This window comes from Peromyscus maniculatus, chromosome 4 (genome assembly GCF_049852395.1).
Source record: "Peromyscus maniculatus bairdii isolate BWxNUB_F1_BW_parent chromosome 4, HU_Pman_BW_mat_3.1, whole genome shotgun sequence".
In the NCBI taxonomy this organism is placed as follows: domain Eukaryota; kingdom Metazoa; phylum Chordata; class Mammalia; order Rodentia; family Cricetidae; genus Peromyscus; species Peromyscus maniculatus.
Window position 1 is genome coordinate 138,622,664 of NC_134855.1, and position 286,607 is coordinate 138,909,270.

The following is a 286,607-nucleotide window of genomic DNA, read 5'->3' on the forward strand; positions in this document are numbered from 1 at the left end:
GCCTGGCCACTGAGGAAATGGGTCTGGCAGAGTTTCATCGAGATCAAAGTTATATACTGTGAAATATGAAATACCTCAAGTGATTAAATTCAGAGTTGTCGTATTAATTGCCCTCACTGAGAAACTAAATCACATCCACACAAAAAGTTTTATGCAGTTGTTTACAGTAGCAGTATCCATAAGAGCCCAGAGTGGGAATGATGCTGCGAGTCTCCATGACCAACAAAAGGGTAAATATAATGTGGTATGTCCATAAAACAGCAATAAAAAAATGAGACATGGCACATGCTATAGTAGGCAGAAACCTTGAAAACAGTGTGAGTAAATGAAGGTGGGCATGGGAGAACCCACTTACACTACACAAAGTGTTGGAGGATCTGTGGGGAAAAGTGGTTTTTGGTGGTCAAGGGAACTGGATGTGTTTCCTTTGAGGTGACAATGATTGTACAGGTCTGTGAGCTCGTGGGAAAACTACTGACTAGAGTTTACATGTGTGACTCCTATGGTGTGTAGACATAGATCTCAGTAAGGCGGCTTCAGAGACCCCTAGTTTCCACCCATCCCAAGAAGTGTGTGTCCCTCGAGGAGGACAATGGCGCATCCTCCACCTGCTCAGCTGAAGCCCATAGATCTTCCCTGGTGAGTGTTTCTTTTGTTCGTTAAAAAACAGAACATTGTAATGGATATAGCAGCACATGGCTGTTCTCACAGCGCCCAGGAGACTGAGACAGGAGCATGGCAAGTTTTGAGCCAGACAATCCCTGCCAACCAAACAGCAACAAAACAAAACAAAACCCCAATAATCAGGTAGTTTTCTTACTGTTGAGTGGCAAGAGTTCTTTATTCTGGATTCCTGGTGCAGTCACAATACCCACTGCAGCTGCATGAATGTGCCTGACTGCAGAGTCATTTGAAGAGGGCCCCACACCCTATGAGATGCAGAGAGGTGCCCAGGAGAGCCAGGCTGGGTACCAATCTGTGGCCCACCATCCCCTGACATGGGGTCAAGACTGCTGGTGACAGCAGCCACGTCACCCTCTGCCAGTCAGCTGCATTCCTTGATGGCATGTCTCGGGAGGCTGAGACATTCCATCAGTGACGTTGAACGCTCCATTTCTCTGACTCCCAGAATTCTCTGGGGACCATCGTTGCCTCCATCCCCAACATGGTGCTGGGGGACTGCCACACTGTCTAGCTGCTGTCATTGTGGCTGTTTCCACCTTCTAATTATGAACAGAGCCAACCTCAAGACGGGGCTCAGGCCTCGTACTGTGAGTCACCTCAGGGATGCCGTCACTTTGGGGAGGACAGCCTCTGGGCTGTCTGAAGTCAATGCTTAGCACTTAGTGTGTGAGCATTAGAATGCTTCTGGATACGGGGAAGCTTTCAGGTTCTGGGGATGTGAGGATTCTAGCCCCATCCTCACAGGATAGAGCGTCTGTCCGAGGTATGAGGGCAGCAAGCCTCCCTCAGGTCTCTGCCCTTATGCCTTTCCTCAGAGTGGCCGTCCTCCATCTCCCCACCTCACTGGGCAGTCCTGTGATTTCCTTGCCAAACTCCTCACTTGATTTTCCCAGGGGCACCTGGCTTCAGCCTCATTCACTGAAATGTGAAGACGGAGGTTTGAGGCCTTTGTCATTCTGAGTGCCCGAGGGAAAGGGTGCACAGTGAGTCTTCAGCAGATGCGACACCAAGAAGAGAACAAAATGGGTAATAGCAATTGTACAGAAAGATTCAATCAGGGTACCACCCGGGAGACTGACCCAAGCCGGGCTGGGGTTGGGGATGAGGGAGACTATTTCAGACTTGGTGGTCATGGAGGACAACCCAGAGGAGGTGGCCTTTTAGTTGAAAGCCACCAGATCAAAGGGGCTAACATTCATGAAGGCAAGGAAAGTGTAAAGGGAAAGCCTGTGCTACTGTCCTGTGGCAGGAGAGCTCAGAGCACTTGGGAACAGAGAAAGACAGAGTGGGATTGGTGCCGACCAGTGCTGGGATGTCACGGTCCACTAGGATGTGGCTGGCCTCGGTTGTCAACTTGGCACACCTGGGGAGAGGGAACCTCAACTCAGGACCTGCCTCCCTCAGATTGTGAGGCATTGTCTTGGGTGGTGCCAACCCTAGGCAGCTGGGCCCGAGCTGTGTAAGACAGGTAGCTAAGCAAGCCAGGGGAGTGACTAGTAAGCGGTGTCCCTGCATGGTCCCTGTGAGCCTGGCACAGTGCACACATGTCGTGTCCAAACCTGTCACAGCTCTGGTTGCCTAAGGCGGACACCCCGCATCAGAGAAACGAACTTCTGCTTGGAACCAAGAAGGAGGAGGCTGTGAGGTCAGGCAGGGATGCTCCTCACCCCGTAGCTCTTCTGTCCTCTCCTGGAATTGTTCATGTCAGAGTGTGACAATCTTCCATGAGGGTTGGGTCACATGACAGGGGGTTTTACTGACAGTTCCTCGTAGACCAGCTACCACAGGATAAAGATCCTCGAAGAGCTCAGGTGCTTTCCCCTGGGAGCGAAGATGAAGGATGCTCAGGCCCACTGTGGTGACGGCAATGGCTTTGCCACTGAGCCCTGCAGCCGACTGTGGTCCCGTGGGTCCCCACCCTGTCACAAACAACCCACTGGGTTTCAGGCCAGCGGCTCTCCAAATCCCTGGGGGAGTCTTTGGTAAAGGAGGAGCATTCTTGCAAGCGGCTCCTTTGACTGCCTTTGAAAAGTTACTAAAATATGAAATTTTAAAGATGTGTGTGTGTGTGTGTGTGGCTGCTTTGCACGCATGTGTGTCTGTGCAGCACATGTGTGCATCATGCCTATGGAAGTCAGAAGAGGTGTTGGATCCCCTGGAACTGAAGTTACAGACAGTTATGAATTGTTATGTGAGTGCTGGGAACTGAAATTGGGTTGTCTGCAAGATGGTTGAGTTATCTCTGCAGTCCTGGCTTTGAAAACTTTAAAAGTTTATTATTATTAATTATTGTGTGTGTGTGGTATGGGTGCCATGGTATGCGTGTGTAGGTCACCAGACAACTTTGTGGAGTTGGTGATCTCTTTCTACCTACTAGTGGGTTCCGGGTGGAATTGAACTCAGGTTTCGAGGCTTAAGCCACAAGCTCCTTTACCTGTTGGCCCAATCTGACCAGCCTGATTGGCTTTGAAAACTTAGAAGTTCCCTATCACTAACTGGCCAATGCTGAGGTACAGACCAATCAACGTGGCCCATAGTGTTCAGCTGTGCAAGCGCATGCAGGTGGTGGGTCGCCTTGCCCCCGATCTCCCACGGTGTGCACATGAGAACAGAACTCTCAGCTGGTGGGGCTTGGAAATGGGAGCCCAGATGTCCAAGATCTTCATTCTAGAACACTCTTCATAGTTGCTTCGTGTAGTCGCAGTTCCATGGGGCCGCTAAGAGGAGGTCACCTGTCACCAGACAGGAAGCACAGCCACCCCATGGTATTAAAACTAAAGGGTCTAAATGGAACCGTGGACCTAGAGACAAAGTCACACCAGGAGCTACAGGCAATAAATCAAGGAGGCTGTGGCCACACTGTGGCCACGAGGTGTGGGCTGAGGCAGGGTTTAATTATAGTAGCAGGTGAGCCGAGCTCTGTCTTTCTGGGGCAGCCCCCTCATCTGTCACCCAGCCTCCCTTCCGTGGGTCTAACACTTACGTGGTTGGCCTTGGTTGCTGTGTCTAACCTGGCTCAACCTCTCTTCTCCAAAATGGGGGAAGTGAATTTGAGGTGCTGAAAGAAATACTGTAATTGAAATAAGGCTCGCAGGAACATTTCTAGGCCTTGGAGTGAATTAACATCTCAGGGAGCTGGGGAAAAGAAAAACCCCTTCTCCGTGCATACAGCATACTTCTCAGCTTCTCTTGTAGGCACCAAGGGTTTTAATGGCAGTGTAAATCAGTTTTTACAGGCCACAGATTTCAAGCATGGGTTCATTAAATGTGTGAAATCTGACATTTGCTTCAGGGCGTGGCTAGGGTCCTGGGGAATGAATCACCATTGGGTAGGGCTTTTTGATCTTGTCCAGCTTGCTAACAGTCCGGCGAAGTTGCAAGAACAAGCAGGCTTTCTCCAAGCCTTCCTCGAGGCGGATTGTCTCTGAAGTCAGCTGGTGGACCAGATTCCAGGCAGGGAGGCACCTGCTTTAGCCACACTGAGAAGCCTGGGGGTGTGCACCTATTGTTCCCGAGTCCCGGAGGGCTCTCGTTAAGGCCGTTGGCTGTTGATGAGCACCTGCTTATGTGGGGGGCTCTGTGCTGGCCCTTGAGAACCTGACTATATCTGGCCCAGTGGAGTGGCAAATGCAGAATACTGATGCAGACGGGAGAAGGGGGTGGTGGTTCTGAGGTCCACACATTTTCAGGAGACCTCATTTCCTGGGCATGTCAGGGAAGGGCTTCTGGAGATGACAGTCAGAGACCGGAGACGGGATGTGTATCAGGTGGAGTAAGATTTTGTAGTGTAGGAGAGGGGCTGGACATGGCTCTGAACAAGCCCCGTCCACAGGTATGTGATGATGACCACCTGGTACATTCTGAATTAGCATAAAGATGGGGATGAAGACTTGGAGCATCCATCAGCTGACGTAAGTGGTACAGGCACCGGAAGGCCAGACCACTGAGGTTTATTTAGTTTCTGGGCTTCAGGCATGGCTGGATCAAGGGTGTCACTGTCTTCTGGCCCTGTGTTTATACCTGCTGCTTTCTGGGGTTGACTCTACCTACCCAGCAGCCTCAGCAGCTCTGGCTCCTCCTGGCCCACTTGCCTCTCTCTCAGTGGTGCTGGCAAAGGTTCTAGGTCTGGATTCATGGGCCTTGTCCACATATCCCCCACCTCAGTCACCAGGGGGTAGCATATGCAATGTCCTTTTGGCCAGTCTCAGGCCACATGACATGGAGAGGCCACAGAGAGATGAAGGCTAATTCCATCCCAGCTCCCAGGAGAAGGGAGATGGATCAGGCCCTACAGGAGCATCAGGGCATTGATAAGAAAAGATGGGGTAGCCAATGTGCACCAGGACATGGAGTGAATGCGTTTTGAGGTGCTACGCTGGGTCACTGTGAGTCCAGAGGGACCCAAAGGTTCTTCTGTTTCAGGTCAGGCACTGCTGAACAATGATGTCACTCATCGACCTAAGTCCTGTCCACAAGCAGGGAACGGATGGCCTGGAAGTAAGAGAAAGCTGTGACATTCTCAGGAAGAGGTACCTACCTCAGAGAGGCTTCTGGGAAGATTTGTCGGCCGCGAGTGGGCCTCAGTTGGTGAAGTGTTTGCCTGGCATGTGTGAGGCTCCAGGCTCCGTCTCCAGTACCACACAAACCAGGGTGATGGCGTGGGGCTGCCCTCCCAGCACTCAGCAAGTGGAGATGGAGGGTTATGAGTTAGAGGTCATCCTTGGCTGTATGGGGAGTTTGAGATCAACTCAGGCTATGTGAGAGCCTGTCTATAAATAAGTGAATGAATGAATGAATGAATGAATGAATGAGATTGTATAGCATCTGTTATATGAAGAAGGCACTGTGGGCCCTAGCCCAGCTTCATAAGAGACCCAGGGATCAGAATACAGGGCAGATTTTTCTAACAGTTCATGGAGTCCTATTCTCAGAGGTTCAGAGATGCACAGGGAAATGTTAGAACAGAGCTGGGAAGCCAGGCAAACCCCTATGGAGGGAAGGCTGTGGTCATTAGAATTCCTTTGGCTCTCAGGGATGGAATTGATGGATAGAACAAGCTTTAGGCAAGCCTGTATCCGGTGTCTCGGGAGAAGCTAGGAATGCCAGCCCTGTCTGGTTCTTCTAGATCTGTTTTCCTGAGTGGCGTCTTCCCTTGGGGGGACAAGATGACCCTCAGCAGCTCCTGAGTCTTTGCAGTCTGTCACTTTTGGACCTGGGGTTGCATAAATCTCCAAACGTTATAAACCCAAAGGTGAGTACCTGAGATTCCCCAGTGCCATACCTCCAAGGAACCTACTGGAACCCCTGCCGCCCCAAAAAGAGAAAGGCACACTGGGAATTATAAACAGTAGACACCAGTGACTGAAAGTTTAATGTCATAAGGAGCAAGCACTAGCTGCAGGAGACAGGAGACGGTTGCCGAGCTTATGGTCTGAGCTGTACCAAGAGTGAGGGTTGACCTGGACGGCGGGAACTAGAGCCATGGTATACCCAGGTGGAAATGTGATAGGGAGCAGTGACTTCCAGGTAGAAGAGAGAGGTCCAGCCTGAAGCCAGTGCACAGGACAGGAGGGGGGAGGTCCTCGGAATCTGCTGGCCCCTCCGGCAGGCCTGAGTGGCAGCCCTGGAGAGTGAATTAGAGAGCTCCCCTACCCACCAGGGAAGCTGGGCCTTTGGGAGAGCAGAGGAGCTTCGCATTTGGGGGCCAGTTGGGAATCCCAGGCTCTGGCGCCCTGACTCAGTGGAGGGCGGGGCGGCCCTCGGAGGGAGCCGGTGCCATTTTCCACAAAGCTTTCCAGATGCCTCTTTGTTCATTTGCTTTATTTATTTATTTACTTTAAGTGGTAACAACAAAGGAAACTTAAAAAAAAAAAAAAAGAAGAAGAACAACAAAACAAGACAGAAGCCAGGAAGTGAAGAGCCCGGGAGAAGAGGGCCTGGGAAAGGCCAAGGAGCGGGAGGTGGGGGCAGCCACCTGCCCCAGGTGACCCCGGCTTCCTCCATGCTATCTGAGGCTGGCTCTGCCCAGCCAGGGGGTAGGAGCTCTGTGTTCTGCCGCCTGCAGATTCCTCCCTTCCTCCCCAGGACACATGGCTCAGAGGCCCTGGCCTCGGTCCTGCCTCTAGCCAGAGGCCCCTGCGGGCTGCGTGAGAAACCTCAGCATGGGAGCGTCAGGCCCTCTCGGGTCCCTCCTGCACAGGAGGTCACTGCTAGGACTCAGTTTGCAGGAGGCCTCTGTTTATTCACCTGTGAGGTCTGCCAAGAGCCAAGCCATATGGGTGGCCATGGGGACAGTTCCTACTGTGGGGCTGGGCCCTGGATCTTTATTGCTGGGACCGAGTCCTTCTAACCAAAGAACTAATGTCATAAAGAACTGGGTCAGCCCAGGGGGTCCTGGAGCAAATTCCTGTCCTGAGCCAGGGGGTCTCTGGTCTATAGAGGTGGCAGAGCCCTACAAATCCCTATGTCTTTGCTCAAGGGCTGGTCTGGTATTGAGTTCAAGTGAGTAGAAACGTGGTCCATACTGGTGGGAGCCCCCGGTAAAACTCAGGGCTTCCGGTAAAACGGCAAGTTCAGGTACATAGTGATGCATTTTTTATCAATGTTGGTACCTCTCAACCATTTCATGGATGCACTCGCACCGAGACTGTCACAGATCATCAATGGGACAAGTGGACAGCGGATGTTTTCAGTCTGTCGAGGCAGCCCATGCCTATAATATCAGGACCTGGGAGTTGGAAGCAGGGCAGTCAATGTCATCCTTGGCTATACAGGAAGACCCTGTCTCAATAAACAAGACAAACAAACAAACCCCTCCCTACAAAATGATCTTATTCAGGCTAAGTCTCATGTCTAGTCCAGGACTGATTCCTATTGGCTGGATCCAGTCACTCCGAATGCTGATTGGCTAAGACTGGGGGCGGTCTCAGGGCTGGTTCTTATTGGCTGGATCCAGTCACTCTGAATGCTGATTGGCTAGGACCGAGGGAGTCTGCCCCCCCCCAACTACATAAATATGGCCTCGGGAAGGCCTCTAGTACACATGGGAGCGGGAGTTCCAGGAGAGGCTTGGGGTCGAGACAAACCAGTGTCTGCGCAGAGCGCCTCCCCCGGGGAGGCCCTTCAGCAGGTGTCAGTCGGGAAGATGGCCCTGTCACCGACCTTCGAGCATGGACTTCCTCATTCTGGGCGGACAGCCGGGGGCTGTGGCTTCCGCCGGAGGCTCCCTCGCTGTGTTTTAGTTACCTTTGCTCCTGTGCAGGTTTATCGTTCTGACACACACCGAGTGGCCATTTGACACACAAGCCAGTGTGAGGGAACCTGGTCGCTAGGTTGATCTGAAATGATGGGGTGGGGGTGGGAGGAAGAGCCGGGAAGGGGGAAGAAAAGCTGCGAGTAGGTAGACAGAATTCCTAGCTTGTGACCCCCACACACTGCTTGCTGCCTGGTCCCCCGCCCAGCACCCCTCTGCTTCAAGGGCCCCCTTTCTTTATCTCCCAGCTCAGCCCACGGCTCCTAAACACCAAAGGAAGGGCTCCAGATCCACATGTAGGATCATGTTAAATGGCTCCCAAATGGGGCCATCATGGGACCCTGTGGGAGGACTTGGATCTGCCCACATCTGTTCCCTGCTGGGAGAAGCGGCTTTCCACACATGGGCTGGGACTGGGCTGGTTTAGGAGGAGATTTAAGAAGTTGGCATGGAGCAGCCCTGAAAACAGATGCATCTAAATGAGCTTTAAGCTCTCCGGAGCCAGGGGTCAGTGAGCACTCCGTGAAGGAGCAGCTGGGAAGTGCTCGTTTCTGACCACATGGGCTCTGGTGCAACCTCATTATTGTTCCCCTCTGCAGTTTCAGCGTGAGACTAGCCATGGGCAGCCTGTGAATGGACACATACCTGTGTTCCGACTGACTATAAAAGCAGGCAGTGGGTTAGAAGGTGCAGCAGTTTGTCGATACCTCCATTAGGCTGAAGAACTTGTAAGAAAGGCCAGGGGAATGTAGCTCAGCTTAGAATCTCCCAGCTAGGGCCTGGGGGTGTGACTCAGTGGTAGAGCACTTGCCTAGATTCCCCCAGTGAGGAGCCGGAGGTGTTGCTCAGAGGTTGAACAGCTTCCTAGAATCCCCCAATAAGGGGTTGGGGAGGGGGGACTCAGTGTAGAACATTAGCTTAGCATGCTGGACTTCCTGAGTTCCATCCTCAGCATAGCTAAGCAAGAAAGAAATAATAAGGACTATTTAGTATCCCAAGACAGGACGCTGGTATTCTAAGATACCAACTCTCCTCAACTCTAGTTCACAGATAATGTAATGGGCATTAAAAAGGCCTATTACATAATGCCCTGCAGCCTTGCTGCCATTTCCAGTGAAATACAGCACGTCTGCTCCCACTGCCACCCTCTGGGGATGATCACTACCTTCTCTGCCAGCACAGGTCTGACTGTTCACAGTGTAGAGGGTTCCAGGCTCTCACGTAATGGGCATGCTCAGTGTACACTCTGTCAGGGGCCACTGTTGTGATGTGAAATGGTATTGGCGAGTTCCTGGTCACTTTGCCCTTCCAGCGGCAATGGAGGAGCCTGGACCAGGGACTCATCCCTAAGGGGCAGGTTATACTGGGAGGGACTTCCATGATTGGTCACAGCCTCAGCTGCTTGGCTGTTCTTTCTCTTCATTGAGAGGCAGTTTGCCGTGCTGTGAGCACACTTAAGCAGCTGGGAGGCGCATTGGAGAGGCCCCTCTGGCCACCAGCAAGCTCAGAGGCTATTGCCTGGCTGCCATCTTGACTCCATTATAGCAAAGGACCCTCCGTTCAATCAAGCAGAGCTGTGGTTGGCCCACAGAGAGAACGAGCGTTCATTGATGCTTTAAGAGTCCAAGGCGAGCCAGGTGGTGGTGGCGCACAGCTTTAATTCTAGCACCTGGGAGGCAGAGGCAGGTGGATCTCTCTGAGTTTGAGGCCAGCCTGGTCTATGGAGCTAGTTCCAGAATAGCCAGGGCTACACAAAGAAACCTAGTCTTGAAAAAACCAAAAGCCAAAAGCCAAAAGCCAAAAAAAAAAAAAAAAAAAAAAAAGTCCAACGTAAGAGATTTATTATGTGAGACTGCTAATATGGTCACCAACACATGGGCTCAATCTGTCTATCCACTCATTGTTCACTCATCCATCTACCTATGCACCCAATCATCAACCCATCCACTTACCCACCTATCTATCCATCCATTCATCTATCTACCCATCCACCTACCCATCCATTGACATTTCCTCTCATCCACATCCACCCACCCATCCACCAATCCACCCACCCACCCCCACCCATTCATTGATCAATCCATCCATTCATCTACCCATCCATTGACCTTTCATTTTATCCATTACCCACATATCCATCCATTCATCTGTCCATCCATCCATCCATCCATCCATCCATCCATCCATCCATCCATCCATCCATCCATCCACCTACCCACCCACCCATCTACCCATCTATCTACCCATTGACTTTTATCCACTATCCATCTACTCACCTATCTACCCACCCACCCACTTATCCACCTCTCCATCATCCCATCTACCCGCTCATCCATTCATCTATTCACCTTTTACCATCTACCCACCTGTCCACTCATCCATCCATCCACTCATCAGAGGTGGAAAGGAAATTACTTCCATGTTTGTTGCCCTGCGGGTCTGTGCTCTCACAGGACAGAAACTAGTCCTTTTCTGTCAGGGAGTGCTGGGCTCAGAGCAAGACCTCAACCCACATGTGCATGAATTAAGTGGTCAACTGGAGGCATAGGCCAGGGTAGCAGGCTTGGTCCTCACAAACCAGGGCACCCCGAATAGCCGTCCGGCCTTGGGGGCTCATCTGCCCAGGAGGCCCAGGGCCAGCCCTTGCAGACCCCACAGGGCTCAGAGCTGAGAGCCCAGACCAGCTGCAGCTCAGCGGCGGAGCAGCCAGCCTGGGCTGGGGCGGGCTCTGTTTACCTTGGAAGGTTCGGCATCTTTTGTAACAGTCTTTCATTGTTGCTGGGAGCCCAAAAATACTTTCATTAATGGAAAAATCGGGTTGGCTCCACACAGCACTATTTTGCCAAGTGTAGAGGAACTGGCAGGGGCTTCCGAGTACATCCTCAGGAAGCATGGCTTCTTATCTCCCAGAGGACTGTGGGGAGGCAGAATGCTGCCCAGTGGGTGCCTGCCTGTGTGCTCCCCTCTGTGGCCATAGCCTGGGCCACATGGGGGTGGTTTTCTGCAGAGTGGCCTGGTCCCCGTCTGTGGCCTGCTCTGGACATGGGTGTTCCAGGTCCTGCTGGATGGTCTCATTCAGAGTGACCTGGTGTCGTGTCCTCCTTCTGGTGGAAACAAAGGTGTGGGCTCCCACCAGCATCTGCCAGGAGTGGGATTCCGAGCAGCCTTGGTCAGCTCTGCAGTAAGAGGGTGTGGGTAGCAGAGGCCTCTTGAGGCCACGATCCCTGGGCTCTGGTGCTCGGCAGGCACCAGGTTGTGTGTGGGAAGGGAACGGGATGGTGGTGGTAGTGTGTATAGGTGTTCGTGTGGGTGTGCGCACAGGTCAGTGTATCCATGTGTGTGCATGTGGAGGTCAGAGGTCACTGTCAAGTGTCTTCCTTTATTGCTCCTCACCTTAGTTTTTGAGACTGGGTTTCTACTGAACCTGGAACTCGCTGATTCAGCTCGATTGGCTGGCCAGGGAGCCCCAGGGATGGGATCTGCCTGCTTTCGTCTCCCAAGTACAGGGTAGCAGACATGTGCAGCTGTGCCTGGCTTTTTATGTGGGTGCTGGGGGGAGTTCTGAACTTGAGCCCTGTGCTTGCCCAGCGAGAGCTTCACCACGGAGACCTCCCTCTCTTGGGCTATCCTGTGCTTTCTTAAGCCCCATTGTGGATCCTCACTATGGCTCTATACCTGGATAGTGGTATTTCCACTCCACTGACAGGGAGACTGAGGCACACACAGGTTAAATAGGCTCCAAAGCTAGGGAGAGGCAGACATGGGTTTTGTACTTAGGCCAGCTGCCCTGAAGACAGACTCTTAACCCAGACTCTGGGTGCCTTCCTGACACCAGCATGTCTGATCTTGTCATTCAATGTCACACTCCTTGATGGCTCCCGGGTTCTTAAAATAAAATCCATCTTGGTGCCATCACAGATGTGGTTGCCTTAGTCGATGTCCCCAAACAGAAGTGGCCTAAAGAGAATTAGTTATTTATTTCTCCCTTACAACAGGATCTGGGCAGGAGACTTTGGGTTGCTATGGAGACTCCATCATCACCAGGTGCTGAAGCACCTCTAGGTGGTAACTCTGCCTGCCTTCCCATGCTTTCCGCTTTGGTCTAAAATGGCTGCTTGTGCGCCTACCCTCAAATTCCACTTTTCCAGGAAGAGGCAAGAGAAAGTGAAGAGTATGCCCACCTGTTTAAGGGCTGGATTTCTGGTTCTTCTGCTGTGTAACCAGGACAAGTCATTTGGCCTTTCGGTTACCTATTCTTTCAAAGGCTGCGAGGGTTAAACAGGTTAATGTGTGTCAAACACTTAAAATAGGTCAGAGTACAGGGCGATTACTCAATAAACTTTGGTGGTTATTACTGTTTGTGAAGACCACCTCACCGCACCCCCCACCAGGCTATGCACATCCCATGAGTTGTGAGGCTCCCCAAGTCCTCACCAGGCAGTTGAACCCTGCTTTGTACAGTCTGCTGACCCTTCTCACCCACTGTGTGGAACACACAGAAGACATGCCTTGTCTCTCTCAGGTCCTCATCAAGTTCAAATTCAGGGACACAGCAGGTGCCCAGGGAACTGGTCCCACGAATGGAGGAGTGAACGTTGCTCCTGACCTCTGAGAGCCTCCTCATCCCCAGGCAATGCTCTCCCAGCAGTGTGCATGGCCTGTGCCCTGGCCTCGCTCAGCAATGCTCAGTTCTGCTTCGGTGACCCCTCTGACCCCTGTCTGAGACCACCTCTTCCTCAGTCCATGCTGTCTTCCTGTTCCACTCTGTGCACATTTCTGGGCACAGCAGTGTCTCTTCAGTATTTGTGTGTTTCCTCTGGGTGAACCCCCTGGGGCTGTCAGCTCGGCAGGGCCAAACCTCAGCCTCTGTTTTGCTCACAGCCACATCTCCAGTCTTGCCTACTGGAGGTGTGCCAGAATGTTTGTTGAATGAAAAAACAAAAAGAGACACCATAGAGCACTGAATATTTAAAAGTAAAATTCCAGCTATGGGCATCTCAGGCTTTTCCTTAACAATAGAAAGTCTTGCTGGGCCTTGGGTTCAGCTGCTAGAGTGCTTGCCTAGCACATATGACCTCCTGGGTTCAAATCCCATCACTGTATAAACCAAATGTGGTGACATCCTGCAATCCTAGCACTTGGGAGGTGGAGGCAGGAGGATTAGCTCTATGTAGCAAGCTAGAGGGTAGCCTGGGCTACATGAGGTCCTGTCTCAAAAAAAAAAATAATTTTCCATATCTCTGCAAAGGAGATTCCCCCAGTCTTCATTTTCTCCTGCCCACAGCAGGAGAGAGAAAGGCAAGCTGACCATGAGCCAGTTCCTTCTCCCTCCACGTCAGCTCTCCAGCTTCTAGGAAAATCTTCCCCATCTCTCAGAGGGGGAGCCCGGGGCATTCTGAGGGCTGCCGCTGCCGCTGGCGGGCTGTCCCAGCCCAGTTCTGCCGGCTGGAGCTTTGGAGGGGGAAACTCACAGTCAGCAGCCCATGATCTGGCAAGGGCAGCCAGGCTCTCTCCAAGATCCTCAGCAACCTCCCGTTGGGTCACATTCCTGCCTGGGGACCCTGGGACCAGTGGCTGATGGGGAGGTAGCAACTTTCAGCACTTGTGAGTTGGAAAAAGCGGCACTGAGGATTATTTTGGGAATAGCCAGGAGCTGCTCCAAGTACAGATTACAGAAGCTATTAAAAGCAAGACAATGAGCCCTGCAAGGGGTGGGTTGGGGAGACACCTCACTCGTGGCCGCAGCCACAGAACGGGGAGTTCTTTCCAGATGAGGTGAACCTTTCCATCCCACGACTTGGGGAAAGCCTCCCCATGGCCAGCCTCCGCCTGTTCCCTCTCCCTTGCCAACCTCAGGAGCATTCACCCAGCGGCACCTGGGCCATGGATGGTCGGGGTCCCCTGCAGCCAGCTGAGCAGGTGGCTGGCTGGCCACCCAGTTATTCCTGGCTGTCAGCTATTCAGTCAACAAATATCTACCGGACCCAGGAGCGTGATTCTGGAGCCATACCATGATTGCCCATATTCTCACGGTCTGCTGCTGACTATCTGGTGAACTTGGGGCTCTGCCCCTCAGTTTCCTCCTTGGCAATAGGTATCGTATAGGGGACTTCGTATAGAGCGAGTTATGAGAGGCCCAACCGGGTTGTGTGTGGCGGGCTCCAGACAGCCTGCCAGAGTTGCCAGAGGTAGACATGAGATAGGACTACAGAGGAGGGACCACCCGTTCTAGAAGTCTCGCCAAGCCCCGAGGAGGACACACAGGCCCCTATTTTCCTAGTCTGGTGGGAAGATGACTCATGGCCAGTAAACAAAACAGGCGAGACAAGCCGGCCCTCTGTCATTCACTCATCGAGCATTTTTGAGGCAGGCCATAGGCCAGGCCTCTCTCCCAGTGCTGAGGACACAGCCCGGCCGAAAAGCCAGGGCCCTGGCCTGGGGGAGTTGACATTTTGTGGGAAGGTGGGGCAGACAGACGAGACACAAGTGAATCTGGACTTCAAGCAAGCCGTGCTGTAGAGACTGAACGGCATTGGGTGGAGCCCTGCGGCCATTGTGGGTGGGGGCTGTGTGGCAGCTCAGGGGAACACGTATCAGAGAGGAGGGTCATGGGAGAACGTCACAGAATAATCCTGAAGCAGGCCGAGGTGGCACACATCTGTCATGCCAGTACTTGAGAGATTGTGAGAATGAGGAGTTCAAGGCCAGCCTGGACTACATAGTGAGACTCTGTCTTAACCTCCCCCAAATCGTGGGATGACATTTAAAGAAGCCAGCTGCAGGAATGTGGGGACAAGTGTTCCAGACAAGGGCTGGAGTTGGGCATGGGAGGGACAGAGGGAGATGCAGTCCCACAGGGGACAGGTCAGGGTCTGGAAGGTCATGGTGGTCGCCTTCTGTGACTTCTTTCACACCTGGTGGCTCAGAGGATCAGCTGTTGCCCCACAGCCTGGCTGGTCCAGGACCATCCTGAGGTGACCCCAACTGTGGCTGTCTCCCCTTTCAGGTTGGCTCTTGGCAAGTGGCCTCCCCAAAGGCTTGGCTGAGTGTCCTCACCCCACGCGCTGGCCTTCCAGGATGAGTGGTCCCATGCCACTGCCTGTAGGGTTCCACCCAGCCATCCTAATGCTGCGACCCTTTAATGCAGCTCAAGCTGTGTCCACCCCCAACCATAAAGTTATCTTCATTATATAACATTCATAAAGTTATCTTCATTGCCACTTCATAACTGTAATTTTGCTACTGTTATGAATTGTAATGCAAATATCCGTGTTTTCCAATGGTTTTAGGGGACCCCTGTGAAAGGATCACTCAGTCCCCTAGAGGGGTCGTGACCCACAGGTTGAGAACCACCGCACTACCAGGCTGGTAACACCAAGATGGGGTGGCCAGGGGCTTTTGCAGATTGTAGTGGTGGTCAGACTTTATTGTTGGAGGGAGGGGACACCTGGCAGGGGTCTCTTTGTGTGGTGGCTATTCTGGCACGATGGCCCTGAGCTAACATTATTAAGCACCCACTGTGTACCCCGCATGCTTAGCCCTGACTTCTTCTTCCTCAAAGGAAGGTGGGGGTGTTTGACAGGAGAGAGAAGCATGTCTTTGAAAGGACCAGAGCAGGCGTGACTCCAGTCAGGAGTGGAGGCTGAGGTAGCCAGGGAGAGAAGTTCCCAGAGGAGGGCCTCTGGCTGGGGAGGCCACTGGGAAACGAGGGGACGGGCTCTGAGCATGTCTTCAGGGCAGCAACATGAAGTCCAAAGCTGTGGGCCACCAAGCTGGCTGCAGGGGACAGTGAGTTTCTAGAGGTACCATCCTGGAAGTGAGTGTGACCAGAGGCAAGGGCCTGCCTGACCTGATGTCTCCGGAAGGCTGGTCATGCAGAGAGACCTCAGGGGAGGGACAGAGGTTATCAGGAGCATCCAGGACTCTGCAGAGCCCCTGGAAAGGAGGTCACATGGGGCAGAGGCAGGACTTGAGAGGTCCCTGGGTGATGTCTGGAGCTGGAGGAATCGCCAAATTCAACAGGGAAGGAAGGGAGGCCCTGTATCAGTCCTCCCTGCCCACCCCCTTCCAGCATCCCCAGCTCACACGATCCATAGGACCTTCTCGTGTTCTCTCTCTGTCCACTAGACTTGTCATGAAACCGCTGAGCACAGAAATCTTTGGTGTTGATACTGCTTTGAAATGGGGTTTTGCTATGTAACCCAGGCTGACCTTGAACTCACAGCACTGCTCCTGCCTCAGCCTCCCAAGAGCTAGGATCTCAGACAAGCAGCACCACCGCACATGGCTGAGCACAGGGATCTTTGATGGGATGTCTCTCACAGCAATTAAAAGGGCAGAAAAGCCTGGTAGGTTCTGCAGCTAAGTGGCAGAGGTTCAAATCCCACCTCTGCCATTTACTGGCTGGGCAACCTTGGGCATGTTGCATAACCTCTCTGTGCTACATTCTTTGCTTGATGAAATGATCCCTGTGAGGTAGAAGGTTCGGTGAGTTAATGCCCACCACACAGTAAGCGCCCCATGTACGCTGTTGGACAGATACCCTAGGCGGGGCGGTGAGCTTACAAGCCCATTTGGGGTTTGAATGGACATGACTCGGGCTCCACATGCAGCAAGCGGAGGGACATGTGAGCACCCCATCGGAGCTGCCCTAAGTCCTGGCACAGGGCTCCGGCTGGGCCAGTGCTAGCCAGTGGCATCCTGGCAGAAACACCTGCAGGTCTATTTATGAGGCTGTTGGGAGGGGAACATGTAAGAAAAGGGTCCCGGGTGATTCAGAGTCTCCGGAGCCCAGATGTGGCAGCAGCAGCCTCCTGGACCATTTGCCCCGAGGCCACCTGGACACCTTCTCTTTGCTTTGATTTCATTTCTTCTCTGCCCTTTCCCCTCACATGCTGGCAAGTTTAGCTCCAGCTGAGAGTCTCTATTTTGGGGAGTTCTCTTGGATAACTTAGTGGGCGGAAGCTCCCCACCCACCCCCCTTGGAGCGCCCCCTCAGCAGAGGGGGGTAACTCCACAGAAGTGAAAACAGTGGGTGGTTCAGTTCAAAAGGACAAAATAGTTCTTGCTCTGGCAGTGAGAGAGGAAAGAAATTGTCTGAGGAACTCAAGAAGAGCTCTGGAGGGGGCCTAAAGCTGGGCTCTTGAGGGCACGTTGGGTGACTCAGCTGTTAGGCCCCGGCTCCAGCCTGGTAGTATTAATTGGGCTTTAAAAAGGGAAAAACGCTTAACTGTGACAAAGAGTGAGAGCCATAAAAACGTGGCTAATGCTGATTCTACCGAGTTCCAGAAGGCGTCCCCAACTCCAGCAGCTCCAGGCACCTGTGGAGATGGGGACTCGCCTCCAAGGCCTGAGCTTGGGTGGGACCCGAGTCTAAAATTATCCCCGATAATGAGTCGGCCAGAGGAGGCCCAGAATGCTGGTTTCCTGCTGGCCTCGGAGGCGGAGGTTCCCAGGGAGGCCTCGGGAGGCAGGGGCTGCTGAGCCAAGAACATGGCTTCACCGCTGCCAGAGTTGGGGTCACCTTGGGGCCGTCTGTGTGAACATGGGCTCTTGGAGTCTTGATGCACTCATCTGTGAGTGGGGCTTACCACACCACGGTCGGTGGGAACAATCAAGGAACTAGACTTTTCTTTCCGTCTTTTTTTTTAAGGGCTTTGGATGAGTGCGGCAGCCCACACCTGTAATTTCAGTTCTCAAGGCAGAGACTTGAGGATTCTAAGTTTGAAACCAGCTTGGGCTATGAAGACCCAGTCTTAAAAAGTTGAAATAAATAAATAAAAATAAAAGGAACGAGGGTGAGCGAGACGGTTCAGGGGGTAAAGGTGCTTGCTGCCAAGCCCGACGACCTGAGTTCGATCCTGGGACTCACAGGACAGAGGGGGAGAACCGACTCCCCCAAGCCGTGGTCCTCTGACCTCTAAGTGCACACCGCAGCAAATGCACGCTAGTGTGCACCCATGAATGCATGTAATAAAAAAACAAAGTGACTAAGGTTAAGTGCTAGGGGTAGAACACAGGGCCTCCTGAGTGCCAGGCAAGAACTCTGCCTCTGGCGAAGGACCTGACCTCACAAGAGGCTTCTTAGCTTGCTGGCCTGGCTTAGTCTCGGGAAGAGTGGCCTGGAGGTGACACATGAAGACAGACAAGCCCAGCTCTTGCTTAGTCACGACTCATGCCTCGACTGTGGGAAGCTTTATTATTTTTTAAAGATGGGTATTTTTAGCGTTTATTATACACCTTACCGTCCTCAGCACTTCCATTAAACATCATCATTTGATTCTTAGCTCAGCTCTGGGTGGGAACACGATGACGAGGCAACCCCAGCCGTGTGGGACCTTCAGACTGTCTGAGCTGTGCTGCCCAAGCCTTCTGGAAGAATGGATGCTTCGTACGCTCTGCTGTCCGATTCAGGAAGCCACCAGCCGCCACCTGTGGCTCGTGTGATTGGAGAACTGACTTGGCATACTGTTTAATCATGAATCACTTTCATCTCAGGCATGTGTGGCTGGTGGCTGCCATGTCGGTCCTGTCGCAGGACTGGCTGCTCCCAGCTTCTGTGTACGACTTGGTGGGAGAGCTGTGAGTGGGGATTTAGAGAAGACCTTCTTCATCTAAGGCCTGGCACGTAGTAGGCACCGAGCTAGGGGAGGTGTTCACACATAGTGTGGTGCCTGTCGGTGGGAGCTCTGTGTGGTTAGAAGAAATGGAGTCTCATTCATGTGTATGATGGCCAATGGGTCCCAACCTGCCCAGGACTTTCTCTACTTTGACCCTGAGTCCTGCAAGCTGAGAACCTTTGGTTGGGTGTCCTGTTCCTGTTGTGGGTGATGGATACTGAGGCCGCAGGAAGGGGGCCTACTCAACAGCTCCACTGAGCAGATCCCCGTGTGCTGTGTACACACTAGTGCCTGCCGACTAAACCTTTTCAAATCATCTCAGGAACGGATGCTTACAGTGTGGCTGCAAGGCATTTGGTAGCTCTGGGATCTGGTTTCCTTGGAAGGCAGCACAATTTCCTTATCTTGAATTTTTTTTGAGGGGGGCACATAGTGGGTGGACAGTCATGGCTGTTCTTTGGGACTGGGACACCGTTACTTAAGCTGGACTGCTAAGGTCCGCCAGGGTGCAGGCAGACTTCAGAGAGTCCCCTATTTGGGAGTGAGGTTGGGCTTTCTCAGGCAGGGTTCTAACTGGTCCTGGTGGTCACTCTGCGAGCTGCCTGGGCTTGGGGGAGCCGCTGTGGGCAATGCATGGAAAGCAAAGTGGTCCCATGGGTGGGGTTAGGCGCCCATCAGTATCTCTTGAAGTTCAAGTGTCTTGTGGGAGGGGGCGATGAGTCACTAGCCTTGGGTACTCCCATGTTTTTATCAGAGCCCACAACAGTTTTTCAAATGTGCCTTTCAAAGCGGGCTTTATCTCTGAGCCCAGAATTCCCAGGGTGCATGCAGGTGGAGAAGCGAATTAGCTGAAACCTAGCCCAGACGTCTCGTGGGCTGTAGTCCACCCCACTCCTCCCAGCTGTGGCCCACAGGTGGGAGCCACGTGTGCCATCCCACACATCTCTTCCTGAGGCTGCAGAGGTCCCGACATCCCTCCCCTTTATTTTCCTGTTTATGCGCAGCGTGCGTAAACACACGCGTTGCCTGGTTTCGGCTCCTCTTCGACCATCTCCTTATTGCTGGACCCTCTGAGAAATACTGGAAACCTTGGATTTTCTAAATGAATCTAAAAATAAACTCTTTGAGGGGGAAAAAAATCTTGGACAGTTGGCACAGGCATATTATTTCTTTCTTTTCCTTCCTCTTCCTGGTCTTCTGCATCCCTGAACAGTCAAGAATCTGGTGAGTTAGAGGCACTGAGGGTCTAAGAAGGTACCCCTGGGCAAGTGTCCAAGGGCTCCTGGACACCCCGGGGGTGCTGGTTGGAACCCTGGGTAGCTCTCTCCGAGGGGCACGCGATCAGAAAGTGGGGTGTCAGGAGGCTGGATTCAGGCAAGGCTGCAGGGGGAGGCGGTGGCTGTCTGCGAGCTTGCACGCAGCTCCTGCAGGGCCTGGCGGGCCGCGCCCCCACCCCTGCGCGCCTCCCTCTCCTGACTTTTTCTCTGCCCCGAACAATCAGGGACTTGTGCTTGGCGGCCAAAGGAGCCACGGAGCTGGCTGGCCGCGGAGGAGGCGACGTCATGGATTCCTGAGTGTGAAGTTTTCAGGAAAGCCCTTAGTTTTGGAGATGGACGGGATCCAGGGGTTTCCATGGCGCTGAGTAAACAGGAGGAAACAGTGAGGGAATCCCGTTATTTTACTGCATTGAAAGCCTATAAACACGCAGCGCGGGGAAGGAAGTCGCGTTGCCGCTGGAGTAAGCGACCGCGGAGCGCCAGGAGCCCGGGAGCCTGAGCTGGAGCCCGGAGCACGGCAGCGGGAGCACGGGGAGCCGGAGCAGGAGCAGGAGCACAGGAGCGGGAGTACGGAGAGCCAGAGCTCCGGAGCGGAGCCTGGCCACTGCAGCCTCCGCGCCGCTCCGCCGGATCGAAGCACCGGGTTCCCAGCCGGCTGAGCCTGGCGCCTCCAGATGCAGCGCCCCGCATTGCGCAGGCCAGGCCCCCGCCAGCCCCTCCGCACCATGGGGTCTGCGGACCGAGGTAACTGCGCCACAGCCCTCTGCATCCCTGCCCGCATTCCTGCCCGCATCCCTGCCGGCATCCTCGCATCGCATCCCTGCTCCGCTGCCCGCTACCCCCGAGACCCCCCGCTGTCCCTGCTCGCAGGTAGATGCGTAGACGCAGCCGAGCAAGGGCGCACGCGCGCGTCTTGGCTGCGGGTAGTAACTCTAGGAAGCGTCCCTAGGCGGGATTCCCTGTGTATGTGTTGGGACGCCCGGGAGAGGGGTCTCGCTGCTAACCACTGGCTTCTTGTCTTGCTGCTCGACTTTGACAGTAGAGTCCATCATCCTTGTCATCATTATTATTTAACTTAAAAAAATAAATAAAAACAGGCTTGACATTTTGCTATTCATCAATACAGAAAGACTTCTCTTTCCAGTAGTCACATCAACTGATGCTTTGGGCCATTCAAGGCATTTAAGCCATTTTCTCCCCCTTCTGGAGGATGTGTCTGAGGGCTCTCCCAGCTCTTCCATCCCAATTTAAAGTACGAAGTATCATCAGCTTGCTCTGCCAAAGGGATCACAGAAGCCCCACTGTCCCCGTTTCTGCTCCGTCTTCTTCCTTTTGATATAACCTTGAAGCCATTCAATCTGGTCCTTATGGGAGGGAGTTAATGCATGAGAATATGATATGAAACCTAGCCCATCTGGTTGGGATTGTGAGGGGTTTGGGCTGCGGATTCAGAAATTAAGTCTTTAAAGTGGAAGCTGTTGGATGGCTTTCTGTGAGGTCAGCTTGTGAGCAGGGACCGGGGCACCGCCAAATGGGAAGGGCTGAAGGGTTAAGCGGAATACGTCCGCGTAGGAGGAGTTAGCCTCGTGTCATAAAATCCGAGCTGAATGTAGGTTTTGTGCTCTGCGCGGTGGACTGAAGTCCTGGGGGGCGCGGTGGGGCGGAGGCAATGACATTTTGGCAAGTGAGCTTGAAGGGGCTCTTGCTGAAAAGGCAGGTCCAAGCCCACCGCCCTTAGGTAAAAGGTGGTTTAGCCACCTCCAACCTCAGCGTATTTTGAGTGGAGCGGGACGTTTGAAAGCCAGATCGTGCCAGCCCTTGGGACCTTTTCACTGGTACAGGATTATCCTGTCCTCTGCTAGTGGTCAAGCTGCAGTGGTGTGATGACGACAGAAAAAAAAAAGTGCTACTATTATGTCAGATGTCGGACGGATGCTCCCAAGGCAGGCCACACATATGCGAAGGTTGTGGAATGGTTTTTATTGCAGTGCAAACCAGAACTAAGACATGGATGCTCTGACGGTGGGGGTGGGGGTGGGGGACAGACAGATGCCAGATTTAGCTCCAGGAGGGAAGGAGGGAGGGAGAGAGAGACGTAGCGAGAACTCAGAGGAGAACTCTGGCTTCTGTTCTTGCCTTACTGTGGCTGCTGGGTCCCTCTGCTCTGGGCTGAGAGCGTTGCTTCTCTGTTAAGGTCTGGAAGGACACATGCCAGTGTGTCTGTGTTCAAGTGTACGGGAACAGCAGGCATGCGGACACCAGTGTGCTTGTTGTATGTGCAGGACACAGGGCACCAGATTGCTCCTGGCAGACATGCCACAGCAATAGGGCACGCAGAAAACAGCTCCAGGCATCACAGACAGCTGGCTTGGGATGGGCCAATCACTGTGCCCTGCATAGGGGTCCCCAGAGAAAACAATTAGGATGTCATTCAGCTCAACTGCCCTCTGGATGAGACTTGCAGATTCCCGGGGGAGCATGCTGATGGGCGATCCCTAAGCAAAGGATAGAATACTTGCATGACAAGAAAACTAGCAAATTTGCTATTTGCTGTGCAGCCTTGGCCCGAAGCCCCAGGGGAGCTTAAAGATGTGAGAGAGGTGTGTTCAGTGTTATCTGAAAGGTGGTGGAAAGAATTTTAGGAATAAACAAACTTGAGATGAGCTTTGCTCCCTCCCAGGCCCCAGTTTCCTGACTTCTTGGTGGACTAGGATAGCTGCTTAGCTACATCACAGCCGTGGGATATCGGAGAAGTTATCCTGAACCTTTCTGTGTCTCGATTGAGAGTCGATAGCAGCTTCTGTTACGCGGCGGTTGTGGGAGAGTCAACAAACCCCTAACACAATGTCCTTCTCATCACGGGTGCTCTGTAAACGTCAGCTGCGATTCCTAGAAGATTAAAGATAGAAACTAGTAAATGATGTATACAAACTGAACATCAGCAAACATTCTTTGAATATATGCTTTTTTAGATCATGCCCTGGCCCCTTCTTTTGAAACTGGGCTCATGTAGCCCAGACTAGCCTCAAATTCATTATGTGACTGAGGATAACCTTGAACTTCTGATCCTTCTGCCTCCACCTCCAGAGTGCTGGGGTTACAGATATGAGCTACCATGCCCGGGATGTGAGACTGAACTCAGAGCTTCGTGCATGCCGGGCAATCTCTTCACTGACTGAGCCACATCCCCAGTCCCCTAGGCCTCTTCAGTATTTTTTAAACTTACAGGAGCTTTGGAATGACACAGATTGGGTTAGGATGGTGACTTCAGAAGCTCAATTTCCTCATTTGCAAAAAATGAATAATGACAGTACAGTCTTCACGGGGTTGACATGCGCGTCACAGGAAACCATGCATGTAGCAGACTTAGTTCTGTTTAACATGCGGTGAGCGCACACTCAGTGTCTGATGGCTGAGGACGGCAAGGCCAGCTTCGCCAACAGTCACATACATTAGGAAAGGCGTAGGGCCCGGCTCTGGGTGAGGCGCTGCTGTCCCTGTAGACTTTGTGTTGACTCAGGGCTGTCTGGGGCTGGCTGCTTCGGGAGTACGTCTTTTCCTTCTCACAGAGGCTGCATTTGAAGGGTAACGTGCTCTCCCTCCATGGAGGAGGGCGGCAGCTGGCTAAGGGTTACCCAGGAAGACAGCGGCAGAGTCAATTTGAACCACAGGCCCAGCTGTCTCAGATGCTTGCTGACGTCACCCAATCTTCTGAATTGACATACGCAAAACTGAGACCTTGGCTCTAGGCTCTTTCTCCAACCCCAGATGTCCTCCGACACATCTTGGAAGGGAAGGAGAAGTATAGGAGAGACAGGGAAACTGAGGCAGGCAGAGAAGGTGCCTAGCCTAGCCCTAGCCTTGCCTCATCTCAGGACAATAGAAGGACATTTTCGCTGCCATTAGAGGGGGGTGGCCAGCAAAGAGGCTGAGAACAGAGGGCTGCCAAGGCCTCTTCCTGGCTAGTCCCCTTCGGCTCCCCAGGCAGCCCAACCCGCAGGGAGCCTTCTAAGTCTATGTCTCCACGTCTTGGAAAGCTGCAGAAGGAAGCTCTCCAGTGCAGATGCGAATTTTCTGAAGCTGTTTTCTTATCATGGCCAGAAGCCCCTAGAAGGCAGGGGTCAGCCCTCTTATTCTGTGAGTCTCCAGGGGGTCCCAGGAGCAATTTATGATGCCCTAGAGGTCAACAGCCTAAGTGCTGGTCCCGGAGTCCAGTCCACCTCTGCTACTTGAGATTTGTGTGACCTGGTACAAAGAACCTCCCTTTCCCGTGCTTCAGTTTCCCTACAGATAAGAGAGTAATAGTAAGTTTTGCGCTGAGTAGCATTTAGAACAGCCGCCCCAGGCTGGAGAGATGGTTCAGTGTGTGAAGAGCTGGAGACAGATTTTTCTTTGGGCCGCCAGCTCACAAATAATGACGAATAATGTTAATTGTGAATGCTCGGCCTTAGCTGAGGCTTGTCCCACTAGCTCTTGTAACAAATTAATTTTTAAATCTTCATGTTACCACGTGGCTTTTTACCTTTCTTTCATTTTGCATGTCTGACTCCCTCCATGTCTCCTTGGCATCTCCTCTGTGCCTCAATTATCTCCTTCTACCTCCCCTCTCTGCCCGGAAGTCCCGCCTATACCTCCTGCCTAGCTATTGGCCATCCAGCTTTTTATTGCACCAATCACAGCAAATACATCCTCACACAGTACAAATATCCCACAACAGAGAGCTTGCTGTGCAAGCATGAAGATCCAAGCTTGGATTCCTAGCACCCACTCACATAAAAAACTGGGATAGAGGCGCACGCAAGCCCAGAACCCCAGTGTTGGGGAGGGCGGGGCCAGATGGATCCTGGCCAGCCAATCTAGCCAAAACCATAAGCTCCAGGTTCAGTGAGAGACCCTGTTTCAGGAAGTCAGGTGGGGAGTGCCTGAAGAAGACACCTTATGGCTCTCATGTGCACACACACAGGCTAGTACATCAACACACACACACACACACACACACACACACACACACACACACACACAGATTCTCTCACACTCACTCACACATTCTCTCACACAGACACACACTCACAGTCTCACACTCTTACACACACTCTCACACATTCACTCACTCATATTCTCACACTCTCACACACACTCACACACTCTCTCACATACTCACACACAGATGCACTCACACACTCACACTCAAACATATTCACACACACACAACTCACACACACTCAAACATTCACACACACTCAAACATACTCACACATACACAACTCACACCCACACACTCACACACCACAGATTCTAGAGCACCTGACCTTTCCATTTCCATGGAGCCAGTGGGCAAGAGTCTGCCTTTGTGAGGAGTGTACTCTGGGGCAAGTGCATGCCTGCTTACTCATGTGTGTACAGGTTTGCATGCACTTGTACATGTGAATTCATGTGTGTGCGCACACATACACGTGTGCACTCCTGTGGTATAGTTGGTTAGGCCGGCTCTGTGGCTAGTGTAAGTGGTCATCACAGACAGTGCTACTTCAATGGAAAGAACTCCTGCCCTGTGGTGAGGATCAGCAGTTGGGAGCTGGGTGTCGGCAGGACCATGCTCTCCGAAGGTTCAGCGCAGACCTTGCTTGTCTCCTCTGGCTTCTCATGGCCCCAAAGTCCTGGCTTCTGTGCCTGTGGCTGCATCCTTACACTCAACCTCTGTCTTCCTGTGGCCTCTATGGATTGCTCACCCTCCCAAGGATCCCAACCTTAGGTCTAGACTCCTTAGCTCTTACATGGTCTTGTTTCACCCGTTCATATCTTTGAAGAACTTCTTCTTAATGAGTCCTGATTCCTAGACAGCTGGCGTGAAGACTTGAAGTTTGTTTTTGGAGAGAGAGCAGAACATGTTAATACCAGCAGGAGGTTCTTTTGTGTGTTTGTTTGTTTGTTTGTTTTTGTTTTTCGAGACAGGGTTTCTCTGTGTAGCTCTGGGGGTCCTGGATCTCACTCTGTAGACCAGGCTGGCCTTGAACTCACAGAGCTCCGCCTAGCTCTGCCTCCTGAGTGCTGGGATTAAAGGCGTATGCCACCACCACCTGGCTAGCAGTAGGTTCTTAATGCAGCCAGGACACCTGCTCTTCCCCAGGGAGATGGGCTTTTGTTGAGTCCTGAGTGGTACATGCTCTGCCTGCACACTATGCCCAGCGTAAGGGCAGAGAGGAACACAGTGGAAGCTGACGTCACAGGTGTGCACCAGGACAGTCCATAAAGGATGTGGTAAGGGGTTCAAAGTTCACAATCAGGGTCACATGGGAAAATCCAGTGGCAGGGTGTATAGCCTTCTTAGCAGCCCCAGACTGAAGAGAGAGGCCTAGAGTCAGGTTGGACCCGTTGCTGGGGAAGCAGATGAGGGGCTCGGGCAGCGGACAGAAACCAGTGTGGGGTGGAAGAAGAGTCAGGAGTAATGTCTCCCTGCTCCCTGGTTCTCAAACTATGTTCCCCAGGACACTGGGGTTCCACAGGGATATTTTCTATTTTGGCACCCGAGGTGGGCTAATGGAAACCCAGTCTAAAGCCTGCAGTCTAGGCCAACTAGTTGCTTGTGCTTGCTGCCATTGTTGCTGTGTGTGTGTGTGTGTGTGTGTGTGTGTGTGTGTGTGTGTGTGTGTGTATGACACACATTACTGTTCTCTGGCCTTGGAATGTCAACCTAGTGCTAGGATTATTGGAATGCACCATTCTGCCCAGCTTATTTGTTTTATTTTAATTAGTCAATTTTTCAAGGCAAGACCTTGTGCATAGCCCTGGCTGGCCCAGTTCTTGTGGGAGTGCAGGCATGGGGCACCATGCCTGGCTTATTTTGTTGTTTAAACTTAAGCTATTACCTTCTGCCCACCAAAGGAGCTTCCAGGGTCCTTCCCAATGGATTAGGGATATTTTTGTACCAAGTTCCAGGGGTCTTTTCTGCCTGCTCTGGATAGCCTATGTCACCCTTAGCCTGAGGGTGAAATGTTTGCATCAGTGCTGGACCGAGCAGGGAGAAGAGCAGCTGGGGTACAGGAGGCCAGGAAGTTTGTATTTGGGGGTCACACAGAAACTGCAGAGAATCTGAAAGGGCCACAACCATGCCAGGTCGTCACATGCCGAGTAGGCAGCAGCAAAGGCGAAGTCTGTTGGTTGCATAGAAGGAGGAGGGGGATTGGGTAGTGGCATTGGGGGACACAACCTGGTAGAGTGCTTGCCTAGCTTGCAAGAGGCTCTGGATCAATTCCTGGCACTCTATAAACTGGGCACTCACCTCTAATTCCAGTACTCTGGAGGTGGAGGAAAGAGGACCAGGAATTCACAGCTATCCTTGACTACATAGCAAATTCAAGGGCAGCCTGGGCTACATGAACCCCTATTTCAAAAAAGAAAATACAATGAAAATTAAAAGTAGCAGAGGAACGTGTGTGTGTGTGTGTGTGTGTGTGTGTGTGTGTGTGTGTGTGTGTGAATGCTGTGTGCTTTGTTTTTGGAAGGGAACAGTGGCACTCCAAGGTGAGGTCTCTGGTTCAGCATCTATTCCCATCATCACCTAACTTCAAAGTTTGTTAGGTATGGTGGCATACACCTGTAATCTCAGCACTGAGGAACTGAGGCAGGAGGGTAGCCTGAGCTACAACACAAGACCTTGCCTCACAAATCCGGTGACTAGGGGGTGTAGCTCAGCGGTACAGTGCTTGTCTAGAGTAGGTGAGGCCTGGGCCAGAGCCATAGCTTCAAGAAAAGGAAAAACCCTCGTGACCCCGGTGACCAGGAGGTCATTCCTGAGAGTGGGTTTGCCTGAGCGTTGAGCCAGGCCCTCCAGAGGTCAGATACAGAGTGGCCAGAAACCCAGCCACCAAAATGAGCCACAGTTAACAAAGTCTTTTAGAAACAAAAATAAAAGTCAAAATCTTGCGATGATCTATAAAAATTATAACGGTTTCAAATAGAGGCAGCCCGGGTATTGTTTCTATTCCCATCTCCCTCAAAGTCCACTTGGTCTCGAGTGGACCTGCCGCTCACCTTTAACTCTCGGGAGTTTGTTTACCATGGAGGGTTTTTGTTTTGTGTATAACTTGCTTTCAATAAACAAGGCACAAAAATATAGTTTAAGGGTGATGAAATGGCTCTCCAGGTTAAGAGTGCTTTTGCTGCCAAGCCTGAGGACTGGAGTTCAGTTCCCACACCCCGCATGGTAGATGGAAGGATCAGATTCCACAAAATTGCCCCCTGACCTCCACATGTACACAATGGCATGTGTGCACACACGAAATAACTGTAAAAGGATACAGTCGAAGTACCAGGGGTTTGCCACCTCTTGAATTTCGCTCTTTTGAGGGTGGTGGCCTAGCAATGTATCTTTAGATAAAACTCACTCTGTAGCCCAGGCTGGCATCAAACTTGTAGCAATCCCCCTGCTTCGGTCTCTGAAGTACTGGGATTATGGGTGTGCATCAGCTTGCCTGGTGATTTTGATCATCTTCTCCTACTCCTCAGCCAGACCCTGATAGCAAAACACCTCTATCAATATGACATTATTAGCATCTAGAGCAGTAATGGATCCTAGAGTGTCATGAAGTTGGGGATTGATTGCTTCAGGGATCCAGTAGAGAGTGATCCTACTTTTCCGATTGGATTTACAGTGCTCGGCCCCTGCTCTTTGCAGTCAGTGGTCATAGAGGCTGTCATTGGGATATGGGGTTTGTGGCCAGAATTTATGGCTTATTCATTAAATTCTGAAGTTAGTATCAGGGCACTGCACAAAAGAAAGGCTCAGAGCATCCTGCTCCAATTTTAGTGAGAATTCAATGATGCAACAGCTGAGCACTAAGCCATGTGCAAGGTTTTCCCAAGTGGGTCTTCCCAAGCGTGGGGTGCTGGTGGCCATGCACATCACACCCCAGGAAGCTGCTACTGCTGTTACTCTGGTTGGCAGTGAAGGAGATGGAGGCATAGAAAAGGCCAGCATCCTGTAGTCCAGGAAGAGATCACATGGGATCCAGGGCCTTTGAGTTGGGCTGTTCTTTTTTTTTTTTTTTTTTTTTTTTTTTAATTTTTCGAGACAGGGTTTCTCTGTGTAGCTTTGCGCCTTTCCTGGGACTCACTTGGTAGCCCAGGCTGGCCTTGAACTCACAGAGATCCGCCTGGCTCTGCCTCCCGAGTGCTGGGATTAAAGGCGTGCACCACCACCGCTCGACGGCCTGTTCTTATTTATCCCTCAAAACTGGTTCTAGTGAGACATTCGTGTTTGTACCTGTGGGAGCCACTGGCTTTCTGGAAGGTCAATTTGGAAGTGTGTGTGTGTGTGTGTGTGTGTGTGTGTGTGTGTCAAACTGTAGCACGTGTGTGTCTCCCTGGCTCCTCATCTGGAGAGTGTCTTTATTAATATGCATTTTTATTTTGTTCTTCGTTACTTGTTTCGGGACTCTCTGATGAACTTAACAGGACATTCTCTATACACAGAACAGATTCTTCTCTCTTTTAAAAACACCATGTGTTTGCAGTGTGTCTCTGAAGCCACTGTGTCAGATGAAATGTTCATGTAGAAACAGTAACAGGTCACATACCCATGCTTGGGGCTTGGGTGCCCATGTGCAAAGTGACATTGATTGTCATAGCCTCCAATCTATCAGTCCAGTGCCATCATGCCTCTTCTCAGATTTTGTCCCTGATCTGTCCCCCAGGGGGAAGCATTGGGCCCATTATCCCATCACCATCCTTCCATGTCACACTAGGTATCACTGAAGGCCTGAGGACAGACAGGTAAAGAACCAAGAAGCCAGTGAAGTCTGACTTTTAATGGCTCAGGAGATCGCTAAGTCCATAGAGCGCTTGCTCTGTAAGCATGAAGACTTGAGATCAACCCTGAAACCCATATTAGAAAAAAAAACATTCAGGGCATAGTGCTGTGTGCTTGCAATCCCAGTCCCAGAGAGGTGTCGGGAGGTGGGTCCCTGGCGCTCCGTGTTCCGCCAGCCTAGACTTACTTGGGGAGCTCCAGAACAGCGAGAAACCCCATCTCAAAATGAGAAGGTGGACCACGTCAGAGGATGCACTTGAGGCTGTCCACTGGCCTCCACACACAAGCACACAGGTGAACATGCTCATATACAAACCTTGAATTCCATATAAACACTGAAAAAATTCAACACAATTATTTCTCTATACAGTATTTAAGGACCTATGTTTTTAAAAAGAATTAGCTGTCTAAAGTTCAAACTTAACTGGGTATCTTATGTTTCTATTTGCTAAAATTGGCTACCCTAGATATTCAAATGAAGAAAATGGATATCCCTTGCCCCTGCCTTCCAAGCACTCACATTCATTTTTAAGACTAGGTAGCAAATAGATTAAATAAATATGCACATAAAGAATGGGGCAGGGGCAGGGCTGACAGGAAGCATGAGAAGGGACAGAGGATGCCCAGGGTGTCATTCTTCTGGGGGCAGGCAAAGAGAGTCTCTCTGGGGAGGTGATGTCGGAGCTAAGACGTGGCCAAAGAATGATAGCATCAGAGGAAACAGCAGGTGCAAAGGCCCTGTGGTGGGGTCATGCTGGGCATTTTCCAGAGCAGGTGACTGATCCACAGGCAGAGAGAGAGAGAGGGTGGTTGGGCATGATACTCAAAACAGCTGAGGGAGCCGACGTAGAACTTGGCCTTTCTGTTTCATTCTAAACTTGACAGGAAGCTACTGGAGGGTTGCTGTATGGATGGATGGATGGATGGATATATTTAAAAGAGTTTAATTACATGTATATGTCTGTGTCTCTGTGACTATGTCTGTGAGTGCCTGCCAGAAGAGGGCATCAGATCCCTTGGAATTGGAGTTACAGACAATTGTGAGCTGCCTGATGTGGGGATGCTGGGAACTAAACTCAGGTCCTCTGCAAGAGCAGATGTATTCTTAACTGCTGAGCCATCTCCCTGGTGACTCCCAAGTATGTGAATGTTTAGGATTTTTATGTGTATGAATATTTTGCATGAATGTATGTATCTGCACCATGTTCATGCAGTGCCCAGAGAGGGTATTTGAACCCCATGGAACTGACGTCATCAGTGCTTGTGAGTCGCCATGTAGATCCCAAGAACCAAACTCAGGTCGTCTGCAAGCGTATCAGTGCTTCGGCTATGGAGCAAGCTCTCCAGGTCCCGGATGTAGATTTTTAAAGAACCCTTCTTGTTGCTCAGTGTTCAGGCACAAGTGGAAACAGCGGATCCGAAGAGGAAGCTGCTGTGGTCCAGCAGGAGGGAGGTGATGGGGCCTTGGATGATGAGCAGGAAGAGGAATGGTGGAGCTGGCGAGAGATGGTCAGGTTTTGGGATACGTTTGAAAAAGACTTCCCCTCAGTTTCTGAGTTTGAGTGTGGGATGAGGAGAGGAAGCAGAGCCGCTCTGATTTCTGGTGGATGAATGGGAGGGCAATATGTGGGCTGGGGGCTAGGAAAAACAACACAGCATCAGGGATTGGCTTTGGAGATCTCTTTTGGATACCCAAACGGGCAATCTGAGCCTGCATATCCAAGAGAGATCACTGTGCTTTTGTTGGGGAGGCTGGGGACATGAAAATGCCTTTACAGGGATGTCAGCAGCAGAGCAAGAGAAGGGTCATGGAGCTGTACTGTCAAGGCTTCTGTCCCACCGGATCCGGGGCCTCCCATGCATAGAGGCCATGTTTTCTCCTCCCATTCTTGCTCTGGAATAAAAGAATACGCATTTCCCCAGCCCAAGGCCCCAACCCTCAAGCTAGCCTTGAGAAAAGAATGCTCCTTGCTCCACAGATCCCATGAGAGCATTGCTGTGGGTCAGGGCCTGGTCTGAACCCTCCCTGGAAAACCTGCCTTAGTGCAGAGGTCAGATCTAGGTTGGTCTGAGAAGATGCCTACTTTTCTGAAGGACAACCAAGTCAACATTCTGAGTGGGAAGTGGGGAACGGCTCTTCCCAAGGCTGGCTCGTGTGGAGCACTCCATCAGTGGAGAGGCCATCTTCTCTTCATTGGCTCAGCTTGTTCTCGGGGACAGCAAGACCAGACTGGAGGGAAGTAGGTTCTTGTCCTAGCAGTTGGGTAGCCAGGTTTAGCCTCAGAGAGGAGGATAGTTAAAGAGAAACTTGTACATACAAAGAGAGTCAGGCCATCTATCCCTTCTTCCCATCTCCACCCATCTGTACATCTATTTACCCATCCGTATATCAATCCACCCATCCTTCTAAACATACATCCTATCTATCTATCTATCTATCTATCTATCTATCTATCTATCTATCTATCTATCTATCTATCTATTATCCATCCATCCATCCATCCACCCATCCACCCACCCATCCATCCATCCATCCATCCACCCATCCATCCATCCATCCATCCATCCATCCATCCATCCATCCATCCATCCATCCATCCATCCATCCACACATGTATCCACCTAAACCATCCATCCTTCTGTACAAACATCTCTCTATTCAAATACTCATGTATCCACCCAAGCTCCATTCATGAATACACCACTGTACATAAAGCTGTGAATGAGGTTGCCATGGCCTCCACCTTAGTGGATCTCATAGGTCGTTGGAGATAAAATTCTCTGATTGCCCAGGTCTGGGCAATTCATTCTCTTCTTCATCAGGCACGAAGGGACAACTGTGTTGATATTTCTACCAAGCTCCTCTTAAGAGCAGCTTCCCAGGGGCTGGAGTACAGTTCAGTGGTGGAATAATTGCCTAATATTCATGAGACCTTGGGTTCAGGTTCTAACACTGAAGAGAAAGTAGCTTCCCAGATGAGCACCCCTGGGAGCTGTTACCAGAACAGAGGAGAAAGGATTCTGGGCAGGCACAGACAAAGGATGACCACTTGATCAGAAGCATTTAGTCATCATGGGTGGGGCAGATCAGCAGTTCTCAACCTGTGGGTCACAACCCCCTTTGCATCAAATGACCCTTTCACAGGGGTCTCCTAGGATCATCAGAAAACACAGATACTTACATTGCAATTCATAACAGTTATGAAGTAGCAACGAAAATAACTTTATGGTTGGGGGCCATGAGGAACTGTATTAAAGGGTGTCAGCCTTAGGAAAGTTGAGAACCACTGGGATAGAGGGATAGGAAAGAATGGGAAAGAATGGGCGGGGTGGATGAGGATTCAAGAGCTTGTCTTCATCCGTATGACAGTGGATCTTTTGTTTCTCCTTGGCCAAATATCGGAGTCTGACCTGGACCCCTGTTGTAAGGACCTGTGAAGATCCATTTCCTCCTAGAGATGTGGATATCAAGGTCTTGGCTGGAGTCTGAACCAGTTGCTGTCACATTGGCCTCTCATTTGGAAGCATATGAAGAGCTTTTTTAAAAACGCAGATGCCAGGAGTCCCATGACCAACTTTTAGCGTTCTGGTTAAATTGGTGCCCCCTGAGGCGCGGGAAGCTGAATGTGTTAACTGGTCTCCACGAGATTGCCGTGTGTGCCTGGGTGTTAGGAAACTCTACACACAGTTGTGCTCCTTCACGTGTTCCGTGCCGAGGGCAGAGGGATGGCTTTGCAGATGCTGCAGCTCAGCAAAGTTTGTGAGAAGAGTGGTGAGAGCCGTTCCTTTGTTTCTGGCTTCGAGAGTTTCTCTCTCTCTAGCCCAGGCTGACCCCAAACTTGAAGCAATCTTACTACCTCTGCCTCTCGGGTGTTGGGATTATTGGCATGCGTGACTACGCCCAGTTCAATGATGGGTAGCTTGAAAGCAGACCTCCGTGGTGGGGAAGTGGCTCCCCCCAAGAGTGCCTGCCTCTGTCCCCCCCGTCCTCCTGGTCCATGATGCCCCAGTGCTGTCATTATCATCAAGCCTGGGCTGTGGCCAGGACCTGAGGCTCCTCCCACCCAGACTTCTGATCTTTTGATTTTTTTTCCTGAAGTCTTAATCGCCTCCTCACATGTGGCCCCATGTGAAGGCCTGATCTTTAAAAAGCTGTTCTGGTCATTGTAACCAGGGGCATCGGGGACCACTACCCGTTTCTCAGTTTGAGAAGTTATAAGCTGGAAGGCTCATTGGAGGGTGGCCTTGGGTTCTGGTGTGTTCAGCAGCCACCACACTTTCACCTTGGGGGCTTGATCAAAAATCCATATTCCTGGGCTTGAATCCAGACTTATGGAACCAAAAGCCATGGGGAGGAGCCTGGTAATCTATGTTTTACATCAGCAGGATGTTACCTGTCAGCCCTGCCTCCCACACACCAGACCACTTCCTGTTCTCACTGCCAGGACAGGGTCCCCAGATCGTCATCCATCAAACTCTTTTCGTGTCACTTCCCCCTGGCGCCAAAGCCTGCCCACCCTCTCCTGGTGGTCAAAGTATGTCGTGATCTTTGTTCCTTATCTGTCCCACAGGGCTACAGTGGCTGCTGTATGCTGGGTGGCATGTGGTAGACGGCCCAGGCCTGGTCCATTGAGGTTGGGGCTTGCAAGTCAGACACTTGGGACAGCACCACAGCCGTGGGCGTGCCAGAGAAGACAGGGCACCCCTCCCCAGCGAAGGAGAGGAACCAGGAAAGGCTTAGCGAATGCTCCCTAAGGTAGAGCTCGCGAGCTGCAGCTTCTGGCGGGACCGTGGGCCAGACACTGGCAGGTGAAGCAGAAGTTGCCTGGGCCTGTCACTCAGGCCAGACCGGGCTGTGCCCCTCCCCGTCCGGGTGGCGCCCCGCCCCGCCAGCCACCGCCGTCCCGCCCCCGCCCCCTCCAGGCTGCAACAGGTGCCTTGAGCAGGAAGCTGGCGCCGCCACCGCCACCCGCTCCCCAGACGCGTCCAGGACCCACTGCGCGCTCGGGAGACATCCCCGGCCCCGGCGTGCGCCCCAGACACCGTGACCCTGGTTCGCGCGAGCCTCCTCCCCTCACCGAGACCCTACCAGGCCCCGTAGCCCGGCTGCCCTGAGCCATGGACGTCCCCGAGCAGCAGCCCGACCCCGACGGTGGGGACGGCCCAGGCCACGAGCCCGGGGGCAGTCCCCAGGACGAGCTGGACTTTTCCATCCTCTTCGATTATGACTATCTGAACCCCATCGAAGGTCGGTGGAGGCTCCCCCCGCCTGGCCCTCGAGCCCTGGCGGGGACACGGGCCTGGGGACCCGGTGCAGGGCTTCCTCCAGGAGTTTGCAGCAGGGATTGCCCCTGCCCTGGTGCCAGGGAGGTTAGCTGGAGACAGTGGCTGCACCATCCTGAGGGGGTGGTTTCCAGTTCCTCCTGAGGGTCGCTGTTAGCATAAACAAAGGATGGTCAGGTCCCCAGGACACCCCAGAGGTAGTGGAAGTGATGTCTTTATCCTTCTGAGAGTGGAGTCGGTGGAGGGGTGTGTGCCCAAGGATGCCAGGGAGGCTGCTACAGAGTCTGACAATCTTACCCCTGAGACAGTGGCCCCGCGGCATCCTGGAAGCCGGTTGTTGGGGACTTTGTGTTGAAACTAAGGAAGAGGCTGTGTGTCTAATGCTAGAGGGTGGTTTGCCTTGGGTGTCAGGAGGCTGGCCCATTTCCTCTCTGAGTTTACAGTCACCGCAGGTGGACCAGCGAAGCTTACTAAGTGATCTTCCACCAGCCCCTCACCCTTGCTGTAGGAGATGGGCACCTGGGTGAGGAGGACACGGGTTATTTCTGCCTAAGTTCAGTCTGTGCCTTCCGTTGCTCTCTGTTGCTGGGGGCTGGGCAAACGCCCCCGTCACTTCAGTCAGTGTTCAGCAACTCTGTCAGAGTCAGGAGGAGGCTTTATGCCAAGCCTCACATTTTCTGGTCAGAAAGCTTGTTGTCTGGGAGCAAACAAGAACCTAACCGGGCTTCCTGATTTTAACAGCTCAGCCCATGCTTGTGGCAGGCTCAGGGGCAAGGCTGCTGGCAGCCTCCAGATGCCCCGATGGCTCCAGGCTTGCTGGCATCTGGTGGTGCCTGGTGCGTAGGAAGGCCTGTGATGCTGGCTGGGGAAAGATGTCTGTTGCTGAGTCCTGGTGACATTAACCCTTTTCCCCAGCAGGTTCCTCGTGGGTGACCTTTGGGAAGAGACTTGCTTGGTGACAGTTTTGTGTTTTGGCTAGAGGTGGTGACAGTAGTGGGGGAGACAGTGTTGGTGTTTTAGAGTTCCATTCTGGGGACAGCCTTCCATTGAAAAGACACAGTTAGGAATCTGTAAGCCAGCCACACATATCAGTGGTCTCTGCCTTCATTAAGATTAAAGTCATGTCTGGCGGTGTGTTCTCAGGTTTACAGTCTCTCTCTCTCTCTCTCTCTCTCTCTCTCTCTCTCTCTCTCTCTCCTCTCTCTCTCTCTCTCTGAGGTGAGGGTGGAGGGTGAGGATTTCCGGGGAAATAGTTTCCAAGCCAAATCTGGTGGGAGGTGCTTTTTATAGTTTTTCTTGGCAAGTGGGGCTCAGTGGCCATCAGATGGGTAGCTTAATGACCATGTGGAAGCCTAGTAACCTGTGTTGTTGTTTTTTAAATAATAAACTTTATTTTGGGGTTCCAGTTTCCCATTTATAGAAGCGCTATGACAGCAACCCAGAATTCTCATAGACCCAGCTCCCCTCCCTCTTGTTAGTTATGGGCATTAGCAGGGTATATCTATTTGGTGCTGATCCTTGCTCATTAAGAAAATTTCATGCTTTTTCAGTGTGTGTGTGTGTGTGTGTGTGTGTGTGTGTGTGTGTGTGTGCTTTCATAGCCTTGAAGTACTGTGTTAGAAATAGGTGCCATAGATCTGTTATATGCAGTCTATTTAATTTGTGTCTGTGACAGGGTATCATGTAGCTTAGGCTGTCCTGGAACTAGACGGCTTCCTTACCACAACGTCTTCAGTGCTGGGATCACAGGCCTATGCCACTGTGTTTTGAGTTTTTCTTAGATTAGGGCTAGAGGTGTTTGGGAGATCTTAGGAGTGTGGGGCCATTCTCTTTTTACGTCAAGGGTACATACTGCCTGATTCACTGCTGTTGACCTGACCTTCCCCGGAGGGGAAAGACCTGTGAGTTCCTTCCTGGTGCCTCCTTTCCAAATTGTATTCTTAGGAAAGTCACTATGTGAGACCCTTGCTCGGGTGCAGTGAATGATGCTCTGGGAACCTGTTGGAAAGTGAGGTCTCTGGGTGTAGGAGGGGCAAGCATGGTAGGACTTCCTGAGAGCTGTGCTGAACTTTATCTAGGATGATAGTGTCTCAATGATGTGCCTTAAGTTAGCTAGCCACGAGCCTGGTACAATCCATGGGAAGAAAAGGGTCAACAGCGAGACAGATGCCACGTGAAAACCAGTGAAGGCATATAAGAAAGTTTTGGGAGGTTGGATCATTGGCAGCGGTGGAATGTGGACTGGCCCATGTGATATACCTCTCCCATTTTAAGAGGAGAACTCGAAGGCAGAGAGAGGTGGAGTAAGTTTCTGTGAAAAGCAGAGCCAGTCAAAGGCAGAGCTGAAGTCCGAGCCTAGCGCTGAACCCGTGGGAGGTCCGCCACTCCTCCACTGGATGTGAGACACTTGGTCCATGGACCCACGGCAAGCAAGAAACCAAAGACAGGAAGAGTGGGCCAGGACAAGTCACGTAACCTCTTTTTTGATCCTTGTTTGCTTATTTGTAAATGGCTAAAATAATAGTTCTGTCACACAGTGTCCTTTGAGTGAGTTAATCCACTGAAATTAACCACAGTGGGTTTTGCCTCTAGCATTTTTTAAACTCTCCCTCTCATGGTCGGCATGAGCCATTCCTCAGTCACTCATCCAACTCATTTCCTAAGCACCCACTGTGTTAGATCCTGGGGCGTCCCCCAGGCACGGCCCAGCTCTGCCCGTGCTGAACTGGTGTCCCTGGACAGGCCTCTCTTGTCCTGTCTCTTCTGAATTCATCGGCTGGTCCTGAAGTGAAGGGTTACACTGAATAAAGATTGTAGGCGTCTTTGTCTTTTTTTTTTTGGGTTTTTGAAACAGGGTTTCTCTGTGTAGCCTTGGCTGTGCTTAGCTGTCCTGGAACTCTTTATGTAGACCAGGATGGCCTTGAACTCACAGAGATCCACCTGCCTCTGCCTCCTGAGTGCTGGGATTAAAGGTGTGCACCACCATCACCCAGCCATCTTTATCTTTTTTTAAAAAATATTTTATTTTTAACTGTGTGTGTGTAACTGTGTGCAAGTATGTGCACTGTGTGCATGCAGTTGTCTGCAGAGGCCAGAAGAGGGCATTGGATCCTCTGGAGCTAGAGCTGGTTGTGAGCCACCCAGTATAGATGCTGAGAACTGAACTCTGGTCCTCTATAGAGCAGACACTCTTTTTTTTTAATGTATGAAAAGAAATTTTTTCCTTTTATTTTATTTTACAATACCATTCAGTTCTACATATCATCCACGCGTTCCCCTGTTCTCCCCCCTCCCCCCCTCCCCTTACCCCCAGCCTACCCCCCCATTCCCACCTCCTCCAGGGCAAAGCCTCCCCCAAGGACTGAGGTCAACCTAGTAGACTCAGTCCAGGCAGGTCCAGTCCCCTCCTCCCAGACTGAACCAAGCGTCCCTGCATAAGCTCCAGGTTTCAAACAGCCAACTCATGCAATGAGCACAGGACTCGGTCCCACTGCCTAGTTGCCTCCCAAACTGATCAAACCAATCAACTGTCTCACTTATTCAGAGGGCCTGATCCAGCTGGGGGCCCCTCAGCCTTTGGTTCATAGTTCATGTGTTTCCATTTATTTGGCTAATTTTTTTCAATAATTGAGTAAAACTGAAATTTATTATAAGCCACAGTCGTCCTAGGGACCTCCATGCTATATATATAGCCTCCATGGTTCTATGGGTTGTGGTCTGATTGTTTTTTATTTTATATCTAGAATCCACTTATGAGTGAGTACATACCATGACTGTCTTTCTGGGTTTGGGTTACCTCACTCAGGATGATTTTTTCTAGTTCCATCCATTTGCCTGCAAATTTCATGCTTTCATTGTTTTTCTCTGCTGAGTAGTACTCCATTGTGTATATGTACCACATTTTTTTCATCCATTCTTCCGTTGATGGGCATCTAGGTTGTTTCCAGGTTCTGGCTATTACAAATAGTGCAAGCAGACACTCTTAACTGACGAACCATTTCCCCGGTCCCTTTTGCCTTGATTTTGACTTTGGGAGGAGGACCTCAAATGCTGGTGTAGGATTTAGATGTATGCATTTGTTATGCTCAGAAGATATCCATTCCTGTTTCCCTGGGAGTTTTATTAGGAATGGGACTTGAGTGCATAAAAGACATGTGAGTGTCTATGAGAAAATATAATCTTATTCTTAGACCTGTTGTATATTGGCTTATATAGTAAGAGGTCAGCTAAGTGTAAGTATATAAGTATATACTGTAAGTAAGGTCATCATTCCCAGTATAAACTCTCCTTGGCCACTCTGTATATTTTCTTGTGGTGGTGATATCGGTTTGACTGTATAGTAAGGTCCTTTCCAGCAATATTCCCAAGTGAGGCTTCGCTGTAATAGTCTCATGTGTGTAGTTGGCCTTAGGTTTCTCTCCTTTCCATGCTGAGGAACTTGTAGGAGTCAGTTCTCTGCTTCCATCACATGGGTTTCAGGGTCGGAACTCAGGTGGCTGGGTTTGGTGGCCAGCCCCTTTCCCTGCAGAGCAGACTCACCCACCCTGGTTATGCCCCTCTGTTTCTATAGGAGTCAGCTTTGGTATCTAAGTGTATCTAAGAAATGATCCATGTCGTCTAGCTGGATCTCCACATTTATTTGCCTGGAGATGTGTCAAGAGCACTTGCATTTCTCTTCTAGTGGATGAGTTGTCCAAGTTTATCTCATGCAGAGAATTGGATTAGGGTTATAGGGTCCTGGCAGCTGCTGATCACACCCTGGAGAGGAGATGTGCTGCTGTTGGTGGCCCCTTCCGTTAGAATGCCCCTGGGAAGGTTTGTGGTGCAGTGGGTTCTTCCTCCTTCCAACTTGGAATTCCCCGGGAGTCCGTGGTCACCTCCAGAAAGTGTCCTGTCACCTGGGTGCTGTGTTGGGGACAGATATGCTGGCAGTGATCACTACCAGTTTGCCTCAGTAGGTCTGATGCATTCCCTCCTCTGACTCCCTTTTGGCTCAAGTGTACGGGACCAGCCTTGACCTTGCTGAGGTCAAACATGGGCTCCTGATCATTGCTTGTTGTTTTTCAGTCTGTTTCCGCTTTCCTTACACTGCTGGGCTCACACTCTTTGAAAAGCTGATGAAAACCACAGATACCACTCACACACACACACACACACACACACACACACACAGGCACGCACGAAGTGGCTCAGTGAACACACATATGTCCTGAGCACAGCATATACAAACATACACCCTTCACCAGTGTCCCCCAGGGCACTGCCTCTCCCAGCTCCCACTGCCATGTGCTTTTTACAACATTTCTCGAGGGAGCCCTGGACCAATCCCTCATGTCACCTGCACTTCAGCTTGAGAACACCTGCTCTCCACCCATTTGCAAGGGACAATGAAAACCTCATCCTTCCAGCAAACACATGGCCTGCTGGCTTTGTGCCAGGCCCAGTGGGTGTGCGGATGAGTGAGACCTGGTCCCTGCTTTTGCCTGGATACCGTGGAGCCAGTATGGGACACGGCCTGGTAAACAAATGGGGACAAATGAGGTGCTGTGATATAGTAACTGGCTTTTGTTGGTGTGACTAAAAATAGGCCTGTATGCTAAGTCAGCTGGCTTGCTGGACACACATGACGTCCAGAGATGCTGCCTTTGTGTCAAGTTAAAGACAAGCCTTAATGAACCTGCTTTAGACAAATTAGGTCTCCAGGTGGCCCAGGAAAAGGGTGCAGAGGCCTGATCAGAGAGGTTCCCGTCATCCTCGCTGCAAAGGCTCACTGTCCCTTATCATTAAGTTCTGATCTGGAGCAGAGGCACACATAGACTCTGAAAACAGCAGCACTCAGATTGTCTCCAGGGCTCGCTAGCCCCAGAAGGTGGTGAGCCAAGTGCAAGAAATGTAGCTCACACATGGGCAATGCAAGACCTCTCTGGAGTCGGGCCACCTGGGGTCCGAGTCTTTGCTCAGCCTACGGCACTCAGCCAGAGGGGGTCTCCAGAGCACCCCAGAGCTGCAGCCTCCAACTGTGTCCAACAGGCTGCCCTCGTGGTAGCCCCTGTATGTGATGACCCTTAGAGGTGGGAGGGTTGGCGCGTCTCTCTTGGGCCTTACACCAGACAAAGGGGACATAAGGGAGAGTTTGCCCCCCTTTTTATCTCTTCTCTCCTTCTTTCTCTCTTCCTCCCTCATCTCATATAGCCCAGGTTGGCCTCAGACTTTCTCTGTAGCCAAGGATGACCTTGAACTCCCCATGCTTCTGACCCCACTTCCCAAGTGCTGGCATTACAGGCATGTACCACTACACCCAGTTTTGTGAGGTGCTAGGGACGGAGCCCCGGGATTTGTGCAAGCTAGGCCAGCACTCTTCAGAGATGAGCCACACCCCCCAGCCCCTGCTTTTGCTTCCTTCTCTGTCATGCGTGCTTCCTGGGGGCACCTCAGCCCTTGTCCCCCGCAGACTGTGCAAGTCAGAGCATCACATGTAAAACTAGAAAGCCCTGGTTTGACCTGTTGGCTCTCTGGAGATTGGGCTGAGCGGAACTGCCAGGCCTGCCGCAAGCAGATCAGTGCTCCTCCATCAGATGGATACAAAGTTGCTAGGGCCCCTTGGAGGGCCGCTGGAGGTCACGTGACTTTGGTTCCTGGCTCGTGTTTCTTATCTGTGCCGTGGGTTGATGAGGACAATGGGCCCCACTGGGGCAGAAGTGAAGGTTCAGCGAGGTGTGGGGATTCCTGCCCCAGCAGCACGGGCTTTGTGACTGTGGACGGGCCCTGACAAATCAGGGTGTCCTAAGCATTCTGGCTCCCGGGTGAGGTGGGGGGGACGGACAGAGAGCCTTTCTCTTCGGCCTTGATGTGTCCTGAACCAGAAGAGCGGATGGACCATGAGGGGTGTGGTGTCTGTTGGCCGCTGGGCTCCACCCGGAGCCTGAGCAAGTCAGCTAACACAGAAGTCTGGTTCTGACTCAAGCCTGTCCATTCTGCTCAGCCCAGGAACCCTGCTGCCTGCAAATGCTTCCTAAGCTGTTCACATTCTGTGGCTGGAAAGTTCTGGAGGCCACTTTGAGGGTGATGTGGGGTGCTCCCAGGTGTTGTGTGCTGAGCCGGGCCCAGAAAGGAGCAGCCTTGAAAATGCAGCTCCATGATGGGTACCCTGTGGCTTTTCCCCAGAGAGGACTTCCTCCCTCCCCAGCACAGGAAACAGCCCCAGGCTCCCAGAGAGCTGTGGCCAACTCCCTTCCCTGGCTGCTGCACCCTTGGACCTAGGGGTTTTGTTGGCAGTTTCCAAACTGAGTCAGGGCATCAGGTAGCTGGAGCCGGGGCTGCTCTGGGACGAGGCAGGCTGCCTGCTGCTCCTCCTGGAGCAGAGGGGACTACCTTTCACTTTCCCTCTGACCTTCAGTTACTGAACTTTCCCCCAAATATACAACAGTAGGGCGATGGTGCCCTGGGCTGGCATGCTGTTAACACAAAGCCACTTCATCTGCATCTCCCATCCCGTGGCATCTCCTCCCAGGGACTTCACGTACAATTCACTTAGTATTCTATAGTTAATAGATTAGAAGGTGTCAGTCAAAGATATGGGCCCCTGAGAAAAATCAAGCGGCTGCTCTTGGGGAAGCTCAGGGCATTGGACCCTGGGGCCCCCAATATCAAAGCCTCATGTAGCGTGCACAGTGCGCACACCCCTGGCTTCAGTAGTGGTTCAGAAGTAATGTCTCCAGAGGCGGCATTGGTGCAGGGGGGAAGGGGGCCCCTTGCTAACAACATGAGCTCCATCCCCAGGACCCATGCGATGAAAGGGAAGGAATGACTCCCACACGTTGTCCTTTGACCCCCACGCGCATATCAGAGCGCATGCACTAATAATAAATTAAAAATGGCACCAGCAAGATGGCTCAATCGATAAAGGTGCTTGTTACCAAGCGGGACGACCTGAATCGAGCCGGGAAACCACACGGCAGAAAGAGAAAACTGGCTTCTGCAGGCATGCATGCATGCACGCACGCACGCACACAAACATTCAAAGGTAAAATGTAAAAAAAAAAAATTATTCTAAAGGAAATTCTTTTTAAAAAGTAAAATGATGCTTCCAAGCGTTCAGAACAGCTTTTTTTTTATTGTGTTTTTTGTTTGTTTGTTTGTTTGTTTGTTTGTATGCTTTTGAAACAGGGCCTTATGTAGCCCAGGCTGGCCTCAAAGTTATTGTCTCCCTCTTCCAAGCACTGGCAAACCAGTTTTCTAGTTTTCTTTTTTGTTGCTGTGATAAAATGCTGACCAAAACCGACACAGGGAGGAAAGGATTTATCTGTCTGACTTTCATGTCCCAATTCCCGTCCATCACTGAGGGAAGTCAGGAGGCTGGGGCAAGAGCTAAAGCAGAGGCCTTGGAGGAACAAGGCTCCCTTCCTCTGGCCTGCTTGGCTGGCTGCCTTTCGTACACAGCCCAGGTCCACCTGTCTAGAGGGGGGCACCTCCCACAGTGGACTAGGCCCTCCCACAGCAATTGGCAGTCAGGAAAGTGTCCCAGAGACATGCGCACAGACCAACCTGATGGGGGCAGATTTTCAGTAGACGTCCCTCATCCCGGGAGTGTCAGATTTACAGCCAAGATCATCCACCACACACAGCTTAGGAAAAGTTGCTGATAGAACCCAGGGCTTCTGCATGCTAACTGCGTGCTAACCCTGTGGCTAACTGAGCCACATCCCCACCCACTAGGTGTTGTTCCTGCCCCCCAACATTTCTGTTGGGCGACTTTCCTGAGCTGCTGACGGGATTTTTTTTTTTTTTTTTTTTTTTTTTGAGGCAGGTTCTCTCACTGACCTGGAGTTTAGCTGGGCTGGCTGCTCAGCAGACCCCTAGGCTTTACCTGGCTCCCCCAGTGCTGGGAATACGAGTGCTCTGCCACCATGCCTGGCTTTTTTTTTTTTTTTTAAATGTGGGTGCTGGGTTTCGAAGTGCAAACACTTTACCAACTGAGCCGTCTCCACATCCCTTGGCATTTCCTTCCAAAGCCCCGTGCCCTGGATTTTAATGTGTTTTCTTGCTGCCTTCTAGCAGACTGAGCTGGAGGCAGAGTGGGGGAGTTCCTTTTCCTGAGAGGGCACTGGGGCCCAGGCTGCCTTCTAATCTAAGGATTTGGAAAAGGGCCTGTCTGAGTTAATAAAGTGCGTTTCTCCCAGCCAGCCCTCCACCGTGAATTTTAATTGAGCTATGCCTGAGCGAGCTTTCGGAAGGCAGGAAAGTGGCCTGCAAGGCATGGGATTTGTCAGGGCCTTATCAAAACAGACCTGCTGGGTATGCCTGTGCCTGCAGAAGGGGCTGCTCCATGAGGGGAGCCCTTTAAGCCCGAAATGCTTGAGCAGTCATCTTAAAGGTGAGGGAGGTGGGTGTTTGCCTGCCTAATCCTCAGAAGGTGGGCTGCAGGTCTGAAATCCACAGGGCTGATGTCACCTCTGCTGGATGGATTGGGAGGAATGTCTTAATGACCAGGTGTGTGTGTTTGGGAGGGGGGAAGTGATCTGATTAAGCATGCCCACCTCTGGAAACCTGGCATCCATGTTCTATGTGCTGGGTGGGGCGGGGGTTAATAAGACACATCCCCCGTCAGTAAGGTATTGGTGTGTTTGGTCTGAGTCCCTGTTGAGGGTTCCATGGCCTCATGGTCACCAAGAGGAAGCTTTGCTTGCAGGGGTCAAGCTTTTGAGGGACTGGGAATGAGTGAGGGGGTCTCAGCTCCTGGAGGAGGCTAGGGTGGACAGAGGCTGCAAGGAAGTCAATGGCTCTCTGGCCTCATCCCTTCCTGCCAGACTGCCACGGAGTGGATGGGCTTTGTCTGTGGGAGGATTATCTGAAGGCTATTTTTGGTGAATTCTTCTGACCAGATCTTCCTTCTCCTTTTGCTGAGGAAGTTCTCTCACCAGCTCTCCAGATCACACACAGGCTTGCTCTCCAGATCACAGGCTTGCTCTCCAGGACCTGTGGAGAGGGGGTGGTTGATGAAGAAATGAAGTGGTATTCACATGAAGCGGTACCCCCGCCCCGCCCCCCGCCCCCCACTTCTGAGAAAGAAACCTATTGAGCCATACAGGAGAATCCAAACTGAGCAGAAGTGAGGCAGGGACATCCTTGACTGTGTGACTCTGTTTCTGTGACATTCGAGGCCACTCAAGCCAGTCTAGGACTAGAGAGTTCAGGTAGTTTGCTTATTGGCTGGGCTTGGGGGAAGGAAGCCCCTGGGGCAATAAGTCTTGGGTAGGTGTGCGTGTTCGTGGGTGCATGTGTGTGTAAAAAGCATGACGTAGCTATTCAGTATTACCGAGTGGCACTGCATCAGCGATGTCTATTTTTTGTAAGTGTGACCTTGGGGGATTCCCTGCATCTGAGCCTCAAGTTTCCCCATCCCTCGCAGTGAGGTGTTGCTGATGCTGGCCTCTAGCTTGTTATAAGCTGCTGAAAGGGAACACATGCAGGCTGGAGGCATAGTGGACATCAGAAAGACAGCAAGCAAGAAGGTGACTTGGATTCCTGAAGGCAGGAGACCCCCCCTCCCCCAGTACCTCAACTGCCAAAGCGCCCCTGGTCCTCTGCTCAAGGGAGGCCTTGAGGCTTGCGGGGCACACATGCCTGGCATCTTCCCAAGCAGCCCAGGACACCATGTTTTTGCAAGCCTCCTGCCAGCTGCTGCTCTGCTGGACTCCTTGCTCTGGGACCCTCCCCTCCTGTGTCAGCGTCGTCGGCGCCTGGCTTGGTGGCAGACTGCCGGAGGTACTGCCGAAGCTGCCTCTGTCTGTCTGGTGAAGGCAGACAGCTGTCTTCTCTGGGGCAAGGTCAGAAAAGATGAGAGGGTGCCAGGAGGCCTCTGCCAGCACCTCCATGCTGGCGAGACGAGAGGGTAAACGTCCCTCGCCTTCTCTGGTGTTCTTGGACCCACTGATGGGGTGGAATTTCTCATCTTTCAGGGCCTGTCTGTATGTGTCACCTCTGAATAAAGGGTGTGACAACCTGGATCTTCTCCTTCACACACATGACTCATTTATGGGGAAGCCTGTTACAGCTGCCCTCTGTGCGCGGTGAGGGAGGGGGCAGGGGACTGGGGACTTGGGGGAGGTCGAGAGCCGCCTTCATTTCTTACAGGCCATTGGTGACTCTTGACAATGCTTCTTCCCAGATGGGAAATCCACCCGCGGCCTTCCTGCCCTGCGGTGTGGTTCCTGCAGCCACAAGAGTTTAGGGGAGTCACAGGCTTCGATCCCTCTCCTTGCTGCCAATCTGTGTTGCCTGGCTATGGCACATGGGCGTTACCATGGCGACAGACTGTGATACCTCAGAGCCAGACCTCAGATGTGAGCTCATGAAGGGGTGGGTGGGTTGGAATAGCCTGGACAGGGACCCCCAGATCTGCAGCCCATCCTGCTGTGGGGCTGTGTCCCCTCCCCCTACAGGCACTTCCTACAGGTTCCCTAGTGAGGTCTCTATTTTTGTCATTCGATTCCACTTCCTAAAAATTCTGCCTGCCTGGACTTAGACACTTGAAAGGCTGTTTCCACAGTGTTCCTCCGTATGTGTGTGTGTGTGTGTGTGTGTGTATGTGGAGTGTGTGTGTGTGGTGTGTAAGTGTGCTCTGTGTGTGGGTGGTGTGTATATGTGTGTTGTGTGTGGTGTGGTGTATAGGTATGCTGTGTGTGTGTGTGTGTGCTGTGTGTCTGTGCTGTGTGTGTGTGTGTGCGCGTGCGTGCGTGCGTGCGTGCGTGTGTGTGTGTGTGTGTGTGTGTGCGTGATGTGTGGTTTTCTTTTGGGGCAGGGTTACAGGTTGACCTGGAGTTCACTATGTAACCCAGGCTGGTCTCAAACTCTGAGAAACTGTCCTGCCTCAACTTCCAAATTCTGGGACTATAATGTGCCCTGGTTTTCTTTCTTCTTTTTTTTCCCCCCAAAGCTCCCTGTTGGCCAGCACCCTGGCAGTGAGTGGGTTCTGGCCTTGACCATGGGTCCGTTCTTGAGCATGAGCAGCGGGCAGGAAGCAGAAGAGGAGTGGCTGGTGGAGACAGTGGCTAGAGTGTGAATTTAACTCTCCCTTTGGGGCGAACAGAAAGGCTGAGAACTTTCTAGAAGAAAAGAATTGGGATCTTAGGTTGTCAGGCCAACACCGGCCCCACAGCAGGCTCTGTCCTGGGGGCCCCTCATTTCTCTGTGTCATAGTTAAGGTGTCACCCTTCCAGAAATAGTCTCTTTCACTGGAAGTGGAGCTCAGTAGTGGTTGTGGGGGTGGGTGGAAGGGCCAGGTTGCCTCAGACTGTCTTGGCTCTGCAGCTTAAAAGCTGTGCAACTTTGGGCAGATTACTCACCCTCTCTGACCCTCATTTTCCCCATGTGTAAAACTGGGAGAGCTATATTGCTTATTTCATGGTGTTCTTGTGAGAAAACCCCACAGGTCTATGTTGGTTGTGTGTGCTGGTCTTGGGCATAAAGCAAAAGGCACAGGTGTGTTGACTCTTGACACTTCTGTTATGACAAGCAGCTACGGAGTCACTGTCACTTCAGAGGGAGTTAGTGACTGCACTCCCAGGCCTCTGGGGGATGGGTGTGAGGGGCACAAGTCTCAGGAGGGAGAGTGCTGGAGGCTTTCTCTAGCTACTTACTTCTCACACTTCTAGAGGTCAGCACAGTCTGGGATGCAAAGAGAATTCTTGAAGTGCTGACTGGTCCGTTTTATTTTTATAAAATTCCTTCCTCTTTTACAAAATGCTTTTGAAGAGGTTGAGGCTAGCGTGAGCCACACTGTCGAGTCACATAGGGAAGCCATAGCAGGGGAGGTCTGAACTGTTGCTTAGAAGATTTCCTGGGTGTCTGTTGTATATGTGTTTGGGGCTCCACACACATATGGAGTAGACACACAAAGTAGTGTATTACCCATGAGGACAGAGTGTACCAGGCCTCACGTCAGGGATGAGGCTGAGTCCTGGGCCCTTTGGACTCCGTGAACTAAGAGGTGCCCAATCCCCTCTGAGTAGCCTCTCACTCCTGGTAGGCTGGCCCAGCCCCTGGCAGGCAGACTTGTCCTGCAGTTCCAGGGACACTGGCAGAGGATCCCCAAGTCTTCTCAGGGCCCAGATGTTGATTGAGCCCCAGGACCTGGTGAGAGATAACTTCAGGGGTCAGTTGTAGAACCAAATGGCCAGCAGAAGCCGTGGGGAGCCAGAGAGACAAGAATGAGCAAGGTGTACAGCTCCTGGAGGTGGCCGAGCAGCCGAGGATGCTTCCTCAGGCTCCAGGGTGTGGCTTACAGCCGATACTTCAGGCAGACTCAGCCTCTGCAGAGTGCAGGAAGTGTGGGTTGGAGCTGCAAAGCCCAGAGCCACAAGCCCCAGCCTCAGTTGGTCTTGCAAGGCTAGGGGAGGGGACAGCTGGGTGGCCAGCTGTGAGAGTGGGTGGGGCAACCGATCAGCTCCACACCAGCCCTTGCTGTAGAGTATCCTTAGGTTGTAGTAGATCCAGAACCCCCAGCTCAGGGTGGATATGCTCAACCGGATCCCGCTAAGGACTCTGGGTAGGTGAAACCAGCTCCCTGTGCCTCCATCTCCTTGTCTGTGGAAGGCAAGCAACTGTCCCTGCCGCTCAGGTAGATGTGAGTGTTAAATGCCGTACCACGTGCAATGTGCTGACTCCAGCGGCTGGTGGGTCCATTTCCAGCATTTTAGCTACTCCACCTCTGCATTTTTTGTATAATTAGCATAATATAATAATATTGAGCTTCAGAAAGCTCACCTTCCTGGGGTAGAGGGACAAATCAGTGACTCTGTCAGTGGCTCTCACCATAGCACTCCTGAGGAGTTGAACTTAGAAGTTGCTGTCGTCCATTCTGGCTACTCAGGTACCTGTCTTGATAGACAGCCAGCAGCCCAGGAGGAGGGTGCTGGAGGCATGGAAGGGAATTCTGGGCAAGGGTAACATCGAATGCCAAGTGTGTGTATGTGTTGGGGAAAGGGGAAGAGAGAGGACCCAGAGCAGCCATGGCTCCTGCCTTCTTCCTTCCTTTGGGGACTGACATCTCAAGGGAAGGCCAGACATCTCTCATGGCGGGTGGCATGGAGATAGGCCACCAAGAGTGCACGGCACATAGAGAGCCATAAAGAGGAACTGTTCCCTCTTTAAAAAATATTTATTTTATGTTTTGCCTGTGCACCATGTATGTGCCTGGTACCCTCGAAGATCAGAAGAAGGTGTCAGGTCCCCTGGAAGTGGAGTTACAGATGGTTGTGAGCTGCCATGTGGGTGCTGGGAATTGAACTTGGGTCCTCTGGAAGCAACCAGTGTTTTTGACCGTGAGCCTTCTCTGCAGCCCCAAGCTGTTTTCTCTTTGAGTTGGGAGAAATGGTGTCTCAGTGGTGTGCTACCAAGTCCTGAGTGCCTTTCTAACCCATAGGTTCCCCTCTGCCGCCCGCACACCTTCACACGGGCACACTTGGCAAGCTCACAGCCGCCTGCACACCTTCACACGGGCACACTTGGCTCACAGCCGCCTGCACACCTTCACACGGGCACACTTGGCAGGCTCACACCCTCCTGCACACCTTCACACGGGTACACTTGGCAGGCTCACAGCTGCTTGCACACCTTCACACGGGCACACTTGGCAGGCTCACAGCCGCCTGCACACCTTCACACGGGTACACTTGGCAGGCTCACAGAAAACCGTGCTGCCTTGATGGTGCTAGCAAAACAAGATGTTTAGTGTTTGACAAAGCCCAGCCACCTCTGCCTGCCACACAAATTATACCTCAAAGAAAAACCTTGTGGGAGGGAGGAGGTGAAATGCAGGCTTCGAGCCTTTGCCCGGATGGCTTGCTTGAACGTAGTTACCTTTTTGGCGGGGGTTAGGGGTGTCGTACTACAGATTAAACAGCCTCACATATGGTAGGCATGTGTTTCATCACTGAGATACCCTACCCCCAGCCCTCTTTACATTTTTAATTTTGACATAGGGTTTCACTAAATTGTCCATGCTGGCCTTGAACTCACTCTGTAGTTCAGGCAGGCTCTGAACTAGGCAATGCTCCTGCCTCAGCCTCCCAGAGTGGTGTGAACATTCCTTTTAAAATAAAAGTTATGGTGTGGGGCTGAACAGATGGCTCAGTGGTTAAGAGCACTTGCTGTTCTTCCAGAGAACTAGAGCGTTCATGTCAGCTAGCTAGCCCACAACCATTTGTAACTCCAGCTTTGGGGAGCTCTGATACCCTCTTCTGGCCTCTGTGAACATGTGCACTCACATTCACAGACACAGACACAGGCACAGGCACAGGCACACGCACACGCACACGCACACGCACACACACACACACACACACACACACACACACTTCATGTTCAAAAGAAGAGAGTGGGCTTGAGCAGACACAGTAAGTCATAATATGTATAGACAGTGCCACCGACAGCCAAGATCATGCAAAGAGGTTTATGGAAACCCTCCTAAGAAAATCGGCAGCAACGTGGTTCTGAGATCTGCCGGCTTCCATCTGGGCTCTGGGCAGGTGAGGGCAGTGAGACCCAGCAGGCACATGGACTGTTTCCAAAGAGCCCAAGAGTGAGGATCCCAGCCACTCACGGAAAGATGTTAATGGCTGGCCATTTGTGAGATTTGCTGTCAAATCCCTGAGAAGGCAAAGGCTGTTCATTACCTTCACACTCGCGCTTGCTGTTAAACATTTATAGACTTGGGGGGAGAAGAGAGAGGGGGGAAGGAAACTGCCACCAGGATGGATTAAACCAGTGTAAACACTGCAGTACTAGGCTCAGTGGGGCCGGTTGCTCCTTGGAGCCCCCATCTGCGTGTGGTGTGTGTGTGTGTGTGTGTGTGTGTGTGTGTGTGTGTGTGTGTGTGTGTGTGTGTGTGTGTTGGTTTCTTGAGACAAGGTCCTACTTTGTAGTCCAGGCTGTCTCTGAACACACAGCCTTTCTCCTGCCTCAGCCTCCTGAGTGCTGGGATTGTGGGCACTACCACACCCCATGCTGGGTCTGCGCCGCCTCCGGTTCTGGATTGCTATGTTTTTGAGGCAGAGTCTAATATGGCTGGAATTTCTGTGCAGGGCTGGTTCCTGGATTGTAAGGAATGGGTTCTCAGAACATCATTGAACATGGATTTGATGCTGATTGGCCTGTAGGTTAGACATCTGTGCTCTGTGTGCTCTCTGCCAGGAAGGTGTGTGTGTGTGTGTGTGTGTGTGTGTGTGTGTGTGTGTGTGTGTGTGTGTGTGTGTGCACGCACACACAGCACCAGCTCAAGTCCAGATGCATCTTCACCCTGGCTGTGCCTCATACGAACTCTAGTCCTGCAGACCCAAGCTAGAAAAATCAAAGCCGTGAAGGAGTCAGATGTGCTTTCCCCCTGTTCTAAGTGAGGCCGTGGCACCTGGAGTGGGTGGGGACTTTTCTTCCGCCACTAGCCAGTTAGTGGCAGAGCAGGCCTGGCTTCTGTTTCCCTCCCTGTCAGCAGAGTTTCATCGTCACATGTTATGTTCCATGTCACCCCCACCTCCCGCCACCTGCTCCACAGAAGCTAATTGTGTTTGGGAAATTTAAGTTTGTTTGCTCTGCAGAAAGTTTCCTTTTTGCAGGGCTGGGAGATGGCTCAGTGGGTAAGCAGGAGGACCCGAGTTCGAATCCCAGCACCCACGTAAAAGAGCTTGCACAGCTGCACACCCCTGGAACTCCAATGCTGCTAGGTAGAGATAGGAGGTCATTGGGGCTTGGTGGCACCAGCTGAGTTCGAAGTTCAGTGAGAGACCCTGTCTCAATGGGACTAAGGTGGAAAGTGACAGAACAGAACACCTGATGTCCTCCTCTGGCCTCTGCATGTGCCTAGGTGTGCACACATGCACACACGTGTGCACATCCCTCCCAGATGTGCCCCTCCCCTTTTAGACAACCCACCCACCCCATGTTCACCTTGCCCTTTCTTCAATGCTGAATCTTAGTGGCCACTGCGGCTTGGTGCAGAAGGACTTTTCCTGGTCACTTTAGAATGAACCAGAGCCTCCCCGGCCCAGAGCTGCAGACACTAACCTCCCCCTTATTCCTCTCCCACAGATGCGAGCGTCCACATGGGGTGCATTTCTGAATGGTGTTCAGGGCTCTGGGACACATTTGGGGTTTTGACAGATCTTCCTCTCCAGTCACCCCTCTCTAGAGATGGTGTCCTCTGCCTCATGGTCAGGCAGTGACATTTTGGAGGAGTGATGTCAGTGTCCCAGGTGGCTTTTATGGGGATTCATTCCTTTACTGAGGAATGCTGGCATTCCTCTCTGTTGAGGGCCCACCTTGTACCAGCTCCCATTCAGATGGCAGAGGCTCAGTGTGCCTCAGGAGAGTCCTCATGGCACCTCTGATTAGGAGAGAGGTGGACTTGCTAGTTAGTTGATGATGCCACAATTGCTTCACTAGAATTGGGAGACATACGGGGTTGGAGCGGGCACCCCTGGGAGGAGTGAGCTTTTCAAGCTCTCTGGGAACACAGGGACAGAGGCAGAGCCTGCGGACATGAGTGGGCTTTAGAGGGAATAGCAGCTGCAAAGTCCTGGGGCCAGAAGGAAGTGGGTACTTCCCCCAAACCCCATTTTGCCTGGAGTCCCAAGAGAGGAAAGGCCGAGGGTGGGTAGACAGACCCCAGCCATGCTGGCCCAAGTCCTCATGTTAAGAGTGGTGGGCAGCCCTTTGGGAGCACTCATCTGGAATGGGGGCACCATCTGGGCATTCTGAGGTCAGTTCAGCTAAGCTGCAGTACACTTCCTTTATTGTGGCCCAGAAAAGGCCCAGAAAGGTCATGGATCACCAGGGTGTCTAGCCTAGCTCCCCGGAGCAGGAGACCCCATTCCTGGCTTGCAGGAGCCCGGGGCATGGCTCTTTCATTCATTCTCTTCATCACGTCACAGTGTTGTGGAGGCCTGTCAGTACCAGGCACTGTGGCGGGTGCCAGGCAAACAACACCAACCTACAGTGGCTGTGGGCACAGCCTCAGTCAGGAGTAGAACTACCAACCTCCGTAAAGGGCCAGAGAGTAAATATTTTAAGATTTGTGGTTCATATCGACCCTGCCAGAGCTCTCAGCTCTCCAGTGAAGAAGCAAGCCGTAGGCTCTATCAGCAGACACAATGTGGGCCCTTGGGGTGTGCTTTGCCCGGCCCTGGTTTAGCACGACAAGTTCACTAAACCCATGCATCAGAAGCGGTGGGAGCCGGTAGTGGGTGCAAAGGAGGCGTGGCAGGAGATGGGGTTGGGGACGATCTTTTGGGGGGACAGTCTATGGAGGTGCTTGGAGAACAGATACGTGAAATAAGGAAGATCTTGAAGGGAGAGGAGACAGCTCTCTCAAGGACTCTGAGCAGGAAGTGCTTGATAAGAGGTCAGTGGGGCTGTCTCTGAGCTGTTTGGGGGCATGGGGCACAGGTGGAGTGGATAGACAGGCTGGTGACAGGGACAAACTGGGCCCATGACGACCTCAGGCCCGATCTACAGGGCCAGAGGAAGCAACGAAGGACAGTTTCCCAGAGTGGACATCGGACAGAGGGGACTTGGGGAGACTGAGGTAGAAGAGGGGCTTGACTCAAGATGGACATGGGGTGCAGGGGATACTGAGGCCTGGTCTGTGTGTTGGGAGGTCAGAGGTCAGGATTTGTCGGTGGCTGGGGTAGGAGTCCCGAGAGTTGAGGAGCCAAGGCTGACCACATTCCTGATGGAGAAGGGAGAGCCTTGAGGAAGAGTCGGTGTGGGGTGGTGGGGACCGCCATCCCTTGGTGGCTCTGCAGAAATTCCCCAGTGAGGAATGTAAGGGACCAGGCTTGGAGATCAAGGGACAGAGTGAGGTGACTGAGCAGCATGGTCTGCTGGAGTGACACTCTTTTCAGTGGTGGGCCCTTGAGATGGGACAGCAGAGACCCAAGATGGCCGCTGCTGTTTAAGTCTCCCTGCATCTCCTCCCACTAACAGTTTGGGGGCCCCGTAGCCATGATCCTGACTTTTGGGAACTAAGGGGATCCTCTGAAGGAGTTCTGAGCCTACTAATTCCATGTCTTTGGGGATTCTTGTCCCCTCCTGGGTCACATCTATAAAGGGACATGAAGGAGCAGGTAACCCTGGTTCTAGAAAGTTTCTCACACTTGGGTGTGGACATAGACAGACACAGACTCCACGGATCCTAGAATCCCTGTGGCCCCTCTGCGTCCCATGGCCACATCATAGGTGTGAAAGGAGGAGGCCAATTGCAGCCCCGGAGAGAGCAAACTCTAGTCATGGGGCTGTGATCCACACGGACACGAAGTAACCTCACTGGGGAGGGAGGCTCAGAGTGCAGATACGTAGCTGGAGCACTCACCGTTCGGCTGTGGTCTGTGGTGCTGTGAGCTGTGGAGATATAAAATTCACTGTAACAACTTGCACTGTGTTCATGCAGGTGTGCATGGTGTGTATGGGTGTGCACGTACATATGCATACATGCACACGGAGGCCAGATTTGGTGTTGGATGTCTTCCTCAGAGGCTCGCCACCTTCTTTTTTACCACAGGGTCTCTCCCTGAACCTGTAGTTCATGGATTTGAGTACACGAGCAGGCCAGTGAGCTCTGGGGATCCCCATCTCTGCGTCCCCAGTGCTGGGGTTACAAGGATGTACTGTCTTGCCTGACTTTTATGTAGGCTCTGGGATTCAAACCTGGGTCCTCATACTTGCATGGCAGGTAGTTTATGCACCAAACCATCTCTCCAGCCCCTAAAATGCGCTTCTGAGGGGCAGGTTTAGGTTCAGCCTGGAGGCTACTAGGTCCCTTTGCCTTCCACACTCCAGGCAGCTACTCGGGCTGGTGTAGCCAACGCCTGTCGTCCTGGACTCTCTTGAGGGAATTTGGGATCAAGTAGCTTCTTCACTTGACTTGTGGCAAGCTCAGGGTTTGGCATGGTGGGGTACTGGAACCAGCCAGCGACAGGAGCCCACGCCCACCCATGACTGTGACTCTGCACCCCGGTTCTGCTTTAGAGGCTTAAAGACCCCCTCCCCCCTTCTCTTTCCAGAAGAACCGAACGCACATAATGCCATCAGCTCACCCTCCGGACTCGCATACCCGGATGATGTCCCGGACTATGGCCTCAAGCCAGTCAACCCCCTCGCCAGTCTCTCTGGCGAGCCCCCCGGCCGGTTTGGAGAGCCGGATAGGCTAGGGTTCCAGAACTTTCTGAGCCCCGCCAAGCCAGCGGGGGCTTCGGGCCCGAGCCCTCGGATCGAGATCACTCCGTCCCACGAACTGATGCAGGCAGGGGGGGCCCTCCGCGGGAGAGACGCCGGCCTGCCCCCCGAGCAGCCGGCCCTGGCCCTGGCCGGCCTGGCCGCCGGCCCGCGGTTCACGCTGCCCGTGCCCGGCTTCGAGGGCTACCGCGAGCCGCTTTGCTTGAGCCCCGCTAGCAGCGGCTCCTCCGCCAGCTTCATTTCTGACACCTTCTCCCCCTACACCTCGCCCTGCGTCTCGCCCAATAACGCCGGGCCCGACGACCTGTGCCCCCAGTTTCAAAACATCCCTGCTCATTATTCCCCCAGAACCTCTCCAATAATGTCACCTCGAACCAGCCTCGCCGAGGACAGCTGCCTGGGCCGACACTCGCCCGTGCCCCGTCCGGCGTCCCGCTCCTCCTCACCCGGTGCCAAGCGGAGGCATTCGTGCGCAGAGGCCTTGGTGGCCCCCCTGCCCGCAGCCTCGCCCCAGCGCTCCCGGAGCCCCTCGCCCCAGCCCTCGCCGCACGTGGCACCCCAGGACGACGGCATCTCCGCTGGGTTCCCCCCCACGGCTGGCTCTGCTGTTCTCATGGATGCCCTCAACAGCCTGGCCACCGACTCGCCCTGCGGGATCCCCTCCAAGATATGGAAGACCAGCCCTGACCCGACCCCCGTGTCCACCGCGCCGTCCAAGGCGGGCCTGGCGCGCCACATCTACCCCGCCGTGGAGTTCCTGGGGCCTTGTGAGCAGGAGGAGGGGAGGAATTCTGCTCCCGAGTCCATCCTGCTGGTACCACCCACCTGGCCCAAGCAGCTGGTGCCGGCCATTCCCATCTGCAGGTGAGTGGGGCTTTGAGAGCTGTGTGTGCCCACGTGCACTCCAGGAGCTAGCTGGCTTTCTTGTTATTTACCCGGAATTTAGTCACATGGATGTCATTTAAATCCTGGCTTAGACACCTCGCTGGCTCTGAGTACCTGAGAAGGATGTTTGTTAGCTTCCCCCCAAGCCTTAGTTTGCCCATCTGTAAAATGGGTAACATGAGTGTCTCTGATGCAGCAGGCGGTTGTGGGAGTTATTGGACAATATGTGTGATGGCTGTCCCCTAGGACACATCATTTACTCCTTCATTCAGCAAGTACTTATAAAGTTCCTACTGTGTGCTGGATTCCTTTACAGTACTGATAGCTGTGAGCTGGCCAAAGAGTGGACCTCAGCACGGAACACCCGTTTCCTCATTCTAAGAGGAACCATGTGTGAGGGGCATCTATTGCTGCTCGGTGATGAGGAGGCCCACAGAACAATAAATTGCACAGGGCTCAGTCCTCAAATAGCTTCAGAACCTGGCAGGCCGAAGCGATGAGTGTGGCTCCCAGGGTAGAGGCTTCGGGATGTGTGAGGACTGAATGTGTGTCCCGGCTCTGCCATTCACTGCCGGTGTGGACGTGGGCATTGTGCCGTCCTTCTGCTGTGCCTGTGACAGACATTGATACACAATCATGATTCTCTCATTGAGCACACTTAGAGACTGTTCCCAGAGCAGACATCACTAATCAACCAGGCCTCCCCTACCCCAACCCCTGCATGTTTACTGAGCACTTCTTTGGGCCTTGTTCATTTCCTGTGAGATGAGCATAGAGCAGTACCTACCTCACAGTGACTTTTTTTTTTTCCTTTGAGAACTAGTTAAAATGACACACGTCAGGGTCCTGGCTTAGAGCCCGTCAGAGTCAGAGCTCAGAAGAGGGACAGCGGCTGCCATCACGTTCTTATGGGGCATCTTAGTTTCTTTCTGTTTGCTGCACTGAAACACCCGACGGATGACACTTAAGGAAGGAAGGGCCCACAGGTCCCGGGTGCAGCCCATCGGTGGGCGAGTGAAAGCGTCAGGTGCCCGAAATGGCTGCTCACGTCACGTCTACGGACGAATGCTTGTGTACAACTTTCTTTTTCCTTTTTATACAGTCCAGGATCCCAGCCTAGGGAATGGTGCCTCTCACTGTGGGTGGATCTTCCCACCTTAATCTCATCAAGATGATGTGGGCACACCTAGTGGCCTGTCTCCCAGGTGATTCCAGAGCTCACGTTGACAGTTGAGATGAGCCATCTCTCTGGAGCTTTAGGAAGGGCTTCTTTGCTGACAGGCCTGTGCCAGGAGATTAATCTCATGGTGGAGTGATGGTGGTGACATCCGTAACCACCGACATCCAAGGAGGCCTGCTGTGCCAGCAGTGCTCTGTGTAGCATCTCGCTTTTTCCTCATGTGAACCTGGGCTGGTGTTATTTGGCATTTAAAAAAAAAAACTTCGTTTGGATGCTGAGAAGGAGGTGACTGAGGGGACATGGACTGCCCTCTCCTCTCTGCTTTGTCTGCCAGCTGAAGCACAGGTGGCCCGGGCTGTCACCATCACCTGTGTGCTGCCCACATGGTTTTAACAAATGGAACTTTCTCACCTGATAAAGCATTGTGTTGAATTGGGGGGGGGGCCTGACTAAGCTTGTCAGCACCTCACAGGCTGCGCTGAGTGGGAAAGAATGCGCTTGATAGATGGATGGTCTCTGCCATGAGTGCAAATCAGGATGTGCCAAGGAACCTGTGGAGGCCCACAAAGGTTCCTAGTGAGATCTGAGCTTGCTTTATCAGCAGAGCTGCATTAGAGGATTGCTTGTCCATGTGCATGGTTTCTAGGTGATTGGAAGGGTCTGCACTTGGCTGAGTTAGGGGGAAGTCTTTTGCTCCACCCCTTGGCATTCCTATAAAAAGCCCTTTAGAAGAGACAGGAGGGGCCGGGGGATAAGGATCCAGGCCCTCCCAAGGCTATCTTGTGTTCTGTTTCTTTCCCCTCTATCCTTCTGTCTAAGTCTCTTATCCCTCGCTCCTCAAGAGTACCCTGGGGTAAAATGTGGGAGTCCGTCTCCCAGTGGGGCTCCCACAGGAACACATGTATGTGCCACTTCAGAGAACTTTTGAGTGTGTCAGTCTTTGAAATGAAACTGCTTGTCTGCCCACCTACCCACCTACCCACCTACTCATCAATCCATCTACCCACCTGTCTCTCCATCCATCCATTTATCCACCAACCTATCCATCCATCCATCATCCATCCATCCATCCATTTATTCATCATCCATCTATTCATCCATCCATTTATCCATCATCCATCCATCCATCCATCCATCCATCCATCCATCATCCCAGGCATCTATGCCATCTACCCACTTAATATTTTCTGAGATCCTACCCAATGCAAGGGTTGCTCTAAATCATTCTATGGTGAGACTTTTCTCAGGCCCTTTTAAAAATAAGTTAGTAAGACAAGAGCCATGTGGAGATGAGAGGGTGTCCTAGACTCGGAGTTAAGGGACTAGAGTTGGAGCCTAGCCCATGTCTCACCCTGTGATCTTAGGTAACGTTTTGTTTCCTGAGACACAGAAGGAAGGTTCTGGGTAGATTTTCAAGACCTTGGTTGACTTTTTAATGACATAATTCTAAGCCATGTTGAGTAGCTGTTGTATATACTGGGTGGCATTGAGACTCCAGGAAAATGAAACTTAAAACCTGCCCTCAAGGTTTGCTCTCTACATCTGACACCATAGGCAAATCAGAGAGTCCATAGAAAATGATGTGTGTGTGTGTGTGGTGTGGTGTGTGTGTATAGCACATATATGTGTGTATGTGTCCCTGTATATGTGTGTGGTGTGTGTGCATGTACATGCATGTATATGTATGTGTGTGGTGTGTATATGTGTGTGCCTGTACACGTGTGTGTATTTTCAAAGGAAAACCATTAGTGCTAGTGTCATTGACTGCTCTGATGCTAAGATCCCCATAGGATTCCAGTATACCCACTTCACAATTGAGGGAACTGAGACCCAGGGAGTTGCAGGTATCTGCTCAAAGTCACAGGGGAGTCAGTGTTAGGGCTGGGACTTGAACTTGGGGGTGGAACTCCAGTCATGATATGGTTGTCCCTTTGCACTTTACATCGGGTTTACATAGTTGGTTCACTCATAGCCAAGCTAGATTCCTCTCTGGGCTTCTGGGATGCATTGCTCTGTGGCCCATCAATTAGTTATTGTGAGTGGACCTGAACTCACTCCCAAATGCACTGCTAGTCAAGATAATCAAATACAGAAACTCTCTCACTTATCCCCTGGTCTCTTCGCTGTATGACTATAGCAGATTGTGCCTAAGAAAGGTGATGTACTTAAGTCCATGGTGAAGTCAGGACACACTCCCACTTGCCACTGAAGCATCCCTGCACTCACATTTGCCCTTTGGAGAAGGAAGTTTTGAGAGGTTGATGTTGTGTTCTTCATGATTCCTGAAGGAGAAGCCATAACAGCCACTGGAAACATGCAGGAGCCAACCCATAATGAAATTCGCTTCATACCCCATGAAGCCAGCCACATTGTCTTCATCGGGATAAAAATGAAAGCAAGGGGAGGCCTCTGCCTTGTGAAGAGCTCCCCCATCATGTCTGAGCAATTTGTAGCCCTCAGCACTCAGCATTTATTCCCCCATCCCTGGGTACAGTTTCCAGAAAAGGTGCCGTTTACATTTAGTGTACAGACGGACTGATGTGGTTTTCCATCCTCATGACCTGGTCTTTCCTTCCCACAGCATCCCCGTGACTGCATCCCTCCCTCCACTAGAGTGGCCACTGTCCAATCAGTCAGGTTCTTACGAGCTGCGGATCGAGGTCCAGCCCAAGCCTCATCACCGGGCCCACTACGAGACAGAGGGCAGTCGTGGCGCTGTCAAGGCTCCTACAGGAGGTCACCCTGTGGTGCAGGTATGGACTCAGATTCTCTTATTTTTGTGCCCTACACTTGTCATCAGGAGATTTACTCTGCCTTGCTCCTGCTTGTGAGGCCAAGGAAATCTCATTTCCTTACTCCCTGGAGGGAGAGAAACCTAAGATATTGTGAGTATCAAGAGCCTACTGGAGAGTTGCATTCTTGGGGGGAAGTCTCCAGAGGGGGTGAAGAAGCGCGGTGTTCATGTGGAACACCTCTTCTTTATGATGAGAGATTGCTAGGACCTGGCAGAGCTGATAGAACTGTGAGCTTGCTGCCTACTTTTTCCTGATCGACATCCTTCATCCTGTGACTTGTAGGTAAACCAGAGGTTTGTACAAGGACAGAAGTGCCATCCCCCCCCCAAATAGTTGAATTCAAACATTCTTCAAATTCTATAGTCTGGTTAATGAAGAAGTACCACAGGTGTCTAGGTTCTGGCTGGTGAACCCACACAGTTCAATTAACCAGAATCTTCTAGACATTTCAGTTACTGTAACCGTAGGGACCTGGACATGGTGTTCATAAGCACCCTTGAGGGGAGACTTAAAAATGCAGATTTTTGCCAGACTTGGTGGTTCAGGAAGCAGAGGCAGGTGGATCTCTGTGAGTTCCAGGTCAGTCAAGGCTACAGAAGGGGAGCCTTCCTTAGAAATTATAAAACAGGTGTAGAGACCAGAACCCCCAAATGCTAAAATTCTCCCCGAGTGCACTGGGTGTGTTCCCCTGGTTCGGGACTGACTGATCTAAGCACTCGATACTCATGCATGACAAAGTCATAATGAAGCCCATTGTTCTGGACAATTAATACATTATGTGCCAAGAAGAAAGGAGAAAAAAAAAAAAAGAAAGAAAAATCCCGGCACAGCCTGTGCTCTGACCCGGCAGCCCTAGAGACAGTTTCTTTCGGTCCCCAGCCCCCGAGGCTCACCTGCCCCTTTCTTTATATCTTGTGTTGTTATTTCTGCTCTGACATGGCGCCCATACAGACTGGCGCGTACTGGCTTTTGTTATCTTCCTCTAATGGTGGTCAGCCCAAGTACTGGTTCAGCACGTGTCTCGATGGCACAGCTGGTCGGTTAGGGCGTGTCTGTGGGAGGCCCCCATTGCTTCCCATTGCCTGGGGTCCACCCTAGGCAGTCTGCTTCCGGTGGATCTAGTTGAGCATGAGCTTTGGGCCCTAAGTGGGTAGAGAGCACTGAGGATGCCCTGACTCCAAGACCTGACCACTGGACGATTGGTAGGTCACTACACCCTAGTGAGCCGGAGGGCTGAGCTTCCCATCCTATTCAGGTCCCCAGCTGTCCCTGTCACCATCACCCTCTGTGCTTGTGCAGCCCTTGGCCGAGGCCTTGAGGCTCCTGAGAGAGAGACTGCCTTCTCAACCATGGATTCCAGCTGCCCGGAGGCTAAAGTCCGTCCGGTCAGCTCACGGGGGCTCCACACTGTTTGATTTCCAGCCCTAGGCCTGGAAGGGAAGCGAACATGTTCTGGCCTGCCTCATAGGCACCCCTGCCCTCAGGGCCACGGTTCGTCTTGAGTCTCTGTGGCAGGAGGGCTCAGCTATTTCAACACACCTAAGACTACTCTGTTTTCGTAAGTCTTCTGTTCGTATGGACAAGGCTTGGCTGTTTGGAGATGGGACCCTGGCGTACTGGTTGCTGGGAGACTGGGTCCTGATAGGAAACTCACTGAAGAAAGACGAGGAGAAGGACCATCAGAGACAGCTTCCAGGCACTGCAGAGGATGACTGGAGGGTCACTCCAGCATGCCTGACACCAGACTGGAAGCCAGGCCCGGTGGATACGCGGCTGAGCGTTTGTGGCACTTACCCTGCATCTGTACCGTCTGCTGGGTTTGACTCTGAACACAGGAAGAGCAAGGGGTGGTGTGCCTCTTTTGTGAGGGGAGACGTGTGTAAAACAGGAGCGAATGCGGAGGGGGCAGAGGTTGGTGGAATTCTCTGAGGAAGGGGCCGAAGACACAGGACACTGGGGTTTGGGGGCAGCTTGTGCCCAGGAGCCCAGGAGCCCAGGAGCCCAGGAGGAAGGGTACTTGAGAGGATCAGGAAGAGGCTGGTGTGACTGGAGGGGCCAGAGCAGGCAGGGCCCAGGCCGTGGTGTCGGGGGAGGGGCTGCGGCTATTGGACGGCCCAGGAAGGAGACACAGAGGACTCAGTTCTAACTGTCCATGGGGAGCAAGAGCTGAGAGGAAGCTCTGTGCATTTTGGTGCATGAGCTGCATTCATTCACTGGTCACTTAACGCATATTTGCCGGGCACCTGCTGTGGACCAGGCTAGGTTCTGGGTTCTGAGTATGACAGAAATCTAACAGCCAGATTTTACAGTTAACACGATGATGGACATTTTGGAAGCATTTCCCACGCATGGGACCCCATTCCGTTTTTAATCATCATCAGGGTGAGGTCCCAAAACTTGTTCAAGGTCACTGCTGTTTAACGACAGAGTTCTAGCTGCTTCGGGGCCTTGCTTGCCATCCATGCATGGCTCAGCCTGACTTCCCACTCACGGAGAAAGCTGGCACCCATGCTTCCTGCCCACACTCTGTCCTCAGCGCATCACCTGTGGTCCTGGCTCTGACCCTCTGGCCAGCTCACCGGAGCCCAAGTCCTGGTCCCCCTGAAGATTCTGACTGACTCTGGTCAGAGGATCATGTCACCACAGAGTGCAGTTGGCCGAGGCTTTGGCTGGGAGGCCATGTGAGAAGCTGGTCTCGGAAACAGGAGCAGATGTGATAGTGGCTGAGATCAAGAGGGAGACAGAGAGAGCCTCGGGCCTGAGCGGAGAAGCTCTGCTGCTCCTCCGGGGCCACAGAGGGCCGAGCTCCAGCCCTCCTACGACTTCTGCCCCCTTCATCTAGGAATGGGCCATGGAAAGTTCCAGAAAGGGAGTGGGCTGGATGTTAAGTCCAGAGGAGGCCTGCCATTCTGCACCCAAAGTTCACATCCCTCTTCTGGCCTGTGACTTTGAAAGCCCAACATGAGCTTGTGGATGCTGTAGTCTGTTTTCTCTTTCTTTCTTTCTTTCTTTCTTTCTTTCTTTCTTTCTTTCTTTCTTTCTTTCTTTCTTTCTTTCTTTCTTTCTTTCTCTCTCTCTCTCTCTCTCTCTCTCTCTCTCTCTCTCTCTCTCTCTCTCTCTCTCTCCCTCTTTTCTTTTTTGAGACAGGGTTTCTCTGTGTAGCTTTTGCACCTTTCCCAGAACTCACTCTGTAGACCAGGCTGGCCTCAAACTCACAGAGATCCACCTGCCTCTGCCTCCCGAGTGCTGGGATTAAAGGTGTGAACCACCACCACCCAGCCTCATTTTCTTCAAAAGACACTAGGTGGATTATTATTTAAAACGTCCTTGAATGGACTGTGATCACTGTAAAATGAAATGGGGGCACCCGGGTTTTAGCACGGGAAGCAGATTTTAGCAGGGAGTCTTTGTGGCGGGGGATGTGGCTCCTTTGGCAGACTGCTCACCTTGCAGGCAGGACACCCTGGGCGCCCCCCTGTCAGTGGGCTGGTGGTGCACACTAAGTGGGCTGTTGGTGCACACTAAGTGGGCTGGTGGTGCACACTAAGTGGGCTGGTGGTGCACACTAAGTGGGCTGGTGGTGCACACTAAGTGGGCTGGTGGTGCACACTAAGTGGGCTGGTGGTGCACACGTGCAATCCTAGCACGTGTGTTGGCTCCAGATGAAGAATTCTGGAGGAAGCACGGGACCTTGTCATATAACCCTGGCTGTCCCCTCCCCGCTGGCAGCGGGTCTCAGTTTTGTGGGCCACGAGCAGCTCCCGAGCACCTGTCCAGGCGGCCCCTCCTGTCAGGAGGCTGGGGAAGCCAGCAAGCTCTCAGTGTCCGGATTGCTGGAGGCCTGCAGGGTCAGCTGTTCAATATCAGCCTGTCACTCACTCTGAAGCCGTGCAGGAGAAGGGAGGAAAGTCAGCTGGGTTCCCCTTCCTGGTGAGGGTGGGGAACAGAGCCCCTCTCTGCGTGGTCTTCTCAGATAAGTTTGTGAGCTCGGGACTCCCTGCTTCCTTTTTAGATGTGTGACAGGAAGTGGGTCTTGTTGATGGCCATTTGTCAGGCTAGAACTGGTGTGCTGGCATCTGTGGAGGCTCATGGGGCCCTGGATGTGGGGGAGGGGAGGAAGGTGGGCTCAGCAGGGTGGGGGAGGGGAGTGGCTCCCCTGACGGAGACTTCAGAAGAGGAAGAGGCTGGGGGGGGGGGTTGCTCTGAGGTGGCTGAGGACTATTTGTTCATAAGTCCCTTAGCTCTGCCCCCACAGAGATGACCCAATTGGAAGACCCGATAAAAAGAAAAGTGAGGGCTGGTGAGATGGCTTGGCAGGGGCTTGCGGCCAAGCCTGATAGCCTGAGTTCCGTTTCTTAGACCTACATGTTGGAAGGAGAGGAGTGACTTCCAGAAGCTGGCCCCTGACCCCGACATGCACCCCATGGCACGTTTTCCTGCTGGGCTAACTGTAGCTGAGATCTTTATTTGCTGCCTGACCGTGAAAGGTGATGACATCCTGTCCATCCACACAGACGCCTCTTTATTTTCTGTGTATGTGGGAGGCAGCTCGTATGTGACTCGATCCAACCCTTTGATCAGAAGATGAAGATGGGAAAAGGTGGGGTGGGCAGCATATGAACACAGAGTCCCGTGCCCTGTCCCCGATCCTCTGTACCCGTCCCCTCGTGTGGCATTAGTAGTTTAACCAAAACTTCATAGAATACACAGTTCAGGCCAAGGGCATCTGTGGGCCGCCTGTGGCTCTGTGACCTGCCTGGGGGCTGCTGTGGCTGTGGTGACCCCGGGATGACACACCCAGGGTGAGCAGAAGAGGGGAACAGCAGAGTCTGCTGCAGACACCAAGGTGATGGCGCCGCGGTGTGGGCTCCGTTTCCCCCCCGGAAAACACCCAGGGGAGGAGGGCTGTGCCGTGAGTCTCTCTTAGAAGACCACATGTCCCCAGTGAGACACTGCAGGTCGAGGCAGAGCACGGAGGCTTCCAGCATGTTGGAGAAGCCATTGCTTCTCAGTCGGAGAGTGTGGAAAGCAAGGTTCTCAGGCTCTCGCTGAGCACGTGTGTCATCCTAAGAGTGGCACCGTGAGCTTCCCTCGGTGACCTATTTAGTCTGTGGTGACACCCTGGAGCATAGGTGGTAGGATTACTATACTCATTTTACAGACTACAAAACTGGGCCACGGCGCTGAGGCACCCTGCCCGATGTCAGCCAGGCGCTGGTGAGGGCTGGGTGTGCGCATGCGTGATCAGGGACCCGCGGTTGTGCTGCTGCTCACTGGGAGAAGAAAGGGGGCGGGGCATGTGGGGCCAGGGGGTTCCAGCTCTTGCTGGCTCTGGGGTCCTGGGTGTAACTTAGGGGGGGGGGGCTTCATCTCTTAGACTTGTTTTGTCTTGTCGAGAGCTGTGGGGACATGGGGCTGGGATGCAGCTCAGCGTTAGGTGCATGCCTGGAGGATGGGAGGCCCTCGGTTTGGCTCTCCAGACCACATGCACACACACAAGACGAGTGAAGGCGGGAAAGATGGCTGGTCAGCCAAGGTTGGCCACGTGAGCCTGAAGACCTGAGCTGGTTCTCCAGTGCCCACAGGGCAACAGTGCTGGGCTGGCCAGAGACAGGAGGCTCCCCAAGGCTTGCTGGACAGACAGACTAGTGGATCCATGAGCCTCAGATTCAGTGAGGCAGGATCGTGGACACAGCTGGGCCTTTCTGAGCGCTGCTCGGCCCTCTGTGTCTGGCTGTTTCTGGTTGCGCACAGGATCAGATTCCACCCTGACCAGGACTAGGAGACTCAGTCCCAGTTTGCAGATGTAGTCAGAAGCTCTGGGAAGTGAAGGGAACTTGAAACCCTGAGCCAAGAAGCCCCAGAGCCTGGCCATTGCTATGCCTTGGCTTTTGTCAATCTCCTCACCCGTCATCCATCCACATGGTGCCTGCTGTTTCCAGATGGCTCTGAAATGACCTAGGCCTAGGAGAGAAGCATGGAGTGGCATCTGGTTACTTGTGGGAGCTCCATTTGGGGGAGGGGCTGACATGAGTGAGTTGGGACAGATTTCTAGAAGGTTCTCCTACAGCAGTTTACAAGGGTGCTCTGCTGGTTGTGGCAGTGGACAGTGTACCGGGAGTTGGGGGTCAGGCTCTGCCCTTGCCTCTGTCTGCCTCATATAGGGTCTCTGGGGAGCCTGTGGAAAAGGAACCTCTGGTTAAGTAGTTCTTCAAAAGAGAGTGACCATTGGCTGGGGAGATGGCTCAGTGGTAAGAGAGAACACTTGTTCTGCAGACACAAAGACCTTGTTCAAATCCCTAGTGCCCGTGTAAAAAGTTGGGGATAGCCATGCATCCCGTAACCTCAGCGTTGGGGACAGGGATAGAAGGATCCTGAGAGCTTGCTGTCCAGCCAGCCCAGCCAAATCGGTGAGCTTCCAATTCAGTGAGAGTCTGTCTCCAGACAGCAAGGTTGACAATGATGGAGGGAGGGACCGATGGCCGCTGTCGCTTTGCATGCATGCACATGGGAGGAGTGTGCACCCATACGCTCAGGTGCATGCAGCTCACACTCACACACACACACACACACACACACACACACACACACACACACGATGGTGACCCTATGTGCAAATCTAGCTTCCTGTCCTCATCTGGCCTTTGCTGGCCTCCAGATGCTCTGTGGGTTTGGTGGGCGTGGGGCTGAGGCCTGGGCTGAACAGGGCAGCATTTTCGAATGGTGCCATGACTGAGGCTCCACGCTGACTTGGGTGGCGCCAGCTCTGTCAGCAACTCTCATTAACTGGACAGTGGAGGTGGGGGGGTGTCGGTGGGCGTGATGGCTTCTCAAGGGTTCTGGGACAATCATGGGTGTATGGACGTCACAGATGCTCCCTTTGAGCCCCTGGCGGACCCACGTGGGCTGATGTCTATGCCCCGGTTCAGGAAGGATTGCTCTCTCTTCTCTATTACTGAGGAAATCAGTAGAGCGTGGAGGGACTTCCCCGTGGAGCTCCTTATCTGGAACAGCACGCTGGGCCAGGGCCTCACCCCAGCTGGCAAACGCCCTGTCCACGCCACACCCCAGCCCGGTGGCTGTCATCGACTGTGCTTGCAGATGAGGCTGTGGGAGCTCTCGGGAGTCTGTGCCTCTTCTGCTGACGCCGGTCTCCTTGGGGTGACACTGTCCTCACAGGGTCCCTGCAGAGCTGAAATGATTACATGGCCCGGGACAGGAACATGTGGCACGTCTCCTCCAGACATCTTGCTGTGTTCTTCGGTTTCCTTCCATGGCATCCTGTGAGGACAGAGCTACCAGTGCTGGCTCTCACACAGGCATTTTTCTCTCCACCCTACACTGGGGTACATGCGCGGACACAGATGTGAGGCCTGTCCCCACGCTGTGCTCTGAGGTACAGTTGTTCCAGAAGGGTGTTGTGACACAGCCGTCACCATGCGAGGCCCGGATAAGAACCCGACCTCAGGAGGTTGGGGGACATGCAGCCTCAGCTTGAGGAACCTTGCCTATGGGGAACCTTGGCTCTAGGTGGTGCCCATGCCCACTGTGCAGGGTAGGAAGGGATTGTGAGCACATACACTCGGGCATAAACACAGAAATGGTATGTTTTGCATGTACCCACACATATGCCCATGTACCTGCATAGACACGTGTGCACACATATGAATGTTTTCTTTTTAACTATGTACATATGTGTGCATGCACATGTTCCTTTCCCTCCTGCTTTGTTGGTGTGTAGCTTGAACCCGGGTCCTCCTGTGTGGTTAGCAGGAGCATTGTCACTGGGCTCTGTTCCCAGCCCTCAGTTTTCCTTGTTGTACACGGGAAAACACGAAACCCATCTTAATGGGTGGGGCTGCTGATGTCCCTCTTCCAGATGCCGTGTGTTTGCACGTGCCTTCCCGGGCTTAGCGCCTGACTCTCTGTTTCTCCCCAGCTTTCTTGGGGTGCTTGATGACACTGTAGGGAGGAGATGGTCTTTGACCAGCCAGGCTGGGCATTGCTCAGAGACCTTCCCCTGTGTAGATGGGTAGAAGAAGCCTCTCAGTATTTGTAGGTTGTAGCATGAATCTTAAAGAGTCTTATTAATAAAAACAAACCTGAAGCCAGGTATTGGGGTGAACGTTGGAAGATCAGAGAAGCAGAACAAATCACAGCCACCTCACCTTGCCAGTTCCCCAGCTGATCCTGTTTCCTCAGACTGGAAGCCTCTGAGTCCTCATCCAAATGAATCTCAGCTGAACTGCTGCTAGAAGCCTGAGAGTTTAACCAGCCAAATGCTTCTAGTTTCTGGTCCTCATGCCCTATATATCTTTCTGGTTTTTGCCATCACTCCCTGGGATTAAAGGTTCACTTCTTGGGATTAAAGGCGTGTGTCACCATGCCTGGCTGTTTCCAGTATGGCCTTGAACTCACAGAGATCCAGAGGGATTTCTGCCTCTGGAATGCTAGGATTAAAGGCGTGTGCGCCACCATTTTCTAGCCTCTGTATCTAGTGGCTGTTCTGTCCTCTGACCCCAGATAAGTTTATTAGGGTGCACAATAGTTTGGGGAACACAATACCACCACAGTAGGTAGGCCTTGAAGGCACAGAGAGGTTAGGTAACCCGCCTAAGGTTGCACAGGAAGTGGGTGAGCCCCAGCTGAACCCAGGGTGGTCTAGCTCCCAAGTGCAGGATCCGAACTTCTTAGGCCACAAAGAAGAAATAAAAATCTGTAAAGCCCCAGAGATAATTTTCCAGGGCTTCAGTATTTGAAAAGTTCAGTAAAGAAACTAGTCCACTCCAATCATACTTGGTCCTTGCCAGGATGTTAGGGTGTAGGCTTGTTGGAGGTTGCTGCCCCCTACTTCCTGCTTCCTTCTCTGCCTGTATTGGGTGACCTGGCCAGAGCTGCTCCCAAGTGTAGGTGGGTGCCTTAGGTTTATACTGCTGTGATAAAACACCAGCCCAAACCAGCTTGGTGTGTGTGTGTGTGTGTGGGATTATTTTATTTCACAGATTATAGTCCATCATTGACAGAACTCAGGGCAGAAACCCGGAGGCAGGCTCTGAAGCAGATGCCATGAATCAGTTCTGCTGACTGTCTTGCTCCCCATGGCTTACTCAACTGTTTTCTTATATAACTCAGGACCACCTGCACAGCGGTGGCACCACCCACAGTGAGCTGGGCCCTCCCACATCCATCATTAGTCAAGGAAATTCCCCGTAGACAAACATGGCCAGAGGCTGATCTGATGGAGGCATTTTCTTGAGTCCCTTTTCCCAGATCTGTCTAGGTTTGCATCAAGTTTAATGGTTTGACAAACGTCACCTAGCATGGTGGGACAGTACTGAACCTCAGGGCGATGCGGGCTTCTGGGTGTGGGTGGCAGGACGCTCCCAGCGTGTCCAGGCCTGGGAAAAGGACATGGGACTCTACACAGCTTGTGCTTGGCTCTGAAATTCCCACCTCTCCAGTGGTATGCTGTCCCAATTTCAAATGGTAACCACAGACCTGCGCCTCAACACATGTGGGACTTGCCTATAATGATCTCAGACCACTGTGGTGTGATGAGGAGAATCAGGCCTCTTGTGGCCTCAGTTTCCCCAACAGCTAGTTGGAGAGAATGAGCCTATCATCATACAGGGCAAAGCACAGGCCACTCTGGTTCCTGTGGCGAAGCATTGCATGGCCATGGTGACAATCTCAGCTCTGAGGGCGCTGCACAAGACAGAGACTCCCCTGCAACCTGGGTGGCTGCCTCCTCTTCTAGAGGCCTTGGCTGCACCTTCTAGAACATTCCCTGCCCTGAGGTTGAGTCCGTGGTTTTTACCATCATTGTCATGGGCAGTACTGAGGTGTCTAAAGGACTAGACAGGAAGCCTGGAGGTGTCACAGTCCTGGTGACTCCTGGGCCTCTGCTGGAATCCCAACTTTGCATCTGATAATCACGGTGGAGCCTGCATGCCACCTGATGAAGGCCACACTGGAAACCTGCAGCAGGAACATTCAGGAAAAATAGCCTCTGCCTATTCCCAAGCCATCCATCTATACCTGCTCTACCACGTGTCTGCTCCTTTGTCTATGAGAAAGTGGCATGGGGACACAGGGTTGCCAGAGGGTGGTGTGTGGGCGCAGTGTGGCAACTCACCATTGTGTGGGGCCAAGGACTGATTTCTTGGCAGCTTCTGCCTCTTAGTGAGTGTTGATTAGGTCCCGGGCATGTGCCCAGCCTTGTGCTAGATGCTCCGTATGCTCACAATGGGTGGGGCTCAGGCTTTGCCCAAGAGTGTGGTAGAGGTGCAGGCTGCTGAGAGAGAGCCTGTGGTCCCCAGGTGCCCATGTGCATGTCAGAGCCTGAGATGCGTCTTGGGGAGAAGTCTTCATGTAGCCAAGAATGGTCCCCACTTGCCTTTCCAAACAAAGTTGTGTTGGCACACAGTGACACCCCCCTCATTTAAATAACATCTATTGTGCTTTGGTACTGTTTTGACAGAGGTGAGTCCTGTTGACAGATGTGGTGTGGCTTGCAGAGCCTGAAGGATGTCTGATCTTATCTTCAGCAGAACAAGGGGGGGGGGGAGAGGGAGAGAGAGAGAGAGAGAGAGAGAGAGAGAGAGAGAGAGAGAGAGAGAGAGAGAGAATCAAGCAGACCCTCACTTCTGAAGGAGAGAGATGTACAATCTACAGTCTGTCAGGGGGTGAAAAAAGAAAGTGGGGGAGGGGTGACCGTGGGGTTGTAAGGATGCTACTTGGCAACTTCCTGCCAGGGTGACATTTAGGTAGAACTGGAGAGTGGTGAGGGAGTAATTGGTGCCATTATCTTGAAAGAAGCACCGTGGACTAGGAAAGAGTCAGTGTGAAGGCTAGGGGTGCTGCTTGCTTGGTGTCCGCCTTGGACATCAGAATAGAGGCAGGAGCCTCTCACCTACCTCTGGAGCTGACGTAGGATTTTGGTTTCCATGTGACATTTCAGAGATTTTTATGACACTAGAAGAGCAAAGTTCCCAGCAGCCCACGGAACTCCTCAGCGCGCCCCGGCCACCGGGTTTACAGTTGCGCGGTCATTCGCTGTCATGCGGGGAGTCTTGCCTGTTTGTGAACTGTGAAGACCATGCTCTGGCTGGTGCCTCCCCGACATGTGGAGAAAGGGATTTTGGTTGGTACAAAGGTGGAGACAGGCTAGCCTGGATCGTGTTGTGTAATTAACCAAGAGGCACAAAATTGTTGTGTGTTTTAACGAGTGTAGATGAGGGACCCTGTCACCCAGCCTTTGCTCAGCTGCTGTACAACGTCATGTTACCACCCGACCAGCACGCTTTAGATGCAGAGATGGGGACACGTGCCCCGTTTCTTGTCTGCACTGTTCAGTGGCTGCCTCGTCTGCTCCCTCGGCAACCGCCCTCCCCCATCAACCCCTGTGTCTCCGCGTATCACTTCTTTACAGTCTGGCCCTTCCTTCTACCCATAATCCTGCTCCCGTTCACCCGTCATCTGTCACATAGGAGGCACTTAATCTGCCATGTGAACCACAGAGTGAGGGTCCCCGTTGTTTCTTTGGGACCTTGGGGAGCCCCACTCGCCTTGGCCTCTCAGATGCGCCATGCCCTGGGTGTTGGACGATGGGCGTGCGAGGCCGGCCGCCCCTCGGTGGCTTTCCTGTGCTGAAGGAAGCAGAGGAAGGAAGCAGCGATGATTCAGAGGGCACTTCAGGTCACCAGGCCGTACCCAGGCTTTTCAGGGCCCCCATCTCCATGGCCAGTGTGCCTCGGGCTGGCCTGAGGGTAACAGAAGCTGTGACTTCATGGAGTAAGCACAAGTTAGTTTTATAAGATGAAGAAGACGGAAGAAAACCTTCTTTTTCACTTTCCTTTTTTAATCGAGAAGTATGCCGTGGGTGTTCCCTTGCGGTTCACAGTCAAAGAGAGCATTGTCTTTGAGCTCCGAGTTCCCCTTGGGGCTTCGATGTTGCGTGTGGCTAACTTTAACTTTGAACTAACGCTTTTAGGGCTGGGCTCGGGTTGGGGTCCCAAGCCTGGCTCTAAACAAGGGAGCAGGCTTGTTCATTGTACCAAGTGAACAGGCTGCCCCAACTCATCTCTCCTTCCTGTTCGGAGGCACCCTCTCCTCCCCATTCTCCTCTTTTCCTCTGTGAGCACAGGGCAGCATGACGCTGGACACAGCAACTGTCCACAGGGAACGTTATTGCGGGCTGGTGAGCAGGGTCCGAGGAGAAGGATGAGGGCCAGGTCAGGGATTTTCAGCAGGAATCCTGGGGAGGAAGCATTACAGCCTCGTATTGTGCTTGTATGGTGCACTCAACTCTGATCCAGTACGTGGGAGGCTGAGGCAGGAGGATTGCTGTGAGTTTGAGGCCAACCTGGACTACATAGTGTATTTCAGAAAAAAAACCAGAGAAGAGAACAATTGGAATGCCCCAAAGCAGTGCTCTCACACGCACACGCCATCTTGCCGGTGGCCTTGTTCTCTGCTGCGTTTTCTGTTTGGATCTGTGTTTGGTGCATTTGTTGGTTTTCCTGTTGAGGGCAGGATTGCCCTGGGTGCCCGACCTCGGACCCTGGGTGTGGAAGCGGTTTTGTAGGATGCTGTGCCTTGGGAAGTGCAGCAGCCAAGGAGGAAGTTGATATGACTTGTTGGGGACCTGGCTGTGAATCTTGGCTTGGGCAGCTCCCATTCCTGGCCCGAGCTGGGCTGGAGTGATGCTTCTCAGTGGGAGACTCTTTATCCTGCCTCAAACGCTAGCCAAGCTGCAGAGGATGGTGATGCTACCCTCTGTCCACTCCATGCTCTTCTCATCTCAGGCCAGGTTGGGGCAGCAACATTCATTCAGTCAGACAAGCATTTGCCAATGGTCAGTGGCATGCGGGGAGCTTGCTGGTGACTTGAGGAAGAAATGGGGCGAGTGACGTCACATGGGTAGTTCAGTGAAAAAGTTAGCAGCAGAGAGGATGCTCCTGGGGGTTGACTTCCACTGCCAAGGAAAAGGGAAGTGCCCAAACTGAGCATGTAGAAGGAGCTGCAGCCGCAGCAACAATGCCTGGACTGCCTGTGTGTTGGGCGCCTCGGGCAGCTCCCGCAGCCTCTCTGGGCTATGGTAGAAGTGTGTTGTGTAGCATAGGCTCATCCTGGGGGCGAAGGGAGCAGTGGCCTTGGGCTTCTTCTATGCCGAAATGCCAGGCCTACAGCAAGGGCTGATGGGTACACTAAGGGACATCGATGGCCTGGAGGAGTTAAACTGATGGTAGTTCTGGGGATGAGGATGACTGAGTTCTCCGAGAGTTGCCCCTGCTAATCATCCCCGCAGTCCACAAGGCAGTGTCCGTGTTGTGCCCATGTACTTGCAGTCCAGGGGTGTGGCTGCTGTTTCCTAGCCTTAGCAATCTCAGAACTGAGGTGTAGATAGGCCTGACGGTACCAGCAGCAGGATGCGGCGTGCCCGGGGTCCACCTACCATCCTGCACAGCAGGGAGATTCCTGCCTGGGGGCTGGGGTTGAGGTCAGAGCAGGGGACAGAATGGTGTGTGAGCAGTACTGTCCTGTCTCGGACACTCCTTCCTCTGGAGAAGCAGCCGGGACAGCCTTCTGGTTCCTGGTGGCATTCGGCCTGGTGACCACTGCTCTTCACAGCCTGTGCTGAGCCTGTAGCAGGGGGGCATCCTCACAGGATGAAGAGCTGCTGGAGTGGTGAAGAGGCCTGAGAGGATCAGAGAAATACCGCATTCTCCCAAGACACTCTCAGGTCCCCATCTGCAAAGTCAAAGCCACTTTTCTGACTTATTCCCAGTTATCTCCGACATGACTTATGTCACGGTGGCCCATGCAGAGTAGGGGTGGTGATACAGAGGATGGAGAGCACTTATTGAGCACCTATGGTGTGCTGGCGTTAGTTCTACAAGCCATGTCTACTCAGGTGCACCGAACCCTGGTTACACGGTGAGCAGAACACTATGCTTCTCCTCATCTGATTCAGGTGACACACAGCTCGAGCAGCCATGTGATCGCCCAGGTCTGCAGCCTGTGTCTCTGTTTTGGGGTATGCATGTAGGGTGGGCTGTGCTCCCATTAGGTTCTTTTCTGGTTTCAAGGTAACAAAGCTGGGGCCAGATGAAGTCAGTGACTTTAGAGAAAGTGAGTGGGTTGCCAGAGGCCCAGCTATCCACATCCCGTGTGACCAGAATGCCAGGCTGCAAACTCCAGCACGGATGCTGCGATGCCGTGCACGCTAGGCACCATGGAGTGTGTGTGTGTGTGTGTGTGTGTGAACATGAAAGGCGCTCCCTGGCCTTGACAGGCGGCTGACAGTGCGGATGCCGCTTGGAGCCAGTTAAAAGCAAGCCTGCTAAGGAAGCGGATCACCCTCTGGCCAGGCGCTTCCTCCCTGGGTTGCGTGATTTTCGTGAGTTTAAAGCTCTTCCATGCGCCTGGCCCGGCCCTTGGGCTCTGGGTGCCGCTGGAAGCAGCGGTGCCTTTGAAACCTTCTGCTGCCACAGCCCCTTATCTTGGCCCGTGGCTGGTTCCCAGCCGGAAAGGGAAAAGGGAAATGCCGGGAGAGGAAGGCTCTGTGCTAGGCTTTGAGCTTGGTTCTCATTAACAAGGTCAGCCTGGTTCTGTTGTTTATTTTCCCACTTTTCAACGAGAAGGGTGATGGATGACTGTGTCTCCGGCGCCTGCCACACGCCAGGGCTCACTCACGCACGCTCACCCTCTCATTGTCCCACGCTCAGGGCTGTGGACTGATGTACTGGTCTGTGTCTGCATCAGGAAGGGGAGTTAGAGCCAGGCCTGGGCTCCTGGGGGTGGGGACTCTAAGGAGCACTGACTGGCCCAGGTGGCTTGGTAAACAGTGACCACCTTTCTGTTCTCTTCAGACTGAGTCTTGGGCTGTAGCTCAGGCTGTCCTGAACTCGCAGCAATCCTCCTGTCTCAGCGCTTCCACCTCAACACTAGGACTGCAGATGTGAGTCACCATGTCTGACTTGTGTTTGCTTCCCCCTGGCCTTTTTTTCTGCCAAGTGCTCACAGCATGGCGGTGGGCATAGGTGTTGGGGAGACCAGTGGCACTGATGTGGTGAATGGAGACGAGATCAGGCTTTAGTAGGTCCCTCCCGCATGCTCTGTGAGGAGGTGTGAGGAGGCCGTGTCCCCTGGCTGGATACGTTCTGGTCCCCTTCTGTGTTTCTCCATCTCTGTGCTGCAGAGTCAATCGACAGCGGTGGCAGCCATGTCCCCCTTCTCCGCAGGCAGCGGCCCCCAGGGGCCCTTCCCCCGCCCCACCCCCCAGTGTCCACCCCATGGACACACCTTGCAGCAGAGAAGACCCCAGCCAGTCATCTAGCCAGCCAGCAGGAATACCCCAGTTTCTGAAAAGAGCATTAGCTGTTCTGTTCGGTGCGTTTCTTCTTCTGGTCCCTCCTACCCCTCCTCCCAGTCCATGGGGGACCACGTGTCCTCTCTTCTTGCAGTCACAGCTGAGGGGCAGAGCCTTGGAGCTCTCCTGCACAGGTTAACTGAGCACCCCATCATGCGGCGCAAGCTGGACAGGCTTCTTAATGTTCTTGGCGACAGTGGCTTCCCACCGTGTGGCTCTACAACCCCAGATGCACTGGAATGCAGCGACTTCTCAGACAGATGTCCAGCTCGGTGTTCTACAAGCTGGGTAGAGACGATGTTAGCGCAGCAGTCAAGATTTTTACCCATGATAACCCACAACATCTTTACCGTTGCTTTTTTGCTTATTTTGTGCCCATGTGCGTAGGTATGTTTGTGGAAGTGCACACATGCCTCAGCACATGTAGGGAGGTCAGAGGTCAGCTTATAGGAGGTCGTTCTCTCCTTCTATCGTCTGGGTTCTGGGAATTGAACTCGGGTCTTCAGGCTTGGCCGCAAGCTCCTTTACCCTGCTGAGGCATCTCGCTGGCTCTGGCACCCCTGTTTTATGGACACCTTTGATCTGTGATTGGTCATGCTGTTCACAGTAGTGGCAAAGATTTCTTTTGAAATAGTTTCTGTAAGTGAAAATAGGAAATAAGTGTTAAAAATTGAAATTAACGCCCCAGTAAAAGACCATAATGGCTGGAGAGTGACATCTGGGAATTGAGGTCCTTCCTGGCTGTTTGTAGGTGAACTTTGACCCTGTTGCCAAGGTAGCAGTTTTTGAATGGGGTATGGAGCTGGGCCTGTCTGGTTCAAAGCCTGGATATTGTTTTTCTAGCTTTGTGATCTTGGGCAAATTGCCCACCTTCTCTGTGTCCCGTGCTTCTCAATGTAAATTAATAGTGTCCCTATTGGGGTAGGCGTCCCTATTGGGGTAGGCGGCCTTGACCAGGCCCTCAGGATGTGACGAGCTGCTGCTGTTATTATGGTTAATTATAGACCCTACCCCCCTGCTGTACACATTTTCCCCCAGCATGGCTCTCCTGTTGGCTAGACGCTGCTCAGCAAACATTAGTTGCCTTGAATTTTAGATCGTCACAGCGCTGCCAGGCTTGGCACTGTAGGACCAGGAAAAAGCAATTCGGGAACCAGACAGAAAGTAAGCATGGGTTTTATTTCCAGTGAGTGCCACTGTCACCCCTGTGAGGGGCAGACAGCCACCTTCTCCCCACGTCCCACCCCTGTGGGAAGAGTTCTAGGAAGACGGCAAAGGAGACGGCTGGGATCCACCGTGGTTCTGGGCACAGGCGTCCGACGCTGTTTATGATGGTGTCCTTCTGGGGGACTCTCGGGTCTGACTTTTTAGAGGTAGCAGTTTAAAAAAGTCCTTGTGGGCTTGCAGCTCAGTTGGTAGAGAACTGACCTAACATGCTTGAGAAACTAGGGGTGATGTTCCATACACCTGTAATCATAGCACTTGGGAGGTAGAGGCAGGAGGATCGGGTTCAGAGTCATCCTAGGCTACATAGTGAGTTTGAGGCCAGCCTGGGCTATATGAGACCCTTTCTCAAAATCAAAAGCAAAACAAAATGAAAGGCCCTCTGTGGAGCAGGTGTGCACAGGCATCACTCAGGCACATGCTGTGTGCACCTTGGGTGTCCTTAAGTGGAAGCCCTCCTCAGCCTGGAGGACATGTTGCCATGGTGTCTTTCAGCTGGGCTTAGGTTTAGCTGTATCCACCAGAAACCCCCAAAGAAGAGCTGGTTAGATGCCCAAGAAGACAGAGCAAGTCCAGAGCTGGGTAGTCCAAAGTACTGGGAAGTTGTGAGGAATCCTGTTCTACCCATGGTTACCTCACAGGACCAGATGACTGCGTAGCTGTGGCCATCACACTCGTATTCCAAGTCGTGGAAGGGGGATAGAGCAGAGGGTTCCACTCCCAAGCTCGGTCAGGTCCCTTGAAGTCATCATCCGTGAATGGCTGCTAAGTGGCTTCATCCAGTCACACAGTCACCTTCATCCGCAAAGATGGCCAGCAGTACAGGTTCTTAGGAAGGACAGTGAATTAGAGGTGAGAGCCAGCACAGCGGGTCATCTTAAAGGTGCAGATGGCAATGCCTTGTTTTAGACTAAACTTTTACTGGTTTCCCACAGTTCAGGGTGTAGGGAGGGCCTTGTTAAGCATGCAGAAGGACAGGCTCAGGGGAAAACCTGGTGATGGATGGCCACTGGGACCTTCGAGAGTCTCCTCTGTGCACTGGAGTACACCCAGTCCCCTGCTTTCTCTGCAGTGAGTACAATCTCGCTCTGGCCACCATGGTGCAGTGCGTTAGTCAAGGAAGAATCAGAGCTGGGCCCTCGACTCCTCATCTCCACAGCCCCCAGGGAGAAGGTTCCTCCCTCCCTGTGCTTTGCAGGTGGAGTGGGACCGGGGAACCATAGGATAAAGATTTGAGGCTCTTGAAGTTGGCAGCCCAAGAGCGCATGAGGTGCCTGGGTTGTTTTTCAATTTTTCTTATGACGAAGGGACGTGTACATTCATTGCAGAATTTTAGGGAACATGAAGTGGCATTTTCTCCTTCGGTCCTTTGGAGAGTCCCCTCTGGGGATGTGTACATATAGGGAGATATTTCAATGATGACAAGAAATCAGACTGGGTTGCTCCAGGCAGGAATCTTCCAAAGAGTAGGCACTGTAGGTGCAAAGGCCCTGAGGCAGGGGGGCAAGGGTGTCCTAGAAATAGCCAGGAGATGCATAAGGCTTCCTTTGGGAGGAACAGAGAAGGACAGACCTGGAGAGAGGCAATGCTAGCAAGGCTTCACGGGCACAGCATTTCAACTGGATTCCCTATTCACAAGACAGCTATTGGCCAGTTTTAAGTAGGAAACCACATGATCCCATTCACTTTAGAGATCCCTCTGGAGGCTGTGGAGACTCTCTTGAGGATGGAGGCATGGAAAGAGACAGAGAGATGCTCAGTGGGGCTGGTGCAGCAGGACCGGAGAGTGGTGGAATAGCCAAGCCGGGGAGAAGGAGGGCAGTGTAGCCTAAGGGCCCGGCCTGCCGATGGACTGTGGCTGTTGCTCCAGCAGAGTCTCCTCCTGACCTTGCCCCACACATTAGCTCTCACTAGGATGGTTTGGTCCCCCAAAGGACATTTGGCAGCATCTTAAGGTATTGGTTTATCATAGTTGGGGAAGACTCATTGGCACCTAATGTGTCAAGAAGTGTATGATGCTGCCAAACTTGGACCTGCGCCCCACAACAGAGGGGGGTTGGTCCCCAGCGATGAGGCTGAGCAGTCTTCCCAGGCCCTAAATGCGGTTGTGATAATCTGCTGTCCTCACCTGCCACGGCTTTAATGCCCTCCTCAAAGCTGCATGATGGACGCTGCATCTTCGATGCTATACTGTTGTGAAATAACTCTTTGATGAAGGGATTCCTCCCTCTGGGATTCATGCAGATCTCTTAGGAGTGGGTGAGTTATTTCTGGAGTGGATACCTGTGGGAAGCAAGCCCTTTCCCTGTCTCCCCTTGCTCAGTTGCCCATCACCTTCTGCCAGAGAGTTAGCAACCAGAGACAGGACTTGACAGCCCCTTGGCCATGGACTTCCCAGGCTACAGAGCCCCAAGCATCTCAGCGTAAAATGGACCGAAGTGCCTTCCACCCCAAAACGCCCTGCCGCCGCCTGTGAATCACCCGCATTGCGGCGGTCCTTTCTCTCTGCCTGCCTCTGCTGAATGAAGGAAGGAGTGAATGAACTGAGCTGCCTCCAGTGGGGCAGTGACTCACAGCGGCCAGACCCCAGCCTCCATCCCTGGTGAATGAGCGCCAGGCCACAGGGCCGTATAAGAACCAGCTCCTTGTTCCAGGCTGATGCGATCTGTTGATCTTCCAGTGGCCCCGCCTTGCCAGGTCTACAACACAAGCGTCTCAGCCTGTCTAGCCAGCTCCGGAGAGGAGCGGTGCCCTGTGCAGAGCCCTCCAAAAACCCACCCTTTGCAACCCAAGAAATTGGATCTTAAAATCCCAAAATAGAGTACAGAAAGTTACACATCACGTCTGCCTTTTTTTTTTTTTTTTCCCTCCTGTGGCAAAAATGAGTCAGAATTCTTGGTCCAGCTCCAGAGAGACCTGCCTGGTTGTTTGGTGGGAGCAGGGGGCAAGGGGTGGGGGGTAGCTAACCTTAGTGTAGGGCGGGGGTGCCAGCCAGTTCAGCCTTGGCTTGCATTTCACAAGTCCTACCCTCTGCTACTCCAGCAGCTCGGGAGGAATCTTCCAGCTTTCGCTGCAATGAAAGATGATAGGCCAGCTCTTATGGCTCGCCCAGATGTCCCGTCTTTGGTGAAGCATTTATGTGGAGTGTGTGTGTGGGGGGGCTATGTCATTAGGGTGGGAGGTATAGAGCTGCCACAGGATACCCTGCAGGTACTCAGCTCTTCTCATTAGAGCATGCTCAGATAATTGCATGGTGTTCTTTTTGTCTCTTTGAAGGGGAAGAGATTGAGAAAGGGTCTTGCTATGTAGCTCAGGTCGTTTTTTAACAACCTGCTTCGGCTTCCCAGAGTGCTGGGATTACGGGCATGGGCCACCATGCCTGGCTTTCGTGGGTTTCATGACAGCTCTCTTCATTCCTCAGTTTCCCCTCTTGGGATGCATTCTTCTCGGCTTCTCAGAGCCCAGGCAGCCTATGCGGACAGTTGCCCTTCAATGTCAGGCCAGCACGAGACCACCAGAGAGCTGCATTTGAAGGGTGCGTCCCCCACCTGTCTGGCTTTCTGGTGACCGTGTGGGCCACGGGCATAACTTGGCTTCCTCTTTCCCTCACCACTTCCACGGGGCTGCCAAATTGCTGTCTTTTCAACTCAGGCTCAAGGTTGTAAACTTCATTTTTCCAGTCTCAAGCTTGACTCCTCTCCTGACTCCCGGTGTCATTGGCTTGGTATGATACGTCTCTTTCACCGGGAGACACATTCCTGCAGACTGGCCCGAAGAGCAGGGAATTTAGAGAGTCTGCAAATGTGGGGACTCTCCCAGACGTGAATAAGCCTCTTTTCTCAGGGCTTTGGGAAGATGAGTCACTCCCTGTGTTAGTCAAGAATAGCCGCACAGTCCCGGCGCAGGGCTCCACACAGGATCCATCTTCTCAGTCCCTCAGCAGCTGCCTAGTGCACATCTCCACGTGCCAGTTGCTACCCAAGGCGCTGAGGCCTAGAGATGGACAAGCCTCTATCCAGGGAAGTGAGGTACTGCATGGTTAACAATTGGTGCTGTCAGGAGGAGACTAAGCTGTGAGAGGCCGACACCCTCTGATTTAGTCAGTCTCCTCGGAGAAGGCCCCGTGCTCCCGTTAGCTTTAACTGGTAACACGACACAGCTCAGAGTCACCGAGGGGAGAGCTTCCGCTAAGGAATTGTCTAGATCAGACTGGCCTGTGGGTGTATCTGTTGGAGATCACCTTGAAGGTTAATTGATGTAGGAGGATCCTGCCCACTGTGGGTGATGCCATTCCCTAGGTAGGTGGTCCTGGACTGCTGAGCAGAAGCAGAACTGTGAGCCAGCAAGCAATATCCTTCGCGGTTTCTGCTGAACTTCCTTGGCTGTGAGTGAGTTCCTCAGACAGATGCAACAGTGTGTGAAACAGCGAGCAGAGACCTGCCTTCAGGTCCCTGCCTTGTCTTCCGTCGGTGGTGGACTGTGGAAGCCAATGAATGATTTCCTCCTGTGTTGCTTTCCATCAGAGGGTTTTATCACAGCAACAGAAAGGAAGTGAGGAATCTCTGCCTTTGGGTGGATCCTGAAGGATGGAGGAAAGGGGTGGAGCCAGCCGTGGGAAGACACAGAGGGAGAATATGCCAGGCTCTGGGAAGAATATGTGGAAAGGCCCCAAGGTAGGAGAAGCTCAGCCTGTTGAAGGAGCCTCAGAGAAGCCTTGTGGCTGGACCAGGACATGGGGAGCTGACGCCAAGGACAGCAGCCAAGACTGGGTCTTATGGGCGTCCTTCTGTAGGCTGCACCAGGTCCCGATTTTCTTCCAAATGCACCCGACGAACACAGCATTTTAGAACTAAGAGATGATGATCTTCAAGTTTACAGAGACCAGAGAAGATGAAATTTGATAGCTGACAGTCTCCCAGCCCTCCCTGGAGGAGGAGTTTGAGCGGAACATCACCTGTGTGGCCTGTCAGAAGGAACTTCCCACAGATCTCACCAGCTCTTCCTTGAGCCCCTTTTCAGCCCTATTCACAGATGAAGAAACTGAGGCCAGGAGACGGAAACTGGCTTTCTGGCCTCAACACTTTGGCAGCCAGGTGCTTGGCAGTAAACTGATCTGGATGGCTACCCACAAGTCGATGCTTCGTGGACCCCCATGGGCTCTACGCAAGGGGAGGTACAGACACAGAAAGCAGCCAGGGAAAACATGGTTTGGCTTCCCAACAGCACAAGCCCAAGGGCACCCGGCTGGAGGTTGGTTTCCAGAAGGCTTGCAGAATAAGCCACCTCTCGGCCTGGAGGATGGCTGGCCAAGAGGAGGCGGGGTGGGGGTGGGGTGTAGAGGTGCCCCCTCCCGACCTGGGGCTGTGTCCAGAGGCCCCAGGGAGCTGTGTGCAGCGGGGCAAGGGAGCAGCCTCTGGCTCCAGCCCTGGAGACTCACATGCCCTGCTCAGGGTCTGCACTGACTGTGGACGTGGTGATTGGAAGCAAATCTCGCCGACTCAGCCTCCAGCTCCGTCTGTGCTCACTGTGCGCTGGAGTCTGCTTCTAATTTCCGCTAGTGTGAGAAATGTACAATGACTTGACTCTTAATTTAGAATATGAAGAGAAACTGACGTGGACTGTTTTCAAGCCCACGTGGGCTATCTCATTCTCCTTTTCATATTCCTGGCCTGATTACAAAATGGATCCCTTCCTGGGGGGGGGGGTCACCAGACCCGGGGGTGCCCTGCCAGGTTCAGCATATCCATGGTCTGTGGCACCCATTGTGGACTGGGGCGGACATGGTTCCTGTTTTCATTGTACTCTGCTCATGCTGTCACCCCTGCTGGGAACAGGGCAGGTCAGGTACCAGCTGTCCAACCAGCCTGGTCCTGTCCATGCTGAGTGAGATGCATTGTGGGGCACAATGGTAGCTGTGGCCAGGCCAGTTGTTGTTTATGGAAAAGGAAGGGCAGGGGAAGCAGCCATCACCGGCCACCGCCTGCCCCTCCCGCTACCCTGCTCACACCTGACCTCTGAGGGGTGAACATGCTGTGGAGGATCGGAGAAGCCGGCTAAGCTACCACCCTTGGGGACACCCTCCTAGTGGGGGAGGCAAGGGGACGAAATGAACACACCCTGCCTTGTGGAGTGGTGACAGATGGAGTGGGTGGTGGGTGAGGTGACGCCAAGCAGGTGGGTAGAGAGTGCCGAGGGTGTGGTGCCCTGTGGGGTGAGGTCGAGAGCAGTGAGGGACAGCCCTGTGCCGACAGGAGCAGCCCTCCCAGCAGAGGGAGAGGTTACCATGGAGGTCCTGGGCGGGAGTGTGCCTGGCTTGTTCCAAGATGGCTATCGCTGTGGTGAAGGAGAGAGGCTGATGGGGGGAAGGTCCCACAACCCTGAATCACAATGAAGACTTTGCCCCACCGCACCTCCGTATGTGTATATGTGGTGTGTGTGTGTGTGTGCGTGCGTGTGTGCGTGTGCATGTGCGTGTGCGTGTGCGTGTGTGTGTGTGTGTGTGTGTGTGTGTGTGTGCGCGTGCGTGTGTTTTCCTGTGAGGGCAGATGAACATTTAAGCCTGAGGACAAAATGAAGTGATATTCCTCAGGAGTCATCTACCTGCCTTGCTGTTTGAGACAGGGTCTTTCGTTGGCCTGGAGCTTGCTGATTGAGCTAAGAGGACTGGCCCTGGAGCATCCGGGGATCTGCCCATCTCTGCTTCTCCAGCACTGGGGTCTCCAGTACTCATCACTGCACCTGAATTTTTTTTTTTTTAACGGTGAATTCTTGGTATCACACTCAGGTCCTCATGCTTATATGCAGCAAGATTGTGGGTCTCCTCAGCCTAGGACTTTGGTGTTGGATGGGAGTGAGATGTCTGCTCTTGAGAGATTCAAGGGGCAGAGTAGTAGGCTCTGACCAAAGGGAGCAGAAGGCATTCTAGCCACCATGTAGAGGCTGAGATGAAAGGAAGGTGGCCAGGCAGCTTCTTTGATTAGAGAACCAGGTGACAGATTTGAGTGGCATTTAGGAAACCAGATGGGCAGGATTCTGAGGTGATTGAATATCCAATGGTAGTGAGGCAGAAGAGGCTTCATCGAAATTATAGAAGTGTTCACTAATTGAGCATGCAGGGTTTGTTGGGAGGTGGGGGGATGAGTGCCTGGTGTGTGTGTGTGTGTGTGTGTGTGTCTGCTTGTCGTCTGCACTAGTGTGTGCATGGGAGCTGAGGTGGAGTCACAGATAAGAGCTTCAACTTCCATTTCCAAATTGAAGCTCAGAACTGGGGTCTGTCTGTGTTGGGAAAACTCTCCTGCCCACGTGCCGTGTGGCTGAGAACGGCAATAGAACAACCCGGGGCCTCTCCTCCTGCGTGCGAGCTTTGAGGGCGATACCATTTTCCTAATAGGCCCGATTCAACACACACACAAAAACGCTACTTAACGTTGTTCACGTTTGATTTGAAGCAAATTCAAACCAGTCCCTTTGGCTGGTCGCCAGCTTGAAAACCAACCCCACGCTTCAGGGCTGAGTCACCCAGCTCCCAGCACAGATGTGGTCCTCAATTGTCCGCCAGCGCCGGCTGTGCCCTGATGGTTCCGCAAAAGCAACCCTTGATGGGGGGGGGGGTTGGAATTGAGCGTGGATCTTTCCTCAGGCTGGCAGTGTGTGCTCTCATCCTCTTGATGCTGGGCAGCAATGGTAAGGTGCAGGTTCCAGCTGCACCCTGGCTCTGCTCACACTACGCGGCTGAGCCAGGGGCCCAGGGGGTCTGTGTCCCCAGTGTATCAGCCCTTCACAGACACTTCATTTTCTCTAACTAGCCTGTTAGGAGACGGCCGCTCTACACAGCCATTTGGTGCCTCATGAAACAAGATCCAATGCCGAGAGAGAATGGTCATGCTGTATCATTAGATGAAATGATATGTAAAACACAAGCCCAAATGTGGATCTGTGTCCCCAGGAGAACGGCCCAGGAGGGCACACATCTCCAGCGAGGCAAGAGGGAAGTGCTCCAGACTGCTGAACAGAGTAGCGAATGATTGATAAAACACTGTACATTTTAAAGTTGCCAAGAGGCTGGGTGTGGAGGTACATGCCTGCTCTCCCAGCACTTGGCAGGTAGAGGGAGGATCAAGAGTTCAAAGCCAGCCTCGGCTGCATAGCCAGCCTGGATTATATGAGACCCAGTCTTGCTGTGTAGTTGTGGAAGACTCCCCCCTCACACACACATGGCTTCTGCTCCCCAGGACTGTGGGCAGGTCCCTCCTCCTCCTCCTCCTCCTCCTCCTCCTCCTCCTCCTCCTCATCATCATCATCATCATCATCATCATCATCTTCATCTGCAGCAGGGTCACTGCTTCCCTCCAGCCACGGCTCCACAAACAGCTCCCACAGGCACACGCAGAGTGACCGTCATCCAGGGCAATGCTAAGTTTCCTTGGGTTGAGGTGGGCTGGCCCACTTAGGAGCTGCTACAGGGGACAGGTGGAGGACAGTCCAGTCTCCGAAAACCCTCCCTCCTTCGACTGCCGAGCCCTGAGTGAGCACAGCGAGGGTGGGGTAGTTCATTGCCCCCGAGTGCCTTCCCCTACAGCTTGCTGGTCCTATCACTTTAATGGGAACGCGTATTATGGAGCCACATTCTAGGCTGCCCAGGCTGCAGCACAGGCGTGTGTTGCCCGCGCACTAACACCCCTGTGGAGTGTGCACAGACACGCGCCATCCCAGAGCTGTTAGTCCCTGGGGTGTGAGGCGCAGTAAAGGTGTCGGCTGCAGGGAGTGGGGCCTCTGTCCCCACCAAGGCCACCAGAGCGTTTCATCCAGCAAGTTAGGGGTGGCCTTGCTGCTCCAGGCCACCCAGGAGACCTCCCACTGTAGAACCCTGTGATGAGGGCAACCAGGAGCTGGAAACATTGTCTGAAAAGATGAACTTGGGTTTGTGAGACCCCAATTACTCCCTGTCGGGAGAAGGGGGCGAGTGGCCACACGTCACTCTTCTCAGACCTACGGAGAGCTGGTGGCAAGGCCACTGCTCCAAGACAAGCTATGGGGCCAGGAGGCCCTGGGCACCTGTGAGGGAAGCGGGTTATGTTCTCATGGAAGGCAGACTCTTTCTTGCCTGGTGACTTCTCTTGCTGTGGCCCCATGCCTGGGGCTGTTGAGCCACCTTGGGGTGTCAGGGGTCAGAGTCCCACATTCGGCTGCCCTTGGCCGTGGTTGGCTCTCTTGTGGTGCCTGTTTTGTGGCTCCTCTGTTGGGGTCTGTAATCGAGCCATTAATACCATCCTCTAAGGAATCCGGGATTTATCAATTCATGGCACCTGTGTGAGTTCGGGTACCAGTGAAGGCCATCCAACGGACCTTCAGAAGGGGTCTGGGGAGCAGACAGGTCCCTCACTCGTTTGAGCATTGAGCTATTCTAGAGTCCCACAGGACCTAAGAAGTTGGCTGGAACTGACGCCCATGTGGTTTTGACGTTATGGAATGCCCTGCTCTGTCTATTGTAACAGGCATCCCTGCCACCGAGGTGGCGGGTCCCAGCTCAGCCTGGGGGCTTCTCTCCATTCCCGGAGATGTTCACAGCTTCCTAAAAGGAGAGGGCTCTATCTCTTGTATGTGTGGAAGGAAGGGTACATGTGTGTAGCAGGAGTCTTAAAAGTTCTTATTAATAAAATCAAACCTGGAGCCAAGTATTGGGGTGAACACTGGATGATCAGAGAAACAGAACCAGCCACAGCCACCTCACCTCGCAAGTTCCTCAGCTGATCCTGTTTCCTCAGACTGGAAGCTTCTGTGTCTTCATCCAAATGAATCTCAGCTGAACTGTGCTGCTAGAAGTCTGAAAGCTTAACCAGCCAAATGCTTCTAGTTCCTGGTCCTCACACCTTATATACCTTTCTGCTTTCTGCCATCACTCCCTGGGATTCAAGGCTCACTTCTTGGGATTGAAGGCATGTGTCACCATGCTTGGCTGTTTCCAATGTGGCCTTGAACTCACAGAGATCCAGAGGGATTTCTACCTCTGGAATGCTAGGGTTAAAGGCGTGAGTGCCACCGTTTTCTAGCCTTTGTATCTAATGGCTGTCTGTTCTCTGACCCCAGATAAGTTTATTAGGGGGCACAATATTTTGGGGAACACAATACCACCATGCGCACGCGTGTGTGCGTGCGTGCGTGCGTGCGTGTGCGTGCGTGTGTGTGTGTGTGTGTGTGTGTGTGTGTGTACATGGGTGTAGAGGTCAGAGGTCAACACTGGGTCATCCTCAGTTGCTCCCCATTCTTGTTTCATTTGAGACAGGGTCTCTCCTGAAACCAAAGCTCACCGATTCGGTCATAGTGGCTAGCCGGGGAGTCCCAGGGATCCTCCTGTCTCTGCCTCCCCGGGCTGTGATTACATGTGTGTGCCGCTGCACATGGAGCTGGGGATTGGACTCAGCCTCTCATGCCCACACAGCAAGTACTTTACCAACTGAGCCATTGTTCCAGCCTTTTTCAAAAAAATATCTCAAGGCGGCCAGGCTAGCCTCAAGGTTTCGATCCCCATCCCCCTGCCTCCTGAGTGCAGGGATCATAGCGATGGTTTCTGTGCGCTGCTCAGCTGCCTCTCTCTTAAGGAGCAACCACTTGGCTCCTCCGGCTGCCTCGCTGCCTTGTCTTCTCCTTCCATCTCCCTCCACTGCCTTCCCACCTCCTCTCATTAAACAAGACGATCACAACTGATGCTGCCGCTGGTGCCAGCTTGTGTTTCCCCTATTGGAGCCTTCCGTGAGAGAATGAAACCACCAGAAGCCACTGTGAGGAGAGTTTGGCTGGTGGAGAGGCAGCTGTGTGGCCAGAGTGTGGACTCCCAGGCTGGCTCTGTTGACTGGGTGCATTGACCGAACTTAACGAGCCTTAGTTTCTTCATTTCCAAAGTAGGTGATGATTGGTCAACTTCAGAACAGGGTGTCTGAGGTCCTCACTACTGTGGAATGCAGGCTCATATGTGTGAGACACACATACACGCACACACGCATGCATGTACATGACTTTCTATTTAGCACATGCCAGTTTTGTTGTGAAACTCTTCCTGTCGGGCTGGAGACACACGTGATGCCAACTGGCTTCTGAAATTCCTAGGCATTTGGTGGTTGCTTCTCACAAGGCTGAATGAGCCCCGGGCATAGGTACACTTTATCTGGGAAAGAGGTGAAAGTCTGCATCCAGACAGAGACTGTGCAAAGGCCCTGAGGTCAGAATGAACTCGGTGTGTTGAGGCTAAGGGAGAAATGAAAAGCCTGGAAAGATGCAAAGAGAAGCAGGGGCTGGGCTGAGGCTGGGTTTGGGGGAGTTCGGTGACTACAGGCGGGCGGCAGCTGAGTTAAGACTTCAGTCTGAGGCCACAGGAAGTCCTGGGAGGGTTGTAAGGGGTGGTGGTGCCCGGATCTGATTTGCATTTTTAAAAGATTACTCAACCACTCTCTGAGAGACCAGAAGAGGCAAGCCATGTGTTGACAGCCGCCCAAATCAGAGGCAGCGTGATGGCGGCTTGGTAGATGGGAGGCGGTAGGATGGCTGGGTGGGAGTGCCAGCGAGGGAGGGATGGAGTGGCTGGCCTTGATTAGCACACGTCCTCCAGCTGTTCCCCATGTGGCCCTCGCTGGGGAGCTGTGCCCTAGTCACGGGAGGAGGAGGCAGCCCAGCAGTAACACTCACTTGCCGCCCTGCCCGCCTTTCTGCTGGCACCGCGGGCCGTGTTTACCACCTCTGCGGAACCAGGGAAGCCAATTAGGAAATGCACTTATCTCGGGTCCCCACGCAAATCCCTCCCGACAAGAACACAATCTCCTCTCAGCGCGGCCTTCCCTCTGTTTGATCTGTGCCACCACCGAGAGCGGTGGTGGGTGATCTTCAGATAAGTGGCTTTGACTCGGACTTCGCCTCTGCTTGAGGCTGCCACTCCTGTCAATGCTGTGGGCGGCAGCCCTGCAGACAGACCGTCCTCCAGCTCGGCTCTCATGCCCAGCCTGTCTCTCTCTGCATGGCCTCCAGCTCGGCTCTCATGCCCAGCCTGTCTCTCTCTGCGTGGCTTCGAGCAGGCGTACGGAAGTCCTGGTTCCTGCACCATTCAGTAGAATGCTCTGGAAAGATAGATGGAAACTGATAATCACACTGTCCTCCACTCCAGTGGCTGCTAGCCACATGTGGCCAGTGGACATTTAAAATATGCTGGGGTGGGACTTGGAGGCTCTTCCAGTCTTACTCTGTTGCTGTGATAAAACACTCCGACCAAAAGCAAGATAGGGGAGAAACGGCTTCTGTGTCAGCCTCCAGGTCGCACACGGCCCATTGCTGAGGGAAGCCAGGGCAGGAACTTGGAGCAGAAACCTTGGAGGACCACTGCTTGCTGGTTCACAGGCTCGTGCTTACCCAGCTTTCTTACGTAGTCCACGATCACTTGCCTAGGGAATGGTGGTGCCCGTAGGAGGCTGAGCCCTCCTACAGCAATGAACAATAAAGATAAGCCCCACAGACCTGCCCACAGGCTGATTAGACCTGGGCAGCCCTCCAGTTGACTCTCCCTTCTCAGGTGACTCCAGGTCACATCTACTGTGACAGTTCACATGTACCGCTGGTGGCTCTGCACCGAGCAGGGTCATCCTAGGCCGTGGCCATCACCCCACAGCCTTTCTTCTTTTGTGTGTTTTGGATGGAGAGTGACAGGAGATCCTGCTGAAGTTCTGTGGAACTTGTCCCTGGTCACAGGCTCTTCAATTTGCAAATATAGGAACGGGGGTGGGGAGTGGGTGGGGTGGGAGGGGAACAGAAGGATCAAAGAGGATGCTGGGAAGTGGCTGGAACTCAGGACCAGATTCTCAGATCAGCATGTCTTTGCCTTTTGTTATTCAGTGTATACTTAATAATCTGTTCCTCTTGTGCCATGGAGTATGAAGTCAGCATCCTCTTTGGTCTCTCCTGCCATCTTGGACTCTTCTTCCTCCTTCATGGCGGGCGGGGGGGGGGGGTGGTGGTGGTGTCACAGCGTAGTCTGTGTGGGGTGATTCATTCCACAGCCTTTTCTCTTGTATCTGTGAATGTGTAAATACATAGATAGAAATGTTTTGTATTGTTTTATAAATTGTAGGTTTTGACACTTTTTTCCCTTTAAAAAAAAAAACCCAACACATTTATTTACAAACCACAGCTTGCTTGTGAATGTTGGAGGAAAAGCCATGAGAGTTGTGGGTCCTGGGGAGCAACTCCGGTCATCAGGGTTGGCAGCAAGCGCCTTTACCCACGGAGCCCTCTCTCTGCTCTCATTCCCCACCCCAACAATGTGTATTGGGTCTTTTGGGGTCCGTCCATGGAATAGGCTTTTTGAACTGCTGTGTAGAGTTGCGATGTCCGGGCCCGTCACTCTGGTCCAGCGCGTTCTCTGTTTGTCTACAAGCTTTCCTGTGCTTGTCTCCCGAATGCAAGAGGCTTCTCCAGGTTGTGTACTCATGGGTGCATGACTGGGTCATGGAGCATCTATTGTCAGATTTGTGTCCTGCAACTCCAAAGCTCTTTTTTATTTTTTATTTATTTATTTTTTTTTTTGAGACAGGGTTTTTCTGCGTAGCTTTGTGCCTTCCCTGGAACTCACTTGTTAGTCCAGGCTGACCTCGATCTCACAGAGATCCACCTGGCTCTGCCTCCCGAGTGCTGGGATTAAAGGCATGCATCACCACTACCTCTCTCGATAATCACTGGAGTTGTGCTTTTCCTCTGTCTGTCTGTCCTTCTGTCTGTCTGTCTGTCTCTGTTTGTCTCTGTCTCTCTCGATAATCACTGGAGTTGTGCTTTTCATTGTATTTATTTTTGCATTGCTCTATTCTCTAACATATTTTATGCATGTGCTGATTACATGTGCTAGTTGGTTTCATTATGGCATCTTTACACTTATATAGTGTATTTTTATCCACCCTCGCTGCCTCCTCCTGTCCCTTTTCCCACTGGTCCCCTCCTACTTTCACATCCCTTTATTTGCTTACGTATTCCAATGATGACCTGGTGTCATGAATGCTGTGTCCATGGAGCATGGGCACTTTATAGTTGAAGTTCTGTTGAAGAAGTGTCTCTCCTTCCCCCAACTGCTGCTAGCCTCCTGCAGATCCTCAAAGAGGAACCTGCCGCCATGAGTCTCTCCCCTGTAGCCTGGCAATGGGTCCTGAGGGCGGTTGGGGGAGGGCCTTCAGATTGTTCTCTGTTCTCACTTTGCCAACCCTTTGCCAGTGATTAAGACTGTTCTATATTGTTTCTGTGGCTGCTTAAAAGTCATATATATATATTAATATTTATATTTATATGTATAATTTTGTGCATATGAGTATTTTGCCTGTGTCTACCATGTGTGTACCTGGTGCCTGTGGAGGCCAGAAGACAGGGTGGGATCCCCTGGAACTGGAGTTACAGATGGTTGTGAGCCTTCATGTGATGCTGGGAATCGAACCTGGGTCCTCTGTAAGAGCAGACAGTACCTTTAACCGCTGAGCCATCTCTCCAGCCCTTTAGAGGAGATCCCTGTGACCTATTGGAACAGCTGCTCTGGTTGGACACCAAGGCTGCTTCTGGTCACCCAGCCCTCCAGGCCACACAGTAACCCCACACTCTTTCACTGGCCACGTGCTCCTTTAATCTTCTCCGATGGTCAGACTAGAGCAAGCTGCCCCCCCCCCAAAAAAAAAAGTAAGAAGAAAGAAAGAAAGATTTTGTTCTTCTTCCCTCAGCTCCATGGCTACATGGAGAACAAGCCCCTGGGCCTTCAGATCTTCATTGGGACGGCTGATGAGAGGATCCTTAAGCCACATGCCTTCTACCAAGTACACAGAATCACGGGCAAGACCGTTACCACCACCAGCTATGAGAAGATTGTGGGCAACACCAAGGTCCTGGAGATCCCGCTGGAGCCAAAAAACAACATGAGAGCCACGTAAGGCCGCGCAGGGGCGGGGCTTCCTGAGAGAGTAAAGCAGGGCCTGAGTGACAGATGGGGGCATCTCTGTGAGGGTACCACAACAGCCATTGCTGGGACTGTCCGAGATTGGGGCCACCCATCTGATTCTTCTATTTAAGAAGTGTTCCGTGAAAACTGGCCATGGCAACACACACCCGTAATCCTAGCACTTGGGAGTGTGGATAGAGGCAGGAAGCTCTGGAGTTTGTAGCTAAAACCATCTTTTGCTACGTATTGAGTCCCAGACCAGCCCTGGCTACGTGAGGCCCTCCCTCAAAAAATAGAACAAACCCAAAGATCAGTGGACCTAAAGGAACTTTTCAGTGACAGCACAGATCATGCATGTCACACTTCTACCCATGGCCAGAGCTGGCACATGGCACTTACAAGTCAGCATCAAAGAACCTTTATGAGGAAATAAACTCGGGCCTACAGAAAGGCTGTGGGAGGGAGGGCACGCGATCTCAGGGCACTAATTGTGCCATCCCCACCGCTAACCGGGTTCACATTCCCCAGTCCTCGCCTTCATCTCTCACGCCGTGGCCCTGAGTCCTTTGAGAGGTGGTCGATCACGCCTTGGCTTTTAGAGACCTTGGTGTGCATTTCCAAAGACCAAGTGTGTTTTCTTGTTTGGTAAATTCAAGAGACCTCGATACTCTGCTGTTTGTGGAATAGCCCTGGCCAAGTCCACCAGCTGCCTACCTGAGTTTTTCTGGTGCTTTTGAGAATAGAAACATTGATGAGAAAATGTTCCCTAGAAGAAGTCTACTCAGGAGATGATATGTACTCTGTAAAGCTTTTTTTTCCTCTTTTCTTTTTTTTTTTGAAAATTTGACCTCTTGGTATGCCATTCTGGTTATAATACCTGGGGAAATTACTGCAATCTCCCGCTGTGGCTGTCGGGAGGATGCATGGTTAACTACCTTAGGTGGGTTTGTGGGTGATCTTTTCTGCTCAGCGAGACAGTTCTTATGACCCGGGCTCTCCTCTGTGCAGCATCGACTGTGCAGGCATCCTGAAGCTTCGAAACGCCGACATCGAGCTGCGGAAGGGCGAGACAGACATCGGCAGAAAGAACACGCGAGTTCGCCTGGTGTTCCGAGTGCACGTCCCGGAGCCAAGTGGCCGCATCATCTCCCTGCAGGCAGCGTCCAACCCCATTGAGTGCTGTAAGTCAGACCTCGGGGCTGGGGGGCCACACGAGTGTCCACCCTGGGCAGGTGGCCTTCAGGAGTCACGGGACTTGCGAAGACATACAGTTGGTCTGTGGTGACCAGGACAGAAACTATACCCAGGGAGGTACTGGTCTCTGCTCCTATTTGCTTTTGTGAAGACTTTTGTGGCTTCATGGGAAATAAAAAGTAAGGACAGCTAAGGGAGCTGAGAGGAACTGATGGCTTTGTTTAGAAGATTCAAATAGTTTAAATATTGCGTTGGTCTTCTGAAGTGCAGACGCATTTGCAAGGAGTCCCTGAAACACATATTCCCTTCTTTCCTTTTGTCCTTGGAACAAGGCTTACAATCGTGGCGTTGGCTTTGCACTGTGGCCCTGCAGATGCTGTGGGAAGCACCTGGCTGTGTTCTCACAGCAGCCTCGGGTCACTGGCTGGGGCCATTATACCCATTTTACAGGTTTGAAGGCCCATGCCCAGAAGAGGTGGGGCTGGGACTTGAAATCCAGAACCTTGCAGGCAGTAGTGGTGCTCCAGCCTTCCTCCTGTCCCTGCCTGCTGATGGAGGCCTATCTAAAGTCAAGGTCAGGGGTCATGCCAAGTGTGGGGCATCCACAGAGCAATAAGACATTTTCTGTGCCCAAGAAGCTTATAGTCTAGGGAGGATGAGGGCCCACCCCCAAAGATGGCTGTAAAGTCAGAGAAAAACTACAAGCCTGGTGTGGACGTCCTAAGAACTTTGGGAAAGGTGCCGAGCACAGCACGTGGCTGGGCTCTGCCAGGCTTCATGTGTGCACCTGTGCAGTGCTGGAGATTGAACCCAGAACCTCATGCATGCTCGGCAAGTGCTCTACCACCAGGCTACCTCTCCAGTGGGTTTTTTCCCTTTGAGACAGGATTCCAATGTGTAGTCTTGGCTTTCCTGGAACTCACTCTGTAGACCAGGCTGGCCTCGAACTCAGAGATCCACCTGCCTCTGCCTCCTGAGTGCTGGGATTAAAGGTGTGCGCCACCACCACTTGGCTCATCTCCAACAGTTTTAAAACATTTTTTTTTTTTTTAATGAAGAGAGGGTCTTGTTAAGTTTCCCAGGCTGGATTTGAACTCTCAACCCTCTTGCCTCAGCCTTGGAAGCAGCTGGGATTATAGAGGTCTAGGCCACGGGGCCAGTTATCTGTTACATTTTTGAAAGTTCAGTCTTTTTTTTTTTTTTAAACAAAGAATAAAGGAGAGGAAAGTAACATTGTTTCAGGGATAAACATTTATTTATTGGCTCTTCCAGTCTGTCTTTAAGGTAACTTTACATTACAACCATGTTTCAAGTTACACTGCTTTCAAGACCTCTCATTTGTTACTTTACTGGGTGTCGTGAAAGCTGACTTCGCTGTTGGCTGTCAGTGGAACCGAGAGAAGTGGCCGAGTGGGAGTGGACAGGAGGGCGCAGTGGAGACTGGGGACCAGAGGGGACCCTGTCCTTCTCAGCAGGCAGCTGACAGCATCCCATCTTTTCACGTGGAAACAGGGTCTGCATGGGCAATTCCGGTTTTAAAAGAGTAAATTTCCTGGCTTAAACCGGCAATTGGGAAAGACTAAAACTCCAAGGTAGAGTCTGCCCTTAGCACGCAGAAAGTCCTAGGTTCTGGCTTCCTCGGAACATTTATGGGCAGTACGTATTAAAAATGGCAGTAAATTCAAGATACTCAGAGAGCCAGGCAGAACCGTGGAGAGGCTTCTACTTATCTGGGTGGTCCTGAGCCGTGAATGGACAGAGGGGAGCGCAGGACCGTGTACTATAAGAAAGTACAGAAGGACTGACCAACAGGGCCAGAAGCAAGGTCAGAGGGCACGGGCAGTACTAATGGGAACTGGGGAAGGACCAGCAGGAGCCTGCAGCTTGGCCAGGCAAAGCTGGGGTGCTGCAGAACCTTTCCTCAGAGCTGGGAGACAAGAGCCACTAGCAGGGAAGGAGAGATCCAGGGTGACAGCACCTTCTCACCCCTGCACTCTGGTCTCAGGAGCCACCCCTATCCTGTTTGGTTTCGAATGTCTCAGGATTGTTCTAGAAGGAAACACAGACTCTTTCTTCAAGATTTTTAGAGGTACTGAGCAGACAGGGCTCTCCTCTTTCAGGCAGGCAGCTCCCCTTCAGGGTGGGACTGTGGTCGGCTGTAGGGTAGGGGGGCAGAGGATGTCCATCAGTCCCCTGCCCCCTTCTCTGGCCTCCTCAAGTCAGTGTGTCTGATGTCACTCGGTGAACCACGAGTGCCTTCAGGAAAGTTGTTAACGCATCCAAAAATCCTTCGAACCTTGCAAATCTGTTGGTTCCCACCAGTTTCAGCCACCTCATCTTCCTCCTTCTGACAGATAAGGAGACCCAGCCTTTCCTGGTAAAGTGATTCACCATTTTACTCAGTACAAAGCTGGAGTTCCAAACTTTCTAGTTCCATAAACTACCCTCTCTTGGCTTCTAGGATGCAGTTTTCCTGGTAGAGCCGCCCTCAGCTGCTGGCCAGCCACTGTCCGTCCCTTCTGGTCCTCTCTTGGCTGTGTTGCCGGCTTTGTTCTAGTTTTGACCCCTGTAAAGGTGCTCGGTGCGTGTTAGTTTGGCTGATTGGCTTGGTTTATAGCCTGTAGGGAGATAATGAATACATATTGACAATTAGTGACTCACACCTGCGGACACAGACGGGGAGGATAAATATTTATTGTCTAATTGACTTTACACTGCTGGGGAGGATGAGCTGGAAAACAGTGGGCTGGTCCGTATTTACAAGGCTAACGTATTTATTTTGGAAAGGCGCCCCTGTGCCCCAGCTCAGGGAACAAGCGCGTGTTTGTGAACATGCCGGTGGACACCGCCATTTGGATGGTGGTCTTGTGGCCTGTTGTGGTTCTTCCTGCCCGACCCCAGCCTTGGGGGCCGCAGCTCCCCTGCGCAGCCTGGCATCTGTGTTTCTCAGCGTCAGGGCATTTCCCAGGCTCCTGCCCAGTGGTCTCAGCCGTGACTCCGCCTCTGCAGTAGGGAAGCATGGCTTCTCCCTGGACTAGCTCCTTGGGCTGTCTGAGCGGTTGGCACGCGGCAGCTTAAGCCTCAGACATTTGTGCTTCCCAAATGTGGGGCCGGAGCGTGCCGTGAGGTGACTGCTGGGTTGGGGGGTCGCACCTCACACATGTCTCTGCGGTCCCCTCTGTAGGTGCATGGCTCAGGTTTCTGCCTCTGTCTCCTCGGTGTCCTCAGGGCTGTCACTGATGAGGGCTTGGGCCCCACCCCAGCCCTGGATCTGGTCTCACCCTGTTTTTAACTTGCTCACATGTAAAGACCCCGCTACTGAATAAGCCCATTCAGAGCTGTCAGGTGAGGCCTGGGGTGGGGGTGGGTGGTCACTGTTTAGTCCTTTTTGATGTGGGACTCCACTTCCGGATGCTCCACAGTTCCCAAGGGGCCGAGTCTTCCTCCTCTTCCTCAGGGTTTGTCTGCTGACTGCTCCACACAGGCAGGTGCTCAGGCCTGACTCGTGTGGGTCAAAAACGCATGTACACATGCATACACACATATACACAGACACCATACATATGCATGCACAAATAACACACATAAATAACACATGTGCACACATGCATGTATGCATATTCACATACACATATAAACAATACTAATGCACAAACATATGTATAAAGACCTACATATACTTAATACACATATGTGCATATACATACATAACACGTGCCTGCTTGTACATGTGCATATACATATAAACACATGTATATATATTTACACATGCCCACATGTATACTCATATACACATGCACATACATATACACATATAAACAACCATACATATATACATGTATATATGCATGCACACACACTTAAGTACTTACATATATACATGTACATGTTCACACACATTCACACACACAAATGCATATATACATATGCATGTGTATGCATACATAAATACACACATTTACATGTATACATATATACACATAAACATTTACATATACGCACATGCACACACAAGCATGAATAAATACGTATATGTGTACATATGCACACACATTTACATGTCTACATATACACACATAAAAATACATAAAACGTACGTGTGCACACACGTACACATATGCGCACACTAGTACACACACACACACACTGTCTCCATTAGGGTGCGGTCTTAGAATGCGGATATAGGGAGGCCCCCAAGAGTCTGAAGAGGGCGCAGAAAACCTGTGACCTTCCCAGCTAACTCCTCACTCACAGGCTCCTGGTGCAGAAAGTGTCGCTGAGCCCAGAGGCCTCGGAGCTCCCGTGTGCACCCCGACCGCCACACTCCTCCATGTCCATCCCGCCAGGACGTGGGGGGTGTTTGGGACTTGTCACTAGGACTGGTTAGGACATTGAGGACGTGGGGGAAGAAGCCTTCAGAGGCTTCCCAGGGGGTCACAAGGTGATGTCTGCGGGTCCTGGCGGCCTCTGTCTGTGACCCGCTGCAGCCCTGCTCAAGACCTGTGGATTCTCTCTATGACCTGCAGATTCATCTGCACAACCGCAGCTCAGGAAATGCCTAAAGCGATTGTGGGCCAGGCCCTGCCCACCCAGTGTGCAACATGGATTCACTTTGTTCCTTTTGCAGAGTGGGAGGCCTGGGCTTGTCTCTGACAGACGCGTTTCCACCGAGGTGTAATTAAGAAACAGGAGGTTGCATGGACGTGTCGTTCAGTTGAGTGACTTGGCACTGGTGGACACGCTTGTCACCACCGTTCCAACCACAGAGCGCTTGGCCCCGTCAGGCCCCTCTCAGCCCCTCAGCTGCTGCCTCTTGCCAGGCGGCACAGAGAGGCCATCACCGATTGGCTGCCTGTCACCATGGCTCTGCAGCTCTGTGAAGGATGCAGGCGCAGACTGTGTGTTTGGGGTCCTGCTGTTTTCTCGCAGTATCTGGTTTTCTGAGCCTGTTCCTGCTGCTCGATTGCACAGTTTGCCCTTGCAGATGGCTGAGCAGTGCGATTGTAGGAATCCAATGGCTTAGTCACCAGCAGTGGGTACTGGCCTGTCCCACGGCGTGGGTGTTAGGGTGAAGATATCAGCATCCCTTTGTGGACAAAGGCTCTTGTTTTTCTGGTAAATACCCCGAGAAAGTGTTGCTGGGTCCTTGGCTATCACATATTTTCGCTTATGTATTTTTACTTCCCATTGCAGAGTGCATGCATGGCTCGTTTGAGACACAGGCCAGGCCTTTGTCAGCCTCTGCTGCCCAGGAGACTTGTCAGCAGCAACCCGAGGCCACTTTGAGCAACACCAGGGGCCACAGGAGGGTAGGAAGAGTTTGGAATGGTGGTTAGGAGACTGTTCGGGACCCAGAGGTCTGGGTTCAAATCCAGCCTCTGCCGCTTACTGACCATTTAGTCCCAGAGGAGTTACTTAATGACCCATGCCTCATTTTCCCTGTCTCTAAAATAGGAGTGGCTATAGTAGCTCCACTTGCTGCTGTGTGGTTAAGTGCAGGTGTATGACAGAAAAGCATGATCACAGTTGTAACCCTCTCCTGTACTGGTCCAGGATGGACAGGTCCCCTGTGACAGTCCCTGGAGCCCTACAAAGAAAACTTAATCACGCCTCTGGCTGTTGCCACATCATCACAGGGAGACCACAGCCTGGGAAACAGCAGGTGCATATGAGATTTCAGCAAACACAAGTTACCACAGGGAAGCGCAGTGGGCCACACACCCTGCCACTCAGGAGAAACCAGGTTACCAGTTGGGGGAGGCGTGGGCAACCTGGCAGAGGTTGCCAAGAGAACTTTTTTGCTGGGAGCCTGGACCCGGGTGGACACACACACACACACACACACACACACACACACACACACACACACTCGAGCCCTTTCCTGATCCAGCCACCTGGGAACAGGCAGGCAGAACCACCCTTGACAGACTGTCCAGTGTGCCCACGGACTTGCACATGCCAGCTCCTCCCCAGCCTCATCACCCCATCAGCCCCTTGCTTCCTCATCCAGGAATATTGGGACATATTTGCTGAGCACTGACATGTACCAGTGAGCCGGGCAGGCCTGATCCCCAGAGCCCATCCCCTCAAAGGCTGAAGGCGCTTACTGCACCCCTAGCTTGCACAGGAAGGGACTAAAGCCCTGGATCTCTTCTGTGTTTCAGTAGCATGGGCCCCTCAGTGACCAGGGGACCCATCAATCACCTGGGGTTCATGCGGCCTCTAGGGAGAATCTTGTTAAATACAGAGATGTTTGAGAATGTCCATGGCATGGGCAGGAGAAAAGTCAAGGTCAGGCCAGGAAATACAAAGAACAGAGTGTGGTCTCCAGCTGGTGCCATGTGGACGGGGTGATCAGGTGGGAACCTCTCTGTAGGGTAAGTGCTGTCCCCCTTTCTACATGAGGAGGCTGAGACCTCCGAGGTCACATGGTAGCACAATCCCCCCAGAGGAGAAGCTTCAGGGAAGTTGTAGTGAGTGGTCACAGTAAACCCGGGCCTGAATACAACAGCTCCCTCTGGCCCAGCCTGGTTCTACTTCGTCTGCCCCTCTTACCCACAAGCTTTCAAGAGTGTCCCCTGACAGAGTGTCCTCAACTCTGCTCCTTGGGCTCATGACATTTAGCAATAAAAGTAAATGCAATTAACACCCGTAGAAAGACAGGCCCAGAGAGATGGAGGGATCGGCTGAGGCTCCAGTGCTAGATGTTATCAGGCTAGACTTGGGACTCTGTAGGCACATTACAGCATCCTTGTACTGACAAACGGCCCTCATCTCCTAGTGCTATGTGCATCCTACAGTATAGAAAACATACTTAGGACATGCCAGGACCCAAGGTCCCCTCTGTGGCAGTAATTGTCCCATACTAACAGAATCCTGGCTCTGCAGAGACACCTTCCCCAGCCAGCCTTTCCTGTCTCCCTCTAGAGGCTCCTGGGTAGAGCATGGTCTTGGCCGCTCACCCCTGTGGGCGTGGGAAGGGACCCGTGAGTTTTCCCTCAAGAGCTCTGAGGTGTTCACTGCTTGGCTGCGGGTCAGCACTGGCACTGGGAAAAATGAGCCACTGCGCCCGGTGGATTCAGAACTTGTAAAAATACGGGACCCCGAGACAATTTATGAGGTGCCAGAAACTGGAGGGGACAGCATCGAGGCCTGGGCCCACCTGGAAGTTTAAGCAGGAGCCTGGATCGTCCCCAAGCTGGACCGGGTCCACCAGGATGGATTTGAACCCGGGCAGGGCAGCGTTTGGTTGGAGAACTATAGTCAGGAGCATTTGGATGGCTTGGAATTTCTAAAGAGCTGAGCGGGAGCTCCAGGGGTTGATGGGAGCAGTGGCGGGAGCCCAGGAGACCCAGGACTTCCTGAGAGCCCCCTCCGGTCCTGCCCGTTGCTCCAGTTAGCAGAGGTAGCTGGTGGAAGTTGCATCAGGCAGAACTGCGGGCCTCAGGAGGGTCGTCTAGCTGCCACTCACTCTCCTCAGTTCCTCTTTTGGAGGCTAATTAGACTGCTTTGCTTTGCTGAGGGCTTCTCCAAGGACTAGGGCACTGTCTGGGAGGAGATCCCCCTGTCCTCAGGCGGCCTCTGCCATGTGCAACTGAGCCCCGCAACATGTGTGAGAAGCCACGTGGGAAGATGGGTAAAATACATACTTCTGGCCTCTGCCTAAGATACAGGGGCCCCAGGGAGTGGCCAGGCTCCTCTGGATTTTTATTAAGCACTGCCTCAACTTTATGCCATTGCGGATTCTGGGAGGCCCCTTTAAGAAGCCCGTGTGCTTAGAGTCAGCAAACCTGCCTTAGGGTCGGGAGTCTCGGAGAAGAATTGGAGACGTTGGTGTGAACGCATGGACCACACCACACTGGTGTCTCCCAGGAAGCTGCACCTTCCGAGCCCACGTGAGCTCGGCACTGAACGTTCCTGCATGCCCAGCATGCGTTGGACAAATGTCGCCCACCCTGTAAAGGGACTCACTGTGCCAAATAGTGGACAGTAGTGCACACTACAGCTTATTAAGAGGCTAACTTAATAACTGCCACAGGCCACATGTTTCTGACCACATTAAATTTGTCCTTTAGTGCGGATTCCTTTTCTATGGAACAGCACAGGCCAGGTGTCAGCATGTTGAGCCTTTTCCTGGCTGGGTGCTATTCCGAAAGGACGTGCCTCCTTTTGTCCACTCGCGTACCCACCCTGGGCACTGGTTGAGATGAGACAGCTTGGCAGCTCTACCGGCGTCTACTGTGAACACGGCATCTGTATGAAGCTTACCCATGAAGCAAGCACTGTTATGATGCCACCGAGTAGCCCTCTGAGACTCAGGTGAAATGACTTGTCCCCAGGGTCATTAAGCCAAAAAGTGGCAGATGCAGGATCCCCCCCATCCCCCACAGCAATGGTGACTGTGGCCATCTGGGACCTTTAGGATTGTCTTCTAAATAATCACAGCTGGGGTCCCACCCCACCCCAGACTCTTAAGTCAGAATCTCTACAGCTGTCACTTTTAGGGGTGACTTTGTGCCCCTCCTTCCCCAGGGGACACCAGCCACGTGTGCACACATTTTGGGGTCTCATAGCTGGTAGGTGGGGTCACTACTGGCAACCATTGGGAAGAGATCAGAGATTCAAGGTGCTGTTGAATAATCCAGTTGTGCATGGGTTGGCCCCAGTAAAGAAGGATCAGGCCCGAGGTCAGAGACACCGAGGCTGAGAATCTACGTTACAGAAGTCCAGTGGGATGTCAGGCTGGTTTTCTGTTCAGCGTCCCTGTCAGCCTGCGGGGGTGTGTGTGTGTGTGTGTGTGTGTGTGTGTGTGTGTGTGTGTGTGTGTGTGCGCGCGCACGCGCGCGCGCGTGTGTGTGTGTGTGTGTGTGTGTGTGTGTGCACGTGTGTGTGCGTGTGCACACAGAGAGCCTGGGGAGGAGTCAGATGCTTGCTTTTCCCATTCCATCCCATTCAGAAGGCTTGGGCACACCTCGGGTGTGACGCCGAGGCCTCCAGGAAGCTGGCTTGCTCTGTTGACATTTTTTGTTACAGGCACCATCCCAGCAGTGCTGAAGGAGGTAGCTAGCACTGCACATGTGTCCAGGTGGCTGCTGCTGCCGGCAGGGGACCTGGAGCTGTGCAGAGAGGAGGCTGCCCCAGACCTGTGCGTTAGCGCTGGTGATTCACGGCAAGGCTCCCACCCCTGGGAGAGCTCGCCCAGCCTGGCCCTTGCCTAGCTGACTGCAAGCCCTTGGCTGGCCTCCCCAGTAGCAATGACTCAGGTTTTCCACCTGTAAGATGGGAGGGGTGGTTCCTGCTGGCATCTCCAGTGCCAGCAGCCCCTACCGCACCCCTCCCCCACTCCATCAAAGGCAAGTGTAAGAAGCCACCTCTGCGGCTAGCTGCTGTTTTCACTGCTGGTAAACCTGCCTGTGCAGTAGCTCGGTTAGAACATCAGGGCCTTCCACACTGAAAGACAGGCTTAATAACTCACCCATGTGGGAGGAATTAGCAGTTTTAGCCCTGGCTCCTCAACACGTCTCAGAGCCCACAGGCGACGGGGTGCAGTGCTGCTTCTGAGCACGGAGCCAGGCATCAGGACCACGGGGCTGGGCAAGTCACTAGGAAGTGGGTGGAAGCCTTGGAAATCCCTAAGTGCACCTGCTACTCAGTATGGCTCCCCAGCCCTGGGGACAGAGGAAGAGGGTGATATGTCCCCTAACATGGAAGAAAAGGGTTAAGTTTGGGCCTCACAAGGCTGCTGCTCAGGCTCCCGGCTGGCTCCCGGCTCCCGGATGGGGAGGGGATGGGGAGGTCCGGGGGCCCTGGCATGGAAAGACCTGGCCCTCTGCCCAGCCCTAAGCTGTAGGCCAAGAGCCAGACGCTCAAGCTGACTCACCAGGAAGGCAGGGCTGTGGAGGGAGGAAGGGAGGGAGGGGCCTAAGGGAGTGGGAGGGACCTGGCTGCCCCAGATGTTCCTTGGTCACCTGGCTGGGGCTGCACCTGTCTCTGTTCATTGTCTCCTGCAGCCTGCGTCCCACAAAGGGCTGAGGGGTGGCTCTGGGTGCTGGGCCTGCTGAGGAGGGTTCCCGTCTCAGTCAGGTGGGGTCCTGTCCATAGCTGAAAGTGAATCTGTGCTGTCCGCTTCCTCCGAAGGAGCTGTGAGCACTTGAGTATGGGGTGCCAGCAGAGAACCGCCTCAGCTTTCATTTACTGTGGGTAGAGAGGAGCAGAGATGGGAAAGACCGGCCTGCCTGCACTCTGCCACCTCTAGCACCTCTCTCCTGGGGCTGAGGACAGCTCTCATAGGGTGTCTGAAAGTGAGCCCTTCTCCAGAGAAGGGATGAGCAGGAGGGAGCAGGGGAGGGAGTGGGGTGGGGGGCAAAGAAGTGGGAGTGTGGCCCAGGGAGCCTCCCGGAGGAGGCCAGACTGGGTGGGATCTGAGGTGATGAGGGAGGAACCACCCATGCAGGGAGGGGCAAAGAGCCCAGGAGAGCACAGACACTCAAGGAGGGGAGCACGTCTAAGAGGTGGCCAGGGCTGGCGCTTAGGGGTACCCTGCTTACCTAGCATGCCTGGGGACTCTCAAGCGCAGCAAAATACACACACATGCATGCACACACTGTCTGCCACCTATCTATCATCTATCTATCTATCTATCTATCTATCTATCTATCTATCTATCAATCATCTATCTATCTATCTATCTATCATCTATCTATCTATCTATCTATCTATCTATCTATCTATCTATCTATCATCTATCTATCTATCTACCTATCTATCTACCTATCTATCTATCTATCATCTATCTATCTATCTATCTATCTATCTATCATCTATCTATCTATCTATCTATCTATCATCTATCTATCTATCTGGTGGGAACATAGTGATGGAGGGGGACCTCTAGAAAATGAAGCCATGGGGGCAGATCCTGGGGTACACAACTTGCAGTAAGAATCACCCACAAACTTCAGCTGGCTGCACCCTCAGCTCCCAGGGGTCTGTGAGTCTGGGTTGTGTAAGGAAGAAGTAACTTGAACAGCGGAGACTGTGAGGAGGGAGTGGACTGGGCCTGTCTGTGCACAGAGGAGCCTCAAGACCCAGTCCATCTGCTCCTGCCTGTCCTGCGGGGAAGACCGCCTGGATTCATGCACGTAGAGCATCGTGAGAGCAAGTTGGCTTAAGTGGCTTGTGGCTCTTCCAAGGATGTGATGTTTGGGGATTCCCACTTGGGTCTCCAATCCCGCCGTCTTTTCTGCGTCTCTGGAGCAGATTCCTCTGGGTCACGGTGTATCTTTTTCCTCTTGCCCTCAGCTCAGCGCTCTGCCCACGAGCTGCCCATGGTGGAGAGACAAGACGTGGACAGCTGCCTGGTCTATGGGGGCCAGCAGATGATCCTCACAGGCCAGAACTTTACGGCTGAGTCCAAGGTTGTGTTCATGGAGAAGACCACAGGTCAGTCACTTTCTCGCTTTCTCTTGCTTCTCTGAGCCACACAGAAGCGAGCCTCACACTCCACTCAGCCTTTTGGGTAACTTCCCCTTCTTCTGGCTCATTGCCCCGTGACCCACAGCCACACAGGTCACCGTTGATGTGGGTGGCATGCTTGAATTGGTCCTTGGATGTTTCCTTGGAGACTGAACTTGTCCCCTTTCATCAACCTTGTTTTTGTTTTGATATATTTTCCTCACATAGGCAAACATTTTTAAAAATACCTTTTCCTTTTCCTATTTCTAAGAGGAGAAACTGAGTGCTTTGCAGCTCTGAGGTGGGCCCTGGGGTGTGAAGTGGACACTTTGTCACTGAGGTTTGTTGCATAAGAGAAGCAGTGTGGGAAGAGGCTGAGCTGGAATGTGGGTCCCCTTTTGGAAATGTGAATGTTGGGTCTGATGAACTCTGGACCCCCTTAGACAAACCAGGGTCTCATCTATCACAGGCAAGGTGTCTGGGAGTGGACAGCCATGGGGTCTAGATGGAGTGGCAGAGTCTGGCTAAGGGTAGCAATGAGGTCTCTGTTAGACTCTGATTAGATGACTCATAGGATAGCCCCCATTGGGGACAGGAGAGCAGCAAGCAGATTTGGGAAGCTCCATTGCTGTCACAGCAGCCGGAGGGGACAGCAGAGCAAATGCTGTGAAAAGCCTGAAGTCTGAGCAATAGGTGTGGCCATCTGAGGCTCCTGTGTCCAGGTGGCCGTGGGGACAGGAGACACATTGGGGTCGGAAGTGGAAGTAAAAGTGACAATATAGCCTGTCCCCAGGTGGGAGGGGCTTATGGTCATGTCCTTTCCCAGTCACAGTTGACACCATTGCTGGACAAGAGTGGTGAGGCCGTCTGTGAGCAGAGCATGTTCCCAGCATCCCTGGCTCCCCCACCCCATGCTCTGAACTCTGCCCAAGTCCTAATGACTGAAATCGATGCAATCATTGCCCAGTTCATCTTGACAGGCAGAATTGACCCTCATGGTGAATCAGCAACAGGTGGCTTAGAGGTCACTTGAAAGGTAGGAAAAGAACATAAGTGAGTGTTAGGAGACCCCAAGACAAGGGCAAATGACCTGCTCCCTGTCACAAACCCATGTGCCCCCCTGGAATGCTCATACAGACGGGGAGCAGGCAGGAGGCAGGGGTTGACCCACTACCCACAGGGCTCCACTGGCCGAGTCTCTGCTTACACAGACACATTTTTGAGTCTATAGTTTCACTTGTGCTTTTCTGGCTGCATGAATGTCCGTGCTGACACTTCCCGGTCTTTCAGAACCTGGCTATAAACAGACACAGCATATCCCGCTGTGAAAATGTCTTACAGTGCGTTATCAGCCCATTTCCTTTTTATCGAGAGTGTGTAACCCGGGTAGAGACATGGTTCTGTTTGGTCTGGGCCCGAGGGTTAGTTACTTTTCCCATTGCAGTGTTGGCCACCTTAACAAAAACAGCTAAAGGAAGGGTTTGCTTTGGCTCACAGTTCAAGGGTCAAGCCCATCAGGAGCAGCTGGTCACAATACATCTGTAGTCAGGAGATGTGGAATCCTGAGGCTAGTGTTCAGTTCTTTTCCTCTTTTAGTTTGGTCAGCAGTTAGAGTGGGTCTCCTTTAACCTCGTCTAGATCACCACTCACAGTCACACCTGGAGACTTGCTTCTTGGTTGACTCCAGATCTTTGTCAAGTGGACAATATTAACCACCACAGCATGCTGAGGTAGTAGTCTGCCTTTAGTGAATTCGAGTAACAGGAACTGTCAATGCCCAGGTATCAGCACGGTCTCCAGGCTGGATGCATCTCCAGGATCAGGACACTAGCCTCAGTCCTGCTATGAAGATTGACAAGACAAATGAGGTTTTAAAGCGCCATGAGGGGAATAAGCTAATAAGATGCAAACGTTTTGTCACTCATGTCCAAGGTGGCAGCGCCTGTGTCCATAGGGACATCTAAGAAAGGATGGGGAGATGGAACCTACTGAGACCCTCCTGCTGGGGGCTGCCAGCGAGTTCTCGGATGTCTGGGTCAATAGCTTTGATGAACTGCTTGCTGAAAGAGTGAGTGAGTGAGCGCTGATTGAGTGGCGTTGGCTGTAGTAAGTCTTTCCGTGGACCACCAGCTCCCAAATAATGACCCAGAGACTTCTTATTAATTATGAAAGCTTGGCCTTAGCTTAGGCTTGTTCCCAACCAGCTCTTACAACTTAAATGAACCCATTTATATTAATCTACATTCGGCCATGTGGCTCGTTACCTCTCCTCCATACTGTACATCCCACTTTCTTTGTGTCTGGCTGGCAAATCTCTCATCTCTCAGATCTCAAACCTCCCCTGCCCCACCGGTTCCTCTTTCTCCCCAGAAGTCCTCCTTAGCCTCTCCTGCCTAGCTATTGGCCATTCAGCTCTTCATTACACCCATCAGAAGGTGCCGTGGCAGATGAGGTTAAACAGTGACCCATCTTCACAGTGCACAAAGGGTTACCCCACAACAGTGGGCTTCTCTGCAGCTCTCCTGAGTTCCAGAGCCATCCATACCTTGGCCTCACCATCAGAAGCATGTGGCCTTGAAAAGTCAAGTTGGCCCAGTAGAAATGATCATAATGGCACATTTCCCACCTAACTCAGCATGCTGAGTTATTATTATGCCATTATTATTAAGCATGGTCAAGGTTGGGGCCCTCACCCATAGACATATGTAGCCTCAGCCTGTGGTTGGGCTTCCCTCTGTGAACTGGCACATCAGTCCTGCCCCTGGAGTTGGGGGCGTATGGGAGTCGTGTGCCCTGAGTGACAGCTTGTGGTCATTGAACACCTGTGACTGTCTTTGTGGCCCTCCAGCCTCCTCAGAGCTCTGGCCACATGCCTTGTGTGAGGCCGTGGTGTCTGTGTGTAGGTTTGGGTTGGACAAGCTTAGGAGGTGGGGGTGGGGCTGCCGGCTGCATGGTCCCAAGTCCAGGTCCCAAAGTCCCATGGTCCCAAGCCCAGGCTTTGAGGTCAAACTGTGTGACAGTTTTTGGTGCCACCTTGTCACAACCTGGAATCACCTGGGAAGAGATGTGGTTTGTTTTGTTTGGTTTGGTTTGGTTTTTTGGGACAGGATTTCCCTGTGCAACAGCCCTGGCTGTCCTGGATCTCACTCTGTAGCCCAGGCTGGCCTCCAACTCACAGAGATCTGCCTGCCTCTGCCTCCCGAGTGCTGGGGTTAAAGGCATGTACCACCATCACTTGGCGGAACAGAGTTTTAATGAGGAATTGTCTAGATCAGGTTAACTGACATGTCTGTGGAGAATCACTCTGATGTGGGAGGACACAGTCACTATGGGTGGCACCATCCCTTAGGCACAGAACTAAAAAAAAGGCTGCCTGCCCATAAGAAGCAAACAGGCAGCATGGCTGCACTTAGTTCTCTGTTCTTGATTGTGGCTGCTGGGTGACCAGCTGTCTCAGGCCTTTGCCTCTGTGGCCTCCATGAAATGATGGTCTCTGACCCATAATTGGAAGCCAAATAAACCCTCTCTTTCCTGCATTGCTTTTTATCAAAATATTTTATCACAACAGTAGGAAGGAAAGCAGTCAGAGCTCGGTTGCCGTCCCACCCTGGGTAGACTGCTGGACCTCTCTGAGAAAGGACTTCTTTTGGTCAAATTCATGTGATTCACCATTCTGTGGAGTCGAGAAGATAGGAAGGGAGTATGCAGGCTGGGCTCTGTACACAGACAGGGCTGAGTCCATTGAGAATGTTCATAAAATGTGAGCTGGGTGACCAGCTGTCTCAGGCTCCTGCCTCTGTGACCTCCAAGAAAAGATGGACTGTGACCCATCACTGGAAGCTGAATAAACCATTCTTTCCTTTTGTTTTGACACTTTGCAAGGGAAGAACAAAGTCAAGAGTTCACCCGGAGAGCCAGGAGACATTTAAAAGCAACAGTCACTCATCCTGAGCCAAGCTCTGGTCTAAGCATTTGCCGAGGCTAGGCAATCTGAGTCCTATAATAGCCCTCCAAATGAGCTACTCTTCCCCAAGTTCTACAGTGAGACCAAGCACAGATGTTAGATGACGTAATGAATACCACACAGCTGGTACCTGGTGGTTCAGGCAGCGTGGCTCCAGGGTCTGAAAAAGTGCAGATATGGCTTGATTTGCTCTAAGATCCTTCTTGGTCCCCAAAGCATGGGCTTAAACCAGGTTGTAGTGATGGAGAACTCTGAGTTCTGCTGAGTTGTTGGTATAATACCTGTTTCATCACCGAGAGTCTTTCACACCAACTCTGGGATCTCAGGGACCAGCGAGGCCTTCTGAGGCACCCTGAGTACCCCCCAAGAAGTAGGCTTCCCTGAGAGGGGTATGTGGCTCCTCTCAAGACAGGGGGCCTTGATAATTTGCAAGGTGCAGAGTCTGCTCTTTTGACCCCGAGGGTTCACCTCCTGCAAGGGAGATCCATGTAACTGAAGTTGGTTTTTCCAAAACCCATCCTGTGTCCATCTCCATGGACACTTGGCTAGTAGGCGCTGCAAGCAGGGTGGGGCGGCCCAAGTTTTCCAAGGCAGGGGAATCCCAGCTGCTGTTCTCATTAGGAAAGGTGACAGCTTCAGGCTAATATTAGCCCCAGAGTTTGGTCATCGGCCCCGGGAGCCTCAGCATGCTTTTTATAGCGGTCCGCTAAAACGGGTTTGGCACTTTCCACTCCATCAAGAGGACAAGCTGAGGAGGTGGAAAACGCTGAGGAGAGGGGCCACGGGGTGCTGGAGTTAGGAGAACCCCGTGTTTTGGAAAGTGGGGTTCTATTTATAGCAGCAGCCATAATAAGGATCATTATGTGTTTCGATCCTATTTTTAATTCTTCGTAGGACTTGCAGGGACCCGTGAGACTGTTTGCTCATCTTTCTGATCTCAGCTGATCCTCTCTCCCCCTGGTTTTCCTGGCTGCAGAGAAACCCTCTTTATTCCGTCTTCGGGTGATCCATGCTCCTTCATGCCCCAGGACCTGGCATATGCCGCTGGCTTTGTAACATTCTCCCCTGTTCCTTCACATCTCCTATCACTTAGAAACCACTTTCCTTGAGAGGTGTTTTTGCTCAAACCTTCGTGGCTCATCCCCTAATCCAGTGATCCCTTTCCTGTCTCATGGACATGCTTCATTCTCCAGGTGGCACTCAGCACTTCATTTGTCTCTCTGCTGTCTCTGTCCACTGCTTCCCACACTAGACTGTTGGTTCCTTGGGAACAGGGACTTGCTGTTTGCCGCTGCATACTCAACTTATAGTCTCTGTGCATAGTAAGTGTGTGTGTGTGTGTGTGTGTGTGTGTGTGTGTGTGTGTGTGTGTGATGCTGAAGGAAAGTAGCACCCCCTTTTGTTGTCCCTCCAGCCTTGAAAAGTGCCTTGCTGTCCCCATTTTGCAGACAAGTTGACTGAGGTTCAAAGATATCAAACGGGAGACCCTGGGTTAGCCCTCAACTGGAGCAAGATCTGGAACCCTAGACCACCATTTCCCTGAGCTCTGGAGTGATTTCTCCTGTCATGTCAGAGAGAAGGTCAAGAGAATGACCAGGGACAGTTCTGCTCCCATGTGTTCTACAAAATAAAAGATGCATAGCCTTCCAGGGAAGGTCAGGCTGGGAGGCAGGCTGTTCCTGACCTCGCTAGGAACCCTGGCCCCTGGCCCCTGACTTTGGGCAGAGTCGGGGGTCCCAGCAAAACATTGCAAAACAGGAAAAAATCTAGGGACACAAAAACACAAGCAGTGTGGTTGAGGAGACAGGGTTACCATGGCTCCGAGTGACTCTCAAGGCTGGCACGATCCAGTGTTTTGGAAGGTTCCTCCATGTGACACAGGGGTTTGGAATTCTTCAGCTGGTAAGTCCTTCTTAATTCAGTCCCTGGCCCGGCCAAGCCACTCCCGGGCTCTCTGTGTCCCGCGGGGGCGTAGGCTGGACACAGGCCCACATCGAATTACTCAGCTCTACAACTAAAATTTTTTGAAGCGGGTTTCTTGTTTTGTTGGATGGTTTTCTTGGCGCGGACTGATGGCAGAGGCTCCCATCACCTGTCGAGAAGGCAAATTGTTTTTTTTTTTTTTTCAAGAGGAGGCGTAGGCGGTGGAATCCCCTCGTTCCCACTGAGTCACTGAAGCCAGCCATGACTCACTTTATTGCCCCCAGGTTCCCAAAGGCTGTATCTCTTGGACTTTGTTTAATAAATAGAATTATGTATGTGCTTAAAATATATTTTGAAACATTTTTGCTCAGAAAGTATTTTTCCATGAATGAGCGTGGTGAGGGAATTCGAGGTACCTTACCAACAGCCCCCTCTGCACCTGCTCTTCTTCTTGGGGTGTGGTCATGAGGCTTGGGTGGGCTTCTCTGAGCAGTACTGACCGTAGGCTGGACGGACCTCTGGAAACCAGACTCCAGGCTGGACAGCATGACTAAGGCTCAGGAGACCTTTGCCCTGGTGACTCACTCAAGGCCGGTGTCATACCCTCTGTCAACCCCCTCCAAAGACAGGCCAGGCAGCAGCTCTGAGCCTCTCTGGAGACAGAAAATGCATTATTTTCAGACAGCTGCATGCGTGTCCAAGCCTCCTACCTCCCTGCACAGATCAGTCTCTTGAGGGAATCAAACCGTCCCTTCTCCCACCTGGGCCACTTTCTCCGAGAGGCATCCTTACCTGGGCATCCTCACGGCTCATCCTCACGCTGTGTGTAATCTTGGAGAGCGGCCACACAGGAAGGAGTTTCCTGGTTAAGTTGAACCGTAGGGTTTGCATCCTCAGAAATTGATGGAGCCTGGCGTGGTGGTACATGCCTCTCATCCCAGCACTTGGGAAGAGGGAACCGGATGTGCCTGAGTTGGTAAAGCTCTTGCCTAGCACACATGAAATGCTGGGTTCCATCGCCAGCACTGGTTAATCTTTAATCCTGGCATGCTGAGGCACACCTATAATGCCTTGAAGTGGGGGGGAGTGGTGGTGGCAAGATCAGAAGTTCAAGGTTACCCTTAGCTTGGCTGCTTGGTTGGGCTCCATAATACCCTGTCCAAAAACATCAAAAATGGAAAACACATAATAAGAAAGAAAAAAACAAACAAACAACCAAACAAAAACTTGTCCTTGGCGCCAACAGCCTCTGAGCCCCCCTGCTGGTCAGTGGCTTAGCTTTCGGAGTGTCCATCAAAATCCCCAGTCTGTCTTCTGCTGTGTCCTTGGGACTCACTTTCCCAAACTCTGAAATGGAGTCAATGGTGTTTTAGTATAATCAGGAGATGGAGACTGTAAGTGCAGGCACACAGTGGGCGCTCTGAAGGCATCAGCTGCCCTCCTGGGGGAGTTCTGACCTCTCCACATGGAGTCTATGAGGCAGGGCCTGTTGCTCTCCTGGCTGTCAGAATCCCGGCACAGCAGACATTATCTCCCTTTCACTTGGAGAGCCTTCAGATTCTGGCATCCCGGCCCAGCAGAGCTGGGGTGAGGGCAGCTCCCTCCCTTCCCCCTCCACGGATGGGGGTGCTGAGTCACACAGCCGTCCACAGACTTCCTTGAGGTGACAGAACTTAGCAGTGGAGGGCAGGGCCCCAAACCCCAGTTTCCTGGTTCCCAACGTGCCTGGCGGCTGCAGCCTGCAGAGTTGTCTATAGACGATGCTCAGCCCGGAGAACAGCGGCCGCAGCAGGGGTGGGCGCAAACCGGAGCGCAAAGGGCCTCTGTGGAAGACAGGCTTCTCTGCTCACTCGTCCCCCGGGCTCTACTCACATCCACCCTTGGGCATTTATTGAGTACCTACTGTGTGTCAAGGGCAGCATGGCAGATAAAGTCCCTGCCCTGGGTGGGGTGGGGGGTGACACTTCAGGCTTGTTGATAAGCAGGACAGAGTCTGCAGAAAGGCTGAGGGTGCAGGATGCCTGCTTCCTGTGACCCCCAGACAAGCCTTGAGCTGCTCTTCTACCTGCATCCCAGGTAGCAACGGAGAGAGGAGCATGCGTGCTTGTAGAAAGTGGAAATCGGTCTTCCAAAGTCTGAGTGTGACTGGGCGTCCCCTTCTTTCTTTGGTGAAATCTGGCAATGCTGGGCAGAGAGATCAGAAAGGAACTTTCCAGAAGAAATGGCTCTGAGCAGAGGCCTGAAGGAGGGAACGGAGGATGCGTAGACTCAGTCAGGAAGAGTCTTAGGCCAGAGGATCTGTCCAGGAGCCCAGACCGTGATGGGGATGGGCTCTGTGGACCATGGGGTGAGGAGCACTGGAGAGAGACATCTCTGGGGCCTGTAGGCATGGAGAGGAGTCTGGTTTTGTCCCCGAGGCAGGGGGACATTGGTGGGGGTTTTCTGTGGAGTGTGTAATGTGGCTACTGTCTCAAGATCACTCAGATGATCTTCAGAGTGTAGACAGGAACAGGGCCGAGTGGATACTGAGAACCGGAAGAGGCGCTGCCACAGTGGCCTGGGACAAGCCCCACCGAGCCAGTGGGGGCAGGAGAGAGGCTTGGTGTAGGGATGCAGTGGCTTCATCTGCAGCACCGTGTAAGTCTGTCCAAGCAGTGTTACCATGAGATCCTAAGTTAAGGGGACATCCCCGACCTCCCTGAGTCTGCCCGGTGAACTGCCATGCTCTAGGAAGGACCCACTTTATGCTGGTTAACCATCAGAGTGCAGGCTGAGGCGACTTCGGCATCCTTCATTTAGCTGGTGCCTGAAGACAGGGCCAGGCTGCTTCAGGCCTGGTTTCCTGAGTAAACTGACACTTGGATTTCCTCCACACGGCACTCCAGCCCAGCAGCAGCTCAAGACCCAAATGCTGTGTGTCTGTTCTCCTTCCTTCTCGTGAAAGCTGGCTGGCTCCGCCAGGGTGTGATGACACCATCCCCTCTTCCAGGCAGACAGTGGGGCTCAGCCCCCTCCCCAGGCACGCTGCTTCCTGTGAGCCCTCCCTAACCCTGCTGAGCTGCCAGCAGACATAGAGTCACAGGTCTGCTCGTCCCTTTACCTCCCCCTCCTCCCTCCCTCCTTCCCTTCTCTCCTCCCCCATTTCTCCCTCCTTCTGTCCATCTGTTTTGTTTGTTTAAGACAGGGTCTTACATAGCCTAGGATGGCTTTGAACTCACTATGTAGCTGATGACTTTAAACATTTGATCCTCTTACTTTCTGCCTCCTGAGTGCTGGGATTTCAGGCATGTGCCACTGGGTCCATTTTCTGCAGTACTGGGCATCAGTACCCAGGACCTGTGCATGACAATCACTCTACTAACCAAGCGCTATCCCTAGTCTTGTCCATCTGTCTATCTGTCGGTCCGTTCATCCATCCATCCCTCTGTCTCCCAACTGACTCTTCGTGCTTCCATCCACCCACCCCTCTTTTCAACCCTCTGTCCATCTATTCGTCTCCTCCCTCCTCCATCCTCCCTCCCTCCCTCCCTCCCTCCCTCCCTCCCTCCCTCCCTCCCTCCCTCCCTCCCTCCCTCCCTCCATGCACTCCGGTAAGGTCACCTAATGAGGATACTCAAAGCCTGTGACATCTGCTGGGTTGATCCCCTGGCTCCCATCTTCCCCTTTAGTCTTGCTAAGGCTCTTCTGTCCCCTCTGACTAAAGCTGGAAAGGCCTCCTCTGTGCTGGCCACCAAGCCCTGTTCCTTTTAGATCTAGGGAGTTCCCCCGAATATCTGCTCCAAAGACCGAATTCCTTTATTTTGCCTCAGGACAGCAGATATGCATGTAGCCCTCTCAGGTCTCACAGGCTCAGTGTACTTGAGCCCCGGACCTGCAGTGGGGCTGGGAACTGGGCAGTCCAAGATGCCGGGCTGAGACCCCATAGAGCGCCCCGGGGATGAAGTCGCATGGATTTTGCATGGTTTCTTGTTTGCCCCCACAGCCCCTGCTCCTTCCTCAGCTTCTGTTCCATGGCAGGGGCTGCAACAATTCTGACATGAAGCCTGGAGAGGGCTGGGTGACTCAGTGGAGAGGCTCTGAGCACCAGGAGGGACAGGGGCCAGAGGCAGGGTCTCCATTCCAGGAGGATGAGGACCTTTGAGTCTCTGTCATGAGCGCTGATGAGACGCCAGGCGCTGCCCCCCAGTCTGGGTAACCCCTGGAGGGCAGGAAGACATCATCCCTGTCCCTAGCTATGAGTGAACAGGGCCTGCAGTGTGAGAGACACGTGATCTGAACCTGAGTCTATGTCGAGCACCCAGCTACTATTGTGGCCCCGAGGGTGCCTGTAGCAGGCAGGTCAGCAGGTAGCTGCTGTATACATCTTTCCTAAGGAAAACTTTTTTATATTAAAAAAAAATAGATTACGGGACTGGGAATGTAGCTCAGTTGGTAGAGAGCTCACCTAGCATGAACGAGGCCTTGGGCTTCATCTCCAGTACAGCATAAATTGTGCATGGCAGCACACACACCTGCAATCCTAGCATGTTCGAGGAGACATGCAAATCAGGAGTTCAAGGTCGTCTTCACTTACGTACAGAGTTGGAAGCCAGCCCAAGTTACACGAGTTCTTGTCTCAGTTTAAAAAAAAAAAAAAAGATAAAAATGAAAATAGGTTAAAGCGAGCATCACATCCCATGTGTCTTGATTAAGTGATAGGAGACAGGGGCTTCACTGAGCTGTCTCCCCAGCTAGCCCAGCCAGAGGTGCGACCTGGGAGTGGCTGGGACCCAGGCTCCCTGCTTTTTAGTGTTTCACTCTCGAGACAGGGTCCAGCCATATAGGCTAGCCTGTTCCGGAACCCACCATCCTCCTGCCTCTGTCCACCAAGCACTGGGATGATAGACCAGCACCCCCTACCTATAGTTGCCTATGTCCAAGCAGCCATGTTTATAGACTACAAGATGGTCTCATGCCACATATACTGGTCTGTAGACACTGAGCCAAGTTGCTTTTTAATAAAATAGGGTGTTTTTTCCAGTTAGGAAAATATAGATCTACCTTATTCTAAGGACTGCCTAGTATTGGCATAGCTTATATTTACCTATCCATCTGTCCATCCACCCATCCATCCATTTGTCCGTCCACCCATCCATTCATCTACTTATCCATTCACACACCCATACATTTACCCATCATTTATCACATTGACATTTATTCACCCATCCATCCACCCACCCACTTATCCATCATCTATCCATTCACCTACCCTTTCGTACATCCACCCATCCATCTGTTTATCCATTCATTTACCCATCATCCACCCACAATCCATATATCTATCCATCCTCCTACTTACCCATGCATATACCCATCTGCTCATCCATCCACCCAACCATCCACCCATCCACCCATCCATCCATCCACCCATCCATCCATCCATCCATCCATCCATCCATCCATCCATCCATCATCCATCCACCCATCCATCATCCATCCACCCACCCATCCATCCATCATCCATCCATCCACTCATCCATCCATCCATCATCCATCCATCCATCCATCCACCCACTCTACATCAATTCATACACCCGCCCGTTGATCCATCCACTAGTCCATTCTTCCTTCCTTTATTGGCTACAAGCTGCAATAATGGATTCAGCTCATCCTTATCTATGAGTTCCTTCCGTGTCCAATCTATTAATTGAGCAAGAATGCAACATAATAAGACCCCACTCACTTGAGGGTTACACTGGCAGTCAGTGCTGGCCGCCGGACGTGAACCTGGCTAGAGTGAGGTGAGCCTTAGGGAAGTCTCTGGGGGTTAATTTTGAAGGCACTGCCTCAAGAGCGCAGTACTCAGCAATACTCATAGCATCGCTTCTCCCATGACCCTGAGGATGTGCGTAACTGTGAGGGTGGGGTGCAGGGAACAAAGGGTCGCTCACAAGCATGGCTCTGAGACACAGCAAACCACACACTCTCTTTCAAGCCCAGCCTCTGACTGAGCCTTCTGGGTGATGTGGCTCTGTAGAGAAGATAGCTGAGACCAGCTTGCATTTTCCGCCGGGAGCATCTGTGCTCAGAACTGAGTACAGGCTCTGTGAACATGCACAGCAGGGCTGGGTCTCCAAGCTCCTGCACAGTGAGTCTCTGGGTACCGAAGAGTTAAAAGACAGAATGGAGACGCTGACTTCAGTTGGCTTTGGTCATTGCTGGCTGCATTTTTATTTACATACAGCCTCCTTTCTTCTTTTTCCTCCTCCTCATTCCTCCTTCTCATTCTCTCTCCTTCTCCCCCCAAATTCTCTCACTCCAACTCCAAAGGCTGAGATTACAGGTGTGTGCCGTGGCACCCAGCTTGAAAAGACCCATTAAAATACTTTATATATATTAAAGATTTATTTTTAATTATGTATGTGTTTATGGGCCATGTGAGTGCAGTACCCACAGAGGCCAGAAGAGGGTGTTGGGGCTCCTGGAGCTAGAATCACAGGCAATTGTGAGCCACCCTGTGAGTGCTGGGAATGGAACCTGGTCATCTGCAAGAGCAGCAAGTACTTCCAACCACTGAGCTGTTTCTCCAGTCCTCGAAAAAGACCCATTTTCCAAAGGAAAGCCGTCTCATGTAAGAGACACCACCCCAGCACCCTTCCTGTGTAGATTCCAGCCAAGCCCTGCAGGTAGATATTCATCATTGCAAACAGAGAATTCTTGTTAGGTTCTGACTTTAAAATGCGTGCATTTTCAGTTTTAACTCATGTTGAGATATGTGTTCAAATAACCTGCGTACTCCAGCATAGCAGCCCCCACTGAACATCTACCATGCGCTTACACAACGCTGGACGGAGCCTGATACTTTGATCTATGTACTCACTAGGAGATGTAAATGCTCCAGTGCCCTCATGTTTTAAATCAGAGACAGAGAGACTGAGAACCTTATCCAAGCTAATTGGGCCAAGCAAAGATTTCAGGCCAGGTCTGTTCATTTTGAAGTTTGGAATAAAAATGCCTGAGTGCTGCAGGGAACAGAGACGAGTCGGCACTGTTGCAGGGCATTTCCAAAAAGGCTTCTAGGCAGTGCACCACACAGGTCCGCCAGTGCACTGGAGTGGGTGGGCATTTCCTCTGACACCCACGTTCTTCCCACAACCCTCACCTGCCAGCTCCAGAGGGCCCTGCCTTCCATAGCAGCACCCCCAGAAAACCCAAGTCTTAAGGACAGGAGCCCATACCTAAGCTCTGGGGGGTGAAATGCCACTCAGGTGTGCCCAGCCCGGGCTGCCCGATCCTGCCAGGTCTAGTCTGGCTTCCTCCTCTGCAAACCCTGTGACCCTAGCCAGTGCTGTCTGGGACTCAACTTAGCTAGTGGGGAGAAGGCCAGACATGCCTTCTGGGCAGCGTCTGGAGGAACAGTTTGGAATCTGAGGGACAAAGGATTTTGGGACCTGGACAGACATTAGGAGTTAGTTAAGAATGGTGCCCAGGGCAGCAAGGCAGGAGCTGGTATATAAGGATCTTGAGGGCCATGGCAGGGCTCTGCTGGTGGCAAAGGGCACAGGAGGCAGGAAGGGCCTGAGGAGAGCTGGAGAATCTGTCACTGCCACGGGGGTGACTGCAAGGTTCTGCCTACAGATGCCCATCTTCAGCATCCCAGAGCTGGCCGCCTTCCTCTTCCGGTTCACTGTAGCTTGGAGGCTGTGGTTCAGTAGTTTGTATCTTTACACCAACTTCCTCCGAGCTCAGATTCCCCTGTTGTTGGCGGCGCTGAGCTGACTCACTTCTAGACTGTCCTCGAGCTCAGCTCCTATTGGCAGCGCCTCCTTGGGTAGTCATGCCCATCAGCGAAGGTGAGGCCTCTGTCCTTTTCTCCTGGGTCCATGGACCCAAAGAGCCTATCTGTCATAACCAGTGTGATACCCTCTTGTGTACATTGCCATCTTGCATGTCAGGATTTCCTGTGCCACAGGTCAAGGATCAGCTCAACTTCTTCTTCTTCTTCTTCTTCTTCTTCTTCTTCTTCTTCTTCTTCTTCTTCTTCTTCTTCTTCTTCTTCTTCTTCTTTTCTTTCTTTTTTTTTTTTTTTGGTTTTTCGAGACAGGGTTTCTCTGCGTAGCTTTGCGCCTTTCCTGGAACTCACTTGGTAGCCCAGGCTGTCCTCGAACTCACAGAGATCCTCCTGCCTCTGCCTCCCGAGTGCTGGGATTAAAGGCGTGCGCCACCACCGGCCCAGCTCAACTTCTTGACAGTTCTTCAGGGAATTCTGTCTTCTCCCAAGGATGAGCTTGGAACCCAACCGCCTGTATCCCTCCCCTTCTTCCTCTCCTCGCTGTCTTTTTGGTCTGTTTCTGTAGCCCAGGCTGGCCCCCGCCTCAGCCTCCCAAGCGCTCCTCCAAGCAGTGAGGTTTATGTGGAATTAAGCTCAGGCAGTGAGAGGCTGAGCAAGGTTGGGGGGGACCCCTTACATCTTCCCACAGGGCTTCTGGCTCAGCATTCACGCTGCATTCAGTGAGCAAGGTTGGAACCCAGAGCCTGATTGGCAGCCTGGTCTTTTTTTCTGACGGAAAAGTGAGGATAACCCCTGACTAGTCCTGCTTGGGCCTTTGCACACTGTAGAGCTGGGTGTTGACAGCTTCCAGTCACTTGCCTTTGGTGTCCCTCTGGCCACCATTCCCCTCTGGAGTGGCTTCTCCTGTCCCCTCAGCAGTCATTACGGCTGACGACATTTTGGCTTTTTTTTTTTTTAACGTGGTCAGTAGATAGCCAAGACTGTCACCTGGTCCCTTCCACAGGGTTCTAAGACCAGTAAGAATGGCTGTATCTGCCTTCCTCTGCTATCTGTGTGTGTGTGTGTGTGTGTGTGTGTGTGTGTGTGTGTGTGTGTGTGTGTATTCTTGCGCGCACGCATGTGTATGTGTATGTGAGCATCTGTATGTGTACATGGGGAGGCCAGAGTCTGATGTTGGGTGTTCTCTATCACTCTGCATCTCACTTTGGGAGTGTGGTGTCTGCGTGGGCATGTACACCTGTGTGTGCCATAGCGGCAGCCAGAGGACTTTGGGTGCCCGCTCTATCACATTCCACCTTTGCTTTTGGGTTTTGTTTGTTTGTTTGTTTGTTTGTTTGAGTCAGTGTCTCTCACTGAACCCAGAGCTAGGTTGGCAGCTAGTGAGCCTCAGAGGTCCTCACATAGTCACTCCTACGGCACTGGGGTTACAGGCACAAGTGTGGCCACACCTGGCCTCTTATGTGGCTGCTAGCGTCCAAGTTCAGACTTGTACCTCATGGAACCCAAAGCCAGGCCGGAAGCGGCTGTTGCCGAGCTCTCTGGCTTATCCCTTATCCCAAGACCCTCCAATAACACCGACTTGGTAGCAATTACAGGATTTTTGTTAGGTTGGTTTTTTGCGGGGGAGGGGGTGTTCCTAGGCCAGTAAGTTCAAATGCTGCTCACAACCCACATCTCTCTGGCCAACCCTCAGAGTTGGGGGTCCTAAGAGATTACAGCAGACACTAACAGCTTTGCCCCAGAAAGAGAGAGAGTTCTGAGGCCAGATGTTGGGGTGTGCTCTGTCTCACAGCCCACCATAGTGTGAGCAGCTGGAGTCTCTGCCGAGTCAAGGAACCCAGTGGACTTTGACTCAGCATTTTCCAAGCATTTGCTAGTTTCGAGAATGTTCCCTTTCTCATAAAACCATTTAATATCCTTCAGCATTTGTGCTCCGCAAACACCCTGGAAGCCCTTATGGAAATGTTTTGTTTCAGTGAAAACTGCCCAGCGGTCAGTGTAGGTGGTCAGGAGAGAAATCTATAATTTGAAAATAAAGAGTTTTGTTTGGCCCTGTTTGCTGGCCTCAGACTCGGGGAATGAACGGTCTTCTGCCCCCGAGAACGAGAGGCCACTGCTGAGCAGAGTCATCTCAGACACTCACGATCGTGACTCACGTGGGAGCGCAGAGTGGGCTTAGGGGGTTCCCTCACCTCCTGGTGACCCAGGAGTCAGGCACCCTCAGGTCACCTACTCTGTCCCGATTTAGAGTGAGATAGCTAAACCACCTGTGTTCCCAGATGAAGGGACGACGGGGACAGCCTTGGGGTTGAGACCTGTCGGAAATCGACAGATGTAATCAGGTGCCGTGGAGAACAGTGACTTTAAGAAAGAGAAACAGGCGTTTGGATTGGAAGAGATTATGGTGGTGGAGTCTGCAGTTCCTCCGAGTTTTCTCTCTTTCACTGCTGAGTTTTCTATTGGCAACACGTTTCTCTCCTGCAAAAAGAACTATTGGAATATGTGGACACACACGCTCTCATTCTCACTCTCTCTCCCTCCCCCCCCACACACTCACACACACACATTCCATGTCACACAAGCTTCTCACACACGATCTCTCACATACACACACATTTCTCTCGCACACAACTCTCGCACACATGCACATTCTCTCGCACACAAATACATTCTCTCTCTCTCCCTCCCTACCCCCCACCACACGCACACCTGCACTCCATACACCTCCCTGAAGGGATTTGATGGGGACCGGGGGCTGGGGGCTCTGTCTTACATCTTTGGCTTCTCCTGGTTCCTTCAAAGGCTGTTGTTTTTGTATTTTCCAGATGGGCAGCAGGTTTGGGAGATGGAAGCCACGGTGGATAAAGACAAGAGCCAGCCTGTAAGCTCCCAAGACAGCCCCAGAGTCCCCACTGAGGTCTCTGTCCCCTGCTCCCCCTTCCCTTCCCCCCTCCCTCTTTATTTTCTCCCCCTTTTCTCTATTCCTCCCTTCCTTTCTTTTTTCCTTCCCTTCTTTTTTCCTCTTCTCCCTCCCCCTTCCTCCCCTCCCCTCCCCCCTTCCTCCCTCCCTCCCTCCCTCCCTCCCTCCCCCCTCCTCTCCACAGTGAATTTCATAGTCACTTAGCAAGTACAAACCTCACTTAGCGAGCTGGCCACTTACCCAGCCCCAGGCCCTTTGGTTTGTGACCGTGACATCTTTACATGTTGCTAGATCAACTTCCCTTGCTGAGATGAAAAGTTAAATTCCCTTCCATCAAATTTCTCTTTAAATGTAGGGAAGGAAACCAGACGGCCCGCTTGCTGTAGGTGGGCCTGGGTGGACTTGGTTGGGATCGCGGTAGGAATCCTAGTATGCTGTATATGGTCACATTCATGACAACTGCTTCCTTCTAGAACATGCTTTTTGTTGAGATCCCCGAGTATCGGAACAAGCACATCCGCGTACCCGTGAAAGTGAACTTCTACGTCATCAATGGAAAGAGGAAACGAAGTCAGCCACAACACTTTACCTACCACCCAGGTGAGACATTCTCCCTGACACCCCTCAGGTTCCCAGACAACACTGACCAAGGGCTCGGGATTCCCCCGTCTGCTCCCAGCTCGGTTACCTGGGGCAAGTGACTCCCACCCTCTGAGCCTCGGTTTTCTCTTGGGTTGGAAGGCACTTCCCTGTAAGAAGAGCTCCTTGTAACACACTGATGGCAGCTGCCATGTCATCCATGTTGTCCTTGGGGGGCGGGCATTTGCTAAGCTGATGTCTCTTGCTGTCCATCCTTGTCTTAGGTTTGATCACATTCAGGGTCAAGGTGGACATGCGCTAGACTTCTCAGGGTCCTTGACTGTCCACCCATGGGTGGAGTTACCTGAGGCACAGCCAGACCAAAAGGTCTCATTCATGAAATTCTGTAGGCCCAAGAAAGTGGAACTAACCTCTCACAGAGTGGTTCCCATGACAACCCCAAGGTAACCGACAGGTTAAGTAGCGACAGCAGCTACAGAACCGATGGACTCACCCTTGGGAACGCCCACCCCTCCATCCCTCCAGGCTAGGAAAGGGGTGTAAACCCGTAACCCCAGCCCTGAAGCCCCCAGAGCTCCACTGTCTCTGATTGGTCCACACATCTGACCCGGGTGGGCCCAGCTTCAGCAAGGTGCATGGAAGGCTTGTGTGATGCCTGTGAGGATGCCACCATGAGGACTGATGTGACATGCTGTCGGGAGCAGACGTGGCATCCCATAGGCCCCAAAGCTGCAGGGAGAACCTGGTCCAATGCAGAGCTGTGGCTTTCAGCAAGGGGCTGTGTCCTCTGCTTTCTGCTGATCTCCCAGTGTCTGCAGTAGCTAGGCCTCCCTGGGCTGAGTGTCAGTGCTGGGCTGGTGGATCAGGACCTCAGAAGGTCCACCCCTCAGGTCTCTGGCTGTCCAGAACTGAGATGCTGGCCTTTGAATGGCACTTGCAGAAGTGGTCTTGGGGACCTGGAGTCAGGCTTGTAGTCCTGCTCGCCTCCTCCAACCCTGACTCTCCAGAGGCTGCCCTACTCACACTTAGGGACAATCCTCTCGCCCATTAGTGAAGTTGTTCCTCCCTCCCGAACCTGATGATGGAGGCGTTGGGCAGGGGTTGCCTGCCTCTCTCCTTGCTATGATCAATACCCAGCAAAAGCAATGTGAGGGGCAAAGGTTTTCTTTTGACCTTTAGAGGAGAGACCGCCTTTCCCGGTGGGGAAAGTTTGTCAGGAGTGGGAGGTGGCGGGTCACCGTGCATCATGTCAGGAAACAGAGAGACAGATGCTTCTTATCCGGTCTAGAAACCCAGCCCATGGGGTGACGCTGTGCTCACTCAGGGTGGGACCCCTTCACAGGCGTACCCAGAGGCATGTCTCCTGGGCGACTCTAGATCCTGTCAAGTTGGCAGCGAAGAGTGAACAGGGCGACTGTGTTGGACAGTGTCCAGTAGGAGGAAACAGTGGGGAGATGATGGGGACAGATGGGTCAAGAGCAGGAGAGTCACTACAGCTTTCTCCTCTCAGCGCCCACCTTGAGGAACGAGGCAGAGCAAACTCTGGCCCTGAGTCAACCTACCCTCTGCCCATCCGCAGCTGGCAAAGCTTGTAGTTCATGGGCATTACCGAGGTCAAGTTTCACCTGAAGACAATTCCAGGGGTGGGGATCTTATGGCCCAAGGCTAAGAGTGACAGACCAGCCATGTTCCTGCCCACTCGGCTTCCCAAAGCCAGGCTTCTGGCCGCTGTTTCCTCAGCACACGCTCACAGGCCGCCATGATTGCTGCAGCCCTGTGCTTTTCTCTCCCACAGTCCCTGCCATCAAGACGGAGCCCAGTGATGAGTATGACCCTTCTCTGATCTGCAGCCCTGCCCATGGAGGCCTGGGGAGCCAGCCATATTACCCCCAGCACCCAATGCTGGCCGAGTCCCCTTCCTGTCTTGTGGCTACCATGGCCCCCTGCCAACAGTTCCGCTCGGGGCTCTCCTCCCCCGATGCCCGCTACCAGCAGCAGAGCCCTGCGGCGGCTCTTTACCAGCGGAGCAAGAGCTTGAGTCCAGGCCTGCTGGGCTACCAGCAGCCAGCTCTCCTGGCAGCACCCTTGGGCCTGGCCGATGCCCACCGCTCTGTGCTGGTGCACGCTGGTTCTCAGGGCCAGGGGCAAGGATCCACCCTGCCACACACATCCTCCGCTAGCCAGCAGGCCTCACCTGTGATTCACTACTCACCCACAAACCAGCAGCTCCGTGCCGGGGGGCACCAGGAGTTCCAACATATCATGTACTGTGAAAACTTTGGCCCCGGCTCTGCCAGGCCTGTCCCACCGTCCATCAACCAAGGTCAGAGGCTGAGCCCCGGCTCTTACCCCACGGTCATCCAACAACAGACTGCCTTGAGCCAAAGAGCTACCAAAAACGGACCGCCAGTCAGTGACCAGAAGGATGCTATGCCCACCGGAGTGGCAATCAAACAGGAACAGAACCTGGACCAGACCTACCTGGATGACGGTAAGAAGCTGTGCTTGCTCAGTGTCCCTGTCCTGGAAGCCCCCATGTGGCCCAGTCTACCCTGCCACCTCCTTGGGCCTCAGTATCTCCATTTTAACCTGAGGGCTGACATAAGATAACCTTTAGTGCCACACGCGCCCTCTCCCTGTGGCAGCTTGGGGGTGGGTGCTGGCAGTCACAGTTGCCCCCCCCCACTCCAGTAGAAAAAGCCAATGAAGGGAGTTCTGGCCACCGGAGTGTCCCCTGAGGTCATGAACTGGGTCTGTGTCACCACGTCCATACTCCTTCCGTGGCCAGATTTAGATGGATGGTGGCAGGAAAGCGGAAAGGAAGGAAGAGTCCTTTCTCTCGTGTGGAGGAAAGTCCCACTTTATGTCCCTCTTCTGTGCGTGGGGGAGGGGCGGAGAGCGAGGACGGAGCCCGGCTTTGAAAGGGGCTCTATCAGGAGCATGAATGGGGGCTGCGGGCAGCTCTGGCACGTGCTGCTGGGACACAGGGACCATTGATGGGGGCTAGCAATGGGCTTCCGCTGGGGCGAGCTCAGCTGATGGGGGGCAGGCCCAGGGAGAGGGTGTGGGAAGGTGCCCCCAGCTTGTGGGTACATGGCCTGGGCAGAGGCGTGGCTTGTCAGAGCGGCTGAGACAGGTTGACTGGGCTCTGAGGGAGGCCACACTCACCTGAGATGAGTAAGGGGCACCCAGGAGGCAGAGAGGGTGGGGCAGGCAGAGGAGACTTCTTTCTCTTCCTTTTGAGGGTTCAGAAAATCAGAACTCTGGGCTGGGGGTTTCTGAATTGGAGGAAGAAACTCTAAGTGGCCAGCTGCTCCCTGTCCCCAGCTCCAGCTCATGGACATCTGGTACCTGGTGGAGTGTCCCGCTTCCACAACCTCCAGGACAAATGTGGTTTGGGTTTGGGGATACTCTGTAACACTGTGTTATCATTTCTACATCCCTAACCCCCAAATCTGAAATCTGGAGAAATCTAGAATTTGAAACTTCCTAGGAATCATTTTGATACTCAAGTTTTGAATTTTAGAGTGTTTTGGATTTTTGGATTGAGGATGTCCATCCTACCCCTGAAAGCACAGTAACTTAGGACTGCTAACTCCCAAGAGCCCAGCAGGGACCAAGGTAGGGTGCTCTAGAACAGTTGCTGTGGTTACCATAGAGCCTGGGACTGACGGTAGATATGTGGGTGACAGGAAATTATGCTGTGTTTGCTCAGAGTCTTTGAAGTCTTGTCCAGACTGGCTACCTGGGTGTTCTGAGACTTCTGACAGCTTCCGTCTCTCTGATGGAACTATCAGCCAAAGAGTTAAACCAGAGACCTTTTGGGACACTTTCTAAAGCGCTGCCCCACGGGCCTGGGCAGACCAACCCAATAGCTATGCTGTGTGAAGAACCAATGGAGCCGGGTGGTCAAGTGCAGCAATGACAGAGAGCTCTGAGGTGACCTGGGCACGCTCATCTGTGACTGTTAGACATCCGGTGACAGCCAGCCTTGATTTAAAGAGGGTTGTTGGCAAAGAGAGCTCAACAGAGCAGCAGCCGATGGCAGCCGCTCCCAGAGCCCTCCATGTGGAGGCGGGGGACTGACCCCATTGGAAGCAAGGTGCTTTAGGTATTAGTGTCTGAACAGGGCGGGTGTTTCCCAGAAGCCTCTGGGGAGGGGTTGGTTTGGTCTCTGGGAACAGAGATGTGCCGCGCGCCCCGCCCCCCATCCTCACCATCGTCTTGCATTAAAGATGAATGCCAGTCACCTTAGTTACGGAACTGCAGGTAGACACCTCGATGGGTCAGAGGTGGTCCCGTGTCCGCCACAGCCACAGATGTACAAATGGGATGGCTCGTGTTACAGAGGAAGCAGCTGGGTTTGGGGGCCTTGGGGGGCCTCCAGAGATGGCTTTCTAGACACAGACAGGCGCACAGGTGTGTTGGGTGAGCTCCCCTCCCCCAACATGATTCAGCCCTCAGACAGGGAGAGATTTGAGCACAGACAGCTTCCCCGGCAGGAGGAGGCTTTTCTTCAGACCTCTTCACAGTGCGTGTGCCCCCTCACCCCCCACCCTGGAAACTGGGGAGAATGCTCTGCAGGAGGATTCGGTAGCTTTAAAAGGTGAAAAGGTTGGGTTGTTGTGGGACTTCTCAGAGCCTCGACTGTCGTGGTTGACATTAAAAAAAATCTATAAGGCCAGGAGGTGCCTGGCACTTCCTAGACAGTAGTGTGTGTATTACACACTTTGAGGGAAGCCATTCTCAGGGTCTCTGTCCTCTGTCAGCCCACACAGCCCTGGAGGTGTGGCCCGCAGCAGGTCTGATCCTGCAGCCTAGCGCTGGTCCCTCAAATGCTATATTCAGAGTTCTCCATTTTTGCTTTACCCCTGGGTCTGAGCCATATGTCCCCAGGGCCGTACTGTGTCACTGTCCAGTTTGTTTGGGGCTTGGCTTACTTGGTCCCCAAAGCACCCCCTGTGCTCCAGGGTGAACTCAGAAAATATGGATGCAGTTTGGCTCTTGGCTGCCAGGGCTTTGGGTCCTCCCGAGAGGCCTGGCCCTACACCCAGGACCCTGCACACGCTCCTCTGTGGCATAGGGTTCTTGATCTGTTGTTTGGGGTTTAAAGCAGACAGATAGACTCAAGGCATGCTTCTATCTGCCTGAGGGTGACTGGGCTTGGGGTCCTTTCAGCTGTCATTAAAGGGGGTCTCTCTCCATGAAGCCAGAGCTGGTAGCCCAGAATGTAGGTCACACACTGGCAGTGTGTGAGCAGAGGACAGTGGACATGAATCTCTGCACAGAGGCAAACACTGGCCTCGGAGGTTTGCCCAGCCTCTCCCCTGGGTCCAAGGCGCTCCATACCCTAGTGTCTCCAAACTTGGCCCCTCTTCTGGGCTGCATTTCTTCTTGCTCTTGACTATTCTGGGTTGTTCCTTCTTGGGCCGAGAGCTTATCTACTTTTCCTACTCTGGTGGGTGAAGATGCTTACAAAAGTCTCCTTGAAACGGGAAATGTTTCCATTCCAGATGCAGTGGGTCCCCTTCACCTGCCCTTGACATGGTGTCCGTAAATGCTGACCTGCTCTGTCCTGGCTGGTGGACCTGCTCTCTCCTCCTAAAGCCCCAGATTGTACCTGGGCAGTTCAGGTGCACGCGACAGCTGCTCCAGTACCTGAGTGCCTCCTCCGCGCCTCCTCTGTCCCTCCTCCATCCCTCCTCCACCCCTCCTCCGCCCCTCCTCCATCCTCCTCCATCCCTCCTCCACTCCTCCTCCGCCCCTCCTCCGTCCCTCCTCCATCCTCCTCCGCCCCTCCTCCGTCCCTCCTCCATCCTCCTCCGCCCCTCCTCCGTCCCTCCTCCATCCTCCTCCATCCCTCCTCCGCCCCTCCTCCGTCCCTCCTCCATCCTCCTCCATCCCTCCTCCATCCCTCCTCCGCCCCTCCTCCATCCCTCCTCCGCCCCTCCTCCGTCCCTCCTCCATCCTCCTCCATCCCTCCTCCATCCCTCCTCCGCCCCTCCTCCGTCCTCTCCAGCTCTCCTTGTCCTCCCACTTCGTCCCCCTGGGTCCTTGGCTCCTGATCTCTCCCACCGTTCATGCCCAGATCCCCAAGTATTTGCTGGCTCCTCCCGAGCCAGGCTCTGCCCTAGAAGTTTTGGGGGTGGGGTGGTGGGGGTGGGGGATAAGAAACAAAGCCTTGTCTTGGGGCATTTTCATTCTGTTCAGGGACAGATGTAAGTGTAGATGCCAATGTCTAAGGGAGTGAATCGTGACAAATGAGGGAAGTCACACAGGTTGGGAGCTGGACGGCAGCTGGAAGGTGGGCATGCCCTGGGAGGGTCTGAAGGGAGAGCATTTCCGGGGAGTGGGAACAGCAGGTGATGGTGGCCTGGAGGTCAGAGCAGCAGGTGGGGGGGGGGGTTACTGCAGCAGTGACCTAGGTATTTTTGGAAAAGGTGGCTCTGGCTGCCTTTGAGAAACAGACGTGAGGGAGGCAAGGGTTGGAAGGAGAGAGTCAAGTTCATGTGTCGTTTCCAGGACAACCAAAAGTTTACAGTCACCCCCCCCCTTATCTTTGAATTTTTGTTCTTCAGGTTCAGGTTATTATGTCCAAAATATTAGATGGAAAATTCTGGAAAGAAACAGTTCTGCACAATTTTTCCTATAATGGTTCTTTTATTGTCAGTGGTCTAGTTTGTAAAGTGTCTTCATGGGTTTGCACATTTAGATAACACAAAGTATTCATAGGGCCGGAGACTCAGAGTGTGTGCCTGGGATGCACATTCATTTTAGATACAGCTAACTTTGGTGAAGGTGAATCCCCAGCAGGAAGGAGATGGAGCTGAGGTGAGCATCTTCCCCCAAGTTGGGTTGTTTGGGACGCATCTTGAACTGCCAAAGTAGGGCAAGAGTATGGGTTAACCTCCACCACTTCCTTAATGTGAAAACGGAGGGGCTGTGGTCCTGTGCCTGGATGCAGGCCCTTGGGAGCCATGCCAGGGAAAGGGGACTCAGAAGTGACTGTCACCTGTGACTTTCACCATTGATGACGCCTCCTAGGAACCATGTTGATGCCACAGCTGAACTGTGGTTTGAGGGTCATTAAGCCAGCTCACCACCAAGTCCACCACAGGCCCTGAGGGCATGGGTGCGCCCTCGGGTCTGAACCACAGGAAGGAGACTGTGGGGGCAGAAGGAGCAGGGGCCCAACTCAACAGGCATCCTTGATGTCTTTCTGTCTCCTCGGGAGAGAGGATGTGGTCTGGTGCTGGCTGGAGCCTGGATGTGACCTGTGGGGACAGCCTACGGCGTGCACACATGTGAGCAAGCATCTATGGGTATGGGAAGCGCTGTTTTGAAAGCTATTCAGCTCGTGTGTGTTCTTCATAGGAAATGCATGAGCAGTAGACATTGGATGAAAACAGTATTTTCCACTATATTTAAATATTGAACTATATTAACATCCACCTCCAAAGCAATAGTGTTGTGTTACAAGTGGGGTCACCCCAAAATTACAGCCTAGATCTTCATAGCTCTGTGTATGGGAGTGCATACTGGGATTTAAACCCAGCGCCTTGTACATGCCAGGCAAGTGCCCTACTCCTGGGCTGCATCCCCAGACCTCTTTCCGATTTTGATGTTGTTTTCTTAGTCTCTGAGCCGTGGGACACAGGCATTGCAAACAGACTGTGTTTATGTACCACCACCCTCTACGGGTATGAGGACCTGCAGTAGGTGAGGGTTGGTTGGTTTGGTTGGTTTGGTTTTTGGTGTTGGTTTTCACCCCTTCTCTTGTAAAGAATTAACACCAGTGCCTTGGGGACAATGCCATTCACCTTGGGAACTTTTGTCCTGGGTCCTGAGTCCTGGGCCGTGAACAGACGCTGATCCAAGCTCCTCGCCTTCTACGAAGGAGCAACACACTCTCCCTATGCACGGGCAGTGCGAGATCAGTTGCTGTCATGAACACGGAGGACAGCGTCTTACACACCTGTCCCGTAGCAAGCAGGGCCAGTTCTGGCTCATGGGCCCAGTCTCAGTTTGGGGTCTGTCGTGTCTAGAGGTTCTGACTGGATTTCCTTCCTGGATGTCTGTTCTCTGTGGTGCCCCCTCTGTGGTGAAGATGGCTTCCGATGCTCAAGATTATTCTAAGAAGGAAAATGGAGCTTCCCAGTAAAGTGTGTGTGTGTGTGTGTGTGTGTGTGTGTGTGTGTGTGTGTGTGTGTGTAGGTCAGAGGACATCCCTCTCTGCCAGCACCCTGTAAGGCCTTTGAGAATCTGCAAGTATGGAAGGCAGTCAGTCACACAGTCGGGTCCCTCTGCCTCGTCCCCAATAGCAGCAGCAGCGTGGTCACCGTCCCAATGGACTCTGGGCCGTGCAGCTATTAGGAGAGAAGCTGGGCTTTACAGAAGGGCCTTGGGGTTGACTCAGCCTGAATCCCTCTCATCCCGCTGGATTTCCTCTCGTCATTTCAGCAAAGGCACCTTAAAAACTCCCAAAGTTCAGAAACCCCACCTGTGCACAGGCAAACCACCCCCCCCCGCCCCCAGATGACAAGGGTTACCATTTGCGGATCACTTAAGTGAGCCTATAATGGACCTGAGTCTCTCCTCTCCCAGCGGTGCCTCAGTGTTGTGCCTCAGTGTACCTCCACCCTGCCCCCGTTAGTATCTCACGTGTTGTGCCGCTTAGACTTTGGTCATTCTCCGCTTCTGGCTCACAACACAATGCTGCCTTCAGGCTGCTGATGCCGGACTCCAGCAAGCTCTGCCTCTCTCTGGGATTCTGCGAGGTAGACGTTTTCAGAGGATGGGCTCTTGCTCTTGGAGGTCAAAAGACACTAGACCACAGAAAGTCTTCTCCAGAGCAGCTGTCCACTCAGCCTGGATGCCAGAGTAACAGGTCCTCCATGAGCAGACGGTACCCAGCACGGAGAACCAAGGTGGCCATTACCCGTTTGCACCAGTGTCTTTCCTTGTGAGTCACGTGAGCTCTTTTGAACAGTCACCTCCTCGCAGGCTGTATTCTGCAGTCACAAGTGGGAAAAGGGAGTTGGCTGGACAAAGGGAAGGGGTAGCTCTTTTGGCAAATGTCAGAGCGACCTCTCTATACTTCAGTTCCTATTAGGACAGAGGCAGAAGGGCCCGGCTGCCGCTGTGTCTTAGTGAGCACGGTGTGCAGGAGCCCCTGGCAACTCACTTGAATCAGGGCAGATGTTACAGCCACTCCGGGCAAAACTGGGGTGCCACGACATAGAGTGTTGTAGACTGTGCTGGGCCCATCTCCCAGGCCACCCCTAAAGTAGTCTTGTGTGTTTATGTAATATATAAATACCTATTTATTTCCCTCAAATATATGCTCTAGCTGTAGCCTACCTCTCTGGGCATAAGCACACCCCAAAAAGGGGCTCAAGGCTAGGATCTGACTGGCCAGCAGTTAGCTGAATCTTCCTTCTATGCTTTTCTCTGCTCTTTCCTCCCCAGCCGTAAATTCACTTTGGGCAGCTGGTGGAATTTCGCTCTCCCAGGGGCTGAGCCCCCACCCTGTGCCTCTTGTGTGAAGAATTTGTCGGCTTTTCCCATCCCACAGAGCTGCTGTTTGGGTTTGGTCTTTGCCCTCTACCATTCTGTTGGACTTGCTTCTTGCCCTGGATGCGCTGGACTTGGATTTAGCACCTGGAGAAGGGCTTGGGTCTTGGGGATGATTAAACCATCGGCTTGGCTCTTTCCCATGCTGTTTTTGACACCTCTTTAATTTTTTACTGATCTGGGGATCCAGTCACATGGAGACCATTTATAAAGGAAGGGCCAGGTCTGCTTTGCTCATCCACACCACCCGTTCTGTGTCTGTGGGTGAAGACACTCAGGGTTGGGCGTGAGCGGTGTCTGCTCCGGTCCTTAGGAACAAAGCCTGGTGGGCTTGGACTGATGTCTGTTTCACCCTCTATACGTCTCTGAAGCTAGATCTCTGGACAGGCGAGCAGAGCGGGCAGCCCCTGGCTCCCATGGCATCCAGCGTGGGGCGCCCAGCGTGAGTTTGTGGCAGGACCACTGGCTGCAGGCACTTTGGACGAAAGTGCGTGCTGTGAACTAACAAATGAGTTTCATCTGTGGCCCTTCGATTTTGCTGCCCCAGAAAAGCTGGAAGGACACTCCCTGGCTGCTGGTTTTCCAAAAGTCTCTACTAAGTGGAGGTTCTGTTGTGTAAACGGAGGATGGTGGAATGCCTGTGGACTGGCCAGCGGCTGGTGCTTACAGATTTCTGGGAGTTGATGGGGTCTTTTAATTCTCAGCTTTGTTGGGCACCTAAAATGAATTGACCCCAAACTGATTAAATAGTTCTCTCCATGTCTTCCTAACACATGGATTGGGTTGTAGTCAGCTCTCAGATGTGGGGAATTGTACAGAAAATAGATTTCCAGTGTCCCTTAGAGAAGCCAGGGACCTGGCTCCTTTCGGCCCACATTCCACTCAGCAGCTATCAGGAGTCAAAAGCAAGGCAGCCCAGGCATAGTGGTCTCCTGTGACGGCAGCCACTCACCTGCATCCACACCCCCACCACTCACCTCCTGCATCGAGGTGGAAGGCTGGGGTCTGGCTGCTTAGTATCACACCGTCTGCTGGTTGTCCTGTGCCTGGCTGGCCCTGGTCACATTCCCACGGGGACCCACGGCCATTTAAATTGGTGATTCACTTCAGAAGCATCATTGACCCTGTGACTGCCTAAGGCAGGACCCGCACAGGTGGGGACCTTGGAAGCCCTCACTGCCTCTGTCAACCCGCTGCCTTCCTCCTCATGGCTGGGGGACCTTAGACTCTCTCTCTCTCTCTCTCTCTCTCTCTCTCTCTCTCTCTCTCTCTCTCTCTCTCTCTCTCTCTCTCTCCTCGTATGTCCCTGGAGGTCAGAGGTCAGTATCTAGTCTTTTCCTCTCTCACTTGTCACCTTACGTTTTTTGAGTCAGGGTCTCTCACTGAACCTGGAGCTCACGGATCTGGCTGGCTGTCCAACTCCAGGGGTCCACCTGTCTTCCCAGGACTGGGGTTGTTGGTGTATGCCAGCATGACCAGACTTTTTACATAGGGTCTGGGTCCTGCATGCAGCAGGAACTTTACTGTTGGGCTGTTTCCCAGCCCATCTTGTTTGCTTTTATGATTTTATCACGTGTTTGCGTTAGAATTCGCTCAAGAGAGTGGCTGCCTTTGTTCTGTTTGTCTTACCCCACACTGCTCCATTGCTCCTCTGTTAAATAGCCCCCCCCCCAATGTTTGATAAGGATGGGCCTATCACAGCATGAAGTCAACCATTTTTACTGCAAGAAACCTGGATGTGGTGACTTGTCCTGTGGAGTTTCTCCTGGCCCAGTTTCTTTCTGTTTCTTTTGTTCTGGTGGGGGTGGGGGTGGGGTTCAGCCTGGTCCTCTGCCTCTGGAAGTCACTTATGTTAGCATTATTGACAGACACAGAAGGTGGTGATCCTCATTGGGAGGGGTGGGACTTCAGGTGGCCTCTGTCCTGGGAGGTTAGTAGTGCTTGCTAGGGAATGTGTCCCCCCACAAATCCCCTGGTACACTAACTGTGCTGGGTGATGCTCTGTTCCCATCCAGCCAACCCCTCCTCTCCGGTAAGCTGGAAAACAGCTATAAAGGGAAACTTCCCTGCACCCACAATGGGAGAATTCAGACAGATGGGAAGGCCAGATGAATGCCCCGATTCTTCTCCATTATTTACCATTTTAAAAATAATAGGTCGGTTTATTAACATCCTTCCCTGGTGATCAATTGGAGTTGTGTGTGTGAGACTTATTTGGAGCCATTATGAACTCATGGCCTTAACATAATTGATGTTTTAAGGTTTGAATGGCCGATTTGAGCAGGTCCTTTTGTCCCTTGTCTTTGGTTGGCTCTAAATAAGGACTTCCTACCCTGTCTTCCTCTGCTTAGCGATGTGCCCCAGGCTTCAGGGAGGAAAGAGGCGTGTGTGTAGACGAAGGCTTGCGTGTTTTATCAACTGCATGAACAAGTAAGAAGCAAAATCACATACTACCTATTGATACTCCTTAAGTGCAAATTTAAACCAGAGCCCCTCTGACCACTGAGCCCCTCTTTGTTTAGAAAAACAAAGGCTGACTACATAACCCCTCAGTCATGACTCCCTAAAAGAGCCTGGGGTGTGGTTCAGTCAGCAGGGAGCCCTGGGTCCCATCTCAGCAGCACATGGCAAGCATGCTGGGGGGGGGGTGCCTGCCATCCCAGACTGCTGAGGTACAGGCAGGAGGATCGGGAGTTCAGCATCATCACTGGTCTACAGGGGTCTGAGGCTAGCCTGGGCTCCCTGACCTAGTCTCCAAAACCTAAGGACTTTTTAAAAATTTTTCTACTTTTACCACTGTCGTTCCTGAAAGTGAGAAAATTTTCACATAAAATGCAGCGTTCACGGTTTCAATTGCTCTGTGAATGCTCGTTATAGAAAACACAACATTTGTAATATATACTCAAGAGCATGTATCTTACATATTATGTTAGTTACATTGTCATGTGTGCAATGTATATATTTCATCCTGGGTCCAAGCTGAGTGCAGACTCGGGCCAGCCTGGTGTCAGGTCACTTTCTATGTAGTCCTGCCCTGCCCCTCTTGTGACATCTCGCTCTCTATAAGAGGAGGCTGTGCTGTATAATCTTCCAGGGTTTGTGTGTGGCATTTCTTATCAGTGAGCAGCTGGCACCGATCCACGTCCAGCCTGCCTCATCAGAGTGGCAGCTCCTGGGCTTCGGGCAAGCGTGGCGCCTGGACTCTGCATGTCTTCAACCCACCCTTCACTCCCTGAGTTCCATGCTTGTGGTTTCCTTTTGTCTCGGATCAGTTGTCTGAACTGTGCGCTTGGCTGTCAGGCCCGAGAATGCTCCCGCCAAGCTGCTTCTCTACGGAGTTTCCTGGAATTTGCTTTTGCTCTCCACCTTAGGTGATACGACTTACTTGTGGCTGCAATTCCCCCACCACACACACACCTTTTTTCCAGCCTTGTAGTATTCCACCACACTATCTGGAATTTTCTTTTCCTCCTGTTATGTGTGTCCAGTCATGTCTCACCTGCCTGTGGAGTTGCCTGGTAATGGAGTGTGCACGCTTCCAGTGTTGGAAACAGCCTCGTCTCATGATGTGGCTGTATCAGTAACAAAGCTGTCCGCTGTTCTCCCTTGTCACAGAGGCCACTGATACCTTTCCATTTCTTATTCTTTGTGTATACGTGGGTATGTGCACATGTGTAGCTAGAGTTTTCCTGCCTTGCCCACAGTCAGGACAAATCTTTGTCACCCACCAATTCCACAGCTGCTCAGACCCAACCAAGTAAACACAGAGACTTATATTGCTTACAAACTGTATGGCCGTGGCAGGCTTCTTGCTAACTGTTCTTATAGCTTGAATTAACCCATTTCTATGAATCTATACCTTGCCACGTGGCTGGTGGCTTCCTGGCGTCTTCACATGCTGCTGGTCATGGCAGCAGCTGGCAGTGTCTCTCTGCCTCAGCCTTCCGATTCCCAGCATTCTCCTCTCTCCTTGCCCCACCTACTTTCTGCCTGGCCACTGGCCAATCAGTGTTTTATTTATTGACCAATCAGAGCAATTTGACATACAGACCATCCCACAGCACACGAGTGTAGGTACCCACAGGAGCCAGAAGAGGGCGTTGGATTCTCACAGCTGGAGTTATAGGGTGAGCTGCCTAAAGTGGGTACTGGGAACCAAATTCAGGTCTTTGGGAGAGCTGTACACACTCTTAACTGTTGAGCCATCTCTCCAGCCTCACACCTTTCCATTTCTTTGTTTAACTGATGTATGTTAAATAGTGTCTTTTGGTTAACAGTTCTGAGTTCTCTTTAACTAAATTCATTTCCAAAAGCTCTGTACTTAATAGGATTCTGGTAATCCTCTCCACACAGTCACCAACTGGCAGCAGAGGGTCACCCAGAGCTTGAAAGACATGCAGGGCCTCACTCTGTCCTGCAGGATCAATACTGTTGGGCCTCAGCCCATGCTTTTACAGCCCACCAGGGGTTCTGAGTTCACCAAGTTTAAGGGCCAATAAAAGGTCCTTTCTCCCCTGACATCAAGAGACTCCACTGTGTCACTTCTAGGCACAGGAGCCCTCCCGTCACCCTGCACCGTTCTATGTAGGGTTGGCTTCCAGGGCCATGGTTTTCTGACTCAGTCCCATCTGCTGAGATGTCCATTCTTCCCCATGGGCCTGTGGCCCACAGGGGCTATCAGTGGGCCTTGTCCCCTGTATCAGTTTCTGTCTAGCCGTGACACACTTGTGTCAACTGTTTATGGGGTATAATACACAGCTGTGGTGACTTGTTAGACCCCTTGTGGGTCCTGGAACCAGCTGGTCCTCCTCTGTCTTCTGTTTGTGTGGCCGTCCACTAAGACAGCTCTCGGGCCCCCAGAACTCCACTGAGTTTTAGGTCAACCTTAGATCATGGACTCTTTAGCACAGTCAAGGAAAAGAGCTAGTCAAGGAGATGAATGGTGTGGCCCAAAGCTCAGGGCACCATCCTCTGCCTTATGACCAGGAAGCATCCAAGAAGGACAGCCCTGAGCATCAATACCAGAGATTCATCTCCAGTCTCCATATACACCTACACCTACACCCACACACACACACAGAGGGAGACAGACAGACAGACAGACAGACAGACAGACAGAGTCCTTGTGGGTGGAGACATACTACTAGGACCTACCTTCCAGAAGGCTGTGTTACTAGGCATGTGCCCAGGGTCTTACTCTGACCCATCCAAAGTCGGGTGTGCACATTGGTTCTTGCTAACATGTCTCAGATGGAACAAAGTGGGGTGACATTTATCCAAGTATGAGGCCTGCACAAGACCTGTATGCCATGCTTCTAGATACTCCAAAGGTGAGCTTGACTGGCAGCTATCCATCTCCCAAGTGGCATCTCCTGTGTACCCGACACACGACCCTGCCCTTTGGGCCCCTGGACAGAGCTCTAGGTTATTGAAAACATTGCCTACCCGAGGTGCCTGGTAGGCATGGGTAGGTAAGAGATAAGGGTGCTGGGGTCAGAGGGTGCCCGGGTTGGGCCCCACAGCACTGTCCTGGGGTCAGAGGGTGCCCGGGTTGGGGCCCACAGCACTGTCCTGGGGTCAGAGGGTGCCCGGGTTGGGGCCCACAGCACTGTCCTGGGGTCAGAGGGTGCCCGGGTTGGGCCCCACAGCACTGTCCTGTGTTGCTTAGATCTTGCAGATGTACATCCCCCTAGGGCACAGCTGAAGGTAGGTGGTTCCTTCACCACCTCAGGGCTTGGTGCAAACTGCTCCACCCACTCCCATCAGCAGGATGCCAGTGCCTGGCTAGCACCTCTGGCTCACTTGAAATTGGAGGCTCAGAGCTGCTGGGTTTACTCATCCTGAGAGCCGGCGACAGTTTGGAGCAAGGTACTTTTCTCAGAAGCTCTGAGCCTTGCATGTAAGTTGTCTGGCTGCTGGCTGCTGCTGGAGCTAGCTTCCCGGGGCCTCTGGTTTGCAGCACTGGGTGACTCAGAATTCTATCCACACGTGGTCAGCCTGAGGCAGCTGGTGCTCCTTGGGGGCAGGATGTGATTTGTACTTGTGACCCTCCCCCTCTGAAGGAAGAGGACCCATGTGAGATGCATGTAGGCTGAGAACCGCCATCTTCTTCATGGGTTCCCGTGTTATGGGGAAGGAGGCAGAGCAGATGGGCTCTCTCCTCCCCCTCCCCCTCCCCCCCCTCCCCCACCCCCTCCCCCCCCCCCCCCCCCGTGACTGTGACAGCATGCTGGCTGGGTCCTAGCTGCCACCACAGGTGCCTCCAAAGCCTGAAGTTAGGAATGGCTGTTGTTACCTTTATAGAGGTGGTCGGGGATAATCCCATAAAAGGACATGGCAGATTTGGACCTCAGCAGACTGGCTTCGAACAGTGTCTCCCTGTGGTGCTTGTCCTGAATTATGAGCTTCTTCCCCCTTCCTGTGGCCCTGTACTGAAGTTATTCCCTTCCTGGGAGTGTGACGGCTGAGTGGATGGACAGCTGAAGTGAGGCTGCTAGCTGGAGAGAGCGGGAAGCCCGTGAAGATGCCAGGGGCAGAGGAGGGGGAAGATGGGCAAAGATGCGCACAGGCGATGCAGGGGGGCAGGAGCACCTGCCCTTTGGGTAAACCTTGTCACAGGCTAGCCCTGTGGTCCTGAACTGGCAGCCCCTTAACCTTGATGCCTGCCAGTGAGCATGGCTCGGGACATTATGGAGGAATCACTTAGGCAAAACAGGCCTCCTGAGACTGTGGCCGTCAGTCAGGTCGTGTAACGAGATCTCACAAACATCCATCTCTTCATACTTCTGGGGGTTGAATGCCCAAGATCAGGGTAGCAGTGTGGCCAGCTCTGTGATGGGCTCTGCTGGGTTTATAGAGAAACCTTTCTGCTGCGTCTGTAAGAGAGACATACAAAGTGCCCCTGGGGCTCTTGGGAAGGCACTGTTCCCTCACGCCAGCCTCATCTTGTATTTTGTGAGGCTTGGCATGGAACCTAGAGTCTTGTGCATGCTAGGGAAGCTCTCAATCTCTTAGCTTCATCCCCAGACTGCAGGGCCCCATCTTCGAATGCCATCACACAAAGACTAATGGCTCACAGTATGAACTTGGAGATCAGAGAGAATTCGGTCCACGGCAAGTAGTCGGGAGGAGGGTTGGACTGAATGGACAAAGACACATATGCACGCCATACTGGTCACCCCAGGCAACCTCTGAGTCACAAGTACCACAGCTGGGCCAATGGCTCTCATTAGAGGAGACTTAAGACAGGGTCTAGGCCTCGAATGGATCCTGAGGGGCTTCTTTCTTGGCAGGTAATGAATCTGGAATGAAGGAGGGAGGCATGTGTTCCTGGGGTCATCTGGGATAAAGGGAAGACTTTAAATGCCCAGAACACAAGAGCAGATGTAATGGCCAGGAGTGTAGCATAGCCCGGGTGTCTGTGCCTAGGAGGTGGACTTACCCTGGCATTGGAAGTATATGGATACACATGTAGGGCATCCTGTGTGTGTGTGGGGGGGGGGACTCTGCTGTGAGCAAGTGCATAGAAGTATCTAGAAGGTGAATTTATGGGAGGGTTAGAAACTACTCAGTCACTTGGCATATGAGGGTAAGGTCTCCTGAAGTCCGGTCAGGAATTGGGAGTCTCGTCCACAGTGGGGGGGGGGGAACTGTGTGACCTGTGATGTGAGGACAGGGGCTGTGGGGGAAGCCTTTCTTGCTGCCTCTGTTCCCACCTGCTACTCCAGGGGGAGGGCTGGCTTGCGAGCACCACCTTGCCGGCACACGCAATCTCAGAAGTCGCAAAGCCTTTCAACCCCGATGAGATTCATGGTTTCCCAAACAATTAGCTATTTCTTCATCTCCTTTGTGGTCACGGCTGCTCTGTGGGTTTGGATGGCTGTTTCCTGAACCCCAGCTCACAGAACCTTGCATCAGCCCTGATGTTAAGGAAGTGATTGAGCAGGGCTTGCTCCACAGCCTGCCTTCCAGAGGAGTCTGGGGCACACAGGAGAGGAAGCTGGCTGCGGGCTGCTCCCCTCAGCAGCCTTTCCACTGTGCCAGCTGCTGAAGCAGCTGGGTGGTCCCTTGATTGACAGGAGAGGTGTTGCTCGGGAGACATCCTGCCAAGCTGGGCGACAGAACCCTGCCAAGGGGCGGACTCAGCCCAGGCCTTGACTGACTTGAGAGGCGCTATGCTTCCTGGCATTTCCTCCTGGGCTTCAAGTCCCCATGCAGACATCTGAACGTGGGGTGTGCTGACGTCCTGGGAGGAGGCTCCCTACTGACTCAATGGAACAGTACCGCCATCAGACTGAGCAGGCCCCTTGACCTGCTTCTGCTTCCCTTTGGCTCCACAACTCACACACACACAGCACTTCCTAACATGTGCTGGCACGCCTACCCATGTGTGCCTGTGGTCCCAGGAGTCAGGAAGCTGGCTAGATGGCAGATCCTTGACTCTGGTGACTCCTCGCATGTTCATGGTCATCAGTGTAGCTTAAGCAAAGCAGTTCTTGACTCTGCTCCCAGTGCTCATGGCCGAAGTCTAGTGTCCTGTTTAGGCTTCTAGCTGTAGCCTGGTAGGAGACCCCCAGATAGGGCAGTGAGCCTGGGACCAATGGCTGTGAGGCCTATGTGGAGGGTGCCTCAGCGGCACGGAGTTCTTACACAATGCTTCTTGATGCCCATCTCCAGATTTCCAGGAACTGGCCAGAACCCTCACAGGGGTCCACAGCACCTACTTCCTGTTGGGACGTGCGGGGAGACAGAATGGTAGTCCTAGCTGTCAAAGGGTTCCAGACTCCGCCTCTTTGTAGCATGATAAGCACACGCCGATTGCTAAGCACAGCTCGTGACACAGGTGTTCATATGAGAGCCCATGTGAGAATCTGACTGCCACCATGCTTTCATTCCAGAAGCTTCCAGAGGCAGTCAGCATCCTCACTCGGTGCATCCTGAAGGCTTTTCAAACTTGGCAAACCCTAAACGGGAGTCCCTGGGGCCGGTTCCTGACTGTTCAGGCGAGGGATGTGGGATGGAAGGGTTTCCAGCCTCTGAGGCAGGGTTGGTTGAAGCCCCAAAGGGGCTCCTTAGGAACCAGAGCTGGTACTTCAGCAGCAGAGAAAGGTTGGCTGGGGCTGCAGGGCTTGGGGCCATGTCAGGGCAGGGACAGACCCTTCTTCCTCGCCATCGGTAACTTGGGATTCCACCGAACTTAGAGCCAGGTGAGAGGCTGCAGTTGGGGCTGCCTACTTCACCAGCGCAGAGGGATGAGGGCTTGGAGTCAAGGACCCAAGCTGAGCTGTAGACCTCAGACTGAGAGAAGCCCTCCCTCCCTCCCCCTGGCTTCACGCCTCTGGCTTTCACCAAGAGCAGCTGAGAAACCTCATCACTGACAGAAAGAGGGGTGGCACTCGGCTCACACCATGAGGGGCACTGTCTTTTTGAGGTACTGACTCCCCTTCTTTGGTATCAGCTTTTGAGTCCATGGAGGCAGGGCAGGCAGGACCTCTGACCACGGCACTAAGTGGTTCGGTGCTCTGGCCTTGAACCCACGTGTGTGACACTGCTCTCGCCTCAGGGTCGCTTAGCTTGGTGTTATGGGGACACACTGAAACCCTTAGCCATGTGGCATTTCTGAGCTGACTGGCAGGGACCTAAGCTGGAGGCTGAGGCCACGTAAGGGCAGTTTGTCCCTGTTCCAGGACAGACCCAGAAGCATTTGTGTGGAGAGGGAACATAAACTGTGAGAAGGTGTCAGCAGATGCCGGGGGCGGCCATCTGTATTTCCCACCGTGGGAACAACACTGGCCATGTAGTTCAGTGGGTAGTGTGCTTGCTTAGCAAGCCATGGGTTTGGCACCACATATACCAGACCTGTTGGAACATGCCTGATATCTCATCGTAGGCCGATCAGAAGTTCAAGGCCATCCTTAGCTACATACTGGAAGCCAGGCTAGGATACATATGACACTCTCAAAAAAAAAAAAAAAAAAAAAAAAGGAAACGAAACAGAGTACACTGGGAATGAGGGGAATCAGGGATTTGGGAGAAGTACCAGCTTTTGGGTCCATGGAGACAGAGGGTCCAGAAACTAGTTTGAACCATGTAAAATTTGAGTATTACAGTGGACACCCTAACTACGCAGTTCAGGGGTGTTGGCCTGAGGTAAACCCCTAATGTGGCCATTGTCGGGGTGTTATGTTTTAACACCAGAAGGAATGGGGATAACACGTGCTCTGGATTTTGGAGGACACAGACGGCCAGACAGGGCTGCCTGGGGGCCTCGTGCTCTGGAACACTGGAGAGCAGCCCTGTCTCTAGAGAGACTAGGGAGACAGGGTCCCCGCGTTTCCTGCTGTCACTGTGAGAGAAGATGGACAGCCTGGGACCAACCCCAGCCCGGGGGGAAGTTCAGGCCCGGCTTGCACATGCTGAGAAGAACCCCCTCCTCTCGGATGAGGCCCCAGGGAGTCCTGACCATCCTTGAGAGTGGGTTCAAGTTCAGCCACCACCTCCACACCACAAGCCTCAGACACCCGCAGTTTTTTGCATCCGAGGACGCTCAGACCTACATGTACCCTCCAAGGGGACAGGGAAGGCGAGGGCTCTGAAAGATTGAGCGGCAAGCAGCTCACACTCACCAGGTGGAAAAGACACTAGATGGGCTCAAAAAATGGGAGTGGGTGGGGGTGGGGAGTGTCTCATTTCCTTCCCGTGTCTTCATTGCCCCGAGGGGCAAGAGGCTCTGAAGGGAGTTACCTGGGGGGAACTTTTTAGGAAAGCACATGACCCAGTCTGAGGTGCTACGTCACGGCAGATGGGTCTCTCCAGGATTCCTTTTCTTTAGGCTCTAGGGAAGCCAGCGTTATCTCAGTGACGGCCACAGACACTGGTAAGAGGCCTTGGGGGTTGCTTAGAGACATGCACAGCCCCTCATCTTACTGATGTTTGGCCTCAGAGACTACCCCGTCTTTACACAAAGTTCTGCGTCTCAGTGATACTGCCCCCAGTGGTTGGGTTCCTTCAGGCCAGGAAATTAACACAGAATCGGCCTGAAACTCAAGTCCAAGGGTGAAGTTCTGTCCTGGGTTGTGTAGCTAGAAACCAATTCGAAGTGTGATAGAGTTCAAAGGTAACTTTTCCTTTTCTTCTCAAAAATGGTTTTGCACGTCTTTTTCAGAGCTGATAGACACACCCCTTAGCTGGATACAAAACATATTATGAGACCGAGTGACTGGTCTTTGATCCGAGAAATCAAAGCGAAAGGTAATGGACTCTTCTCCTTCTCCCTGGGGTCGCCAGCTGTGTTTGCTTACCTCAAGTTCACGGCTAAGTCAGAGAGAACACGCCCACCCCAAGGCCCTCGGCTCGTTGGCCAACCGTCCTTGTGGACCCTGCTCTCGAGGGCCGGACAGCCCCAAGATTCTCAGTCTGTGAGGTGGGGGTGGATGCAGGGGTTTGCATGCTGTCCTGGGGGACCCTGCACCCTACAGAAGTGGGGGTTCCGTATTAAGTAGAAGCCCTAGGAAGCCAATCAGGAGACCCAGGACCAGGACAGTGTGTGCGGCTTTCTATGGTACACAAAAGCCCTCACTTGTCTTCCCCCTCTGCATCCAACTCAACTGGCTTTGGCCTCTGGGGCTGCATAGAAGGGTTGGGTGGCCGACTCAGACTGGATGGGGCCAGCTTGGGAGGCTCTTTGACAACAGAGTCCCCATGGGTTAAGGAGGAAGTGGCACCTTTCCCATGCCCTCGCCATGTGGTCAGCCTGACTCTGCAGCTGGCCCACTGAGCTCTTTGGGGGCAGTGATTAAGTTGGCATTTTGGGGGTGCTGGGCCATGGCTGGCTTCGCAGTTCTTTTCGTCAGTGAAAGCGGCCCCCTTACCTCTCAGGCAAGGTCCAGATGCCCTTGGCAGAGTCACACTAAAAATCCCAGTAAAAAACAGTGAGTAAAAGCCATGCCTGCCGTGTGTGCGGATGAGCTCGCAGCTCAGGACATCCCAGCACTGCACGTCATCCTTCTTGGGAAGGCCAGGCACTCATCCTATCCAACTACAGGGATTCAAACTTTGCTGTGGTCAAGGGCATTCACTGAACTGGCCACCCACTGCTGAGCATCTACCATGGCCCAGGAATCAGGCTGATAAAAAGCGGAGATGTTTTCTGTGGAGAGCAGAGTCCCTCACAAGGCCCAGGGTGCATGCTGCTGCTTGGGCCTGGGAATCTGGCAGATGTTCCAGCTGTCAGTCTCTAACCCCAGCACTGGCCTGGCCCTTGACCTATAGAGGGACTTTTGTCCTTTCCACTAAGCCTGTATGGATGGCCTGGCTACCTAGTGATCTAGGTGTCTAGAGCCCAGGAAGGGGGCTGAGAAAAGATGCAAGAACATTTCTCCAGAAAGTAAGCCCTGTAATTACACCCTCAGGTAACATCTGAGTTGTGGGTGACAGGGAAGACCCAGTCTTTCAGGCTCAGAGCTGGGCCTTTGTCTAGAGAACTCTCCCCAAGGAGCTTCTCCTACACCAGCAGATGTAATGTCCTCCTGACCTGGGCACAGTAGAGGAGCCGGGGTGGGGGGCGTTCCAGGCCTGTCCTGGCTGTAGGAGGAGCCTCTGGCTACAGTTTGGCCTCACAGTAAAAAACAGCTGAGCTTTGGAGAGAAGCAGTGGGGCCTCTCTGCTCCTTCCTGGGGTTGCCATTCCGGAGTCAGCAGCTGTGGGGTGGGGGTGGGGCTGTAGGAAGAACCCCCAGGACAAGCCGGTTTTAGCCACTAGAACATTACCACTAAACCAACCCAGACCAATTCTTAAGTAATACTAGTTGAGGCTCTGGCTTCCCCAGATTAATGAACCCCAAAGCAGACAAAGAAAATGCCCTCTTTTACCTCTCTGCCATTGGCAAACTATGGTGGTGAGGCTTTATCTGGCCCCTATCCTGTTCTGTCAATAAAGTTTTATTGAGACACATTGATGTTGATTTGCCTATAGCTGTCTTAATAGTTGAGAGAGGCCTCAGCACCCACGAATCTGAAAGTAGTACCTAGGCCTTTACCAAAAGGGCCTGTTGGTCCCTGGCATGGCCCTTTTAATATTGTCTGTCACAGTCATTTTTATTGATTCATATTCTTAGAGCTGTAGTACCTCTTGTATATGAATGATTGTCTCTGATAATGAAAGATGCAAAAATTCTGATGCATTTAAAATCTGTCCATCTTCTGTTTCCTGGTGGCAGCCTTAGGGGTCACATTGAAGTTAGAGACACATTCATCCTCAGTCCTGCCCCTAATGGGGTTAGCAGCACTGTAGTGGCTACCCTCACCCCTGTCCTGTTCTGAGAATGTGGTGCTTTGGTGGACCACCTGCTTCAAACCTGCCCCCTATAACTCAGAAACTATCTGACCTTTTCCTGCACAAAATACAGCAAGGATTCTGGGTCTCCACAAACAAAAAGGAGTGAATACTGAACCTCACAGAACAATTTCTTGGCCAGCATGGAGGGGGCAGATTGAGTCGATTCTAGGCCGGATTCAAATCTAAACCTAAACCCTGCTGCCTGCTGTGGCCAGAGACCTCCAGTCTCTACAGCATCTATCAACAGCGTAACCATGTTACTAGGGCTGAGGTGGGAATTAAATAGTCCCACCATCCTCAGAAAATCTACGTGTTTCATTCTTTTGTAGATAAAATTTCTAGGCCAGTAATAGCCACCCCAAACACCAGCTGTGCATATGGTCCTACATGGCACAATCTGGGAGACTTATGGATTCCACAATGACTTCTGGGGTGTGGGTGAGGGTAGGAATAGGTACTGTTGGAACAAAGGCAGACAGGAAGTTAGATTTGGGAGTGGGTGAAGCTATGTGGAGACTCATGGACCAAGGTGGGAAGAGAAGCTGACAGAGGGGAGATATTTGGAGGGATTATGGGATGAATAAAGGGGGGGGGTTCAGACTCAGACATCTGAGTCACCCTAGGGAGCCATACCCAGCTCTGACATGGAACCTGAAGTGTCTCTCCCTTTTTAAGATCTGTGTCCCCATGTCATTACTGGGTACTTCCTATGTCTGGGGCACAGGATACAGCCAGGCATGTGAGCACACACAGCGGTATCGCGTTGCCAGGAAGGGACAGTATAGGAGAGCCAGCAACCCAACTTAAGGAGCCTGTGGCTGGCATAGGCAGAAGACACAAACCTTAGAAGAGGCAGGGATGGCATCGGTCTGGAGGGGGACGAGAGGACCAGAGGTTTGCTGGTGGCATGCACTGGAAGGTGGAAGTCAGGGCCATGCATGAGCAAAGAGTGGTGGGAAGTGAGGTCACACAGGGACAGATGGCAGAGTCCTCACGGGGACCTGGGAAAGCAGCTGGGGGATTGGCCCAGAGCAGGAGTCTTGGGTACAGGAGAATTTAATCATGATGAAAGAGGGTGAGGAAGATGGACAGAAGAGAGAGGAAGAAGGCAGTGATGGGACTGAGTTGGACTCTTCTCCTTCCTAATGGCAAAAGATAAAGGGCAGATCATCATAGTAGGCATGGGCTCCATTCAAAGGGCAGGCTGTCCCCTACCCTAGTGACCTGCAAGGGGGCACCTGGCTGGAGAGGTTGAGCAGAGCCCCTCAGAACCTGGAGCCCAAGTTTTTATTCTGACACAGAACAATGAAATTGCCATCACCTGGTTGGTATATGTTCTAGAACTTTATCCCCTGCGGTCAGGGGTACAAGTAGTTTTTCAGAGAGAAAAGCCACTACACCAGAGGTTGCTGGACATGGTTCAACCTGATAGCAGCCTCACCTGCCAAACCACAGTGTAAAGGTCTGAAATGGGAATCACTGACTGAATATTCTACATGTGCTTGGAAGGTAGTTTTGAGTTAGTAGGAAACACTGCCCCCGAGAGAGGTCATCTAGCCTTCCCAGCCTGCACTCCTCCGAGGGAGCTGACCCTGGGTGAGGGCCTGTGGTACCCAGAGCAATATCTATCAGCTATTATAGCAAACCTGGCTGTGGGAAGTTTCCAACAGGGGTCGACCACTTTTACTCCAGAGGCTGAGCAGACAAGGATGGCCGCTAGGATCCTGACTTTGAAAAACTTCACAGAAGCTGCCAGTCCCTGCCCCTCTGCCTTTGGATTACATCCCATGCCCAGAGTGCTGGCAGATCACCGGGCCCTGGCAACGCTGCATCAGCAGAGCCCGGGTTGGCATCCTTCCTTCAGTTCCCCATTTTCAGGCCCCAGAGAGTGAGCTGGTACCTGGAACACTGCACTACCTGCACACATGGTCCCCGGCAGCTGATCGATGAGTCCAGCCCCTGAGGCTCCATTTACAGGGCTATTTACCGTCTTGGAAGTGTTTGTGACCGTGGGGCTCCTGGGCTCATTCTTGAGCATGCCTGACATCTAGTCCTCTGTTCTGCAAGCCCACACATGTCCTGTCCTGGGCACTGTAGTCTCTGACCTGATGATGTCTCCATGCTCACAGCACTAGGAAACAGTTAATATTTTTGGACCCAGTTTATAGGTTGAGAAACTGAGGCACAGAATGGTTATATCAGTAAAGCCAGACTCACCATCAAGTCACATCAGAAGTGGTATTCTGACCCCGACTCTGACTCCAACACATACCTGAGGAACACTGAATGGAGGCCACCCTTCTCATGCAAAACTTGGAGGGTACACCAGCGTGCTCCTGACGTGGCCGCTAACAGCTGTTGAATGCCATGCACCAAGCTGTTATCCATCCCCATGGTTGGCATCCTCACAGCAGCTTTTAGAAGTCCACTTACAGTGGTGTGTGCCTGTGATCCCAGCACTCTGGAGACAGAGGCAGAAGGATTGGTTATCAGTTCAGGGCTAGCCTGGTCTATATCATAAGTGCCTAGACTACATGTCAAGACTCCATCTCAAAAATATTTTTTTTAAGAAAACAGCCAGTGAGATGACTCAGTGGCTAAGGTACTTGGTGCCAAGCTCAATGACCTGAATTATCTTTGAGACCCACATGGGGGAAGGAGAGGACAGACTTCTACAGGTTGTCCTCTGACCTCCACTTACATGCCATGACACATCTTCTTTTTCTTTTCTTTCTTTTCTTTCTTTTTTCAGAGCTGAGGACCGAACCCAGGGCCTTGCACTTGCTAGGCAAGTGCTCTACCACTGAGCTAAATCCCCAACCCCCCCATGACACATCTTTACCCTCACCCCAACACACACATTGAATGTAAAAGAGAAAATAGAATGATCCTAAAGGGAACAGGCTGCTGTGATTCCCACTCTAGAGACAGGGAGCCTGAGTCACAGGCCAGTGGAGTCACATGGCTGGTTTGGCTGAGAGCTAACCTCGATTAGCCCGTTCTTTAAAACCATACCTATCCCTGTCCCTGTTGACGAGGGTCACAGACTCATCCAGGCAGGGACCTCCCAGGAGAAAGCACCTCAGACTGCAGAGTCTGGAATGGGGAAGGTCTCCATAGCTTCTCTGCTCTCTACGCCGTTTCCATCTCTACCACTCAGAAAATAGCTCAGATGGGAAACTAAGGAGGCTGTGGGGAGAAATCTCCTGTGCACCCTGGGATCGGCTGACGAAATGCCACCGAGGATGTACACTGGCTTTGGGACTGGCTCTGCAGCCTCCGGTGTGTGCTGGTGATGACAACAGCTGATCTCCAGGATGCTAAGGGAAGCCTGTGGCCAGATCCTCCGTGTTAGGGTCTCCCACCCCACCCCAGTAACTCACACCTCAGATGAGCTGCCCGGTTGGCACAGGCCAGATAGCTTCTCCATGCCGGGGCTGGTGTCATTCATGCCTACAGTTCCTGTGGGAACCACAAACTTACAGGGAAGGTGACTGGCTCCCCAGCCCCTCTGAGGACCCCCTCCACCCCTGGAGCCTTGAAATACAATCCTCAAGCACTGGTGGAGCACATTACCATGTGAGCGGTCAGCTGGGGGGACTTGGGCAGGGGCATAGGAAGGTGTTTATGTTAAAATGGTTAAAGGATCGTCACAAGGAAACCCACAGAAAGTGGTGTTTAACCGGATGCCTGGTTTGGGTGACATCTCACGAGTCCTTCTAAATTCTCTCTCCCTTTTTAGTTAATGAAATCATCAGGAAGGAGTTTTCAAGACCTCCCCCACGAAATCAGACCTAGAAACAGCCATTATTGCAAGAAACCTTCCACCTTGGACCCCTCTGTCTCTCCCTGCCTTCTCTGACTGGAACACTGTATGTGGGCACAGCGCAGGCTGCTGGTGTCGGAGCCTGCCACCCCTCAAAGCTCATCTCAGCTGATGTCCACAGAGACTGGATTTTCACTAGAAAAAGCAACTGCCTGCTGACCAGAGCCCCATTCTCACCTCACCGGGAAGCTGAGCTTGCCTGAGACCCGAGGCTGGGCTGGGGGAGAGAACTGGGAACTTCAGCCCCAGTCCACAGACATGACTCCGATCTCTCCTGAAGGGTGTTTAGACAGAGCAACCAAAAAACATGCCCAAGAGTCCAACTTTTGGGCTTGAGAACCCCAGATCTCTATAGGAGCCAAAACCAGACCATCATCTCTGCCCCAGCCGGGGCATAGCAGAGCTTTATTTTGAGTTTTCTTTCCAAAGACGAACTGCTTTGCCCTGACAGGACCACCGGTTCCAACTTCTCGGCGTTAAGTTATAACACATGCACATGTTTGCCAGCTTTTGGGGGCTTCGCTTTGTTTTTCTCTGCTTCAAAGAGCCAACTAAGGTGTCTGCAGGCTGGGTCCTCTCAGCCAGCTACTCCCTAACCCTGCTGCCTGCACCAGACCTCTCCTGGGATCCAGCCAGGGCTGCCTGTTGAGAACAATGCTTCCAAAGGCTCCTCTCCACCCTCCTCCCAGACAGAGCCTCCTCCACCCAGGAGCTGGGAGAACCTTCTGGGTCTTTGCATTGACTGTTACAGAGCTAAAGCCGCCTAGCCCAATCAAAACCTGCAGGTGCCTGTCAGGACTGCCACCAAACAGAACAAAGGGACTAAATTATCCCCCTCCCCTAAACCCAAAGAAGGAAAGCGCCGGCATCGCCCTGTCGTTCTGGTTTTTACCTGGATGCATTTGAAGTCGCTGTCGAATCCAAAGCATTGCACGTGTAACTCGGGCAGATCTGCCCCAGCGTGTGCCTTTGTGTGATCAAGCCCTGCTTGGCCGGGTTGTGTGTCCTGTGGACTTCTCCACACTCACTCTCACCGGGCTCCTCCACAGTCTTCCTCCCCTGGGCAGTTCGTTTATCCTTCCAGCAGAGCTCTCCTCGACATGAACAAGATAGTTTTCACTGCTTGCCTTCACCACGGGAGCCCTGTACACGTTGGGCGGGCATGTTAAGTGACTTTCTCAGCTCTGTCTGCTAGGCAGAGGACCAACTAGCAAGCCACAGTGGCTAACTACCCATCATGTGTTTCTTACATTCTGACCTTGCCAAGGCCATCCCAAGGTAAATCTTCTTGGGAGCTGGGCCAGCTCTGGCCAGCTCTCCAGACGGAGCCCCCATGCCCGGGGTTCAGCTTGAGCACGACAAGTGTGACTTCTTGGCTAATATCTGGTATTTCTTCCCCCTAGCAGCAGCACCAGGCTTCCCTCCACCCACCCCATGCATAGAGCTGAGCAGAATTCTCGTTTGAACCCAGAATGTCCACAAGACGTTAAGCACTAAGCCTCTGATTCTAAGTACTTCCTATTAAACAAAGCGAGCTTCCCTGCTGGCCCTTCACTGGAGCAATACCGACTTCTCTGGGGAAGGGTGACAGGGGTGGTGAGAGATCAGTTCTCACTTGCCCTGGCTGGGAGCCACTTTTTGCACATGAGGAATCAGGCCCTTCCTCAGATTATCTCAATGTTTTACCCAAGTGCCTTCCTGCAATTGTAGTGAGTAGTTCAGCTGCATTGTCTACAAGGTGAAAAAGGGCTAACTCATTTCCCATTAATCTTCTAACCATGTCAGCAAAAGGGTTTCCCGTAGTTCAGACCTTCGTGTGTGTGTGTGTGTGTGTGTGTGTGTGTGTGTGTGTGTGTGTGTGTGTGCATGTGTGCAAGAGGGTTTCCCATAGTTCAGACTTCTGTACCTTCGTGTGTGTGTGTGTGTGTGTGTGTGTGTGTGTGTGTGTGTGCACATGCCCTTCCCTTTAGACCATCTTATCTGGATAGTCTAAGAAACTGTCTCATAAACAAGTAGACCAGGAGGCCAAAGAGAGAATGGCATTTTTTCCAGACAGGCCAGAGAAAGCGTGTGAATAGCAGACAGTTATCAAGGAGGTTTGGTCAGTCACAGACGCTAGGAGGAAGCGTCGCCGGGAGCAATTGCTTCTAAACCATTTTTAGAATGGGAAGATGCAGTCTGATCTAAGTCAATGAGAAAAAGATGCCCGATTAGTGAAGGTGGTGGTGTTGCATGTGGGTCAGAAGGATCGGAGCAGAAATGTGACTTTGTTAAATCCATGGTGATGTTGGTGTGGCACTCGGACAGTTCCGTCTTGCTGAATGTGGTACTTAACTCTTCAAAGTCCGCACATCTTCCTGATTGTACAAAGACAGCTGCTGGGAATATATATATCCACCCAGATCAGTATGATATTAAATTTTATTTTCTTACCTGGATTTTGATGCTTTTTATCTGCCCTCAAAATATCTCATTCCTGTTGGAGTTAGAACATATTTATAAATGGTCAGATGTCTTTTTAAGGTTTTTTTTTAAACACATATATCTTGATTTTTCTGTAAGAGAAATGGTGTGTTTTTGAATTTTTTTTTCATTCCAGAAAAACAAATCCAAAGATGCACCTTGGGTCACTGTCAGGACCTCAGGACAGGAGGGAGGGGGACCGGGAGGAAAGAGCATCCTTTTCTTGCTCGAGAAAGATACACACTCCTCCGGCCTCAAGCCTGGGTTTTCCCTGAGAATTGCACACAAAGGGTTTAGTTGGTAGTTTTGATTTAAAGCCACAGAACCCTGTCTTTTCATGGACTGACAAGATCCTGCAGCTTGATCGTGACAGAAACAACCACATGGAGTTCTCACAGGTGGCCCCATGGGCAGCATCCAAAGGACAGCCACCTTGTGTCCAGCACATTGGAGCCATGGGCAGAGGGAGCTGGTTCCTCCCAAGGCCTGGGATAGCTGGTTCACATCCAGTAGTCTGGTCATCTGTCACCCATCGCCACCAGCCACCCCCAGCACTGTCACACAGAGAGAGGTCGGAAGCAGTGTGTTTTGATTGTCACACAGAACCAAAGGGAGGCCGGGTTGGTCTGTTTTTGCACCACAGTGCTCAGCATTGACAGACTGTGGGTGGCCAAGCTGGGATGAGCATTCCTGAACTCTGCTGGACGGACAACCCTGAGGAACCCCACACATCCCCACCACTGGCATCTCCCAACCTTGGGCATCAAGGCTTCATGGACCCAAACCAGCCAGCTGCAGAGCGAAAGAGTTTCCTGCAATCCAGGCAGCTGCTAAAATGAGGCAACGTCACCTTCACCTATGACCAAATTACCCGTGCCTTGACATACAGCCACCATCCCTGTCTTAACCCAGTTTGTTTACAGCTAACTCTCATGATGGGCAAGAGCAGTGCTTCCCTGAGCAGGCCCCTCTGAGGTCACAGAGGGGTCCTAGGAGTCAAAGGGTTAATGCTGCCTCTATGCAGCCCCTGAGACAGATGGGAATAAATGTCCCTGCCCTTTCAGCCTTTAGATGGGCTGGGTGCAGATGGTGCTGTTGCCGTGTGACTAGGAGCCCCGGTGTTCTGGTTGGCCAGAGCATTCTGTGGGAGCATCCCAGACATCAGAGGACCCTTGTTCCCCATCATCTCTCAGCCCTCACAGGGAGTCTCACAACCCTCCAGCTCCTAGAGGTTGCCCCAGTGATGCCTGAAGACCAGGGTTTGGGAAAATCCCGACTGTCTTGAGTCGGAATATATCACATTCCTATGCAAAATGATTTTAATCTTCAGTTTCATGTAGTTTATTTTTGCTATATGTAAAGTATTTTTATACGGCTTGTATGATGACAGCTTAGCAATAAAACAGTTGAGAGCAACTTTTTCCCTGGGTGTGTCTGCTTCTCTGGGAGGCGGGGTTGGAGCAGCCTTAAAAGTAGGGTTCAGGTAGCAAGGAAGGTTTTTGTTTGTGCACAAAATATATCAGCTCAGGAGGAACCTGCTGTCCACTTGCCCAAGGGGACAGAGTCACATCAGATTTGCCCCATCCTCTCTACCCGAGACTCTGCTGAGATCTGCCTCTGCCTCCTGGTCCTCTGTTTGGGGTAACAGGCAGGGAGAGACTTATGAGTCAGCCTTAGGCTAGCTTCCAGGAAATCCCAGAGTGCCTGAAGTCGGTTGGAAACAGTGGGGTGCAGGTTGGGGGCTTTCTGTTTGAACATCTAACAAATTATCAGAGAAGAGAGGAGGGACCTTTTTATCAAACCTGAAAACACACATTCCAGAAAATTCTAGGACTTTCTATCTGCCTTCCTCCTCAGAACAGCTTTTTCTCCTTCAGAGTTAAAGCACCCAAGGGAGGTGGAAGGAATTGCTATTTCTTAAATCTTAATATTGAACGTCTTCTACCCTTAAGAGCTTTGCTCTGAAGTCCTGGGGCCTATGCCTCAGAGATTCGCTCTACCCAACCACGATCTGCCCTTGGGATGGTCTAGACTCCACCCCTACTCTTTCCAGTTCCTACAACCAGCAGGTCCATGTGGACAGGTGTCCCTAGCCCTGACAGGAACTTGCATGGGTCCTTGTGGCTACAAACACCTACCCTGAAAGGCTTCAGGCCCCTCTGGCGGCTTGGATCAGAAGCCCCGAAGAGTCCCACAACCTAGAGGGTCCAGATGCCAAAAGTTTCCTGATGAGCACATGGCTCCAGGTAGCTGGTGTGGATTCCACTTTTGTGGGACCCTATGAGGCAGGATCTACAGAATGCCGCTTACATGCACTCTTGGAAATGACTCACATGGCTTGAATTGTTAGGAAACCCCCCACCTCCACACCACACAGCTCGCATGTGCCCAGCACCACACGTCCCAGGCTGACTCCACTCTTGATGATGTTTGCTGTAGCTGTGAGCAGCTGTTTTTCTTTTCCTCACTTCTGAAGCCCTTCCATGCCTTTCCTGAAGGGCGGTGGTGGCGGCGGCGGTGGCGGCGGCGGCAGCAGCAGCAGCAGCAGCAGCAGCCGAAGACAGGACAAGACAATACACCCATTCAAAGGGGACCTGTCCTCCACGTCTCTGAATGAAAAGGGAGAGCATAGCCAGAGGCAGGGGCATCTGGGAGAGTCCAGAGTGGACATGACCTTGAGCTGGGCCATGGAGGAGAGGGGAGAAGGGAGCGCCAGAACAAGAGGCCAGGATTGTAAAGGGAGACCAAAAAGGGCCAGGTCACCAAAATGGCTGGACTAGATAGGGAAGAGCAGCCCAGCCCCTGCGCTGGAGCAGTTGAGGGTAGGGCCGGGGTATGCCAGTCACACCCTGTAAGGATGCCGGGAGAACCCAGTGGCCAAGTCCTCCCAGTTTGATATGTTAAATAGGCACCCCAGCTAGCCATTTGTCCTGGGTTTGAGACCTAACAATCTCCATGAAAGCTTCACTTGGTAAACACAAATCTGGCCTATTCCTCCATCTTTCCTGATACAAAATGCTGACAATGGTGGCCACTTCCCAGGTACTGGGGACTTGGTAGATCCTGGCTTATGTTTGCTATCGGTTCCCTGTAGCATCACTGAACAGACTTTGGGCTTCAGTGCTGAGCCTCGAGCTCCTGCTACGACCTCGTCTACCGTGAGGTCCCGAAAAACGTAATAGAGGTTTGGGTTTGTTTTTTTAACTAGACCGTAGGAGCCAGAAATGAGTCGATCAACTTTTCAAAAACCCCCAAATGTAAAGTACACGCTGGGACACCCTGGGTGACAGCAGTCTGCAAAGGTCCCTTGCTGCATGCAGCAGCCAGGTGCAGTTTTACAGCGGGGGGGGGGGGGGGGGGGGATACATAACTCTGGGTTGGTAACAAGGGGGGGCTTGAGAAACCTTAGTGAAGAAACGGGGACGGACGCCGGTGCATCCTCTGGGGTCATAGACCAGAAGGAAGGCCCGAGCCAGGCTTGAGTCTCGAGAACCACAAGCATCATTAGTAAATGAAAGTTAAAGCCACAGCCCTGGGGAGGCAGAGGGGACTGACCTGCAACCCTCATGACATTTTGTGGTACACACATGAATCAATTGAGACAAAACTTTCCTCCAGAAGGCCGCTCTCTCGGCCCACCTGCCCCCACCTCCTGGTAATGCTCAGAAGTGGAGGTGTGTGTGCATGGCCCTGCCTGGAGAGACTGCCAAGGAGGCTGCCCTGTCCCAGCCTCTCCAAGAATGCCTTCTTCCTGCAAATTTTATACTGTGAAATTGCACAGTGCTTCATGACCATCAGATGTACTGCTGGGGCCACAGTCTCTGGTCCACAGCCAGGTTTCAGGGAGGGACGGCAAACCATAGCCTCCATGACAGATTTGCCAAGTTCTCCCAAGGGCTCACCAGGAGCAGAAGAGGCACACAAGATTCTATTTCATAGCCTTTGCTCCTAATGAAGCGGGCCCACACAGGGCCAGGCTTCCCAGGACCACCTTGGACAGGGCTGCACAGACCCCTTTCACAGATTCCAGATGCTGGTACAGCTGCGTGACTTCACTGTGCCAACCGCAAGGCATTTCTAGTTAACAGGCCCGAGGTTGCCTGATTCCCAGTCTCCCCCCTCCCTTCCCCACCAGCCTGTGGCAACACCATCTCAGCAGTTACTTAAGGAACAATGTGGCAGTCACTCTGAGTCCCCCCACAGCCCCATTTCCCACACAAGTTCTGTGATCTGTCTCTGAAGTGTTTGTCACCTCACCCTTTGCGCCCATTGGCCTTCCCTCGTCTGCCGGGATGCCAGGGTGGCTCCTTGAGTTCCCCTGACATTTCCCACCCACCCTGCACACAGCAGAGCCAGGCTAAGTTACCTCATACCCGATTCTGCCCCTAGGCACAGCACCCCAGTGGCTCTCAGCATTTAGACCTGGATTCCAGGCGACATGCTCGGTCACCTTCCCTGTCTCCCATCTCCAGGCACACAGCATTTCCCCCTTGCTCTCAGACCACACCATCTCCTAGTTTCTGCTTTCTTAGTACCGGAAGTCCTCACCTCCTAATTCCGGAAGCGCTTATGAAGACCTGGTTCTTCTGCCTGACCCCCAGGTACCACGTGAAGGCCACTATGCTGAGCCCACTGTGCGTGGAAACTGTTTCACCTGTGGGTCCCAGGAGAGGAGGACAATGCTTGCCTTGGCTCAGGGCTACATCCCCAAGCCCAGCACGTAGTAGGACCTGGGGGAATGGGGTGTGTGAATGAACAGGCACAACCAGCTTTGACAGGCACAAGAGGCAGACAGCCACAGGAAAATTAATCACTTCCTAATATTTAACTCATTTTTCAAAACCAAACAGTGGACTCAAGAGAGGCCTTCTCCCAGCCCCATGGGGCTTGGTGTATTCATTTCTGGTTACACAGCGGTTGTTTTCTGGCAAGAGCCAGCTCCCTTCACTGCAGAAAGCAGTAATGACATGACTCCCTCGGGTCCCCACGCTGCCAAGCCATCACCTGCTCCCGGCAGCCTGCAGTCACCTGTGGCCCCCCTGCCTGTAAAGCTCTCTCCGCTGTAGCTCAATGGCTCCTAGGGGACAGGTAAACGAAGGGCGGGCAGCCAGTTGCTGTTTACTAGGTAAATGTGAGACTGGAACTTTCCCCAAGGAGGATGCTCGCTCGCTCGATAAGGTGAGAGATGAGGCTGCTGTGGGGACTCCGCAGCGCCCACTGCAGGCCACATTAGAACAAGGCATAAAAACCTTAAACGGCCTTAAAACCTCCGGGGACTCCCAGCTACCCAGCCTCCCTTTCATCCTCCACATGCTGCCCATGGGCCCGTGGCCTCCATAGGGTCTTCTGCATGACCCCTGTCCTTCCTGAGGCCCAACCCACCAAGACTAGGTTGGGATGTCCTTTAAGAGCCAAAACGTGAGATCCTGGCTGTCCTGGCCTCCCACCCCTCACGGCTCACAGCCTCACCGTTTCTTTTCTTTTTATTCTATTCATAGTGGGCTAGCAAGGTCCCCTTTCTGGCTTCCATGAGTCCCCTGGTTCCCACCTCTCCTCTCCTAAAATGCTGCCTTTTGTCTCCTGCCTCATACAGCCCATGGTAAACAAGACCACACTCTCCTCTCTGTAACTGAAGCCCACCAGCTCCCAAGCCAAGCCCACTCCTATCCCCACTGCATTCTTACAGACCTCAGGGACAATCGTAGGAAACTTAAAGCATTGAAAATTTACAGTCATGCAGGTCCAGAGATCAAAAGTCCAAAGTGGGGTTCACAGGGATGGTCAGCAGGTTAGGGTCCTCCTGGAGCCTCCAAGGAGGACTCTTTCCTGCTTTTTCCAGCTTCTTAGGAAATATTACAGCTGCCCTCAGGGCAAGGATCCCAGCCTACTCCATCTTCTAAGCCAGTGCTGAACCCTGCTAGCTGGTCTTCAGGGAACTTCCTTTGCTGATGTTGTCTTATGATCACACAGGGCACACCTGGGCAGCCTGGATACCATCCCCAGCTCACCTGTGATCAGTAATCACACTATCCTTTGATATGGAAGGTGGCCAATCCACAGGTTTCAGGGACTATGTGGGACATCTTTGGGGAGGGGGAGTGGTCTCTGCCAGCTCAGAAGTGGTCCAGGGTTGCTGGGGCACTGAGGGGTGGTTGTCTCCCGTTCCTTTCTGTTCTCACTGGGTCACTGTTCTTATTTCCTAGTGATTCTCACGTGGGTCCTTCCTCCAGCTCTGCTCTTGCTTGACGTTTGGTGATTCCATCATCAGAGGGGTCCCTCCCACACCCCGACTCTCCATTTCTCCTCTTCCTCTATCCAGAATGCCTATGCTCTGACGTCAGCCAGAAGACTACATGGGGTCTCCCAATTCAGCGTGCACCACAGTCACCTTGGAGTCTTCATAGGATATACTACCCAGAGCTTCCAAAGTCAGCAGAAAGTCTGGAGAGGCCAGAAGATTTTTGTTTCCAACAAGGTCCCAGGTGACAGCATCCTAAATGCGTAGCACTGACCTCAGGCTGCCATTTGGAGCTCTGCCTCTTGACAGGGTTCTCGCCGCCATCCAAATCCAGTCACCACACACCCCCGGGGCCAGTGATGCTGACCCTCCACCGTTCTGACCCCACTGCTTCCCCGGGGCCACACCGCGCCCCCCGCTGGGGCCAGTGATGCTGACCCTCCACCGTTCTGACCCCACTGCTTCCCTGAACTTCTATGTCTCCGGGAAGAAACTGCAGGCTTCATGGTTGTCACGTGACCCCCACCGCTTCAATCTCCCAGTGCACTGCCCCTTCCTGCCCGAATCCCTGGAAGCTACAGAGAAGCGTCAACCTGCGAACTCCTGTCCATACTGCAAAACTTCAGACCACTCCTCTCTGCCCCCTGCTCTGGAGTCTTCTGGAGGCTCTCCCCTCCCCTCCCTAACCCCACTTTGCCCCACCCCCTCCTGGTCACCACCTTGCATCCTATAAGGAACATGCTGCCATGAAACAGTCTGCCCGAGGAGCCCTCCAGTGGCTCCTCCCTTCCCCAACCCTCTCACCTCCTCAGAGGACAAGCAAGCAGCTACTTCGGCCTTCACAAGCAGTGCAGGTTGTAATCCCCTTAACTGCCTTTGTTGCCTTCCTGCAAATCTCCACCACATGCGGCACGCCCACATGCTCCAGTGCCCCACCTCTCGTTCCCCATTTTTTTCTTTTCTTTTTGCTAGTGTCTCATAGCCCAGGCTGGCCTCAAACTCACTATGTAGCTAAGGACGGATCCTTTTGCTTTCTGGGATTGTACATAGGTAGGTAGCATCAGAACTGTTTGTGTGGTGCCCCGGGTGCTAGGGAGCAAACCCAGGGCTTCGTGCATGCCAGGCAAGCACTTTGCCAGCCGAGGCACCGCTCCAGCCCCCAGTCTCCCCAGTAGTTGCACAAATATTGATATTTGATGGGATTGGCTGTCTTACCACACACACACACACACACACACACACACACACACACACACACACACACGGATGTTTAAGGGAACAAGTTTGTGGATCAACTGTCTTTGGAAGGAATGGGCTCAAAGCAGCTCCCCGACCCCCAAGCAGGACCTTCTCAGACTGCTTAAGATGCTGAGGACCACATAGGAGGGACAGGGGGAGGCAGGGGAGGGAGGGGAGGGAGGGAGGGGAGGGAGAGCAAACTATAACGACACGCATAGATGGAAAATGCTGTGACAAACCCATTACTTTATATATTTACTTTAAAAAAATAACAGCAGAGACAGCCTCACCCAGGGTGCTTGATCTATGTGACCATGTGGAGAAGGATGTGTTCAGGACTAATGTTGGAGACACCATGCAATGCCAAACCAGATGTCACGGAAGAGCAGCATGCTGTGAGCCACAGCCCCGTTGGCAGGTCTGAAGCTGGCCCACAGTTTGTAAGGGAGGGACAGTCAGGCACACCAGTAACCCCGCCTCCTGAATGCACCTGCTGTAACCCCAAGTCTTGCACTCACAGCCACAGACCACTCTTACCTTGAGGGTCCCGAGGTCTGGAGTGTCCATCAGCTCATGAGTTCAGACGGGGGGCGGGTATGGATGCCTCTTGGGTGTGTGTGGGGGAGTTGCAGGGGGATACTCTCATGCTCTAACCATAAGTCCTCTACTTAACTCCCTGTGTCCCTGATCACAGTGTCCTCACACTGGCTCTGGGAAGAGACGTAGGCAGTAGATCCACTTAGTAGGAAACTGAGGCTGGAAGCTGAGATGTCTACGTAGTAGGAAACTGAGGCTGGAAGCTGAGACGTCACCTGACCACAATCCACTAGCTGGTGAGATATAAATAAAGCAGAAGTTGGCATCTCCACCTGTGTGCATCAGGAGGCCTCGTCTTAGCCATCCAGGGGGCCCATCACCTCTCCCCTGGAGTCTTACAGTCCTGTGGATTCACTCAGAACACCTGGGGCAGTCCAAATCTTGTTACCGGGCACACTGGAGGAGACCTGTCTCCATGACCCATCCTGGGAGGCTCGTCCATGAGTGGACATTCAGATGAACTGCAGTCCTCCAGGCTTGAATCTGTGACACTGTCAGCTGATTGCCCCATAGCTCGCACCACATTGGAGCAGGAGGCTAGCTCTTCTGATGGTGGTCTAAAGCTGATTTTAACTGTGAGCTTCGCCTACAAAGGGGATCGGCAACAATCTATGGCCTGGGCAGGTGCTCTGGCCCATGTGTGCTCAGATCGCTCATTCAAACTACCTCTAAGGAAAAATATTTTCTTTTTAATGCTAGGGATTGAATCCTGGGCCTCAAGCAGTGAACTACCTCCCCAGCACCATTTGTACTTTTTCTTGTGGGGGAGCGGTGTTCCAAGACAGGGTTTTTCTGAATAGCCCTGGCTGTCCTGGAACTCAGAGATCCACCTGGCTCTGCCTCCAGAGTGCTGGGGTTAAAGGCATGCACCACCACTGCCCAGCTGTACCCTTAATTTTAAGAGAAGGTCTCTATAAATTGCCAAGGCCAACCTTGACCTTACTCTATATCTCGGCCAGGCCTTGAACTTGCCTTTTTCCTGCCTCAACCTTACAAGTGTCTGGATGGCAGACCTGTGCCACCAGCTCCACCTGAGACTCGTAATAACAAGAGCCCCTTCCTTGTACAATCCGGGAAACAGGCTCAGAGAAAGACAGTGCAAGCCGAGATGCACCTATTCATGCACACCACAGATATTGACTGGTTATGAGCAGGTGCCGAGAGCAGATGTTTTGAACAAGCTGTGAGGCTCGTCTCTGCACACAGGAGGTGCAGGAGGCACGGAATGAGCAGCAGGTGCCATGGAAGAAAGGGTAGCAGGGGTGGGGGAGGGGTACAGTTGGCATCGGGCTCTGCCTGGTCCAGGAGCCTATCACTGAGGCTTATAGACAGCCTGAAGAAGATGCTTTCTCACCATCCAGGTGAGCAGGTGACTCTGGGGACACAACCCATGACCATTCAGCTAGCTGGGAAGTGTCACCACATTTGCTGGGCCGCCTCTTCACCCTGACCACACTGGGGAATGTAGAGCCATGGGGGGAGGGTGGCCTGGAAGTCTCAGGTATCTTAAGGTCTACCTGAAGCACACCGGGGCCTTCTTTGTAACTACATAGGAACTAGGAGGAGGAAGCTGCGTGTGGAGGCATAGGCCTGTCATCCCAGATCTTCGGAGGCTGAGGCAAGAAGATTGAAAGTTCAAAGCCAACCTGAGCTACAGAGTGAGTTTAAGGCCATCATGAGAAACTCAGTGAGACCCTCTCTCAAAATAAAAGGGATAAGAATAACTCAGGGGTAGAGTACTTACTTAGCATGGGCTAGGTCCTAGGCTACATCTCCAGTAGCTCTCCCCCTCAGAAAAATCCTAGGGGATGGAGCAGGTAAGACAAATGGGTCAAGGGGATTTGTTTTGGGGGACCTCTTAACACCTGCCTTGGCAGAACACAAGGACAGGCATTAGCACAAGACACCCCAAGACCAAGTTCTCGGAACCAAGGAGATTTGCCCCAGAGGGACAGAGGCCAGGGATAAGAGACAAAGACAGGAGACAGAGGGAGAGGGAGAAGGATAAAGAAACAGAGAGAGGGGGAAGGGGTATTTGTCCCTGAGGACAGAGAACCGCCTCTGGATAGAGGGAGACTCGGGGTGCACACAGGTAAATGGCGGTTTGTAAAGGTAAACAGGAAAACCCATGCTAGGATGAGGTGTTTAATTTTAATTGGGCATGTTTAATTTAATTAGGGTTTTTTGTTTTTGTTTGTTTTTAAGACAGCATTTCTCTGTGTAACAGACTAACTGACCTGGAACTTGCTCTATAGACCAGGCTAGCCTTAAACTCAGAGAGATCCACCTGCCTCAGCCTCCTGAGTACTGGGATTAAAGAAAGGCATGCGCCATCACACCCAGCTCAAAGCCAGCTTTTGATTGCTGGACTTAAAAGCCTCAGGAGGAGGATGTGGCCAAATAAGGGACTAGACCTTGGTGGCCGGCTTTAGGAATGTCATCTAACGGATTTCAGCAAGGCAGAGGGAATGGGGGAGAAGGGCAAGGCCTGCCGGAGCCATGCTCACCACACTTGGACGGCTAGAGCCCTTCATAACCCTTCATGACCTTAGAAGCCTGCCTCCCTTCCCGACTCAGCCGTGGGGAGAGCCTGTGTCTGTGGGGACACCAGTGTGGCCAAGTGAGTTTAATGGCAGGTTTTGTGATCCACAGTGACAGCAGAGCTGCCTCCTAGGGAGCGTCCACACACACATCCCTGGGGCCCAGCTGCCCGGCGTGTGCTGACAGTTCCTTTCATGCCAAACCTGAACTTGGAGGTTCCATTCTAAGATGAGGCGAGACAGCTGGCCCCTGGGAAGCTGGAGGAGGGCTTCCAGTGGAGTCCCACTGCCCCCTAGAGGAGACAGCTGGAGACACAAGCAGAGATGTGCACAACCCTGGCTCTCAAGCCCCAGGGTTGCGCGCTCTGTCCCCAGACACCCTCAGCGCCCCCCTCCCTCCCACCACTCCGCACTCCGCACTGTGGGTCACAGATCAGGCACTCTGCAAATATCTGTTCAGTAAAGTAACACACAGAGGAAAGAAAACAAAACTCTAAGCTGTTCTGAGAGCTCCGGTCCCATCTTGGTGGAGTGAGGGGTCCCGAGAAACTTGGTGAAGAAACGACATTGAAGCCAGAGGTGAGACACACAGAGCCTGTGACAGACTCTGGGGACAGCCGGGACTGCTCCTGGTGTGTCCCCCCCAGCATCAACCTGAAGTGAGCCTGCCATGCCTCATGTCAGACGTCACCAGAGCCTTGTTTCTCAGCCGCCACCCCAGCCTCTGTCCCCCCAGTCCCTCTCCCTAGAGCACCCCCACCCCCCACCCCCCATCAGCTGCCCCAAAGGCTGTGAATTGACCCTACCTACCTGCACTGGCCTCACAGGCAGGCTTTATTTTATTTTATTTTTTCACACAGTGGATTTTTTTCTTTCTCTTTCCTCCTTTTTACAAACAAAAATTTAAAATTTAAATTAAAACTTCTACATTTTCACATTGTTTTAAAGGGCATAGATGCTTTGATCCCGTGCCTCTAGATCTCTCTCGGTAACAGGGACTCACAACTGAGGAGGGACAGCCCCTTAGATAGGGGCACAAGGTATCCAAGTAGCCACTGTTCACCCATCTCTGTTCTGTCGTTCCTGCCTCCTTCACCAGGCCCTACGGGCAGTGTGGTGTGGGACACTCCACACACATGTCCTCGGGACCCCTCTGCCCACATCTTGTGTAAGCCCCGTATGAGGCGCCAGCACACAGAAATGGAAATGCACAGGACCAACCGTTGCCGTGGCTGCTCCTGTTCAGTCCTCAGGATGCAGCCTGTCTGTCACCTCCTCAGAAAGCAGCACTCTGCCCTCCCCGCACTGGAGGCCACCCCACTGCTCAGGCTCCTCTATGCCTTCCTCAGCAGCTTCATCTGCATTGCGTTACCAGGCTCATCTCCCCCCAGAACCTCCCACTGTGCATGGGAAATGATGGAAGTTCCATCAGTATGTGTAGAATGAATTCGTGAGTGAAGATGAATGAATGGGTGAGTGAAGACAGACAAATGAGTGAAAGTGAATGAATGGTGATAAATGTATGAATGGATGGGTGGATGAGGATAAATGGATGGGTGGGTGAGGATGAATGGATGGGTGGATGAGGATGAATGGACGAGTGAATAAAGATGGATAGATGGATGATGACTGAGTGAATGAACACAGGTGCTGTTCTCAGGAAGCTCCCACTTAGAAGGAGGATGCACAGCACCCGATGAAGTGGGTTGGATGATGACGATGATGACTCCTCTGATCCCCACACTCCCTTGGGACCTACATGTCATCAGTGATCTCAGCGGAGGCCATCCCAGATCATTCAGATCATTCATTCAGGCAAATTAAATTCCACAAGTGGCCCTATGAGAAGAGGGGACACAGACAGAGGCAGAGACAGGAGCTCCACAGCCACAGGCTAGTGAGGGCCAGGCCTGGTGATGCCTCATGGCAGCTCCCCTGACACTGAGGCAGAAAGATGAAAAGTTAAGGCCTTCCTGGGCTATAGAGTGAGTTCAAGACCAGCCGGGGCAACCTGGTGAGACCGTGTTTCAAAATAAAGAATGAAAGGATGGCTTCTTTAGCTTAAGTGGTAGAGTGTTTGCCTAGCTCTCCTGAGGCCCTCCCTGAAGTCCATCTCTATGTGATGCTAAAGAGAGGCAGGGGGTGGGCTGGGGAGGAGACGCTAAAGGAAGCATTCTGCTGTGAAGGGAGTGTGGTTTGGGACGCCTTGATTTTGGGCTCCTGGCCTCCAGCAGGGAGAAATCTTAGGCACCCTGGTTGTTGGGGCTTGTAATGGCAGCCCTGAAATGAACACACATTGAGTATCCCTTGTCTTCACTATCCGCTGGGGATCTGGATATTTGCATATTCATAATGAGATCTCTTGGGAAGGGGGCTTCAGTATAAGCCTAAAGTGTATATGTTTCTTTCACACTTGCACATCCAACCTGAAGGGAATCTGCAGTGAGCATTTTTCGTACCTTTGTGTGTAAAAGTTTTATGCTACAGGATTTTCCGCAAGGATGTATTGCACAGTGATTCTGGTTTGGGGATACTTTGGATTTTCTGTTTTCAAATGGAGGGGTCCATAATCTGTACTTTGGTCAACCATAGGTAATTTGTCAACACCCAGACACCTCACAGAGGGCTACAAGTCACAGGGGCTATGAGAAACCATCCCCTGGTAGGCTCTGGCTGAGCAAGGGCAGCTGAGTCCTACCTGACTGGAGAAGCCACCACTCAGACAACAGACACCAGATGCCACACTCCCTACAAACATGGCCATCAAAACCACCTTTGTTGATCTCATCTCCTCAGCTCCCCGATTAATGTGTACTTCTGCCAAATGGGCACTGACCCCCTACACTGTACACTGGAGCTCTGATCCCCCTTGAAGGGCCTCTGGCCCCCAACCCTCATCACCCAAATGGATGTTCCATGTCTATCTCCAGATGGAATGGACTATCTACCATGGTCTGTCCTGCAGCCTGTAGGTCTTGGGACACTGTTGATCCCTGCTAACCCCATCTGCTCACTCACAGTCAGTCATAGTCAAGCTGTAGCTGGGACTCAGATAATGACACTCTCCACAAACTACACCTTTATACCTTCCTCTCCATGTGGCCAGCTGCCCAGCACCTGCTACCTTTTCCCAAGAACCGCTGACCACATACCCAATTCACATGCCTGTTCACAACCTCCACTCTCCCTCTCTGTCCTCCATGGGTTCACGTCTTCTGCTTAGGACTGGACGTGCCTCCTGAGAGGACTTGATGCAACCACTCATAACTCCAACTCCAATGCTGATAATGATGGGGATGGTAATGATGATTGTCATCATCATCATCATAATAGTAATTGTCCTCGTCATTATCATCTTTGCCATTATTGCCACCACCACCCTCAGGATTATCATTATCTTCACCACCACCATCATCACCACCACCATCATCATCATCATCACCATCAACATCATCATCACCATCATCAATATCATCACCATCACCACCACCATCACCATCACCATCATCACCACCACCATCATCATCACCACCATCATTGTGTCCTATGCCAGTCTGGATCACTTGTGTATCCCAAGGCATGACAAGGATGATGTCCTCACTCTTATTCAGGCCAGCAGTCTCTGACAAGTTCAGAAGGACTGTGTCCCAGGCAGTGGTGGAGCACACCCCCTGCCCCGGCTAAGATCCCCTCACGATCCTGTCCCCATCAGAGCTGAGTTCTGTGGTGTTGGAGGATGTTTCCAAAGTGATGTGAGCATAGTTTTGAGGTCAATGTCTAATCAAAAACACAACTCCCGGACGGTGGCCTGGTTTAGAGAGAGAAGCCTGGTGAGTCACCGTCCCAGCCATTTGAATGAAACAAAGACACAACAAGCCGGGCTGTCCTCCTATGCCAGAGCGGATGACCTCAGCCTTACAGACACACAGCTGGAGTGAATTAGGGGAAGGATCTTGGGTTCCCCAGATAGTGAAGGCGGCTCAGCATGACTCATGAAGAGGACCACAGAGATGCTGAGGGAGCCTCTCTGGGACTCCAGGCAGGGCAGGCAGCAGGGGTGACAGCCAGAGGTCCAGGTGCCAGGAGACAGAAGGATTGCAGACCAAGGGGACAGCCAAAGTGGGAGTGTGGGAAAGACCCCAGATCTCCAGGATGTGTTTAGAGAGCTGGAGAGCACTGTCAGCCATGGATCTGCAGGTGTCAGCAATGGTCATTGCGCATCCTCAATCTTCAGGCCCACCCCCGTCCCCTCACCCCTGGGAGGGGACAGGCAAACCCTGTCACTGCCCAGGCATCCTGTGCTCCCTTTGTGACACCGCATCGGCCAGGGTTCTCATTGCAAGGGCTCCTTGCCAGGCAGACTGGGCCTGGGACAGAGCAGAGGGGGGACCTGGCTAAGTAGCCATCCGAGGTGACTCCAGACTTCATGCCACCTTACCACGATACCTTTGCCAGAGTCCTCAGTTCCAACTCAGAGTCGCCCAGAGGTCTCACGGCACATGGATAATTAATATTTGATTTTGAACAAAGAACTGTTTCCTAAAATGATGACAATAACACACATATGCACAAAACATCTCATAATAAAGAGAAACAATACATTCTTTGTATGTATGCATATGCATGGTGTGTGTGTGTGTGTGTGTGTGTGTGTGTGTGATGCATTGCATGTGCGCACATGCTCACAGAAGCCAGAGGTTAATGTTGGGTGTCTCACTCTGCCTTGCACCATGTTCTCAGAACAGAGCCTCGGATACAAGGAGTAAATAAACCTTCAATCAGCTGTGCCTCTCACTGTGCTGTCCTGGAACACAGAACTAAACCTTTGACATGTCAGTAGACTGACTCTCAAAAATTGACAACTGAAAAGTTGCTTGAGTGGCCAGAGAAATAGTATTCATGGATGAATGTGGGTCTGAATGGACCCATGGGAGGAAAACGTGGCCCTGGCTCCTCACCTGTGCAGGAAGGCAACCAAGCTCCAGTCTATATCCGCCGCCTCTCCTATGGAGTCACCACCCATATAGCATGGTCACCGGCCTCTGTCACTCTCCTTCTAAGGTGGCTTTGGGGCCATAAGCACATATGCTTGGGGAACTCTCTCACAGAGTACATGGCATATGAATTTTCAGATTCTTCAACGTCTGACCAGAGCACCATTATTTCTCAGAACACGGAAGCGGCATCTTAGTTTTCTGGCATTCGAGTTGAGACAGATCTGGACAGAGGCTGATTTTCAGCCCTGTATAGCCGACCACGTATGACAGGATTGCCTCCAAACGGGTGGGGGTGGGCTCTCCACTCCCTACTCTTACTGAGCCACAATTGGCAACAGGTAGAACAGAAAGCAGAGGAGTCCAGCTATATCATAGTGTGGTCAGTACTTACATACATGCGTGTACAAGTATTTGTGTGTGTGCATATGAGACACATGTGCATGTGTGTGCACGTGTGAGTATTCATGTCTTTGATTGATTCCCTGGATTCTTCCTCTGGAGGTTCTCATCATCCTAAGGTTGGGACTCCTGGGTTCATCATCTGTCTCAACCTTTCTGCTTTCCCAGTTTGACTTGCTCGTTCTCTACTCTGAGATCCACCTTCGTCTTCCAGGTGTCGAATTTATCACCATCTGTTTTCATTTTCACTGACAAATTCTAAGGTGACTATTTTTCTTCTTGTCAAGAACTGCTCCTTTGCACAACAACCTGTTCTTGTTTTGTCTCCCAAATCCTCCTTGAGATACACACTAGAATGAAGGCCTTTGCCTTTGCAGGTTTTTTCTTCTTTTCCAAGAATGACCATGGCCATTCCAGAGCGAAGAATTCAAATTGTTCATCTGCTTTGATCCTTCTGTGCTGGGACGTTCGTTTCCTCCAGCTGTCTTATGATGTGTGTTTACAATAAGGGAGTCGACGGTCTGCTTCTGAGAGTGGCGTGGTCTCCTCCTGCTGCCCTCCCTGGAAGGGCGGAGAAAATTGGGAACAGTGTGCACAGGACAGGAACACCATCCACCAAGGTGTGCAGGCAGGCCGGGAAGACGGCCTTCCCGAGCAAAGAGGATGAATGAAACGCTTGCTCCTCTCACCCACAGGGACACTGTCTGCTGTATTACTTGGTTTTTCCCTTTGCTGTGGCCAAATGCTGACAAAACCCATTTAAGGCAGGGAAGAGTCCCTTTGGCTCCCAGATTGAGAAGGCTCAGGCTGTGGTTCACAACAGCCCAGTGGTGGGATCAGACGGGGCGGGCTGGGTCTCACTAACTGACCGGCCAGAAGCAGGTCTCGGAGCACCGTCCAAAAGCTCCCACTGCCTCCCAATTCCCACAGCCTTCCCCATAGCACTGCCACCAGGACATCAAGCATTCGACACTCGAGCCTGTGAGGGACACTTCACTTTCAGGCCACACCATCCACCTGTGCAAAGGGAGGGGACTGAGCAATGATGTCAAGGACCCAGGCGCCTCTTGGTCACCCCCTTCTCATGGAAGAAAAGCCTTCTCAGAACCTCTGGGGTGTGTCTGTTACTGGCTCGTGGTCTCCAGGAAGACTGGGAGATACAGTTGGTGGTGTTTTGTTTGTTTTCAGGCAGGATATCTCATTTTGTAGCCCTGGCTGTCCTAGAACTCCCTGTGTAGCCCAGGCTGGCCTCAAACTCACAGAAATCTGCCTGCCTCTGACTCCTGAGGGCTACAATTAAGGGCGTGCCTCGTCACGCCCAGCAAGATGGAGCTATTTGATTGTGGGTGCTGTGACCTGGAATGAGCTATACCTTGGGTATGCCATTAGAGATGTGGCGGGGGGAGATGGGACTTTTGTATCTTTTGTGCCAGGAGAGGCTGCTCGCTCTTCCTTACCAGCCCCATGTCTAGCAGAGTTCTCCATTTCCTCCCCTCCATCCCCCGGGGCAGAGGAGGTGACTGGTTTCCACACAGCATTTCCTCCCCCTCTTTTCAGTGACAGAATTCTCACTGTTAGTGTAAGGCAGCCCAGTGGCGTATGAGGGAAGCCACCCGCTTCGTCTGCCTCTGGATGTGTCCATGCGACCATGTTTTGACCAATGGGATAGATGCTGCAGAGCATTGTGGGAGGTAGAGACAGATGAGAGAGACAGACAGAGACAGAGAGACACAGAGAAAGAAAGAGAGAGGAAGAGGGAGAGGGAGAGGGAGAGGGAGAGGCAGAGAGAGAGAGAGAGAGAGAGAGAGAGAGAGAGAGAGAGAGAGAGAACCTAGAAATTTAATAAGCCTGAGCCATCCTCCTGTCTTTATTCTTCACAGCACTGCAGTTCCAGGCATGTCCAGCTTTCTACGTGTGTACTGGGGATTTGAACTCAGGACCTCGAGCTTGCACAGCAAGCATTCTTCCCAAGGAGCTATCATCCAATCCCCACTTTTTTTTTTTTTTTTTTTTTTGCCTGTATCACGAAGTCCTTACAAGGCCAGGAAAGGGGCAATGATGAGGAAATCCCTGCCCTGCTGTCTACCCGGGGAGATAATGCCACAGCTTTTCCAGCTCTGCAGGCCACCATGCTAAACCCCTACCCCTCTCCCTCCTGGTTAAAAATAGCCCCCTGATTTGTGGCTGTCCTGCGCCCACCGCGGACCTCTGGAACAGCTTTCCTGTGACATCACAAGCCTGAGCCAGGCGGACTGATGGAGGCCTGAGGCACAGCCTAGGGTGAGAGACTCCTAAGAGCTGCTGAGCCCAGGAATCCTGGGGGACAGGGCCCAGGTGACTCAGCAGGGCCCCTGTTCCATCCCAAGACACCTGGGACCGCTTCCTTACCAAGGTCCATGACAAAGGCGTGGCCACTACTCTGCCACTGGTACAGCCCTGCTCCCTCACACCTACGCCCCCTGTGCTTCTCCCTGTGGAGCTGCCTCGGCTGACACCAGGGCTGTCATAGTTGGTCATACTCAGAGGCCCAGGACTTGCCTTGTCCTGTGAGCACCATGACATGTGACATATGCATCATGTCAGAGGTCCCTATGGCCACCTGAGGGCCTCCACTTTCCAGGGTTCCAACTGGGTTGAGCATGTCCGGGTTCAGAACTTAATGCTTTTTTACATCGTTTATGTGTGTGTGTTTGCATCCACTGTCTCCTATGAACCCCATTTACAGAGAGGAAAACTGAGGCTCAGGGAAGTCAACAGCTGAGCTGGGGTTCAAGCTCATGGCCACCCTCCCCTGGCCAGTGTGCCAATGCCCACACTGAATAAAGTCTGGAAAAGGGCTCTCAGGAGGTTTACCAATCCCCTCCCCTTCCCACTGGAACCCCAGAAAGTGACACCATCCTTGTCTGTTCTGGTGCATGTGACAAGCTGTTCCTCCCACCCTGAGTCCTTCTCATCTCCTTTCCTACTCATCACTGAGGCCTTCTTCAGGCCTGGAACTCTGGCAGGTGCTGTACTGAGCTGTTGGGTGACTGGAAAAGCCATCATGGGTGCCTGGTACTGTCCCCACCCATCAGCTTCCAAAGGTGGAAGGTGAAGAACCCTTAGAGGAGGAGAGCTGGGGCTTGTGGGAAATGCTGAGCCACCCAGGGCCACCTGGAGGCAAGGTGCCAGGATGTTAGCTGGGCCCACGGGCATCCTCTGCCAGGGAAAAGAATCCAGCCCTTTCTAAACTGCGTTTAAAAACAAAGAATACATTAGAGAGGGAACGGCCTGGTTGTTTTTAAACATCAGAAACGAGCTTTCTTCCTGCAGCACTCCTCTACCAGGACCCCAGGGAACCAGCCAGGAGCTCCGGCCGCCATGCTGAACTTCACCTTCAGGAGGAGGCTGGAAGCCAAAGAAAATGGTGGGATACGGTGTGTGATTGCTGGGACAGCCAGCAGAGAGATTGACTGAATAGGTGCAAACAAATGCAGCTCCTTCCTGGGGCAAAGGGGGCAGGGGCAGGCCTGGCCCAGCACCACCCACACCCTTGGGCCCTGTTCTGGGCCTCACTCTGGCTGTTAGGGTCTCCGGTGCGCACACATCAGCTCCATCACTTTCCAGCCGATGGAAAGAGGACAAGCAGGGCCCTCTGGGTAATGTGGGACAAAATGTGCGCTCAGGGCACTGGCCTGGCTGTTCTGTTCTCTTCTGGATTCTCTCAGCTTGGCATCCTGCTTTTCTTTCATGTGGCTGTTTACATGTTGTTCAGCAATGAAAAATTAAAATTTTGAAAAATTGCTGGCGTTGATTTTTTTAACTGTTCACCTGCTTGTCGCAGGCCCCTGGTACGAAGCACCAACTGGAGAGCATCTAACGCATTGGTGCGACGGCCGAGAGCCTGTACTACATGTGTGGGTCTTCGCAGGCAGACAGCAGGAAAGCCGGAAGTGACCTCAGCTGACCTTCAGTTCCGCGAGTGCTGCAAGAGAAGCAGGCCCAGGTCCCCTGCTGTCTTTCCCACCAGTCCTTCTGTTCCGTGTCCAGTGCGTGACCGGGAAGTCTCGCTGGAGGAAAAGATTTCCGCTCTGGGTGTGTTCTCTGATTTCTAGACTCAGAACCGAGTGGCAGCAGAGTCTGCAGGCATCTCTGAGCACCCACCCTCCCTTATCCAGATGCCCTGACTCAAATGGGATTCTGAAGACCACACTCCCACGAAAGGGGTGACGAGGGATTGTGGAGCCAAGGGTGAGGCCCCTTGCTTACATCCCCGTGCATGCCCCCTTGTCCCATCAGACCTCATTTATGGAGTCCAAGTTCAAAGAAAAGATGGTTGAAATTCTGGACAGTGAAAGGGGGTTCTCAGAGTAGACACACACACACACACACACACACACACACACACACACACACACACACAAAACCACAGGAAGCACACCTGTAAGGAAGATTCTGGAAGCCTGGCTATTTTTCTTACTGAAATGACATGCATACATGTAACACAGCCAATTTGGAAGCAAGGATGGGTGAAATTTGAAAGTGACAGCTACTATAGAATGACAGCTGCATATCAGCTACAAACTTCTGGAAAATTCACCTATCAACCCCCCTCCCCAACTTCCCTGGCAACTCCTGTCATACTTAGACTGCCACACACTCCTCACTGGGACCAGAGGCCCTTCACTACCTGTGTTCACTCTTTAAAAAAGATTCATTCCCCCACACACCATGTGAGTGTGTGTGTGTGTGTGTGTGTGTGTGTGTGTGTGTGTGTGTGTGTGTGCAGGTGTGCCTGAGGAGTCCAGAGATGTTGGTTCCCCAGGAGCTAGAGACACAGGCAGTTGTGAGCCACCTGATGTGGGTGCTGGGAACCAGACTCAGGACCTCTCTTAGCCATAGAGCACTGCTCCAGCCTCTGGGTTGACTCTTGGGATAAACCTCTCCTGACTCTCCCAGCTCCCCTGCGTCTGCTGCACCCAGGTCTGGGACCTACAAACTCTTCCTGCAACTGCCTCTCCAGTGTCTGGGTCTCAGCTCCGCTGTCGCCTGCTCTGAGACCCCTCACCTGTCCAGTGAGTTCCTCCCAGGGATGCCTCTTCCTGCCGTGGACCACAGCACTGCTCAAGTGCATCCGCCTTGAGCCCTGAAAGCCATCACTCATGTGGGATGGCGTCTCGTACCCTACCTAGACCAGGATGGACAGACCTGCCGCATCCCGCCTCCGCCTGGGTCTGTAACTCAGGTTCTACTGGAACACAGTGTGCCACTGTGGAATGCCACCTGTGGCTTCTCTTTTGTCACAGCGACTGAGTTCTGCATTGCTAAAGAGGCTGGCTGACTATAGGGACCTAGGAGTCCCTCCCGACCCCTCACCTAGTCTGTGTGCTGACCCCTAACCCAGACAACTAGCTGACCCCAGATCTGAGAAGGGTCCATATTCCTTGACATCCAGCTGGCAGCGGGTGGGGTGGTCAAGTCATCTGCAAAATGGTGCCCAGAGGGAGGGGACCACAGCATGCAGCCCATGGTCACCCAGTGTGCACCACTACATTGAAACTGGAAGAAGAATCCCCCTAAGGCCCCACCCCGTAAAGTCAGGTGTGGTGGTGTAGCCTGTCAGCCCAGCACTAACCCTAACCCTACCCTACCCTAACCCTGACAATCAGTGCAGATCAACAAGTTCTAACCCAGACCTAGGGACTCAGAGTCTCAGTCCAGTGTACTTCAGCAGGAGGCCCAGATGACACATGGGTACAGGCAAGGGGCAGAGCTGCTGGCCCAGGCTGCTGAAGGTCATATCTGACCCCACAACCTCCCGAGAACCCGTCAGTGAATACTCCTGGGGGTCAGCTAGTGGCCAGGCACTGCCGTGAATTGTAAACATTCATAGTTTAAAAACCACAAATAAAACAATGAAATAACAAATGAAAGGAAAGCAGAAAGCTGTGGCTTTGGGCTCACTGTAGTTTGGGGACTGTGGGTGTTTCTCAGTATTGGGGAAACAGATGTCTCAAAGCAAACAAAATTAAGATTCTTCCAGAAGCTAAAGTTGAGGAAAGAAGAGGACACGGGAGATGCCAGGCTGGGGGGTGGGGGCACCGCAGACCACGGACGAGGAAGCTGAGAAGTCAGGGCTCGAGGACCAGGGAGAAGGGCCATTTCAGCCCATCTGTCACCCACTCCTTCAGTGGACAGGGCTGGTCCCTGACCCCACTCTCAACCTGTCCTGCATTCATTTGTGTCTTAGTCAGCAACAGCTCTGTCTTCGTTAGGGTTTCTATTGCTGTGAGGAGACACCATGACCATGGCGGCTCTTATAAAGGAAAACATTGAATGGGATGGCTTTATTACAGTTTCAGAGATTTAGTCCATTATCATCATAATGGGATGCGGCAGTGTGTCGGCAGACATGGTGCTGGAGAAGGAGCTCAGAGTCCTATATCTTGATCTGCAGGCAACAGGAAGTGAACTGAGACACTGGGTGTAGCTTGAGCATGGGAGACCTCAAAGTCCACCCCCACAGTGACACACTTCCTCCAACAAGGCCACACCTCCTAATAGTGCCCCTCTGTATGAGCTTATGGGGGCCAATTATATTCAAACCACCACAAGCTCTATCTTTCTGAGCTAACATCCCAGCCAGGGCTGCCCAGATGAGGGACCCACAACTCCAGCAACTCACAGCCACAGAATTCTTTTAGAGTCCTGCAGGCCACAAGTCTGGTGCCGAGGTCCCAGCCCACTAGGTCTCTCAGGATGGGTAGCCCATTCTAGTTTCTCTGCAGTGTGCTGGAGCAGGGTTCTTGGGGTCCACAGCTTGTCAAGGTACCAACTCCACCTCCATCCCATTTTCATGTGACCTCTGCTCTTCATTAAGGACACCTGCCATTGTCCCGGGTTGGTGGGGGGCTCACCGTAGGAGCAGAGTGAACTTAATTCAGTAACACCTGCAAATGCCCTTTCTCCCAGCAAGGCCGCGTTATAGGTGTGGGGACACACTCTGGGCGTGTCTAGTAGAAGGCCACTTCCCAACCCACTACAGAGCTGAGCCTCAGACTTTCAGCGTCACCCGAGATTCCATAGTGGTCCTTCTTAGAGCGTACCCCCTCTCCATCAGCAACCCCCCCGACTCAGTTTCTCAGTGTACCTCAGATCTGACCTCAGGCCCCATCTCATTTGCTGCCCCTGCCCTCACAGTCTGTCCTTCACACAGAAGCAGAGTTACTCCGCTCGAGTCACAGAGGGCATGACTCTCTTCCACCCAAGCCCCAGAAGCTTCCAGCATCAACAGAAGCAGAAGTCTCAAGGTTTTCCAAGGCCTAGGCTAGCACTCCATGCTGTGGGCTCCTTCCTACTCCATCTGCTTACCCCCACCCCCACCAAGCTGATTCCTTTGCACCCCAGTGTCCCAGCCTCAATGTCACTGACACACTGTGAGTGGGATGAAAGGGCCTCACAGCATCCCAGCCTCAATGTGGTGGATGTCAGGAACATTCTCATGCAGGATGGCAACCAAAAATGTCTTGAGGAGCTGGAGAGATGGTTCAAAGATTAAGAGCATTGGCTGCTCTTCTAGAAGACCTGGGTTCAGTTCCCAGCACCCACATGGCGCCTTGCACCTGTCTGTAACTCTAGTCCCAGGGGATCCGATGCCCCACTCTGTCAATCACACTACATCTCCTGCCCCTAAAGTTCTTAAAATCTATCATCTCCACCAGAACGTGAGTCAGCAAGGAGACCTCGAGGGACCTTGGCATCTCACCCCATCCTCCTCTTCTTGGCACCATGGAACCAGAATGTGGCAAGTGCCAGAGCGTGCTCAGTAGCCATGAGACACACCGTGAGCCAGGGACTCCTCTGGGCACGCAGCACTTGGGGTGACCCTTCTCTTGAGCATCCAAGCTGCTCTGTCCAGTCCTTGGCCTGCACCTGGCAGGGGAGAGCAATGCCACCTACATGCCCTACCCCCACAGTCTCCAACTGGCCAATTGCCCCAGCTAAGATGCATTGGTCTGGAGACTTGGGACCACAGACACCACAGCTAAGTCACATCAGAACTGGCCACTCAGGAGCTTGAGTTCCAGTGACTGGCACGGGACGTCGGACATATGAGATGGGTTAGGACCTACGTCAGGACCCTGAATGCCAGTGACATGAGTGAATGACTGAGCCTGATTGCAACATGATGACTCCAACCCACAAGCATGCTACCAGCCCCTGCCCACTCCTCAAACCCAGAACCCATCCCCCTGCAGCGGCGAGACGGATACCCAAACCCCAAGTGATGTCATGATGCTCTAGCCCCAAGTTAATCAGCTCAAGCGGTGTCCTGTTTCAGGACTTTGTGGGAATGGGCAGAGGCCATGCCCGAGGCCGTCTCCGACAGATACGCTATGCCATCTGGCAGCCACAGTTGGCTTCAGAAGGGCACCCAGCCTGAGCTTGCTTTCTTTGAGTGGTTTATTCTTTTCCATGATATGACCAGAGAGAAACAGTCCCCAGAGCAGATACCTCTCCTGTGCTCTGAGGAACTCGGGACTGCCACCAGGATTTCAAAATAATACAGGCATAGAGATAACACAAAAGATCACATAGAAGTCGCTCATGACACACAAATCACAGGTTTCAGTCATGTGTGGGCATACATCCTGCTTTGTCTTGTTGGAGGTATCTTCGTGCGTTATCTCATTTTAGCATCACAGGAACCTCAACAGGTATTTTACAGACACTGCTTTCCAGATGAGATCGCAGAGAGGTAAAGGATTTTCAGGTGTTGCTCATCACACACTCTCTCTCTCTTTCTCTTTCTCTTTCTCTGTCTCTCTCTGTCTCTCTCTGTCTCTCTGTCTCTCTCTCTCTGTCTCTGTCTCTCTCTCTCTCTCTCTCTCTCTCTCTCTCTCTCTCTCTCTCTCCCTCTCTCGGCACCATCATCCATGTGGCCCCTAACCACAGCAGCAGGTGTCTCTGGATGCCATCTCTCCCCTCCCACTCACACCCTGTCCCTGGGCTGGTCCCATGGCTCTCCTTCTAGGAGACCTCCCAGGTCTGGCCACATGCTCCCTGTCCCCAGGGCCTCCTCTGGTTCTGTGGCCTATCTCACATGCCATGGGCAGGCGACTTGGCATCACCTGGTCTTACCCGTGAAATGCCAGTTGAGGTTGCTGGGGTTCTGAGGACAGAGTCTAGGCCCCGTGAGAAGGCTGAGGTCCCCCACCCTTACCTGCTCCAAATGCTCACAATCCCCCTCTTGCCACCTTTCCTTGACTGCACTCTGGGAGAGTACATTTCCCGCATGCCTACTGTGTGCATTTCTCAAACACCTACTGTGTGTCTGCCCGTCACATTTTAGACACTGCCCAGTAGGCATTCAATCTGTGAGACAAAGTGCTTCCATCATGACACGGAGGCCCAGAACCTCCATCTTTCTTCCTCTGTTCTCTGCTGACACAGGCCAGCTAATCCTGCCTTTCTGCTTTGGCTAGCGAAGCAGGAATCACAAATGCCCCCAAGTACAGCAGCATTAAATTATTCGTTTTGTTTCTCTTTATAGCCACAGGAGGAAGGTCCAGGTATGGCCCAGCTGCTTCCTTCAGTCTCCGTGGGCTCCCAGGGCACTGTCACCTCCTGGCCTGTCAGAGAGAGACCTAGCTCCTTTCTGTGGCCTCCAGCAGGGTTCAGCTCCTCATGGGTGGGTCCAACAGCCTCAGGGGACTTCCTTGCCATATGGTCCTCTGCACAGTGGAGTTCGATTTTTAGCAGAAGACACTGGAAACCCATGTACAGACTAAAAGAGTGGATTTCCTTGCGGGTACAAGGCAGCCCAGTTCTGGTGTGGCAGGATTGTGATGTCATAAATGTTCCAGACTTATGCTCCACATGTGGAACCTCCATACTGAATGACAAATCATGGCCCAAGATGAATGCCATAGCTCCAGCCATCATCTTGGCATTCCAGGTAGAAAGAAGGAACATGAGGGCTGAGCTTCCAGGGGACACTCTACAGAGGGCTTTTCCAAGGTCCTCCTCTGGTGACTTCTACTTAGACATTACTGCCCCCCCCCCAGCTGCAAACAAGGCTGGCGTTCTGTGTTTTTAGCAATATGCAACACATAGTGAACAAAATCAGGATTCTGTTTTCAAAGGGGGACATGACAGCCCTCAGGTCTAATTGCATATGAAGCTGTAGACAGCCAATTCTGAGCGTGACGGTCATTGTCATCTTCATTATAGTGGCCTGGACTTCCCATATGGGACCCTTCAGACCTGGCTGGTTGACCGTCCCTCACAGGAGAGGGATGAGATTCCAACCGCTCCTTCCTACACCTCCCTCACAGCTCTACGAGGTTCTGTCCAACTGCATGCGACCTCGTGGTCTTGGGAGGTGTAGATCACACAGAGCGCAGATGGTTAGGTGAATGTGGGTGGTGGGGGACTGGGGTTCAGTCTATGCAGCTGCAGGAAATTCATCATCCATGTCAGGGCCAGGCTTTCCAATGGTGGGACTGTCTGGAGGTCACTGATCCTCCTACCAGCGACCCCTCACTGGAGAAGTCATTGTTTTTGGAACTAGTAGGGGACATTGGGCTGTCACCGGTGTCCCGTCTAGTAAGTAGATCTTTGTTTTAACCATTCCAGGAAAAACTCATTCAACAGAAGCGAGGCCCTAAAAGGCTTGTGTTGCAGTCTTGATGTCCAGCTGAGGGCACTGTGGAGGAGAGGTGATGGGGTGATGGGATCATGGGGGCTCTGAACTCATCCCTAGGGGGCTCTTAGGAGGTGGGCCCGGCTGGAGGAAGTAGGTGAGGGTGGGAGCTTTGAAAGGGATCATGTTCCCCGCCCCTTCCTGTCTCTGCTTCCTGCCCACCCTGAGGTGAGCAGCTTTGCCCCTCAGTACTCTTCTGCATGGTGGTGTCCTCGTCACAGCCTATCAGGATAGAGCCCTCAAACCTCTGCAGCCATGACCCAGAGCATCTCCGTCACCTTCACACCATTACCCTCAGCATTTGTGCTGACATCCTGAAGAGAGACGATCCCTAAGTCAAGAGTGCCCTGAAGGAAGTGGGCACCACGCAGAAGCAACCCTGCTGCACCTCAGAAGCACGTCACACAGTGTGAAAGCCGCTGGTGGGCCTGCGGTCTCAGGTCTGTAATCTCAGCTGTTGGGGAGGCTGAGGCAGAAGGATCCTAAGTTCAAGGCCTGCCTGGACTGCAGGGTTCTAGGGAAAGCCATTTGGGATCTGTTCTCCTAATGGTGGTCATGTTATTTAAGCTGGTGGTGCCTCAGTTTCCTCACTAGGAAAGTGGACTAACACAGGGCCATCATGGGTGAGATCAAATGCGACAGCTGCAGCATCAGAGCATCATGTCTGGCACCAAGAGCACATCCAAAAGTCACCCAATACCTCTGTTTTTGTAGCCTGAGGAGAGACAGTAAAACTCTCCTGCCAGGGTCTCGGGTTGCCCCAGAATGCTTTGCTGGCTTTTAAAAACCCACCATCCCAGATCCCATGAGGTTGGCAGGAGGCCCAGAGTGAATGTGGGCAGCAGGCAGTTTTGCCAGGAGGACCTCCCTCAGCCCACTGCATTTTTCCACTCGCTGGGTCTGCATGGCCACAAGTCATGATGGGGATATAGACTGTGGTCCCCGAGGAACGACATGTCCCAGGCAGAGCATACCAGGCTCCCTGTGGTGACTCATGTGTGACTATGGGCAGCTAAGACCAAGGCTGCCATGCTTGGCTGCCAAGTGGGTCTTGGCTATTCCAATGTTGCTGGGGGCCAGGCATCCTTGGTTGACCTCTGTTTTCAGAACCCTGGGCCTATTCTGCATGGCAACCTAGGACATCAGACATGCTCAGTGCTCCATCTAAGCACTGAATCACACACCCTGACCTCTAGTGTGGACTCCTCAGGTCCTTGTTCAGACCCAGGGCCTCACGGGGGTTCTGACTTCCTAGAGGAAACAGTCCCATGCCACCAAACTCCAGCTGGAAGACTGTGGGTTCTGTCACATGCTGATTGCATGTCCTTGAGTAGCTCATGCTCTCTCTGTGGGCCTCAGTTTATCTATCAAAGTAGGATGGGTATAGTGTCTTCCCTACTTGGTGAGGTCTGTGACCATTACTACGTGAGCCAGACCATGGTCCTCTGTGACTGATCTCTCTTCCGCCTTTCCTGGACCTCTGGGCACAGTCCCTCATCCTCTCTCTGGCCTTCTCCCTTACATCTGCCTCCTCTGCCTATTCTGGATGCTTGGGCCTCTATGCCAATCCTTGGTGCATGTGAATACCTGCCTCAGGACTGTAGTGGAAATCTGTTCTGCCTGTGATCTGGCCTTTGTACCTGCTCATCCTTGGACATCGGAATGCTACTTCACAGTGGGTGACCAGAGAGAGCAAGAAGAAACATCACTACCACACTTTCAGTGGCTCATCTCCAAGCTGAGCAGATACCAGGAGAGAGGGTGTTCAGGACTGTTGTGGGAGCTGGCCACGGTGGGTGCCCTGGTTGGTGGGTTGGGGGCTGGCCACTGTGGGTGCCCTGGTTGGTGGGTTGGGGGCTGGCCACTGTGGGTGCCCTGGTTGGTGAGTTTGGAGCTGGCCACTGTGGGTGCCCTGGTTGGTGGGTTGGGGGCTGGCCACTGTGGGTGCCCTGGTTGGTGGGTTGGGGGCTGGCCACTGTGGGTGCCCTGGTTGGTGGGTTGGGGGCTGGCCACTGTGGGTGCCCTGGTTGGTGGGTTGGGGTTTTTTTTGTTTGTTTGTTTTTTGTTTTTGAACTTGACACAAGCTCTCGGGAGATGGGTGGAGTGTGAGCCACACAAACAAGCCTGTGGAGAAGCTATGCGGCTTCATGCTATCAGGAAGATAATAGAGAGGGCAACAGCTCCGGACACAAACTCACTGCTCACAGCAGTTCCAGAATGTTCCACTGGGCGAGGGGAAACAGACATGGCAGGTGGTGCCGGCTTCAAAAGAGCAGGTACCCACCCCACCACTGAAGTTCGCGGGACTGCCGTTTTACCCAGAGTGGTCCTGCCCATACTGCCTGGTTCCCGGGGACAGTCACCCATGTGCGTATGCACGCATTCATCCATGTTGGTCATCTGATAAGAAATCCACTACAGGGAGCTCACAGCTTAATGGGTGCTCCAGTGTACCCGCACGTTCATTTTTGGTGTGCGGGTGTGAGTGGGTAGAGGCCAGATGTCAATGACATGTCCTCCGCCATCACTCTCCACCATTTTTGTTTTGGTTTGGTTGAGACAGTGTCTGTCTTAGTCAGGGTTGCTATTGCTATGAAGAGACACCATGACCATGGCAGCTCCTATACGGGAAACATTTAATGGGGTGGCTTACAGTACAGAGGTTCAGTCCATTATTATCATGGCGGGACATGGCAGCATGCAGGCAGACATGGTGCTGGAGAAGGAACCGAGAGTGGAGAATGGGCTACATCTTGATCCAGCAGGCCACAGGAAGTGGTCTGAGACACTGAGCACAGCTTGAGCATATATGAGCCCTCAAAGCCTGCCTCCATGTGACACACTTCCTCCAACAAAGCCACACCTACTGATAGTGCCCCTCCCTATGGACTTAGGTGGACCAATCACGTTCAGACAACCACTGTGTCTCTCACCAAACCTGGAGCTCATTAATTAGCTAGGCTGGGCAGCGAGCTCCATGATTCTCCTGTCCCTGCCTCTCAGCTCGGAGGTTGCAGGTACATATCACTGCACCTGGCTTTTTTTCTGTATGTGGTAGAGACTTGAACTCAGGTCCTCATAATTTTGCAGGAAGCACTTTGCCCAGCAAGCCATTTCATCTCCCCAGCCCCACAGCTCGAAAACAATGCTACCTTATATCTGACAAATTGCTCCTTGATTTATTGAGGGCCTATGACACAGCCACGGAGCTCAATTTACAACTCCTGTCCACATGCAGTGGGGTTTTGTTTGTTCATTTGCTTTGTCTCTGCAGGACTGGGATTCAAACCCCGGACCTTGTGCATGCTTTGTCTGCTCTACCACTCGCTGAGCATCATGGGCATCTCCTACAGCAGGCAGTTTCCACTCCATTTTGTAAGTGGAACTATGGGGCCTCAGAAAGCTCAAGGCACTCACTGTAGACCACACAGTCATTTCAATCTAGGTTCTCTGGCCTCTCCCACAGCATGACCTTTTCTTACAGACACCGTGTCGACATTGAAAGTCAGAGTTTGGAAGTTAGGAGCGACTGTCGCAACCCCACCACTTACCTTCCGAGCTCTTAACTGGGGGATTTGGATGGTGTGGACTCAGTGGGATTGGGATTCCCAGGACTCTCTTCCCTGTATAGTTTCTGGTTGGCATGGGGCAAGGGAACCTCCTTGGGGAGGTGGGGTACAGTTTGTCCACCTGGGCATTCTGTGGCTGGCTTAGGGACTGGCAGAGACAGTGACAAAGACGTCACTTTCTCCTGTAGACCCTGGAGTAGGGGCGGTGACAGGAGATAAAGGAGGTCTGGGGGGTTCAGCCTCAGGGCTCCAGCCTGTCCTGGGCCCTCCCACTTCTTCCCTGTCCCTCCCTCCAGGTGGCCCTGATGATGTGAGGACCCAGCACCAGGTCCTCCCAGCCCCAGGCACCAGCTCCTTCAGGCCTGGGAGGCTAGACTCTGCAGTCAACTCTTGTAGTCCATTCTCCTGACCCCCAAGCCTTGACACGCTCAGGAAGGCTGAATCCCCCATCCCTGAGCTTCCAAGCAGAGCCGGCCGGCCAGCTCTCACTGGCCCATTGTTTTCCAGTGCCTAATCACACACTTAAGCTTGGAGGTTTAGAAACCACCTCGGAGACACTGATGAAGCACGGGGTGGGTGTGGGGGGGCAGGGACAGTGGAGGGACTCCCTCTGCCTTCAACCCAGACATCTTGGGTTTCCCAAGGCACTTGGCAGTTCTCCACAGACCTGAACCAAGACTCAGAGAGCAGGGAGATCTCCAAGCTGGCCGCCAGGGAAGCGGACTGTCTAGTGGAAAATCCTGATGCCAGCTTGTGCCTGGTGTCGCAAAGCTGTGGCCGGCCTGGAGGGACGTGCCACACCACAGGAAGTTACGTGTCTGGCTGGGTACTGCTAGCGCATACAATGCGATGGTTTTAAACTTTTCCAGATGCTCGGAATATGAGCAACTTCAACTGTCCGACCACAAGTATTGCATGCCGGAGCGTGTACGTGTGTGTGGATGCGCATGCGCTAAGAAGCCTGGATTAGAAATAACTCACAAAGCAGAAAGAGCAGTCAGTTAGTCCCTGGTCGGGCTCCCATTGGCCTGAGGAGAAACTATCAAGTCCCTCTGTGTTCAGACTGACAAGAAAACAGCGATCAGTCAACGGCTGACTGAACACTATTTTATAGCTATGGTGGCACAGGTCTGTCATCCAAGCTCCTCCAGATTCTGGGGCAGGAGGATTGCACATCAAAGGCCTACTTGGGCTACCTAGGGACTTCAAGGCCAGTCTCAAAAGTTAAAAAGAGGGCTGGGTTGTAACGTGGCAGTAATTTAGAAATACCAAATAATAAATATTATGACCATTGAGGCATTCAGTTACCTCCCTATTGCTCACGGATTCAGTAAGTAAACTGGGGCTCGGAGCCCTCCACAACAGAAGTCAATCCTAGAGTCTCAGGACTGCCTTAGGCTGGTGTTTCTCAGCATTTGGGTCGCGACCCTTTTGGGAAGTCGAATGACCCTTTCACAGGGGCTGCAAAAGACCACCAGAAAACACAGCTATTTACATGACAATTTGTAACAGTAACAAAATTACAGTTATAAAGTAGCCACAAAATAATTTTATGGTTGGGGTCACCACAGCATGAGGCACTGTATTAAAGGGTGGCAGCACTAGGAAGCTTGAGAACCACTGCCTTAGCCTGAAAGGGGCCAGGCCTGTACTGGTTCTCAACGCCACTCGGGGGCGCTCTCGAGGACCAGTCACTTCCGTTTCTGGTCGCCAGGTTCACTGAGGGCATAGAGGACATGCTATATGTGGCAAGTGGCCAGGTCCGGGAGGGTTGGGGTGGAGAGGGGGGTGAGGGTAGACTTGGAGGATCAGCCCTCCTTCACACAGCTCCCTGGAGCTCTGGCCAGGCACTCCTGCCCTCCCATATGGCTTTGTTACCCTTCTTGCTGATGAATGGCCACAGAGAAGGCCACAAGCCACACTAACAGTTTTCGGGGCTGTCAGAGATGCTGGCGACCAGGCAGATGAACTTAGCTCCCACAACCACCCAGGCAGCTGCGTGTGTCTAGCGCCAGGCCTGACTGGCCAGGTCACAGACATTCCTATCAATATACCCTCCAGCAGTAGGTTCCCACCAGTCTCCTGTCCACACAGCCAAAGCCCTTTGAAAGAAGGCTCACTGCAAAATGACCGAGGAGGAGCAGGCAGGTGAGGGACCTTGTCACCATCCAAAGGATGGGATGACCTGGGGCCTGTGTGGCTCAGGCTTGAGTCAAGCATTTCCCTGCCATTTCAGGGAGTTTCTAGATATCTCTGCCTCACTGCCATGCTCCTGCCCCAACCCCACACCCCTGCTTTGCCATAGAGAAGCTTCAAAAATTGTCTTCTGCAGAGTTCTCACTCTGCCCTCACGCAGCCACCACGCCTGCTTCCTGCAGTGCTGTGGATGGAACCCAGGGCTCCCAGCGCGTAGGCAGGCACTCGGCTGGCCCACCGATCCAGGGAGCACTCGACTGGCCCACCGATCCAGCGGGCACTCGGCTGGCCCACCGATCCAGCGGGCACTCGGCTGGCCCACCGATCCAGCGGGCACTCGGCTGGCCCACCGATCCAGGGAGCACTCGGCTGGCCCACCGATCCGGCGGGCACTCGGCTGGCTCACTGACCCACGCCCCTGGCTCAGCCCTGCGCTTTTCTAACATGGGTCCCAGGACCTGGCTCAGCATTCCAAGGCTTTGATTGGTTTGATTATGTAATGTGGTCCCACACCGATTCATGCAAACTCCCTCTCATAACTGGGTGTCTTCCATGTCCCACCCCTCTTCTAGGCTCGAGGACGCAATGTCGCACATTGCCAACCAATGCTGTTTCCCGGATGGAGCTGACTTTTACTGCAGGAGATAGACTAGGGGTGAGTAATCAAATATTCAAATAACCAAATACCACTCCAGGCAGCTACAAGTGCGGGCAGGGCAGGAGAGAGAGGATGGGGTTTTAGGGATGACATTCAGAAAGGGTGTCCTCTCAGGGGCTTCCCTGAAAGACAGAGACCTGAGAGCAGCATTCCTGGCCAAAGGTACAAGGACCAAGGCGCAGAGGCCTGAGCCCAATGGTAGAGGGAGCGTGGCGTGTCTCAGACGCCAAAGGGAGCATTTGTGAGAGGTTTTGAGGAGGAGGTAAAGGGTGTTGAGCAGAGCCTGTACCACACAGAGCCTTGTGGGAGCGCGGGCTTGCCCTCTGGTATGAGGAAGCCATTCCTGATGATCACTGTTTGTTTATTTATCGAGACTGGCTAGCCTGAAACTTACTGTATAGACCAGTCTGGTCTCAAACTCAGAGATTTGCCTGCCTCTGCCTCCTAGTGCTGGGATTAAAGACACACAGTCAAGAGGACTCACCTGGCCCCTGGCTCTGAAGACAGCTCTTGGTTTGGAAGTCTCACAGTTTTCCTGTCACCAGGCTGAGGGAACGTGGGCCCTCTACATGAACTCAAGTTTGCCTGGTTCCCCAAGGGTGGCTTCCGCTTCCTTCCCAGTTCTAGGGACCATGTGGGGCTGGAGGGGGTGTGGGAGAGCGACTCACCTCAGGATCTGACGGGGGACTTTGCAGTTGTGGTGTCTACCATGTGCCTGTGAGCTCACAGTGGGCCACCTCAGGTACAAGGCCACAAGCAGGGTGGCGGGTACCAAGGAACCCACCTGCCCTGGGGCCATGCATGATCATCTTTTGTCCATACAGAATTATGTCCTCAGACAGACACAGCTAAGTCAGCATGGCTTTCCTTATATGTGTGTATAACTGCACGCGTGACACGTGTGTGTGTGTGTGTGTGTGTGTGTGTGTGTGTGTGTGTGTGTGTGTGTGTGTGTTACGTTCAATCTGGGCCATGGCTATCAAGAGAACATACCAAACCAGGTGCCTACATGGAAGATGTCCTGGCTACTTTTACATCAACTTGGCACAAGCTAGAGTCACCAGAGAAGAGGAAGCCTCACTTGAGAAAACGCCTCCAGAAGATCAGGCTGTAGGCAAGCCTGGAGGGCGTTTTCTTAATTAGTGGTTGAGGTGGGAGGTCTAGTCTATTGTGGGTGGTCCTGAGTTCTATAAGAACGCAGACTGAGCAAGCCATGAGGAGCAAGCCAGTAAGCAGCACCCCTCCATGGCCTCTGCATCAGCTCCTGCCTCCAGGTCCCTGTCCTGCTTGAGTTCCTGTCCTGACTTCCTTCAACAATGAGCTGTGATCTGGAAGCAGAATCCCAACAAACTGTTTCCTCCCCAGGTCATGGTTTCCATTACAGCAATAGTCATCCTAACAAGGACAGGAAAGTTCTGCTCCAGACGGGCCATCATGCAGGCCTGATTGGCTGACCCACAGTCACCAAGGACTGGCTTCTCTGATGTCATCACTGTGGGTCTCACCTTTCGCCCATGGCTTCCGAGTGCCCTCATGGATCAGCCAATCTGCACATCCAGTCAGAGTCATCATCCCCATCTGACAGTCGGAAAAACTGAGGCAGGCTGGGTTTTCCCACAGCAGCTTTTTGACACTAGCACCGAGATTAAGGAATCAGTTTAAATCCGGTAGATGACTTGTGGGTAAAGGTGCCTGATGTCAAGACTGGTGACCTAATTTGATCCCCAGGTCCCACCTGGTGGGAGGAGAGAACCCACAAGTTGCCCTTTGACCTCCACACACACTGTGTGGCACATACGAGCCCTCACACATACACAATAAATAAGTGTAATAAAAACAAATCAGTTCTCTTTAGGACCCCAGGGGATTTCTAATAACCACAGCTCCCCTTTCCTTCCCCTCCCCTTCCTTTCCAGTCCTCCTGCCTCCTCCTCTTCAGTGGTGGATGATTACCCCGTGTCCGTGTGTCTGGCCCCGTGGTTGATTTCTGTTGTGGGACACTTGTACACTGTGTGAAGATGTATTGCTGGGATGGGTTTAATAAAGAGCCAAATGGCCAATGGCTGGGCAGCAGGGGCGTGGGCGGGACTTGTAGGGAGAGAGAGGAACTCGGGGATGAATCCGGGATCGCTGGAGCCACCAGCGAGACTCGGGGCAAGTTAGACATACAGAATGGAAGAGGTAAAAGGCCCTGAGGCAGAACGTAGATTAATAGAAACGGGTTCATTTGAGTTGTAAGAGCTAGTTGGGAACAAGCCTAAGCTAAAGGCCAAGCTTTCATAATTAATATGCTTCCATGTCATTGTGAGAGCTGATGGTCCCAAAGGAAGCCCAACAAGAAAGACTCACTACAGATTTCTTCGGAGACAAAGCAGGAAAGCTAAAGCTAGAGCCCTGGGGATGAATTCTGCCTCTTTCCTCTCTCCCACCACAGAGGGGCCAAAGTCCTGAAGCCCAGCTTTGCCTTGCCACGCAGAAAGCACATGAGCATGTGTGTGTGCATGGGTGTGCAGGTGTGTGTGCGTGTGTGTAAGCACGCACGTGTGTGTGTGTGTGTGTGTGTGTGTGTGTATGTGTGTGTGCGCGCGCACATATACAAGCATTTGTGTCTTACACTGAATACATCTCACCTTTGTCTGCTACAGACCTCCACTCTGCTCTGTTCCACTCCATCTGAAGTGCTCTCCAGGATCGGCTTCTGGGCATGTGTGCAGCCGATCTTTGGTTGGGCTGCCAGCACGTCCCAGGCACTCTCCGCCTCTCGTGGTTGTACTTGGGTGGTTTTCAGCATTGCTCTGCCACACACAGACACTGGACACACTTTCCTGCCTGGCTCCTGAATGCCGTGAGTGAGCAAGCTTCTCCAGCACATGGTGCAGAGGGGAGCAGGTGCCGTTATTCCGTCCTGGCTCCCCACCCCCATCTCCAAGCCCCTGAAGGTCCCTGGGCAAGTGCTCTAGCACTGAGCATTCAGCTCCAAAGGAGCACTTCAGTGAACATAAAAATTAACATTTACTACAATATTAACAACCGCTTTAACAAAAAAATAAGGAAGGAAAGAAAGAAGGATGGGAGGGAGGGACGGAGGGAGGAAAGAAGAAAAGAACAAAAAAAATCTCATTTTAAAATGGAGTGGGCTCAGGCTGCCTCAACTTGGAGAGAGAGGTCTTGATTAGATGTCAAAACCAAGACGTCCTCAGATCTAAACAAAAGCTGATTTATGCAAAATGCAACCTCATCACAAGTCAATTAGGGGGGTGAGATAAGCTTTGGGGACAAACACCCTCTGATCAATTCCATCCCACCCCTTCCACAGCCAGGTGGATGCAGTGGGAAGGCTCCTGCATTCCTTCGGGGTGTCCCCACGCCCCTGCCCATCTGATGGACACAGCCAAGGAAATGTCCAGAGTCCTGTTTTTACATCCAGTTTCTAGAGTTTCAAACTCTGACCATGGACGCCTGAGAACCTGCAGAAATCTTAGCTGAGGAGATTTATATAAGCAAAATTAAAAAGAAGTAAAGTTCACAGTGGAAGCAGCCGTCCCCTAGTGGGGTGGTCCTGCAGACCAAAGCTGGAGGCTGGACATACAGCCTCTCCAAGAGGTTGACGTAGACTCCGTTCTTGTCCTAGAAATGCTGGGCAAACAGCCCCGTCCTTTAAAATGAAGGAAGAAGGGGACTGAACTGGCAGAGGCTGGAGAACTCAGCACACAGTGGGTGCCTGTCCAGGTCAGAGCAACAGCATCTCTGGTCTCCCAAACCTTGGGGATCCCAGCAGGGCTGTGGATCTGTCAGTGACCAGCGACAGGCGGGCTGCCACACTTTGGAAGGATGCGGCACTTCCTTTGAGTGGCCACCAGAGGGCGAACGTGCCTTTCCGACACCAGTCTGGAGGTACAGCCTTTGCTCCAGAGTCGCACAGGGACTCTTCTCAGGGGAGCCTGGCTTGGGACCTGTCCTCTGGGGACAGCCACCACTGCTGTGGGTGTCCTTGCTGCACTTTGGGCAGGAGTCTGACTTGCTGGGGACACCTCCGCCTGCCCCACTTGTGGAGTTTTCTCTGCTGATCCAGACAGCTTCTCCCTGCTTCCTCATGCTCTCACGGTCCTCCTGGGTCATGCCAGTCCAAGAAGCCCAGTCTGTGTGATGTCATGACTGTGGCAGAGACAGGTCCCTTGCAGGATGCTCTGCCTCCTGCCTGAGATGCCTAGTGACCCTATGTAGCTGACTAGGGCTTCTGGAACGTCTCTACTGCCTGTCTGCTTGGCTGAGGCAACAGACACCCCCACCCCACCCTACCTCCACCCCACTCCCACCCCCACCCTACCCTTATCCCTGATTTACCTCCTCCTCCACCACCACCACCACCCTGCCCAGACTTGCAGGACAACTGGGTGACATTGAGGCAAGGCTGTCACGGACCAGAGGCAGAGCAGCCGCAGACTGAATGGCCATTAGTCCCTCTGTCTAGAAAGTTCCTTAGCTGATATCCAAACAGTGGCTCCTGTCATTCCCGCTCGGCTCACAGCTCCTGCAGTGGCCCTTCCCAGAGCCACCATCCCTGCCACTCCCCCTGGGTCCCCCGAGTTTCTCTCACCACCTCTAACATTCTCTTCATTCTCCGTCAGACCTGTTTCTGGAAGCTGAAAGGCAGTCAGACTAGGTCACAGGAACTCTGGTCCGGGGGCTTAGGCCCCCTTCAAACAGGGGCTCTGCAATTATAAAGTCCTTGGCCAGGATAATGGGTCAAGAACTCACCAGGGACCGGCAAGACGGCTCAGTGGATAAAGGCGCTTGGTGCCAAGCCTGATGACCTGAGTTCAATCCCCAGGATCCACATGATGGGAGGAGAGGACCAGCTCCCACAAGTTGTCCTCTGACCACCACAGGCATGCTAGGGCATGTGCACACACACACACACACACACACACACACACACACACACACACACAAACACAGTGGTAAGAATTCACCAGAACTAACAGTCGAGCTGGTGACACCCCTTGTCTCTGTCTCTCCCGTTCCTCCCTGACACGGCCATATTCTCTGAGGTCTCCACTCATCTGCCACTTGAACGTGACTCCTGGCATTAAAGCTCACCCCGGGAGCCTTTGATTGGATCTGGCAGCGTCCCTCTGAAGATCACACAGCACAGACCGAAGGCTGCAGCTGCCTGCGGCTCCACTTCAGCTCAAGAGTGAACCTTGATTTCCCAGCTAGCCGCCTCTGAAGAGAGAGGAAGAGTGACATTTAACAAAGATTTACTGCCCCCCCCCCAAGATCAGACTCTGAATGGAACATGGCGGCGGGCGCTCTTGGGGGACAGGCAGTGTCAGCCCCGGAGTCCACACTTCCCAGGTGTGCGTGGGAAGTGCCAGGCCCTGGGCACTCTGCAGATGGTACTGGGAGAAAATGTCTCTCACGGAGCCATGGCGGGGTGGGGCTGGGGGGTGTATGTCCATAGTCACAGCATTCAGGAGACTGAGGCAGGAGGAGCCTGAGTTCAAGGTCAGCCTAGGCTACTAGAAAGATGCTTCCTCAGTAACAAAGACAAATCAATAAAAAGAAAGGGCCTTGTAAGAATGCAGTTCTGGCCAGGAGTGGTGGCGCACGCCTTTAACCCCAGCACTCGGGAAGCAGAGGCAAATGGATCTCTGTGAGTTCAAATCCAGCCTGGTCTCAAAGTGAGTTCCAGGACAGCCAGGGTGACACAGAGAAATCCCGCCTCGAGAAAAAAAGAATATAAATCTGAATTTCATAGTAACAATGGCCTCTAGGGTTTTTGACTTATTTGAAATGTGCAAATATAACATTAAGAAAAGTTTAAAACATTTGTAAAATATGACTTATAATTTAAACCATGTGCTAAGTTTTAAGAGTAAAATTGGAGTGAATCAGTTCCCTGAAGATCATTTTCTTTTGGTAACACACAGACATCCTTCCAAACACCTTTGTTCATCTCCAGCCTGAATGTCTCTCCTGGTGTTACAACTTAGATCCAGATGGCGAGCATTTTCCTTTGCTATAATAAAATACCTGGGACTGAGCCTTAAAAAGGGGGCTGGGGAGATGGCTCAGCAGGTAAAGGTGCTTGCCACCAAGCCGAAGACCCGAGTTCAATCCCCAGGACCCACATGGCAGAAGAAGAGACCAACTTCTGCAGCTTGTTCTCTGACCTTCACATGTGTTCCATGGCACGTACACACACACACACACACACACACACACACACACACACACACACACACAGAGAGAGAGAGAGAGAGAGAGAGAGAGAGAGAGAGAGAGAGAGAGAGAGAGCGCATTCCCTTTGACACTTTGATATAGCTCAGGCTGGACTGAACTCCTGATCCTCTCACCTCTGCCTTCTGGGTACTGGAATGACAGGTATGGTTCACTGCGCCCAGTCACGAGGCTGCTACACCTTGTGTGATTTGGAGACTGTCAAATGTGAGTATGGGGTGCATGTATGGACAGAGATAGGCAGAAACACCCCACATGAGGACCAAAAAAGATTGGTCTAGCTCCCCTCCCCCAATAAAATAAACCATCTGTAGGGGTTTGAAGAAAATGGTCCCTATTTCTAGAGGCACTATTAGGAGGTGTGGCCTTGTTGGAGGAAGTGTGTCACTGTGGGGGTGGGCTCTGAGGTCTTCTATACTCAAGCTATGCCCAGTGTCACAATTCACTTCCTGTTGCCTGCAGATCAAGATGTAGAATTCTCAGCTCCTTCTCCAGCACCATGTCTGCCTGCACACTGCTGTTTACCACCATAATGATAATGGACTAATCTGTGAACTGTAACGAGCCCCAGTGAAATGTTTTCCTTTGTAAGAGTTGCTATGGTCATGGTGTCTCTTCACAGCAACAGAAATCCTAACTAAGACACCTGCTAAGAGCAAGTTGGGAACATTCCGCAGTAACCAGCAGGTATCTCTCAGCCAGTCAAGGTCATGAACTTCAGAAGATCAAGAAACTGCTCTTGCCAGAGGGGACAGGGTTAACCACGCCATGGTGCCTGCACTGGGGCCCTGGAGCACAGGGACCATGCTGGGGTGGGGGATGAGGGACTGGTGAAGCCTCTGTCCCAGCTTCCTGTTGCCGCTAGAAAAGTTGTCACAGCTGTAACCCAAAAACTTCAGTTTTGGAGGCTGAAATGGGCTATCCTGAGCTAACACCAAGGTACAAGCAGACCTGGGTGCTTTGGGCCTCTTTAGCCTGCCCCTTGGTTCGGTCCATTTTCAAAGCTGTGATGGGGTGTCATCTCCCCACTTCCTGAGTCATCCATCTTCCCTGTGGCTTCCTGCACCCCAGCCCTCCCTCCCATTAGTAGCCCAGGATAGCTCACAAGATGGGACTCACCACGCCTATCCTGGAAGTCTGGGCCCTGAATCCCTATCCCAGGATCTGTAACAGAGCCCCACCTGTCAAGTCCCTCTGCCGCACAAGGTGACTCTTCGCAGGCTGCGGGGGACTGCATGTTGGCCCTTCGGGAACTGTCATTGGCCCTGCCGACCTCGGCAGGCTTGGTGATTATGCCCTGGCGATGTCAGACGTTCATCACGGGAGAGCTGGGGGAGAGTGGGCGGAAGTTCCTATCATTCTTTTCAACTTTTCCAGAGATCTAAAATTGTTCCCAATGGTTCCTGGGGGAGGGGGAGAGTGGGACTGGAGAGATCTGAAGGCGAGTGGCATTTGTCACATGGTCTGTGTGCCTCCAGCCCCAGAGTGAGCCGCTTGACCCTCAGAGTCTCTGATCATCTGGTGCTCAGATGGGCACCTAGGGGCTCGGTGGAAGAAACCCAGTGAGACAAGGGTGGGTGACTTCCGGGAAGTGGGCCAGGGCTGGGAGAGTGAGGCCACCGCTGCACCACAGGGTGGGTGTTCGGGAGGAAAACAAAGGAAAAGCCACAAGTTGGTGAGAGTAGAGCGTCCCAGGAGGCAGGGAGGAGGGGGTGGGGGGAGGGAGGAGGAGGGAGGGGAGGAGGGAGGGGAGGAAGGAGGGGAGGAGGGAGATGGGAGATACAAGGAAGTCCTGAGTGACTATGTATTGTTGACAGAGGCTTGATCAGGCCGCGTCACTGACCATGGCCTTGTAGCCAATGGAACCCTGGCAAAGCTTTTCCCCGGCTCAGGCTGGGAAAGGCCAAGCCTTCCTCTGATCCAAGAATCAGTGTTTATGAATCCTGACCAGTGTGAGCAAAAACTAGCAACCGCAGCTTCCTCCTCCCCGACGGCTCACCTACAGAGACCTCCCCTGGTGTGGTTCTGGCCAAGTGTGCACAGCCCACCTGACCCCAGCTTTTGTTGTATGCGTATCTGTCCTTTATTCCCTCACCACTGCAGTCAGATTTCCAGACCCATCCATGCAGATCTGTTACAGGAGGGTGAGGCAGCAGCCGCTAGTCTGGGGAGAGATAAAGTCAGGTCACTAAGTCCTCCTCAGCGACCGCCATGCTGTGGAACACGTAGAACGAATGTTTCAGGTCTCAGACCCTGGAAGCCCAGAGGCCAGGCAGATTTTGAGCTTTGTGGTCTAGTATCCACCTCTAGGACGTCACCATTGCATAGGCGAGGTCATCCTCCCTTCAAGAGAGCATGTCTCCAGCTCCCCTGCCTTAGCCACGTTCTACGGCCCTTCTCATCCCTTCACTGACATTTGCGCCCTCTTCTGGTCTCTACGGGCACTGCATGCACAGGCTGAGGATGGAACCCAGGGTTTCTGGCGGCCAGGCAAGCGCTCCACCCACTGAGATTTATCTTGGCTTTTCGTACATTGGAACCATCCAACTGGTTTGAGGATAAAAAAAGTTGCCTGGTCAGGCTCACTTTCCACCTAAGCGTCTCAGTTAAGGCGAAGCAGCCACCATCAGTGAGCACCCCCAGGGACCTGAGGTCCTACCTTCAAGAGAGGCTGGGCAGGAAACCTCAATACACACACACACACACACACACACACACACACACACACACACACACACACACCAGGCCAGGAACCCTTTCTGACCTGTCTGCTAAGCCTAGCTCAGCTGGGGAGGCCTGAGTTCGGGCCCAGAATGGGGTTTCCCGTGCAGAGCCACGGAAGCACCCACCATGCAGGACCCAGGAGACACGGGCAGCAAGTACCCCACTCGGGAGCTGCCAGGCCTCACAGGGCCTCTGCTGTGGAACCTTGCAGAGGAGTCGCCTGGGTGGCATCTGCAGGATGAAGCCGGCGTGTGCATTTGGAACTAGCAGCCGAATTCATCTCACGGATAAAAAAGGAAGGCATGAAGGAAATGACATTTATGTGCTAGGGAAACCGTCCTGCTCCAAACTGCCTCCAAGGAGGGAGCTTGGACGTGGGCGGCGCCTCCCCCTCCTCCAGGCTGGGGAGCATCTGCTGGGCCGCCAGCCTGGCAGCAGGGCCAGCTCCATCCCAGTGCCCAGGGCCACCCCCACCTCCATCTGCTGCAAGATGGAAATACCAGCCTGCGTGCTCACGAAAGTGGGGAAAGCAAACCAGTGTCTGGAAGGGACGGGGCGCTAAGATGCACTCCCGGGGTTCCGCTGGGAGCAGCTCAGGGCAACCTGGTCACCCGAAGCTGGGTAGAGGCCAGGACTGGAGCCTGTGGGGAGCTGCACACCCTAGCTGGATGTTTACACACACGCTCCATCACCAAGCCGAGTCTCAGTTTCCTCATCGGTGAAATGGAGCCAAGCCTCTCCTCTGGGCAGTCCTCTGGGCACAGGAGGGTGTGCCCAAGTGCCTGGAGTCAGTGACCAAGGACACAAACCTTCACCACTGTCCTCGGTCCTCGGGAAGGATGGCTGTGGTGGTTTGAATGGGATTGGCCCCCATAGGCTCGCATGTTTGAATACTCGGGTCCCGGCTGGTAGACCTGTTTGGGAAGGATTAGGAGGTGTGGTCATGTTGGAGGAGGTGTGTCACTGGGGAAAGACTTGTACCATTCTCTGTGTCCCTTGCTGCCTCCTGCCTGGGGATTAAGATGTGAGTTCCTGGTGACATGCCTTTGCTCCACCATCCGCTCTACCCCTCCGGAACCATGAGCCCGATTACACGCTTTCTTATATAAGTTGCCTTGGTCATGGTGTTTCGTCACAGCGACTAATACAGCTGTGGCTCCCATCCTCAAGATCACCATGTCACAGCTGGTGTCTGTCATCAGCTCCAGGCTCCTGAAGTCCCAGCTCCACCAACCCACTTCATTGCTGGAGTCCCGCGTCCAAGGCCGCCATGTTTACCATCCCTCCTGTCACCCCGGCCCTGGCCAGGACCAGCTCTCCTCGTTCCTCATGTCTCCTCCTCCGTGAAGCCCTCCCTGGCCTCCCCTGAAAGCTCGCCAGCCATGCCTCTACTATCTGTTCTGACTCTTCTCTCCCAAAAACTGTTGATGTATCTGGCTGGTTATTTATTTATTAAGACAAAATCTCAGGTATCCCAGGCTGGATGAGAACTTGGTAGGAAGCCAAAGAGAATGTCTGACACCCCCCACCCCACTCCCACACCCCCCCCCACTCCCACACCCCCGCACCCCACTCACGACCATCTCTACTTCCCCAGTGCTGGGATTATAGGCCACCATGCCGCCACACCTGATTTACGTGGTCTTGGGGGACTGAACCAAGGCTTTGTGCATGCCAGGTAAGCGCTCTGCCAACTAGCCAACCCCAGCCCTCCCTGGTGGCCACCTTACACCTCCGCAAACCAACGATTTCCCTTTTGTGCTTAAGGCGTTTTGACACAAATCAGTCATTTGCTATTCAATTATCTCCACTCAGAGCAAGCACATGCCTCACCCACCTAAGTAGAAGAGGTAATGCGACCCCAGCGGTGAGGAGTGCCTCACAGAATAAGTATCTGTCCCCAACTGCCCAGCTCCTCCTGGGACAAAGCCTTGCCGGGCCACTACCCATGGCCAGAAAAGACCACAAGAAAGAGAGCATGATCCCATCAATGAGCAAGAGCATTTGTCCCAGAAGTCCAGTGCCTCCCCCACAAAGAGCCCCTCTGGAGGAAGCCGCCTGCTGTGAGGGCCCAGGAGAGAAAAGTGAGTCTTGCGCTGTGTGTTTGGAGAAGTGCCTTACTCAACCTTCAGTAAGGAGCCAAACATCTCCAGCACACAGGCACCTCCCACCTGCCATCTGTCCCAGGTTGAGTCTGGCCTACCTCTTGGGAGCTGAGAACTCCGAAAATGGTCCCCAGGGGCCAGCGGGGCCAGCCCAGCCCCCTCCAGCTGGCACGGGCTCATATGAGCTCACAGAAGGAACCAATTCCAGAAACACGGCCCTGTGGGGGTGTGCCCAACCCCCACTCCCAACCACAGTGCAGAGCACAATAATAACAGCTGGGATGTAAGACGCAGAAAAAGACCTCATCAGCGTGACAGGTGTCAACTCTTGGGAAGAGTGACAGCCCCGGGTCTCCAGGGACCTTTGATGCGAGAGATGGCCCTCTCCCTCCTCCAGGTCTGGGACCTCCCTCCTCCTGGGGGTGCAGTTGCTGGCCCTGCTCTCTGGCTGTGGTTTCCCCAGGTGCTTGGGGGGGTGGAGCTGCCTGGGAGTGAGGGCATTGAGCACACAGCCCCAGCCTTGAGCCCCCCCCCAATCACCATCCCGCCCCTCCTCGTGAACAGCTCAGTGCTGGAGAGATCCGAACCTCCACCCCATAGGACAACACACCCATGGAGACACCCCTACGTGTCCCCAGCTTGGTAGGCCTGGGCCTTTCAGCAGGCTTAGGTAGTGGGGGTCCCTACCCCACCAGCTCTCTCTTCCTTTCCTCCTTCTCCTCCTTCTCACATCACCTCACCCCACCTCACGCTTCCCAGCACTGTGAAGTGACATTTCCAGTCTCACCCAAGCTCCAATGCTTTCCCCATCCTCTGCCTCTGCACCCCTCCCCACGCCAGGCAAACTGTCTCTGTCATACTCAATCTTTGTTGTCAATTTGACAGGACTGAGAATCACCTAGAGAGGCTCTCTTTTGGGATGTCTGCAAAAGTATTTCCAGAGAGGACTATGTGAGGAGGAAAGACCCACCTTAACTGGGCATCACCACCTGTGGTCTGAGGGCCAGGGCACAATAAGAGGGGAAAGAGGATAGTCAGCCAGGTGCTGACATTCCCCATTCCCTGCTGACTAGTCGTGATGGGAGTGCTCCACTCAGCTCAGCCACAGCCTCCCACCATGATGGGAGTGCTCCACTCAGCTCAGCCACAGCCTCCCACCATGATGGGAGTGCTCCACTCAGCTCAGCCACAGCCTCCCACCATGATAGGAGTGTTCCATTCAGTTCAACAACAGCCTTCCACCATGATGGGAGTGCTCCACTCAGCTCAGCAATAGCCTTCCACCATGATGGGAGTGCTCCACTCAGCTCAGCCACAGCCTCCCACCATGATGGGAGTGCTCCACTCAGCTCAGCCACAGCCTCCCACTATGATGGGAGTGCTCCACTCAGCTCAGCCACACCCTCCCACCATGATGGGAGTGCTCCACTTAGCTCAGCCACAGCCTTCCACCATGATGGGAGTGCTCCACTAAGCTCAGCCACAGCCTCCCACCATGATGAGAGTGCTCCACTAAGCTCAGCCATAGCCTCCCACCATGATGGGAATGCTCCACTCAGCTCAGCCACAGCCTCCCACCATGATGAGTGCTCCACTCAGCTCAGCCATAGCCTCCCACCATGATGGGAGTGCTCCACTCAGCTCAGCCACAGCCTTCCACCATGATGGGAGTGCTCCACTCAGCTCAGCCACAGCCTCCCACTATGATGAGAGTGCTCCATTTAGCTCAGCAACACCCTCCCACCATGATGGGAGTGCTCCACTCAGCTCAGCCACAGCCTCCCACCATGATGGGAGTGCTCCACTCAGCTCAGCCATAGCCTCCCACCATGATGGGAGTGCTCCACTCAGCTCAGCCACAGCCTTCCACCATGATGGGAGTGCTCCACTCAGCTCAGCCACAGCCTCCCACTATGATGAGAGTGCTCCATTTAGCTCAGCAACACCCTCCCACCATGATGGGAGTGCTCCACTCAGCTCAGCCACAGCCTCCCACCATGATGGGAGTGCTCCACTCAGCTCAGCCATAGCCTCCCACCATGATGGGAGTGCTCCACTCAGCTCAGCCACAGCCTTCCACCATGATGGGAGTACTCCACTCGACTCAGCCCCTCCCTCTGAACTCTATTACACACACAAGGCAGTGATTGGGTTAGATGTGGCTACTTATTTCCTTTTGTGCCGCCCCACCATCTCCTTGTGGGTCATGTGTGCGTGGGGTCAGCCACAAGGAATGACCAGGAGGCTTACATCCTGCTGCAAGATGACTTTGAAGGGAAGGGACATGCTCCTCCTCCCCTCTCCTCTCTACTCTTCTCCCCCAGCCACAGCTGTATAGAAGCTATGATGAGCCAATGGAGTATGAAGAGGACCAGAACCAGCACTGAGCCACAACAGTGAGGGAACCTGGGCCCTGGTGCTACAAAGCCACCATCTTTGCTTGGATTGCCTCATCCAGCCCCACTGATGGAGAAACCATTGATCCTGATTCAGTTCCTCCCATGGTCACTCATGTTCCCTGCAGTACAGTGGCCCTGGTGTCTTTGGGGATCATCACTTGGACTCAGCCTCAGAAGGAAAGCACATTGCCAAAGCCTAAACTTGAGCAGACCAAACACCCCACACAAGCCAGTTCCAGGATGGGTATTGGAGCCAGGGAGGGAGAAGAAAACCCAGCCCTTTCCCACCTATGAAGTTGCACAGGCATGAACTGCTGTCATCCTCTTGTGGAGCAGAGAGAGAGAGAGAGAGAGAGAGAGAGAGAGAGAGAGACCCTGGCAATACAGAGAAAGCTAGGGAGAGCGATAGGGAAGCCAAGGAGCTGTTGACATCCTCCAGCAAATTTTCTCTTTGCTGTGCAACCAATTTTCCACCCATCTGAACCAAAACTGTCCTACCATTTGCATGTTGGGGCATGCCACACCTACTTTCAGTCATGAGACCAGCTCACCTCTGAGGGCTGCCCCTGGCTGGTTTACCTGGGCTGGGCTGTCACCTGCTATGAACCCCACTCACCTAGGACAGCAAGAAAGGCTTTATGGGGGCTGAAGAGATAACTCGTAGATTAAAATACTGACTGCTCCTGCAGAGGACCCAGGTTCAGTTCCCGGCACCCACACTGCAGCTCACCACCCTCTATAACTCCAGTTCCAGAGGATCTGATGCCCTGTTCTGGTCTCCATGTGCACCAGGCATGCACATGGTGCACAGACATATGTGCAGGCAAGACACTCACATACATAACAAAAATAAAAATAAGCAAATCTTTTTTTTTTTTTTTTTTGGTTTTTCGAGACAGGGTTTCTCTGTGTAGCTTTGCGCCTTTCCTGGGACTCACTTGGTAGCCCAGGCTGGCCTCGAACTCACAGAGATCCGCCTGGCTCTGCCTCCCAAGTGCTGGGATTAAAGGCGTACGCCACCACTGCCCAGCAAAATAAGCAAATCTTGGAAAAGAAAGAAAAGGTTTCCTCGATGAAGTTGAAGAGGATTAATGATGACATCATTAACTGCCACAGAACTACCGGTGGCCGCTGGTCACAGCCTGTCTCACATCTCATTTAGATTTATACCTTGTGTCTCATTTCCTAATGAGACATAACGTTCCAGGGGATGAACATTATGTCCCAGGAATCCAACCAACGGTGATGAATGGCTCTGAGGTACCCTGAAGCCTGGTGGGAAGCTGGGGACATAGGCCATAATGGAAGAGGCTGCCAGCTGCCAGAGGCAGACAGAAGAGTGACCAGGAAATGTGCAGCCAGGCAGAGTGTTGGGGTCGATGGTCAAGCATGGCCACGGGGATCTTAAGGAGTGCCTGTGTAAGCAGAAAGCGCAGTAAGATCCAGCTTTAGGAGCTGAGGTGGCACATGCCTGTGACCCTGGCACTCACGGGGCTGAGGTGGGAGGATCAGGAGTTTGAGGCCAGCCGAGGCTACACAGCCAGGCATTATCTGAACAGAAACAAACAAACAAGACAAAAGACAAGCAAACAAAAAACATCCAACCTAGGCTGGATGACCCATAGCCTCATGGTTCGTTCATAGCTCTAACAGCCACCCGCAACCCTCTCTTTCCACCAAAGGCTCCCAGCACCCTCCCTGGGGCTCTCGGCACCCAGGCTGTACCTTTCCAGGTTCTCATCCCAGAGACCACATGCACACTGACTGTTCTATATCACAGACTCGCTTGAGAGCCAATGACCACGCAAGAAACTGGACCCTGTGAGCCAATCAGGACTCAGTGTGGGTGGAAGGGGGAGGGGCCTACTTGTCTCCCAGTAGGAAGCAATAAAGAAGAGAAGGGATGGCAGGGGACAGACACCCCTAGACTCCCCCCAGAGCCAGGACAGGGCTGGCCCCCAAACCTTTCGAGTGTCTCACTGGACTGCAATCCTCATGTGTGCTCAGGTTTACTCCACAGTCACAATGACACAAGCAGAGATCACCTCACAATTTCTGTGATATCCACATTTACCAGTCAGGGTCTCCCCTGGCCAGTCTCAGGGAGGCGCTTGGTGAACTCGGATCCGAGACCTGGAGACCGGATATGGCTGACCTCCTGAAGGTGTTAGCCTGAAGCTGAGGGTCAGGGTGTCACCTTGCTGTCCTAGGTTCCAGTTTGAACAACCTACCTTGGCCTGGGGCTCAACTGGGTGGGTAGAGCTTCAAGGTGGACAGAGAGAGAAGCCACTCCTTGTCACCCAAAGGATCTGTCCTTCACAAGTCTGCCTCCAGTTTGTCCTGCTGACCTTCCATGCAGACCCAGAAGACAACCCCCTCCACACTGCAGGGAAACTCAGGTGGCTAGACACTAGATCAGCAGGTCTCAGTCTTCAGGTTGTGGCCCCTTTGGGGTTCAAATGACCCTTTTATAGGGGCCACCTAAGACCACTGGAAAACACAGATATCTACATCATTCATAATAGTAGCAAAAGTACAGTTATGAAGTAGCAATGAAATAATTTGATGCTTGGGGATCACCACAGCATGAGGAACTGTATTAAAGGGTCGCAGCTTTGGGAAGGTTGAGAGCCACTGTCTAGATGAGCAGTTCTAACAGAGTCAACTCATGATGTGACTGCTAATGTGCAAGAAGCATCATTTCTGGACGTGGTAGTGCTTGCCTTTGACTCCAGCACTCAGAAGGTTGGAGCAGGTGGAGATCTGTGAGGCTGGGGCCAGCCTGATCTACACAGTGAGTTCCAGTCAAGGCCAGCCAGGGCTACACAGTGAGACCCTGTTTCAGAACAAAACAGAAACAACAGAGCACCCTTTTCCAGACTCTGCAATCAACTGCAGAGTCGGCTTTTGGGTCTCTCTAGGAGGAGGTCGAGTGTCACAAAGCACATCCCTTCCAGGTAGGAGCTGTAAGGGATGGACAGTGGTGTTGACCCACTAAAGCCAGAACCATCCAGAATATCCCTCTGCTGGTCAGGTGACCTTTTAACCTGCTTCTCTTGTTGGACCCCATACCTGCCTATCCACTGGAGGCATGCATTTGTCACTCTAGGCTTTCATAAACTCAGTGGTTCCCACTCAAGACATTTGCCACTCTAGGCTTCCACAAACTCAGTGGTTCCCTCCCACTCAATGGCAGAGTTCTTGAGGCTTGAACATCGTAGATGACATCATCACACCACAATGTCAAAGATGAGCATCGGCAGAAACTCAGACTTAGGGAGAGCCTGACACACATGACCTGCTGATGATACACCTGCAGCGTGTTTCTTACCAAGGAATAAAAGCCAAATCCTACGCTTCTGATCCGGTTCCGTCACCTTTCCTGCTCCATAGAGCTCAATACTGGCCTTAGCCCAAGAGCACACGTCCTTACGGGACAGAGGCAGGCTCGGCTTTCTTGAACTCTCCCCACAGATGAAGGCCAGCACCGCACATGACAGACAGAAAACCCGGAGGCAGGAGGCGTGCTCTCCTGGGAGAGGGTGTCCGTTACTGTTAGAGATTTTTATACACGTGGTTGTGCAGCGAGCAAGCTATGAAGAACTGATGGAGTCGGGTGGATTTAGCTAAGGGTTAAAATTACTCTCAGCAGTTAAGGGCACTGACTGCTCTTCCAAGGGACCTGGGCTTGTTTTCCAGCACCCACGTGGCAGCTCACAATGGTAACTCCAGCTCCAGGGAATCCAACTCCCTCTTCCGGCCTCCATGAACAGCTCACATGCATGTGGTACATAGACACATATGCAGGTAAAATATTCAAACACATAAAAATAAAAATTATTGATATAAATCTTGATGAAGATGGCGGAGACAAGCAGACGCAGGTAGGCCTGTGGCAGCGGCCCGCGGAGGTAGACGGGTCCGGCAGCAGCCGCCGACAGGGACATTTAGGCCCGGCGGCAGCTGGTGGACACACTCAGGCCCAGCGGTGGTCCACAGAGGTGGACAGGCCCTGCAGCAGAGATAAGCAGACGGAGGTGGATGGGCCCGGCGGCGACGGCCGACAGAGACATTCAGGCCCTGCAGCGGCGGCCCACAGAAGTAGATAGGCCACGGGGCGGAGACGGGCGGACGCAGGTCGGTGACTCGCAGAGGTGGAAGGGCCGGGTGGCAGTGGCCGACAGGGACATACAGGCCCAGCGGCAACCGGCAGAGACATACAGGCCTGGTGGCAGTTCGCAGAGGTGGATGGACCCTGCAGCGGTGACAAGCGGAGGTAGGTAGGCCCGCGGTGGCAGCCGGCAGAGATATACAGGCCCATTGGTGGTCCGCAGAGGCAGACAGACCCAGCGGCAGTTGACAGAGACATACAGGCCCAGCGGCGGAGACAAGTGGACGCAGGTGGGCCTGTGGCAGCGGGCCACAGGGGTGGACAGGCCTGGGGACAGAGATGAGCGGACGCAGCTTGGAACAGGGACGCCCTTAGCCCCAACACCTGGGGAAGAGGCTATCTCCATGGGTCAGAACCAGGGCGAGTCTGGGCACTCCTTCTGGGGACAACCCAGGGCCCAGCTGCTGATCCTGTGAAACCCAACAACTTGGAGGTGTTGGTGAGACTACCCTGCTCAGCTGAAACCCATCTGACAGAGGATTCAGATGCCTACAGTTTGAAGTCTGAAGAAACAAGATCAGCTGAGGAGTTGACAAATGAACAAAACGTGACCTGGGAACACAGAAGAAGGCGCTATCCAGCCACTAAACCAGATCACCAGAATCATAAGTATATAATTCACCGACTGAAATCAGCTGTTCCTGAAGAAACAGCCCAATAGCACCAATTTAACCAAGAACCCCTACTAAACCAAGACTAAAAATTAGAACAAGAGAGGCACTCTCAGACACAGACACCACCTGCACCGCACAGAGGAAAAGATGAGTAGACGCCAGCGCAAAAATACAGGCAACAACATAAAGACCTACATGGCAACATCAGAACCTAGTGATTCTACACCTGCAAGACCTAAACATACCATGACAGAAGAAACAGAAGAGATCAACCCTAAAAATGACTTTAAGAAGATGATAGAGGCCCTTAAAGAAGAAATAAAACATTCCCTCAATGAGGAAATAAAAACTTTCCTTAAGCCGGGCGGTGGTGGCGCACGCCTTTAATCCCAGCACTCGGGAGGCAGAGCCAGGCGGATCGCTGTGAGTTCGAGGCCAGCCTGGGCTACCAAGTGAGCTCCAGGAAAGGCGCAAAACTACACAGAGAAACCCTGTCTCGAAAAACCAAAAAAAAAAAAAAAAAAAAAAAAAAAAAAAAAAAAAAAACTTTCCTTAAAGAGGAAATGAAAAACTACCTTAAAGAGGAAATAAAAACTTTCCTTAAAGAGGAAATGAAAAACTCTCTTAAAGAGGAAATAAAAACTTCCCTTAAAGAGGAAATGAAAAACTCCATTAAAGAGGAAATAAAAAACTCCCTTAAAGAAATGGAAGAAAAAATGAACAAAAAATGGGAAGAAATCAAATCAAGCCAAGAAAAAGCAATTAAACAGATGAAAGAAACATTCCAAGATCTGAAAAATGAATTTGAGACAATAAAGAAAACACATGCTGAGGGAATGCTGGAAATAGAAATCCTGACAAAACGAACAGGAACTACAGAAACAAGCATAACCAACCGATTGCAAGAGATGGAACAGAGAATCTCTGACACTGAAGACATGATAGAGAAAATAGATTCGTCAGTCAAAGAAAATACTAAAGACAAAAAAGTCGTAACACAAAACGTCCAGGAAATTTGGGACACCATGAAAAGACCAAACCTAAGAATAATAGGGATAGAAGAAGGAGAAGAATACCAACTCAAAGGCACAGAAAATATATTCAACAAAATCATAGAAGAAAACTTTCCTAACCTAAAGAAAGAAATACCTATGAAGATACAAGAAGCTTACAGAACACCGAATAGGCTGGATCCAAAAAAAAAGTCCCCTCGCCACATAATAATCAAAACACTAAACACACAGAACAAAGAAAAAATATTAAGAGCTGCAAAGGAAAAAGACCAAGTAACATATAAAGGTAAACCCATCAGAATAACACCAGACTACTCAATAGAGACTATGAAAGCAAGAAGATCATGGACAAATCTCATGCAGACACTAAGAGACCATGGATGCCAACCCAGACTATTATACCCAGCAAAACTCTTAATCACCATAGGCGGAGTAAACAAAATATTCCAGGATAAAACCAGATTTAATCAATACCTGTCTACAAACCCAGCCCTACAGAAAGCACTAGAAGGGAAAATTCAACCCAAGGAAGTTAAACACATCCATGAAAAATCAAGCAATAGATAATCCCACACCAACATACACCACAGAAGAAACAAGCTGGTGTAGCTATCCTAATATCTAGAGAAAAAGGATGTTTCAAAAGAGAAGAAGTCTTGTGGCAATGCCTCAGTGGTCCAGGTAATTACCAGAACTCGGAAAAGTTGGTTGAACTTGGGATTGACTGGGAGGCCAAAGATTTAAAAAGCAGAAGATTCTCTCAAGATACAAGTTGTGTGATAATAGTGTGTTTTGTGTGGGTGAATGAGAATTTGTAAATGTTGAATTCTAGGCTTCGACAATCATTGTCAGTGCAGATTAAGCTGCAAGTATTTATGTTCTAAAACTTAAATTATAAAGCTAGTTACGTCTTTCTAACAACTAGTTTTAATGTTTATGAGCATATTTTACCTACATTACCTTTTCAGGATGTTGAGAAAGATGCATCACAAGCACAGGCTGGAGGCTGGGGGCTAGATGGTTTTGAGGAAGAGGTCTTGGTGGACTCTTTCATAGAGCAACGGGAAGCAATGCCTTCTGGGAAAAGAGCTAAGTTTTAATCTAGTCTTTAAGATTAGAAGTCAAAAACAAAAATATTAAGGAAAGGAAAACCTAATTGATCTTTGAAGTATTGTTATGTGGAATTGAGTGGGACTTTTGAGGCCTTTCTTCCAGAAAACAAGGACTTGGTTGTCAGGCCTATATTAGGCCTAAACCTTGGTGCCATGTAGTTGTACTTAAATCATTTCAATGGAAAGTGTCTTAGTGATTGGATCTTCTAGTGCAGTTTGGAGTTCTTCCATTTGAAAAATGTGATATTTGCATGGGATTGTTTGAATCTTGTTTTCTAGTCCCTCCCCATCACCAGCCAGGTAGATTTTTCTCTTGATAAAGGAACAAAAAAGGTGAACATCTTGTTTGTAAATAGGTATCTAGTAACTAATGGTAAACTTGAAATGGTAGAATTCTTTAAAGCCTAATTCTAGGTAGCCTTAAGAAAATGTATCTTAATTATTTTTGAACCTGTATTCACCTTGTTTTTTTCAAATATCTTAAGTTTTATTTTCTTTTTCAGAGCTGCTTCTTATTTGGGGCTACTTTTTTTTTTTTAATTGAGGCGTAATTCATAAAAGGGTATATTGTTTTGATGAGATTGTTTACAACTATGGCTGGATGTCTTTCTTAGTCTTCCAAGAAGGGCCATTTTACTTTTTTAGAGTTACTTTTTAAAGTCATGAGGTCAACAACTTGGACTACTATGCATGTAAGTGCTAATTGAAATTAAAGCCCAAGTTGACCTCCAGCAGCAGCTCCTTCTATGTTGACAGTGAGAGAACACTTTGCCTGTTAGGATATTGTTACTCGTGGACTGAAATGCTGAAGAAACCCCACCCCTTTTTTTTTTTTTTTTTTTTTTGCAAAAATCAAGGTATATTCTAGGATTTCCTGGTTGACCTCAACAGATAAACTGAGATGATAGTCTTAGTTCAGAAATGATCTGAATGTAGATTTACAGTCTACGTGTACAGCTGGCTAAGTGAGATCGCTTTCACAGTTAGGCATGTATCCCATCGGCTCCCTATTAGTCACTGAACTCTTAAAACTGGTATTGTAACATTATCACAATGTTTTGCGCCAATTTTATAAACTTTACAGTGCAATATGTGTTCCTTTTCTGAGGCAAACCAAAGGTATATTTCTCAAGGTTCTGATGGAGGATTTTTTATACATTTGTAATAGATAGAAATAAACCAGAAAAAAAGAAGAAAAAAAAAGTGGTTGAGGAAAAGGTGAACACTGCAAAAATACTCAAAAGGGCTGAGAGTTGCAAACGCCAAGAATGGCTTTGCATAGTAAATGGAATAGAACAGCTCTGAACTATAGCTTACTTTTCCTGGTTTGGTCTGACAGAATGATTGAATGCTTTTGTACAAAAAATCAGAGCCTTAAAAACAAGGATTTGGTGAGATTGTAAAATGGTGTGCCACTTTGGCAAAACAGTCTGGTGGTTGGTCAAAATGCAAAACATTGTTACTCTGTTACTCAACAATTCTACCCTTAGGAATATAACCTCAAACTACTGAAAATGTGCACCTATGAAACATGTACATGAATGTTTACAGCAGTGTGTTGCTAATAGTAAAAAAGTTAAAACAACTCAAATAGCTATCAAATACTGGAGAGAAATAAAATGTGGCTTATTCATACAATAGAATATTATTAAGACATAAAAATGAATGAGAAACTGACAGATTAAATGACTTTGGTGAACCTTCATAATTTCATTTGTAGATCTTTCCATTTCTAATTTATAAATACATTTGGGGTTATAAATTATAAATGTACTGCCTCCTGTCAACATTGTATACTTCTATTTGATGATTTCTGTGTCAAACATTATATGGAAATGTTTCCAAGTATTTTCTGTATTAACTGTGAATGAATAGAACAAAATAAATTGCCTGTGATGGAAAATAAAATAAAATAAATAAATAAATAAATCTTAAAAAAAATAAATAAAAATTATTTATTAAAAAAATATGATGGTGCACACCTTTAATCCCAGCACTCAGGAGGCAGAGGCAGGTGGATCTCTGAGTTTGAGGTCAGCCTGGTCTACAGAGTGAGTTCCAAGATAGTCAGGTCTACACAGAGAAACCCTGTCTCTCAAAACAAAACACTGTTCTCTTAGCTCCAAATGACACAGGGAAGACTGAGCCCCAGTCTTCAATGTCTTCTCTCTCTTTAGAAGAATCGTCTTGCTTTAGCTAGGCTTACAACCTCTAGGCTAAAGGCGGCACCCGCAGCTGACCCTTGGCTGAGTACAGACTTACAACAGAGTGCTGTCCAGAGCAAGTGACTAGAGGTCATGTGTACAGTTTTGGGGAATTCCCTTCAAGAGAAATTCCTGGTTTTAGCTCTTTGCCTTTGGTTGGCAAGCAGTCACAGTGGAAATGGTCAGAATGCAGATGTGATGGCAGGAGCCAGAGCAGCCACACTGGGCCATGAGAGAGCACCATAGTGGAAGACGATGGGACGAGAGATGAAGAGCCTAGGTTTCTGATGGTGGCAAAGCTGTCCTACTGGCCCCGTATGCTACACAGACTGTCAACCAAAAAAAGCTTTGTAGGCATCACTATTTTGGGATTCCTTTTCAGGAGCTGAGCTGCGTGCTGAATTTACACATTTTCTGAGCTTCTGTAAGATGGCTTCATCTGCTTCAGAAGCAGCCGACGCTGAGAACGGAAAGCCTTCCCTCAGTCGTCCATTCATCCAGCAACTGTGTGCGTATCTCCCTATGCCAGGAGCTGAGATACTGAACAAGGAAGTGCCCAGATGGCTCACATTCCTGCTGTCCCCTTCGGGCCCGGGACCCGTGGTTTCTCTAGGCTCACTGTGGCACTGAGCCCCAGGCTGACGGCAGCCCACACTTACGCTCTGTCTGCTCTCCCTTCCAGCTGCCCCTTTGGCCTGAGAGAGGCCTGCCTGTGGCCAGCAGCCGGGCCCCTCCTCTGGCCTGACCTCTGTGCAGTCTGTGGCAGGTGGAACTTCTGTGGTCAGCCCAGCCCTGGCCCACACTGTCCCCTCTGTGTCACCTCTGTCCAGGACCCTGGCGGACCTGCGAGGTTTCAAGTTCAGCCCTGGGTCTTGGGCAGTGACACTGGACACCTGGACCCCTCCCCTGCTGGCCTTGTGTACACTGCCTTGTCTGCCTCTGAGCTTCCTGGGGGCCAAGGGCGGGAGGGTGGGAGGGTTGATACATGCCCACTGTTGAACTACCAAGCCTGACCCAGATGGGCGCCAAGGGCTCCTCATGGTGGTGGGTGAGGCCTGGAAACCCAGTGCGGTGAGATGCTCTGGGCACTGGTCCTCAACCTGTGGGCCACCACCCCCACAGAGGTCACACGTCAGATATTTACATTATGATTCATAACAGAAGTCAAATTGCCATTAGGAAGCAGCAATGAAATCATCTTATGGTTGGGGTCACCACAGCATGAGGAACTGCATTAAAGGGTCACAGCATTGGGAAGGTTGAGGGCCGCTGAGCTAGGGGCCTGCAAACCTGGAAGTCCCGTGGCTGTGTCCTGCATCCTGTCACACTGATGCCCCTGAGACTTCTTCAGCAGGACTGCCCAGCAGCATGGGGCTTCGCTGCTGATGTACCCACCCACCTCTGGTCACCCGCGGTGAGAAGATAAATGAAAAGACACAGTTCCGAGCCCTGTGGTCACTGTCGGTGTGGAGTGGACACTTGGAGCAACTCGTATCCGAGGGATACGCACTCTCTGGAGGCGGAACAGGGAGGGTTCTGTAGTGAAGACACCCAGGGACTTCAGAGACAGCCTGGGCTCAGTCTCTCCTCTGTGGGCTATCCGTAAGTGGGGTCTCGATGAACATAGCCCCTTCAGGTCCCCAGGGTGGCACACAGCAGCCCTGCGCCTTCCAAGGTTCTGTGTGTGACACGTGTGTCCCAGGAAGCACGAGACCACGGCTGTTGTCCTTGCTTCTCACCGCACTCTTCCAGCGACAGAACGACAGGGCTCTCGGAGCTCACACACCCCTAAGGCGCTCACAGGGGCGAGCCTCGCCTGAGGTTCCTTCAGCCTCCTCAGCATCACTGCTGTGGGTAGGGGACACACCCTGTTAACATCTGTGTCTAGTAAGTTCCCTCCCTTGCCAGGGGCTCAAGGGAGACTTCCTGACTGGCCAGGATCTCCAGCATCATGCTTAAGGCAGGAGGAAAGGCTAGCCCGGAGAATTGCCTTGAGCTTGAGGCCAGCCTTGGCTACACTGAGCCATGGTATGTCCCACACATTCACAAGACGACATGGAGGTGGCAACAATGGAGAGCAGATGGCGTTTAAGATGTGCTGCAGTCCAGGAGAAGGAACCCCAAAACGCTTCGCCGAAGACCCTCAGCCACAGCTTTGGGGTCTTTGAAACAATGTGCTTCTCCAGGCTTTGTAGATAAAGAGGCTTGGGGAGAAGAGAGACATGGACACTAACAAGAATATTTCTTCCTTGCCCCCCTTTCCACAGACCTGGAGGGGACACAGGAGCAGCCCCACTGTGAGGGCCTATCTACTTGTCGGCACTGTCCCGACACCATACAGGCAGTCCATACAGCCAAGGCCTGTTGGCTCTTGGTTCTGGAAGCTGGTCAAGAGGCCATGTCTGGTGGGGTACTTTTTACTGGTTTTTACTGGCAGCTTCCCTTCTCACTGGTGGGGCCCTCTGAGTCACATCAATGACTTTTCTTATTGCTATGACTAAATATTCTTCAGGAGAAAGAATTTCTTTTGGCTTGTGGTCTGGGCAGCTCTGCCTGGGTCTGAGAACCCCCTGGGAGGATCAGGGTTCATGGTCTGAGGATTGTGGTGTGGTGGTTTAAAGGAGAATGTCCTCTACAGTCTTGGGCATTTGAAGACCTTGTCCCCCACTTAGTGGTGCTATTAGGGGTACTTAGAAGCCTTGCTGCAGGACATGCATGACTGGGGGTGGCCTTTGAGGTTTCCAAGACTCTCATCTCTTCCCACTTCACCCTCTCTGCTTCCTGTTCATGGTTTAAGATGTGAGCTCCCAGTGGCTGCTCCAGGGGGTAGGCTGCCAGCTGCCAAGCTTTCCCGCCATAATGGTGATGGAGTTTTATCTCTGAAGAGTCATAAACAGCTAATGATCCCTTCCTTCCCCAAGCTGTGTTGGCTGTGGTGTGTTTTTATCACAGCAACAGAAAAGTAGTTAATACACACGGGGAGATTCCATCTGTAGCCCACGGCAGTGGCTGGTGCCACCAACATCCTGAGCAGCCGAGGGACACGCAAGATGGCTGGATGGGAAATGATTCACCTGCAGAGTAGGTAGGAAACCAGATTCTCTCTTGATTGACAGGTCTTCTTGACAAGCAAAGACCATGTGAGAGATCTGTGGAAGCCACGGCTGTGTTACTTGGCCTGACCGCCACATCAGGACACACAGCTCATGATGGAAGTGGCAAAGCGTGGCCAGAGAGCATGAGCTGTGGCAGCTGGTAGAGCAGCCCTGAGCGGGTGGCTGGCCACTCATGATGAGAGTCAACTGTGACGTATGACTACTGTCAGAGTTGCTGGCAGAGGCAAGGGACCCATGCCCTCACTCTTGCTGAGGTGTGGATATGAAGATCCCCCAAAGAGTCCTCAGCTGGAGGTGATATTTGGGGAGGTTCTGGAAATTTTAGGAGGTTGGGCCTAGTTAGAGGAAGTAGGTCACAGAGGGGTAGGTCCTTGAGGGCTGGCTGGCTGTCATCCTGGGCCATCTACTGTTTCCTGTCTACTGGGAGACAAACAGCTTTTCCCCATGTTTCTGTCCCACAGTGTTCTGCCCCACTGTGGGCTAAAGACAGCCGACCATGGGCTGCGAGCCCTCTGACCCTGGGAACAAACGAAGAACCCCACTCCTTAAGTTCTTGCCTGTATTTTGTTCGCAACTCCAGAAAGCTAGCTAGCAGTCACCCAACAGCTGGTATCTTCTGCAGTGACTCACCACACCAGACACTCGGACTGTAAAGGATTCGTCAGGCCCGGTGGGCAGACACCCAATCCAAGTGCTATAGTGTATGGATGTCATAGCAGCAGCCCACTCCTGGCTACCCACAGTGCAGAAATGCATTCCCCAAAGACATGTACAGAGGCGGTCACATCCATCACAGCCATCAGTGGAGAACGACCTGAGTCACTGTCAGTAATCGGGTGAACACACAGCAAAGACTCACAGGATGTGGGTCCCAGCCAACACCTAGTATTGGTGGTCAAAGGTGCTGCCACCGAGTGGGCAAAGGCCAGAAGTGCTGCCACCTAGTGGGTGGAGGCCCGAAGAGGCGCTGTGAGGCATGATGGATGCTATACCAAGCTGGGCCAGTTCTTGACCAAGAATCATCCTATCAATGTCCTGTAGAAAGAGTGGGGTTGAGCAGTCATGTCCTAGGTACCCTCTGAAGGTAGAGGAAGCTGCACCCAGAAGCCATGGGCTAATACATGAAAATCCCGGTGCCAGGCGTAGGCCACCTCCCCATGAATTGTTGGTCAAGGAGGCTCCAGAAGCCTCCACAACAATACAGGGAATTGCCACTTCTGTTGGTTGCCACCCAGAAGTCAGTGGTAAGAACACATGGCTGAAGAGACCATAAGCTCTAGTTGTAGGAGGTGGAGAAATCAAGCCGGAACCGTACTGGAAGCTTCCTCACTGGCTAGTTTTCACAATGGGAGAAGGGACTACGTGGGCGATCGGGGAGATTTGTCCTCAACAGTCTCACTCAGCTGTGGACAAGAAGTAGCAACTTGGTGATGGGGGTAGCCAACCTGTTTGCGGCTGGGTTTGAGGACACTTTCATGAGAGAGGCTTTGCATCCAGCCCAACAAAGCCCATCGGAAGCCACGGCTCAGGAGCTCGCAGGACCTGTGGGGAAGGCACCGCTGCTGTGTGCTAAGTGGACACGATGTGGCCATCCCAGCGCCTGAGAGGCATCTGTGTTCATCCCAATGGGTTGAGGCTGCCGCCGGTTTCAGTCAGAGAAACTGCTCTTTGCGATGGGCGGTGGTAACTGTAGAGACCCAGGCAGACTCTAGAATCAGTGACTGTTGAATGTTCCGCCGAAGCGAACGTCTTTCTCACTCCCTCCACAGCTCAGGGATCATCAAGGGAAAGGGGGGCAGAAAGACTGTGAGGAGCAGAGGAAGAACAGGGTGCCGTCACACACCGATGCCTGGCATGGCGTGGCCATTGTTCTCTTGACCTCAGCAGTTGTGGTAACTTGCAGAAGGTCACCACAAGATTGAGCCATCGTCCTGCTCTCTGACATGGAGGGGAGAGGGACTCAGGTGTCCTCCCCAGCCCCTGAAGAGTTGATAGACAGAGGAAGAATTGTAGCCACTGGCATGTTACCTGTGCTCACGTAAACAGCCCTAATGGAAGTCATCTGGTCTCACAAGCACGTGCAGTCACACATGTATGCACAGGCACACACACAAACATGCACACACAAGGGGAGATTTAGTGGTTTGAATGATAATGGTTCCCATAGGCTCATGCGTTCGAATGCTTGGTCTCCAGCTGGTGGAACTGTATGGGGAGGATTGGGAGGTGTGGCCTTGTTGGGGAACGTGTGCCACTGGGGGTGGGCTGTGAGGTTTTGAAAGACTCATGCCAGGCCCAGTGTCTCTCTGCCTCCTGTTTGTACATTGGCATGTGAACTCTCAGCTGCTGCTCCAGCACCATGCCTGCCTGCCTGCCTGCCGCCTGCTCCCTGCCATGATGGACTCACCCTCTGAAGCTGTAAGTCCCCAATAGACTCTTTCTTCTGTGAGTTGCCCTGGTCATGGTGTTTTGTCACAGCAACAGAAAAGTAAAACAAACAAGGGACTCACTAGGGGGAAGAAGGGGATCAGCAGGAGTAAGGGGTGATAAGAGAGACGACCAGGATGATTGTGACCAGAATGCGTTCTATACATGTATAATAATGTTATAATGAACCCTGTTGTTACGTATAATAGTATATACTGTTAAAATAAAATGCAGTCCCATCATACAGCAATGACCAGGACTGAATTGTCCAAACACACACAGATGGCACAGAACCCTGGCCTATTTAAAGACAGTCCCTTAGAAAGTCAATGTTTGGGGAAGGATCCCTAAAGGTGGGCTCTTGTCTTAACCACTGTTCTATTGCCGTGAAGAGACACCATGACCAGTCAACTCTTATAAAGAGTTGCTTACAGCTTCAGAGGTTTAGTCCATTATCATCATGGTGAGGAGCATGGCGGCATGTGTAGGCAGTCCTTGAAAGTATCATGGCTGTCAGAGGAACGATCCATGTGAGATAAGAAGGAACCCAGTCCAGTGTGACTTAGCAGGTGCTGGTTCAAACTTCTAGAGGCTGACCCCAGGCAGTTTATTTTAGGCATGCTTAAATATAGTATAATTTTGGAAAAAAGTTTCCTGGTAACAATGATTCCAATCCCATGTGCACAGTAAAGCTTCAGGTGTGACTACACCAGAGCTCCTTTGTGAAGTCTCTGACCAACACTGCACAGAGGTCAGCAGACTACAAAGGACATGTGACATCCCCTCTAAGGATGGGTTCTGTTGACTGAGAAACAAAGCTAAAATAAAGAAAGAGGTACTCTGGAATGAGCGTTCTTGGGGACTGGGTGAGGTCTGCACTCCAGACAGCAAAGGTCACCAGACTATTAATAATATCTACTCCCAGCCTTCTGGGTGGAAATACATTCCCTCCATCGGAGAGACAGCCCTGTGTGATTAGCAATCCTGGTTTCTCCAGTGCTTATCAGTGAACAGTCACACTCTCTACTTACACACAGGCAGACATGGTGCTGGAGAAGTGTCTGAGAGGTCTACATCCTGATCCACAGGCAGAGCGAGAGGGGACAGAGCAAGAGAGAGAGACTGGGCCTGGCATGGGCTTTTGAAACCTCAAGGCCACCCCAGCGACACACTTTGTCTAACAAGGCCACACCTCCAAATCCTTCTAATCCTTCCAAATAGTGCCACTCCCTGGTGACTAGGCATTCAAGTACATGAACCTGTGGGGGCCATTCTTATTCAGACCATCACAGTTCTCCATTGTCTGTTGACCCCCCACCAGCCCCGGTGTGACCACACACTGGTCTCTGCCCTCTCTGGCCTCAGAAATCCATTCTGCAACAGTGAACAAAGTCCCTGCACACTGAACACAGCAGGCCACCCTACCCTGAGAGACCCTGACTCTGATCACTTTCCTCCAGCCTCAGTTTTCTCCCTCTTAAAACAGCCCCACAAACATACCCCAGCACCCCTCCCCAGGCTGCTGTGGCTGCTCGTAATCTGGCGGTAGGAGTGAAGGCATTCTGAAGGGGCACTATGTCTCTCTCTCTTTGGCTGTCACTGGGTCGAGACAAGATTCCTGCAGAAGCAGAATTGCACCATAATCTCAGACTGGAATAAGAATAAGCCTGGAGCCTGGGTCCATCCAGAGAGGGAGGGGCTGGCCTCCCACAGACCACCTTGTAGGAGACACTGGAGCTCAGACAGAGGGGTCCACGGTGTGCAGGGCACACCTTGAATAGGCCCGCTTGGCTGTGCAAGCCTCTGGGCCTCTAGCAAACCTAAACCTCATGGCGGGACCTTGAAGATGGGCTTGGGGCACCTCTTCACTTTTTCTGATCCCAGTGTCACCCAAAAGCAGTGACCTCAGCTCAAGGCTCCAAAGGAGCCAGTCACAACAAGCTACTTCTGCAGCAGTATAAACATGAGAGCACAATGTCCCTCTGCATTTGGGGCCCTTGTCAAGCCACCAGGCCCAAGAGGCTGCTGGTCCTCTGGTTCTCGCTAGGGAGGGCAATTGAGAGGCGAAAGCTGTGAGGTACAGCATGGTGGGTCACTGCAGGCCAGAGGACCGGCACCCCTCCTGCCCGAGCTTGCGGGAACTACTTGAGGGGCTCAGCCAGGTGCTCCCCCGGGATAGGGAAACAGAAATACTTTGCAAAGCTCTGAGGCTCAGGTGGCTCTGCCCCTGTGTCTCCCAGAGAAAGACAGACCACCCGGGGCTGGAAGACTCGGGCTTGGGTCCTGTGCCTTTCTCACTGTTCATGGCTGTGTGATCTTGGACAAAGTGCTCGGGTTCCCAGGGTGACATGGAGCAGGAGGTTGAAATGGGTGAAGTGGCCACACTGGGCACAGGGACTCTAGAGAGCTCTGCAGCCTGGGAGTATAGAGAGAGTTTGGGGTTTCATACAGGGAGCATCAGTCAGCTCAGGCTGTGTAACAAACACCGCTGTCATCTTAAACAGCAGCCACAGTGTTGTCCCCATCTGGGGGCCCAGGTGCCAGGTACTTGAGCTTTTGTGAGGCTCTGGAGGATCCCGGCTGCAGCAGAAGGCAGGCTTCCTCTCCTGAATCCTTAGGAGGCCTCTGCTGTGTTCAGAGATGGCAACAGAGCTTGGGGCCCCTCTGCCCGTGACGTCAGTGCTCCGGACCAAGGTTCATCCTCATTTCCTTATTCCACTTTTAGTATCTCATCTCTAGATGGAGGTTAGAGCTTCAAAACTAGAGGGTGCAGGGGGCAGGGTAAGAACATATTCAGCCCTAAATTCTCACAACAGCTAGCGAGCTCAAAGGGTTCTGGAACATTCCTTCACTCAGCCTGACTCCCTCTTTGGAGGACTGGCACACACATTTCTTAGACTTTCTGTGGCTTTTTTTTCCTTTTTCAGACTAAGATAATTTCTCTCCGTAATGTGCATAAGGGAGGGAGAGAGCCCTGTTCTGAAGGCGTTCCCAACATAGAGCAGGCAGCTCATTCATCTTTATTATGAAGGTTCCAGAAGAAGGCCTGGAAGCTATAACTTAATCATCTGACTCCTGAGCTCAGGCCTGGGCAGGATCAGCTGCCAGGGCAGGTGATGGCCTGTGCCAGACACAAGCCAGTGGCACATATACACATGCTCTCTCTCTCTCTCTGTCTCTCTCTCTGTCTCTCTCTCTGTCTCTCTCTCTCTCTCTCTCTCTCTCTGTCTCTCTCTCTCTCTCTCTCTCTCTCTCTCACACACACACAGACACACACACACACATATGCACAACACACAAACACACACATGCATGTACATGCACAGGACCCACGACACACTTCTTTCCTGCAAGCCCCTCCCCTGGGCACCTGCAGAAGCTGATCTGGCCACATCCCTACTCTGCCCTGCACCAACAGACATCCCAACACACCACAAAGAAACATGCTCTTCTGGGGGTCCAGTGGGCCTTCCCCAGCCTGGCCCTGCTACCTTTTCAGGGTTCCCAGGACCTAGGAAAGTGGGCCTACCTCCCAGCCTCAGCTGGAAGCTCTGGCTGCTGTGGGGCAGTATGCACATTGCACATTTAGCAATTGGGTGTGCAGACAGCCTCAGCCTAGATCAACGCCCTGCACCCTGCTGCAGAAAGGCTACGGCTGGGGGACAAATTAGACTCACACATGAGATGCGGCCTCGGGGTCAGGCTGGGGATGTTTAGAACCCTGTTAGGAGACGAATCGCGACCCGAGCAGTGCTGTGACGGGAGGAGTAGGAAGCGACTGGAGCATGGCAGGCTTTCATGGTGAAAACAGAACATTAATTAGTTGGCATTTTGTCCTTACTCCGCTGCTTCGGTGTGTCTCGAAGGAAGAATGCCGCCAGTTGTCAAACTTTTCAAAAAATTTGTGTGTGTGTGTGTGTGTGTGTGTGTGTGTGTGTGTGTGTGTGTGTTTGCACGCATGCTGCACGCTACATTGGGTTCTCTCTTTCTGCCCTGTGGGTCCCAGGGATTGAACTAAGGTCATCAGGCTTGGTGGCAACTGCCTGTACACACTGAGCCACCTCACCTTCGTCCCCTTTCTGGACGCTTCTCCAGTCTCATTCTTGATGATGAGTAGAACTTTCCAGCCTGCCCAGTCAGGAGCCACCATAGCAATATGCACCCCAGGAAGACGACTGCCATCCAGGCTCTGGGCAAAGGACCTGTGGATGCTCCAGTCACAGCTGCCCAACAAGCCTGGGACCAAGAAGAATGAAAGGCTGTGAGGAGCCAGAGAGAGCCTGCTGGCCCTGGTCACAGACAGCCATTGAGTCTTCAGGCCAATGGCCCACACCCACAGCCCAACTGTCCCGTACCCGGGCTGCATCCCACCCTCCAGGGTGTGGCAATGGCCTGTGCCTATCATTGTAGCCGAGCCCAGTGTTCCAGGAATACCAGGAGAGGCAGCCAACTCTCAACTTTCCAAAGCACCTTGGGCCTCACAGAAGCCTCCTGGCCACTGGACCCCTCTTCTGGCTTAGGCCAGCTCCCTCCGGGACTCTGGGCTTCTTCCCCAGGAAGGGGCTCCTGCACCCATGACTGCTTCCCACTGGCTATGATAAAATGGCATTTAAGGCCTTAATACTACTTGGCCACCTTGACCCTCTAGAGAAGCCAAAGTCACAGTGAGCAGAGTGAAAGGTCTCTGAGAGAAGTCCCTTCCCTGTGCAGCCACAGTGTCACAGCTAGGGAGTGACAGATGACCTCAGCCCTGTGCTGGAAACCTGTCAGTTCCCACACGGCAGGAGACTATGGTCACTGACATGGTCTAATGAGCAAAGCAGCTGGAACTAAGGAACACCATACAGGCTTGTGGCAGTCACCTGGCCACCTGCTGCTCCATAGCCCCTGAGGGGGAAGGAAGGGCATGTTGGGAAAGCTGATTGATGTGGCCACCTGTGTGGGGGCCATAGGCCCCCAAGGGCACTGACATCCTAATCCCAGGAACCCACGAGCATGGTGCCTTACAGGAGCCAGACTCGGGTAAGAACTCCAAGAACAGAGACATGGCCCTGGGTTATTCAAGTGGCCACAGCAGGGTCCTCACTTGATAGAGACAGAAGATTGGAGTTTAAGGAGATGGAATAGCAACAATGTGGGGGATGGGCGAGAGATGGGATTGTCTTAGTTAGGGTTCTATTGAGGTGAAGAGACACCATGACCACAGCAACTCATACGAAGAAAACATTTGAGGTGGCAGCTTACAATTTCAGAGGTTCAGTCCATTGTCATCATGGCGGGGAGCATGGTGGTGTGCAGGCAGACATGGTGCTGGCTACATCTTGACCAGAAGGCAGCAGAAAGTCGACTGTCCACCACACTGAGGGAAGGTTGAGCAAAAGAGACCTCAAAGTCCGCCCCACCCCAGTTACAAGCTTCCTTCAACAAAGCCACATCTAATAATGTCACTCTCTTTGGGGACTATTTATTTATTTATTTATTTATTTATTTATTTATTTATTTATTTGCAAACCACCACAGGTATTGAAATATGCAGCCCTACAGGCTTTGAAAGTGGAAGAGGCTGTGAGCCAAGGAAAACAGGCCTCTAGAAACCTCCAGAACAGAAGTTCTCAACCTGTGGGTCATGTCCCCTCTTAGGGCCATCTAAAACCATTGGAAAACACAGATATTTACATTATGATTCATAACAATAGCGAAATTACAGTTATGAGGTAGCATCAAAATAATTTCATGGTTGGGGAGTCACCACAGCATGAGGCATTAAAGGGTCACAGCATTAGAAAGTTTGAGAACCACTGCTCTAGAAGCTGGAAAAGGTAAGAAGGCCACTTCCCACCTTCCCAAAAGAAATACAGCCCTGCTGACCCCATCTTGGGCTTTGACCTCCAGGTTACAAGACAGCCAGTTTGTGTTGTTTTAAGCTGGTGGCAGCTCATCACTGTCACGGCAGGCACTGTGTCTGTGGATTCTGTAAGCTCACATCTCAAAAGCAAAGGATTCTCAAATCTTCTCCTCTAGCCCCAGGGCCACCAGGAAAGCTGGCTGTCACCACCAAGTATATGGGTGTAGGAGACCAGCTCAGACCCATCAAAGGGTTCTTGTGGGGAGGAAAGAGGAATGAGGAAGTATTGGATAGAAATATAAACGTAGATGGAGAGAAAGACAGAGATACAGGACAGCTTCGGGAGGGCCCTGGGTCAACACCCAGTCATCCAGAGTTTTAGTCTAATGGGACTTTTATACACTGCCAAGGGACGAGGCAAAAGACCTCCCCCTTTCAAGATCAAAGCACAATGTACAGCCAAGTGCAGACACTTCAAAATGCATGGTAAACATGCCCCTGGCCAAATCATCCTATTATGTAGCCCTGATGGGTAAGGCAAGCTCAGACTTTCTGACCTTGAGTAAGGCCTTACTAGGGAGCCTCTGTGGGCCCCACACATGGGGTGACTAAATAGACATGGAGCTAAAAGGACACAGACACATGTGTGGGTGAGCACACATGATAGGAAGTGACCCATGGTGAGCACACATGATAGGAAGTGACCCACGGTGAGCACACATGATAGGAAGTGACCCATGGTGAGCACACATGATAGGAAGTGGCCCACGGTGAGCACACATGATAGGAAGTGACCCATGGCAAGCACATATGATAGGAAGTGGCCCGTGGACATGAGCCACAGGCTCGAGCCCAAGAGCTGCCTGCAGCTGTCTGCATGGCCCATTGCTCCATCTTCCCCTGGCTTCAAGAAGAGTATCTGGACTCAGCCCAGAGTCATTCTGAACTTGCACTTAGCCTGGTTCTTCTGAGAATAGCTTCTTAACAACAGCGATAACAAGGAGAATTTATTGAGCTATTTCTGTGAACCAGACTGGGTCCTCGACATCTGACATGGGCTCTCCCTCCCTCTCTCTCTCCCCCACCTCTCTCTGATGTTGGGGACAGAATCTAGGTGGCCTCTCCCCCTAAACCCTGTTCTCAGCCCCTTGTCTCATTCTTAAAGCCTCAGTGCTGGGCAGATCCATCCATGTCTGTTATACACCGATAACTGATTTTTACAAAGACCGTTTCTCATATGGACTGAGTTCAGCTCTGTTCCCCTCCTCACAGCTGGTGCCTGTAGTGGGTCAGGGTTCACTAGGTATTTGTTGAAAGGGAGGTGCCTGGTGGGAGGTAGGACAGCTACCTTGCTGTCGTTGATAGAGTTGGGAAAGGCTGTAAATGCAGGGTAGAGCTCTGAGGAGGCAGGTTTCAGGTCAGAAGGAGGAGGCCATAGGGAGGAGACTGATGGAGTTGGAAACTGAAGGAACTCTACTCCGGCCTCAGCATGAAGGTGATGGGACAGCAAGACGGATGACGGAGGACACTGTAGAGACTCAGGCCCGAGCCCTGTGTGCCTCCTGGGGCTGCTGGACCAACAGTCACGCCCTGGGTGGCTTTAGACATTGGACATCTATGGTTCTAGAACCAGAGCCCTTGATTAAGGTGCAGCAGAACCCAGCCCTCCCAGGACTTCGGAGCAGCCCCTGCTTGCCTCTCAGCTGTCCTGGGCTCCCGGTTGATCACTCTAGATTCAGCCATCTCCACGTAGCCTGCAACCTGTGCTTCCTTGGCTCCCGACCCTAGTCCTTGCCCAAATCTACCTACAGAGCCAGTGCCTGCAGGAACAGAATTCCCACCAAGCTGCAGCCTGAGTGGCTAGGCCACTGCCAGAGAAGCAGGCCAGTAACTGTGGAGTCACAATTGTAGCTGAAATAGCAGCAGATTAAGGTGCAGCCACTGTGCCAAAGTTAAAACAACAAAGGTTTATTTCTTTTTTTCTTTCTTTTTTTTCCTCTTCAAGACGGGTTTCTCTGTATAGACCTAGGTGTCCTGGAACTCGCTCTGTAGACCAGGCTAGCCTCAAACTCAGAGATCCACCTAACCTGTCTCTGCCTCCCTTCTAGTGCTGGGATTAAAAGTGTGCACCACCACTGCCTGGCTTCACACAAGGTTTCTAAAACTAATTTCTGCTCATCCACAGTGAAGGACCCTGGGAAGTCACCCACGGTCTCCACAATGGAACAAATAAGAGCCAACAATGAATGGAAGGTGTGATGGTTTGAATAAGAATGGCCCCCATAGACTCGTATATTTGAATGCCTAGTCATCAGGGGGTGGAACCATTTAAAGGGATTAGAAGGATTAGGATTAGAAGGTCGGGCTTTGTTGGAGTGTTACTGAAGTTGGGCTTTGAGGTTTCAAAAGCCCATGCCAAGTCCAGTGTCTCGCTCTCTGCTTGGGATCAGGAAGTAGCTCTCAGCTACTGTTCCAGCTCCATGCTTCCTGCCATGATGATAATGGACTGACCCTCTGAACTGTAAGCAAGACCCCAGTGAAATGCTTTCTGAGAGTTACTGTAGTCATGGTGTCTCTCCACAGCCACAGAGTGACTAAGACAGAGGCCACCAGCTTTAGGGATGTCAATCACCTCATTAACTGCTTCCCCCTGCCTCAGGTGACATGCTGGACCACAGGCCGCAAGGAAAGCAAGTCAAGGTCCCAGAGGTATGTGTCCCTCACAAGAACTGTGTTTCAGTTGGTGGGTCCCTCGGCCAATACAAGGACCCCAAAATGAAGCCCTCTAAGGGAGTTAGAGTATATATATGCATACAGTTACCTTGGGGTTGGGAAGCACCCCCCTCGGGGTGCTGGTCTCAGCTGTCTCTTCTTACCCCTCCATGCCCTCTTCTGATTCTCTCTAGAGCTCTGCTCATCACCAGTACACACCCACATAGACAGCTCTCACTTTGGGGCCTTCCTCCGCATGCTGGAGCATTGTGCCTCAGCTGAGGGGAGCCCCAACCAGTCCTAACGGCTTCCTAAGTCAGTCCTCATGTTTTCCCTGCCAGGGCTGGATTTAGACTCCCAGCTTCTCTCTCTTCTTTGGAAGGAAATCCATGCATTATGGATGAAGGCTATTTCTTATTCAACAGCCAAGAATCACTCTTCCATCAAAATCTGCTCCTTTTCCACACCCCCAGAAATCAAAGCTTGTCTGTGAACTCTCATTTCCTGGCCTGCAACCCTGAAGAGCCAGCTAGAGAAGAAGACTCCCCAGAGGCGTGAAACACAGCCAGGCACGTCCATGGAGACACACTTGGTGCCCCTGCTTTTTATCTTTTTTCCACCCATTCTTTCATTCAGAGTAGGTGTGCATGGATGTGTGTGTGTGCGCACACACACACATGAGCATGCACGCCCATGTATACATCATCATCATCAAGGGTCTTCCTCAGTTATTCCCCATTGTATTTTTGGAGGCAGGACCTCTCACTGAACCCAAAGATCACCAATTTAGTCAGACTACCAGGTCAGTAAACCCCAGAGATCCTTCTGTCTCCACATTCACAGTACTGGAATTACAGGCACACCCAGTTTTTTATACAGGTTCTGGGGACTCTAACTCAGGTCTTAATGCTTACATGCAAGGCACTTCATAAACGAGACTGTAGCATGAATCTTAGAGAGTCTTATTAATAAAATCAAACCCGGGGCCAGTTATTGGGGTGAAGTGCTGGAAGGTCAGAGAATCAGAACAAGCCACAACTAACCTCACCTGGCCAACTTCTCAGCTGGTCTTGTTTCCTCAGACTGGAAACCTGTGTCCTCATCCCAATGGCTCTCAGCTGAACTGCTGCTCGAAACCTGAAAGCTTAACCAGCCAAATGCTTAACCAGCCAAATGCTGCTAGTTTCTGGTCTTCATGCCTTATATACCTTTCTGCTTTCTGCCATCACTCCCTGGGATTAAAGGCTCACTTTCTGGGATTAAAGGCGTGAGTCACCATGCTTGGCTGTATCCTTGAACACATGGATTTCTGCCTCTGGAATGCTAGGATTAAAGGCGTGTGCTACCACTGCCTATCCTCATGTTTAATATTGTGGCTGTCCTGTCTCTGACCCCAGATAAGTTTATTAGGGTACACAATATTTTGGGGAACACAATACCACCACACGAGACCATCTCCCCAGCCCTAGGGAACTGATGGTTTAAAGCTTGCTTTCTACTTCTTCTTTGGGACAACACCAAACAGTGGGTGATGATGGTACAGCAGAAGGGCCCGCAGGACCTGGGGGCCCAGGCTTAGGAGGTGGCAGCTTCTGCTGAGCATTCAGCAGGTCAGAGTCATGGCCAAGGCTGTGGGGCTCATGGGGGTAAAGCTAAAGACAAGGAATGGAATCTCGTCACCACGCTGGGCCACCTGGTCCAGGATAAGAACATCAAGTCCTTGGAGGAGATCCACCTGTGATCCTACCCATGAAGGAATTCGAGATCATTGAGTTTTTTCCCTTGGGAGTATCCCCAAGGGATGAAGTTCTAAAGCTCATTCCAGTGCAGAAGCAGACTCGGGCTGGCCAGGGGACCAGGTCCAAGGCTTTTGTCACTATTGGAGACTACAACAGACAGATTGGTCTTGCTGTTAAGTCCTCCAAGGAGGCAGCCACTACCATCTGAGAGGCCACCCTCTTGGCCAAGCTTCCCATCATCCTTGTGTGGAGAGGCTACTGGTTGTGGGGAGCAAGACTGGTAAGGCCTACACTTCTTCCATGCAAGGTGACAGGCCGCTGTGGCTCCGTGCTGGCATATTGTGTCCCTGTCCCCAGAGACACAGGCATCATCTTTGCTCCTGTGCCCAAGAAGCTACTGATGGTGGCAGGCATTGATGACTGCTACACGTCAGCCAGGGGCTGAACTGCCACCCTGGGCAACTTTGCCAAGGCCACCTTTGATGCCATCTCCAAGACCTACAGCCACTTGACCCCTGACCTCTGGAAAGAGACTGTGTTCAAAACCCACATGAAAGTCTCCATTCAGAAGACCCAGGCTCCCACTGTGGATGCCACATAAGGAGTTTTATAAATAAATAAATAGAGCTGGGTGGTAGTGGTGGTGGTGGTGGTGGTGGTGGCGGCGGCGGCGGCGGCGGCGGCGGCGGCGGCGGCGGCGGCGGCGGCGCACGCCTTTAATCCCAGTACTTGGGAGGCAGAGCCAGGTGGATCTCTGTGAGTTCGAGGCCAGCCTGGACTACCAAGTGAGTCCCAGGAAAAGACACAAAGCTACACAGAGAAACCTTGTCTCGAAAAATCAAAAAATAAATAAATTAAATAAATAAATAAATAAATGAAGTGAATTAAGTCTGTAAATTTTTTTTTTAAGTTTGCTTTCCAGCCTTCCTCGTGCAGACATTGTGACAGGGCCCAGACCTTAGGAGGCCCTCAGACCTTAGCACAACTGACTCCATGATGGAACTGTCATTCAGCCTGTGAAATTCAGCACATAGCACCACCAGTCAGAATGAAAACAAAGACCTAATCCATCTAGGTCCATACAGTTCTGGGAAAGTCTCTAAATGCACTGACCTTGCTTTATGACTCCTGTAGTTCTGCTTCTGGCTAACTGTTCTTGTTAACTGAAGTGTGTCAGCCCAGGACATGGTTTTTGTGCTTAAAAGTTCACCCTGAGAAAGGCTTGGGCCTACAATGGGATGCTGAGCACCCAGTGCAGTTACCAGCTGGCTAATAAAGATTTCTTTCTCTTAAACCCGGGTCCGAGTAGTCTTCTCTGGCAGATGCTCCCAATATGAAGACAAGAAAGCAAACGTTAATGGCTGCACCACAGATTTTTCCTGGTGTGGCAAAGACTCTCGATGCTGATCCTGTTGATTGACAGGTACTGAGCAATAACTGCCAATACACTGTGCTGTGTCTTCTGAATGTGGTCTTCTACTGACTCCCTGATGTGAGATGTGATGTGACTAGCCCCACTTTATCAGAGAGAGAATTGGTGCACAGAGAGGTAAAGGGATTTGTCCAAAGTCACACAGCTAGTGTGCACTGGAGCTGGGACTTGTAGCTAAAGGCTCTTAACCAACATCCGTTACTGCCTCTGTTAAAAAGCTAAGATATATCAACAGCAGTTAGATAGAAATGCGCATAAAGTGCTATGTAGGCATTAAGCCGTATATAAGCCATGGGGTGGATCTCTGTCCACTGACAAGGGAAGATCTCAATACACAGTATTTGGGAGATCCTCCATATCTGTATGAAGCTCTGATGATTTTTCTCTACCAGAGGAGAAAAGAATAAAATCAGAACATGGTGCTGATTAAATGTCAATCATGTTATGGTCTCCTCATATTTCCAACAGACATCTACACACACTGCCATTCATGGAGTGTACAATTTTCACAGAGTTTTCTGGTCAAGCCTCTCCCTAAAGCCTGGCAGCTTGCTGTTCAATGTCATGGTTAAGAAAGAGGCCATGAAATGTCTGTCAGTAAAACGCTCACCTTGAAACCAGGAGAACCTGAGTTCAAACCGCAGAAGCCATGTTTACAAAGAAAGCTCAGTATGGTTGCACGTACTAGTAATGCACCAGCTGGACAGGCAGAGGTGAGCAGAGGTGGACAGAGGTGGGCAGAGGTGGACAGAGGTGAGCAGAGGTGGGCAGAGGTGGGCAGAGGTGGGCAGAGGTGGGCAGAGGTGAGCAGAGGCGGGCAGAGGCAGCAGAGGTGGGCAGATCTTTGGGGCTTGCTGGAAGGCTAGCCTAAGTTCTAGGCTGAATGAGAGATATTACCTTTAAAAAAAAATCAAGGTAAATAGGGTCTGAGAAATGAGACTCATGATTGCATTCTGGCCTCCACAAGCACACGCACACGCGCACACACACACACACACACACACACACACACACACACGCACACTCACAAACATGTATGTACACACAAATACACACATTCAAAGAGAAATGAGAAGGCCAGAAAGAGCTGGGACTATGGCTCAATTGATAGCTCGTCTAGGATGCACTAAGCCCTGGGTTCCCATCCCAGCACATGACCTGAATGAGGAGCATGCCTATAATCCCAGCACCCAGGAGGTGGAGGCAGGAGGATCAGAAATGCAAGGTTATTCTTGGTGATACAGTGAGTTTGAAAGCAACCTGGGATTTGGGAGACTATCTCAAAAAGGGATGGAGGAGGAATGGAAGGGAGGGAGGGAGGGAGGGAGGGAGGGAGGGAGGGAGGGAGGGAGGGAGGGAAAGAAAAGAAATAGTTCTATCCACAAAATCTATCTAACTTGGTCGCCAATGTGACTCTTACCTGTTACTATAGCCTCTACTTCTTCCCAGGGCATAGAAATGACTCTTCCTCCTACAGCTTGCTTTGGGGCATATGAGTGAGGAGTTGATGTTTTAGAGAGAGAGGAGAGAGAATTGACTAGAACCCCAATGGCTTTGTTATGGCTCCTCCTGACATCTGGAAACCTCTGCACCTTCGGTGACACTCCTGATCTCGGCAAGGTCACCGTACAGCACAGTCACACTTGGTGAAAGAAAGTTGCAAATGTCTGACGTGTCTACCATGGTGTGCCTGCTCAGCACAGGTGCTTATCAGAGTACGGCAAAGTCACGCTACCCTTGTCCCTGTCACACTGCCTACTGTGATGACGTGTGTACTCCGTGACATTCAGACCATCATGTTAGAAACTTCCTATTCACGTCATTTCCACTTGCAGATGAAATGCCACTATTTTTATGTAAATGTGGTCCACCAGGCATTTGGGGCATAAACTAAAAAAACGTTATCCATTGGACGCAAGTGCCTTGTATTTTTATTTGTGAAACCTGTGGTCTTAGGTACAAATGTTATTTTACTGAGCCATCGAGAACTAGAGGCGTATGGTATGATCTTATAATTGAGGCAGCTCAGGGACAGGGAAACCAGAGCTTTGGAACATTGTAGCCTCTGTGAAGCCTGGGAACAAACGAACAGGAAAGTTGGAAGTGCCTGGGATTGCAATGAGGAACACAGCAGCCTTAAATTCAAGGGACAAATGAGCCCTTGCTACTGAGAAATGAACGAAACGAGGGCTTTGGAGGAAAACAGATCTTCAAGGGTCGAGGATAAATTACCCAGGCTCAGAGCCCGGGGGTGGGGGGCAGAACATGATGGCAGAGAGGTGCCCTGCCTGCCATGGTCCCTCATCTTCCAGAGTCAGGCGGCAGGCAGCGGTGCTCAGCAGCGCCACCTGCAGGAGAGAGAGACCACACACTTCCACACCATCCATCATTCTCACTGATCCTGATTGATCCAGATTGAGCAGGTGACCAGGAATGAGTCATCTGCCTTTGACTGACTGACTGATGGTGCACGACTCTCTGAAGCCCAAGCATTCCTGTACCATAAGGACCCTACAATGCAAGTTTCTCCTTTTCTAGTAGCTTCCATACCACCTACCTATCTGTTGTGATTTTCTAAAATTCATTACATTTTTACTTATTGCACACATACACACGCGTGCCACAGCATTCCTGTGGAGGTCAGAAGGAAATGTTTGAGAGTTTGTTCTTCCACCATGTGGGTCCCAGGGTCTGAACTCAGGCCATCAGGCTTGGCAGCAAGTACCCCTACCCACGGAGGCGTATTGCCAGCCCAATGTGTTTTACTTATTAATACCCGGCCCCAACTCCTAACAGGGTACTCCACGGGGACAGGAACCATTGTTTTGTTGCTTGAGATGGGGTCTCGCTATATACGCTAGGTCAGCCTTGAATTCACAGTATCTTCCAGGCTGGCGGCAAATGCACAAACCTCCTGCCTTGCCTGACCGTGTGCTTGGACCACAGGTATGCACTGCCGTGCCCAGCTCCCGGCAGGGAGTTCCGTGAGACCTGCTCATGGCTTCATCTCCCAAATCAAGAACAATCTCTCCTCTGTGAAAATCCTGGCTAACTGTGTGAGCATTTGAGCAAGAGAACGGCTTCCACTGGCACCCTTGAGGGAGGGGTGTGCCCTCTATTCTCCTGCCCCTGGTCGGAATTCCAGCCTGACAGTACCGGGTATGTGGTCTACAGAAAAAGACACCCCAACCAATAGGGCACAATGGGATGGCACGTACCCGGCTCACTGCCACAGGGACTACTGACGCCTGTCATCGGAGAAAGGGGAGAGTGGAACACACCCAGTTCAAGCCATGGCTCTCTGGGCTCCCGATACAAGACACCAGCATGCAGTCAACGGGGCAGCTCAGAGACCGCCATGCGCACTCAGAGGAAAGGGTACTGGGTTCTGTAGGGGGGGGGAACAGGAAAATTGCCCAAGTATGACCTGGGTGACGAGCGTATGGACAAACAGACAAAGTGGGTGATGGCGTTCCCAGCAGAGGGCAGAAACCAGGCAAACGCCTGGGAGGGTGAGCGGCAATAACCGATCCAGACACAGGTTGTCACCTTTCTCATCAATACAACAAAATACATGGCAATACGCTTCAGGAAAGATTGCAATTTGAGGGCACAGCCCCTCGTGCTAGAAAGAGGTGAGGTAGCAGGAGCTCCGGCAGCCACGTGGCATGCAGAGTCAGGAAGCAGAGAGATGAATGCAGTGCTCGGCGCCCATTCTCCATTGTCCCCCTTTCCTTCCGTCCCCAGCCCAAAGTGCTGCCGTATTCAGAGCGAGTCTTCCCTCCTCAGCTGAACCTCTCTGGTATCCCCCCTCAGCAGCGCACCCAGAGGTGTCTCCTGGGTGGTTCCTAACCCAGTCAGAACCATCACAAGCAAGTAGTTGTGAAATGGATTGCCGGGCCTTTGAGAGGGAGGTAAGGACACTGGTAGGTGAGGACAGCTCCAGAAAGTATGTCCTGGGGCAGCTGAGACTGGGGTCTGAGGAGCAAGTGGCCCTGGGGTCACCTCTCCATGCCTTGTTTGAGAGCCCCCACGGCCTAGGCGCCTGCAGGCTCTGGGTCCCCAGTCATGGCCCATGAGGTAGCCCCTTCCACTGCCTCTTGTTTCCAAATCCATCCTCGTCAAACCACTTCACCCTCCTCTCAGATGTGCGTGCGACACGTAAGCTTCAAGGCCCACGGCAAACCTCGGTCGGGCAGGAGCAACCATCCCACCTATGATCCAAGATGAAAGTCTGCTGTTCACAGAGCAGCTTGAGTCCAAGCCAGCACAAAAGCCCTGGGAACAACTTATATTCAGTCCCCTGAAGAAAAAAAAAAAAAGACCAAAATGGCCCAGGGTGGGGCGGGGGGGGGGGGGGGGGGTGTCACCTGACAGCCCTACCCAAAAGCATCTTTTGTCCTTTTAAAAGTGCACTTTTCTGTGCACATTCTGGGGACAATTGGCCTGGCTCCCGAAGCCCACTCTAATTGTATGTAATTTTTATAACTACAGTAATTAGGAATTGCTAAGCCTTCTAATAGAAACGGAATTGAACCTTTATGAGAAGCAAAGGCTCGGGAGGAAAGAGCACTGTGCTTTTGAATGTGTGGACCTCACACCTCATTTCCAGAGATGAACTTCTGGAACCCAGAGGTGGCCTCAGAAACCAGCCCCCTTGGTGGTCACCAGAGCAAAAGCCTTAATCAGCTCCCCCTCACCTGAGAAATCCAAACTTAGAGAACAGAAAGGACACGTGGTCACTGCTGACTCAGAGGCCACTTTATATCTTTTGGGGGACTTAAAGTTTAAATTTTTCCACACAAAAATAGGGATTTTTCTTTCTGGCCAGGCATGGTGGAGCATGCTGTTAAGCTCAGCTCTAGAGAGGCAAAGGCAGGCAGATTGCTGTGAGCTGGAGGCCAGCCTGGTCTACACACAAGTTTGAGGGCTACATGGTGAGACCCTTTCTAAGAAACAAACAGTCTTTCAGCCTCTTGGGAAGCCTCAGAGGTCTTGTACTCCCGGCTGATAACTGGGGACTGACATCATGCCAGTCCTGCCCGACTACCAAACAGTCTTGAATGGAGGATTGAGGACTGAGAAATAACAGACAGAAAAAAAGAGACACAGACGACATAAAAGAAAAAGACAGAATAGCATCGGGAGGGCTCTGAGTCGATACTACAGTCTCCCCGAGTTTATTTCTCAGGGCCTTTTTATACCCAAAGCAGGGGAGGTAAAAGACCTCCCCCTCTCAAGGACATCATGGCTCAAGGTGCAAACAAGTGCAACACTTCCTTAGTTCTCAAGAGGTCTGGTAACCACGCCTTTGGCCAAACGTCCTGTTATCCAGCCTTAAAGAGCAAAGAGACGCTTGAACTCTCTGACCTTGAGTCGAGACGGAATCGAGTCACAAACTGGAGTCCTTTGTGGGCTCCCACAGTGTCACAGGCCCACTGTAGCCCAAACTGAGGCCCAGGATCCCAGCTGGCTGCAGCCTCGCCTCTTGTTTCCCACCCCTCCTTTATGCAGCGTTACCGGGCAGAGCCTGGCACACACTCCCCAAGCGCTCTACCTCTGAGCTGCGTCCATCCTCTTCTCCTCTGAAACAGGCTCCATCCATGTTGCCCTGCTGTCTGGACAGACCGGTGAGCTCTACTGATTCTATTTTGTAACAATAAAACAAGCTACACAAAGTCCGATAAAAGGGAATGTGAGAAACTGTTCACTCTGAGGCAACATCACTGGAGTAGGCTTTCTAGCCATGGGAGAAATGAGCAGGCTGTTTACAACAGGAAGACATTGAAAGCAAGGTACTGGGAGCTGGGGATGCGGCTCCAGGGCAGAGTGCTTGCTTAGCAAGCCAGAGGCCCCAGGGACGACCAGCAGGGGTGGAGGTGGGGGAGTGGGGGGGGACAGGGACGGGGATGGAGAGGGAGGGCTGGAATGGAGACAGCTCCTTAGACATCCAAGTGATTTCAGCTCAAAACAATGAAGAAGGAATGCAGCCTTCCCATGCCAGCAGACCTGCTTTTCATCTGCAGCTTCAAAGGAGCTCAAAGGCAGACTCCCGGGGTCCACAGCCCTCAGAATCCAGCCTCTGAGTCCAGGGGGTGGGGGTGGGGTGGGGGTGGGGTGGGGGTTCTTCTCCTGCCCTACCCATTCTGTTTGTAGCCCAGAAACACAGCCACAAGGGTAGTCTTCAACCACACCAGGGTATGAAGTCTGCCCCAAGCTGGGAGCTTTTCCTTTTTCTAAAAAAAAAAAAAAAAAAAAAAAAAACACTTTTGCCTTAGAACTGACTTCTATAAACACGAACTGTTTTATTTAATTAAAAATATACTTAAAACTAAAGTGTTCCCACTAACGGCTCCTGAGCCAACACTATCACAGAAATCAGAACATAAGGGGGTTTCAGTGGCTCCCCGAAGGAGGCAGACAGCCAAGTAGCCAGCTACAGCCTGGGGATAGAACACAGAAAAATCCCCAACAGCTTGGATGTAACACATAATCTTTTAAACCTTATGAGATGATTCTAGCTAATCGCTGGGGGTCTCCACATGAGGGCCCTGGGTCAGCAGCTCCGGGGAACTTGTTAGCAATACACACTGGCTGACTCCACAGACCCAGGGAAGGAGGAATGCCAGGATCAGGGAAAACAAGATTACTGGTCTCAAGGAAACAGCTCTTGGACAGGGAGAGGACTCAAGCTGTAAAGTGCTTGCTGCATAAGTGTGAGGCCACAAGTTCGACCCCCAGGACCCACATAAAAAGCCAGGCATGGTGGAATATGCTTGCGGTCCTAGCTGGAAACGTCCTATTGACAAACGCCCTATTATAATTGGTTGCACGCCTAGCCAATGAGGGATGGCTGTCTCAGAAAACAAAGCACTGGAGAGAGATGGCTCAGTGGTTAAGACCATTTGCTGTTCTTACGGGAAACCCAAGTTTGGTTCCCAGCACCTCTAAGGGAGCTCATGACCATGCAGAGCTCCAGTTCCAGAAGATCTGATGCCTTCTCAGACCTCCAAAAGCACAAGGCACATATCTGGTGCATATACACACATGCAGACAAAACACTCATACACATAAATCTAAAAATATTAAAAAGAAAAAATAGGCGGATAGCATCTGAGGAACATGTCACAGAGATCACCCGATGGTCTTCACATGTACATGTTTGCGCATGTGCTCATACACATGTGCTCACACATATGTGCCTCTACCCACAAAGAAATCAGTTCCTTCAACTTTCTGGCTTCTAAACTTCTATATTTATTTATTGAATTGCATGGATGGGTGCATACATGCTACAGTGTACATGTGGGGTCAGAGGACAACTTGCAGAAGTCACTTCTGTCTTGTGGGTTCTGGGGGTTGAACTCAGGGCATCAGGCTTGGCAACAAGAGTCTTTACCACCTACCTTTATCGGAGAAGTCATCTCACTGCTCTGTTTCTATTTTTAAGTGAAGCCAAGATTCTGAAAACTTATATCCGTTATAAGGATTAGGTTTTCCCAGGAGTAAAGGCATCCTAGAAATTTCTGTTTACTGTCCTACAGGAGATGAACCAGCCACGTGTCTGGCTTTGCAGTCTTGTTGAGGCATTCTTTCCTGAATGGACCTAGTTCTTCTTCTCAAATCCTGCTTCCAGCTGTCAAAGTCAACCAGTCCATCATTAGCGCGTCATTAGTGAATGGGAACGTGACCACCGAGTGTGAGAGCTAACCCGTCAACTGGACTGAGAGAAACCTTGGAGACTGAGCATACTTCTGGGTGAGTATAAGGGCAGAGCTGGTCAATTAACTCAGTATGGGGCAACCCAGAACGTGGGGGACATTATCCCATAAGCTGGGTTCCAGAGGAATAAAGGAGGAGAAAGCCTGAGAGCTGAGAGTTTAGGCTCTCTCTGTCTCTCTGTCTCTCCCTGTCTCTGTCTCTCTGTCTCTGTCTGTCTGTCTCTCTCTCTCCCTTCTTCCCTGCCTCCCTCATCCCCATGAGGTGATCTGTCCCACTCTACCACACCCATGATACCTCCAAAAACATGAGCCAAACAAATGTCCCTTACATTGTTTTCTTCAGTGGTTCGGTCACAGCAGTGAAAAACAATGACTATTACCCTGGACATTCACATAAAAACCATGCCTGAGTAATCCCAGCAGTCAGAAGGCTGAGGCAGGAGATTAACACCAGCTCACAAGCTCCAGGCCAGGCAGGGCTACAAAGCAAGACCCAGCCTCAATAATTCAAGAACAAACAAACAAAGTCATCAGTTTTACAGGGGGAAAGGATCTAGGTTCAGTATGATGCTAAAAATAAATAAATAGATAAATAAATAAAGTCAGTGGTTTTAGGAGAGAAAAGACCGTAGGTAACTTTAATATCTAAAATTAAATGGAGGGGCTGGAGAGATGGCTCAGTGGTTAGAAACACTGGCTGCTCTTCCAGATGGTCAGGGTTTGGGTTCCCAGAACCCACATGGTGACTCACAACTGTCTGTAACTACTGTTCCAGAAAATCTGATACCCTCTTCTGACCTCCATGGGCACCACACACATGGTGCACAGATCTACATACAGGCAAAAGACTCATACATATAAAATATATTTTTTAAATTAAGGGCTAATAAGAGGAAGGTGGGTTGAGGCTATCACTTGGTAGTATACAACACCCACCTAGTGCATATGATACCCTAGGCTCAATCCCCAGTCTCACACACACACACACACACACACACACACACACGTATGCATTCATGCACACACATATACATGCACACATGCATACACACAAATCATATCTTGAACTTTTCAATTAGACTTTAGTGGAAGGAGGCAAAATCCCCTCTCTATATTCTTTCTCCTCACGTCACTTTGGTCCATGTCTGTGTGTTTCCTGCACTATGCTGAAATGAATAATTGCAGAATCAACAAGGCAAACATTTAGAAATGCCATCTTCAGTGGTCAACTTTGACTGGCAACCTGGTTACATTAAGAAACGCCTAGGGTATATCTGTGTGGGCTTCTCCAGAAGGGGTTAACTACGAGGAATGAGATCCACCCTGACTGTAGATACACCATCCTGGGGGCTTAGGTCCTGGACTGAACAAAAAAAGGAATAAGGAAAAAGCCAGCTGAGGCCTGGCCTGGTCCTCTTACTGCCTCCTGACCCGCCTAGATATGAACAAGCAGCCTCACACTGCCACAGCCACAGCCACGGCCACAGCCACAGCCACGGCCACGGCCACAGCTGCCCCACCTTCCTACCATGGTGGGCTGTATTACTTCCCACTATGAAACAAAATAAATCTACTTTTCAAAAAAGTAATTGACACATCGTATGATCTCTTTACCCATATTATCATGGCGGTGGCTTTCACAACCACTCCAGGACATACATCGTATTCCTTCCCCTACTTTGCCGATAAGGAAACCCAGGCACAGAAAAGTTGGGGAAGATGTTACCTGACACACAGCTTCATAACCACGAAGTCCAGGCGGAGCCCCAGCAGTGCATCTTCAGATTCTTGCTCTAGCCGCTGGCCACCTCCACCCCTGCCCCTCAGAGAAGTTGCCTTTCTTGAGATGATCCTGCTTGCATGAGGAGCAGCTGGCCCTCCCTGGGGACATGCTCAGCACCTCTGATGCCCACCCTTTAGATGCCAGCAGCTCCTCCCAGGTATTGTCACCGCTGGTTATAATCTTCTCTCCCTCAACCCTCATCAACCCGTGCTCTCCCCAAGCGTGGTAACAAGCTGCTTTATAACCATTCCAAGTGTCATGTAAGAGTGTCCCAGGCCACCCTCCAGGGAGGGCTGACTCTCCTGGGACCCAAACAGCCTATACCTTGTCTCCCTCAAAAAACCAGCCAAGAGTGGGACCCTCTGCACTGTTAACTAATTGGGAAAGCAGGAAGAAGGGAACCCTGTGAGGACCCCTGAAACCGCAGCTCCAAGGCCCAAGGAAGCCTTTAGAACCGAAGGCCTAAGCGCTGACAGGCTGGTTAGCCAACTTCCCATAGCTGTGATAAAATTCCAGAGAGGATCGGCTTGCAAAGAGGAAAGGGTTTATTAGTTCATGGCTCTGGTGGTTTTGTTCCGTGAGCACCCAGACCCTTACCTTAGAGCAGTGGTTCTCATCCTGTGTATCAGACACTTACATTATGATTCATAACAGTAGCAAAAATTAGAGTTATGAAGTAGCATTGAACTAACTTTATGGTTGGGGGGCCACCACAACATGAGGAACCGTATTAAAGGGTTGTGGCATTGGCAAGGTGGCGAACCACTGCCTTGGAGCCTGTGCTAAGACAGAATGTCATGGTATCAGCAGGTGGCAGAAAACCTGCTCAACCTGGAACAGCTGGGAAGCAGGGGGCAGGTGGGGCTCCACACTCCCCTCCAGGGGCATGTCCCCAATGACCTGACTCCCTCCCATTAGGTTCCACCTCTTAGAGGTTCCACTACCTCCAAATAGCACCACGGATGGAGATTCAACGAGCCTGGGGAGAGTACTGAAGACGGAACCCATAACAGAGGCCTCCAGCTCACCATTCTCCTCAACATAAGACAAAGCTGATACCCGAGAAAGCAAGAAGTCGTAAAATACAAGCTTCCCTCCCTGTGCACATCACGACATCCCAGGTGCTGCCAAGCCCAGCCCTTGCCTCCGAGGGTTGCTTAGCACTGTCACATTCTGGCTCGTGACGACCAGCTGACCATTTCTCTTAGGATCAGAGCTCCCTAAGCCCTATTTCCCAGAAGAGGCTGATTCTAAAGGTCAGAACAAGAGTCCAGGATCCCACAGCCATCAAAACCTCCCAAAGAGCAACTGGATCATCTCCCAACAGTCAACACACATCGAGTAAGAAAACAGGCAGAATATTTGAGCCCAAATGAGGACACCCACAGTGGAGAAAATGTAGATTCTAACTGCCCGTAATAAATGCTTCCCAAGTAGCAGCTGAGGCGGGGGGTGGGGTGGGGGGGTGGTCTGGGCTCCTATAGGCCAGTACAATGAACAAGGGGACGCAAAAGAAATGTCTGGCAACCATCACATTGGCTGACAGGAACGTCGCAGGTCTCTCATTGGTTGTTGGACCTCTCCATTACACACTCTAAGGAACATTCTAGTAAGAAAGGAGGGACTGGAGAGATGGCTCGGTGGTTAAGAGCACTTGTTATGCTTGCAAAACACCGGGCTTGGCTTCCCAGCACCCACGTGGTTCCCGATCATCCATTACTCAGTTCCAGGGGATCCCACGCCCTCTTCTGGGCCCCGCAGGCACTGCACGCATGTGATGAACATACATACATGCAGGCAAAAACACTCATACACATTAAATAAATAAATAAATCTAAAAAACCATTTCTTTAAGGAAGAGGACTTTTGTACCGGTTGTTTGTTATCCCTTCTGGCACCAAGGAGTCTGCTGTTCCTGCCAACCTGCGACACAATGGCCTGGGTAACAGTGACTGTGGATTCCTGCCACATGCCTTCCCAGGCTAAGGACTTCCTGACCTCATTATTGTGATATCCTGGGTCCTTTCTTAGAACTCTAGTTGAAAATACAGCTCCATTTCTGACTGCTGTTTTATGGTGTCAACTTAAGCTCAGCATGAATGAGTCTGTGGCTTCGGAATTCTGTCTGGACGAGGCACGCAGCACAAGCGCTTGCCAAGGCCAAATGCGGCAAACAGATCCTGTTTCTTACAATGGTCTCGTTAATGTCACTCAGGCAGGCCTGGAACTTGCGATCCTCCAGCCTCAGCCTCCTACACCACCACACCCAGGGCAGCAGGGCTCGTCTGTAACAAACAGCACAGAACTCGAAGCAGCCCACCGACAATGACGAGGACCAGTAAAGAGGGCTGTATCGACTACACAAGCCACCACTACACCATGTGACATTCAAGAACAGGACAATTAATCCACGCCAGATAAATCGGAGATAGGCACTTTCTGAGGAGGTCTCACTGGCTGAGAAGCGGATGTGTAAGCTATGGAATGCTGCGAACATGCATGTTTCCATCTACACAGGCATATTCCTATGTAAGGATTAACAAGCCACGTACTCAAGATTCGTGTACTTAAAAGTCTATGTTTTTGTTGTCATTGGTTTCTAAACATAGTTTTGTTCATCCCACCCCATGACCAGGACAAGAGGCTTATTTTACTAGTGTGGGGGAAAAAAAAAGTCATGAATAAAGCTAATCAGGAACTCAAGCTCCCAACAGCTTAGCTGGTTTTGTTCTAAAACTATAATATGCAAAAATTGGGCTTTGTAAATGTCGAATTAGCCTGTAATTATTTGCTTTGCAGAATTGCGCACCGTGGGGTTTCTCTTGACGGCAGGCTCCCATAGGTGCACTTTAAAAAGGAAGAACTCAGCTGCCAAGGGCGATTTAGTCACCAATGTTAACAAACTGCGGCAGAAGCTCAAAGATCTTTCTTTTCCGTGTGGGGGCGGGTGGGTGAGTGAAAGGAGGGAATCCAGGCGTAATCCCCCAGACTAATCAGAGCTCCTCCAAGCTGCAAGAGCCTGGCGTCTCCTGCTGCTGTGTGCTTTGAGTATGGCCCGCTGTGGGTAGAGGGAAAGCCCGTGGAGAAGGCTGAGATAAGACTGTGGGAAACCCAGCTGTCTCAGAAACACAATGTCTCAGCAGGGAACACTGGAGATGCCAGAGGAACACCATGTTCCCAGCTTCTGTGTGCACTGGAGTTCTCAGAGAACTCTGCAGGCACAGATGCTGGGAGGGGCGGGAGGTGCTGGGCGGGGCCGGAGGTGCTGGGCGGAGCCGGAGGTGGTGGGCGGGGCCAGAGGTGCTGGGCGGGGCCTGAGGTGCTGGGAGGGGCCTGAGGTGCTGGAGTTTTTCTTCAAGACCTCTGATGAGGCTACCTGCACACCACATACAAGACAGGAAGTCCAGCTCGGCAAGAAGCCCACCTAATCCCACAGCCACACTCTAAATGCACATTACCATACCCACTGTACAGGTAAGGAAACTGAGGCTGAAAAAGGACTCAGGCCTGTCTGACTCCAGCTGTGGCTGGCAGAGAGCCAGGGATAAAGCAGAGTCAGAGGTTATGAAGCCCTTCTCCACTGTCCCTCCAAGACCCACCCTAGTGCTCCAAGGGTGGACATTCTGCCAGAGGCCAGCCAGTGGTTCCGTGCCTCTAACTGTGTTCAGCTAGAACCCCGGCACTCTTCTTGGTGACAGTGAGGAGGGGAGCCTATAACCCTCCTTTTCCAGCCCCAGGCCGAAGCTCCAAGAGAACACAAGATAGTTACTGGTTAAGCAGAGGCAGACTCCACACCGACCCCCGTTTTTCATGCATGACCTTGGTCCATCGGTGTGCACCTGTCTTTTCCTACAGAATTGTGGAAAACTGCTGCTCCCCGCCTGGTAATCAGACAGTCCTGGAGACTTTTTAAACATCACACCTTCAGCCCATGCCCCACCTTTCTTCTCACAGTTTCTTCCACAAGGTGAATTCCTGCTGAGAAGCCCGAGGAAGGATTGAGCAGAACAGAGGTCAGCAGGACTTTGGAAGCCTGTGGTGGATGGAAGGGGGCTAATGGGTCAGGGCCCAGATGGGTTGGAGAAATAACTTACTGTACTCTACAGAAAGGTAGGATAATTATGGTTGGCAGGCAATTAAGATATATTTCAAAAGAGCTGGGAGAGAGCCTGAATGCTTCCAACACAAAGAAGTGACATATCAGGTGACAGATATGACAGTCACCCTAACCCGAGTAGCACATGCTGTACACATGTACTGAATGTCTCACTGAACCCCACATATAAGTGTCATTGTGCCTGGAGTTGGTAGGGTCAAAGCATGGACTGTGGGGGCCTGTCTTAGTCACGGTGACTATTGCTGTGATGGAACACCGTGACCAAAGCAACTTGGGGAGAAAAGGAGTTATTTCACTCACAATTCCATATAACAGTGTTCACCATCAACAGCAGTGGGGCCAGGGACTCAGGCAGGGCAGGAACCTGGAGGCAGGAGATGATGCAGAGGCCATGGAGGGGTGCTGCTTACTGGCTTGCTCCTCATGGCTTGCTCAGCCTGCTTTCTTATAGAACATAGGACTACCAGCCCAGGGATGGTACAACCCACAATGGGCTGGGCCCTCCCACATCAATTACCTACAGCTGGATCTTCTGGAGGCATTTTCTCGGCTGAGGATCCCTCCTCTCTGATGACTCTAGCTTGTGTCAAGTGGACATAAAACTGGCCAGCACAGGGTCCCAGCAACCTAGGCCCAGGCACTACACTGATTAAAGAGACAGTTACGGTTGATGAAAGGCAGAGAAGGTGGATGTATTCAGGGCGACCACACTGGAAAGAGAAGCAAATAAAGAGTGCCCAGGGGCCGCACCCCCCCACCCCCCACCCCATCCTTGATGTCCTGACATAAGGTTTAGGTTTAAATAGAACGCATGGACTCTGCCTTCTTCAGCTGTTCTGGTCAAGGTGAGGTCCTGCCTCTCAGGCCTCATCACGTCTCGGCTTTAGACTCTCCTGACAGGTGGCCTCACAAGTTACAACCTGTTAAAATGTCTTCCTGGGAAGCAGGGCTCTCCTCTGGCCAGCACGAGCGCTTCAGCCTTCTCTGTCCGCTAGCATGGGATTCCTGGGGAGATTTTAGTCCCCCAGGTCCACTGTCTCAATGGCCTGACAGTCAAGAATACACATGTCTCTCTTTAGAATACTTTTTCTGCAGCCAGACAGTTACACCATTTCCACTTGTCAAATAAAAATGAAAAGCCATGACATCCGAGCCTGGGCTGCTGCTGAGGACCATGTCTGGGTCTGTGGTTCTACCCCAGCCAGGGATGTGTTAATATCTATAGCTGAAAGTTTTTCTGTATCCCGGCATGCCGGTGGTCGGGACAAATCTCTCCCACTTGCATCCCCCAAGTAAACACACAGGGGCTTATATTTATTAAAACTGCTCGGCCATTAGCTCTGGCTACTACTGACTAGCTCTTACACTTAAACTCAGCCCATTTCTGTTAATCTATATGTCGCCATGTGTTCCATGGCTTTACCTGTGTGCCATTACATGCTGCTTCCTGGACGGCGGGCTGGCATCTCCTGACTCAGCCTTCCTCTGCCCAGACCTCTCCTTGTCTGCTTATCCCACCTATACTTCCTGCCCGGCTACTGGCCAATCAGGGTTTTATTAAACCAGTGTACAAAAGCGTTATTCCACAGCAGATATCCATAGCCCATGTCGCCACCAAAGGCCACATGGATGCCCAGGTTCTAGGCTGGCACCTGTAGCCATGTTGAGAACTGAGGAACGTGCTGCAGCTGAGGCCATGCCGATCTGAGTTGTCTGTACTACCAACCACGGCCGTGGTGTCCTCTGGGCCCAAACTGCTGTCAAGGGCCATGTCTGGGTCCGTGGCCCCACAGCAGCCAAGGTCTGTGTCAATGTCCATGGTTCCTGTCACCACCAAAGGCGGTGCAGCTGCCCAGGGTATGGTCCCACATCTGAGGACATGCTGGTACCTGAAGGTCATGCTGCCACCAGGGCCATACAGATCAGGGTGCCCTGTGCTGCCACTGGGGCCATGATGATGTTCAGGCCTGAGCTGTGGCCAGGGGCCGTGTCTGTGTCCACAGCCGTACTATAGCCAGAGTCTGTGTTGATGTCCGTGGTGTCTGCTACCATCGAAAACCATGAACTGCTCGGGGTCTGGGCCACCACCTGGGGCCATGTTGGAGTCTAGGGACCATGCTGCTCCTGGGCCCATGCCAATCTGAGAGGCCTGCGCTGCTACCCAGGGCCATGGTGATATCTGGGTTCAAGCTGCTGCTGATGGCCATGTCTGGATCCGTGGTCCTGCTGCAGCTGGGGTCTGTATTGATGTCTGTTGCCCATTTTACCACAGGGGCCCATGCAAATCATGTGTTGAACCATATGTTGAAGTATGAGGGCCGTGCTGAATCCCCCCCACACACACACACACATGTACACACCGGAGAGATGCCCCCGCCCCACGCCTCCACCCCTGTACTTGGGAAAGCTTGCCCCACCCCTCACTATGGGCATGGAAAAGCTGGCTCTGCCCCTCACCAGAGAGTGGTCCCAGCAGCCCAGTCAGAACAACTTAGCTAACACCTAGAGACACAGCAGGGCTTTGAGTGCCCCTATTCAACATCTACCCCATCTATGACCGGCTGGAGCACACGAAAGGCCTCCTGGTCCTGCGGAACCAGAGCTGCAGGATCTCCATGACTCAGGACAGCAGCAGGATTTCCGAGAGGAGCTTCAGAGAGGGTCCAGTATTGATGCCGTACCAGAGGCGGGAAGCCTTGAACCTGACCAACAACACATCACACATTTGCACGTAAAACTGCGTGGACAAGAGGGTCTAGTGCACGACACACAGCAGCTCCCAAGGCCACTGAGAGGAATGAAGGCGTGGGGAAGACGGAGGAGTGGTGGGTTTTTCTCTTGTTTTCATTTGTGTATTGTTTGTTTGCCTTTTGTTTTAAATTAATATTCTTACTTGCATTTTATTTTTTTATTTTTATTATTTCTTTTTTAGTTTTCTTTTGGGGGGCACTACAAAGGTGGAGGGTGTACATGGAAGGACTTTGAAATGAGTGGGATTGGGTGCATGATGTGAAAATCCCAAAGAATCAATTAAAATTGTTAAGAAAATCCATTAAACTGTATTAACAATAATCCCTAAAATAGAAGATGCTGTGGAGAGGCCCGGGGCCCAGGGAGACAGAATCACTCTGAAAAGTTGCAGGAGTGCACGGCTCAGCCCTGTGCCTTGCTATGAACTGACATTGACAGAGACAGAGGGTGAAGGGACAGCCAGACTCACAGGTCAGTGGGACAGACGGAGTCAGCCGTAGGCACGCACACACCACCACCAGCTGCTCTGGAGCCGAGGGGCAGACAACGGCAGTGGGAAACCAGTGTCCTTGCCATAAACTGCTGGGCTGCACGGGCATTCGCAGAAGGCGCTCACTGTGTGTAGACCACATGTAACACATATCCATGCATCACCAGATTTGATCCATACAACACACAGGAAGTCAGGACTTCAGTATCCCCGGTGTGCAGACATGCCCCGTGACACTGAGTGACTCACCCCGAATCACGCAGCACACGGGAGAGTTGAGTCTATCGGCCCCTCGGCTCTCCTCCTCACCTCCTTCATTCAAAGCAGACATATCGGTCCTACCTCACAGGGTCAGTTAACGTGAAGGTCGGAGGGCTGAGAAGCCGGCCCAGCGGGTAAGGGCACATGCCACCAAGGCCCAGGACAGCTATGGTGGAAGAAGACAGTTGACTCTCACAGGTTGTCCTCGACCTCCACATGTATGCTGTAGCATGTGCACACATACAGGTACACACTACATATGCAGGCACACACAACATGACTAAATAAATGTAATCAAAATAAAAATAAATAGATGTAAGTCGGAAAGCACAGAGCACCAGGCACAGTGGTGTAGGAATCAATAAACATCACATCCATTTCTATTCACCTTTTTTTATGTACGTGTGTTCATGTGTGGGAGTACATACACGCCTGAGTGTATGTGGAGGCCAGAGGACAGTCTACGTATTACTCTTTACATGCCATCCACCTTGCTTTTTTGAGACAGGGCCGCTCCCTGGTGTGGAACTTGCAAGGTAGGCTGGCTGGCCACAGTGACGTGGGAATATCAGAGGACAATTTACCAGTGTCAGTTCCCTCCTTCCACTCCGTGGGTTCCAGGGATCGAACTCAGGTTGTTGGGGTTGGCAGCAAGCCCCCTTACCCACTGAACCCTCTTGTCAGCCAGCCCAGGAGTGGAGCCACCTACAGTGAGTGGGTGGATCTTCCCACTCAATGAACCTCATCTAAGCAATCCCTCACAGTCACGCCCAGGGCTTGTCTCCTGGGTGACTTAAACCTTGTCATGCTGGCACTGGAGAAGAACATCACAAGATCCTCTGAGTGGAGTTTTATTAGTCTTCATGTATCTACATCCTCAGACATACATCACCGAGGCTCAGCAAGGAGAGCGACTCACCCAGGATTTCACAGCTTTGGAACACAGAGTCCATACTCCCAACCATGACACTACACTCAGAGCCTCGCTCCAGGGCCTGTGTGCTCAGCCCCTAAAAGGATGGTGTCTTCTGAACACGGGCAGGCTGCATAAGGCAGGCACTGGAAAGTACTTAGCATACATCCCAGCACCCAGAGGACCCAATGGGTCAAGAATCCCGGGAGCTATTGGAGAAGTGCTTGCAATCAGGTTTTAAAATGCTGTGTCTTGAGAGTGGTTCAACCCCCTCTGCAGATGCCACAGCTGTGTCTACACTATGGGCTTAAGTTATGTTTTAAAAAAAAAAAAAAGGCAGGAAAAAGATAGTCTGGGAGGAAAATGCTAACAGTGGCTGCCTTTTGCTGGAAGGACAATAGATGGATTTTTTTTTTCCTCCTCATTAGTGCTTTTTTGTATTTTACCATTTTCCCCCAAGGGAAAAATGTCAAAAAGATGGGAATCGGATTTTGTAGGGGCATGTTCCTAATGCTGCCTGTCTGACCTGTGTTGTCCCCAAGACTCTGCTACCTGCTTAGTCTTTGAAGGGGCAGTGGGGCCCTAATGCTCAGAGACCCCGCTTCAGAATGCAGTCCTGTGGCCATCCTGTCCCCCCTCCCTGACCCACCCCCCGCTAGCCACCACTTCCCTGCAGTTCCCTATCGCTCTGACATTCAATTTCATCCAGAAAAAGAATGAGATGGGGATTCTAAATTGGAACGCACAAATGACATTCCTATTCATTATTTAATCTGCTCCCAGATTTGAGCGAACATCTCCAGGGGTAATTACTGCCCGACTCCAAATTCATTTCTAGGAAGCAGTCGCCAGAAGCCTGAGCACAAGGTAAGGACGTGATTCAATATTTATGAGGCAGTATTTCCAGAGAATCTCAGCCCCAGGGAGAATCTGGGGAAAATGCACCCAGTGTACCAGGAAAACACTGGCTGTTGTGTCTTTCAGTGTGTGAGGATAGAAATGAACCTGTCCACCCTCAGCACGGGCACACTGAGGGAGCCCCGTCACCACCCACTCGGAGAAGGGACCAGGGTCAGGAGGTGCCACCCAACTAGGCCTCTAAGCAGTAAAAAGAGCCTGGGGAGGTGGTCTCTTCCAAGACAGGCAAGCTGCCACTGTTTCCAGAAGGAACTCAATGAGCAGACATCCCTCCATACAGCAGGTCCATAGTACATTTTTAAAACGTGACACTCCATGCTAACTAACAATGCAGACATGGATCAGCTGATCTCTATCAGAAAGAATACCTTCAGGGTTGGGGAGGCGGCTCAGTGGATAAAGGGACTTGCCACCAAGTCCGACAACCTGGGTTTGATCTGCGGACCTACATGGTGGAAGGTGAGAACCAGCTCCTACAGGCTGGTCTCTGCCCTCCACAAGCATGCTGTGGCATGTATGTGCCCAGAACATACACGCCCATACATACAAAATAAACTAATTAAAATGTAATGATTTTTTTAAAATAGAAACTTCTGCTTTAGGAAAGGCCTATTTTGACACAAACAAACAGAAATAGAGGAGGAGAGAAGGCAAGCTCCATCCAGGACAAACATTCACAATATATATCTGCCAGAGGATTAAGTGTGATGCTAATCTTGGTTGTCAACTTAACATCTGGAATCAACTAAAACGCCTGTGAGGGATTTTCTTGATTGAATCATTTGAGGTGGGAAGACCCACGTGAAATCTGGGCCACACTTCCTGGTGGCAGCCACATAAAAGGACTTGAAGGAGGAAGCTTTTGTCTTTGTCTGCTTGCCCTGGCTCTCACTGGCCAGTTCATCCGTCCTGCTGCTGAGGTATCCTTCACCGGGTTAGGATCACCTACTCTGGATTCCACAGACTGAAGACCGGCAGCTCTGTAGTCCCCCAGGGTACCAGCTCCAGGTGGACTGCTGACATCTCCAGTCTCGTGAACTGAACATAGAACTTTGACTCTTCTGTCGGCAACCAGCCATTAAATCCCTTTTAAAATGTATATTCATTCTATCAGTTCTGTTCCTCTAGAGCAGTGGTTCTCAACCTTCCTAACGTGGCGACCCTTTAATACAGTTCCTCAGGTTGTGGTGACCCCCAACTGGAAAACTACTTTTATTGCTATTCATAACTGTAAATTTGCTACTGTTATGAATCATAATGTAAATATCTACTATACAAGATACCTAATATGTGACCCCAAAGGGGTCACGACCCACAGGTTGAGAACCACTGCTTTGCGACTCCTGACTGATACAATAGATATCAGAAAATAAAACTAATTCTTCCAGGCCCATAATAACACAAAAGCTCGACCCTGGGATGAGTAAAGACCTGAGAAGACCCTGCAGGAAAGGATCTCTAACCACAGCTAGCAAACATGCAAAGACAGAGCTAAAACCACAACATATGACTACGCAGACACAGTGAGAGGCTAAGAAAGAAGACAACACCAAGTGTTGGCAAAAACAGGCAACCAAACCTCACATGTCACTGAGCTAAAGTGCTCACAGGGGGAGGGAGGGAGAGAGAGGAAGGGAAGGAGGGAGAAAACATGTAGAAAATATGATTCTAGCTAAATGAAGCTTCAGAACAAATAAAACTAATATTTAGTAATAAGAAACAATTCAATGATTATCTTTGCGGATGCTGAGAATTGAACTCAAGATTTTTGGAAGAGCTGCCAATGAATGCTTAACCACTGAGCCATCTCTCCAGCCCCCATGTCTTTTAAAGATTTATTTTTAATTACATGTTCTCCGGTGGGGAAGATGGAATATCCATGTGGGTGCAGTATCTTTGAGACCTGAAGAGGGCGTCAGACCTCCTAGAGCTGAGATTGTAGGTGGCTCTGAACCAACCACATGGGTGCTGGAACCAAACCCTGGTCCTCTGAAAGAACAGCATGCCCCCTTTGCCACTGAGCCATCTCTCCGCCCCAAGCCCATGTGTTTAAGATAATCGAGTGAATGCCTCTCCGGCCCATGCCCACCCTCTCCTCTGAGAAGGCCTCACTGCCCTGTCATAAAAGCGTGCTGCTACACTGCGCTGTGTGTCTTCTCTGAATTCATTCAACACAGGTCACAAGGGCCAGGGAGCTGAGGGGAGGCCAAAGGGGAGGCCAGCCACAAAATGCCCGTGCTTTACACAGAGGGTCGCTTGAAATCTGGGATTAAAAGCAGATGGAAAGCTGGCAGAGGACTAAGGAACCGAAGGTATTCAAGATGCTGGCAATATGTGGAGGGGGGGAGAGGAAGGGGAAGGGGAGGGGAGGGAGGAGAAGAGGGAAAGAGAAGGGGAGGGGAGGGAGGAGAAGAGAAGGGAAGGGAGGAGAAGAGAGGGGAGGGGAGGGAGGAGAAGAGGGGGAGGGGAGGGAGGAGAAGAGGGAAAGAGAAGGAGAGGGGAGGGGAGGGAGGAGAGGGGAAGAGAAGAGGAGGGGAAGAGAGGGGAGGGGAAGAGAAGAGGGGAAGAGAAGAGGAGGGGGAGAGAGAGGAGGGGAAGAGAGGGAGGGGAGGGGAAGAGAAGGGGAGGAAAGAGAGGGGAGGGGAGGGAAGAGGAGGGAAGGTGGACAGATGCAAGACCGCACCAGGTCTGGGTTCTGGCCCCATAGTAGTGGTTCTCAACAAGGGGGTCACGACCCCTTTGGATGTCAAATGACTTTCACAGGGTCGCACATCAGATTTCCTGCATTCAGATATTTACATCATGACTCATAACAGTAGCAAAATTATAGTTATGAAGTAGCCACAAAATAACTTGATCCTCGGGGGCCACCACAGCGTGAGGAACTGTATTAAAGGGTCGCAGCATGGGAAAGGTTGAGAACCACTGCCCCATAGGCAGTGTGCAGGGCTTGGGTCTCTGCCCAGAAAACATCCAGAAGTCGGTGGGTAGGTGAAGCCCAGGGCCAAAGAGTAGGTCGACATTTTAGCCAAGCACAGCCCCTGCGGTGTCTCCCATCACAGGCACCAGCTCCCCTCCCCTGCTCACCCACAGTAAGAGCTGCTGGGGCGCTGCGTAAGCTGAGTATTAGGAAGGATGACAGAAGAGCTGGGACAGCACCGTAGGAAGGGGACCCAGCCAGTGCTAAGGTCCTGGGGCAGGAAATGACTGACACATGAGGCCATGGGGCTGTCATTGGAGAAAGGACAGGTGCCAGGCATGCTGGAAGGTGCCAGGCATGCTGGGAGGAGCTGGGGTAAGACTGGAATTTGGGGCGGAAGAAATGGCTCAGTGGATAAGAATACAGACTGCTCCTCCAGAGGATCTAGATTCAATTCCCAACACCCATATGGCATCTCACGACTGTCCATTAACTCCAGTTCCAGGGGATCTGATGTCGTCTTCTGACCTACATAGGATCACATGTGAGTAGCACACAGATATACATGCAGGCAAAGCATCTATCCACAAATAAATAAATAAATAAAAATAATTGGGATTTTATTTTAAGAATAGGACAAAAAGATCCTGAAGATCTTTAGAGAACAGAATTTACCTTCTCTGCCCTGGGGACAGGAGGTGAGAAACGAGGTCAGCTTGGGCCTGGTCATTTCTACTCTGTGTCCACAGAACCTGGGGCACGCCTTTGGGTTTTCACTGCACGAGGAACGCAGTCCTTTGTATTTCTGAGGCAGGATGGATGAAGCAGGGAGAAGCTGGAGCCAGCAAGCCTGGGCTGCTTTTCTATTAGATCAACTCTGAACGGATGGAGACCTGGAGGGAAGGTGTCGGGTGGAAGGGAGCGTGGGTGGGGGCAGGTCAGAGGCGTACTGGAAAAGCACTGGGGGCAGAAGCTGGAAGGGTTAGTCACCCGCACAGAGGAAGACGCCAGGTGCCCATGGACAGGAGGGACAGGAAGGAGCATCACCTATGTGTTCTCTAACACGCCCGAGTCACCCACTCAGAAAACATGGAGCACGCTGATATGAAATAAAGACCTTTACATCTCTCAATTATTCAAAATCCCTTGAATTATTTATCCTGGAGTGTCTGGGAGGCCGAGGATGGAAATGTCTCCTCCTACCACATTGTGAAATGCTACCAAAAGGGCCCCCCCCCGCAGCCCCTCCCTGCTCCCCATGCCTCCTGTGGTGACACCCTGGTCTCTGACAGCTCTTGAGGACCCACTGCTCTCCCCGCCTCTCAGCTCTCACAAAGCTGAGGAGGACTGTACTCAATCTTCCTGAGGAGCAAGAGAGCTCAAAAGGCAGGAGACTTGTGAATTCAAGGCCACCCTGAGCTGTAATACTGAGTTCAAGGCCAGTCTGGGCTACACGGTGAGACCGTGAGTCTGGGCTACAGCAGTGGTAGAAAGCTTATCCAGACATGTGCAAGGCTCTGAGTTTCATTTCAAATGCTGCAAGAATAAATAACCCCCTCGCTGTGGCCACCCCCCCCCCGTCTCCCCCCCACCCCGTCTTTTACATACATCTCAGAGTCATCTACATTTGCAATTTCTTCCCCTCCCCCACTTCTTTGGATTGGCTCCACTTAGCTGACCTCCCCAACCATCCCCAGAGACAGTTTTTATCTAGGTCCCATGACTTCCACATCACGAGCTCATGACTAATGTTCAGAGGACAGAGTCCCACATGCTGAGCTCAGGGCAGGGCCATCTTCCCTTTTCAGGTGAGAAAACAGGGTAGTCCACAAAGTCCAGAAGCCACCTGCTAGAATAAACATCTATGAGGTATCCGTGACAAGACAGGCAGCCGGGGACTCAATGTGAACACCCAGGAGGCTTCTGGAGACTGTGATGTAAGACAAGCAGAAGAGAAACCCATTAGAGTTCAGTGTGCTGCCTGAATCATTGGCACCCCAGAAGCCAGCCCAGACTTCTTCCCTCACAAAGTGAATCCAAGGAGGTGACAGACCTGAACACCACCTCAGCATGCTGGGTAGTGGTAGAAATAACTGTCTCGGTGACAGCCCATTGGCAGCCCCACTCCCAGCTTTTGGCGGCCCATGTGCCGAACAGACATCCGCATGAAGGTGTCCTCTTAGGAATTCCCAACACCCGAGCTGTTTCCCTTGGAAAGATTTGCCACACAGAAGAGGAGAGAACAAACCTCCCCACCCCTGCTTCCCTTCTGGAGGATTCTGCCTCTCCCAAACCTCACATTAAATCTCCACAGAATTCCATCTGCTGCTGCAACGCAGAGCGATCCGAGCAGAGAGGAGCAGTGGTTTGGAAAAGGCAGACCGCAGCCATCTCTCTTTTTTAAAGGGTCTCTGGGGAGATGATTAGCAAAGGCGAGGCTGCTGAGAGCAACAGGAGCGACAGCCCCATGGCCTTCCAGATGTCTTCAGCAAGCTGACCGTGACTTGGAACTGGCGTCCGGGCTGGGCGGTGGACGTGAGGGATAATGCTGCTGCCGCCCCTGCCAACCCTCTGCAACCACCGAGTCTGACTGTGGCCTACCAGCCAGTGCGGCAGGTGGAAACCATGGCAATGCTGCCACAGGGCACAGTCTTGAGTGAGTAAGAGTCTCCACAGCCTCCCCAGCCAGGCCAGTCCCACACCATTGAAAATTCCGTGGACACAGATCGGCTGAGCTCAATTGTGAACGTGGTGAGATCGGATAAGATTGGATACTGAGAAGTACCAGGAGCTACACCCCTCTCCCTCACCCTACCAGCTCCCCATCTCCAGCAGAGGTCAACCTCAGCTATCAGTCCTCCTTAGAAACCACCCACTTTGTGTCTTGAGACAGGGACTCTCCGAGACATGGGGCTCACGGAGTTAGGTGGCCAGCAAGCCCACAGATCCCCGTCCCTGCCTCCCCAGTACTGGGATTACAACCTTGTGGCCCTATGTCCAGCTCTTTTCTGAGGGCGCTGCAGATCTGAACGTTTGTCTCACACATGCACAGTGAGCACCAGATCCACGGAGCCATCCCCCAGCCCCACACACACGCAGTTCTTGATTCCACACCAATTTTCTTTCCAGATCAGGATACTGTCACCTTTTCGTCATGAGGTCACCAAAACTTGGAAGGGGGCAGTGGGACAGGCCTTGAGGCCATGCAGCACCATTAGACAGGGCAGGGCAGAAACGAGGTAATTCCCTCCAAAGCCACTTGGTCCAAGGGACACCAACTCAAATGCTCTCTAGGGCAGGTGGGGAGGGTGGTGACAGAGGACACACCCCACTGGGGACAGCAGGCTGAGCTGCTCTGCGTGAGTCTACATCACACAGGAAAGCAGCTGCAGACTATATCTTGCCTCAAATGATGCCACTGTATAAGGAAAGGGCTTTGACCTGAGTGACTCCATGTTGTGGGTGCTAAGAAAGAATGACTACATCTTGGCTACGCAAACAGACAGCACCACTGGCCAGCATGTCCTGGTCCTCAGACTGATAAATAACTCATTTGCACTAATAAAATAATGGTGCCTATAGATCTATCAGGTCTATCCAATCATATAGGAAACATTAATGAATAATAATACCTATGGATCCGACCAATCATATCAGAAATACTAGATATAGGCACTCACTTATCATACCAGATGGTACCTCCTCACCCTGACTGTCAAGGAAGGAATACCCCAGCACAAAGACATGCCAAGCACACTGACCCATCACCTGGTCACTCATCAGGAGTCTCGTCCAGGAAAATTGCCACGGCAAAGGACCCCACCTCTGTCCCCAGGGCATAGCTTGAGCCATCTCCACGGCCTGTGACCCAGAGTCACTTCAAACTCAACAGTGCCTTCCAAGGGCTTCGGGGCTGGCTCAGTGGGTAAAGTACCTGCCATGCAAGCATGAGGATCTGAGTTCAATCCCTGGCACCCACAGAAAGGAAGGAAGCCAAGTGTGGCAACATTTGTAACCCCAGTGCTGAGGAAGCAGAGACAAGAGGATCCTCGGGACTCATTGCCCAGCCAGCTTGGCCTAAACAGTGAGTTCCAGGTCTCAGTGAGAGGCCATATCTCAAAAACCATGGTGGATGGCTTCTTCTGAGGAACAACATCAAGGTTGACTTCTGGCTTACAACACACACACACACACACACACACACACACACACACACTGGCACACATGCATGCATGTAGCTACATTTGACAGCTCTGAACCCTGAGAAACTCTGTACCTGAGGTTCCTCTGAGGCCCCTGCAGAGACTTTTCCTTGGCCTGTCAGCTCTGTGCCAAGGACAGCGCTGCTGAGCCCTGTGAAGCATCTTTTACCCTTCAGAGCCATTCTGTACATGTGACCCGAGCAGCCATATTAGTAATTAGGGCAGAGATAAAAACCCATGTCCAGCAAGTGAAATCAAGACACCTCAAATGGTCCAAGTTTGACAAGAAGATGAAACGCCGCTTACTTTCCCTGGTCATCTAAAATGCTTCCTTTACCCACTGGCCAGCCTCCGGGTCATCTCAGGTTGGGCCACTCTGACTCAGGGCCTCCTGGCCTCGTCTCTCCAGCATGGTCCGTTGCTCATCATCTGAGAGCCGCTGCCTCCTCCAAGAACACTCTCTTCACCTCCCACTTCTGATCTTTCCTGCAGAAGGTTCTTTTCCCTCCTGTTCTTTTATGAGTTTGTTGCTTGGGGTTACTGTTTCATTTTTGTTTCCAGACAGGGTCTCCTGTAGTCCAGGCTGGCCCCTTGAACTCCCCATGTAGCCAAGGATGACTTTGAACTTCTGATTCTTCTACTATCACCTCCCAAGTACTGAGATCACAGGTGTGCATTGCTACACCTGGGTTCTGCTGTGCTTGCTAGGCAAGTGGCCCCCCAAAAGCATTTTTAAAATGATGTAAGACATTTAGAAAATCATTTTAAAGTGCCAAGAACCTTGGGCAGATATATACAAAGCACATTCTTGATGAGAGGTGTACTCTGGGAAAACAGGTACCATGTGGTCCATGCCATCCCAACTGTCTTGAGGCATCCATGTGGCAGAGCTGAGGGTCAGCAACAGAGCTACCTTGCACCTGTATCTGTGTGACCTTGAGCAACCCATGACCTGCTCTGGCCCTTTCTTCCTCTTTGGATAAATGAAAACAACAATACATACTGTTGAGGGGAGACGGAGCTAGTCGGTTACTGCATGTCACAGGATTAAAACACAGCCCAGTACAAGATGAACACTCAGTGTTTTCCTGTGGTTGCTATGACAAGTGCTTGGTAACATATTAATATTTTATTATAAAGTTGCAATGTAATATTGAATCATATTCAATTGTCTAGTCAGCTCACCATAAGCTAAGGTTTCATGTATGTTTTTTGTTTGTTTGTTTTTTGTTTTTTTGTCCCCACAAGGCTGTTGGCAGGAGACAGCCACTAGCAGCTCAATATGCATCAATGAAGAGTCCTCCTGCTCTAACTCCATAATTAATAACCGCTGAGGATGCTGCCCTCTAGGCAGGATATGTCTGTTACTGCTGTGGATATCGATCGCTCTGAATGCTGTGAATGTGTTGCTCTGATTTGGTTGATAAATAAAATGCTGATTGGCCAATATAGGTGGGACAAGCAGAGAGGATTCTGAGAATAAGAAGGCTGAGTGAGTGGTCGCCAGCCAGAGACAGAGGAAGCATGATGTGAAAGTACCAATAAGCCACAAGCCACGTGGCAACTTATAGATTGATAGAAAGGGGTTAATTTAAGATATAAGAACTGGATAGCGAGGAGCCTGCCACGGCCAAACAGTTTATAAGTAACATAAGTCTCTGTGTGTTTACTTGGGTCTGAGCTGCTCCTGGCCCAGGTGGGACTGGAGAAAACTCCAACTACATGTTACCATATTGGCATCAGAGTTGTTATGATGACCCTCAGAAGCCCCTCATGAGGTCAGACATGTTACCCCATTTTGTGAAAGGAGACTGGGGGCACCTGATCCTTATCTGAGATCCCAGCCATGTATCCCCCTTCACAGCATCCTGCCTACACATGGTTTCTGGAGGTCCTAGAAGTGGAAGATTGACTGAATAGGGGGCAGGGGATGACTCCATCTCTGCAGCTTTGGGAAGTCCTTCACCCATGCTGATATAAGGCTTTTCAGTGACACAGTTGTTGGGGAAATTCTGTAAGTCCCCTCTCCCCCAAACCCACTGGACCTGAGTGGAATCATCTCTGGGATCCATTACAGGTCCCCCACCTGGGTGGAGTAGATATTCATGTCTCCTCATAAAAAGTCACACAATTGCTGTGGATGTGTTCCCGGCAATGGCAGCCAGCCTTTGCTGACACAGTTTGGGGATGGGGTGGGGGGCTATTGTCTGTGGAACCATGTCATGGAGCCCTTGATGTGGCCCGAGGAGCTTGTTCCTAGCTCTAAGAACATCTCCTTATCACTCTAAGACGGATGCCTGCTCTCTCCCTCCCCACTGAAGTTTCACTCCTGCCCTCTTAAGACTTCGAGGTGATAGATTTACACTGATTGAAGTCATTAGGAATGTCACAATTTCTTACACAGCAATATGTAACCAGTACAGTGGGCTGTAACCAAATGTCTGACCCTTGGGGAAAAGAGATAAGAGAATAAACAATGAAATATACATGTCAGTGGGTGCATGGGAGATGTTGAAAAACTGACTCCTGGGGAGATTTCTCTGCCCTCTTCCACAGGCAGCCTTAATATCCACCTCTCCAGGCATCCTGGTCACACCTCCCTGGACGCCTTCCAATATTTACAGGGTTTATTTGTTTGATATTGTTTTGTTTTTAGTACATGACCATGGCTGGGTCTATCCAGAGTGCTACTAATCTGTCACATGGGGACCCAGGAGAACGTCTAAGTCAGATCCATAACAGTCTGGCAATATACTCTCCGAATGTCCCAGCTTCCTTAGGGATAACAATACCTGCTGTGCCTAGTTTAGGAGAAGGTGTGAGCCCGGAACTTCCTCACCCTCTGCGGGGGTTTGAATGAGGTGCCCCCCACAGTCTCAGGTGTTTGAGCACTTGGTCCCCAGTTGGTGGCGCTGTTTGGGTAAGTTTAGGAGGTATGGCCTTGATGCAGGAAGCATGTCACTGGGGGCAGCTTTGGGGTTTCAAAGCCAGGGCCATTCCTAGCTTGCTCCCTCTGCTGCCTGCTTGTGAGCTCTCGGCTGCCCCTGCGGCCATGTCTGCTGCCTGCTGCCACACTTCCCCGTGATGGTGGACTCCTGCTTCTCCGGAACCGCAAGCCAGATAAACCCTTCCTTCTGTGAGTTACTTTAGTGGTGATGGTCTACCGAAGCCACGGAAACGGAACTAATACACCCTCCCTCCAGTCACCGGACCTGAGTCCTACTGTGGCTCTTCCTCAGTTTTTAGGGGATGTTTCATAAACTGTGACACTTCTTGAGAAGCTACTATACATCCAGAACTGTGCTGGATGCTTTAATCTCTCTCCACTCATTGACTCTTCCACAGCAGCCCCACGGGAAGTGGTGATTTGATTTGATTTTGAGACTGAGTCTCATGTAGCCCAGGCTAACCCTTGAATGGACTTCATGAAAATGACTGATTCCCCAGTCTCCTGCCTCCACCTCCTAGGCACTGGGAGTAAAGTCATGTCCCATCATACCCAGTTTTCTGTGGTGCTAGGGATCAAACCCAGGGATTTGGGAATGCTAGACAAATACTCTACAACCAAACAACATCCCCAGCCTAGTGATAATATCTTTGTTTAAAGGCGAGAGGCTCACACTGATTGACAGAGTGAAGCCATGCCCTTCCTGCTCCAAGTGAAAGTGCTTGTCTGTGGAACAGTATGCATTCTGCTAGGATGATGCTTCTCTTGGTTGTCAGAAGCTTCTCGAGTCCCCTTCCTATCTTCCAGAACATTGACACAGTCTCTCATTTGCTCCCCCTGTTTAATAAGCATGTTGTCAGATCCTCCGAGATGTCAGCAACGACATTAAATGGGAGCGTTCCCAACAGCCTTCGGAGAGTCTGCTACCATTTGGATGAGATTCTAAGTCACCTGACTATTACTATGTAATAGTTATTGACTTACTATGCCTATGCCAGGAGATGTCAGGAGTTGCCTCTGGCTCTAAGAACCTCACAGTCTGATTGAGCAGTACACACCACTTAGGACCACACTTGCCCACAGGGTCCATAAAAATGGCAAGGAAAATCTACTCTCGGAAACATGGTCCACCCAGCAGACTTCTAGCTATCCAGTCAGTCGATGGTGCTGCACCAGGCTGATGGAACGTAAGACGGCTGTGAGGACCTGTTTCACAGCACTTGAAAAGTGGGAAAATGTTACCAAACAAGCCAAGGCTTCCATGTCATCTGTACTTTTTATCTCCCAGCATCCCCTGCAATATCATACAATCGTCAACAGGTAAACCCCTGAGGCAAAAACATAGTGGTGGTAAAAATACCTTCTCAAACATGATCAACTCAATAACTCAACCACATGAAAGCTGTGTGGGAGCTGGGCTTGCTGAGGTGCTCAGGTGACCTACTTAGGATGTCACCTATACAGCAATTCAGGAAGATGAGCACTAAGATATTACGATCAATCCACATGAGTCTATTAAATGAGCAACAGAATTTATTAAGATATAGATTGAGGAAATACACTCACGAATACAGAACGGAGTAGACAGCTGAAGTCGTCCTCTGATCTGACCAGAGGTGAATCCACCTCGCAGGCAGGAGCAGGGAGAAGGAGCACGTGACCCTTCTCCAACCCCTTATCGGAGGTCACGACCAACAGCAGGAAGCCCCGCCCCCTATGGGCCCTTTAGCCCAAGGTCATGGGTGGAGCAAATACCACTACACTAAGACACCATCTTCTGGCCAGTTTCTCCAAAGCAAGTGGACGTGTGGCACACACTCCATCCACAGTTATTCTCAGGTGAGACAAGGATGTCTCGGCACTTGAGGACCGCCTCTTTCCCTTTTGACCCCTGTCCCTTCCTGCTTCCTCCCTCCCTCCTTCTGTCTCTCCCTCTTTCCCTCCTTCGTCTGAGATGAAATGAAGAGATCTCTTGGTGAGGCACCTCTCCCTCTGTGTACTGCATTTGTAATTCTTCGTGAATTCCTCTCTGAAAATCACGACAATTTTTCTCCAGCAGTGCTTGGCTTTTCCTTGTGGATCTGGGAGAAGGGTTTACATTTCATATTAAAGGTTTTGTCAATCAGGGAGAAGGGATTTCTTACATTTGTGATTCTTTTTCCAGCTTGTTTCTGTTAGGTTTCACAGGGGGTCCAAATATCCAGAAATAAGCTCAGCCTGGACTATAGGGGGGGGGTTCTTGTGATTAGATAAAACCAGCATTCCTCGGGAGCTTGTGAAACTGGTTCTGGTGTGGAATATTAGTTTAAGATGTGTTACGTTCGTTTATGCTGTGGAACATTTTTTTAATGATGCAAAGATGTGTTGTGCATTCTTTTATGCTGCGTTTGTTTAACTCTGTAAAGCTGTGTTACTGTGCCTGTCTAAAACACCTTATTGGTCTAATAAAGAGCTGAATGGCCAACAGCAAGGCAGGAGAGGGGTAGGTGGGGCTGCCAGGCAGAGAAGATAAATAGAAAGAGAAGGGGAGGAGCGAGAAAAGGAGGAGAGGGCACCAGGGGCCAGCCACCCAGCCACCCAGCCAGCCACAGAATAAGAAGGAAAAAAAGATATATGGAATAAAAGAAGGTAAAAGTCCAGAGGCAAAACATAGTTAAAGAGAAATGGGATAATTTAAGTTAGAAAAGCTGACTAGAAACAAGCCAAACTAAGGCCAGGCATTCATAAGTAAGAATAAGTCTCTGTGTGTTTACTTGATAGCTGGGTGGTAGACCCCAAACAGTTAAACAACAACAACAACAAAAATAAAAATACAAACAAACCAAAAAAGAAAAAGAAACCTACAGGTTCCCACTTTCCAAAAGGAATCATTTCCCTCACCTCTGGCAGAAGGATCATATGCTCCATTGACATATATCTGTGGTGTCTATTAGCATATCAAAGCCCATGCTGGCCTCCAGGATCCCTCCTAACACAAATATCTGCTGTACATCTCAAAGTCCATGCTAGCCTCCTAGCTCTTCTCACCTCCTCTCTACCCTAGCTCCCTCCCTCTACCTACCTACTCTACCTACCTATCTACCTACCTACCTACCTATCTACCTCTATCTATCTATCTATCTATCTATCTATCTATCTATCTATCTATCTATCTATCTATCTATCTCTATCTCTCTCATCTATCTATCTATCTATCTATCATCTATCTACCTATCTATCTATCTATCTATCTATCTATCTATCTATCTATCATCTATCTATCTATCTATCTATCTATCATCTATCTATCTGTCATCTATCTACCTCTTACTCTCTCTTGCTGTCTCTCTATCTCTACTATTCTCTCCTGTTCTCCCTCTTCCCTGGCCATGCCTAGTCTGCTGGTCGTGTTCAGTCTACTTTTTCTCTCTGCTGTGGACTCCTTCAGATGCCTCTGGCTGTTATCTCTCACGTCTAGAGTGAAAACATTAACCATATCACAGAGCAGTCATGGCGGCAGTTTCTTTACTGAGTCCCCTCGCAGACAGTTTATCCTGGCTTTTCCTCAGAAGCTGCAGACACCCTCCCAAACCTGCAGTCACCCCCAATTCCAGAAAGATCAGGAGCTTGAGACAGATGCTCCCAATTGGAGCAGTTACCTCCTGGGCACCAGCTTGTCCCCTCAAACAATAAGGAATTCTTCACACTACCTTACAGAACCAGTACTGAGATGATGGTCAACCTAGATCACACTGACCTGGACAAGACAGGTGGAGCCCGTGGTCAGGGTGGGCAAAGGTGGGAAAAGCCTGTGTCCTTGCAGCTCTCAGAGAGCGGCCAACCTCCAGCAGCTTTTCACCCAAGTCCTCTGGGCAAGCCTTTCAACAAGGGCCTCCTCCAGCTGGCCCAGCTCCCTGCTCCTGGCCTCAGCAAGGACACCTTCCCAGGGGAGGCTCCCCGGACCGACCCCCTTTCAAAGCTCCTCCTCACCGAGCCGTCTGTTCCCACACAGGCTGCTGTGGAGGCTGCTGCGTGTGTGCTCTGAGGGCACAGGGACCTTCCTGCACACCCGCCTGAGGAGAGGGTGGAAGCTGTGCAGCGGCCTCGGCCAGATTCCCTGAGGGCCCCAGGACCCCACGGATCACGTGTCCGTAGCCCTACTGTGGGTTCAGTGGCCGCGTTGGCTGGAGAGCAGATAAGCAGCTATTTTTGACTCAGCTGAAAAGACATTTGAAGCACCCCCATCCCCAGCCAGCCTCTTCACTCACAGACTCCCTCCCTTCCAGATGCATAGTGATTGTAAAATGCATTTTAATGAACAAATGTTTAAATCTGTTTCAAAAATCAGTTCTATAACCAATTAGTATAATGATGCATAATATTGTAAAGGACTTTTAGCTACAATGGCTAAACCTCTAAATGGGTGATGGAGCCTCCTCAAAGAGTAAAGTTAGATGTCATCTAAAGTTAGTTTGTCATCTAAAAGAGATGGCATCACAGTAAAGCCTCCAACCTGACGGAGGATCAGGACCGCATCCAGGGGCTCCTCAGCTGCTCCTGGATGTGAGTGACCCCACACTGAGCACTGACTCTGCTTTTTCCATGAAAACGATGGTGTTGGAGCCGGGCAGTGGTGGCACAGGCCTTTAATCCCAGCACTTGGGAGGCAGAGGCAGGCGGATCTCTGTGAGTTCGAGGACAGCCTGGTCTACAAATTGAGTTTCAGGACAGCCCGGGCTGTTACACAGAGAAACCCTGTCTTGAAATATGAAAACAAAACAAAACAAAAAAGATGGTGTTGTAAGAGCAAAGCGATTCTAAAGAGAGATTTCTGTTAGCCACCAGAGGCTCAAACAATGCACCCCAAGGAATTGGAATTTCCCTGGAATCCCATGGGAGCATGCTGTCACCACATGGGCGCTTGTCCCCAGGAAGAGACTTCTCACTGCCTGGAGGCTCAGGCCACCTTGGAGAATGGAACCTGCCGCTCACCCTGGCAGGTGGTTTCCTTAAGTCTCTCTCTCTAATTCTGTGTAGTAACCTACTTCAGACTTGGGATGCCACACGTCTACTGACAGCTAGATCTGGAGGGGCAGGTGAGAACTGACTCAGGTGTCACCAGACCCAAGCCCCAGCACTGACCAAGGCGGTAGCTCTCACTTACACTTCCGCCCAAGTCAAAGATCACTTGGTTAATTTACTGAATTTAAACCTAGTCTTATCCTGAATAATAATGTCCACAAAACTCTCAGGTTGTTTATTTATTTACGTGAGGAGGTGTGGGGGGGCTGCACATGTCACAGCATGTATGTGGAGGTCAGAGGACAACGTCCAGGAGTTTTGGTGGCAAACACCTTCACCCAACACACCTCACCAGTCTACGTTTATTTTTCTTAGTGATATGTTAAAACAAATCAGTATTTTTCAAGTTTTAAGGGGCTGGGAGACAACTCCACAAGGGTACGTACTTGCTGTGAGAGCCTGGGGACAGGAGCTAGCATTCCTGACAGTGTGGGAGGAATGTGGCAACAGCCTGGTATCCCAACCTTCGGGAGAAAGACACTCAACATCAGCCTCTGGCCTACACATGCACATGCATTCACACACACACACACACACACACACACACACGTACTCACTCACATGCACTCACACACACACACACACGTACTCATACACACACATGCACTTACATGCATGCACACGCATGCATGCACACACACACATGCACTCACAAACACATGCACTCACTCACACGCATGCACACATACACATGCACTCACACACACATGCACTCACACACACACACACACACACACATACACACATGCACACACAGGCCCACACATATATAACATATTTTTCCCAAGTACATATGCAAAAATAAATAATGTTTTAAGTTTGCCATTTCAAATCGTCTTATGTACCTGTTGTACCCACATTATACCCTAGAATTCCTGTGTCCCTTCCAGTTTTCACAACACCACAGGCTACCCTGAGGAGCCCTGAAGACCTCGCAGTGATTCCAATGTCCAGCAGCCCCAAGAGCCATAAAGCTCGAGCAGCTAAGCCCTGGTGAGTGGCACCTGGGGACTGCCTGCAGTTTTCCTACAGAGGACTCTATTGCCTCAGCACACATGTTGTCAGGGCCCAAGATGACTTTCTTCAGGGGGTTGGGTGTGCACACATTTTGAGATGCTTACGTGTCTACCAATATGCCAAATCAAGGGGTCTCTACACCGTGAAGGGGTTGCCACCAATCTCACTTCCGAGGTGAGAAGTGGAGTCCAGGGAAATGCTGGAATACGAACATAGGGATTCAACTCTGCCATGCTTTCCCAGCTAACCTGCTAGCTCTCTAGCATTTGCTCTTTCTTAGTCATAGACTTGATGCCCGAGAGCCCGGCTGTTAGAAATAAAAGCTGCATGTGCCAGCTTCCCTTGAAGCTAGGCGTGGCCATATGACTAAATGCTGACCGACTAGCATGTCAGCACAAGTGTGAGCAACTTCTGCTGTGGGAACTTCAGGTGTGAGAGGAATTCTACAAGAGAGTACACAGATCCAACGTTGCCCTTTTGTCTTCCTGTTGCCTGAAATGCAGCCTTGAGGGCAGGAGCTGCGACAGTCCTTTTGGACAAAGGGGACAACTGTCCTGGTTGTCGACTTGATATAAGCTAGAGCCACTTGGGGAGAAGAAACCTCAATTGAGGAACTGCCACATCAGACTGGGCTGTTGAAAGTCCATGGGGGCATTTTCTTGATTAATGACAGATGTGGGAGGGCCCAGCTCTCTGTGGGTGGGGCCACCCTGGGCAGGTGGTCCTGGGTTCTATAAGAGAGCAGACTGAGCAAGTCATGAGTAAGCAGCCCCCTTTCATGGCCTCTGCATCAGCTCCTGCCCTGACTTCCCTCAGTGATGGAGCGTGGCCTGATCAACCCCTTCCTCCCCAGGTTGCTTTTGGTCATGGTCTTCATCACAGCAACACAGACCCTAACTAAGACTTAAAAAATGGAAGCCATGTAGGATAAAATGATAGGTGAGGTAAGTCCTGGGTCTCTGGGGGACAATTTGGACTGTTACAGGAGAAATGGCCTCTGCTCCGTCAAAGCTGCTTTCCTTGGATCTGTCAGTCACAGCCCAGGTTGTTTTTAAGATTAATAAAAAGTCAAAGCAAAGCTGGGCAGTGTGGCGCTCGCCTTTAATCCCAGCACTTGAGAGATAGAGGCAGGCAGATCTCTGTGAGTTCGAGGCCAGCCTGGGCTATAGAGTAAGATCCAGGACAGGCTCCAAAGCTGCACAGAGACACCCTGTCTTGAAAAAACAACAACAACAAAAAGTCACAGCAAAAAAGGGAAACTCCAGTGTCTTTACAGCCTCGTCTCACAAGGCAAGTCCCCTGTTTTCTTGGAAACAGGACACCTGGCTCACAGCGGTGCTATGGGAGTTGAGAGGCAGCTGGGTTGGGGTTTGCAGGTGGCACTTTGTAAATGTCTAGTCTCTCAGGTGGGCCTGTCCCTGCATCTGCAGTACCCGCCACCCACGAGCCATCTGGCTCCTCTGACAGCATCAATTAACAGTGTGCTTCCTGCAAGCCAGATCCTCCCCAAGAATTACAAAATAAAATAGAAACAGCCCCTCTCAAGTGCGGGGCACTGGTGGATGCCAGATCCAAGTCAGCCAGACTGGCAGATGGCAGGGTCCTTCCTCCCCGAGCGCTCCTGAGAATTGGGGAATCAACAACGACGGTGAAGCACAGGAGTTGAAAACAAGCCCGAGCCAGGCATGGCCCACCGGGAGGGGAGGGAGAGAAGGGACAGCTTCTGGCAGGGACACGTTGAGCGAGCAGGGAAGGTGTCAATAGACAGCAGCAGCTGAGAACTGACATTTCTGGAACCATCTCCATCCTACAATGACAGAACACTGGAGCCACAACACCGGCCCGGTGACAGAATCCTGCTGCAGCAGTTCCTCATCCTCACTCTACAAAAACTGAAGTCCTTCTGGGAGCGCCATTCTCAGCTCTGATCCCACCTGACCTCTTCCTGGGTGGCTTTTTAAATTTTTAATTTTATTTATGTGTATGGCTGTTATACCTTCATATGCACCATGTGTGTGCAGTGCCCTCAGAGGCCAGAAGAGGGCATCAGGTTTTTCTAAGAGCTGGAGTTACAGATGGTTGTGAGCTACCATGTAGGTGTTGAGTATGGAACCTGGGTCCTCTACAAGAGCAGCCAGTGCTCTTAGCCACTGAACCATCTATCCAGCCATGTTCCTAGGTAGCTTTGAGGGCCTCTGCCAATGCACAACACTGATCCTAATGGCCCTCTCCATTAGTACCAACAGGGAGACAAGACATGCTTGACCCAGTAGAGGGAACAGCAATGGATTACATGTCAGTATCCAGATTGTCATTCATTGCTTCTGATATGGCAGGAAATATACTTGTTTGGGACTGGGTGGCTGGTATTTATGGAGTTTTATCTGAGTATGCCAGGTACTCACTTAAGCCTTTCAGACACCTCTTAACTGTGTCACCAGGAAGGAAATAGAAGTGTTCCTGTGGGGAGGGTTATTTTTATATATTGGTTCTTTGAGGTAGGATTTCATGTCACTGGCTGGCCTCAAACTCCTGTTCCTCCTGCCTCCACCTCTCATGTGCTGGGATGATAAACATATATTACCATGCCAGGCTATAGGGATTTTCCAAAGCCACAGAGCTGAGAGGTGGCCAAAGCCAGGGCTGACCTAGTGAAGTACTCACTGCCATGCGGGATGAAGACATGAAACCCAGAATGGCCAAGGCAGTGGGGACTAAAGCTCAGGAGAATTTGCACATGTCCTTCATGTCCTCTCAGTCAACTCCTTGAAGGCAAAGTGTGTGTTTTCTACTTTCTTGTAGAATCTCTGTTTCCAAAGGAACTTGTACATGTTGCAGAGGCTTAGCTAATGTAGGATGAAGGGGAGAGGAAGTCAGGAGCATGCTGTGGGATAATGCTCTTGGACACTGTAAAGATTTGTCACTCCAATTGGTTTAACAAAACACTGATTGGCCAGTAACCAGGCAGAAATTATAGGTGGGGCGACCAGACTAGGAGAATTCTGGGAAGAGGAAGGGTGGAGTCAAGAAGTTGCTAGCCAGATGCAGAGGAAGCAAGATGAGAATGCCATTTTTAGAAAAGGTACCAAGCCACGTGGATAAACATAGATAAGAATTACGGGTTAGTTTAAGTGTAAGAACTAGTTAGTAAGACTGAGCTACCAGCCAAGCATTTATAAGTAATATTAAGCCCTAGAGTCAATTATTTAAGAAGCAGCTGCCTGGTATTTGAGAACAGTCAGGCAGGAGAGAAATGTTCCATCTACTTGTGGCGCCCAACGTGGGGCAAGAATTTCCACATAAAACCTGAGAAAGCTTAAAAAAGTATTCTAAGTACACAAAACAGAGTCAAACTCGGCCACTTGGTAACCACCTTTTCTCTGATGGCTCTATTTGCTGGCAGCAAGCAGAGGCATGGCTCCCTTAAGAGAGGGTTTCTTGACTCAGTATTAGCAGCAAAAACTACATAACCCTTTTAAGAGGCCCTGCTGCCAAACACTTATATGGTGTTTATAAGTAGCCATTGGCTGGCTACTCGGTGGTGGCATGGACCTAATACCTCCCCAGAGTTGGGAGCAATACCTGTGGCTCCTGCTAGTACTGCTACCATGAAGATAGACTCTTAGGAAGCCAAGGGAATGGGGTGGAGCCAGCAGCTTTAATTCTAGCTATGCCTGCTTAGCAGATTAAATGCTCATATGGTCAGAAAAAGAGAGAGAGATGCATTAAAGACAGATTCAGACAAAAAATTCTAAATGGTTCACAGTGTGTTTAAAAAGATACATAGGCTTGGAAGAGTAAAGAAAAGGTATAGAAAGTCTTAAAAAAGAAATATATAGTTTTAAAATAATAAAGTAAAATCCTTTAAAAGGAAGTAATATAAAAAAGCCACATAAAGAAGGAAAATACACAAAGAGTCTGGATACTGTATGTTATTGTGTTGTCTTTGAATGGTTTGACTGCTGAGGAAGGAGCAACAGCTGCTGAGAGACATCTGATTATAAATGTTGCTGGATTAATCCAACCTATTTATTTTGAAAATGCCTTGACTTCAAAATTTAAGTCAAAAGATGTGTTACTTTGGAGAAGAGGTTACGTTTTTATTTCCACAGGAAATGTGAGGCTGTGGATTCATCCTGTGTTAAGAAAAATCATATTTGATTGAGGAAGAGCCCCTGAAAAATCTCCAATGGGAACAGATAGCCCAGATGATCCAACATTTCAGAGCACTTCTGTTGCAGTTTCCTCTGAGTTCTACATCCAGAAAGGCTTCAAAGGCTGCTGGCTGAGATGATCCAGCCTCATAGACTACTCCAGTCAGGACTTGATCATAATCCTAAATTTTCTCAGGGTTCCCATAAGATTAACAGCACCCCCAATCAGCAGGAAGTAGCCTAGAAAACTATGCCCACACTCCCCAAAAATGGATTATGGATGTTTTTGTCTTTGTTTAGAGGGTTTGGTTATAACTTGTTATTGGTCATAATCAATCTCTTTCTAAAAGAAGCAAGGGTGATACAATATAGGAATGATGGGGAAAATAGGGTAGATTATTAAATCTACTTTAATCCAAAAAAACAGTTAATCTTAAATATTTTATATTAGTATGGATTTTAGTTTATTCATACAAATTTAAAGTTAATTTCATTATCCTGTATGTATATTTCTACTCTTATTTGGGATATTATGCTTATGCAGTTCATTTAAAAATGTAATATATAATTAAGAAATACAGATTAAAAGTCATCTATAATAGCAAACTTAAGTCATGTTAGGTATGTTTTCACGATCATACAGAGATATATTTCAGATAGATAGGCAGTCTTCAAACACTTCAAAGATCTACAGATTATGGCATTTTTTTTCTCAACAGTGAACATGTCTGCTCCTGGCAGCACCAATTACTTCAAAGAGGATAATGAGCTTCAAAGAAACTCCATATGGAGTTTGTTTTCTTTATGGCAAAAGCTAGCCATGTGGGTGAAGAAAGTGCCCTTGCCTTGGCTGCTGACAGTATGCTATCCAAATTGGACAAGCAGGACACAAAAGAAAGTGACTGCAGAACTTTGCCAAGACAAGGTGGGACAGTGCTACAAAAATCCTGCTTCACAGATAAGTCTGTCAGATATGCTAGGCCTGTAGGCCCAAGATGGATGCTCCAGTGTTGCAGAGGAACTCTGGGTGACTGTCCAGGCAGCCTAATGTCCCTGACATCCTTCTGGGTCTTTGATGGAGTTGAAGACTAAATAGTTGTAATTATAGTTTTCCTTAGGTATAATAGAAAGGAGATTAGATTAAAAATTTTAGCCTCACCAAGATAAGATAGATAATTAAGTATTTTCTCTAATTTTGTCAAATACAAATGGATTGGATAGGCTGGGCGGTGGTGGCGCACGCCTTTAATCCCAGCACTCGGGAGGCAGAGCCAGGTGGATCTCTGTGAGTTCGAGGCCAGCCTGAGCTACCAAGTGAGCTCCAGGAAAGGCGCAAAGCTACGCAGAGAAACCCTGTCTCGAAAAACAAAAAAAAAAAAAAAAAACAAAAAAAAAAAAAAAAAAAAAACAAAAAAAAACAAATGGATTGGATATTGTTACTGTAATTCTTTTTTTTTTTTTTTTTTTTTTTTGGTTTTTCGAGACAGGGTTTCTCTGTGTAGCTTTGGGCCTTTCCTGGAACTCGCTTTGGAGACCAGGCTGGCCTCGAACTCACAGAGATCCGCCTGCCTCTGCCTCCTGAGTGCTGGGATTAAAGGCGTGCGCCACCACTGCCCGGCCTACTGTAATTCTTAATAACTGTTTTTGTTTTACTATATTAAGGTTAAAACTTTCCTTTTTAAGTAGACAAAAAGGGGGAAATGCTGTGGGATAATGCTTTTGTATACTGTAAAGACTTTTTTTTACTCCAATTGGTTTTTAAAAATGCTGATTGGCCAGTGGCCAGGCAGGAAGTATAGGCGGGGTGACCAGACTAGGAGAATTCTGGGAAGAGGAGGGTGGAGGCAGGAGTCACCAGCCAGATGCAGAGGAAACAAGATGAGAATGCCATTTTGAGAAAAAGTACCAAGTCACATGTCTAAACATAGATAAGAATTATGGGTTAATTTAAGTGTAAGAGCTAGTTAGTAATAAGATTGAGCTACCATCCAAGCATTTATAAGTAATATTAAGCCTCAGAGTCAATTATGTAAGAAACAGCTGCTGGGTATTTGGGAACAGTCAGGTAGGAGAGAAATGTTCCATCTACAGGAGTACAGAAAACAAAGCTCCAGGGACGGGTCAGGATTAGCCACCCTGGCAGAGTAGTCCTAGAGTAGCTGCCCTGGCAGAGGAGAAGCCTAGAGTAGCTGCCTGGCAGAGGAGAAGCTGGGTGTAGCTGCTCTGACGGGAGAGGGGAAGGTCTAAAGAAAGACATATGAGCCGTTTCCTTGGCTGTCAGACAACTGCCACTGTGGTTTCCCTAAACACCCAGGAATCTCAAGGTGGGGAAAGAGAAAAGCTGAAGCCTCATGCCAGGCGGAGGTGAGCCTGGAACGGGACTGTTTGCCCTCTGGCAGCATGGATGAGTGCAGACTCACCTCCTGGCTTTTGTCTCTTCCACAACACTCTAGAGAAGGTCAAGGGACCTGGGAGTCTTTCTGAGCAGGTCACTCTCCTTTGTCAGCTTGTCTCCTGATTTCTTCTGAGAAGCAGTAGGTTTATGAATCTAAGTGGCCCCTAGTGACAGCAATACAGAAAAAAGGGGACAGGCTGGAAGGTCCTAGTGTTGAGTCGCATGCCTTGGCTAAGGTGGGAAGAAAGGAGACCTGAGAAACAGGATCTGATTAAGAGAGAGAGGTCTGTGGGAACGGGGTAAAGATTTAACAAATGATACAAAGGAGGTGGCCAATGGTCTGTGATGAGAGAAGATAAAGGTGAGTGTCGGGGGTTGATGTTTATAAGTCATGGGCAAGGCGTGGCCACATTCAAATTAGCACGACAGGAGAAGGCAGTCCCTAGCCAAGTGTCATGGCACTGGGATCCCAACACTCGGCTCTAAGTCTTCACCTTCTACCTTAAGATGGGGTCTGTTGTTGTTTAACGCTGACTACGCCAAGCCAGCTGGCCTGTGAGCTCCCGGGAATTCCCCAGTCTCTGCCTCCCATATCATCTTATGAGCACCAGGATTGCAGGTCTATCTACACTACTGTGTCAAGCCTAACATGGGTTCTAGGGATTTGAACTCCAGTTTTCACAAGTGTGCAGCAAGTGCTTTGCCCACTGAGCCATCTCCCCAGCCCTGGGCAACATGTGTTGTTAAACAACACTTTCTTGAAGGTTCTGGAAGCAAGTAGAAATGGACATACACAGGGAAGACACTATCCTTGGCAGAATAGGAATCCAATGTGTAGAGTTTGCATGGTGGGGACGTTTGCTCAGAAACTGCTCACCAATCCAGAAGCAGTTTGGGGTGACAGGAAAAAAGAAGGCTGCCATCTGGAGAAAATAGCCAGAAAATAAGGATTGAGTTCTTATAGAGAGAGATAGAGAGAGAAACAGAGACAGACAGACAGACAGACGGACGGATGGACGGACGGACAGACACAGAAACAGACCTAGACATGGAGACACAGAGAGACTGGTGTGAGTCCTTACATCCCCCCACAGCCTTGGCTCACCACAGAACCTCATGCTTCCAGAAGTCCAGGGGTTGATGGGAAAGTGGCATCTGGGGACTGAGAAGTCAGCAGAGTGCTGGGTCCCACAGAGGATGAGACCATTTAGTTTGGAGGCTCGGTCCATCCACACATACCCCTATGGTGATATTTTATATGTATTAAAATGTTATTTGTATGTTAATAACTAAAGTTGCCCGGGGATCAGAGCTATTAGCAAGCCATAGGGAAGCAGGGCAGTGGTGGCATACACTTGTAATCCCAGCACTTGGTAGGCAGAGCTAGGTAGGTCTCTGTGTGTTCAGGGATACAGCCAGCATTGGATACACAAGCCTTTAATCTCAATACCAACCATAGAAGACCTGGAGATCTATACAGACAGGCCGTGACGAGGTGGTCATGTGGTTGGGTTTACAACCAATGAGAAGGCAGAACAGAAACACTATAAAAAGACTTTAATACAGGAAGTATCTCTGGTTCAGAGAGGTAGGACCACTGCAGGAGGAAGGGTAAGGTTTTAGCTCTTAGCTCTGACCTCTTGGCTTTCTTCTTTGCATTGGTCCTGTGTTTCTTATTTAATAAGATGGTTGGTTACATCTACATACCCCTGCAAGGGAGAATGTCATTCTTCAGGGAAACAGGACGAGACCTGGATTGTGTGCAGCACTGTACCGGGGTTATCTGGTCATAAATCATAGGCACCACACATACGGAGGAGTGTGAAAGCCCAACCCATCCCCCAAAGTGAAAGCAGGCAGGCAGGAGAGCTGGTACACACCTGTTGTCTCAGCTCTCAGAATCCAGGAAGATGCCTGCCTGGGCTACACGGCAAGATCCCCCTTAAAACGTTAAAAACAGCCGGGCGGTGGTGGCGCACGCCTTTAATCCCAGTACTCCGGAGGCAGAGACAGGTGGATCTCTGTGAGTTCGAAGACATCCTGGTCTACAGAGTGAGTTCCAGTACAGCCAGGACTACACAGAGAACCCCTGTCTTGGAAAACCAGGGAAAAAAGAAAAGTTAAAAACAAATAAGTAAATTTAAAATAAAAAGCAGTTAATAGAAAATGGTCACAGGTGTGACAATGATATCAAGCAGAAGTTCAAGGCAACTATTAAAATCATCATATTCAGAGACTTAAAATGTGGTCATAATGAGCAAACCTGGGGAACATCAGTAGAAATGGGGGGAGGATGTCTTTAAAATGAACTATAGCTTCTAGAGCCAAAAAAAACACAACGAAAAAGTGGAAAGCGCAGGGGAATTAACCCCTGGCTAGGGCAGGAGGGCTGCTGAGCTCAAAGGGGAAGCAAGAGAGGACAGTCGAGAACGGAGAAATGGATTTTGTCCCTTTTCTGCATTCTGAGATAGGATCTCACGCTGTAGTCCAGGTTGGTCTTGAACTTGTGACAATCTTCCTGCCTCAGTCTCCTAAGTGCTGGATTGGCAGGCATAGGTCACCACATCCTATGTTTAGGGTTTTTAGAAAGACCTGTAAAACAATGCATACGGCTTCCCTTGCATGGACTTGGGTAGGACAAACTTCTTCGCCATGCTCTATGGAAAAACGAGCTGTCAACTCATAATCTCAGAGGCCAGGAGAGGGCGCCAGATCCCCTAAAACTGGAGTTAAGGAGCGTTGTGAGCTGCCAGGGGTTGGCTGGGAATAGACCTGGGGTCCTCAGCAAGAGCAGTGTGCTCTTAACCACTGAGCCATTCTCCAGTGCACGCCCCACCCCCAACATGACTTTCTTATAGAAAGTCTGCCATGCTCAATAAAAATGATGCCACAGAGTCATAATGCAAACCTCAGGATGCAGATCACCAAAAATGGCATTTGTCTCCCCAAATCGCCCTGCTGGCATGGGAATGGCAACAGAGAGGCCTCGTGAGAGGCTTGGCTGGGAAGTCTCAGCTCTCAGGCTGAAGAGGTTTGACCTCCTCTCCCTGCCCACCATGTGGAGCTCCTGCAAGGTCAGGGAGGACCCTCTCTCTGGAGGGAGACATCTCACTCTGTGACTCACAGTTACCACACAGTTCAGCAGTTCTGACTCTGGGGATGACCTCAAAGGATTGAAAGTGGGGCTCAACCGCACCCTTATAAACAAGTGTTCACCGTGCATGGCATCCAAAAGTCAGAGGCCACCCAAGTGTCTGCCAACAGATAGATAAACACAATGCAGTTTAAACACAAGAGGGAATATCATTGGGTCTCAAAAATTCAGGAAATGCTAATGCATGCCAGACCATGGATGAACTTCAAGAACAGTTCAGATGCAAGAGGAAGAATACATCATGATTCTATTTATTTTATTGTTTGTTTGGGGTTTTTGTTTTGTTTTGGTTTGGTTTTTTGATACAGGGTCTCCACAGTCCTGGTTGTCCTGGAACTCACGATGTAGACCAGGCTGGCCTAGAACTCATAGAGATCCTTCTGCCTCGGCATCCAGGTGCTGGGATTAAAGGTGTGCTCTATTATACACCCAGTTTATGACCCGTCTCGTCTGAGGTCAAGTTCGTGGAGACAGAAAACAGACCAGCAGTGGGGGAGGGGCATTGCAGGAGGTGGGGAGGGATGGGAAGCTCGTGTTTTATGGAGACAGAAGAGAAACTCCAGAGATGGGTGGTGGTGGCAGCGCACAGAAGGTGTCCAGGGACTTAGCAATCACACACTCTCACTGGTAAACTGTATATAACACAAAACGGCAATTATTACATATATTAATATTGTCTCTATTGTAATAAGTTACAAATATTGCGACAATTTGAAAAGCAAGAACTTGAAGTGAATTCTTGGAAGTCCCCAAGACACAGTGGATATTTTTAGACTGAAATGTCTCTGGGGGTGGACCCCAGCATCCAGGATCTCAAGAGCAATTAGATGTCACTCCCAAGCTTGAAGCCATAGGGACAGCAGCTGTGTCCGGGGACTGTGCGGAATAGGCATGAAGCTAAGCACATTCCCGTGTTGGGGCTCCTCAAAGTCCACCCTGACTGTTTCCAACAGGCCCCCTCCAAGCCCACACTGGACATGGATCATATTAATAAAGTCATTAGTAGGTAAAATCGCTTCATTTTTGCAGCCCTGACAAGTAGATACTACCATTGCTTTCTGTTTACAAATGGGGAAATGGAGGCACAGAAAAGCTAGGTTATCCAAGATGGCTGCCTCCAGAGCCGCCCTTCACCCCAGCTCCCGTTGCCTCCCCGAGACAAGTAGCACACAGCACTTGTCAGAGGACTTCCCAAAGGAACGCCGGGAGTGGGGGCGTCGCTGGACCCCTTCATGTTTGGGCGAAGTTAGGCCTCACCGAGGCTGCTGTGGCTCCCTCACAGTGAACACAGTCCCGGGAGCCCCAATGTTAACCCCCGTCCAGTGCTGCAGGATAGACAGCTTCTGCTCTGTTTCCCAAAGGAAGGTCAGGGCTCACCAGCTTGGGTCCTTATCTGAGCAGAGATGGGAAGTCAGGCCCGGCTGGTCAAAAAGACTTCACCCCCAAGCCCAGAGATGCTCAGCCGGGGCCAGCTGGTACCTAGAACTATCTGGAGATGGTTTTGATGACTCTGGTTGAAGGGGTACCACTGGCATCAGGTGGGTACAGTGGCCTGGGGAGCTGGGAAGCATCCTTCAGTGTGTGGGACAGTCCCATGACAGAGAATCGACAGTCTCAGAAGCCCACTTTTGTGAGGTGGGAAACCCTGCAGAAACCCCAGACAGTGGCTAAGAGCCAGCAAGGCACCTCAGTGGTAGGCTTTAAAATCTGAAAATACACATGTCAGCCTTGGCAGTCCTCAGGCGGTGAGGACGCTGATGGGTTTTATTTTCTTCTCCTTGGCAAGATTGCATGTTCTAAATTATCACGGATGAATATGCATCTGCCTCACAACCCAGTGAGCTTCGGTTCCTTAGACGGTCCCTGCGCTCTGGGTGTGAGGACCCTGCTGGGTCACCAATTCAAGAGCTGATGCAGTGGGTCTCACCCCAAGATGAGACCTGAGACCAAGGGTCAAAGGTCTGGCCCCGCCTGCAGCGATAGGGCTGTGAGACTCACCTCTGTGAGCTTGTCTCCTCCTCAGTGGAGATGCCTGGCACCATGAAGCTAAGTATTTTATCCACCTTCGCTCATTTCAGCTCCCAGAGTCCACGAGACTGGCCTCTGACCTCAGAACAAAGAAGAGCCCGCTGGAGGTCGGTGCAGGCTGGCACACAAAAGGCTAAGGAGGAGCCCCGCTCAGCCCTGGCTTCCTCAGAGGAATGGAGGTCGTGAAAGGATTGATTTCACATTGGCCTGAGGTCAGACCACGGAATGTTTGAACTGCCTTGGGCAAACAAGGGGTCAACGCCACCCACCTTCTACAAGCCTTAGCTGGGAACTGGCTAATTAACTCACCCATCAGAACCCAGAACCAGCTGCTTTGCAAGGTTGCTTTTCTGTCCTGAGCGTGACCTGTCCCCAAACCAGGTCCTTTAGAGAAATCCTCTGTAAACCCTCCCCATCCATACCTGTCCCATGGACACCACTCCAATTTGGGGTACCTGGGCTGAAATTCGTATCGCCCGAGTAAACAGGATCTCCTTCAGACCCCATTTTCCTTTAACAACAATAAAAACAAACAAGCTTGTGGGGAGGCGGGCCTGACCCCCCTAGGCCCGTGCACAGCTTTCACCTGGACTGCACTCGGGCTCTGGAAAGCCAGTGCCGAAGGACGGCACCCAGCGTGGCCCCTGCCCACACTGTGAAGGGCACAGGTGGAACCTGAGAGGGTGGAAACCCCAGCTCTGCCTCTTGCCATCTGGGGGAACTTCCACACACCCTCTCCCCCTCTGAGCCCACAGTCCTTAGCAAGGGGCGACAGTTATCAGTCTCATGTCGGAGGGAAGTGGTACTGTGAGGTCACTGACAGCTTGGGCACACTTTGTGTGTGATCCCATTCAGGTCCTCTGGAAGAACAGTCAGTGCTCTTAACCTCTGAGCCATCTCTCCAGCCCCCGCTCTCTACGCTTAATCTCTCTGTACCTGGCATACTTTTGACATGAAAGTTTACTTTACAGGGGACGGGGACGGCCACTGTCTGCTTCTTAGGGACTGGAGAAGGGGCCTCAGGTATGCAATGGCCACGTGCATATGTACATACGCCCACACACTCAAACAAACAAGCAAATAAGAGCCTCTTCCAGCCAGCATCTGTGGAGATTTGAATAAGAGTGGCCCCCATAGACTCATACACCTGGATGCTTAGTCACCAGGGAGTGGAACTGTTTGAAAGGATTAGAAGGATTAGGAGGCATGGTCTTGTGGGAGGAAGTGTGTCACTGGGGATGGGCTTTGAGGCTTCAAAGGCCCAAGCCAGGCCCAGTCTCTCTCTCTCTCTCTCTCTCTCTCTCTCTCTCTCTCTCTCTCTCTTTCTTTCTCTCTCTCTCTGCCTGCTGTCTGTGGATCAGGTTGTAGCGCTCAGCTACTTCTCCAGCAATATGCCCCAATTAAATGCATCCTCCTATAATGGTTGCCGTGGTCATGGTGTCTCTTCAGAGCAGTAGAACACTGACTAAGACAGTGCTCCTCCCTGCCAGGCCCCAGGAGATGCTGCGCTCTGAAACAGGGGGTAGACACCGTGGAACAGGTGCCTAGCTCCTTCCACAGTGACCAGGGATGAGGACGCTCTGCAACGCTCTCTGCAGGGAGGACTCCATGCATCTCTTGGGCTGCCACGTGCGCAGCATTCCAACCAGAGGACGCTTCTGTGGGTGTCAGCCGCTGTTGCCTTTTATCTCGCCCAAGCCTGCCTGCCGCCTGTCACTTGTCACCAGGTTACGGTCACTGTCAAAGCATCTGTTCTCATCATGCTTCTCCCCCTTTCTGCTGTTGGGAGCATCAGGTGCGGGATGTGGAAACCCAGCTCCCGTCCTCCCAGGGACCCCTCCATCCCAGGGGAAGGAGGAGAATGGATGCGGCCCCGGGCGCCATCCTTGGAGGAGTACCACACTCCCAGATCACCCTCACCAAATCCAACTTCTCAGCGGGCCCAGGCAGCAGCACCAGCCTGGCCTTCAACAGCTGTCCGCCAAGGTCCTCCTGCAGGGTTGGCCTGAGGACCCGAAGCCCCACAGGAAACACTGCTTACACCCTTGCCTTTCCCAGATCTGTGTTCCAGAGCCTTCCATCCAGGAGGGAACCTCAGTCTCCTTCAACAGAAGCCAGTCAGCAATGAAAATATAAACACAACCTTATGGAGAGAATGTGATGTGGGGAGCGCATGGGGGTGGGGGTGGGGTGGGGTGGGGGTGGGGGTGATGAGACGGCTCAGCAGGTAAAGGGGCTTGCCACCAAGCCTGACAGCCTGAGTTCAATCCCTGGGACAGGGTGGAAGGAGGGAGCTGACTCCCACAAGTTGTTCCCAGACCTCCATGTATGAGCTGGCACACACACACCGTACACAATATACCCACAAATAAACAAATGTTTCACAAAAGAATGTAGGTACAGCAACTTTATGCAGGTAGCTAAGAGATTCAGACACCCCCAGGTTCTATCCAGTCAAGCACAATGTGATATTTCCATACAATGGAACATCAGCCCAGAAAAGGGATGGAATATGGGCACACACTATGGTACCATATGAATGGCCAATGAGAAACGAAAGCATCGGGACCCAGAAGGTCACACACCACATGATTCTGTGCATATGAAATGTCCAGAACATGGAAGAGGAGAGGCCCATGGAGCCAGGGGATCCTGCGGCTGTCAGGGGCCAGGGAACGGCAGGAACTGGGAGGGACCGTGTTGCAGGCAGAAGCTCCACTCAGGAAATGACAATGCCTGGGACACAGAAGTGGCACATTGGAGTGAGTGAAGCGCTGCCTTAAAATGACAGTGGGTTGGTGGCCAGACACCCACAGAAGCACCTGGGAGAAGAGGTTAGCGCCTTTGGTTGGTTCGGAGACACCGTCCATCATGGTGGCAGATGCGGCAGAGCCAGAGAGAAAACCCGCTGCTGGCTGGGAAGAAAGAGGCCTAGGACCCTCAAAGCCCACCCTGTGTTCCCATAGCAACCAGCTACAGCCCATTTCCAGAGATTGCACAACCTCCCAAAACAGTCCCCCCAGCTGGGGACGGGGTGCTCAGGGACAAGAGCCTGTGGAGAGCTTCCACGTTCAAGCCACGGCAATTGGCAATTGGTAAACTTACCTGAGTTTTTTAAACTGTTAGGGATTCAGACTTTTTCTCATTACACATTCATTTCCCGTGTGTGTGCATATGTGTGTGTGTGTTCTCGGGCTCCTATATATGTGCATGTGTGCATGTGCGCATGCAAACATACCACCTTATACATACGGAGGTCAGAGGTTGGTTCTCTCCTTCTATCATGTGTGTCCCGGGGACTGAGCTTGAGTCTTGACGGCAGACTGTCATCTCCTTGACCCTTCGTTAAGGGTATTTTAAGCCCAGTGGGTCAGTTCTAAAGCTGAAAGGAGCAACGGAGGGTCCAGAGGAGCAGGGCAAGGGGGCCCCAGGTCTGGATGGCCAGCTCCACGGGCCGGCTCCAGCCAAGTTTGGTCCAGGGCAGCCTTGGTCCCCCACTCAGCTTTGCGTGTCCAGGAAGCCTTGTGCCCAGGGAGGAGATGAGAACACTGAGACCGTTGCTGAGGGAGGGAGATGGCAGCTGGGAGGACAAAAGTGGGGTTGGGACCCCAAGTGGCAGGTGCCTTCTCCCCCCGCTCCCCCCCGCCCCCCCCCCCCCCCCCCCCGTCTTCCCACCCGGTGCTTTCTGTGTCAACCTGCAACTGTGAGATGCTCGGCCCGTCAGACAGACAGACAGACATATGCAGACAGACAGATGCCATGCAGAACACACAATCCAACCCAAGTGCCCCCGCTTACCCAGCCAGAGCTTGGCCTGGAAGGGCACGTGATCCTAGGGGGACCAGTGTGACCCAGGGGCTTCGTGAGATCTTTCTGCAGGAGCCACTGAGCTAGGTCTGGGCACCACACCCCACCTGAGGAGGGGGGTGGGGGGTCAGGGCTCTGGGGAACCAGCTGACTGAGAATGGAGGAGGGGCACTGCCACAGAAGGCTCCGTGGGAGCACAGTGTGGAGCCACAGGCCTCTAATTCAACATGGAAAGCTAAGCCAGAAGCAGGGTCTAGAAGACATCACATGACCAGGAAGGAAAAGACAACAGGCAGCTTCTGGGAGGCAACCTTCTCTCTCTCTCTCTCTCTCTCTCTCTCTCTCTCTCTCTCTCTCTCACACACACACACACACACACACACACACACACACGTATGTGCACTCTGTGACACCAACTTGCTCACTGCCCCCAACACACACACTGCTAGGCAGAGGAGAATCAGCTCAAATAAGCTTTCCAGGCGACACTCACCTACTTGACTGAAGCGGCACACACACAGGGAAGTGTGGAAGTCACTGACCTGCCCTGGCTCATCACAGGGTGAGTTTGCCTGTGCAGCCAGATCCGGATCAGAAGCAATAAGCCAAGCCTGTGGCCCTAGCCCTTGGGAGGTTGAGACCCAAGGATCAGGAACTCCAGGCTGTTCTCAACCACTGACAAGTTCAAGGGCAGTCTGCACCCTCAGTAAATAAATAAGAAAATAAAATGAAAACCAGGTGATGGTGGTGCACACCTTTAATCCCAGCACTGGGGAGGCGGAGGCAGGGGGATCTCTGTGAGTTCCAGGACATCCAGGGCTACACAGAGAAACCCTGCCTCAAAAAAGAAATAAAAGAAGGAAGGAAGGAAGGAAGGAAGGAAGGAAGGAAGGAAGGAAGGAAGGAAGGAAGGAAGGAAGGAAGGAAGGAAGGAAGGACTGTTAGACCTGGGAGACCTGGGCCTTCCCCCCTCCTCCCTCCTCCCTCTTCTGTCCTCCCTCCTTCCTGGAGACAGCCATGTTATTGATGTCCATGACAACCGTGGTCTTGCCAGTTTTAAACTCCATATTAATAGCTTCATGTTTATATTACATTTATAGTAACTGGCTTTGTATTGATAAGGGTTGGGCTCCTCTGTGCCTCACTCCGCTCACCTGGTTTTGAAGTCTGTCTCATTGTTGGAGTGTTATAACTGGCTCCATCCTGTCTAGACTGGTAAAACAGTCAGGGGCTGGTTGAGCTCACTGGGAAACTTCCCTGGAGGGGGCTGCCCTTCCCAGTTCCAGACCCAAGCATGTCACCTCACGGTGTCCTGCCACAGAGCCCGTGTATAGGGATGGGCTGCCTCCCATCTCAATGACAGCAGGGAGGAGACCCCATGTCCTTGAGGGCAGCCGCTCCCACTGGGGGTCACCAGTGGAAGGGCAGGCCCCACCACAGAGAGAAGGCTCAGTCAGGACTCTGGTGACTCCGCCTCAGTTTCCCCAGTCTGTGTGGATGTTATGGTGTTTTCTCCGCTGTTCTTTGTTCTTTAATTTCAAAGCCTCCCTCACTGGTGGGGACTCTCTGCCCTGAGCCTCTTTACTGGGAGCTCCAGCTGGCCACCTTAAAGGGGCTTCCTTCCTGACGAGAGATTTGAGCACACAATTTGGTGACTTTTCTTCTCCTCCCTGCTCTCTCTGTCTGTCTCACTCTATCTCTTTCTCTCTCTCTCTCTCTCTCTCTCTCTCTCTCTCTCTCTCTCTCTCTCTCTCTCTCTCTCTCTCTCTCAATAAACACATTCAATAAACTGAAACTGTTGTAAGTCATGGGTAAAGTTTGAGCTTGTCTGTGTCTTTGGCGCACAGATATGTGAGGAGAGAAAAACGCTGGACCAGGAGATCTGTGTACAATCATCTTTAACAGATAATGCCACCTTTTAAAGTGTTTAAATGTATGAACCTCAAAGCAGCAGGTGAGAGACCCCAATACTTCACATCCTCTCTAGTACTTAGTATTGTTGCTCCATTTAAAGTCAGACATTCTAGTGGACCGGTAGTACTATCTCAGTGTGTGTGTGTGTGTGTGTGTGTGTGTGTGTGTGTGCATATGTGTATATACATATGTATATATGTGTATATACTTGTGTGTACATGTATGTATATATATACCTGTATGTATACATATCTGTGTACCTGTGTGTACATGTGTGCATGTTTGTGTACATGTGTGTGCATGTGTATATGTCCATGTCTGTGTGTGTACATGTGTACACACACACAGTGATGTAGCCCCATTAACAAGTGTTTTATTCATGGCTAATGCTCTCGGTGCCTTACTGAGAACTCCTTCACTGCAAAGCCCTGAGATGGTCTCACTCTGAAGCAACGCTTCCCAACCTGTGGGTCATGACCCCTTTGAGGGTCACACATCAGATATCCTGTTTATCAGGTATTTACTTTATGATTCCTAACAGTAGCAACATTACAGTTATGAAGTAGCAAGGAAACAATTTTACAATTGGGGGTCACCACCGCACGAAGAACTGTGTTAAAGGGTCGAAGCGTTAGGAAGGTTGAGAACCACCGCTCTAGAGCATCACCTATGCGCACAGCCCATGAGGAGAAGAGCCGGATGCAGAGGTAGGGTGGCTGGCGGGTCCTCCAGAGGGGTGGTCTGCTTCCAGCTCTCCTCATTCCCAGGGTCCCCTCCAGTCCTGGTGTGTTAGACCGTCTCTCTAAGGGATGTATGTTAGCCTCGCAGACGAGGGGAAGGCTCTGGGGGGAGAAGGTACCCCTGCATCTCTGCACCCCTCCGTTCAGCAAGGGGCAGGTCTGGGCTACAGCATGGGCGGCCATCTTATAAGAATGCCTCCAACACTTTCTTATTAACTAGTAAAGCTTATTTATAGAACACAGTGTCAGCTCTCTGTTTACAATAATACCGTACCATTTTCCTCTTAATTAAATATTAAGTTACTAATAGCCTGGAATGTATATAAATAAGACAGCAAAACAATGAATTATACATCAATATGCTAAAGCCATGTGCAAGGAAAGTGAAATTTGAAAGATAAACATGAAAGCAGGTGCCTTCACATTGGACAGACAGACAGACAACAATTGGAACGAAGATGTGACCCTGGGACCCCAAGAACCGAACACCCAGCACCCAGGGGCCTGACTCCGATACTGCCCCCACCTGACCAGGAGGGTACAAGGGTGGAGGAAGACCAGGTAGACCTTGGCATGTGAGTGCCACCAGAGATGTGAGGGGGACAGGAGAAGACACAGCACACCAGCCCCTGGCCTCCACATGCTCGCTCTCTCTCTCTCTCTCTCTCTCTCTCTCTCTCTCTCTCTCTCTCTCTCTCTCTCTCTCTCTCTCTCACACACACACACACACACACACACACACACACACACACACAAAATGGAGATGAGAAGTCAGCCCCTCAGGGACACTGGATGACTTTTGAAACAATGCTTACATGTTCTCCAAGGCGCCCAGCACAGAATGCTGCATGGATGGCCGAGTTGTCTTTGTTAAAGGGGGCGGAGAAGGACTGGGGCTCCACCACCCCACTTTGTAGGTAAGGAACCCCAAATTCTGTAATCTTCAATTAATTTTCCCAAGTCACTCACTTGACACAAATAAGTAAATGACTACATTTGAACTTCAGTCTCCATCTATCTGCTCCAACGCCCATTCTAGAAAACAGATGTAACTGCAAAGCAGTGTGGTGTTTGGGGGTCTTAGATGGTCACGTTGGCTTTGGTGGCCAACTGGTTGCACTCTTGGCAGGCAGAGGGCACTTTAGGAGACCGGGTGGAGTTGGAGGAGGTAGCTCCTGTGGAGCGTCCTTGAAGGAGATATTGGCTCTGATGAGGTGAGCAGCTCTGTCTAAGGACATGCTTCCCGCCACGGTGCTTTCCCACGCCACAGCCCCACAGCAAGGAGGCCAAGCAGCCACTGCTGAACCTTCCCTTCTCTGTATTATTCCTGTCTCAGGTATTTCATCACAGCCACGGAAATCTAACGCAAGTGGATGCTGAGGACAAGGGAAGGTCAGGAGCCTTTTTATATTTAGGCTTCTTTTTACTTTTGTTTATTTATTATGTATGTGTTATAGGCAGATGGTTGGGAACGCCCATGTACCACAGTGCATGTGTGTGGAGTCAGTTGTTTCCTGGGTCTGGGGTATTGAACCTAGGTCATCAGGCTCCACAGCAGGTATCTTTACCCACCAAGCCATCTCGCCAGTCCTGGAGTGATAAAAAGCAAAGAGCCAGACATGGCAGTGTATACATGTAACTGGAGATGGAGCAGCAGGGTCAGGAGTTCAAGAGCAGCCTCAGCTACATAGGTTCAGGCTCAGGAAAGCAAAACAAAAGCTGTCAGAGACTCTGCTGGTGCAGGCTTGTGTGTCTGCTGAGACCTTTGATTGAAGATAATCACTTGGTGGCTAGGCCAGGCATAGCAGGAAGGTCACCTGCAAAGACTCATGGGAGTAATGCATACCAGCTGCTGACAGATGACCTCTGAAGCCACGGAACCACGAACCTGATTACGGTGGTCACAGCAGGCCCCAGGCCCCAGACGACAGGACAACAAAATGCACTTTTCAACGATTCTCTGATGACTTCACCTAACTGCGGCCAGGCAGGGCAGTTAGTTGGATAAGCATAGATCTTCTGTGTCTTAATGCCATTTCCTCCCCGCAGGCCGCCTCGGGTCTGCGCACTAAGGAAGCAGCTGCCTTCCATCTGTGTTATTGCAAGAAGTCAGGGACCGGCTCGCCACTCTCTAAGAGCATGGAGTAGTGTGTGTGTGTGTGTGTCTGTCTGTCTGTCTATCTGTGTCTGTCTGTCTGTGGTGTGTGTGTGTGTGTGTGTGTGTGTGTGTGGTATGTGTATGTTTGTCTGTGGTATGTGTGTGTGTCTGTCTGTCTGTCTGTAGTGTGTGTCTGTCTGTGTCTGTCTGAGGTGTCTGTGTGTTTGTCTGTGGTATGTGTGTGTCTGTCTGTGGTGTGTATGTGTGTGTCTATCTGTGTGTGTGTGTCTGTCTGTGGTAATATATTATGTCCCCCAATATATTGTGCACCCTAATAAACTTATCTGGGGTCAGAGAACAGAACAGCCACTAGATATAGAGGCCAGAAAATTGTGGCACACAGGCCTTTAATCCTAGCATTCCAGAGGCAGAAATCCGTCTGGATCTCTGTGAGTTCAAGGCCACACTAGAAACAGCCAGGCATGGTGACACACGCCTTTAATCCCAGGAAGTGATGGCAGAAAAGTATATAAGGCATGAGGACCAGGAACTAGGCAAGTTAAGCTTTTAGGCTTTTGAGCAACAGTTCAGCTGAGATTCATTCTGGATGAGGACTCAGAGGCTTCCAGTCTGAGGAAACAGGATCAGCTGAGGAATTGGTGAGGTGAGGTGGCTGTGGCTTGTTCTGCTTCTCTGATCTTCCAGCGTTCACCCCAATATCTGGCTCTGGGTTTGTTTTTATTAATAAGACCTCCTAACAATTCGTGCTACATCTATATGTCTGTGGTGTGTGTATGTGTCTGTCTGTCTGTGGTGTGTGTCTGTCTGTCTGTGGTGTGTGTATGTGTCTGTCTGGTATGTGTGTGTGTGTGTCTGTCTGTGGTGTGTGTATGTGTCTGTCTGGTATGTGTGTGTCTGTCTGTGGTGTGTGTATGTGTCTGTCTGGTATGTGTGTGTCTGTGTGTGGTGTGTATGTCTGTGTCTGTGTGTGTCTGTCTGTGTATGTGTGTCTTTGTGTATCTGTCTTTCTGTGTGTGTCTGTGTGTCTGCCTGTCTTTCTCTCTGTATGTGTGTGCACACACACATGTCATCATACCCAGCTTTTGACATCAGATGCTAGGGTTCAAACTCAGGTCCTCATGTTCTACATCAGGTACTTTACCCGCTCAGCCACCTCCCCGGACCCAGTTCTTCCTTTTGCTTGGTGATGATTATTTGCAGGCACATCTCATGACATCCCGCTAATGTGTCCTGCTAACCTGGCTGCCTCCCATCCAGCCGAGGCTGGTCAGTGAACTCTGACCTCCTAGTCATGCTCAGATGCAGCCAACACTCTTTTCCCTAAGTGCCTTTTTAAGAATAAGACATGCCTGTTGGTTTGCATCCTGTGGTGCAGGAGCAAGGTGGAGGAGCCGAGGTGTTGCCGCAGACACTGTGTCCAGCAAAGCCCTTTAAGAAACCACTTGCTGACCCTGCAGGGGTCTAAGAGGAAACCATTCTACAAGGAATAGTCCAAGAGTATAAGACTGCCTGGAAGGCAGTAGGGAGCCACTACAAGCTGGGAGGGAGAGAGTAACCTGGCCAGTGCTGCGGATGCATCAGAGAACAGCCCCATGCCCTTGTCATCCACCTGCATGGCTGGGCCAACTTCCTGCACAACCTGCCAGCAAGTGGGCCCTGCCTGCCTCACTGTGGACTCAACACAAGGCGCCAAGGTGCCCAGAAGTCTAGAAGGCTCATCTGGTCCTGGGTTCAAATTCCACCTTCTCAGGTCACCTCCTGGGTGGCCTTATGCAGGTTGCTAAACTTCTCTGTGGTTGGGAAGGTGGGCAAGCCAACGCTCCAGAGAGCCCTGTGAGGAGAACCAGATGACACAGTTTGCTGAGGGCAGTTTGGCCTGGTTTGAAAGACAGTGAGGGAAAGCAGGTGGATGAAAGTTTGCTCTTGTCGTAGGTCTGAGCAAGTTCCGTCTCACCTGCTTAAGGGCCATTTTTATTAGTTTCTTTTGAGCACGTGTTGGCTCTCTTCAGGAAGGTCCACAACCTAAGCAGCTGGCGAGGCATCACAGAGATTCTAGGGGCAAACCCATTTGCCTCAAACGACAGCAAAGTCCATTTGAACGTGAGAGAATTTAACTCCCTCTTCCCGTTCAGTGTTCCGAGGAAAGATGTTGAACAGCAAGACTGAGTTTGCAAGGATGGGAACAAGGCTTTGCACGTGCCACAGCTGAGCAGATCCACCACGCCATCAAAGCCTTGCTGCCCCATCCCAGTTGAAATGGCTCCGAAGGGCACAGACCTTTTACAGGGAAGAGTGGGGGGACCTTCAGGAAGGACCAGAAGCACTTTATTCCTGAAGGCCAGCATAGCCTTCAGAGGCTGTCCAGGGAACTAGGGTTCCCCAAAACATGAGCCAAGAGGTGTTTGTAAGAATGGCGGAGCCCATCAACAAATAACCAAATGGCCTGGCACAGTAGCACACGCCAGTAGCATGAGTTACTTGCCCTGCCGCTATGACCGAACGCCGGCCCAAAGCAGCTTGCTTTGGTCGACAGTGTGAGGGTTCAGTTCCATCACGGCAGGGGAATTTAGATGCAGGGACTGGGGCACTGGTCACGGTGTACCGGGTTGATTCTTGACAGTTCATATAATACTGCTACACAGAGGCTAGCCAATCATACAAACTCAGGAGTGAGAGAGAGGCTACCCAGGGTCACCTGCATCTGGTGAGGGCATCCAGATGCCCTGACTGTACCATCCTTTACCCCCTGCTGGAGGCTTCACTCTGAGGACCAGAGAAGCCCTGGTGGCTGGCCCACCTACATCTGACTCTCACACACCATCGCTGGCACTGTTCACCCAGAGCCTTCTGGGATGCCTCTAGCTGGAACTCATCTCCCCACCCTTGGATAACCAGGAGTGAAATCGGGTCGCCCGTGGTTTTTGCCCACGAGATCCACTGTTTCTAAAGCAGGCTCTTCCTGCATGTGTGTGCTTGTGACTGACACACACATCTTCATAACTTATTCAGTGTATTTGGGCATTTTCTCTGGGTCACACGCGACAGACATTGTCCTCTTAAACCTCAGCACCATCACGGAGTAAGCAGCACCACTGTCATCAACACCTGACAGGAAGGAGCTTCAGGAGGAAGGATCCCTGCAGGTCACGGTTTTAACGGTGCGGTCCATCGTGGCAGGGAAGGCATAGTGCAGAGAGCGGCTCAGGCTGCAGCAGTGGACACATGTTGACATCTGGACAGAGAGGATGCGAAGAGAGACCAGAAGTGGGGTGGGGATATAAGCCCACAGGCTTGACCCCAGTGACCCACTTCCTCCCGCAAGGACCCACTTCCTAAAGGTTCCACAACCTCCCCAAACAGCGCCACCTGCTGGGGACCAGGCATTCACACATATGAGCCTATGGGGGACAGATCACATCTGCACCAAGATCGGAGAAGCTGCATTGTGAGCTCCACAGACCACACCTCTCCAAGCAGGAGCCACACCCAGGTCCAAGCTGACCCTAGCACCCAAGCCCAGGACCACCGTACACCCTCCCCCTTACAGAACCTGCTCGTCCATCCCTTACCAATAAAGACATTCTAATCCTGTCACTGCAGTAACTGCATTCTCTTCACACACACACAGAATGTTAAAAGCGCCGAGCTCGCCCATAACTCCAACACCCAAAGATGAGTATTTTACTACTTCCTCTCATTTCACATGCAGATATAGACACAGATAGAGACGGTCCTGTCTGCTTCTTTGCAAAAATGAGCTGAGACCATGTGCACTATTTTGTAACATATGTTCTAACCGGTGATATATCTGGACCATCTTGCCATAGCAACATAGAAAAGCAATGCTTCACCATGGCATGCCTGCCCAAGGCTGCAGCCTGGGCAGCAACCAAGAGCTGGTGACTCAACCCCTCGTCCTGGACGTTGAGCAAGCTTGTTCCAAACACAGGCTGTTAATATTCTGACCCACCCCTTGAAATCCCACCCCTTGGCACCTCCCTGCGTCCTGGCATAAAAGCCTCATTCTAAGGAAAACCTCCTTCCCTTCCCCCCTCCCTTTCTCTTTCTCTCTCTTTCCTATCTTTCTCTTCGTCTCTCTATTATAATAAACTCTCCGCATGGATGCAGCGCTGGGTTGTGAATTACTGGCCACCGCTGTGCTGCCATGCCCACATGGCATGCATCTGCCCAGCATGTTTCCCTGTACACGTGGGATACCCTTGGGGGGTCTCCCCCACCCCTTCCTCCCACACAATAGTTCACAACACAGACTCATCCTTGAATGTGTATCTTGGTGCTCATATCTCACTTAAAAAAACCTCTGTGTGTCTGTCTGTGTGTACGTTCACACACATGTGCGAGCATGTGTGTACACTGTGCATGGGTGTGTGTATGGGTGTGTGTAAATGCAGGCACATGCATGCTGTGCTGTGCATGTGGACATCAGAAGACAAGCAAGCTTTTTGCCTTACATGAGACATGGTCTCTTGTCACTGCCCACGCCAGGTTACTGGCCTGTGAGCTCCCAGGGACTCTCCTGTCCCCACCGAGGATCGCAGACAAGCACTGCCATGTTTGGCTTTTACGTAAATTTGGGGGACTCCAAACTGAGACCCCTGCACTTGCCCGAAAAGCCCTTTGTCCACTGAGCCTCTCCCCAGCCCTGTCTCCCGCTCTTCAGAGGACCTGGGTTGGATTTCCAGCTCTCCTACAGCAGCTCACAACCATTTGCAATTGCAGTTCCAGAATGTCTAAGGCCCTCTTCCGGCCTCCTTGAGCACCTGGCATGCATGTGGTTCACAGGTATGCATGAAGGCGAAACACCCATACACATAAAATAAATTAAAAATGAAAGTAAATTTAAAAAAAAAAAATCACATCCACCTCTGAGAACAGCTGTGACCCCAGGTCCCAGCCCACAGGCTTGCCTCCTTCTTCAGCCCATCAGGGAACTGTCTTTCCTAATCATGGCCAAACTTACAGGCCACACAAGAAGTAATTTAAAAAGCATCTTGCTTATTCTTTAAGACTCATTTGTGTGCATACAGCTTTCTGTGTGTGTGTCTGTATGTGTATGTGTGTGTCTGTGTGTGTGTGTGTGTGTGTGTGTGTGTGTGTCTGTGTGTCTGTGTGTGTGTCTGTGTGTGTCTGTGTGTCCACAGAAGCCAGAAGAGGCCATCAGATTTCCTGGAACTGGAGTTATAAGCCATTGTGGGTCTCCCTTCACCAAACCCAGGTCCTCTGAAGGAGCAGCAAGCACTCTTAACCACTGAGCCACCTCCCCAGCCCCAGGCATAGTTGCTTTAATGTGCTGAACTTTTACTAGCTAGGAGGTTGAATGTCTTTTAATCTCAGACAACTCAAATCTATTGCCAGCCTCCTTGTATTACTACTATGGTAGCCCAAAGGGCCCAAAATTCTCCAGGCAAGCTTCCCACCAGCATTTGATTCAGAGGTGTCTACCAGGTGGGTCTCAGACAAATGGTTATGAATATTCCCTGGAGAGTGGGGTCCAGTCGGGTGGATATATACCATCTGGTTAAATGTGTGTGGCCCCATCACTCTGGGATGGCCTTTTTTGGCTCTCTGGTTTCTGTCAACACTGCCTTGCCAACTGATCAGGCTGTCAGCTCAGCTCTAAACACAAAGCTGCCTGTGTGCCAGGCACTCAGCGCTCCGGCTGGAGTCTGGAGAAGAGATGCTTGTGTGGCTCTTTCATCTCTACCAGGAGCTGGATAAGTTCAGCTCAGCTGTTGACTCACCCACAGGCTGCTCATGCTACTGTACTTTGCACACTGGAGAAATTCGCTCACTTCCACGTCTATGTGGAAGGTGTGACCCACCTGATGCTGCTCTGGTGCCTAGAGGGACATGCCATGTGTCCCTGCCCAGCACCCCGCCCCCTTCTCACAGAGACACCACCTAACTTTCTTACCCAAATCTCTCCAGTCTCCACTTCCACTTAGGGAATAAGCAGAGTTCGGGACCTTGGTTCAAGTCCCACTCTGCCAGGTGCTGGCTTAGTTCCACATCTTCTGGGAGCCTCAGTTTATTCAGCAGCCAAATGGGGACAACAGTAATGCCAGCTTCACAATGCTGCAGGGAGACCGAGAGCACACTGCTCGGCATGCTCTCAGAAGCCCATGGGTTTTACTTTATAGCTACTAACTTGTGTGGCTCTATCACTACCCCCTGAACCCCCTCAGCTGGAAGCCGAGAGCACCTCTGCTGACTGATTTTGAGGCACTACGGCCAGATACTATGGAAATGACTTAGGAAGGATTAGGAAGAATTATTTATTTTGCCCTGTGGTTTCGGAGGTGTCGGTCCATCATGGCAGGGAGGACAGAGCAGAGCAATTGATCTCATGGCGGCCAGAAGACACAGAGAGAACCGGGAAGGCTCTGGGACAAGGCACACCAAGGCCAGCCCCCTGTGACGGCTTCTTCTAATGAAGCTCCACCTCCTGAAGTTTCCACGACCTCCCAAACAGCAACAGCAACCAGGGATCAAGCACCCAAAACACACGAGCCTTTTTCAGGGACGGTTCATACCCAAACTGTAAAGTGGACGTCTTAGCTACCTTTCTGTTGCTGTGATGAAACACCAGGACAGCTGGGTGGGTCGGGCCACGGCTATTTTGATTTAAAGCTCAATCTGGGCTGAGGAGTTGGCCCAGTTGGTAAAGTGATTGCCATACAAGCAAGGTGATCTGAGTTCAAATCCACAGAACCCACTTTAAGAAGCCAGGCGCAGTGGTAGAGGCTTCAAATCCCAGTCCTAGGAAGATGGAGACAGACAGATCCTCAGCATGCCTCCAAGCCAGTCCAGTCCTACTCAGCGAGCTCCAGGTCAATGAGAGGCCCTGTCTCAAAACAAAAAGGTGGCTGGTGCCTGAGAACACCTAAGGTTACCTCTGGCCTCCACAAGCACATATATGCACCCCAAAATCTTTGTATAAAAGACATGCTGTGGCCTTACATGAGTGTCATAACTGAATCAATTTGCTGTCTCAAATCTGCTCCGAGAACCATATTCTGGAAGGTTCTGGGGCAGGAATGAGATGAGTTACAGAGTTCTGTGTGCCAGCCTCCGCCTGTAGAAACTCATTAGGACATTTTTATACGGTCTGCCCTTGGAATGGAGTTCTTTTATAAACCTAAGCAATGTTCCCCAACTTAAAATGTCAAACATAAAACACCCGTAAACCAGAGCTTGAGCACCCAGCGGGCCTCGCTCTGCCTGTACCCGCCTCTCTTTGTGACTTAGCTTGCATTGAGGGAGGATTTCTCACACAGTGGCTTTTCTGGGAAGTCATGTTCTCCAGTAAGGCCACCAGCCTTGGACTATATTCCCATATCAACAAATACAGAAAGCTATGGGGTCCCCAAATGCCACAAACTGCCCCCCAACCATAGCATTGTGGTGCTAGGCTCTTTCCAGGCCTCAGGGCACCACCGGGAGGACCAGTGATGACATCAGCACTGAGCCCACCGATTGGCTTCTGAGTGCCTGTGCTTGGGAGGTCCCCCCTCCCCAACTCCATAAAATGGGAATGGCAAGGGGACTAAAAGGAAATGTCATCCAGGCAGCTGGAAACATAAAGGACCGAGTCTAAAGGCCAGAAAAACAGGGTCCTCTTCAAT

General features: G+C 51.7%; 1 protein-coding gene, 1 long non-coding RNA gene and 1 pseudogene across 5 annotated transcripts; 2 read left to right on the plus strand and 1 right to left on the minus strand.

Annotated features, from left to right (window-relative positions):
* The first annotated feature begins 20,260 nt into the window (after positions 1-20,260).
* Positions 20,261-150,545, plus strand: Nfatc2 (nuclear factor of activated T cells 2). Of its 4 annotated transcripts, none has more exons than XM_076571108.1 (11): positions 20,261-20,576; positions 55,498-56,013; positions 59,796-59,967; positions 91,339-91,541; positions 92,562-92,734; positions 104,049-104,189; positions 120,685-120,740; positions 121,253-121,379; positions 123,175-123,870; positions 142,117-142,202; positions 148,030-150,545. In XM_076571108.1, the coding sequence occupies exons 2-10, from the start codon at positions 55,511-55,513 to the stop codon at positions 142,158-142,160; spliced, it is 2,115 nt and encodes a 704-aa protein (XP_076427223.1). In that variant the 5' UTR covers positions 20,261-20,576; positions 55,498-55,510; the 3' UTR covers positions 142,161-142,202; positions 148,030-150,545. The 4 variants fall into 4 exon arrangements, with proteins under 4 accessions (XP_076427223.1, XP_006989309.2, XP_006989308.2 ...); XM_006989246.4 differs by lacking the exon at positions 20,261-20,576 and adding an exon at positions 34,615-34,888 and having other exon boundaries at positions 54,978-56,013; XM_006989247.4 differs by lacking the exon at positions 142,117-142,202 and having other exon boundaries at positions 20,400-20,576; positions 54,978-56,013; positions 148,030-148,221.
* Positions 150,546-219,181: 68,636 nt separating this feature from the next.
* LOC143272661 (small ribosomal subunit protein uS5 pseudogene) lies at positions 219,182-222,718 on the plus strand (annotated as a pseudogene).
* A 31,391-nt stretch (positions 222,719-254,109) lies between these two features.
* LOC143272788 (uncharacterized) lies at positions 254,110-256,649 on the minus strand. Its single transcript, XR_013050366.1, has 3 exons — positions 256,309-256,649; positions 255,453-255,537; positions 254,110-254,653 (listed from the first exon to the last, which is right to left on the minus strand). It is a non-coding gene; the product is annotated as an uncharacterized LOC143272788 (long non-coding RNA).
* Between the last annotated feature and the right edge of the window lie 29,958 nt (positions 256,650-286,607).

Excerpts from the sequence above, each read along its gene's own strand:
- Nfatc2 (XM_006989245.4), top strand. The coding sequence starts at position 34,759 with ATGGACGTCCCCGAGCAGCAGCCCGACCCCGACGGTGGGGACGGCCCA. Across the intron at positions 34,889-54,977 it reads CTATCTGAACCCCATCGAAG|AAGAACCGAACGCACATAAT; the intron begins GTCGGTGGAGGC and ends TTCTCTTTCCAG. Across the intron at positions 123,871-148,029 it reads CCAGACCTACCTGGATGACG|TTAATGAAATCATCAGGAAG; the intron begins GTAAGAAGCTGT and ends CTCCCTTTTTAG.